The sequence below is a fragment of the Balaenoptera ricei genome, chromosome 18 (assembly GCF_028023285.1).
Source record: "Balaenoptera ricei isolate mBalRic1 chromosome 18, mBalRic1.hap2, whole genome shotgun sequence".
NCBI lineage: Eukaryota > Metazoa > Chordata > Mammalia > Artiodactyla > Balaenopteridae > Balaenoptera > Balaenoptera ricei.
In genome coordinates this window covers 4,414,668-4,703,025 of record NC_082656.1, presented here as the reverse complement: position 1 = coordinate 4,703,025, position 288,358 = coordinate 4,414,668, and the positions used below count along the sequence as shown (strand labels likewise).

The 288,358-nt window shown below is 46.0% G+C and overlaps 2 protein-coding genes and 1 long non-coding RNA gene across 6 annotated transcripts; 1 reads left to right on the top strand and 2 right to left on the bottom strand.

Annotated features, from left to right (window-relative positions):
• The first annotated feature begins 89,064 nt into the window (after positions 1-89,064).
• Positions 89,065-90,069, top strand: GPR12 (G protein-coupled receptor 12). Its single transcript, XM_059902862.1, has one exon. It carries the CDS (start codon positions 89,065-89,067, stop codon positions 90,067-90,069), a length of 1,005 nt encoding a protein of 334 aa, XP_059758845.1.
• Positions 90,070-116,214: 26,145 nt separating this feature from the next.
• On the bottom strand, positions 116,215-122,053 carry LOC132352321 (uncharacterized). Of its 2 annotated transcripts, none has more exons than XR_009498671.1 (6): positions 121,904-122,053; positions 120,930-121,017; positions 120,132-120,272; positions 119,005-119,487; positions 117,292-118,481; positions 116,215-116,915 (listed from the first exon to the last, which is right to left on the bottom strand). It is a non-coding gene; the product is annotated as an uncharacterized LOC132352321 (long non-coding RNA). The 2 variants fall into 2 exon arrangements; XR_009498672.1 differs by having other exon boundaries at positions 116,215-116,466; positions 118,431-118,481.
• Positions 122,054-134,646: 12,593 nt separating this feature from the next.
• WASF3 (WASP family member 3) lies at positions 134,647-228,162 on the bottom strand. Of its 3 annotated transcripts, none has more exons than XM_059903470.1 (10): positions 228,079-228,162; positions 192,054-192,148; positions 174,919-175,061; positions 157,728-157,862; positions 155,460-155,613; positions 151,743-151,860; positions 146,299-146,474; positions 141,874-142,137; positions 140,198-140,565; positions 134,647-137,823 (listed from the first exon to the last, which is right to left on the bottom strand). In XM_059903470.1, the coding sequence occupies exons 3-10, from the start codon at positions 175,049-175,051 to the stop codon at positions 137,666-137,668; spliced, it is 1,506 nt and encodes a 501-aa protein (XP_059759453.1). In that variant the 5' UTR covers positions 175,052-175,061; positions 192,054-192,148; positions 228,079-228,162; the 3' UTR covers positions 134,647-137,665. The 3 variants fall into 3 exon arrangements, with proteins under 3 accessions (XP_059759453.1, XP_059759454.1, XP_059759455.1); XM_059903471.1 differs by lacking the exon at positions 146,299-146,474 and adding an exon at positions 142,926-143,092; XM_059903472.1 differs by lacking the exon at positions 146,299-146,474 and having other exon boundaries at positions 141,874-142,070.
• Between the last annotated feature and the right edge of the window lie 60,196 nt (positions 228,163-288,358).

The following is a 288,358-nucleotide window of genomic DNA, read 5'->3' as shown; positions in this document are numbered from 1 at the left end:
ATTATTGGATTATATGAAATCATGTGTGTGAAACTTTCAAAAATTGTAAAGCACTATAGAATTTAAAGAATCTTTCATTCAATTAGAAAAATAATAAAGTAAAAGAAGGTTGCTTCCCTCCCTGGCTCTGGCTCCCAGTGCCGTGCACTTTCTCAGGGACCTGGGGTCCTTGGCTGAGCGCCCTCCCCTCTTTCTTCTCCCAGAACTTCCTCTCCGCTGTTGCCCTCCCCCTGCACTTCCGAAGGCCCAGCCCAGCCTTGAACTGGTGGAACCCAGTACCCCTCTGGCTGCCAGCCTAGCCCTTGGCCTGCCCTCCGCAGGCCAACTGCTCGAAGGAGCCGTCCCCCCCCCCCAGCCCCGTGCTCGCTGGCCTGGCAGGGGGCGCAGCTCAGGTGGGCTTCCAACCCTAAAGGTGACTTCACAGATTTCTTGAATAACACGATCGAATTTCATAGCTTGGCCAGTTGGCTTACAGGCATTTAAAACTGTGAATCTGTGAAGTCCTTTTCCTACCTCGAATTATATTGCATTGATATTATATTTATTTATCATCTGTCTGTCTTCCCTGCTAGATGCAGCTAAGCCTCACAAGGGCAGGGATTTTGTGTGTCCGCATCACCCATGTGTCTCTGGGACTGGCCCCTGTGGGTTCCTTCTCAATAAACATTTGTTTTAAATTGTTTAAATTATAAATGAACACCAAAATTGCCAGTATTGTCAAGAAACACACAGATTAAACAACGATTTACTGGATAGCACAGGGAACTATATTCAATATCTTGTGGTAAACTATAATGGAAAAGAATCGAAAAAAAAAAGAGTATAGATATATTCATATATATGTACAACTGAATCACTTTGCTGTACACCTGAGATACAATCTTGTAAATCAACTATATGTCAATAAAAAAATAAATACATAAAAATAAATAAAGTTTTAGGCAATTTAAAAAAAGAAAGAAAAAGGAACAAGAATTAAAAACACAGTCTACCATAAAATGCTAAAAATTGGTGAAATTAGGTGAAGGGGATCCAGTTGTTCATCAAACAATTCTATTCATTTTTCTGTAAGCTTGAAATTTTTTTAAAAAGTCAGTGGGAGAAAAACATACTGCCTAAAATAGTGTCTTTCCATTTCAGAGCTATTTTTCATATTGAAATTAATATTCCAGTAAGAGAGTTCCAAATTCTTCCCTAATTAAAAAAAAAATCACCTTCATCTTTTTATCCACACTCAAGAACCAAAAAGTGAGCAGCAAAATTAATTTTTCACATCTTATTTCTATTGCAGGAACTCATTTCTTTTCACAAAGTCGGGGAGCACATGTTCACCATCTTTAGAATTAAAAACCAGACAAAGCTCCCCCTGCCTGGCACCTTTGGTGGGGGGACAGAGACCCTGAAAGCTGAAATTCCCAGAGCATCCTTGGATAATCTCCAGGAGAGATAGCTTGTCCGTGTCTGATATATTAGGACTCATGTCTGCCCAGATTCCTTTAGAATCCCTCCTCATTGGGCTCACACACTGCAGGGTTTGATCTTGATTTCTTTTAGTCGATTCAGAGAGCTTTGTTAAGTCCAGGTTGGATTGCCTCTTTATCAATAGGAATGTGTCCAACCTGTTTATCATAGCCTACGGTGTGAGATTAGTGTCCCAGAAGGCATGTTCTGATGCTGGATCTGGGTTTCTTGTGGCTTTCTTGGTTGTATAAAAAGGTGGAATTAAAATGGGAGCCATTAACCACTGGCAAAGCATAGTGAATGAGTATAGTTAACAAAGATCACAAAACCCTATGATCTCAGTCACTAAGGACCCTATAATTTAGAGACCTCTTTCACTCCCCACAATCCGATCCAGGGTCTACAGATGAGGGGGTGTATGCAGACATTCGAGAGAAGGTGCAGGGTAGGGCATAGGTCCAGACAAGTGATCAGGTCTGGAGGCAAGAACTCAGGAGTATAGGAATATAAATGTCAGGTTAAACCTACAGAGAAAGACAAACATCATATGATATCCCTTGTGCGTGGAGTCTAAAAAAATGATACAAATGAACTTATTTACAGAACAGAAATAGGCTCATAGACATAGAAAGAAACTTATGGTTACCGAAGGGGAAAGGAGGGTGGAGGAATAAATTAGGAGTTTGGGATTAACAGATACACACTACTATATATGAAATAGATAAACAACAAGGACCTGCTGTATAGCACAGGGAACTATATTCCATAGCTTGTAATAACCTGTACTGGGAAAGAATCTGAAAAAGAATATATATACGTATCAATATATTGATACGTATATATATGTAACTGAGTCACTCTGCGGTACCCCTGAAACTGTCACTACATTGTAAATCAACTATATGTCAAGAAAAAAAATAAAAGAAGTTAAACATAAAAAAAAGAATATAAATGTTAGCTAGAACTCGGGCTTGGAAAGATCACCCCAAGAAAGTACACAGAGTAAGGAAGGCACAGGGCCAAAGGAAAATGTTATAGATATTGCTATTTAAGAGGTAAACAGAGAAAGAGAAACCCGTAATGAGTACTTTCAGGAAGTGGACAGAGAGGTAGCAGGAAAGCTTTAGAAGGGAGAGGCGTCTTGGAAGCCGAGGGAAGAACGACTTTCCAATCGAGGATCCATCCTTAGTGCTAAATGCAAGGCAGGGGTGTAAAATATCCAGTAAGAAAAGGGGAGAAAGTGTATATAGAAGAAGGAAACCACTGTATAAATTTAGAGGGAGAGAATTCAGGAGTGTGGTTTGCAGTGTTGAGAAGAAACATACTCAAGAATGAATGGTAGCTGGAGGGGGATTTGGGATGAGTGGTTTGGCTTTTCTGAAAGATGGAAGAGGCAACGATGTTTATAAGGCTTTGACAAAAGAGACTTTATGGAGAGAAGATTGCAGCCTTGGAAGACAGCCTAAGAGAAGTTCCTTGAGCAGTGTCTTTGAGGAAGCACGAAGGGGTGAGTCCCCAACACAGGTGGGAAGATTAACCTTAGAGGAAGAAGCACACGCCCACCTGACCCGGCCAGGAGCCAGAAATACAAGGTGTGGGCAGAGTGGGGTTAATCTGTAAGACTCCGTGGGAAGGGCTGCTTAGATGGCCTTGTCTTGTGTCAGTCATTTTCTCAATAAAATGGGAGGCCAAAGTTATCTGCCAGAAGTGAAGAGAGGCAGGGCTTGGGGAGGAGGGTCTGGATACACGGGTAACAGGAAAGGGCATTTCGGGGTGAGGGAGGGGAGCTGATGGAGGAGGCTGCACCAGAGCCCAGCTGGCGGGCAGCACCCGTGTGCACGGAGCAGCTTCTTCTCCAGCGGCACCCAGGGGCCTGGGCAAAGGGCTGAAGGAGCAAATGGCTGGGTTGCCTGAAGGCAGGGGGTCCTTAGGTCGGGTGTGATGGAAGGGAGTTGGGGAGAGGAAAATCGCAGTGGTGGACATGGGCTCTGGGGTGATGGGGAAGGGACGGAAGCCAGAACAGCGTGCCTCGTCTAGGATGGCACGTTGTGATGAGATGGAAGAAGAAAGGTGTCGGCAGTAAGAATGAGAAAAGGCTGGGGGGGGGGCAGTGTGAGGATGGGATGCCGGAGAGGCCAAGGGAACAGGGAGCACCACGGGTGGGGGGCTGGCGTGCCCCTGAAACATCCGGGATGGATGACCGAATGGACAAAGAGCCCTCCAAGGGGAGGGCGGACTTGAGGGCAGAGACTGGAGCGAAGAGCAGAGATGTGTATGGATGTGAACAGCGAGGCAGCCTTTCTCACCTCCCCCATCGTCCAGGATACTGATTATCTGTCTGTCCCGGTGAATGATGCGCTCCTTTGAGGTCAGGGGCATTTTTCCTCTTTATGTCGCTCACAGCATCAGGAACAGTAGCGTCAAAACATGAGCAAAGCGGGAGGTAGGAACGCCGGGACCAGCCCACCAGGCTGTGCCCTGGACCTCCTGACACTGACAAGAGCGAAACTGCGTCTAAATCCCGCTGAGTCTGAGATAAGGATCTGAGCCTGTTTTCCAGGACTGCCTCCCCATCTGTCAGATTTTCTCCCCAGGATGAACGTGCTATGTCCCCGGCCAACCTCCAGGGGCGTCTCTGGCTTCCTTTAGACTGAGGGTCTGCTTCTCACTGTCTCCAATTCCCTGGTCCAACCTCACCTGAGCACCCACAGGACAGATGTTTTGCACCCCTGTCCTCCTGGTGCTATAACAGGAGTGCCCTTTGGAAACAAAGGCAGAGCCTCCAAGACGTGGTAGATCTGCCCCCTTTTCCCAAGACAGAATCCTCCTGCCGCCATTTGCTCCCAGGAATGGATATCTTAACTATTTCAGTTGTCCAAAGAGAACATTCTGTGCAGGACTTGGGATCCTCTTTTTGTCCCTTGTTTGAGAAAAGGCTAGAGAGAACCAGAGGCTCCTTTGACATCAGGGACGGACGGCTCTCAGGGAACTGGGACGCCATCACAGAAACCCTCTATTAAAATCAGTCGAATGCAGCGGGTTGTGTTTGAGAGAAAGAGGAGGAAGGATGTGTGACGGTGTGGGGTGGGCATATTCGGGCTGGAGAGCACAGTGGTCTGGTCCCAGCACAGCTGAGCGGGTCTGGGAGTGTGATGTGTTTGAAGGGAGTCCTCCCCAGCCTGCCTTTTAATGTCAGGGGAGCAGAGGAAACCATCAGTTCGAAAACCAACTGCCCATCTTCGTGGTTTCACCTGCGCACGCCCGATTTGGAGGCTCCTATGCACATCTCCATGACAACAGAGGATTAAAGAAATTCACTCAGTCAGAATTCTGGGCTGACAAGTGCCAGGCAAACATTTCATTCCTGTTTTTCTGTCACGGGGGGGGGGGGGGGTTGGGGAGTGTCGATTTCTGTGCCAAGAGCCAGATTTTGTTCTGGCGAGCTGGGAAGCAGTGGCTATTTCATCAGGCAAAAGTCACAGCCCATTACCTGAGGGGAGTGGAGAATGGTCCTCCTGGGGAGCAGGAAAGATCCAGAAAACCCCATCCCTCTGTCGGGGGAAGCTAAAACGGGAAAGCAACTTGGATACATCAAAGGTTGTTGTTTGTCTCAGCTGAGCTCAGCTGTGTTTCTGCAAAAGGCACATTCTCCTTCCAGGACCTCACACTGCGTCAGCCAGCTGACTCCCCAAAATGATGCTGTCCTCACCAGCGTCCTCCTTCTTTCCCTTCCTGCTCAGCCCCGGCCCCCATAAAAGGGGCCCATCTTTCCTCTTTGATATGCAGCGGTGAATCACAGCAAATAATGTCACATAACGTTTTCCCTGGGAGACTGAAGCTCTGAGGCCTGATTTTATGCGGATGGAGTCATTATGAGTCACACTTCAAAATGTTTCTAAGTCTAATCTCCTCAAGATAAAACAATAAAAGAAAGATGCATATTGGAGAAGAATCCCATCCTTAGGGCCACCAAATGGTCCCAGGATCTGGGACGCTTGTCACTTGGTCCCCTTACCTCCGGCTACATCGTGCTCAGGAGACTAATTCCTTACATGTCCCTCCTTTGCCAAAGAATGTCACTGTCGCACCCTGTGCAGAAACTGCGCTCACCGGCCTGGAGTGTGCTTGCTAGAGGTTAGCTGATTCCACAGGCTTAGAATTGGGTCATCGGGAGAGCGGCACGGCAAGTTATGTCAATTAACGTGCACCAAGATGCGGAAATATGATAATACGTTTTTCCAAATTTCCTGAAAAATAATATCTTGTAAGCGTCTCAATATGGCAGTTCGTGAGTTTGGCAGATATATTTAGATGATAACAAGTAAAATGTACTAAATACCCAATATGTGCTAGATGTTGTCCCCATGCCTAATTTCATTTCATCCGTGCAAAGACCTGTGTTGTCCTCACTTTACAGATGATGCACGAGGGTAAGTGGCTGGTCTGAGGTCAGTGGAGGTGGAGGTCTCGGGCTCCCCGCCCTATGCTCTCCCACCTCTGCCCGTCTCAACACAGGTGCCCCCCTGACTAGCAAGGGAAACTCTCCAGCGGAAGCTTTGTTTGGCCATGGAAAGGTTTCCCTCGACGACCCTGCTCTAGAAGCCCAGTAGATGAAAGAGATTGAAAGAGACCCATGGCTGAGTCGTGAGGGACAAAGCCTTTTCATTCTCCTCACTCCTTCCTCCCTCTTCAGTGTTCCCTGGGCGCCGTGAACTCTGCTTAAAAACCACCTGCCTACAGCATCCTCTTAGGCTGTTTGTTTGGGGTCTGTTGGAAGATTCCTTCATCGTTCCAGCCCTGACTTTGGTCTTTCAGGACATACAGAAGTGCAAAACCCTGTGCTGAATCTGCCAGCCTCCCGCCAGGTGGATTACAACTCTGGTGGTTCTCAGGGCTGCCCTTTCTGCGGTGCTGGGGGAAGGGGTGATGTCAGATGAACGGGCCTGGGCTCCCAGTTGCCCCCCCCGACTGTTCAAATGCACAAGGCCTCCCACTCACCTCCCTGTAGGGTGAGTCCTCAAACAGCACTGTTAACTATTGCTGACTTTTTAGGTATGATGATCGTGTTGTGGTTATGCTAAATAAAAGAGTATGTCTTTTAGAGATATGTACCAAAGTATCTACAGATGGAGGGATAAAACTGTTACTTCAGCATTATCCAAGGAGGGTGTATAGGTGGGGTATTAGGTGAAACATCCGTTTTCTTGAAGTTGGGTAATGAGTACATTGTTATATCATTCTTTCTACTTTGGACAGGTTTGAAATTTTCCAAAAGTTTAAAATACATGGAGATAGATAGATAGATAGATAGATAGAGGTACAGGCGAAAAAAATTCAGCGTTAGGCCCTTGCTCCAGGGCTACCTACTTTCCCTCTCTCAGTTTGTCCATTTGCTGCTCTCTGGCAGGGTCTAGTCCTTTTCCTGGAGTAGGTGAAGCCTTTGGACCTGCTTCTCTAACTTGTCAACTAGGATTCCACCCCTACTTGCAGCTTTGCCTGCACCTTTGATTTTGGCCTCTCCCACTAGAGTGCAATATATTTCTCCATGAAGGTTTGTGGTAGAAACTTTATCACCCAGTTCACCCTGGGAGATGTGAACCATTACAAATATTTTCCAAAGCTCACATACTTTCATGATCTCCCATTTTACAGATGAGAAAACAGAGGCTTAAGTAAACCGCCAAGTTCACACAGCCAGAAGGTGGGAGAACCAGGCATGTGAACTCAGGCAGTTTGAGTCCAGAGATGGCCTTTTCACCACTGCATATTATAGATGCTGTATTTGACAGTTATAAACAAGCCCAGCAGGAGGCAACTCCCAAAACCAGTGGAGCAATTGTCAGCATTTTTTTAGCATTAAAAAATCAGAAAATAGAGAAAGTAATCCAAAACCCTACCATTCTAACAAAATAGCTAGTAGTTTTTTCTTTCTGCATATATTTTAGATAATTATATTCATGATGACAAAATAATATAATTTTAATGTTCTGATTTTAAAATATTATATCGCAAGCAATTCTTTGTAAAGATTTTCTTCATAATATCATTCCAAATGTGCTATAGTTTTATTACAAATCCTCCTCTCTTAGGAACTCTTTGTTGTTCCCAATTTTATGCTGTTTGAAATAATCTAGGAACAAATATCTTGAGCTCTTTCTTCTTCTTTATTTTTTCCTTCATGTAAATGCCCAGAGATAAGATTATTGGATCAAAGGCTAAGTAATCTATGGTGCTTGAATCTTACTGCCAACTGAATTTCAAATTAATGGTATTATTTCATATCCTATGGTATATTTGTTATATCCTCTGAAGCACTGTGTGTCAACAAATAATTTCTATTTTATATACAAAAAAGATGAGGTTGGCTTAATGTAAATTTGCTTTATTTCTAGTAAGTGGAATATTACGGGGGAGGGTTGTAATTCTTTTGGCACTCAGTGTAGTCTAGTGCTACACATCGCTTACACACACGCACGTGCACACACACACACACACACAGAACCCACACTCCACTCATTACAGCAGGTATTGTTTGCAGAAAGAAGAGACCGGAGGAAACATAGGAGCACCTGGTGTTGACTTGTCTTCTTCACTTTCGCTCAAGTTCTGCCATTTAATAATTCGACAGCAGTTGTGCAAATAGCTCTCTAGCTTCTAGGAATTTCTTCATAATCCTCTGTAATCGCCGTCTCTCAGTCTGAGAAAAAGCTCTTTCAAGTGACTGAGGCTTGATTATATCTTTTCTCTTAAAAAAATCACAAGTTTGTTCTAATTCTACATTTAATTAAAACATGCAAATTGTAGAAAATCTTAAAACATGGAAAAGTTTAAGAAAGAGAACAAACGTAACTCATAATCCTACCATCTCCAAAAAATCCATCTTGGATGTATTCTACTCTTATCTGACACAAAATTGCTATCACACTGTATGTATTCAGTTTTGTAGCCTGGTATTTTTTCATTCAGCGTTATGTTGTGAGTATTCTACCTGGTCATTAGATATTTTCCAAAAATGATTTGTAATGTTTACATAACATATAATTAAAATAGGCAACATATAATTGTATAATATTTAGATGATATTCAGTATATCACCATTTATTTTATAATTTTCTTAATGTTGGCCATCTAGATTGTTTCCAGATTTTCACTGTTATAATTAGTACTGCAGTGGACATCTGGCCCATGTATTTGTGAAAGCTCAGTCCAAGAGCAGGACATACCAATCCATCCTTAAGTATGAAGCCTCCACAGTGCCGGCCTTCCAGGTCGGGGAGTTGGGAGGCCTGGGTTCTGGCCCCACTTTGCAATTGCGTGACCCCAGCAAATGGCACTGCGTCTCTGAGCGTCAGTTTCCTCGTATAAAAACGAAGGGTCTAAATAAATGATCTTTCCATGTCCTTTCAACACTAGCATTTGATAAATCTAAGCTAAAGCCACAACTCTCTCTTTGTGAAGATTATACTTCTTCCTATCGCCAAAGAATTTTATACTTTTTATTACTTTTGCCTCCACACATGTGAAATGAGAATATGTAGTGACAATAATGAAAGAATGACTCTTCCAGACCTTTACACGTGGAGCTTCTAAGCTGTGCTTATTAGCAAGCACGTTAGAGTTAGATTACCGCTAGGAATTAAGAGAGAAAGCCATCTCTCATAGGCAGGCAGGATCACACGAGCTGAGACACAGTCTACACTGTCTTCAGACTATCTATACCACAGACACAGACTATAAGTGGGGGTAGGTGACATTCTTTGCGGCAGGTTTGAAATAGGAAACCCAAACTTCCTAGATAAAAGTCTCTCTGCATTCAAGAGTGACTAAAGACAATACAGGGCAAAGGAAAATAAGAACCAGAGTGATCGAGGCCGCCAGGGATCCCCCGAGGTCTAGTACAAAGACGATTATTAAACCTAGTTAATTTCATGCATTCACACTCTCCAAAACTCTGGCACAGAACTGCCCTTACTGGGTCACACGTGGTTCATTCCACAAAGCCCAGAGAAAGGATCTAAGTCTCAATGACATTTTCTTCCTGGTTATGGAAATATTTAAATATAAGCAAAGAAGAAAACAGCCCACATGTTCCCTTTTGATAATGGGACTTACCCAGCTCTGGCTCTGCTACCCTGACAATCACCGTGATGTTTTCCCTAGGCTGGCAGAATGCAAAGCGGGCAGAGGATTTAGTGGTTACAGTGTCCTAGAGGCAAGGAAACTGCCTCCCAAGTCCCTTTTTCATCTAATGGAATAACCCATCCAAGGCTGGGAGGGCCCTGTCCCCCACAGGCCCCGGGCGGTTCATTTCAATGGTGTGATTCAAGGCCTGGAGTAGGTCAGCTGGCAGTGCACGGGGCTCTGCCTCTTCTGGGCAAAGCTCATAAGGACAGTGTAAGAGAAAATGGACTGCAGGTCATTCTTGTCGTGCTGGGAAAAGAGTGTCACTTCTGCTGTTCCAGAACACTCCCTGGAATGTCAGAGTGAAAGGTTTAAGAGAAAGAGACACAGACCCTGGGCCGAGGAGGCATGTCCTCCCCTGCCTCATGGCTTTTGTTTTCCACTCGGAGATCATGGGGCAAAGTGGCCAAATGTGATAACCACTGTCAGGTGGAAGCCGAGTTCTAAGTAACTCCATCCCCTCTCGCTGAAGGCACAGTTTATTTCACCCAGAGAATCTCTCTCCAAGAAGAGGAGTTCTGCAAACTAAGACTTTCCATAAAAGGTTTGCTTTGTAGAGGCTTGGCTCTCAAAGAGAAATCAGGCAGCTCCCAGGCTGACCCACAGTTCTTGAGCCAGCACCTGAGGGCGCCATTTCCCTGGGGTCATGGGAGCAGGGCCTGCTTAGATGGGCCATTTCTGTTTCTCTCCTCTGCCCGCAGTTTGGTCCCATGTAGGACGTGGCTTCGTAGGAAAATGTCTTCAAGCTCAGGTGGGCAGGGAGGTGAGCATCCTGGAAGAAAGTAAGAGTAGTAGAACTGTGGGTGTTTCCTGTGCACCCATGAACCCCAAGGAGAAATGGAAGCCTGTATAGGGTAAGACATCCCCGCTGCACACCCAGGCCCACAGATTAGAGAGGGAGCTGGGAGTGCGATAGTCTCAGTGCAGAGGGAGACTGTGTGGTCAGGATATACGAACCTCAACTACAGAACAGCCTCACGCAGGGGTCAGAAGCCGCTGATGTCAACAAGGACCTACTGTATAGCACAAGGAACTTATATTCCATAATATCGTGTAATAACCTATCATGGAAAAGAATCTGAAAAAGATTCTTATACATAACTGAATCACGTTGCTGTACACCTGAAACTAAACATAACATTGTAAATCAACTATACTTAAAAAAAAAAAAGAAAGACAAGAAAAATTAAAAAAAAAAAAAAAGAAAAGAAAAGAAAGAAACCACTGATGTGATTTCTTGTCACTGTTGGGCCATTCTTCTCCCTTCTACCTCCCGGCAAAAGGCTTTCTGCTGCTCACCTGAGAAGGTAGCCACCTGTGTGCGCAGAGGAAGTGGTGATCAGAACCTTGGCAGGTCACTTTTGAAAGGCCCTAGCTGCTGTGTTCTAATAGTGATCATAACACCCAGCGCTATCCGGCCCGGCTATGTCCCAGGCTGTGCGAAGTGTTTTACGTTCATTTTCCCTGATGCCCACAGCAACGCTGGGAGTGTCAAGGAAGAACCCGAGGCTCAAAGAGGCTGGTGACTTTGCCCAAGATGACACCACAGTAAGGGACAGAGGCAAAAATTAACTCCCAGTCTGCATGGCACTAAAGCAATGTACTTGCCACGCCGCATGCTGTATCCCAATTATTAATCACTGTTGTATATATATATAGACTGAGCACATGACTATCTATATAATTAGAACTAGTAATAATTTAAAAATTAATAAGCCTCCCTGATGCAAACAAATAGGGGTTTCCAGGAGCGAGTAAAGATGTTCATAAACCAGAGGCAGCATCCGGCTAAGGGGCGGGGGTGAGATCAGACTTATGTCCCAGCAATTCCACTTGAGGACGAGAATTGTTCCCACGGTGCGCAGTCCTGTTCTAAGTTGGTAGACAGCAGTTCCCACGGTTCCAGCCTTCCCTGGGGTCAAAGGAGGTGACCGAATATTGGCCCCTTATTTTGCCTTCCTTAAGAGTGTAGTCGTAAGTAAGGGTAGAACATGTAGAATTCTAGATTTGCAATATTACACCCTAAAAGGAAATAACACAAGTGAAGCTCATATGTATTCTTCCCTTTTTCTTAGCTTGGATGTTTTCCTTTCTTTTTTTTTTTAAATTTTATTTTATATTGGAGTATAGTTGAGAAATAACAGCTCGGTATTTCCCAGATCAAGGTGCATACTTAAAAGGCATATTCTTTTGCCTGTGTGTAGTACAGGTCAGGCTTCTTCCTCAGAGCCCAGAACAAACCAGCTAGTTAGTGTCATTAAACAAAAGAGCTCCACACTGACAGCTGAGCAGACATGACCTCCCCAGCCTGGGATTCAGTTAGAAATAGCTTAGTGTTCAGCACTGACTACCTGGGTTTTAATTCTGCCTCCACTGCTTCCTAGAGTGGGGGGGGGGCCTTTGAGGGGTTACTAACACCTCTGTGCCTCAGTTTTTTCATCTATAAAATGGGGACAATAGTCATGCCTCCTTTTAGGGTTGTTGTGGGGATTAGATGAGTAATCCTTGGAAAAAGTTTAGAACCGTCCCTGCTACATACATAGTTGGCATTACCAGCCTATGTGAATGTGGTTGTTCAAGGCAACACTTGCACACGCTCTTACTTTCCTTTAGGGGTTCACTGGTTCCTCTATTTTGGGTTGTAGCTTCTCTCTTGTTAACACTAACGATTTGGATGAGACAGCAAAATTTTATTTTCCTGAGGGGTAGCTATGCCTCTGGATCTCTCTCTCTCTCTGTCTCTCTCCTCTCTTTCTATCTCTCCCCCCTCACTCCTGTATCCTATATCTTATATCCTCTCTCTCTCAACATAACATGTCCTATAACCTGTGCAATGGTTAATTTTATGTGTCACCTTGGCTGGGCCACGGTCCCCAGGTAATTGGTCAAACAGTATTCTGGATGTTTCTGTGACTGTGGATTTGGGATGAGATTAACATTTAAATTGGTGCACTCTGAGTAAAGCAGATTATAACGTAGGTGGGTTTCATCCAGCCTGTGGAAGTCCTTAATAGAACAAAAGACTGACCTCCCCCAAGCAAGAAGGAATTCTTCCAGTAGATTGCCTTTGGACTTAAACTGCAGCTTCAGCCTAGGTCTCCAGCTTGCTGACCTACCTTGCAGATTTTGGACTCATCACACCTCCCCAATCATCTAAGTCAGTTCCTTATTCATTCTCTCTCTCTCTCTCTCCCTCCCTCCCTCTTCCCCCTCCCCCCCCCCCACGTCTGTCTCTTTCTCTCTCCTGTCATCTATATCTTTTCTTTTTTTTTCTTTTTTTTTTTTTTTTTAAATCAACTCCCTACCACTGTGGTTCTGTTGTCATTCCTGAGTTTGTGGCACATGGTTAGTACTTTTTTTTTTTTTTTTTTAATTTTATAGCTACTTTATTTATTTATTTATTTTTGGCTGTGTTGGGTCTTCAGTTCGTGCGAGGGCTTTCTCTAGTTGCGGCAAGCGGGGGCCACTCTTCATCGCGGTGCGGGGACCGCTCTTCATCGCGGTGCGCGGGCCTTTCACTATCGCGGCCCCTCCCGCTGCGGGGCACAGGCTCCAGACGCGCAGGCTCAGCAGTTGTGGCCCACGGGCCCAGCTGCTCCGCGGCATGTGGGATCCTCCCAGACCAGGGCTCGAACCCGTGTCCCCTGCATTAGCAGGCAGATTCCCAACCACTGCGCCACCAGGGAAGCCCTGTCATCTATATCTTAACTGCTCTCTCCTCTCCCCATAACATCCTATAGCCTGGTTTCTACTTTGCCGGAGAGTTTGGACATACAGCAATCCACACACTACCCAGCTGTGCTATTTCAGGACCCTGGACAGCAGCTCCACAATTTTTCTCCCCACTGCATCCCAACAGGAGTATTTTGGTCATATTCAGCTCATGTTACTATGTGACAGGCACTGTGATAGATGCTTGAATAATAATCAGTCCTTGTCCTCAAAGAGATTTAAAGTACAGAGGGGGAAACAGGCTACAAACACAAGTTCAACGTAGAGAACTAGGATGTGTAAATATAGGACACTATGAGAGTACTTAGGAAGGAAAGGTCCTAATTTGGTTTTGGGGTGGGAGATGGCATAAGGGCAGAGACATCTAAGTTTAAATCTTAAGGCATTAGCTGGCCAGGGGAGAGGGGTAGGGAAGAGTGCTTTAGGCAGCAGTGACAGTGTATGCCAAGGCCTAGAGGCAAGAGGGCAAGGCTCACCTAGATAAATGCAGTTAGTACTGTACAGCAAAGTGTGAGAGCAATAAGGTGCCAGGAAGGAAGGGGAGAGGCCCTGTGCTGTGTGATGGATAAAGGCACATGTGAAGTGCTGGAGGAACGTAGCTGAGGGAGTGATTAGGTCTCAGGGGATGAGGATCAGGTGACAGAAAGCTGTAGTGAGGCAGCACATCTAAATTTGTCCTGATGACCCTTAGGGGTTTCCTGGACCCCTTGTGGGAGTAAGAGGAGGAGAGAACGATAGAGAACATTTTGGCGAGAGCTATGCTGTCCAGTATAGTAGCCGCTAGCCACGTGTGACTGCTGATATTTAAATTTCATCAGTGAAAATTAAGTAACATTAGAAATTCAGTTCCTCAGTCACTGGTGGAACACTGGTCACGTTTCAAGTGGTCAGTACCCACATATGGCTAGTGGCTACCATATTGGACAGTGTAGATATAGAATTTCCATCATTGCACAAAGTTCTGTTGGGTTGGAGGGAACAGCACAGGCAAATGCTCAGAAGCTTGCGTGTATGTGGTTTGTTCAGGAGTTGGTGGCCCATCGTGGGAGCTGTATCAAAAGGCAGGTGGATGGAAGCGTCTGGAGATGACACTAGAGATTTTAGCTGGAGCTGGGTGGCAAAAGGCATTTTTAAAAATTAATTCATTTATTTATATTTTATTTTTGGCTGTGTTGGGTCTTCGTTGCTGCGCGCGGGCTTTCTCTAGTTGCAGTGAGCAGGGGCTACTCTTCGTTGCGGTGCGTGGGCTTCTTATTGCGGTGGCTTCTCTTGTTGCAGAGCACGGGCTTCAGTAGTTGTGGCACGCGGACTCAGTAGTTGTGGCTTGCGGGCTTTAGAGTGCAGGCTCAGTAGTTGTGGCACATGGGCTTAGTTGCTCCGCGGCATGTGGGATCTCCCCAGACCAGGGCTTGAACCCTTATCCCCTGCATTGACAGGTGGGTTCCTAACCACTGCACCACAAGGGAAGTCCCAAAAGGCATTTTAAGTCATTCCAAAGGAAGGTGGACTTATGCATTTTGGCATTGGCGGACAGGAGCAGGTCCAGACTTAGAAAATGAATTCAAGTAGCAGTTACAAGGTCTGAAAGGAAGAGTGGGCAAAGAGAAGGCAAGGAGAATAAGACAATTAGCTTTTGTCAGATACATTTTGATGAAGCAGCACTTTTTATCATGTCACCTTACATTCGCCAGTTTCCTTGGTCCTAATTAAACTCAGTTTTCTCTGCCTGGTTTCAGAGGCCCTTACCGTGTTGCTCACTACTATCCAACACATTAGCTTCACCCCAGTGATGACAGTGGTTTCACTCTCCCCGTCACATGATTAAGCCCCGTCTCCACTCCTCACAGTGCCTGATTGGGCTGGAAACTCCTTGAGAACAGAACCATGTCTTACAGTAGGTGAGCCCATAGGAGACGCTTACACAGCTCATAGGATAATCAACAGTCACAACTGGGGTGGCCCTTGCAGGTTGTGGTCCTCATGGGTAACAGGGTAAACGTCTGTGTAAAGTAAGCTAGTAAAATGCTATTTATTGATTGGCCATGAAGGTGCTGACTAGTAAGATATTCTCCCATTGGTCCTTGGTCTATCAGGCAAGGTCCTAGAAGAAAACAGGATTCTACTAAAATGTATAACTAGAGGCAAATTAATAAGAGGACAATTTCAGAGGTGTGGGCACGATTAAGGGAACCCACAAAGGTTGTTGAGCATCCAGAGGTTAGCAATATTCAGAAGCCATTACTACCCCAGGTCTAAAGGGAAAAGAGGGAAAAGAGTGTTGCCAGAGCCCAGAGAAAACTGGAGATAAGGAGGAGAGGCCCCCTGGCAGGAACTGTAGGGTAAGAAAGAGAAAACCGTGCTGTATCAAGGCACTAAAGCATGGAGGAAGCAAGGAAGAAAAAATATCCTTCTCTCTGTCAAGTCTCACCCTCCATTCTCTTGCCAGTGCCTCCCGTTGCCTAAATCTAATGAAAAGTCAGAGGACAAGGGAGACAAGTGATGAAGCCCATAGGGTATGGGTAGAATTAGACATTTAAAAAAACACCACAATTAGGATTATGATTGGCTGCCATGACAGACAATCAGGATAACAATAGCTTAAATAATTTAGACGTTTGTCTCTTGTAAATGAAGCCCAGGGTTGATATGTCAGCTCCCAATAATTGGGGACCCAGGCTCCTTCTATCTAGCTACCCTCCACTTCCTCAGCGTATTACCTCATAGTCCAAGGTGGCTGCTTGAGCTCCAAACATCATGCTGGCATCCCAACATGCAGAAAGATGAAAGAAAAGCAAAGAAGAGCACACTTTCTTACTTTATTTTTTTATTTTTTTTATTTTTTTTAGTTGTTTTGTTTGTTTTTTTATACTGCAGGTTCTTATTAGGCATCAGTTTTATACACATCAGTGTATACATGTCAATCCCAATCGCCCAATTCAGCACACCACCATCCCCCCCCCCACCGCAGTTTTCCCCCCTTGGTGTCCATATGTCCATTCTCTACATCTGTGTCTCAACTTCTGCCCTGCAAACTGGCTCATCTGTACCATTTTTCTAGGTTCCGCATACATGCATTAATATACGATATTTGTTTTTCTCTTTCTGACTTACTTCACTCTGTATGACAGTCTCTAGATCCATCCACGTCTCAACAAATGACTCAATTTCGTTCCTTTTTATGGCTGAGTAATATTCCATTGTATATATGTACCACATCTTCTTTATCCATTCGTCTGTTGATGGGCATTTAGGTTGCTTCCATGACCTGGCTATTGTAAATAGTGCTGCAATGAACATTCGGGTGCATGTGTCTTTTTGAATTACGGTTTTCTCTGGGTATATGCCCAGTAGTGGGATTGCTGGGTCATATGGTAATTCTATTTTTAGTTTTTTAAGGAACCTCCATATTGTTCTCCATAGTGGCTGTATCAATTTACATTCCCACCAACAGTGCAAGAGGGTTCCCTTTTCACCACACCCTCTCCAGCATTTGTTGTTTGTAGATTTTCTGATGATGCCCATTCTAACAGGAGTGAGGTGATACCTCATTGTAGTTTTGATTTGCATTTCTCTAATAATTAGTGATGTTGAGCATCTTTTCATGTGCTTCGTGGCCATCTGTATGTCTTCTTTGGAGAAATGTCTATTTAGGTCTTCTGCCCATTTTTGGATTGGGGTGTTTGTTTCTTTGATATTGAGCTGAATGAGCTGTTTATATATTTTGGAGATTAATCCTTTGTCCGTTGGTTCATTTGCAAATATTTTCTCCCATTCTGACGGTTGTCTTTTCGTCTTGTTTATGGTTTCCTTTGCTGTGCAAAAGCTTTGAAGTTTCATTAGGTCCCACTTGTTTATTTTTGTTTTTATTTCCATTACTCTAGGAGGTGGATCAAAAAAGATCTTGCTGTGATTTATGTCAAAGAGTGTTCTTCCTATGTTTTCCTCTAAGAGTTTTATAGTGTCCAGTCTTATATTTAGGTCTCTAATCCACTTTGAGTTTATTTTTGTGTATGGTGTTAGGGAGTATTCTAATTTCATTCTTTTACATGTAGCTGTCCAGTTTTCCCAGCACCACTTATTGAAGAGACTGTCTTTTCTCCATTGTATATCTTTGCCTCCTTTGTCATAGATTAGTTGACCATAGGTGCGTGGGTTAATGTCTGGGCTTTCTATCTTGTTCCATTGATCTATGTTTCTGTTTTTGTGCCAGTACCATATTGTCTTGATTACTGTAGCTTTGTAGTATAGTCTGAAGTCAGGGAGTCTGATTCCTCCAGCTCCATTTTTTTGCCTCAAGACTGCTTTGCCTATTCGGGGTCTTTTGTGTCTCCATACAAATTTTAAGATGATTTGTTCTAGCTCCGTAAAAAATGCCATTGGTAATTTGATAGGGATTGCATTGAATCTGTAGATTGCTTTGGGTAGTATACTCATTTTCACAATGTTGATTCTTCCAATCCAAGAACATGGTATATCTCTCCATCTGTTGGTATCATCTTTAATTTCTTTCATCAGTGTCTTATAGTTTTCTGCATACAGGTCTTTTGTCTCCCTAGGAAGGTTTATTCCTAGGTATTTTATTCTTTTTGTTGCAATGGTAAATGGGAGTGTTTCCATAATTTCTCTTTCAGATTTTTCATCATTAGTGTATAGGAATGCAAGAGATTTCTGTGCATTAATTTTGTATCCTGCAACTTTACCATATTCATTAATTAGCTCTAGCAGTTTTCTGGTGGCAGTTTTAGGATTCTCTATGTATAGTATCATGTCATCCGCAAACAGTGACAGTTTTACTTCTTCTTTTCCAATTTGTATTCCTTTTATTTCTTTTTCTTCTCTGATTGCTGTGGCTAGGACTTCCAAAACTATGTTGAATAATAGTGGTGAGAGTGGACATCCTTGTCTCGTTCCTGATCTTAGAGGAAATGCTTTCAGTTTTTCACCATTGAGAATGATGTTTGCTGTGGGTTTGTCATATATGGCCTTTATTATGTTGAGGTAGGTTCCCTCTATGCCCACTTTCTGGAGAGTTTTTATCAGAAATGGGTGTTGAATTTTGTCAAAAGCTTTTTCTGCATCTATTGAGATGATCATATGGTTTTTATTCTTCAATTTGTTAATATGGTGTATCACATTGATTGATTTGCGTATATTGAAGAATCCTTGCATCCCTGGGATAAATCCCACTTGATCGTGGTGTATGATCCTTTTAATGTGTTGTTGGATTCTGTTTGCTAGTATTTTGTTGAGGATTTTTGCATCTATATTCATCAGTGATATTGGTCTGTAATTTTCTTTTTTTGTAGTGTCTTTGTCTGGTTTTGGTATCAGGGTGATGGTGGCCTCATAGAATGAGTTTGGGAGTGTTCCTTCCTCTGCAATTTTTTGGAAGAGTTTGAGAAGGATGGGTGTTAGCTCTTCTCTAAATGTTTGATAGAATTCACCTGTGAAGCCATCTGGTCCTGGGCTTTTGTTTGTTGGAAGATTTTTAATCACAGTTTCAATTTCATTACTTGTGATTGGTCTGTTCATATTTTCTATTTCTTCCTGGTTCAGTCTTGGAAGGTTATACCTTTCTAAGAATTTGTCCATTTCTTCCAGGTTGTCCATTTTATTGGCATAAAGTTGCTTGTAGTAGTCTCTTAGGATGCTTTGTATTTCTGCAGTGTCTGTTGTAACTTCTCCTTTTTCATTTCTGATTTTATTGATTTGAGTCCTCTCCCTCTTTTTCTTGATGAGTCTGGCTAATGGCTTATCAATTTTGTTTATCTTCTCAAAGAACCAACTTTTAGTTTTATTGATCTTTGCTATTGTTTTCTTTGTTTCTATTTCATTTATTTCTGCTCTGATCTTTATGATTTCTTTCCTTCTGCTAACTTTGGGTTTTGTTTGTTCTTCTTTCTCTAGTTTCTTTAAGTGTAAGGTTAGATTGTTTACTTGAGCTTTTTCTTGTTTCTTTAGGTAGGCTTGTATAGCTATAAACTTCCCTCTTAGAACTGCTTTTGCTGCATCCCATAGGTTTTGGGTCGTCGTGTTTTCATTGTCATTTGTCTCTAGGTATTTTTTGATTTCCTCTTTGATTTCTTCAGTGATCTCTTGGTTATTTAGTAACGTATTGTTTAGCCTCCATGTGTTTGTCCTTTTTACGTTTTTTTCCCTGTAATTCATTTCTAATCTCATAGCGTTGTGGTCAGAAAAGATGCTTGATATGATTTCAATTTTCTTAAATTTACTGAGGCTTGATTTGTGACCCAAGATGTGATCTATCTTGGAGAATGTTCCGTGCGCACTTGAGAAGAATGTGTAATCTGCTGTTTTTGGATGGAATGTCCGATATATATCAATTAAATCTATCTGGTCTATTGTGTCATTTAAAGCTTCTGTTTCCTTATTTATTTTCATTTTGGATGATCTGTCCATTGGTGTAAGTGAGGTGTTAAAGTCCCCCACTATTATTGTGTTACTGTCGATTTCCTCTTTTATAGCTGTTAGCAGTTGCCTTATGTATTGAGGTGCTCCTATGTTGGGTGCATATATATTTATAATTGTTATATCTTCTTCTTGGATTGATCCCTGGATCATTATGTAGTGTCCTTCCTTGTCTCTTGTAACATTCTTTATTTTAAAGTCTATTTTATCTGATATAAGTATAGCTACTCCAGCTTTCTTTTGATTTCCATTTGCATGGAATATCTTTTTCCATTCCCTCACTTTCAGTCTGTATGTGTCCCTAGGTCTAAAGTGGGTCTCTTGTAGACAGCATATATATGGGTCTTGTTTTTGTATCCATTCAGCCAGTCTATGTCTTTTGGTTGGGGCATTTAATCCATTCACGTTTAAGGTAATAATCGATATGTATGTTCCTATGACCATTTTCTTAATTGTTTTGGGTTTGTTTTTGTAGGTCCTTTTCTTCTCTTGTGTTTCCCACTTAGAGAAGTTCCTGTAGCATTTGTTGTAGAGCTGGTTTGGTGGTGCTGAATTCTCTTAGCTTTTGCTTGTCTGTAAAGCTTTTGATTTCTCCATCAAATCTAAATGAGATCCTTGCCGGGTAGAGTAATCTTGGTTGTAGGTTCTTCCCTTTCATCACTTTAAGTATATCATGCCACTCCCTTCTGGCTTGCAGAGTTTCTGCTGAGAAATCAGCTGTTAACCTTATGGGAGTTCCCTTGTATGTTATTTGTCGTTTTTCCCTTGCTGCTTTCAATAATTTTTCTTTGTCTTTAATTTTTGCCACTTTGATTACTATGTGTCTTGGCATGTTTCTCCTTGGGTTTATCCTGTATGGGACTCTCTGCGCTTCCTGGACTTGGGTGGCTGTTTCCTTTCCCATGTTAGGGAAGTTTTTGACTATAATCTCTTCAAATATTTTCTCTGGTCCTTTCTCTCTCTCTTCTCCTTCTGGGACCCCTATAATGCGAATGTTGTTGCGTTTAATGTTGTCCCAGAGGTCTCTTAGGCTGTCTTCATTTCTTTTCATTCTTTTTTCTTTAGTCTGTTCCGCAGCAGTGAATTCCATCATTCTGTCTTCCAGGTCACTTATCCGTTCTTCTGCCTCAGTTATTCTGCTATTGATTCCTTCTAGTGTAGTTTTCATTTCAGTTATTGTATTGGTCATCTCTGTTTGTTTGTTCTTTAATTCTTCTAGGTCTTTGTTAATCATTTCTTGCATCTTCTCAATCTTTGCCTCCATTCTTATTCCAAGGTCCTGGATCATCTTCACTATCATTATTCTGAATTCTTTTTCTGGAAGGTTGCCTATCTCCACTTCATTTAGTTGTTTTTCTGGAGTTTTTTCTTGTTCCTTCATCTGGTACATAACCCTCTGCCTTTTCATCTTCTCTATCTTTCTGTAACTGTGGTTTTTGGTCCACAGGCTGCAGGATTATAGTTTTTCTTGCTTCTGTTGTCTGCCCTCTGGTGGTTGAGGCTATCTAAGAGGCTTGATGGGAGGCTCTGGTGGTGGGTAGAGCTGACTGTTGCTGTGGCGGTCAGAGCTCAGTAAAACCTTAATCCACTTGACTGTTGATGGGTGGGGCTGGGTTCCCTCCCTGTTGGCTGTTTTGCCTGAGGCAACCCAACACTGGAGCCTACCCGTGCTCTTTGGTGGGGTTAATGGCAGACTCTGGGAGGGCTCACGCCAAGGAGAACTTCCCAGAACCTCTGCTGCCAGTGTCCTTATCCCCACGGTGAAACAGAGCCACCACTCGCCTCTGCAGGAGACCCCCCAACACCAGCAGGTAGGTCTGGTTCAGTCTCCCCCAGGCTCACTGCTCCTTCCCCTGGGTCCTGATGCACACATTACTTTGTGTGTGCCCTCCAAGAGTGGGGTCTCTGTTTCCCCCAGTCCCGTCAAAGTCCTGCAATCCAATTCCCACTAGGCTTCAAAGTCTGATTCTCTAGGAATTCCTCCTCCCGTTGCCTGACCCCCAGGTTGGGAAGCCTGACGTGGAGCTCAGAACCTTTACTCCAGTGGGTGGACTTCTGTGGTATAAGTGTTCGCCAGTCTGTGAGTCACCCACCCAGCAGTTATGGGGTTTGATTTTACTCTGATTGCGCCCCTCCTACCGTCTCACTGTGGCTTCTCCTCTGTCCTTGGACGTGGGGTATCCTCCTTGGTGAAGTCCAGGGTCTTCCTGTCAATGATTGTCCAGCAGCCAGTTGTGATTCTGGTGCTCTCGCAAGAGGGAGTGACAGCACGTCCTTCTACTCCGCCATCTTGGTTAATCTCCCACTTTCTTACTTTAAAGCACTTATTTGAAGTCACACATGACACTTTCATTTATTGGCTGGAACTTAGTCGCATGAGCACACCTAGCTCCAGAGGGGGCTGGAAATGTGATATCTATGTCAAGATGTCTTGGGTCCAGCTAAAAATCAAGCATTCTCCTACTAAGTAAAATGGGAAGATTGGATACTGGAGGACAACAAGCTCTTTTTTACAACCTCAAAGGAAAAATCCTAGTGCATATGATCTGCTGGAGAAATTCCAGGACTAAGCCAGAGCCTTCTCGATTTTCAGTAACCAACAGAGTGAACACATTAATAATAATGACATTGTGTATCATGACACGTCACGTGTCCTTTCACTACATGATAGTTACTTGTACGCCAACTTCTAAAGGAAAATCAATTTTGCTGTGTGTGAGGATAATGCACATTCAATGGGGAAATGCCAGTAGGAGATATTTGCCAGAGGAGCTTTAAAGACTCGTTCCTGGAAAATATGCTGTCCATAGATATGATGAAGCCAGCTGGTTTGATGACAGAAGCAACAGATCGTGTTTTCAGAGTTGAGGGATAAATCTGCATTTAACAAGATATTCTAAAATATGGTTCACTGATTCTTACGGAGAAGAGCCCCAGTGGCTGCTACACTTACGGCATGCGTGCCACTGGCTTGGTCCCAGAGCCCTTCCTTGGGGGCACTGGTCTCTTTCTCAGCAGCCAACCGTGTCCGCAGCCTGTGCGGCCTGCCCCGGCGCTCACAGGGAGCTGCCCCGGCGCTCACAGGGAGCTGCCCCGGGGAGGAGTGACAGTGGGAGCCGCCTCTACCTGCTTCAGCCCAGGGCAGTCCCAGCCACCCTGTCACCCTGCGCTGTGCCCAAGGTCCACAGGCAGAGGACGTCTCTCCACTTGTCCCTTCTAACAGCCTTTGCAGGCTTTGGTCAGCCTGTCCAGAGAAGGAGGGGAAGAAGTCTTGGCCCTTCAATCATTCATTCAGCCAACTCTCAGGCGGCAGCTACCGTGTGTGCTGCTGTAGGCACGTTGAGGGTACAGAGGGATGGAGCACGAAGGCTGCTGGTCTAGTTAACACGGGCAGGAGTCCCACACGTGCGGTTAGATCATGCATGGCAACAACACAGATGACATCGCAAGACTGCAGTGTCCTGTGCAGATGCTGTCAGTCCCATAGGTCTGTGGATGGACTGAGTTACTGTGAGTTGGAATACTCAAGGAGGACTCATAGACAAAGGAACCAGTGGGTGGGGCCTTGGCGTATGGGTAGGAGTCGGCTTACGGGGAGGGACTGGGAGGGAAGAGGGTCCAGTGACAGATGCGTGGAGGCACGGATGAGCGTTTGTGCTCAGGGACAGCCAGCAGCACAGTGTAGCTGGGATGGAGGTTGTGTAGCGTGACGATGGAAGAGGAAGGGAGAGGTGGGCTTGTGCAGGGTCTTGGCTGCCAGGCTAAGGAGGGTGGCGATCAGAGAGGAGCCACTGAGCTTCTGAGCCGGGAACCGCATAACGAAAAGTGTTTGGGAGAGGCTGTCCGGCCGTGTGTAGAATGCATTGACTTTGTAGAGAAGGAGTTGGCTCACATTTGAAGACATACATGATTCTCTGGGACAGATAACAGTAATCCGTTTGCGTATTCTGTTCATGACTTCCAAGAATAGCTCCCACAAGGCAAATGCCCTCCCTTTATTCAGCGATGTGTGCAGGGTGCTGCTATTCGACAGGTACTGGGGTGTCAGGTGACCTCAGCGACCCGCACAGGCATGGTCCCTGCCCTGGGATGGGAAAGCACCCTTCACCCCAGCCCGAGAGCTCGCTGGGGGTGAGGGGCATGAGGCTGGGCTAGGAGGGCACGGGAAGGAGACGCATCTGGGGAGACGGCTTACAGTCACAAGTCAAGCCCCGAATGCAGCCAGACTCCAGGGCAGGAGCGAGATGGGATAGGGCTGCCGAGACCCCAGGAGGTGGTGGGGTCCTGATGCCGAGCTGGGTCGTGTGCAGGGAAGTCTGTCCAAGGGGACGTGAGGTGGAGGGGCCGCGGGCCCAGCTTCTGGAAACGGGCTGGTTTGAGAGAAGTGGAAAATCCAGCTCCAGCCTGGGAGGTAGGGGCTCCCAGCGTCCCTCGCGGCCCCCTCCAGGCAGTGGTCTGGAGATCCATGTAGACCCTCCCTGAGCTTCCTCCGCCCACACAAGCCCGCGCTGTACCTCCCTTACCCCCTGCCGTCCCCCTTCTCTCGGGGAGCAAGCACGTGGTCTGGAGCCAGCCGCCAGGACCGTCCACAGGCCGCCAGGGCTTTTTGTTTCTGTCTGACAGCCGCTTCCTCAGGCAGAAGAGAGATTCGTATTCCAGCTTGGGGTGGCGAACGGGGACCGGGAATAGAGAAGGAACAAAGCCTTTCCAAGCCAGGGAATCAGGGATCAAGACCATTCCTGCCACCAAAGAAACCCACTGATTTGTCTGATTAGTGAAATGACTAGTTGTTCAGCTTTTTAAAAGCTAGTGATTTGATTAAACAGGCAAACCCGTCAACATTTAAGCTTTGACATCTGCGAAGTCAAAGAGACTCCACTACGGGCAGAGGGGGCGTGGGGCAAGCTCGCCTCCCTCTGCAGCACCTCGGGATGGAAGCGGCTATTTCAGGCTTATTGCTTGTTCTTTTTTGTCCTGTTTTAGAAAGCAGGGAGGCCATTCGGAAGCCACCTAAGTGTGGACTTTCTTCAGGGTCATGTAACTTCAATCACCTGGAAAAGGACAGGGACATGAAGGTCCATTTATTTCCTCTTCAAGTAAGACATGATGTTAGCGGGTGAGAAATCCACTTTAGAAACAGTAAGCGCCAGAGCAGGTGCTGTGCCTGGGAGAGGACTTGAGTTTTCTGGCTGCATCCTCATCTGTTGGCACTAACTGAGCCCTTAGGTGTACGGAGAGCAAATGTGAACCATGGTCCCTGTTCCTGCCCTCAAGGAACCTGTCATCCAAAATGAGCAACAGTGACAGAGAGGCAGGAGGGGAAACAAGAACGAGCCCCGGGTGTGTGGAGTTCCAGCCGTAGGTGCTGTGATGGGTTGTGCACAGCTCTCACCCATTTGGCCCCGGGACGTTGTTTGCACACTGGGCATACACCCAATGCCCAGCTCAGGGGACACTGAGGTTGGGGGCCAGGAGCAGAGTCCTGCTGAGGGCCAGCCTGTCCCCTCTGCCACCACACTGGTCAGACTGGATGACACTGAAGTCCCGAGGTCCCTTCCTGCCCTGGGAGGTAGGACCTCGGCCTCTGGCTGGCACAGCTGTCGTCAATACCAAGTGTCCCTTTTCTCCGTGGATAACTGAGAGATGGCTGATTGTCATGTGTCAATAAAACTCACTTTATATGCATGGAAAGTGAGAGGAAGCAGACGATAGGAACACACCAGCATTTCTTATCAAAATTCTTAGGATTGTGGCATTTCTGAGCCCCCTGGAATCTTTACTCTTTTTATAAGTACAGTATGATGTAGATGCAGCAGAACTGAGATGGGAACAATTTGAGTGACAAGTGACCCTGTTCATCCAGTTTAAACTATATGTCCAAAGCAAAGAAGTAAGCAAGGAGAACACATTTACTAAGTTGATAGCATGATACACACACTGAGAAACTTTAACTAGAAGGAACATGGAGGGTCCAAGTCCACTGAATATGGTTTCTCAAGAGGGGAAGCTCGTTGAGGTGCTGGCCAGGCAGACGTGCCAAGCCCAGCCCTCATCCGCCTGCCTTCGCCTTAGACAAGGAGGTGAGAGGGCCCCCTGGTGTGTCTGCCTCACGATGGGACAGGTGTTGAGTAGCAACGATGACGGCCCTCCCCAAAGGGCCACGTCTCAGGGTGTCAGCCCGGCCTTCCGGATCCTGAGGTCAGCCTTTCCCACCGCCAAGAGTGCTCTGCGTGGCCCAACACTGGACCATGTGGCAGGTGTGTTTTTCTGGGGGGCAATCTCTAAAATTCCCCTTTTACTCTATGATTGTATATTTTGGAGGTGTTCTAATGAGAGGTCATCAATAACTAGTGAAATTTTACTGCTGTGTGGAAATATCATTGATTTCACGGTTTGGACGAAGAGTTTTATTAAGTTGGCTTTTGAGTATCTTCTGAGAGAGGGTGTGGCTTGGGAGGACCAGAGACAACTTTTAGCTTTTACTGGCTATCAGACTGTATCAGTAAGGAATTCAGCTGCTTTCATTCAATGTTCAGCAGATTACTGTGAAGTGCTTATTGTATTCCAGGCATAATATACAGCAGTGAGCAAAGTTGACACCCTTGTGGAATTATATTCTAGTGAGGAGAGACAAATAAACAAATAAATGCATGCATGTTTGTCAATCAAATGGCCGATGACTTAAGCCACACAGGGATTTATTTTTCACTCAAAATGAAAAGGCCGGAGGCCAACAGGTGCTGGGGTTGGTTTACTTGTTTAAGGACATCAGGGCTGAGACCTCCAAAATTCTCTTGGCTTTCCCTCATGGTCGCTGGAGGTTGCCTCGGCTCCAGTAATCAAGTTCTTTTTCTAGGAAGAAAGAAGGAAGACGTGCCAAGGACACACCTCCAGCTGAGTCTACTTTTCTCATGAGAATCTTTTACAGAAGCCCCCGCTAACTTTTACTTATGTCTCATTGGCCAGTTTTGGTCACTTGACCATCCTTCTCTGCAAGGGAGCCTGGGATATGTAGTTCTTTAGCCCAGTACCTTCCACCCACAATTCAGTCACAGGATATTGGATATTGTATAAGCCATGAGCAGCCTCAGCCTCTCAGATATTCAGTATCATCAAATGTAGGACAGACTGCTAAGGAAACCTTGTTCATTCTCCTTTTGGGTCTTCAGCTGCAAAGCTGTGATTCAAGTGTTTGATTAATATTGGCTGATTTACTGGTGTCTTTCTAAGAAAAAAATGCTCCAAACATCTTATATCTGAAAAGCTGTTTCTTGGACTAATCTATCAGTTCTTTAGGTCAATGAGAAAAACCATTGCTCAAAACAAATGTAGAGTTAGGTGGACATGACTACCTTTCCTTGTCTCGCTCAACTAATTCTGAAAATGGGAAAAGAAATATTTTCCTTTTATGGCTAAATAGCATGCTGCCAGAAGAAGCTTAATTATGGAATGATAAAATTAGACCATTAGAATTAGGTAATTGGATGAATCATAATTAGTCTGAGGCAATGGCTATAGAATGTCAAGTAGAAAGACAGAATGGTGCTTGGTCCTGGAATAATGGAAACTCTAAAAATGGTGAGATTGCCTTTCAGTTTGTAGCTCAATCATCATTTCAGTGCCCCATGTAATCATAACTACTATCACAGCATAATAAAATGGCATTTTATCTGACGAAGACTTGCAGGGCGAAAAAGAACTTAACCGTAATCATGTGCTCTGCCTCTACAAAAGGACATTAAAGGCTGAACGTTGCCCCGTGCGGTGGCTGTGGAGTGTGGAGGGGGGGATGGTGCCAGGGGGTGGACTGCATTTTTCGCTGAGCAAAGGGTGACTCCGGTAACCCACGGCCTCTAAACACGCACACTGCAGACAGCTCAGGGCTCACGGGTCTGTCACCCACCTGCTGTCTTTCACAGCCTCTCTCTAGGACGGCCGGTCTCCTTTCAGTCCCACCGTCATATTAGAGATCACATTGAACCTGGGAGATGAGGCCATACCAAGAAGTCCCAAAGGAGCTTCATAAACCTGCAAATTGCTGTGGGTTCCTAGGGGGCGATCGGGAATCTCTCGGGGGATGAGTTGCACGTTTTGTAGGTGTGTGGAGGAGGAGGGCAGGGATTTTGGTTGTCCGTTACGGTATGTTTGAGGGCTTGAGGTTATGGGCTGGAACTGTGACAGATGTCCACCGGTGACTCGCACGGGTCATCGAGCCCAAGGGACAGGGGGGGTTGAAGGCTTGAAGGCTTGAGGAATCTCAGCCAACCAGACCAGCCCCTTCACTCTGCGCACAAGAAAGCAGGTACCCGTCTATTCTGCACATAGTGGACTTCGCTCCGAGGAGGAAACCGCAGCCTGGGGGGAGGTCGGGGTGCCTCTCCTGGTGCTGGGGGTGAGTGCGGACCGCTGCTCACATTGTACCTGGGACCCCCAGGACGGTGGCCCACCAGACTGCTGAGAAAGAGGGGTCAACACAGAGATGTCTAAACTGGCGAGACAAACGTCAATAACAACAGCAATAAAATCTTGCTAGCCTATTTTAAAAAACAAATCTGTTAGACTCAGGATGATTCCGGAAGTATTTGCAGATGAGGTGACATCTGGGTGGAGCCTTGAAGAATTAAGATTCAGTCAGTGAATAAAGGGAGGGCAGCTCTGTAGGTCGCCATCGCAAAGCAGGGGTGCCTCGGAGCATTTGGAAAACTGCCTGTGTGTCCGGTGAGGCTGGAACGGGGCGGGGGAGGGGAGACATGGCAGCAGACAGGGCATTATTGGGATTCACAGAAGACTTTTGGAAGGAATTCATTCTTTAATTTCCTCCGTTTTGGTTTTTTATTTACTACTTTTCATACTACTTTTCATTTCATTCACTTATTCAACAACTTTTTATTAAGGCCATAGGTGTACAGAGCGATAATAGTGCGCATTTTGGGAGATCTTACTATAAGCCAGGCACTGTGCTGGGTGCTTTTTATGCACCATTCTGTTTAAATCTCATTAAGCCCTAGTAAGTAGGTACCATTAGAATCACGATTGTACAGGAGAAGAAACAGCCCAGAACAGTTAGGTATCTTGCCCAAAGTCACACAGCCAAGAAGTGGCGGAACCAGAATACAAACTCAGAAGTTTTGACTCTCCATCCTGCCTCTCCACTACCTGGGGCCAGAGGTCTTCCCATTTGCCCTGCCTCCTCTCCCCCTCCCCTTCTCCTCTTAATTCCTTTTAGGAAAAAAAATTTTTTTTTTAAATCACCAAACATGATACCGTCCAATCATCATATAAAGGTATCATCACTTGTAAAAGGAGAAGGGAGCTGAAGTGTCGTGTAGAAAACCCTGAGTCTTCAGACACAAATGCCCCAGATGGAAACAGTAATAACTGCATAGGAGTCACAGTGTGCTGTGGTTACAGAGTCCCCTGTTTTCTTTATCATGTGTCACCTCATTTAATCTCCTCTCCCACCCTGAGGGAGTGTTCTGCCCACTGCAGATGGGAGTGTTGAGCCCTGGAGAGATACTCAGTGATTTGTCTAAGTTCACACACGTGAAAGGCCGAGTGGGGACCAGCCACCGGGCCCTGGACTGTGCCCTCACAGGGTCTCGCCTTCACCCTCTGCGTTTCTCATAGACCAGCTGGATAAGCACCAAGGACAGAGCCTGCTGTGGCTGGCGTTCATCTTGGAACACAGAAAAACCAGCCTGCTACTTGCTTTGCCTAGCAGACTGCTTCACGTATCGAGCCTTTAAGGAAATCTGAATTCTTTATTTCCTTCTTGAGTTCTGAGAAATGGTGAGATACAAATTTTCTGTATTTCTTAGAAAGTAAAAAAATTCATGGATTTGTTCCATGATTTCCTTGTTTCAGAACTCCATTAAAACTCTCAGTATTTTACAATAATTTTTATCAGCGCCTCCCCGTAGGTTTGAACCTCACTAATCAGCAGCTGGTGTCCTGTGACTAAAATGAAGACTTTAATCCCCCTTTCTTTTAGAATACAGAAATCCCTTTCTGCTGCTTCTTCAGGCCGGGTTTGTCAACAACAGGCCTGTCCTCCCGTTAATAATTCTCCAGGGCACAAAGAAGCTTCCCTGGTTCCTCTTGGGGAAAATACACCATAGTCAAGGCAAAAAGACTGAATCTATTTTGGGACCTCGTATTAGGAGGAATTGAATGAGCAAATGAATTATGGAGGCCCATCGCAGAGTTGAGGGCAGCCTGCCAAAAATGGAAGACAGAAACGACATCTTTAACAGATTACATCACTTGGAGATATTTCTTCATCCATCATGTCACTTAACTCCTCCATCTGAAAAGGCGAACATGAATGATCTCGTCCATGTTCACAATTGCAAGATAATCACAGCATCAGCCGCAAAAACCTGATGACAGGGGAGCTCAGGACCTCTTCTCCATGAATTTTCTTTGAGCAATAAAGATAAATGACAAAAGGGCAGTAGAGGCGGGTTTATTTTGTGGGCTTTCGCTGCTGGGGTTGTCGTCATTAGAGGAGCCGACCGCAGCTCTGCCCTTTCTCTGGAAGCCGACGCATAGCCGGGCCATAAAGCATGAGATGTTTAAGGGGGAATAAGCTGGCAGTTAAAAGCAGGGCCCTCCAAGACACTGTAATCAATTATCCATCTGGAGGGAATTGAGAACAACTTGTTTAAAGGAGAAAGCAGTCTGGCTGAAGATTGGATTCCATTCAAAACCAGATGATACCCTTTTGCTGGAAAAGCACAGAACGACTCAAAACAGGAAAAAAATGTGTTTCACCCTGCAGCTTCTCGCATCCTGAGGCTTGTTGTTTACTGACGGTAAGCTCAGGTGTGCCCAGCCGTGCTGGGAAAGGTGTGCCCAGACCATGAATTACCAAAAGGAAAACCGGTCACCCCCCACCGGCCACACAAAGGTGTCCAGCGGATGGTGCAAAACACCTTTCTTTACTTTGGCCCTCAAGTCACCTTGCTCAGAACAAGTCTCAGATGGGTTTCGGAGGCCCCTGGGTGCTCTCCCTCCCGGCCCACCACTGATACCCTTAGCCACTTAGCCTGTTGCTAGACCCCTCCACCCCAGGACCTGGTCCCATCCTGGGGGCTGGAGTGGATCTTAGTTCTGGGAGGAGCCCGTGGTCAGTCCTTCCAGATTCTTCAGCCCTGAGCCTCTCTAAGGTGAGCAGACCTTTCTCTCGGGTTTGTGCACTTCCCACTGGGGACTACACGCCCCAGAAGCCTGGTACTCTGTGTAGACAACCCAAACCACCAGAGGAATGCCACGCAGAAAGCTTCATGCGCTTCAATACTGGACGGCAGGTTTTTGTTTAAGATTAGCAGAGGTTTATTATGTAGATGAGTACAAAATTAGCATTCATTTTTAAGCTTACAATGAAAGGTCACAAAGAATCCACTATAGTTTTAACCTTGGACTCCTGGGGGGTTTGAGCAGACCAGGTGATGCCAGGATGGTGGGCTCATATGGAGCAGGGTGCCCGTGGGACCCTTTCCTCAGCAGGGACTATGGGCAGGGGCAGCACAGGGAGCCTCCGGCCTGCTGGGCACCAGAGGCAGCGGGTTGGTACCAGTGGCTCTCAGGGCACCCAGCAGCCCATTAGGTCTGTTGAGACGGCAGCAAAGGCTGGACCAGGGTGCCGGCCAGGGAGTTACAGCCTACAGGGGACACAGACACAGACATCCCAGGGTCTTAGAAGTGTGGTCATCGGGACTGGGGCTGGAAGGGGTCTGGTGCTCACCCAGAAGGGCTTTGTGATGACACGTTCCTTCAAGGAGAGACTAAGAGGAGGGCCAGGATTTCTTCAAATACTTTTTTGTTCCCATCATTCTTTCCTCTCCTCCTTGGACTTCAGTGAAACGTGTGTTAGGACTATTGATATTGTCCCACAGAACCCTGACTGTTCATTTATTTCCAGTCTTTTCTGTCTTCACATTGGATAAGATTTTATTGACTTTATCTTCCATCATCTCTATTATGCTACTGAGCCTACCCAGTGAATTTTTTATTTCATATATTTTTCAATTTTCCACTTAATTCTTTTCTATAGTTTTAATTTATCTGATCAGAATGCCTAAATTTTCATTCATTTCAAGTGTATTTTTCTTTACCTCATGGAGCATAGTTTTTTTTTTTAATTTTATTTATTTATGTATTTATGTATTTATTTAGGCTGCACCAGGTCTTAGTTGCGGCATGCAGGATCTTTTTTTTTTTTTTTTTGGCTGTGTTGGGTCATCGTTACTGTGCGCGAGCTTTCTCCAGTTGCGGTGAGCGGGGGCTACTCTTCGTTGCAGTGTGCGGGCTTCGCATTGTGGTGGCTTCCCTTGTTGCGGAGCGTGGGCTCTAGGTGCGTGGGCTTCAGTAGTTGTGGTACGTGGGCTCAGTTGTTGTGGCTCGCGGGCTCTAGAGTGCAGGCTCAGTAGTTGTGGCGCACAGGCTTAGTTGCTCCGTGGCATGTGGGATCTTCCCGGACCAGGGCTCGAACCCGTGTCTCCTGCATTGGCAGGCAGATTCTTAACCACTGCACTACCAGGGAAGCCCGAAGCATAGTTTTAATGCTGCTTTAAAGTCTTTGATAATCCCAACATCTGGGTCATCTTGGGGTTGGCACCTGTTGGTTGTCTGTTCCCTTAAGAACTGGTCACATTTCCTGCTTCTTTGTACATCAGGCAATTTTGGATTGTATCCTGGACATTGTGAATGTTATGTTGTATACATTCTGAGTCCCACTGTGATACTGTGGAGATACCAATATTTTTATTTTAGCAGGCAATCAACTTGGTTAGATTCAGACCACAAGTTCTGTCTCACCTTCTGTGGGCAGTGGTTCATGACCCAGTTTAGTTCTCAAAGACTTTTGGTCTTGTTTGGGTCTTTCTTGTGCATGTGTACTGCTCAGGGGTCATGCTGGGACTTGGGAAGGTTTATATACTGAATTGGGAGACTCCCTCTTTCTGGCTCTTTCTACTCTGGGCTTTTCCCCTCACTCTCCAACCCTCAGGAGATGCCTCTTCCTAGGTTTTCTGACCATAAAGATGTAATTCCTATTGGAGTGTTAGCTGCTTATGCAACCACGCCTGCCACACTGCTCAGCGGCTAGAGGCCATCCTCAGAGCAAAGCTATGAGAGACGGAAACTCGCCTTGTGTGGTCCTATCTCAAAGTTTAACTCCCCCTAAAATCCACCTGGTTTTATTCACTTTTCAGGGTCAGAGTCCTCAGGTGTTATTTTTTGTAGTCTTTCCAGTCAGAACTTTTAGTTGGATCTGTTGGGAAAGGCAGTCACACGAAGTCTGTTGACTCCTGCTCGGCTGCATAAGAATGAGCCTTGGTCCTGGAACATTCCTCACGGAGAGATAAGGAGCGCTCACAGCCCGTGCTGAGCTTGTCTCCCTGGGGGGAATGTTCTGCCCTGTTCCAGGCTCAGTGGTGCTCCTTCTTCGGCTTAAGGGCATGTGTCCATGGCCTTCGGACACATGCTCATCTTTGTGCATTTCAGAACCCACGGAGGAGGGGTCGGGACCCTCCCACGGCAGCACAAAGCGGGGTTCATGCAGCCACACTGCCCGCATCAGCCGAGGAATGGGTCCTGTGGCCACGGGGACCCAGACATCGCAAGGGGCTAGATCTGCGCTCCCTGTCTCCTCTTGCTGTCAGTAAGCCCTGCACCACTGAGCCTGGGGTGCGTGTCGGCCACTCTGAGCAAACTCGAATTATGCACTTACCTGCCTTTTTACCCTGTCCACACCATGCTATAGTCCCTCCTGCATCGTGGCCTGACCAGCCAGTGAACGGTTGAGCATATAACCAGACGGCAGAATGGGCTGCAGTGGGTTTATGCTGCTTTAGTGAAACCAGAACCTCAGAGATCACTTTAGAATAATGAAGGCTCTGAGAAGTCTTGTGATGGTTACCTTGACATAATATCATCTTTTCCAAGTTTAAATGAAGCTTTGCCGTGTATTTATATACAGTAAATACTCAACACAGTGGACTCTGCCATGGTGCCTTACATATAGTAAATATTCAATACAGATGTATTGAATTGAGTTTTATGTATTCATTGCTTTAGGGCCATCTCTTGAAATAAATACAAAAGTATATCTTTTTTTATTGAAATATAGTTGATTTACACTGTTGTGTTAATTTCTGCTGTATAGCAAAGGAACTCAGTTATACATATTACACGTTCTTTTTCATATTTGTTTCCATTATGGTTTATCACAGGATATTGAATATAATTCCCTGTGCTATACAGTAGGACCTTGTTGTTTATCCATTCTACATGTAAGAGTTTGCATCTGCTAATCCCAAACTCCCACTCCATCCCTCCCCCACCCCCCTCCCCTTTGGCAACCACAGTCTGTTCTCTATGTCCATGACTCTGTTTCCGTTTCATAGATAGGTTCATTTGTGTCATATTTTAGATTCCACATATAAGTGATATCATATGATATTTGTCTTTCTCTTTCTGACTTAGTTCACTTAGTATGATATTCTCTAGTTGCATCCATGTTGCTGCAAATGGCATTATTTTGTTCTTTTTTATGGCTGAGTAATATTCCATTGTATATATGTACCACATCTTCTTTACCCATTCATCTGTCAATGGACATTTAGGTTGCTTCCATGTCTTGGCTATTGTGAATAGTGGTGCTATGAACATAGGGGTGCATGTATCTTTTTGAATTAGAGTTTTGTCCTGATGTATGCCCAGGAGTGGGATTGCTGGATCATATGGTAATTTTATTTTTAGTTTAGAAAAGTATATCTTAAACCAATAGCCAATAAAGACAGAAGCATTCTCCTTTCCCTTCCTCTTCCTGCCCTGGTCTATAACATGGGTATGTCCCCAACAATCCTTGCCTCAGTGGGGAAGAATTAGGGAATAAGTCTTTTGTTCGTTTATTTGTTTCCACTCCCCTCCCCCCTCTCTCTTCCCCATGAGAGAATGGTGAAAATCTGACATTCTTTGGCCTCTGTTTCTAAATGATTGGATGTAAGGTGTTGAATGTAACCCGTGGCTTGGCTCTCTGAGTCTTAGTTACTCCGCATCCCTGGGATCAGAGGAGCCGCAGGTCTCCACGGCTGGGGGAGGGTATGCTGAGCCCACTCCCTGGACACGTAAGTCTCGAGGTCTGGACTGCAAGGGAGAGGCCAGACGGAAGGAGAATCCACTTTAGCAGCGGGTGCACTCTGCATTCTCCAGTGTAACCGCGACAGCAATTAAGTGAATACTGTGTGTTAATTTCCTCTGGGATCTGTGTCTACTTCTCAATTAGCTTGAAATCTGGAGACAAGGAGGGGGAATGATGAGGCTCACACGGAACCCCTGACAGCCGGCATCATGCTTAGTGTGAAATCGTAGAGGTTGTCAAAGGGGAATGGCCAGGAGAGGGGCGGTACGGTCGCCATGAAGATAACAGTGACTGTTACCAGGTACTGACCCCCGCTACACGCCCGATAGTGTGTCTGTGCCCCAGGACAGACCTATCAGGAAAGCATCATTGTCTCCACTTCGCATGGAAGAGAGAGGGGCTCTGAGTGGTGCGTGAGTAGGAAGGCTCAGAGCTGGGACTTGAACTCAGGCTCCAGGACTCAAAACCGTAGGCTCTGTCTATGGAGTTTCCCTCATAGCACCTCTCCTACTGAATGTCAGCTGCTCAAAGCAGCATATCAGGAAACAGAAATATTGGGTATAAATATTAGCAAAGCATAGGGAAAATATTTGTAGACGACTTATTTATGTGAGAGCAAATCCACAATAATGAAGTGAAGAATAGTGAGAAATGATATATAAATCCTTCTTTGCCTTCATCGTGAGAGTCCAGATGGCAAGAAGTAATGGGTCATAAAAGACCTTTTTCAGTTTGCCCAGGAGTAAAGCCATGCTCATTGCAGTTCTTACAGGTTTAACTTATATCCTCAGAAAATCATTCAAATTCCATCTCTTTAAGGGAAGCACGCAGTTGTATAGAGCGATATGCATAATCAAAATGCTAATTGACTCTTTTTTCTTTATGGAGAAGGAAGAGCACACATTTTATCTCACATATCTATATTCATGGTTTGGCTTTGTTGTATCTAGTGTAATGCTCAGGAAGTCTTCAAATAACAAGAGTCGAGTGAATTAAATTGCTGGAATCATAGTTTATTTAATAAGTCTCTGTAAGGAAAGAAAAGGATCGTTTCCAGGACCCTTCGGTTCACGTTTTGGAGACTGGTAGTCTGTGCCCAAGTTCTTGGCTCAATTAAAATTCCAGCAGGATAAAGGGGAGATACTGCTTTTTTTGGATAAATTTGGGTTTTCATTTCGGCTTTTACTACCTCCTTAATGTTTGTGGCTCCAGAAAGCAGGCTCTGGACATCTGGGTTAGAATAAATCTGATGATAGGAACGAAGTAGGAGGGATTCTTGCTGAGAAGTGAATGGTAATGGGAGAAAATCATTCTAGCAAACTCTGTTGAGATCCCAGGGTTTTCCTTGTCTAATCTCACCAGCATGGTCATCATTATGTGGCTTTTTATTCTAATGCAGATTCTGAAGAATTGGGATAAGGTTGTGATTTCATAAAAAGTTCATAAACATCACCTGGATATATTCACTCCTTCCTCACTGAAATTGGAAAAAAAATCAAGCTGCACAGAAGCTTGTAGGAAACCCAGGGGTGGATGCCAGAGTCTCTCTGGATTTCAGTCTGTCTTGAGGTGAAGGTTTTGGTCTCTCTGTTGAAGGTTTCCTGTCGTGGAATGAGACCAGTGAGCTTTTCTGATGCGCGGGTTTCCCGCTTCAGAGGAGAGCTGTAACCATCGTCTTAAGAAATTGCTTAAGGCCCCGTGCTCCTTATTTTGCCCCTGAATGCAAAAAGTCTTGCTTGGCGTAGGTCTGAAAGCCAGGGGCAGTGATCTGGGTGCTGGCTGCGTTCAATGTGGAGGAACTCAAGCTTCCTTAGTGAACTGAGTCGAAGGGCAGCCCAGCCTCCTCCACTGCTTTTCATTTCACCGCTGACTCTTTTATTCCAGACGCGTGTATTGATGGCCCGCTGGGTGACAGTGCCCGACACTGGGGACGAAGGGGTGACAGGCACATTGTTTTGGGCCCCTGGTCCAGTGGGAGTGAGAGTGCGTGAAGAGGGCAGGAAGCTGCAGTGTAGCAAGTAGGGGGCGCACGGTGCCGGGCACACAGCTGAGGGGGGGCTCCTTGCCTCGGGGAGAGTCAAGCTGAGCCCTCAAGGGGGGGCTTCATCAGGGATGTCCAGGCACAGAACAGAACATCCACAGGGGCTGTTTTTCAGAGGGCTCCCCTTGTTTATGTGGCCTCTAACCCTTTCAATAACCCCGTACCTCCAGCAAGTGCCGGCAGTGGAAACCTCCCCCATGAGGTGTCTACGCCTCCATCCTGGGCTGGCCGAGCGCCCTCCTCTGTCCCGCTCCCCTCCATGGTTCCACTGCTGTGTTTTAGTGAAACCCTCTGCTTGTGCAGCTTTCTCTCCCCCTAACCTGTAAGCCCCTGAGGGTTTTGGATCCCTAGTATTCAGTGAAGTGTTGACATACGTGAGGCATCTGATCACTTTTTGCAGACCTGCTCATTGAAGTGATGATGATACAGTAATAGTAGAATAATAGTATTAAATATTCTATTAAGATATCACTATTTCATTTTCTATATTATAATCCACATATTATTTAATTCATATGTTAATAATATAGTAGTGTAATATATTAGTATGCTGCTATATTGTTGTTGTTATTATTATTAGTATTCAGAGACCCAACTCCTGAGGACCCTTGCAAACCTTCAGGCACCCATCATATTTCTTGGCTCCCTGAGTGAAGCTGATTCCTTTTCATCTCTTCTGTTTTTTGATGGAACAGAGGAAAGCGTATTCACTTTGGCCAGGGGAAAGTAAGAAATGCCACCAGCTTTCTTGGGCAACTGTAGGCAACAAGGGCGCCGCAGGGGGAGAGTGGATGGTGCCATCCCACCAGCAAAACCCGCTCCCTCTGCCTGGGAGGGCCTGGGGGTGCCTTCCTGCCTTCAGGAACCCCACACCCCGTCCGCAGCAGGGTCCCCGGGTCTCAGGAGGAATGTGTCTCCTGAGGATGGTCGTTCTCAAGACAGGGCAGCCAGTTGCCCCCTTGACCCCAGGGGGTGTCACAGCTGCTCTCTGTCCCCTTCGCCGGTACGGGAACAGACAACATCTGCTATTTGCCTAACGTGTGTGCTTTTGGCATTCTCTGTTTCTACAAATAAATGCTTTTACAATAAAACTGAAATGCCAGAGAAGGAGACAACCTACTTTAAGGTCACTGCTGCCTCCCAGCAAGGGTGTTTAAAAATAACCCCCAATCTGTCATGTGCTCACAACTCTCACTGCACCCGCTCAATGGCAGGCCCGGTGCTAGCCAGGATGGCGGGGTGGAAGGTTCCAGGATGCGTGTGTGTGTGTGTGCGTGTGCATGTATGGGCGTGAGTGCGTGTGTGCCTGAGAAGTGAGGCGTGCTGCCCTCAAGCAGTGGGGCTGGCACCTGGCTGCGGGACCACCCTGTTGGTCTCTGCCTAAGGGCAAGTCGTTGTCCCCATTCTGGACCGGTTCTGGTGTTTCACTCCAGCTATGGTGAAATGGCTTTGGAAGTGCTTTGTAAGAAGGAGAACTCTAAGGGGCTGAGTTCCCATGGACAAGACGGGTGTGAATGCCAGGATGTGGCCCTGGGGAGACTCTGGGTGGATCACTCAGTGAGCACCGGGGCATTACTTCTGGGGTCTGCTCCAGCATTGCTACCAGAGAGGATCTTAGATTTTTGCAGCTGAATCTGAGAGATGGACTTTTCCAGTGATTTTCAAGCCATGCACCTTAGATCCCTGGAAGCTCTGGGGCAGATCTTGAATCGTTCATTTATGCTGATGGATGGTGTCTTTTACTCCAGATATGGCCTTTCTCAAGGACTGTTGCATTTAACTAGGGATCACGTTCTTAAATAGAGGGGTAGAGTTTGGCTGGGGGCACCTGTAAGCCAACAGGCAAGGGCGGATCTGAGGGCCATGGGGCCCCGCACCCATGGAGCATCACCTTGGACAGATGCCCCCATACGCCCGTGTCCAGAACGCACACTGGGCAGCTCTTCTAGGTGTAGCTGGTGGCCAGCAGTAGGGATAAATCGAATCTCTATTTCCCGAGAGTTTCCTGAAAGACACGGGAATTAGGGCTGGAATCTCATCGAGCAGGGACAGCCGATGCCTGCATTCCATCTTTCTGAGGAGCCAGTCTCAGGGCTGAGTGGGACCAGTGTCTTTCCAACAAAGCCCTTTAACAAGGACCGCTCCCCTGGCCTGCCTTTTGCTGATGATAATATAAAGAGAATATGGGTCCCGTTTTACCTAGGATCACACCAAGGTACCCATATCTACATGCAAAAGAAGAGGAAGATTCTAGGGAGGTCTAGGGTCATGTAAGCAATTAAATCCCTAAAAGGGTACGAATCTTATGTTTTCTTCCAGTTATTGGGCATCTACCATGTGCCAGGGACCATCATCTCACTTAATCTTACTCCCGCGAGGCAGGTATCACTCTCCCCATTTTAGAGATGAGAAAACTAAGGTTCAGAAAGTTTAGGGTCTTGCCCCAAATCCTTTAACCCAAGTCTTTCTGACTTCAGAGTCTGTCCTCTTAACCTCTGAGGTTCCAGGGCTTTGGGTAAGAATGCAAAGCAGGTCATGTAAGTCCTGAGAAGCCTCTCCATTGTCCCGTTACACGTGACATCCTCTTTCCCCTGGTGGTGATCCCTGTTCCTCACCTCCTCTCACACACGCGTGTACATGAGTGTACACCCTCAGTTATCTCAGTGCCCCAGCCAGCAGCCCGCCAACCTCCAGTCATGTGAATGAAGTCATTCTAGACCAACCCGCCTGCCCCATGTGACCCACAGCAAACCCAAGAAGCATGAAGGACCCAGCCAGGGTCGGCAAAGCTGAGCCCAGATCAGCAGAACTGCCTGGCTGATGTGCAGACTCATGAACAATAATCAAAAATCAATAATTTTTTAAAGTAAATTTATTTATTTATTTTTGGCTGTGTTGGGTCTTCGTTGCTGCGTGCGGGCTTTCTCTAGTTGCGGCGAGCGGGGACTATTCTTCGTTGTGGTGCACGGGCTTCTCATTGCAGTGGCTTCTCTTGTTGCAGAGCACAGGCTCTAAGTGAGCAGGCTTCAGTAGTTGTGGCACGTGGGCTCAGTAATTGTGGCTCACGGGCTCTAGAGCGCAGGCTCAGTAGTTGTGGCACGGGCTTAGTTGCTCCGTGGCATGTGGAATCTTCCCAGACCAGGGATTGAACCCGTGTCCCCTGCATTGGTAGGTGGATTCTTAACCACTGTGCCACAAGGGAAGTCCCAGTGTTTCTACTTTTTAAGCCACTGAGTTTTGGGGTGGTTTGTTATGCTGCAGTAGCTAACTGGTACAGCTGTGTACACAGCAAGTGTCCCCTACCTTACAGACATCGTACAAAGCTTATTTCCTCTACTATCAGCCCTACTGGAAAAAAAAGTATTATTTTAGCCAATTCAAATCAGACCCGGCATAAACTGGATTTGTAACTTTACTTTTCACTGCATAGTAAAATATTACTTGGATTTTGTGAGAGCCATGGTTGTATTTCATATAATTTAGATCTATTTAACCTGCATTTTACTTACTAAAGAGAAGAAACTAAAATCAAGAATCAATCTGATGTGGTTGGCAACAGAAGTACTCACTAAAAATGGATTTTACTTTCACCATAATTGCTTTAAAACGTCAGGGTCAAATTTTTAAAAGTGGTTCCTGGAAAGTCTTGGTTGCATTCTAGAAAAGACTCTGCCCACAGTTATTTGGGGGAAGGCCGTGTTCTGCATCTCAGCTGGCTTTAGCAAGTCAGGGCTCAGGCCTCTCCTTTCAGTGTCTTGGTGTGAATCTAGAAATGGCATTCTCCTGTGAGGAACCATACAGGATGTGCTGTAATGTTTTGTTGCTGTTTTTAGCTTCCAATCCCAGACCTAGTTGCTGGCTCTGTGATGTTATGTGCTGAAGCACCTTCATTATCGATTTTAAAACATTGTTTAAAATGTAGTGATCTGTCGCAGAAGATCCAAGGTAGTTCGGGTAGCAATTTCAACCAAGTGCAGTGCTATGGTCTGAATGTCTGTGTCCTCAACAAGTTCATATAGTGAAATCCTAATGCCCAGTATAATGGTATCGGAGGTGGGACCTTTGGGAGGTGATTGGGTCATGAAGATGGAGCCCCCTGAGTGGGACTAGTGCCCTGACAAAAGAGGGTCCAGAGAAACCCCTAGCCCCTTCCACCATGTGAGGACACAGCGAGAAGGTGCTGTGAACCAGGAAAGGGGCTATCACTAGAATGCACCTTGAACTTGGACTTCCAGCCTCCAGAACTGTCAGCAGTAAGTTTCTGTAGTTTATAGCACCTCCCTTCCCCGCCCAGCCCGCCGCCCCACCGTGGTACTCTGTTATAGAAGCCCACCCAAACAGACTAAGATAAGCAGTTTAGTCAGGTTGCGGGCTGTTAAAGAGTTTCCAAGGGAAAAGTCATTGCTGGAAGAAAAACAAGCTATGTGTCAGAAGAGAGTTTTCTCAACCCAAACATTTTGTCGTATTTCCTTAGAATTATTTAATTAATAAAACGTTGCAGATGTAGAGAAGGTCTCCCGTGTCCTTGCCCCTGATCCGTTCGGCTCCCTGCCTCCATGGGGGTAATTACTGTCCAAATTCCCATCACAAGCATAAGGAGGTTACTAGGGATCTTTGTCAAAATCTCTGCCCAAATTCCGATCTACCATGGTTATAGCTATGACACCAAACTAAAAATAAAATTAGTCTAACATTCTAAGTGAACCCAAATTCTTTCCTAATTATTCACCATACTGTATTATAAATGATATATACTGTACATAATATATACTGTGTTACAAACTATATAATAGCACGTTATATGGAATATTTACTCTGTGCTGGACACTGGGCAAAGTGCTTTTCACATTTTCAGCTAATTCTCATAATGACTACTTGAGATAAATATTTTAATCCCCTGTCTACAGACAATAAAACTTAGGTTCAAAAAGTTGTTCATGGACACAGAACCAAAAAGATTTTATACCCACCCGGGTCCATCTGACTTTAAAGCCTCTGCATTCCATCCCAGTCAGCATTTTAAAATTTTCTAGATTTTTAAATAAAGCTAGGTATTAGACTAATTGGCATATAGTTTTAAAACATGGTCTTTGAAAACTGGAATAATAACCCTTGATTTTTAAATTCCTGATGGCTACCCTCCTCCCCTTCCTCGTCATTTCAGAGAGAATGGCTCTGAGATCTGATCTAGAAGCTGTAACCAAAACAGACAGAAAACCCGCTCATGATTTAAGATTCAGCTCACACATCGCCATCCACTGCAATCCCCCGAGACCTGTCCCTGCTCTTTCCAGCCGCCATCATGTCCTGAGCTTACATCACACACAAGGGTTCATGTTTTTAAGCCTGACGGATGAATGAATAAATGAGTAGACACCTACTTACCAGACAGATGAGTTGAAGAGGACTCATTGGGTGGAAAGGCATTTTAAAAATAGCATCAGGGGCTTCCCTGGTGGCGCAGCGGTTGAGAATCTGCCTGCTAATGCAGGGGACACGGGTTCACGCCCTGGTCTGGGAAGATCCCACATGCCACGGAGCAACTAGGCCCGTGAGCCACAACTACTGAGCCTGCGCGTCTGGAGCCTGTGCTCCGCAACAAAAGAGGCCACAATAGTGAGAGGCCCGCGCACCGCGATGAAGAGTAGCCCCCGCTTGCCGCAACTACAGGAAGCCCTAGCACAGAAACGAAGACCCAACATAGTAATGAATCAATCAATAAATAAATCTTAAAAAAAAAAAAAAAAAAAAAAAAAAAAAAATAGCATCAAAGAATAAAGATCTGCCCTGAGGTTCTGGAAATAGGGTCTAATCTTGACTCTGCCACTAAGTAGCTGTGGGTAAGTTCAGCCTTAGTTTCTCATCTGTAAAACGACACTATTAGACATTTTTAAAGATCCCTTCCAGCTCCAGTGTATGGGTCATAGGAATAGCACACTATTTTGTTTTAGAGGCCAGTGTAGTTCTGGAGCAATTCTGAGACCATAGGGCAGCCATTCAAATTCTGTTTGCTGGAGTGCATGGGGGCAACCGAGGCTGGAGGTGTGACACAAGCAAGGTGTGATGTCCCCGAGCCTCGGGGAAAACCATCCTATGTCAGCTGTCCTGACCAGCTCTGAGCAGTGCCCCATCTCACCCTCAACGTGCCCTGCCTGGGCAATAAGCTATGTGGTCACCCCAGTCACGAAGCTCTGAAGACCAGGGTGGCATGTCGGCCTCCACGCTCACTTATGTTCAGAGAGGCACGGACACCCCAAGATGACAGCACGCCCTCCTGCTCTGGGCGCCGAGGCTTCTAAAACCCTTGTCAGAAGCCGTTGGGGAGGGGAGTTTTGTGCATCTGCAAAAGTCTGAAGGGGGTCCTGAGAGGCGCGCACGTCTAGGCCTGGGAGGGAAGTCCCTGTCCTCGGGGAGCTCAAACCGCATACAGTGCGATAGTAAACATTTCAAAAGCATAAAAATAACCAAAAAGCAGATTTTAAAAAGTGCCTCCCAAGAGGTGCAGTAGATAAGCTAGGGCCCCTCATGGAGGAATGATGAGGTCAGCGAGTACGTACAGGGGGCCTGGGCGCTCTGGGCAGGTTGCATACTTGCATCCCAGCCGAGTGTAGTGCTGACTTGTGCTGCGTCCCCCGTACAGGGGCTGAGACTGGGGTCCCTAATTGGGTCTGGGGGCTACCTGCGTTCCTGCTTACTAGACACTGTGGCCTCCTCCTTGCAGCAGGATGAGGGGACACCAGGAGGCCGCACAGAGAACACAGGGAAGGAGGCGTGTCCTCCCTGGCCATGCAGCGGCCAAGGGACGACATCCAGCCAGCTGGGAGCCAGAGCCCCGGCAGCACCAGGCAGGGAAATGGGATGAAGAGACTCCGTCTTTCTTATGGTGAAAATGCCCATGGGCACCATTTGTGGAACACTGACTCTGTGCCGGGTTCTGTGTCTGTAACGAGTCAGTAGCTGCAGCCATGTACACGAAATGTGGTCTTTTGCTCCATGCCCGCCTCAGCACAGACCTCGGCAATTCTTGGAGTGCCCTGATCAAATCCCATCCACCCACAGCAGAGCGGTAGGGTAAGTTTGCTGAAGATTTCTTAGGGAAGACAGAGGAGGAAGTTACCTCGGATGTCCTAAAACAAACCATGTAAGATTCCCCTAAAGGCGTGTCCAACCCCCAGAGGCCCTTCTGGGCTGCAGCCGACCAGGGTGAGTTCTGGGAGTGGGGCTGGGGAGGGGGCCTTGGACCCTCCCGGCCAGATTTTTCCTCCGTCCGAAAATACAGTATGTCTCGAGTATTGACACATCCACCACTCTCCTGCTTCCCCAAACAGCTGGGCTTCCCAGTAACAAGACTCTCTCCCTTTAGAAGTCCGTTTCCTTGGGCAGGTTTTTTGAGGTTTCACGCCTGACCACAATGTGTTTTTTCTGCACAAATTTAGTGTGCTCTCCTCCAAAAGAATTTTGGTGAATATGATTTTCTCCATCTCCTTATGTGGGTCACCCGAGGCTCAGGGAGATTAAATACTTTCCCAAGGTTTCACAAATCCACATCAAAACTGGGTTTGAGCTCAGGCCTGGCACACGTACTCTTGGTCTTAGTGTCCTGCTTCCTCTCGCCTCCTAAGGAGACAGGTCCTGCGCTGGCCCGGGGGTCACCCAGGCGATGGCAGACTTATCCCAAGGCCTCCTGTGAGAGGGACACTACGGTGATGCCCCAGATCCGTATCAGCAAAGCATTTGTTGATCTTGACCGGGGTTAGAAGACCCTCCACAAGTGTCGCAGGGTCCCCAGGGCCGTCCCGACAGCGCCACGGATTGGTGGGAGCAAGGTGGCCGCAGCCCCGGCCGTGTGTTGCCCGCGTTCCTCTGGCCACGTTTTCTAGTGCTCCGGCAGGGTGTTGAGAAAGGAATCTAGCGTTAAAAGACATTCAGTTCGAAGCAAGGGCATGGAAAGTCTCCTGCCCCTCTAGCCCAAGCTATGACTCAGCCTCGGAAAAGAAGAGTCCAGGTCAGAAATTGCCATGGGAGCAGCAATGTCGGCTGCGTGCCTCCTGTTTTCTATTCCTCATCTTCTTGCTTCCATCTGTGACCCTGTCCTCTCACAGGAGCCAGATTTCCTGGCTCTGTCCTGACGATGCACTTTAGAGGCCGCCCCAGACCCCAAGATGCCCCAAGCCCACCCTCGGTATTATCTTCCGACTATCAGTGGTGACAGCATTCTTATTGACTGACCTCGACTTATCGCCCCCAGACCACAGGCAGATGCTAGTTTCTTCAGCCTGTCTCTGGCCTTTTATCTTTGCCTCCTCGTTTCCTGCCTGGAGCGAGGGCCATGCAGCCCTGCCTTCAGGAGGACCCCAGGCTGTGGGCAGAGGCCGGAAGAAGGCAGGGATCCTCCAGAGGCCGGAAGGCGCCAGGGCATCTTGTCTCCCTAACGCGGAGTCATGCTTGGGCCCACCCCAGTGGTGGGGCGCTGGGCCGTGTGCGGAAATGACTGAGAACATTATTACTTTATAAATGCGAGGTATTGTTGTGACCAGAAGGTCATTGGTCTTCTTCTTCTTCTTTTTTTATTTTTAAAGTGCACTGATCTCTTTTTTTTTTTTTTTTCCAATTTTTAAAAAAAAATTTGCTTATTTTGGCCGCACTGCGAGGCACGTGGGATCTTAGCTCCCCGACCAGGGATGGAACCCGCACCCTCTGCAGTGGAAGCGTGGAGTCTTAACCACTGGACCGCCAGGGAAGTCTTGGTCATTGGTCTTCCTGATTGAGACTCTCGAATTTCAACTTTATTAAAATATTTACTTGCTGATTGATTAATTATTAAGACCTGGGCCTGGGCTCCCTTGTGTGGCTGTAGCTCTCTTCTCAGAGAAGAGAGATGAATCAAATGAAACAAAAAGGCTCCAGGGTCTCTGGACTTCCATAGGAATGGGACAACATGTCATGAAGGAAGAAACCAAGAATTCTGCCCACGGGACTTCCCTGGTGGTCCCCTTCCAATGCAAGGGACAAGGGTTCGATCCCTGGTCGGAGAACTAAGATCCCACATGCCACGGGGCACTAAGCTGCGCTGAGCCCACGTGGGAGCCTGCGTGCCACAACTAGAGAGCTCACACACCGCAACTACTGAGCCTGCACGCTCTGGAGCCTGTGCTCCACAAGTAGAGAGAAAGCCTGCGCGTCACAACTAGAGAAGCCCGAGTGCCTCAACGAAAAGATCCCGCGTGCCGCAACTAACACCCGATGCAGCCAAATAAATTTAAAAAATAAATAAAAAATTATTTTAAAAAAGAGTTTTGCCCAGACAAGTACCAACAACAGGATGACCCTGAGGTCAAAGGCCAGGCTGCGAGGACATCCAGGGTCGCTCCAGCTGGCCCACGTGTGGACCCTGGGAAGCGGCCATCGTCATAGTTACTGAGGCCAGAGCCGGGATTGAGTCTTTGAGGAAGCTGCAAACATGATAGATTTCTCAAAACAGAAATTGAATCAGCAGTGGGGAATATAGATAGTAAATCAACCCCACATCCCTGATTATTTTTATACCAAGCTAATTTTAAATGCTCTATTTCTATAGGAATCAGTGAGACTTCCACCCATCTGCAGCTCCAGCTTCCTATTTTCTCCTAACCCTCATCTCACAGCCTGTTTTTTATTTTAAACAGCACCAGCTAACATCTCAGGAAACCACGTTTACACCCCAGATGCCTCAGGCGGCCATTTCTCATTCACTGCAGTACAAGCTCATTTCTCCGAGGAAGGGATACATTCATCGTGATGATGATTTTTTTAAAACAAAAACTTCAGCGATGCCGTCTCCCTTCTCTGAATTTCCGTGCATTTGAATGCTGCTGCTTCCTAATAAGAATTTCACGTGTTATCCCACCTAAAACCACAGGGGCTACTTAGAGGGAGGGAGAGAGGAAGGCGGCCCCAGGACCAGGGGGAGAACTACCAAGAAGGATGGTTGGCCAGGGCGGCAGGAAGGTGCTCCAACACCTGGTAGTCTCCCCCTCCAGATGGCTCTCTGTGACCGGCAGCCGTATCTTCTTGGGGGGTGGCCGTGCCTGACTCTGAATCACACCGTCTTCTCCACTAGACTCAAAGTTCCACGAAGCCCGGGTCCTTGTCTTCACCTCCAGTTCGTTTCAGCGCTGATGCTCAACGTATATTTATGTAAAGAGTAGGTGATTCTTCCTGCTCAGGGGAGTGTGAGCTTGTTGATGCTTTTCAAGTACATTTAAAAATCATCATTAAAGTCTGTTTTGTGCGAACCACTGTACTAGGAACTTTGAGATTATATATTAGTCCTTGTTTTTATCAGATGGTGCTGTTGGCTAACTGATGCTCTGTAAGCCTTGACTTGAAATTTTCCAAGAGAAAAGATCTGATCCAATGAGCTGTGGCCTGGTGGCCAGTGCCGGATTCAGAGCACAGGAGTCTCTGCCCACGGGCCCCGCAGGGCAGGCTTCCTAATGAGAATCTCGATGGCCCAGGGCTCTCGTGACATGCCTGGAGCCCCAACCAGAGCAGAAAGAAGGCCCACTTACATTATCACTGTTTCGATTAGAGATTAAATCTTCATGGAGTACAGATTATAGAGTTTCAGAGATCTTATTTTTATCTGTTCAAGTCGTTGATTCAATTAGAATAGTTTTCTTTATTTCCATTGCCATTGTTTTGATTAAATCTTCATTAAATAAAGAATGGGTTACATTCTGTTTGTAAATTTTATGTGGTCCATGCTCACCAGAGGTCTCCTAAATTTCGTTGTTTCCCATTTTTAAAAAATTTAGGCAGACTCGCCCTTTGGAGATTTTCTATTTTTTTAATTTTTTTTTCTTTTTTTGAGCTCCATTTTTATATTTCCTATGCCTGTCACAATTTCAACTGCATTCATGCTCAATGATTCAAAGGACTGAAAAAATATATGTAATTGTATTCAAAGTGTATAGAATTGAATATATTCTTATCAAAAATGTAAAGTTAGTTTGTGCTTTCAAAACACTTGTTTTTCCTACAAAAATACACAAAGTCATCTGTGAAAACTTAAAACACAAATAGTTTACAATTCATGAATATCCAAAGTATCAGTCAAAATTATTTAAATAAAACTAATTTCTATTTTTGAAAAGGCGATTACATTTTATCAAATATTTGTCTAAAAATAGTACCACGTACAATTCCAGCATTCAGTGCTCACCGAGGTGCCAAGGTCAAGTCTCCGTGTCATCCTCTGGCACACGGTGAGTTTCCAGCTGCACGGCCACATGTGAGGGGGTCCCCCGCCTCTGCTGTGAACGCCGTACTGGCCAGTGCGCCCTGGAGCCTGAGCTCAGACCACGGAGGCGCGAGGAGGTGGGCATCAGGCCTCCTGGGAAACGAGACTTCGCTCTGCAAGAATCGATTGCGTGTATGCTGAGGGGACGGATCTGACAAGTTAATTAGTCTGTCTTTCCCTCATCTAGAAGCTTCCACAGCTCAAATCCTGCCTGTACTCTGAGGAGGCACCCTTCTCTGGTGTCTGTGTAGCTCCTGACAATCTGCAAGGTTTGAGGCCCTGGGCAGGAGGTGGGGCGGGGCCTCCCTGGGGCCTGAGCGACACAGGTGCCTGTGTTCTTGCGGAGCTGATTTTCTGTACGTTCAGGTCATGCAGGGCCCTCTGAGGCAGGGGGCCTCCCGCCCACGGCCGAGGGCAGCACCGTGCGGGCCGGTCCCGGAGAAGCCGGAGAGCCGTGGTTCCTGCCGTCCGCAGCCGGATGGAGGGGGCTCTCCAGGTGTGGGCATCACCGTCTGCTGTGCTTCCAGGACCGCGGGGCCCAGGCTCTGAGTGTGTCCTGGCAGCCGGGCGAGTCCTGCTCAGTCCCCGCCCGGCCACCTTCCACCCAGCGACACTCCGGGCCCACAGAAGGCCTCTCAGGAAGCCCACTGCCCTCGAACCCGAGCTTCCCGGAGACCCGGCGGTGGGCCCGGCAGCAGGCTGCACTGGCAGTGGCCGCCCTGTGAGACCCCAGAGGTGCTTCCTGTGGGGGTGCAGAGATTCCCCGCAAATACTCTCGACCTTAGGGAAGGTGCTGGTTAAAGGAAATTACGTTTACTCTGTTTGACTTGAGTATCTGGCGGCCAGGCAGGCTCATAGAATGAGAACCGTCTGTAACTGGGTGCGCCGTTTATTTATTTGCTTAGCTCTGCAGACACTGCTCGACTCTGGGGAGAAGGAGCAGGGGGTTATCCGTGTACCCCACGACCCTCCACCTGCCTGTGGAGCTTCTCTGGGGAAGCCCTGGGCTTGGCCATGTTTGTGCTCACAGCCCCCCAGACACAAGGATGCTTCCTAATAAGTGTCGGCGGAATACACGGCTCGCAGCCAACACCGTGGATTCCGAAAGATCTACCCTATCCAACTCACTCCTCCCGCATTAGCAGTGGCGACTGCCACCTGTTACTGAGAACCCACTGTGTGTGGGGTCCTTGCGCACATCACCCTCAGTCCTCACCAAAGCCGTGCCAGGCTGGCGCTATTATCCCCTGTCTCACAGAGGAAGAGACAGAGGTTCAGGGAAGACCCATGACTGGAGTCAGTCACAGCTGGTCGGTGTAGAAGGGGGATTGGAGTCCAGACTCCGTGACTCCAAATCCACATCACCCCCTCCCCTTTGCAGTCTTGTCTTGTGCTGGTTGAATGATGTCCTGCCTTTCAGACTTGGGGCCCTCACAGGAAGATGCAGCCCAGGAGAGTTACTGCCTGCGAGTTCCCCAGGGCCTGCCCTCCCTCCCCATGGCACCTCTGTGGGTTCTAACGACAGACCCCCACTCCTCGGGTGCCTGCACTTGCCTCTGCATAGCTTAGCCGGAGCCACATTGCCTGGGGACACTGAGCTCCACATCCCGACGACGCCCTGCTCCAGACTCTTGCACGTGACCCCGGCTGCCATCCAGGGTGCTGCCTTCCTCTCTGCACCAGTCACTCAGAGGGACCCCTGAGAGCACCCAGATAGAACCCTATTTCTCTTCTCCCCTCCACTGCCCCAGCTTTGCTCCCCCAAGCAGTCTTGAAACAGCAGGGACTGCGTGACACAAACGTGTGGCCACCAGAGCTGGGTTCCCAGAGGACAGGCCTGGAGCTTGGGTGGAGGAAGCAGGAGGTGCACATGCAGAAGTCTTGGCCGTGGTTCCTCTGATGCCGTTTCCTTGGGTGGAATGAGGCCGGGCTCGCCTGTGGCCCCCGCAGCCTCCACTTGCTTGACGCTCTGAGCCAAAAAGCGGGGCACCTAAATCCAGACAAAAGCAGATGGCGCTGGAGCCCTTCGAGCACACAGGAGCCTTCGCACAGCTCTGAACCACTGCAGTGCACCGGGCGCAGCAGACAAGAGGCTGTTGGTGGATTCACAAGGTGAGAAGCGTGTTCCGGCAGGAAGCGTCCTCTCTCCACGCTGACATCGTCCAGTTGACAACCCATTAACCCTCGAATTGCAGGCTGTCTCTGGGTCCAACATCTAATTTCCAGACCAACGGGCAGACGGTGGGGAGACTGTCACAGCTGTCTCTGTTGAGGTACTCCACACCTCAGGAAGGGGCACCTCTGGTCCAGATGAGAGGCCCATGCTCAGACCTCAGCCCATTTGGCAGTGGGCAAATCCATCCGCAGACTGGAGGCTGAATTATGTCCCAGTTCAGGACAAATCTCCAAGCAGATTTTTAAAACTTAAAAATTAAAAGCTACTTTTATGCAATTACAAATAAAACCCTGAGTCCAAATAAAGCTAAGTTTAAAAATAGTCTCGATCTTTTAAATTCAATGAAAATATTTTTAATCTCTATACAGTTGGCAGGTCAATCCGTTCCACTCTGAGGGATAGAAGTGTTACTGCCATCTGGTGGGATCCACTACTCCGACAGTTTAGGACGGGTGATTAGAACAGGTCATTAGGTTATTAGAACAGCTGGATTTTCTGTTTCTTCCTACAGATCACACACCACCCTTCTCCACTCCACTCGGAGCCCACAGGGCTGTGACCCCATGGACCGGGCCCCTTGTCCTCCACTGCCCACTGGATTGATTTGGCTGATGGAGGCCCAGATGGGAGAGGGAGGACCGGCGGGCAGTGGCTGCGTTCCTCTCTCCAGGGGCTGCAGCTCACGCCCAACAGCCTCTCCTCCGGCTGCAGTTCTGAGGGTCTGCGACTCCCTCCTCCTTTTGTCTGGTCAGGCCGAGGGCAGGGGTGGCTTCCCCCCATCCTTAGTCCCAGAGCAGGTGCTTTGTCCTCCCTTGTTGGATGGCCTTGACCCTGTCTCTACCTTTGTAGAAAGGCCCTTGGTCCCAGGCTCCTGATTACCCCAGCTGACTGAGCCATGTGTTTCCTACTAGAACCCAGACTGACACAGGTGGGAAAAACCTAAGAGAGCTGCCGGGTGAATTATCTCAGTTATCTGCCAACTGAGCCTGCAGAGCGCCTGCCAGGTAGATGTGTTCAGTCAGCAGACGTTTACTGAGTGTCACTGTATGCCAGCTACCGTGTGAGGTGCCTCTGAGCACCTTAGGGATTAGCATGGATATCAACTCAGTCTTGGGCTGGGCAGTAGGCAAGGAGGGCTTCCTGGAGGAAGAAACATATGTATCAGGAGTCTGAAAGATGACCCAAAAGAGAGCAAGGGTACGAGTGTTCTTCTTTTTTTTTTAATTTTATTTATTTTTTTATACAGCAGGTTCTTATTAGTTATCTATTTTATACATATTAGTGTATATATGTCAATCCCAATCTCCCAATTCATCCCACCACCACCAACCCCCCTGCCACTTTCCCCTCTTGGTGTCCATACGTTTGACCTCTACATCTGTGTCTCTATTTCTGCCCTGCAAACCAGTTCATCTGTACCATTTTTCTAGGTTCCACATATATGCGTTAATATACGATATTTATTTTTCTCTTTCTGACTTACTTCACTCTGTATGACCATAATTCAAAAAGACACATGTACCCCAATGTTTATTGCGGCACTATTTACTATAGCCAGGTCATGGAAGCAACCTAAATGCCCATCGACAGACGAATGGATAAAGAAGATGTGGTACATATATACAATGGAATATTACTCAGCCATGAAAAGGAACGAAATTGGGTCATTTGTAGTGACCTGGATGGCTCTAGAGACTGTCCTACAGGGTACGAGTGTTCTAAGCCTAGGAAATAGAACGTGCAAAAGCCCATAGACCACAGGGAACATGGTACGGAGCAGGAACCGAGTTTCTTCAGCTTAATCCACAGGGCAGCAAGCTGGCAGGACCTGAGGGACCAGATCCAGTGGGGATTGTAAACCACGGGAGGAAATGTGACTTTATACTAAAGGCAACTAGCAGTCATGGAGGGCTTTACGCCCTGGTGAGTGTGATGGGATTTGCATCCACAGGGATCTTTCTTACTCGGAGTGGAAGAGCAGACAGGCGATGGGAGGGCAGGCAGGGAGGTGAGTTAGGAGGCCCTTGAAGGAGCCCAGGTGGCCCTATCTCCAGTGGCAGTGGGGCGGATGGACCCACAGGTATTTGGGAAGGAGCCGCACCTGCCCAGCACAGCCTCCCTGCTTTCCTGGCCTCGCTCGGACGTGGTTCTGACATTCCTGATGCTGACCTCACCCCGAGGCTCCCTGGGCCTCTGCTTCCCCAAGTCTGTTCCCCTCTTTGTCAGTCTCCTGCCTGGACCCCAGGCCTGGCCCCACAATGTCCCAGCACTGGCTTCTCCAAACTCCCGTGAAACCACGGGAATGGTTTCAGCCGTGTTTCAGCTGAAACACGTGGGGACAGCCGTGTCTGTTTGTGCAAGCCTAGGGAACGTTTTTATAAATGCCTGCTGTGTGCCAGGATCGGGCCAGCGTCTTTAATGTGCTATCTTGTCCAGTCCTCATCATAATGCTAGAAAATTGTTATTATTATTCCCATTTTGCCAGCAAGAAACAGCACGCTCGACCTCTTGAACCAGGTGGTACCATGGCAGAGTGATGGCAGACAGGATACAGGCGTGTCTAGCTCCCAAATCCCAACAAGACGCACTGTATTAAATTTAACTGTTATTAAGAGACTGTATTATACGAATGCCTGCAAATTAATGCTTGCGAATTTGGGAAGCCTCAAGCAGAGGAGCCCTTGCCCTGTCTTGAATCTCAAGCAAGACATACTTGCTACCAGCTGGCACCCCCAGAGCCTCATAAAGGGGACTTCTTTAATCAGAACAGGATATGAGGAGGTGAGGCCGTGAGCCTCATTCCTACCTCTGTGTGCCCCCCGACCCCCCGGACTCCTTTTCTCCTATCTGCCCATTACTGTTTGTTTCGAAATCAGCAGAAAACCAACACCTCCCAACTTTGTTGTGCAATTTTAGCACCCAGCTGATGATTTCAATGCTTTTTACCTTTCTGTATAGCTCAAGACAAATGCAAGTGTGGTTTGAAAAGTAATGTAACTGTTTTTGCACTCTATAAAAATGTTGCTGTTAGCGATAAACTGTGAGCTCTTCGTGGGCAGCAATAGTGTACCCGGTTCTTGACGCACCATGCTCATGCCTCTGGAAACGCTTGTTAAATGACACTGAACTGAAGGAACACGTCAAGATCATCCAGCACACCCAGCTCTGCACCCGGCCCTCTGGGACTGCCTTTGACCCTTCGCTGCCTCTTTGAAGTCTCCCTGGGCCCTGCAGGCAGTACCGCAGGGCCCAGGTCCTTCAATCCCCTCTGAAAAGTTTATCTTGTTCCTGAACCATCTCCCTGACCCATTTCACCCCTAATTTGCTGCTGGTCCTCCCACCTTTTGACTCACAGATTTTTCTCTCCAGGGGTGGACTTTGTTATGGGCTAGATTTGTCTCCCCAGACTTCATAGGTTGAAATCCTCGCCCCAAGTACTGCACGCCGAGTGGGGACTTATTTGGAAACAGGGTCTTTAATTAGGATGAGGTCACACTGGAATAGGGTGTGGCTGGTGTCTTTATAAAAAGGGGAATTTGGACACAGACACGCACAAAGACCCCTGAAGACTGCAGTTATTCTCCCACAAGCCAGGGAACAGCCGGAAGCCAGGGAAGAGGCGCGGACCAGGTCCTTCCCTAGAGCCTTCAAGGGAGCATAGCCCCGCCGACACCTTGATCTTGGAGGTCTGAAACTAACACAACATTGTAAATCAACAATACTTCAATTAAAAAAAAAAAAAGAATAACTACTAATGAAAGAAACAAACTGTTTATTTGCCAAGGAAAATATGAAGGAGGTCTAGGTCTAAATGTCGCCCCACCCCCCTGCCTCCTGGGCTTTCTAAAAGTGTGGCTTCAAGCATCCCCGTGGATTAGAGCACAGATCGCAGGCTGTATCACAGGCTACAGAATAAAAGTTATTGCAGAGGGAGTGAGTGATGAATGATCAAATCTCCTGCCTGATTATTATATAAAGTGAAATTTAGAGAAGAAAGCGTTTGTAATCAGATAAAGAAGAGAAACTGACAAAGAAAACTGATTATGTCCTGAAATGTTTAACCCAGCTGACACAGAGCTGGATCCCTGCAGAAATTCATTCATCAGCAGGGAGGTGGCAGAGGCCGAGGCACAGCTGGCGGTCTGGATTTGCCCAGCCAGACCCAGAGCTCGCTCCCCTGCAAGAAGAGACCTGTTCTTACTAGAGGGGATGGAAGGATACATCCCTTTTTCCTAACAGAACCACAATAGAAATGCCAAAACACGGCACACACTTTATAAGAAATGGAAACCCACAACCTTAAGTATCTTCTTAATTCTACTTTTAAGTATATATCCATTCGTTTATGAGTATAATACGATAAGCAAAAATTCTAGTCTCCAAAAAATAAAGTTAATGATCCGTTACTTCTCCTGACCTGAAATTGGTGGCAGCTCTTTTGTTGAAAAGTGACATTTCATAAGATGCCGAGTATGAAAGCATCACAGATGGTAAAAGGTTTTCTTCTGGTCCCAACACGTGACTATTATAAAAGGAACTGTGGAGTTTAATACTGTATTTAAAGCCAATAATGAAAATTTAATGTCAGTTCTGTCTCTACCATTAATGGTTTTACTTTTCCACTCAAAAATGTACTTCTCTTTGTGGGGTTTTTTGTTTTGACACTTGTCAAACTTGCAGGTATAGATACAAAAATAGATAGGCAGCATTTCTAGGTCAAGGAATACAATGCTGTTCGAAGCACAATCGTAACCGACTCGGTAGCTGGCAGCCCTGAGCATCAGTGGGCCGCGGTTGTGTCCAGGCTTTGAGACTGTAGATGAATCACTAACCTCTCCCATCCTCAGTAAAGTCTCACCTGGGAATGGGGAGAAACAGTAGTAATCGCCAATTCTACCATGTTATCTGCAACGTACAATAAACCCCTTACCATTTGTGGTTAGAAAAACAGGATGTCATTTCAGAAGACAGCTCCCCAGGGCCTCACTCAGGCCCCCAAGGAAAGGGTTTGGTTTCCCTTTCAGATTCAGAAACTGGATTCCGTTCAGTCTCTTAGGGACAACCTCCACCAGCCGAGCTCGGGAAAGACTGTCAGGGGGATCCTCGGAGCCACGGCTTCCGTGAGGCCCAAGGACCCTGACACCTTCATGGGATGTATTTTATTGCTCATGGTGTGTCTGTCAGTCGCGATGCAGCTGTAGAAAACTGAAACCACTCTAGCTATTTAATGCATATTTAATCTTTGGAAGGTCAGGGAGTCATGGCTGTACATGGCCACCAGCTCAGTTTCTGCCCTTAGGAGGTAAATTAAAAGGGCTCAGAAGAGCTTGCTCTCTCTGTACCGGCACCTGATGGCTGAGGCCTGGCTGTGAGTCGCAGGTCACCCCTCTAGGGTCCCCTGAGTGGTTTCTCTGCCCCGCTCCCCCTGCTGTAAACAGTACCTGCTTTGCACCAAGGACCATCCAGGTGGATGAAGCATCCTCAGCTTGGGGACCAAGCAGGAGCAGAGGGGGTAAAATCTGCACGTTACTTGTACCGTCTTTGGTCAGTACAGAGGGAGTGAGCATACTTCATATCGTCTTTGTCTATCCGGGGCCTGAGTGGTCATCTCCTTGCAAACAAAGAGAAGCAAAGCTGACTTCTGAGAGTGGAGGCAGCTCCTAGAATGCAAATAGAGAGCGGATGACAAATGAGTCACTTACCGTGAGACACACGGCCGCCCAGAGGACTAGAGCACTCAGACCAGGTGGGGCCATGGCATTCCCTCCACAGGAGAGTGCAGGTGCCTCTCCCTGGACAGCACTGGGTTTCCTCCTCCTGCTCCGTCCGCAGCCTTCCTTCCGTCATCCTGCGACGCCATCAGTTACAACTAGGTTGGCCTCCTCCAGCCACTTGAGGTCATCGTCCTTTCCTGAGGATCCCCTTCCCCTGTCAAAACCATTCCTTAGGAAGTGTCGTTTCTATAAAAGCCTGGTTCCATCCTTTCCATCCATTTAGTTCTCCCTAATTTTGCTCCTTGAGGGAAGCCCCATTTGGGCGTTCAGAGGGCACCTAACACTCTCTCTCAGTCTTTCCGCGTGGCTGTGGCCGTTCACTTAGAACCGCCGTCAGCTCTACGATTACTCCATTCTGAGAAGGACACAGGGCTCCCACCACATAGGCAGTGACATACAACATTATATTAGTTTCAGGTATACAATGTAAATGATTTGATAATTCGTATATATTGCAAAATGATCATCATAATAAGTCTAGTGAACATCTATCACCATATGTAGTTACCCAATTTTTTCTTTCATGAGAACTTCTAAGAATTACTCTCTGGCAAGTCTCTCAAATATGCAATACAGTATTCTTAGCTATAGTCACCACACTGTACATTACATCCCCAGGACTTATTTATTTCGTAACTGGAAGTTTGTACCTTTTAACTTCCTTCGTCCATTTCACTGAGCTCCCACCCGCCAATCTGTTCTTTGTATCTATGAGCTTGGTTTGTTTAGATTCCACATATAAGTAAGATCATACGGTGTTTGTCTTTCTCTGTCTGACTTATTTCACTAAAAATAATGCCCTCAAGGTCTACCCATGTTGTCACAAATGGCAAGATTTCATTCTTTTTTATGGCTGGGGAATATTCCATTGTGTGTTTTCCATAGCGGCTGCACCAGTTTACATTCCCATCAACAGCATGCAAGGGTTTCCTTTTCTCCACATCCTCGCCAATACTTGAAATGTTTTGTCTTTTTGATAACAGCCATTCTTACAGATATAAAGTGATATCTCACTGTCGTTTTGATTTGCATTTCCCTGATGATTACTGACATTGAACATCTTATAATGTACTTGTTGGTCATCTGTATGTCTTCTTTGGAAAAATGTCTCTTCAGATCCTCTGCCCATTTTTTAATCAAATTGTTTTGTTCTTCGCTATTGAGTTGTATGAGCTTTTTACATACTTTGAATATTAACTTCTATAGCAAATATGTGACTTGCAAATATTTTCTCCCAGTCAGCAGGTTGCCTTTTCATTTTGTTGATGATTTCCTTTGCTGTGCACAAGTCTTTTAGTTTGATGTAGTCCCACTTGTGGATTTCTGTTGTTGCTTTTGCTTTTGCTGTCAAATGAAAAAAAATCATCATGAAGACCAATGTCAAGTAGCTTACTGCCTATGTTTTCTTCTAGGAGTTTTATAGTTTCAGATCTTACATTCAAGTCTTTAATCCACTTTGAATTAATGTTTGTATATGGTGTAAGACAGTGGTCCAGTTTCATTCCTTTGCATTTCGCTATCCAGTTTTCCCAACAGCATTTATTGAGTAGACTGTCTTTTCCTCACTGTATCATAAATTAATTGCTTCCTTTATCATAAATTGACCATTTATGCATGGGTTTATTTCTGGGCTCTCTCTTCTGCCGCATTGATCTATGTGTCTTTTTTTATGCTATTTTGATTACTATAGCTATGTAAAATGGCTTGAGATAGGAGCTTTGTTCTTCCTTCTCGAGATTGCTTTGGCTATTCAGGGTCTTTAGCGGTTCCATACAAATTTTAGGATTGTTTGCTCTATTTCTGTGCAAAATGCCATTGGAATTTTGATAAGGATTGCGTTGAATCTGTATATTGCTTTGGGTAGTGTGAACATTTTAACAATACTAATTCTTCCAATCCATGAACACAAAATATCTTTCCATTTATTTGTGTCTTCTTTAATTTCTTTCCTCAGTGTCATATTTGTCAGTGTACAGGCCTTTCACCTCCTTGGTTAACTGTACAGCGTGGTGACTATGCTATAAAACTATATGTTTTTGTTTTTTTTTTAACAATTTAAGTGGTCTTTTTATTTATTTATTTATTTATTTATTTATTTATTTATTTATTTATTTATTTTTGGCTGTGTTGGGTCTTTGTTTCTGTGCGAGGGCTTTCTCTAGTTGTGGCAAGCGGGGGCCACTCTTCATCGTGGTGCGCGGGCCTCTCACTATCGCAGCCTCTCTTGTTGCGGAGCACAGGTTCCAGACGCGCAGGCTCAGTAATTGTGGCTCACGGGCCTAGTTGCTCTGCGGCACGTGGGATCTTCCCAGACCAGGGCTCGAACCCGTGTTCCCTGCATTGGCAGGCAGATTCTCAACCACTGCGCCACCAGGGAAGCCCAAACTATATGTTTTAACATTCAAAATTGTCTCAAAGTTATTTTGTAGGAGAGTAAGACAACAGGGTATAAATGACAAATAGCTAAATATTTCTTTGATGGTTTTTTTTACATAGGTACTCTGTTGCAATATGGTATTTGGTAAAGAAGCTATAATGATTTCTAACAGAGGTGTTAGTAGCCACAAATGTGTATTGAGTTGGCCAAAAGGTTCGTTCGGTTTTAAGTTAAAGGACACATTTTTCATTTTCACCAAGAACTTTATTGAACAACATATTCACTAACCGAATGAACTTTTTGGCCAGCCCAATATATTAAGCATCTACTCTGTGCCAGCACCATTCTAGGTGTGAGGGATACAAAGATGAATATAGCATTATTTGTGTCCTCTAAGAGTTTTCTGTCTTTTTTTTTTTTTTTTTTTTAATGGCCACGCTGCACAGCTTGTGGGATCTTAGTTCCCTGACCAGGAAGCAAACCCGTGCCCCCTGCAGTGGAAGCGTGGAGTCTTAACCCCTGGATCGCCAGGGAAGTCCCAAGAGCTTTCTGTCTTGACTGATGTTTCCTAAGGTGTAGTCCCTGGACCAGCATCAGCATCGTCTGGAAACTTGTTTAAAATGTGAATTCCTGCGCCGCACCCCAGACTTACTGAATCAGAAACTCTGGGGGTGGAGAGCAGGGGGCAGTACTCTGCATTTTAACAAGCCCTGCAGGTGATTGTAATGCATGTGAAGTTTGAGAACTACTGGTCTAGAGGAAGATAGGAAAATATAATTCTGTGGCTAAGTGCTGAGCTAGAGCTGGGCTCTAGTTGCTATGGGAGCCCTGTGGCAATCACCTGGGGATGGTGATGCATTAACTGAACCTTACCGGTGGGTTGGGACCTTGCCAGGGAAACAAGATAGGGAAGGGCATTGCAGGCAGAGGAAAGAACAGAACGTATGAGTGAACATGCTGACTTGGGTAACTTCAAGTAGTCCGTGGTAGAGAGGTTTTTTTTAAAAAAAGGATACTCAAAATGGAATTGGGTTGATCTAGATTGAGTCCTCAGCTGAAGGGGAAAAGGTGGAGTTGATATTTTAAGCCTGTCTCACCAACTTGGCATGAACTTCTCTCCCTCTCTGTGTCCTTGGATAGTGCCTCTTGTGATGGTTAATATCACTTCTAACAACATATATGTCTTTAAGGTTGGTGGTGCCAGTGACATCCCACATGATCTTTTATCTTAGAATACCTTGTTGTTGTGTTTCGTGACCAGGCTACAGTTAGACAGGCAGACATAGATCTTTCCCCGTGTTTGCTCTGTAGTTTCGTGTTTGCTTCACTTTGATGTATGGATGTTAGGTATTGATGACCTTGAGCATGTCCCTATCCTAATCTATTTCAGGTCTATTATTGGCTTATTAGCTATAAGTCATTGTTTTGTCTTAGTGGTTGCTCTAAGATTTACAATATCCATCTTTAACTTACACAGTCCACCTTCAAATAATGTTACACCACTTTGTGTATCATTTAAGAACCTTCCACCTCCCCCCTCCTGGCCTTCATGCTATTATTACCAAACATTTTAATTCTCCATATGTTATAAATTCCACTGTACATTTTTATTACTTTGCTTGAGACAGTCAGTTACCTTTTAAAGATATTTGAAAAATGAAGAGAAAACGTATTTTCCATTTACCTACATGTTTACCATTCCCACTGCTCTTCATTCTTTTGTATAATATCAACTTTCCATCAGCTGTCATTTTCTTTCTGCCTAAAAAAACTTCCTTTAACATTTCTAATAATGTTAGTCTGCTGATGGTAACTTCTGTCAACTTCTGATTGTCCAGAAAAGTCTTTATTTTGCTTTCATTCTTTGAGGATGTCTTTGTTGAATATAGAATTTTATGCTGACAATTTTTCTTTCAGTGTTTTAATGACGTCACTTTGTGGTCTTCTGGTTTGCATGATTTCTGATGAAGTTTCAGTCTTCATTCCCTCTATGTAATATGTCTTTTTCTCCAGCTGCTTTTAAGATTTTCTCATTATCATTTGTTTTAAGCAATTTGATTACAATGTACCTTGATGTCATTTTCTTCATGTTTCTTGTGCCTGGGTTTTGCTGAGATTCTTGTATCTGTGAGTTTATAGTTTTCATCAAATTTACACATTTTTTAGTCATCTTTTCTTCAAGGAGTTTTTCTGTCTCCCCTGCTCTACAGAAACTCCAACTATACAGATGTTAGATTGCTTGATATTATCTCACAGCTCATTGATACTTTTCTCAATTTTTTACAGTCTTTTTACTCTCTGTTTTATTTTACATTATTTCTTCTCCTATGTCTTCAAGTTCATTGATCTTTCCTTTGCAATGTTTAATCAGCTGTTACTCTCATCCAGTGTATTTCTCATTTAATATATAGTATTTTTCATCTCTAAAAAATTGATTTGGGCTTTTATATATCTTCCATGTCTTTCATCATGTTTGTTTTCCTTTATTTTCTTGAAGACGAAGAGTATATTTATAGTAGGTGTTTGAACATCCTTGTGTGCTAATTCTATCATCTGCATCTTTTAAAAATGTATTTATATTATTGATTTTTTCCTCCTAGTTATAGGTCAGATTTTCCTGCTTCTTTGCATTCCTGGTAATTTTTAATTAGCTGCTGAACAGTATAAATTTATGGATTATGTTTTATTCCTTTATAGATTGTTGGGACAAGTTAATTATTTCAAGGCTTGCTTTTATGTTTTGTTAGGGCAAATCTAGGGCTAAATTTGTCTCAGCACTAAGGCAATGTCCTCTGAAATCTCTACTCAATACCCAGTGTGTTATATGGTCTTTCCGCCCTGGCTGATGGGAACACAGATTATTTCCAGCCCTGTGTGATCTCCCTTGATTTTTCTGCTTGCTCCTTTTGGATGGTTCTTTCCTGGCCTCAGGTAGTTTCTTTGCCCATACAGGCCAGTCCTCACCCACACACTCCACAGGACCCCTCTGCAGATTTCTGGAGCTCTTGCTCCGTGAAGCTCCTTCCTCTCTGGTATCTTGCCCTGGAAATTCTAGCCCATTTGGCCTTCATAAACTCTGAACTCTGTCTACTTGACTGAGCCAAACTACCAAGCTCTGTTTAGATCCTTCCGCCCTTTCTGAACATCAGCCTGGAAACTCTACAGGCAGCGGTAGGACTCATCTCAAAATTTCCCTTCTCTGAGATTCGTGTCCTGGGCTGCCTGCTGTCCAATGAATGAAAATTCTCATGCCATGTATTTTCCCCAGTTTTCTAGTTGTTAAGGCTGGGGGAGATTCTGTGATTCCATCGTGGGCCTCCTGATGCAGATGGGGCTTTCAAGGACTGTGTATCGTAGCATATCCAGGGGCTGAGGAGAGGGAAATTAGATAACAGCACAAGACCCTAGAGTACGAACGCTGAAGTTTAATGCCATCATTCATTCCCTTGTCGGGGGTCCTTGCTGTTTATTTTGAGTGTGGGCTGCTGTGGTCATATAAGGGAGTGAGGAATAAGGAGACTGGATGATTTAAACTGTGCTCTTGGTTTGATGCATGTTGCAGTTTTACCTATATAGTACTATGAGTTGAGCTGGAGATACCACATCACGTTGTGTTTTCCCAGATGTATCAGGAAGTCCCAGTGTCCTGGGAATCTGCTGGACGATGGGGTGTCAGTCTCTGAGAGGTTTTATTTTTTGTGGTCCTGAAAAATCTACTACTATCCTTACCTTCTTCAGCGTGAGCACAGGATGAAGGGCATGAGGGGGACTCTTGGAGAGGATGGTAGAAAAGAAGGTGAGGCTTGATCATGAAAGGCCTGAGTATCAAGACTCTTATCCGACTCTTATCACACAGGTGTTACGGAGCCACTGAAGGAGGATATGCATTGAGAGCTATGTGAGCTGGTGTTCATTTTAGAAACATGCTTTCAGCATCTGTTGGTGGAGTAGGTGTGGCAAAAATAGGTATCAAATGAGTATGCTATTCTCTAAAAGCAAACATTCAATGGCTTCGTTGATTTGAGCTTTGAGTAAACTATTTTATACATACTTGATAAATGGACTTTAAGTTTGATTAATTGAAGGGAGGAAGAAAATGAGAACAAGGGGTGAACAGATGACATTTAAAACGCACTGCTCTTAAAAAGGAGTGAGTTTGATCCTCAACCAAAAACCGAGTAAGCGGCTCTGGATTCACAAATCAGCAAGCAGGATGAAAGTGAGCAGAAAATTAACCACAAAACACGTTCTGGCTGATAGGGTAGCATCACCCCAAGAGCTGGATTAAAGGGTGGAATAGCCAGGCATCCAGGTGCAATGGGGCTGCAGCAAATGTAGTGAGGTGGAGAATATTTTATTTTCCAGAACCTCTCTCGAGTTTAGCATGTCCTAGATGTGGCTGAAAGGAGTGTTCTGATAAGTCACTTTGAGAGGCTAAGACCCCCAGAAGGTATGCCCTGGACACCGTCAGATGTTTGAGAGGCTTCGTCGTAAGGAGGTAGGTCTGGTTAGCTGCAGAGGTTCTGCTTCGCTCAGCAACGTCTGCCGCTGGTTCTCGGCAAGGCGACGCTGCCTCCCCAGGGGCCTTTGGGACCGGAGACCAGGGGCAGCCGCTAGCATTTAGGGGACAGTGGCCGGGGATGCTGGGACGTCTGCAAAGTTCAGGAGAGTCCATACGATGGAGAGTTGTCCCACCCGAATGCTGATGGTAATGAGGGGACGTTGACTCCTGCCAGCAGTGGTCTCTGCTCACTCCTCGGTCTCTCTCCCCACAAAACAGTGACATATGTTTAAAGAGTACTGGCTGGAAGGGGTGACAATTTATCCTGCCCGAGTATGCTACGTTACCACCTTGCCCAGGGCACCTACACGTCTTGGTCTTGCCCTGATTATCCTAGAAGGGGCGACCAAGGGGAATTTAATCACCCTTTGCAGCTTAGTGTTATGAGGGTTTCTACTCTTGCTTGGAGCCAGGGGAGAAAGAATGTTCCTTCAGCCTGTGGATTTAGACCACTATAGCACGTGGGTTCCCCCAAGCCTGGGGTAAAAATCAAGATCACAAAAATAGCATAAATAGCGCACCCTGGCTTCTCCCCCCGCCCCCTGCCGTTTTCCCACTCACAGGGCGGTCCTTGCAGCGGCTACCCCACGTGCCGCCTGCCTCTGACGCTGCCTGTGTGCCCCAAAGCCAATGAGCGCCCCTCAGTGTCATGGAAAACCACGTCCCGTCGCAGCCGAAGCTGCTGCTTCCTGCTCCCGTCGGTGCCCTGGTCCCCGGGGTCAGCGCCAGGCTGCCCACTGAGCCTCCCCTGTGAGCCCAAACCCTCTGGTGTTACTGAGGCTGCTGTAGAATGTGCTGGAGACCTCAGTGCATCAAACCCAAGTGGGATCTCTGCTAATTCAAGGGAGACTCCTTCTCCTGGTGTCGGTACCCCCGAGCCACCGTGGCTTGAGGGAAGGCTGTTCTTCCTGGTTTTGCCCACACCCCCTGCTGCACCAGGGCTCAGAGCGGAGCAAGTTCATGGGGCCAGACAGGAGAACAAAATGGGGCCAGGGTCCCTCTGAGCCGCCAACAATTCTCAGTGTTCATCCTCGCGCACGGAACTCCTTCCCTTGGGTTTGCTCTATCCCAGGAGGACCCTTGCTCTGTGGCAAAATAGGCTCCCACAGCCTGCGCTGTAAACGGCCACACATGCCCAGACTTGCCCGAAACTCCTGAAAAACACAGGCTGTGTCAGGCAGACCCCCGCACGCCCAGCCCAAGGAGCCATTAGAAGGCGCTAAATGGCATTCTCCCCAGGACCTGAATTGCTCTCTGAATTGCTCCGAGATAGAAAAAGAGACTTTTAGGGGAAGGCAATACCTTCCAGGCCCAGCAGACCGTCGTGTTCTCTGCTTGGGGACACTCTTTATCCCGGCCTAGGACCACCCGAGAGCTTCCTGGCCCCCGTGGGAAGATGTGTGCAGGACACAGAGTGAGGGGCTTAGGGTCCAGAGACCGTGCTCCTGGCTGTGAAAGTCCGAAGGTCTCTTCAGGGATAGGGGAAACAACTAAAATGCTTACTAAATTCTGTGTAAAATAATGTTGAGTTTACCATCGTTTGGTGCATCAGTCGGGAAAGTTGCTATTGAAATTCACCAGGCCAGGACCTCGTCGCAGATACTCTTGTTTCCTGGTTGGGATTGTTTTCTTCTTGTTGTGTTGTTTGTTTGACTTGTTCATCGGTTATAATTCTCCATTATCTCCAAACTCTCTGACCGTTTAATACAATTTTGCCACCCCAGTGAGCCATCTGTTAAGGGAACTTTGTTAAATGCAGGAGTTTAAGTGAATTTCACATTTTAGGGCGACGTGGGTGGAGAAAACGGGGCATGCCAGCTCAGCAGCGGGATTAGAGGCAAGATGTGTCTGGACCTAGAGCCAAGCACTGAGCTCCTGCAGTCAGGGAACGGGGCAGCAAGTTATGTTGTTTGGCTGTGAAAGGAAAAGGTGAACCCAGAAAACTCACATTTAAGAAAATCTCTCCAATCATGTAACCACAGTGACATGAGAGCTTAGGCAGCCTTTGTCAAAGGACTAGGAAACCCGTGTCTGAAAATTTTTGTTCCAGTATAAAAATTCAACCCTCCAGAATTTTAAAATAAATTATATCAGACACACTGGAGCTGGGAAAATAAAAACAAACCAAAATACAGCAGGCAGTAGGGAGGGCGGGAGGGAGGGAGATGCAAGAGGGAAGAGATATGGGAACATATGTATGTGTATAACTGATTCACTTCGTTATAAAGCAGAAACTAACACACCATTGTAAAGCAATTATACTCCAATAAAGATGTTAAAAAAAAAAAATACAGCAGGCAGGAAAAGTACAGAAAATAGTCTAAAACCTGCAGGAAAAGCACAGAAAATAGTCTAAAACCTAAGGCCAGCCCAGAGCACACGCTTTCTGCCTGAAGCAGAACAGGTGAAGAACAGATTTTTGGGAGCTGACACAGCCTTGTCTGTCATGGAAAGACCAGCGTTTACAATGAAGTCCGTATCAGCTTCCATTTAGAATAGTTTCTAAGTGTGTACATTTTTTTTTTTAAGAGAAATAGTTATCTAAAGCAAGCGGGAGTGTCCTGGATGTCCACAAACGTGTTTTAAAAGCACGACAATTATTCAGCGACTACCGCGAGAGGCCTGTTTTAATCCCTCTGAGTAACATCTAAACGTGACAAATGGTAGTTATTTACTAGTTCTCCTGCAGGGTGACGTTATCGATTTGCAAGCCGTTGGTTCGGAACATTTAATGATCAGGAATAGTAAAGCAGTGCTAGAACCGTAATAGGATTTGTGCCCCTTAAGCCCTTTCCCACCCTGTGTGCACACACGCTGAGTGATGATCGTTGGCGTTAGAATGTTCAGGTGCAGAACAGAGAGAAGAGCTGCCCCAAGTCACCAGGGCTCAGCCTGAGCCTCGAAGGGCCGTCAGTGGCGTGAAGGCCTTTCTTGCTCTGGCCTCCACCTCCCGGTGCAGCCTCATAACTCCCACCCCCCCTCTACCTGCAGGAGGAGGATGGAGGGACACACAGGTATACGCGGTGCCTGGCGGTGGGTTGGGGGGAAACACACCTAGGGAAGCGGCTCAGGTCAGCCCCGGTGGGCGCTGGGAAAGCTGCCGCAAAAGAGTATTTATTTATGTACATCTCGAAGCTCTCAAAGGATAATGAAGAGTCAGCCAGGTTGGGGGAGGCTGGCGGAGGGCACCCAGGGCGGTGAATCCCTGAGAAAGGATGAGAACACGGCACACGTGGGGACGAATTAAAAGATGGCAGTGATGTTACAGAAGAGCGACACCAATGACAGTTACCCCACCCGGACCTCGCAACGCGGCAACAGCTCTGAGGTAGGCAGGCCCCAGGAGGGACGATGAGAACCTGGTTTTAGGCCTGGGGGGCTGTCATCAGGAAAGGGTCTCTGAGATGGCATTTTTGCTGGCATCTGCCCTTGGGCGGGAGCTTGTTGGCAGGGAGAGCATCCAAGCAGAGGGGCAGGTGGCGGAAGGCCTGGCTCTGGACGGAGCTGAAGCCGAGGGGCACTGCCCCACACCCTGGTGCCTGCGATCAGAGCTTCTGCCCTCTATTCGCCTTTACACTTTCCAGTCCCTCCCCGTCTCTGTGAGGTATTTATGTGCATGTCATGTCCTGGAGGGCAGAGGCGGGCTTTCCAGGTCTTGCTAACCCGGTGCCTGGCCATCCCTTGCACAGAGGCCTGGGCTCAGCACCTGCCCTCCAGTGAGCGGTGAGGTTCATTTCCTGCAGCCCCATCACAACCATGGGCCTGACATGTAAACGGGGCTTCAGAAGAAGCAAAGGCTCCCTTCTGGTGGCGCAGAGGCTACTCCTTTCCTTGTTTTCTCTCAGGTCAGATTTTCTTAAGGGCAGTGAGGCCATAGTGACATCCCCTAGACTGAGAGTGAGTTTTGGATCTCTCTGCCCTAGAACCATCCATCCCTCCTCAGAGGGAAAAGGGCTAGAATGGCGGGAAGCAGCCCTGGGGATGGGACGGTCCCCTGACCCCGCGGCAGTGCGTCTGTTCTCCGGGGCGACGCCCACGTCCTGCCTGTGCTCGTGGGCAGGGCACTCTCAGATGTTCCAAAGTCTTTACAGATGACACAAAATATAGAATTTATGTGAAGGAAACCCAAAGGCATACTGTCGCCATCAGCTGACATTAAAAGGGTGAGGACACTCTTACAAACGCTATATATCCTATGTCCTGAGGCTGCTGGCGCCGGACCAGGGTCCCGAGCACGGACTTGTCTGGAACGCAGTCCTGGGCTGGCCCACGTGCTCCGCGTCCACTGTCAGCGCTGTCTGCAGAATTAATCTGAGACATGGCATCCTGCTGAAAGCTGAGCGCCTAATCAGAATATGTGAGGAACAGAAATTCCTTTCCCTTCAAAATTATGAAAATGGTCTTATCCAGCCTCCAGGCAAGTTACTTGAATTGTAAAGCATCAGGAGGCTGTGATGAGCCCAAAAGATGGTGGACTCAACTGCTGAGGTTTTGCTGAATGTGGATGGAGAATGTTTGGAAAAAACTCACAAACTCTGGCATATATTATCTCCAGGAAGATATTTAAATTAAGCGGCAACGATGAGAGTTACTCTCCTTGGAAAAATCTAGGTTACAGCTCATAAGAAATGCTGTCTTAATATAGGGCTACATTAATCAAATTGATATGACCTTTCACCATTGACTTTATTTGTTATTTTTATTATGATTAATGGGAATAAGCATTTAGATTGTCATCAAGGTATACGGCAAAATTAAAACATTGTAATAAAGGAGGCTTCTAATGAAATAATAAACAAAAAGTCACTTTTTACCTAACCGGTTGTGTACACACTGGTAGGGAGAAGGCCAGGCCAGCCTTCGACTCCAGGCCAGTCCCAAACCTCTGGCCACAAGGGAACAGCCCGGCTCTGTCCATGTGCTGTGTCTCAGGAGCTTTATTCCCAGGGACGGTGAACCCGGCTCATTGGACAGTCAGCAAATATCTATTAAGTCCCTACTGTGTGGTGCCAGTAGGGACTTAATGTTTTAGGTGCTGGGACCTTGGCAGTAGCTAGACACAGCCCCTGCCCTCACTCAGCTTTAGGTCTGATGGGGGATAGAAATAGATAAATAAGGTATCTTGAAAACTGGTTTCGGGGGACCCACAGGTGCTGGGAGCTCAGAGGGGCAGTGCCTCAGTCAGGCTCAGAGGGCCCGAGGAGAGGGCTTCCGGAAGCCGAGAATCCGAGGCTGAGCGGCACCTCTCCAGGCAGAGGGAACGGCGTGAGCAGACAGTGACCCCGGCAACGCCTGTGCCCCACCGAACATCCAGCCCACCAATGTGTAGATGATTCAGACCTCTTGCTGGGTCTCTGGGTAACAAGTCAGTTAAATAAGTTCTACTGAAGCTCTTTTAAAGCACCATCCAGAAAGTAGTGACCTTTCTTTTACTTTTAATTTAATTTAATTTAATTTTTCTTGGCCTCGCCACGTAGCATGTGGGATCTTAGGTCCCCAACCAAGGGTGGAGCCCGTGCCCCCTGCAGTGGAAGCGCGGAGTCTTAACCACTGGACTGCCAGGGGAGTCCCCAGTAGTGACCTTTCTAAACAAAATGGATCGAACTGAGTTGAGATAAACCCTTAAGTTAAATAAATATATTTTCACAGAAGCAGAGCTGGTAGCTTCCAAAGTTTCTATGTGCTTCTCTCCTGAAGTGGTTGTTGATCGTGACTTAGGGGGGGACAGGAGCTGAGCTGGGGGGGAGTCCTGAGGAAGGTGCAGGAAGACCCACTGCCCGGGAGGGAGCAAACCTAGCCTCTGGGGACCGCAGACAGTCCAGTCGAGGGCACGGCCCCTCCCTAACCTCGTTGTCACGAACCCTTTCAAGCCATTACGTTCAATTACACGAAAGGGGCCGGGAGGTTAACACAAGCACACGGATTGCTGAACAGTTAATGAAATCACAATAAAAGAATTCAATGACCACAATCAATTATGAATGTAAAATCTGATTAGATGATGGAGAATAATATCACTGTGTTCATCTCTTCCTGGGTGATGTATCGCCCTCTCCCTTCAACTAGCATTTATTGAGTACTTATTATTTGCCGCACACAAGAGGCTGAACATTGGGGACATAAAGATAAATAGGGACACAGTCCTAGACCTCAACAGATAAGGCAGAAATCATTGCAAAGAGCTTGGGGAGAAAAGAATACCTTTTGACCATGTGCTCTGTTTCCTTCGCTTCTTCTTTTTTTTTAATTGATGTATAGTTGATTCATCATGTGTTAATTTCTGCTGTACAGGAAAGTGAATCAGTTACACATATATACAATTTTTAATATTCTTTTCGGTTATGGTTTATCTCAGGATATTGACTGTAGTTCCCTGTGCTTCCTCCTACAATGTAAGTTGGTGCAGACACTATGGAAAAACAGTATGGAGGTTCTTTCCCCTCTGCTGGCCTATTTCCTACATGCTCTGTTCCATCGGTCATTTGCCTAGAAATCCTCCCTCACTGTCATACAATTTTATGGCCTCACAGGTCCTTAGGGAATCTCAGAGCCATTTTGTTTTCAGCCTGCCTGGATCCTAAGTTTCTTGGCAGTGCTTGTGGGCCATCTGTTGATAAATGCCCGATGGTCCTAAGCTCATAAAGACCTACTTATTCTAGCCACAGCACAAGGCATTGAAGATACGAGCCTGAGCAAAAAGGCGGAGGTCCCTGACCGGCTGGTGTTTAGCGTCTCTGGGGAAGGACATTCATGAAATCATATCACAAACGTAAACATCTAACTGTGACCCATGCACGGGGCAGAGGTACACCCCCCATGAGAGTGTAGAGTAAATATGGAATCTGACCAGCCAGGAGGTTCTGGTAAAGGCTGCCTGGGGAAGTGGGTTAAGCAGAGGCCTAAGAACAAACATGCCTTCGTTGGAGGGGAGGGCATTCGTGGGAGGGTGGTGTGTGCAAAAAGCTCAAGATGGAAGGGATCTGGATGTTTTCAAGAGAAAGGAAGAAAGTCATGGGGTGGAGCTCAGAGAGTGAGGTGGATCGTGGAGCAATTGGAGCCACGTGTGCAGGTCCTGTAAACGCATCGTAGATTCAGGTCTTTGCGCTCAGAGCCACCCAAGAGGATTTTAGTGGAAAGGAGCGCAGGCTGGTGAGCTGATCACACCTCAACTTGAAAACTCTCTGGCTAGTGTGGGAAGGTGCTGCAGCCGCGTGAGTGCCAGGCTGGCACAGGGGCTGTTGGACGTGGTTCAGGCCCCAGGCAGTGCTGTGTGGACTCGAGCGGGCAGTGGAGAAGCAGGGGTAACAGGCACGAATTGCCCCTGACTCTCAAGGGGCAAGGAGAGGCTCCATTTCTGTTTTTCAAAATGAAACCGGATTTAGCGCCAAAAGACCACTCATCGTTGAAAGCAAGTGACGCGGCTCCCACCCTGTCCTCATCCCTGGGGTCCCTTCAGGGGCTACACGGGAAGAATGAAGCAGGGCTGTCATAGAATCTTCTCACTGCTTCCAGTCGACTTCCATCTAGAGAGGCTTAGATTGAACTCTGTTGCCTGATTCTAAAATGAATTTGGATCTACATGGCCCAAAATACCAGCCATCTGTCCTTGTCTAAACGTCAAAACCGTAGCAAGGGGCACTACCACCTGGAGACATTTATTTTAAACCCAAACACCTGCCCCACAGCTGAGTGCCGCCCCTCTCCTGTGGCAGAGCCGCTGGCCAGTGGTTCCTTGTGACCTGTGCCCTTCGTTTTGCCCTTCAGAGACCATTTGGAGGGGGGAAGCTCTGCTGCTGGGATCCGCTCCCCCAGCCCAGCTTGGCGGTGCAGAGGGAGCTTCACTATGGCTCCCAGGGGGAAGGCGCCAGGTCTGAGCCCCCATCTGTGCAGCCTTCCTTACCCTGGTCCTGCATCCAGGGCTTTGCCGTAAGCAGTGGACCACACAATCCTGTCTCCTTTCCTGAACGCCCTCAGCTCTTTTGTCTCCCAGCCTCCACCTCCTCTCCCTCTTGGCTATGTCAACTTTATCAGCCTAGATATTTCAAATAAAGAGCTGTCCATTTGGGCTGGGGGTGATTTGGGGGGTTACCTACCCGCACCTTGCCTGGAACAGAAAAAGGCTGTCAGCTTCCGCTAGGGCAAGGGAGCCCACAACTCCAGAAGCCAAAGGCCCAGGGGAAGCGGAAAGCATACCTTTCCCCGTTGCTGGTGACTGCAATCCCAGGGCAGCGCTAATTAGTGTATCCGTGAGCCACACTGTGCCCGGTGCTGCCGGGCTCCGTATCTGGCCGTCTCCCTGCCCTTGAGGAGGACGTCCTGGGGCTCAGGTGGTTCCTGTGATCGCAGAGCCTGCAGCCCAGGCTGGGAAGCCCCAGGTGCCAGCCCGGAGGGCCCGTGTACATCACCCAGCCACTCCTTCGGAGCACGCACGTGGGACCAGGGATGCACACCTGCGGGGCCGCCGCAGTGACCCTGTAGGTTGTGCCTTGGACAGGACGCTTGGCCCAGAGGGTGCTGGGGACTGAAGCCCACGCTCCGTTGGAGAAAAAGCAAGTGCTGGCCGTGGGCGCAAGAGCCTAGAAAAGGGCTCCTTTTCCATTTTGTCCGCCTGGAGACAGGCTCTCTTATAACCACCTGCCTTGAAGGGGAGTCTTTTTCCAATTTGCATAACGGTGGTAGCAGGGGCCCCAGAGTCAGAGAATCAGGCGGTCGCCCAGGGATTAGCCTGACGCCCAAAAGCTCCGCTCGAGACGACCCCCTGTACAGGATGAGGACTGACCCAGCTGAGCAGAGGCTCTCGGAGAGCTAGAATCTTATAAGATAGGATCTCAAGAGGTGTGGAGGGACTGAGAGGGTGGCACAGGGACAGAGCACAGAGATGGGCAGCAGTACATCAGGGCTGTGAGGAGGAGGGATGCTGGTTTTTTGGAGCATCCGCGTGGCCGAGTCACGCTGGAGGTGGGGCCTGGGTCGGGAGTGCCGGGCGCCTGCTCCTGGGGCCCAGGCCTGGGGTGCTTGCACCCCGAGAGCTGCAGTGGCCACCAGGCTCTGGCCGCCTGCTGAGCGGCACCTGCCAACTCCAGGCCCCTGCACGCCTGCTGACGCTCATGGCTCTGGCTGGGACGGAGTGGGTGTGCGGCGCCGGACGCGGACAGGGGGTAGGACTGCCGTTAGCAAGCTCTGCCCTGCAGATGCTCCCTCCTGACGCAGTTCCTCCACGGCACAAGCTGCGGTTTACTTCCCTGCTGTATGTCCCCGTCCCCCTCCCCCGAGACGGGTGATGCGCTGTGAGAGGACGGGGAGCCCCTGTGCTGCACCCCTCACTCCAGGTGCTCAGTGTACCCTTCCCGAGCCCGGTGGAACCTGCCGCGTGTGTGTCTGAAGGAGCACTGTCCTTTCTCTACAGAATAATCACCTGGTGGGCATCTTCCCCTGTACATTTTGGAACAAGGCTTTTAGAACTGTCTTCAGAAAATGAGTTTGGAGGCTTCGTGAGAAAAGAAGCCTTAATGCTTTACGCAACCGACAGTAAATGGAAAACAGGGCTATGTTAATAAACACAAAATCAGCTACAATCCAGCTGCTTCAAGAAATGCTTTTTAGCGACTGCCTCTGGCATTTCTACTGACCAAGATTCCTACTTTTCGGGCCTCTGCGTATCTGAGTTTGTTAAAGCCAGAGAGCTGACCCAGTTGTAAGAGCTGGAGGTTCACAGATGTCATGATGCAAGAAAACGCTATTTCCAAATATTTCACACATTTTCTTTCTGATGAAGGAATTTGCTAGCAATGCTTAAAACCCACATTATGCTTTTATCCTCAATTTTGGGGCCAAGATTTTGTCCATACTTGGTGTGGATGTGCCTCGGGTGGAGAAGTGAATCCGCCAGCCCCGGAGTCTCTGAGTCCTGTCTCCTCCCATTGTCACGTGCAGCACTTTGACCATGACGTCTGCCCCGCTTGTAGGGAAAGGTAAATTCCATGGTGGGATTGAATCACAGCGAATCCAAGACCACCCAGATCATCCCACAGCCCAGCCCTCAGGGCCGGCAAGGCCCCCAGGCTCTCCTTGGGCTCCCGTGGGCTTCTCACTCAGGACACAGGAACCCTGACACTCAAGGGGATCCTGGCTTCCCCGCGGAATTAATGAATGGGCTCCAGGTCAGAATAAAGCACCTCGACGTTGAACTGAAGGCCTTGAACTCCTCTGGGGCAATTCAAGACTTTTCCTCGCACCGGCTTTGCCCAGTGTCAGAAGGGCACAGAAAGCCCCGGCCTGCCACAGAGTCAGTTCGCAGGACCCCAGGTACCCGTGAGGCCAGTGGAGCAGGAACTTACCAGATCGTGTGGGGCTGGTCCAGGAGGGGTGTTAAGCACACACATCTCAACACACACACACACACACACACCACACACCCACTGTGCACGCTCACACACACACACACACACACCACACCACACCCCACACCACACACACACACACGGGGTGTGGGAGGCTGGGAGGACCACAGTTTGCTCCTGTTGGCTGCGCACAGAAGAACTCCTGGACCACCTCTGTTTCTTTTATCACTCACTTAACCCAGCATTTTTGCTCAGAACTCAGCGCCACGGGAAAATAACACACATGTGAAGCCTTTTCATCCAGAAAACAAGTGCAGAAGTGTGTCTAATTATAGCTAGGTTACTGCATCTCCCAAAGAGAGAACCACACAGATGAAACGGCATGCCCAGAGCGGTCAGGGCTGCTCCTTTACTTGTCATTTTTGTAGCTCTTTTTCTCCGCCTCTTGGGTGTGCTGAGTGGATCCACAATCTCTTATTCAAAACCTCTGAGGCCAGATGGGTTTCACACTTCAGAAATGTTCAGATTTCAGGAAGGTAATATGGTACAGATATCATACTTTATGTAACAGCCCTGGGGTCTAGGACAGCACCTCCTAATTAAACTCATTAACATTTCTGTAGCAAAGGGTATGAATTAAGATCCTAAGTTGTAATGAATTAAGATCCTAATTTGCCTCACATTGTTTTAGGTCAGGTTTTGCCTCTAAATATAAAAGACAAAAAAAAAAAAAAAAAACCCACAAACCCTCTCGGTTTTTGGACATTGGAATTATAGGTAATGGATTATGGGCTTGTCTCCCCAATTTTTTGGCTCACCCATAAAAGTCAGCCTGCACATCTTTTCTCCTTCTACTCACTTATCTTCCTTCCTTTGTTCAGGGTGTTGGTCTCATGGAAGAGCCTCTTCTGTCCTTCCCTGATCTTACCATTCTTAAATATCTCAGGCGTAACTGTCCATCTAGTTTTTGCTTCCGATTGCTGTCGTTGCAGCCCGCTTCGTGCACAGAGAACATTTCGAGCACAAAGGGAAGTGGTCTTGACTCGGGTTTTAGGCTTCTTAAAATAGGTTTGTATCTTATGCAGCTTTGCAGACTCCACAACCTGGGAAACCTACAGAAAAATATAGGGCCCCTGGTGTTCGAGGAGCTAACATTGAAAAGAACATTTCGGGCACTGAGCAGTTCCCCCATCACTCAGTCATTGGTTACATCAGTGAGGATTATCCGATGCTTCCTGAGGAACCGATCTTACAAGACTCCACTAGAACTACCTTCTGGTTGCAGATGACTCTCTGAAGTCGCCCAGAGTTACATTCACCTGTTTATGCCAAGAAAGAAAATCTCCAAAACACGGTCCAGCAGAAGGTAACCAGATGTTTTCAACAGGGGTGTGAAGTTTTACCCACTGGAGATGCTGATTCCCCGTCTCCCGGGCAGCCTCGGTTGTGGGTCGTGTCTTCACGTCTCACACAACTCACTCAAGAATCGCTGATCTCATTTGTGCACCCAAACCAGCGGCATTATCTACAACAACCAAAAGGTGGAAGCAGCCCAAGTGTCCACTGACGTGTGAATGGATAGATAAAAAGGGGCGTCTGTATACAAGCGACAGTGATTCAGCCACTGAAAAGGAAGGAAAGTCAGACACATTCTATAGCATGGATGAATCTTGAGGACATCATGCTACGTTAAATAAGCCAATCATAAAAAGACAAATACTGCATGATTCCACTTGAGGTACTGAGAGCAGTCAAATTCATGGAGACAGAAAGTAGGCTGGTGATTGCCAGGGGCTGGGGGAGGGCAAATGGGGAGTTGCTCTTTGATGGGAACAGGGTTTCAGCTCTACAAGATGAAAAGATCCTGGAGATGGATGGTGGTGACGGTTGCACAACAGTGGAAACGGACATAATGCCACTGAACTGCACACTTAAGAATTATTTAAATGGTACATTTTATATTACGTATTTTTACCACAATGAAAAAGAGAATCGCTAGTGCTAACGAAGATAACTTTTGTTTTGCAGAAATGCTTTCTCCTTGAAGTACTAACATGAGCCCAATAAGGCAGTAACATATACCTAAAACTAAAAGGCAAGGGAAGCAAATGGAATCGATTACCTCCACTAAGAAAATCTTCTACTCGGCCTTGTACAATTTGTTTTTGTGTGTGAACATTCTGAATTTGCAGCAGTTAGGACTCTGAAAAGGGGGAACGAAGAGAATCTCAGCTTTAAGAAAACTAGGACACAGTTGCATTTATAGAAACAGGTGCAGCTGATCTTATTTGGAATTTTTTCTCAACTATCTTCATGATAAATAAAAGCAGACACCATGTCACGTGAACCAGGGAACTTTGCTGCCAGCGGTTGGCAAATTGCTAAATTCCATGAAGATCAAGTTCATCTCCGATGTCTGTGCGCCCTGACTTCCCGGCCCTGTGGACACAGCTGGCTTCAGAATCTGCGTCCACGTTCGGTCAGACTGAGGCAGGATACTGCCCAGTGCACGGGATTTCCCAGATGGTCTCCGCTGAGTCCAATGCCATTGTCGTGCCCTTCTCACCTCTGTAGCACTGGTTCTGAACCTTGGCCACGCATAGAAACATCTGGGAGATTTTTAAAATCCGGGTGTTCAGCCCACACCCCAGTTGAACAAAATCAGAATCTGTGAGGTGGGAACCCACCGTTGAAACCACTGTTTTATGTCCCTATAAACATGACATTTATGGTCCTAAAAGCTTTTTGAAAAATCAATGAAGTTTTTGAAATAGGAATTCCTTCTGACGAAAGGAAAAAAATTTCCTTACCCTTTGAACATCTAAAAGGTGAGACCGCTGTTTTAAATTAACTCTGTAATCCTTTATGTGGTATCTGCGAGAGTAGTAACAACTACATACGTTTTCTCCTAAAAAGATCATCTACTTTCTGTCCTCCCTCATGCTCCTTCCCTTAAAAATCTCACCAGCAATCCTGTGAGAATTTCATATCCACTCCCATCTTATCTCACGTCTCAGAATAATTGGTTGAATTATAATCTAATAATTGGCTTCCAGTGAACAAGTATTTATTAAGACCTACTCTTCGGGACACGATGGTGGGCAAGACAACTTTCCAGCTCTCCTGGGGAATCAGCTTGTAGAGGAAGCAGACAGACCCCTGCGGGGTCGATCCTTCCAGCTGGGGGACTCACAGCTGAGTCCTCTCGGGGAGCTGTCTCGCCCAGGGCAGCCTCCATCCAGTGACTGGTCCATGAGGAGTGGACTTGATCTTGCGCTCAGGGCCATCCCAGAGCGCCCCACGGGATCGGCAGGGGCTTCTGTTCCCACTAACGTTCTTCGCCCTCTGCCCAACCCTGCTTACTTGCCCCCTCCCAGCAGTTGATCCCAATAACCTTCCTGCATGCAGTACTCAGCTTAGACAGTCCCCCAGGGAACTCTCCCCAAGACTGCGATGGATCCTAGGGTGGCAGCGGTGGGCATGGGGGAGGTGGAGAGGTTGAAGATGTGGGAGGGAGCGCTGTGGGACCTGCTGATGGGTTAACTGTGAGCTGGGAGAAAAGGCAAGGAATCAAGGATGCCTCCTAGGTTTGGAGCCTGAGAAACTAGATAGCTGACACTATCTTCTGAGATTCTTTAGGGAGAAACACTGGCGGGAGAAATGTTGATGTGATCCAAAATGAGGGCTTCCAACTACAGTGTGTAAATTATTAAGCACCCCCCTCATAATAGCTATTAGTTTTCCGTGTTCTAAGCACTTTGGATGCATTAGGTATCGTAACTCATTTAATTCTGACAGCAGCGCCGGAGCGTGGGTTTTATTTTCCTCTTCCTGAAATCCCTCAGGCCCTCATGTGGCACCCTTCTGTTCCTCCAGCTGTGGTCAACAGGCTGCCCTGACCTTCTCTCCCTTCCTTGCATGCATCAAACATTCTGTGACCTCAGGCCCTTTGCACGTGCTGTTCTCCACCTGGAGTGCTTGTCCTCCCTCGCTCCCATCATCCTCCTGGCTGTGACCTTCCTCAGGTATCACTTCCTCAATGTGGCTTCTCTTGTCCTCCAAGGCTAATGGGGCCAGGTTGTCCTGGTGTCACGGCACCCTAACATATTCCTTTATTGATTAACTCTGTAGTATTCCGTTACTGAATAGTCCTATGATATTTACTATTTCTTTCTGATTAACCCCATGGGATCTCCTCGATGAGTCACTACAGTTACAGTTAGGTGGCTGTTTGTGTGATGAACCTCTTCCCCGGCACATGGTAAGCCCCACGAGAGCAGATGCTGCCTTGCTCTGACTTCACCCTCCAGCACAGTGTGTGGCACATACTCGGCTCTCAAGAAATGTTTGTTCAGTGAATCATGGAAATAGTGAGGCTAATGGGATTCTAGAACTTCCCATGAGTACACGTCATTTTGTTGTAGGGCTGGGATGTGAACCCAGGTCTGTTTGACTCCAAAAGTCAAAACACATCATAATTTGCGGACTGAAGTTGGGAGGGCTGCCCCATCCAACCGATCAATAATATCTGGACTAATCCGACGAGAGCTCAAGAAGACTTCCCAGGAACTGGATTAAAACTCGGGTTCCTGTAGCTCTGCACTGGGACTCCTCTCAGAACAGCAGGGAAATGATAATATTCCCTTTACCCAGGCAATTGTAAAACAGATTCACGTTGACATGTGTGTCCAACATGGTGCTAGAGAACAGGGGTGGGATGGGATCAGGAGACAGGAGGCTATGAAAATGTATAGTCTCCTGGAATCCTCAGAGAGCGAGATGGGCTGGCTCTAATGGATGAGGTCTTTTCTCATCGATGAAGTATGCACTAGGAGACCCTTTTTATTTCAACCCTCATGCTAAATCTTTCTAAAATGGATTAGTCCACTTTCTTGCAATAATAAATACGAGTTGCTAAATGAGATCTCAGTTTTTAGTGGTGACAGAATCTCACGGGGCCACTGAGGGGACAGCTCTCACCATCCAGCACTGGAATGGTGATGGAGAGAGCCAGGTCCACAGAAGGGAACGCTCTGGGTCAGTGAGCTGGGGATGAGCCCAGCCTCTCCCCCACATGCAGCTGGAGAGTGGGAGCAGAGCAGTTAATCCAAGCGGACCTGTATGTCTTCACCTGAAAAATGATGGCGATGGACCACATCGGTGTCCATCACGTTGTCTGACTGCATCCCACAGTTGAGATGATTGGTACTCGGAGTATGTTTATATAGGCTTAACACAAAGTTTAATGAAAAACACCTACTCTTTTGTGATACATTTTAATTTTTTCTTCTTATTTTATTTTCTAGGAAATTTTGCTCACTGACTTCAGGACCTGCTAATAAATTTCAAAAACAGTTTGAAAACCACCATCCCCATTGTTGTTTACGATTCTCAACAACGAACTGGCTGAGTCAAGGTAAACCCAACATACGCTGGGATGTATTTGCCGTTTTGAAAGTTAAATGTCATCTTATCTTTGTCATTTGCCGCATTCTCATAAAAGGCCAGTGGGGGGGCGGGGCGGAAAAACCTGCTTTCTGATTGAGAATTCTGGCAGGGTGGTAATTCTCATTGATTGAGATTAATTTGACTCCCTGAGGACCCATAGGAAAATGAGAGGTGGGCACGGTGGTACATAATCAAGGTCAAAGACATGGGCAGCGAAGAGATGGAAGTGGGGAGGGCAGGGATGGGTCCTTTCCTCGGCTCCCTGTCGCTCAGCTGTAACTGGAAGGGCTGATGTGCATGAAGTTGCTGTTGTAAGTTTCTATGACTGCGACCCTTAGGTTTGTGAATCCCTGAGCTCCTGCACTGTTAAAGGCTCTGGGACCTCCAGGGTGGCAATGGATGCAGATGGGAATGTTCTGCTCGTCCAGTGGGACCCCGGACCTTGCCCTGGGCAACGAATCCCGGCATCGAAAAACACAGCTCGGGACTGGGTTGAACCAGGAAAGTCGGCGTAGACCTTGCCTTTGAGACCTTGAAGCAATTGCATGATTGAAAAAATCTGCCAATTCGTTGTCCTCATTTCCTGGGGTCCTAAATGAGCTTCAGTTTGCTGAGGCTGGGAAACCACAGCCCCAGAGGCTCATCTGCAGCCACGCCCAGCACGTCCTCCAACCTGGAAAGGTGTGCCTGCCTCTGTGGATCAGAAAATTGGAACAGAGGAAAAAACAAGGCCTAGGTCACCCTCAAGTGAAGGACAAGAATCCGGGTCTCCTGGCTCCTGACCCGACCCTCTGGTATTTAGTCCTTGTGTCTGAACGGAAGCAGGCTCACAGGAGTGATGACAACATCTTAGTACCTGAGCACGTCATGAGCACCTGCTGTGTACCAGGCCCTGCACCAAGGGCTTCGTGGGCGTCCATTAACGTCATCTCAGAAAGCTGACTCTATGAAACTGGTACCGTTTTACCCCTGGTTCCAGCTGAACCGATTAAGGATGGTGGGAGGAGGCGGCAGGAAGTCTTCACTTCCTCCAGGCCCAGAGGGACTTTCAAACTCCAAATTAGGGAGCGCGGAGCCGAATGCGTCTTATTGAAGGAAACCAAGACGGCCTTTGCCCAGACTCCTCTGAGTCATGGATAAATACATTCGAGAAGGAAATGAATTCAATTGAGCTAATTCAAATTTCATGCCACTTAATTTTAATAGGACGAATATTAGCCCACCAATAACACTTTTAAATGGTTGGAATATGAATATGTGCAATTCGATGTTGAACTGAAGATACTATCTCACCATCATTGAATCTGATTCGTCTCAGGGGAAACGAAGGAGGCATTTTTAGTGGCCACAGTGGTGGTTGACTGAAATTCTAATAAGCCTGGGAACAGATGAAAAAACACTGTCCTGCAACCAACAACCAGGGCTTCAGTATCTCTGAAGCATCTAGAGGCTCAGCCCAAGGCAGGTACATGACCCTTTCTCTTCTTCATCATTAACGTCCGCGGGGCCAGGCACAGAGCACGCATGATGGGAATCATGTCATAGATCACCCCGCTGCAATTGCGGCTCCCTCCCCTTTCTCCCTCACTACCCTGTGACCCCGGTGACAGCAGGAGTCACGTCCCCATGTCTTCTGGGGCTTCGTATCATAGCCTCTAACCCAGTGCCTTTGGATGAATTTTTAGTGCTGATGGCCAGTATTGCCACGTGCAGACGCCAACCTCTGCCCTCACACACGTTCCTCCACCGAAGACTTCATCAGCCTGCAGGTCCTCCCAGACCTCACCCCGCAGCCTTCATCCCAGCAACAATCCTAAAATAAACCAACCGCATGCACATCTGACGTTCGCCAACCCTATAGCAGCATTTCTGAATAAATCCTGGGACGTGTTCAAGGGCATTCCAAGAGGGCGAAGAAAGAGATCCCAGGCTAAGAAAGTTTGTGAAGCCCTGGGTGAAACTCAGTGAAATGCTTCTTTAGGGAAGACTTCTCGGAGCCTCTAATGCGCTACCAAGTGCCGTAATTTTCCTAGAAGGACTTAACGGCGTTCAGCTTTTCTGTGTTGGTTTGGATTCCCCAGAAGCAGACCCTGAGACAAAGATTTAGTATAGTAATTTATTTTGGGTGTGATCCCAGGAATCGTTGGTAGGGATAGAGAAGTGAGACAGGCGAGAGAATAGAGCAATGAGCAGGGTTTTAAAGCAAGTTACCTGTAATGAATGGACTGAATGTCTGTGTCCCCTCAATGCATATTTTGAAGCCCTAGCCCCCATGTGGCTGTATTTGGAGATGGGGCCTTTATGGAAGTAATTAAGGTTAAATGGGGTCATAAGGGTGGGCCTGATCCGATAGGGTTGGTGTCCTTAAAAGAAGAGGAAGAGGGCTTGCTTGCCGTCTCCACATGTACACGTGCGCTCACCGAGGAAAGCTATGGGGGAGCTTAGTGAAAAGGCCAGAAGGAGGATCCTCACCAGAAACTGAACTCTGCCAGGACCTTGATCTTCCAGCCTCCAGAGCTGTGAGGAAATAAAATTTCACTGTTTCAGGCCCCCAGTCCGTGGCATTTTGTTGTGGCCACCCAAGCTGACTAATACATTCCCATCGTGAGTAAGGAGTCAAACATGCACCAGGGACTTGGTTAAACCCCAAGGAAACAAACTGGGGAGGTTGAGGCCGACATCTCCGAACAATAACAGGATGTAAAGGGAGCTTCGCGTGCTGCGGGGATTGGCGTGCCTGGAACTGAGTGGGCAGCATAACCAGGGCAATTCCCACGTCCTTCGGGCTGTGGTGGCTTCTTCAGTCTGAAAAAATTATGCCACTTGTTAGTCCAGTAAGCTGAGACTCAGAGAGGAGGGAGGGAGCCGGGGTACTTATACAATTCCCATCCGTCATTGACAGCTGGCTGCTCCGGGGCGTGAACTTCCCGGCACTTGCGACCTGCAGCGCAGGTGGCAAAGCAGCCTCTAGACCAGAGAAGGTCCTCAGGCTGGAGATGCACGTGCTGGGTTCTGGAAGCTGCCTGGTGTGCCCTGAGGGGCCAGGGGACGTGCAGGGGGTGGGGGGGTGGGTCGACAGCACCTGGTACACTTTTCGGCCTTGGACTAGCATCTTGCAGACAGTGTTGTTCCTTGATGCAGTTTGGAAAGCTCTGCTCTGGACCAATTTCAGGCCGTCCAGAAGAGTTTGATTTCCTGTCAGCATCTGTCTATCTGCTCATAGTAATCTGTATTAGTTTGCAAAGGCTGCCACAACAAAGTGCCGCAGATTGGGTGGCTGAAAAAAACCCGAAATTCATTTTCTCTCAGTTCTGGAGGCTCTAACTCTTGAGAGCAAGGTATGGGCAGGGTTGGTTCCTTCTGAAGCCTCTCTCCTTGGTTTGCAGACGGCCACCTTCTCCCTGTTTTCACGTGGTTTTTCCTCTTCCTGTGTGAATCTGTGTCCTAATCTCCTCTTCTTATAAGGACACTAATTGTATTGGGTTAGGGCCCACCCTCATTTTAACTGAATCATCACTTTAAAGGCTTTCTCTCCAAATTCAGAGACACTCTGAGGTACTGGGGGCTAGGACTTCAACATACCAATTTTGGGGGAAACACAACTCAGCCCCTAAACCATTTATCCCTCCACTGGCATCAAGGCAAGTCATTTGAAAAACACCAAAGGACTGTGAAGCAAGCAGGACCTGCCTCAGACCCAACCCTATAGACGGGCGTGTCTCAAAGAACACGTCACTCTGAAGGGAGTCCTTGGGTCACGGTGGAGACGCTGACTGAGGCCCATCCAATCACCAACATCCCCAGCAGAGTGGAGCACGTGTTACAACTGATGAAGCTACGCTGACACGTCCTATAAAGTCCACAGTGCACATTAGAATTCACTCTGGTGTCATACATTCTGCAGGTTTTGACAAATGGATAATGACATGTATCCACCATCGCAGTATCAACGAGAGCAGTTTCACTGCCCTTAAGGATACCCTGTGTTCCTCCTGTTCATCCTTCCCCCAGCCCCTGACAACCACTGATCTTGTTACTGTCTCCATAGTTTTGTCTTTTCCTGAATGGTTGGAAGTAGCCTTTTCACACTGGTTTCTTGACTTAATGAAATGCATTAATATCATGTCTTGAGAGCTTATTTCTTTTTAGCACTGATAGTATTCCATTGTCTGGAGGTACCACCGTTTACTTTTCTATTCACATACTGAAGGGCATCTTGGCTGCTTCCAAGTTTGGGCAGTTCTGGATTCTGGGTGTATTTTGTTGGTAAAGTCAACAGAGTTTCCTGACAGTTTGGGTATTTTGTGAGTAATGGCCCCAAAGAGGATGCCAAGGCATTTGGCCAATGCGGCTGAGAGAACAGGATTCCCGTGGATCCCCGCACACACAGGAGGACAGGGAGATGATGGGCTAACAGTGGCCACACCAGTAATCGTAACTCTCATTGACAGACCTTAGCTTTCTGCCAGGCTGGGATAAGTGCACCGTGCCCCTTATCCCGTGTCACACTCACACCAGTCCTCGCAATAGATGCTGTGAACATCCTCATTTTACAAACAGGGAACAGAGGCAAGTTGTCTCCTTGCTCCAGGGCGCACAGGTCTGCTCATACCTGGCTTCTGAGACCGTAAATATTTATTATATGATAGTTGGCGTTTTTACGCAAACACATCAGCCTGGTTAATATAAAGCTCCCCAAACCAGGGTAAATCCTCAGAGAAATGAATGTCACTATGTGAGGATTCATGGGAGGAAGCTGGCTGACCATTTCCCGTGGTGACAACATCCAACCTGCTGGCAGCAGTGTTTTCTAATTCTGGTGAAGTGAAGAGTTCGTGGTTCAGAGCCTGGCACACAGTGGGTGCTGCATAAACACAGGCCATCAGCTTGGAGAGGCGAGTAACAAAACTTGGGTAACCTGGATGCCTAAACGAAAACTCGTACAATCTGAAACTTGACCTGTACATTTCCCCTATTGATTTGACCAAAAGTATTAAATCTCTTCTAGGCTCCCTTTGAGTGGCTACAAAATCATTGCGTCCATCAGTGGTTCTCAAGAGCCATCCCCCAACCAATCTGGGCTCTGGCAGTTTCCACCCAGCTGGGGCAGAATGAAAGAAGTCAGAACACTGCAGTGAATTTTCATAAAACAAGATGTATTTCATTTAAAGCCCGATCCTTTCGTTTGAGGTATGTCCTTTTTTTTTTTTTTAATTAATTAGTTAATTTTTTTTAAAAATTAATTTATTTTATTTTATTTATTTTTGGCTGTGTTGGGTCTTCGTTTCTGCGCGAGGGCTTTCTCCAGTTGCGGCAAGCGGGGGCCACTCTTCATCGCGGTGCGCGGGCCTCTCACTATCGCGGCCTCTCTTGTCGCGGAGCACAGGCTCCAGACGCGCAGGCTCAGTAGTTGTGGCTCACGGGCCTAGTTGCTCCGCGGCAGGTGGGATCTTCCCAGACCAGGGCTCAAACCTGTGTCCCCTGCATTGGCAGGCAGATTCTCAACCACTGCGCCACCAGGGAAGCCTGTCCTTTTTTTAAAGCCTAAAAATTTTCTTTTTTTTTTCTATGAAATAATAATGAAAGTAGTTAGAAGTTTGCTTGCCTAAATGAATTTATGGAGCAAAATAAAAGTCCCCAGGTCAGTCTGTCCTTTTTGTTGTTGCTACTGCTGGTGAGGAAACTTACCAACCCATGAAATCCAAATTTCTGGGTGTCACTGACCTTACATGATCGACGTAAACTCAGTTGACTATACAAGCAATCAGAAATGTGAGCTCAGATGTAGAACGATCAAGAGTTAGGACAGGTCAACTCTACTGCCAAGCAAAGTATGTGTCGATTACCTGCCCCCATATCACCCTGGGTTAGGCAGGTATCATCCAGAGAGGAAAACACAGAGCTAGTCATTCTCCTTCACTGTTCACAAGCCCACTGCCAGAGCACTTCTAGCCACACGTTGTCACACCCCGTGTACACACCTTGCAGAATTTGGGGTGTAAATTTCCCACCCTCCCACCTCTTTGTCTTGCTAAAGGAGTCAAGGAGAGGGAAGATGCTTTACCTCCTACACGATTTCTTGCCAAATTTACAGAAAAAAATGACCAAGAAGATAAGCGATTAAAAGGCAATAAACGTTGCACACTGATGGTGTCTGCTGCAGTGTCCTGTAATGGGGGTGTGTGGTGGTGAATGAATTGAGAACACAGCCTTGCTTATCACTGAAGGCCGAGCAAAACCTCCTGATCCGCTGAATTCCAAGCCATGGAGGACATCCTTCGGGATCTCACTGCCTGGCGTCCCACCTCTCTTTTCTTCTGGGGAAATGCTCATTCGGCCAAGTTCAGATGGAATCTTCACTGCAGGACTCCACACAGGACTTACGCCATCCGGTTGGAACGCACGGTTGGTTCAGAGCTAGGCACACACCAGGCCAGGCCAGAGTCCTCCGTGGGAATTCCTCTCTCCAGCTGGGAAGATGGTCTCAGCGTGCCAGCCTGGGGCTGCCTGGGGGCACTTTCATGGCTTCACAGGAGATGCTGGTCTAGGAAAGGATCGTTTGAGTTTGGCAAAGTCAGGGGTAGGCTGACCGAGGGCCTCAGCACATGGGTAGGACTCTGTTCCTGAAGCTCCTCCTCCTCCGCCTTGAGCCTCTCCAGGACCTTTCCCAGCCATGCCAGACAGCAACATCCGTTTTAAATTAAGTTGGTCTGAATTGCGTTTCTGCCCCTTGGCAACAAAAGTCCTAACAGATACACCGATAAACATAGAAATTTGGAGTGAAGTTTAAATCCTTCTTTTTGTCACAAGCAATCATTCAAGGGGAAGGGGTAACAGCAGGACTGTGAACGCATGGCTGACCTTGGCAATCGGAGGAGCTGCCCTGGCCGCTGGCTCCCAGGTTCCTGCCATTTAGCCGCATCCAAGCCCCACAGTGAGTTTTCTCAGTCTCTTCCTTTAACTCTTCCCGGGTCTCAAAACAGCAAAAACCTACATAACTCTGCCATCCACCTATTACCCTTTCTCTTCTCAAGCATCCATTCTTTTTTCTTGTTTCCCAAACACATTAAAGAGGGAAGAAAGCCCACTGCTGTAAGCTCTGTAAGTCAGGGCCCATCTCCGTGTTATTGACAACAATGATGTCTGGTTGGCGCTGTCATTCACTTTCCCTAAACTGCTCTGCTGATGTGAGGCTCCTAAAAATTGGGCAGGTGGTTTGAACTGTGTCATACTGAAAAGCCTATGTGTATTTTTAAAAAATTAATTATTTATTTATTTTTGGCTGTGTTGGGTCTTCGTTGTTGCGTGCGGGCTTTCTCTAGTTGCGGTTAGCGGGGGCTACTCTTTGTTGCGGTGCGCAGGCGTCTCATTGTCGTGGCTTCTCTTGTTGCGGAGCACAGGCTCTAGGCGCACAGACTTCAGTAGCTGTGGCACGTGGGCTCAGTAGTTGTGGCTTGCGGGCTCTAGAGCGCAGGCTCAGTAGTTGTGGTGCACGGGCTTAGTTGCTCCGCGGCATGTGGGATCTTACCCGGGCCAGGGCTCGAACCCATGTCCCTTGCATTAGCAGGCAGATTCTTAACCACTGCGCCACCAGGAAAGCCCTATGTGTTTGTTTGTTTAAATGATGGTTTTTCATCGCTTTATTCTAAAAATGCTTTGAATCATCACAGAAATTGAGAGGAAGATGTACATCTCTTCATTACAGCATTTGCTGCCTGGTATTACTGTTGCTTTTTATGTGTCTGTCACCACCAGACTGTACATGCCTGTGAGGAGAGACAGCACGTCTTACTGAGTTTGTATGCTCAGCCCTTAGCATGGTTCTTTGGCAGTCACGGTGTCCAATGCCTCTGCATGAGGTGCAAGCGATTCTTACAACTCCATAGAACCTTGCTTCTCAAAGTGTGGTCCGTGGACCAGCAAAGTCGGAATCACTAGGACAGAGGGCTGCAAATGCAGAATCTGGGCCCCACCCCGGAACTGCTGATTTGGAGTTGCGACCTGGCGTGCAGAGAGAGCTGGGGTGATCTTGCAGAGTCAGGGGCTGATTGATGGGAGAAGGGAGAAGGAGGATGGAGGGGGAGTCAGGGGTGGATGAGCCTGCAGGGCTGGAGTGAGGAATGACAGTGAGCCCCAGGGGAAGACCGGCCAGCCAGAGGATGATGCCCCGGTAGGAAGGAGTTAGTTCTAGGGTCCTGTGCCCTGCAGACTGTCTTCATTCATACAGGACCCCCTCCCTCACTGTGGAGAAAGGCAGTAGAGAAAACCTTCACTGCTGATGGGAAAAGACCAGAAGATCACGCCTTTTCCTTCTCCCATCTTTTAAGATCTAGGTGCTCTGGTTTTTGTATCCAGAGGAGACAGGCTCATAAAAGCAGACAGCAATCAGTTTCTTCATCTTAGAAACTATTGATGCGTTAAAATGAAAACATAAATTAGCACTGCCACTTCAGTCCCTAAATGAATTGGGTTTTGGCACTGTGCTTCTTTCTGTAGGAGCTCAGTAAATGATTTCCATTTGAAAACACAGCTCAAGGAGCACTTAATAAGTGCAATTTGATGATGATAATGATGATTCACATAGCAGCACCCTATAAATCCAGTCAAGCAAATGTCCCCGGGGAATAGTAATTAAAAAGCCAAGTCCAGGACACACGTACGGAAGGGGGCCTCTGGGGGATCACGATGCAGTGTGGTCAACGGCAATTCTGAAGCAGCTGGCTGAGCGTTTTCCTGCTTCAAAGATCTGCTTCCCTAACCTGCTCACCCGGCATCCATCCCCAATGCCGATCCTGAAAAACCACCCTAAGCAATTCTTTTGACCGTGGAGGTAGCAGTTTAGGGAAAGGCGTGGAGAAGCGGGCCGCTGGAGACCAGGACTCCGCAGGGGGACCTCAGGAACGAAATAGGTCACCGGGCTCCCGGGCAGTGCTGCCCCGCCCCCGCGCGGTGGAAGCCCCGACCGCCAGCCGGGGTGGGATGCGGGGCCGCGGCAGCGAGGGTGACAGTGCACTTCCCCGCCTCCGGGTCGTCTCGCTCCCGCAGGGCGCTGGGGGGCTCTCGCCGCCCCGCGCCCCGCGCAGCCCCGACCCCTGGGGCGCGCTCCGGCCTCCCGGGGCTCCGGCGGCGGCGGCGGCGGTGCGCGCGCGCGGGCGGGCACGGGGCGGGGGCGCGCGCGCGTGCCGCGAGCGGGCGGCCGGGCGGGGAGAGCCGGGCGCGCGAGCCGAGCGCGCAGCTCACCTGCCGCCGCCGCTCACCTGGCGCGGAGCGCGCCCCCGCCCTCCCGGCTGAGCACCGAGCGCGGCAGCCGCCCCTCGCCCCGCGGGCCCGGCGCCGACAGGCCACTTGGGTCGCCCGCGCGCCTCGGGAGCAGCGGAGGAGCCCCCCGGCCTGGGCGCGCCAAGGTGACCCCCGCGATGCCTCCGTCCCCGCGGGCAGCCTGTCCCGGCGCCCCGTGAGTCCCCTCGCGTCCGCCGCGCCCCCGCCGCCGGGGCAGCGGCCGTGGTGCATGGGCGTCTGTCTGTCTGTCTGTGTCCACACCTCCATCGCGCGCGCCCGCCTTTCGTGGCCCTGCCGCGACTGCCCCGTGCGCACGGGGGAGGCCGGACCCCTCTTTGTTCTGGCCGGGGTGTGAGTGTGTGCACGCGCGCCGAGCGGCTGGCGGGTGGGAGTTTTGAACATTCCACCGAGAAGGGCGGCCCCGGCTCGCGACCTGTCGCCGTGGCGCGGTCCCCCAGCGGCAGCCCCGGTGCCAGGCTCCTTTTGCAGCACGCGAGACGGATTTTCACGTGTGTCCCCAGCACTTTAGCAAACCGGCCGCCGCGGTCCCGCGTGTGCCTGCCCCGCTCACGCTCGTGTGTGCACATCCCATCCTGTGTTTCCCCCAGAGCCAAAGGACATTTTTTTTTTTGTTGTGGTGGGTTTTAAGCCACGGAGATTTTGGCTTTTGTTTTATTCCCTCTCAGTGTGTAATTCAGGAAGCTTGTGGCATTTGGGGGTAGTATCTGAGTAGGGGCTGGCTTTCGGTTTGTGTGGGTTTTGCGTGATGCTGGATTGTCACCCTGCTGTATCTCAACATTAAACAGCCTGTCTTTTCGTTGAAGAGGACGGGGGTTAAAATGAATGAAGACCTGAAGGTCAATGTAAGCGGGCTGCCTCGGGATTATTTAGATGCCGGAGCTGCGGGGAACGTCTCGGCTGCCGTCTCTTCCCAGGTTCCGGGCGTGGAGCCGGAGCCAGAGCTGGTGGTCAACCCGTGGGACGTTGTCTTGTGCACCTCGGGAACCCTCATCTCCTGTGAAAATGCCATCGTGGTCCTTATCATCTTCCATAACCCCAGCCTGCGGGCCCCCACGTTCCTGTTGATGGGCAGCCTGGCGCTTGCGGACCTGCTGGCCGGCATCGGACTCATCATCAATTTCGTCTTCGCCTACCTGCTGCAGTCAGAAGCCACCAAGCTGGTCACCATTGGACTGATTGTCGCCTCTTTCTCTGCCTCTGTCTGCAGCTTGCTGGCTATCACTGTTGACCGCTACCTCTCCCTGTATTACGCTCTGACCTACCACTCGGAGAGGACGGTCACGTTTACCTATGTCATGCTTATCATGCTCTGGGGGACGTCTATCTGCCTGGGGCTGCTGCCCGTCCTGGGCTGGAACTGCCTCCAAGACGAGTCCACCTGCAGCGTGGTCAGACCCCTCACCAAGAACAACGCCGCCATCCTCTCCATCTCCTTCCTCTTCATGTTTGCGCTCATGCTTCAGCTCTACATCCAGATCTGTAAGATCGTGATGAGGCACGCCCACCAGATAGCCCTGCAGCACCACTTCCTGGCCACCTCGCACTACGTGACCACCCGGAAGGGGGTCTCCACCCTGGCCATCATCCTGGGGACCTTTGCTGCTTGCTGGATGCCTTTCACCCTCTATTCCTTGATAGCTGATTACACCTACCCCTCCATCTACACCTATGCCACCCTCCTGCCCGCCACCTACAACTCCATCATCAATCCTGTCATATACGCTTTCAGAAACCAAGAGATCCAGAAAGCCCTCTGCCTCATCTGCTGCGGCTGCATCCCGTCCAGCCTCTCGCAGAGAGCGCCGTCCCCCAGCGACGTGTAGCATCACTCCACTAGGAGCCTGCATTACCAAGCACTCCCACTGCCTGGCCGAGCAGATGAGATGCTCTCCTTAAATTCTTTCTGTTGGATTCTCTCTTGAGCCACAGGAGCACTTTGAAGCGTTTATTTAGACAAGTTAAGTGATTGAAGTGAAAATAATGTTACCAGTGTTTTCACCCTTTAAAAACAGTTGAGTTCTTTGCTCAATACAATTTCGTTTTGTTTGGGGTGGTTTTTTTTTTTTTAAAGTATTTTATTTGGAGGCAGGGTTTTTGTTTTATATTGTTTGGAGGATTGGTAGTGCGGGGGGGGGGAAGGAAGGGGTATGACATGGCCATGAAATTATAAAAAGTAAATTGGTCCCAGAGTTTTTACCTGGACTTTAAAATAAAACTGAGTTATTGAGGAAAATGGAGACATTACTTTTTCCAGACCTTTTTTTTTTTTTAACATCAAGGTAGATTTTCCGTGCTGCATGTATCTAAAAATACAATCACTCTGAAGCCAATGGAAATAGTTTACATGATTTATGTTTGGAAGGAACATGATTTTATTAACATGAACTCAGTAATAAGTTACCAACACTGAAACCATGAACCCATTCTTTTTCATTCTTTCTTTACTTTCAGCAATCACTGTTCACAAAAATTATTTTGGTACTTCTATGACGGTTGTAATTCTTTCTGCATGCCTGCCTGTGTCAGCTAGACCACTAGTTTCAAATGTTGCCATGTAAATCCAGGATCAAGTGAGTCACTTGTCAATATGGTTTTTCCATATATTCTTCTAAAATGAAATATGAAATTTGTTGTGATTTACATATGAAGTAGGATTGACTAGGTACACCACAGTAGTTTTTTAAGCTACAGTCTGTGTTCAGGAAACAAAGGAAAAAAGTTAATAACATTATGCAAAGTGGATTAAATTGATTTTAGTATATTCCAAAAAAATAATTAATGTAAAGCTATCACAAAATATGAAAAGCATCACTTTTCCCATTTCTCTATATCTAAGAACGTATTAATAGTTACTCTTGGTTGAGACAAATAGTATTACGTACTGTAGACCAAGTATTTCTGGTTCATACTGTCTGTGGTGTCAATGCATTTGAAACAAGTGGTCTCCTACTTTACTGATTAAGTTTGTGAGTAAATAACATACATATCTGATTGTGATGTATATCAGCTACATTATGCAAGTTTACAAGCAGAATGACCACATGGCTGTTCATGAAAAATTAAATTTGAACCCCTTTTCTTTCTTTTCACCAGAAAGCAACTTAAATTCAATAAAAACTATATTGCCTGTTTTCACAGAGCAAGGAAATGATACAGAAGAATTAACTTTAAACCTACTGTATAATGATTGTGTTTGATCGTCATTTCTGTTAGCACAGACAGATGTTTTGGACACAGATACCTTCCCTCCACTTGCAGTGTACTTATAGCTGTGTCTATATAACCAGTGGGAGAATTTCTGGACAGCCCATCAGCTTAACCCATTCAGATGTTGGAAGACCGGTATTTCAGGGTCCTTGGGGAATCATTTGTAATCAATTAACCTCATTGGTCTGTCCCAAACATCATGCCCACGGTGGTCTGAGGTCCATTCTGGCAGCCTGCATGCTGAAGCCATCTCTCCAGAGCACCTCCTAGTGCAGCACAAGTGTGAATCGATCCTACACTTGAATCCGTGCCTCCTCTCTTACGTCACTTACGGTAGAGGAGAAGGGTTGAAACATTTCAGAAATGAGAAAGGATTTTCAGTCCACAGAACTGGATGACCAATCTCAGCCTTTAAAAAATTCTTCAAGGGCTTCCCTGGTGGCGCAGTGGTTAAGAATCTGCCTGCCAATGCAGGGGACACAGGTTCGAGCCCTGGTCCGGGATGATCCCACATGCCGCGGAGCAACTAAGCCTGTGCGCCACAACTACTGAGCCTGTGCTCTAGAGCCCACGAGCCACAACTACTGAAGCCCGCGTGCCTAGAGCCCATGCTCCACAACAAGAGAAGCCACCACAATGAGAAGCCTGTGCACCACAACGAAGAGTAGCCCCCGCTCGCTGCAATTAGAGAAAGCCCGTGTGCAGCAACAAAGACACAACACAGCCAAAAATTAATTAATTAATTTAAAAAAAAATTCTTCAACATGCGATGGAGTTGGTAGGTTGAGTATGATGAGTTTGTTTTTAATCACTTGAAAGTTAGTAGCATCTCCGCGGCAGAAATGGCTAAGTTCAGCTGGTTTTGACGAGAGCTGGGAAATATCCATGATGAGGTTTGAAAGCAATAAATGTGTTTTTGTAGAAATGGTGGTTGCCATTTGCATATCTCTAATAGTAATTATAATGATCATAATAAGTACTGTTTTTCACCACATGTTGTGTGCCGGGCCCCATGCTGGGCGCTTTACCTGCTCTGTTGCTGTATTCACAAAAACACACATTTATAGTTAAGAAAACTGAGGCTCAGAGAGGCTAAGAAATTTGTCCGAGGCCACAGAGCTTCAAGGGTAAAGCGAGGATATGAACCCAGGGTTTCCAGAGTCTATGCCTGTCTCCTTCCCTGCACGGGACTAACTTGGATGCTTCCCTGGATATGAGGGAAATGGCTTGTAATATGTTAATGTCACTAAGGTTTTAGTCCTACAATTAAGACATAAAGCTTCCTGTTTAAAATTACATGGGGGACTTCCCTGGCGGTCCAGTGGTGAAGACTATGTGCTTCCAATGCAGGGGCGCAGGTTCGATCCCTGGTCAGGGAACTAAGATCCAACATGCCACGTGGTGCAGACAAAAAGTAAAAAAAATAAAATAAAGTAAAATAAAATAAAAGGACATGCTATTAGACAACAATAAATGTTTTAAAAAAATAAGATTACATGGGTTGTGACTATCAACGTGGTCCTACCTACAGGAACGAGACCTGTTTTTATTATATTTAGTTCTCTTCTTCCCTAAGCATTTTCCCCGTTTGAGGCCAAGGCCATCCCCCAGAGGCACATGGCAATATTTTAATGCAAAGAGGTGAGGGCACCCTTATTATGCAGAGATCTTCCCTTCATTTACTATTTTAAACTTCCTGTTATATACTTACATCGGTATATAGTGGTCTTATAAATATTAGCTAAATGGCTGCCTTTGCCTCCTGTTTTTAAAGCATCTGATTTCAGCTGAGATTTTTTCAATCAACTGTAACATGTTCATACTATTTACTTTCAATTGTGAAGATTTCTGGATGTTTATGTGATTTTCTCAAAGCTGTTTTGTTTCTGTGGGGTTAATGATTAAGAAATGTGCACATGTCTTGATATATATGTGTACGTCTCTGTATGTGTGTGTGTATACATCTATATATGCATATATACGTTCAAGAATGTGAACGTTGCAACAGGACTAAAAACATTATAGAAAACAATCATATTTCCAACAGTCCTAAGGTTAGCAGGTAATCTTTTACTCCATTTGATTAAAACTTTCAGCTACCAAGATATTTGTAATATTTCCAGTAGAAAGAGTTATCCTTGTAACAATGACAGTTCAGTTACTTTACCAGAATCCTTAGTCAAGGCTAATTATCCAGGTAGTGGCTATCCTGGGTTTTGTTTCCTTTTATCCCTGTAACTCTGTTTCTTTGTCTCAGTCACATTTGTTTCTTGGCAGTAAAGGGGGCCGTCTTCCCTCTTGGTACCCCGAGGCAGAGGGGGTGATGGGGAGAGCACCTCCTTTCCCAGAAGCCTAAATGGAACAGTCGTGTTCAGTAGGGGAAAATTCCTCCACTGACTTGGCAGGCAGGAACAGTCTTGGAGTCCTCCAGAATTTAAAGCAGGATTTAAACACGTTTAAAAGAGAAAATGAGAAATAAATAAAAGTATTTTGGAGACATCGTAAACTTTTTGTTTTTAGAGAACTGCTTACTCCATTATTAAAATAATGATTGACTTTATTTCATGATAGTATATACATCATATGAAATTAGGATGACTTACCATTTCAAATTTAAAATACATATTAAATAAGTGACTACGATGATGTTGTATTAAACAACATTTATGTTTCCACTTTGATTATATGCCTGGTGTAATGAAGGAACAGACTGCCTTCTTGTCCCCTTTAAAAAATGGAATAATTATTGGATGGTTTTGATATCTGGTTGGAATCTTAAAATCTGGTTGGAACTTTTAGAATCATCAAACATAGTTTATATGCATCAAGGAAGTAAAAACATGGTTGGAATTAGCAGACAGATCTACTGGCCTCTGGCAAACAATGCAGAAAAAATTACTGGTAATTTTGACTAGAGATCCTCAAAATTGAAATATTTAAAAGGCATACAGATCATCTGAGATTCTTATTGAAATGCAGATTCTGCTGCAGGAGGTCTGGGGCATTGCTCAAGTTCTAGCAAGTTTCCAGGTGATGCTGATGGTGATGCTGACGGTGTGTAGCCAATACTTTGAGTCACAGGCTAATTGTCACGCCTTTAGCGTTCTTTCAAAAAAGTATATATATATATATATATAAACCTCTGATAAGGATAAATAATTTTTAAAATATATAATTATAATATAAATACATACTTAATTTATATAAATATAATTATATAATATACAATACAAGTAAAATACAATACACATTTAAATTAAATATAATATATTAAATATATATATTATATATATATATTTAAAGTGTTTATTCTTGTCAAAAGTTAAAAGGTAACTAGTCTGTGTTTAATGGATATGAACTTTGAACTTTTCCTAGAATTTCTTAGGATCTAGTAAAGACTTTTTCCTTGTTAGTGTTCTCACTTTTTGAAATTCGGATTACCATTACCTTAGGGTAATTCTTTCAGAACTATGCGTATATATATATATATATATATATATATATATATATATATATATATATATATATACACGAGTATACATAGCAACAAAGGTTTTCATCTCCATATTTTCAAGAAGGATAGTTTTCCCTATGACACGTGTGGTTTGTGTTTGGGGGGCTGTGTGTGCTTGCGTGATTTCATCTTGAAATAACTGAGCTGAAAACTTTTGTTCTCTGTGTCCTAAAATTCAACTGAACTGATCCTAAAGCAACCCTTTTCTAGCCAGGCAAATCAGAGAAATTTTAAATATCTCACCTTGATTTTTGACATTTATCTGTAATCTTCTGTTATTTTCAGCATTAAAAATGCTATTAATGTTAATAGTTATGATGGTCATTACACCCACTGTGCTTCTTTTTGGCCCAAGGACGTAAGAGTATTTTATTTTCCAATGGAAGTATGTTAAAGTACATAGTTAAAGTGGATTTTAATAGATAACTTAAATATCTCCACAGTATAAAATATTTACAGAGGAAATCTAAGAATTTTTTAATCATAAAAATTCAAATAATAGCATCAAAGCACCAGGGAACAAATTTTCAATTGAAAATAAGTTTGGAGCAGGAATGAAAACACTTCTTAGGGCACAGTTTTCCCTGGTAATTGACTAGTTGAACAGACAATTACAAGTAGTGTATTTTAAAAGGAAAAAAGAACATCTTAATGGCATTCTCTGAAAGGTAATGGAAGTCTAGGATACTGAGCTAAAACCTAAGGGAAAATTGGTTTGATCCAACTCTATCCTTACTCCTTCCAGGATCCTTTTGAAATAGGAGCAAATTTATTCTTGGATGCTATAGAATCTGACAATTGGAAGAAAATTTACAGAGTGGAATCTTCTATATTGAATCTAAATCATCCAAGTCAAGGTATGTTTGGAAACTAGAGTCCCACACTTACCCTCAAAGCTTAGCAGCATTTTAATATCCCTAATCACAGTCTTCCTTATGACACTCTAATTCTGTTTACCTTGGCCCAGCCCTGGAGATGCAGAGAAGGCCCTAGTCACAGTCAACATTTATACATTGAAGATATCCATTAAACAGTATTCTCTCCTTCTTCAAACAACGTTATCCCAATGACTTAAATCATTTTTCCGGATTGATTTCATTTTATATCCCTTTTTTTTTTTTTAACTTTTGGGTTTATTTATTTATTTATTTATCTATGGCTGTGTTGGGTCTTCGGTTTGTGCGAGGGCTTTCTCTAGTTGCGGCAAGCGGGGGCCACTCTTCATCGCGGTGCGGGGGCCACTCTTCATCGCGGTGCGCGGGCCTCTCACTATGGCGGCCTCTCTTGTTGCGGAGCACAGGCTCCAGACGTGCAGGCTCAGTAGTTGTGGCTCACGGGCCCAGCTGCTCCGCAGCATGTGGGATCTTCCCAGACCAGGGCTCGAACCCGTGTCCCCTGCATTGGCAGGCAGATTCTCAACCACTGCGCCACCAGGGAAGCCCTTTTATATCCTTTTGATCCTTTTTTCCATGTCATCTACCATTTCTCTGCAGCCTCTTCAACTCTAGGAATCAAAACTGGGCTCCAGCGGCCCACTACCTGTGGAACTTCTTGAGGCAGAACGACTGATTACCCCCTGCGTCTGCTGGCCGGGTGGCCATGGGCCTTGAAGCAGGGGGCCCCAGCCAGGAACGTCAGCATCTCCTGGGCACATGTTAAAATGCAGAGTCTCAGGCCTCAGCCCAGACCTACTGACTCAGAAACCTGAGGCATGAGGCCCTGCAGTCTGACTTTTAACAAGCCCCCCAGATGATTCTGATGCACACTTGAGTCTGAGAACCATGCCATGCAGCTCTGACCAAATCCTGACATCGTTCTGGCATAACTAAGGGCATTAGGATCTCATCAGGACTAGGACCCCACTGGCTTTTCTGCTGCCTGTGCCCTGATCGATGATTCTGGTTTGTGGTGTGCTGCCTTGCACTGATTACTGTGGCACTTGTCGCTGTTTTCGGGGTTATTTTCTAATTCGTCAAGGTCAATTGAACTTCTGCCCCTTCCAGCAGGGCCGTTCCACTGTCATGCACCACGTATGTCGTGCTGGATGACAGTTTAATGGATGTAGAGACAATTCAGTGGGAGGGGAAAAGTCCAGCCAGACCTCCTGCTTGGCATCATGGAGACTAGTCTGGTGCTTTTCCTGTACGTGACCTATCTGTGAACCTTCCAGAATATTCCACAGGCAAGGCAGTGGTCCAGCCTTGCATCATCTGTCTGTCCACACCCACCATCTCTGGCCATGGGACTTGCTGCTCACACCCACACGTGCATGTACCCAGCACACCCTCGCCCCTCCTCTCTCACTGTACGTACCTCCACCTTGCTTCTCCGTTGCCCGGGTCTGAAGTCGTCGGTGGGGACGCCCAGAGGATGAGGGCCTCGAAGGTGGTTGACTGTGTGTCTGACCCCCAGGCTAGTTCCGTGGCGTCAGGACAAGAACACGGACGTGATTACACAGTGAGCGCGGTTCCCAGGATATAGGCTGGCAGTCACCCCCTCCCCCCCCCCGCCCCCAGTACACATACTAACCTCATCGTCCTGTCGCTGACGGTCCAGAAAGGTCAGGAAAGAAGAGCAATAGTCAGATATTGAGCAGGACCCCCGTGGATTCTAGGGACCGCCTGGAGGCTGGAGCCAAGCTGCATATGGTGACACTTAGCAGAGTAGGATGTCATTTTCATGGGTGCGTACCCTTCCAAATCACTGCATTGATTTGGTCACTTTTCTCTAGGAACGTTTGAAGCTATGAGAACATAACCTATTTTAAAGATACCAAGAATGATGATTATTGAAGACACTCTCTCTTTGTCAGTTCAAGATCCAGTGTAAGAAGCAGCACATCCTGCAATAAAGGACGCAGAGGTTCTTTTCCCCCTGAGGAGGCTTTGGGACAAAGGCGGCTGCTCTCCCAGCCCAGAGACCAAATACTTCACAGATGTGGATGCACTGGAGAATTTGGCTTGTCTTCAAGTGAAAATCTAGGTATTTTTGAAACTTCTGAATCCAGAGTTTATGACTGAAGTTAAGTGAAAACACTGGTCTCGCAGCCCCCAGCGCTACCCCAGGGACCTCGCTCCCTCTGAACGTTTCCACCCCGTGGGAAGGTTGTCCTGGGACAGGCGCTTCCTCTCAGCCCTCCCACCCCCAACAAACTTCACCTTGTAAACAGGCTCCAGCCGGGGTGAGAAGCAGAGCCGGCCCTGGTTCAGGCTGTTCTCATTCAAAAGCCATCGCTCTGCGTTTAGGTCATTGCTTTAGTTCTGGGACAGGTGACAAATCCTGAGAGGTCTTTTCACGTAGTATGTTTTGAAGCTTATTTCACTCTACCCCGCCCTGCTGTTGGTGTGAAGATGGTTTCTTCCGTCTCTCAGACTTGGTTTCCCCTCTAGTTAGCGGCCAGCTCTTACTGACTTCCTCCAGGAAGTCCTCCTGGGTTGAAGAGGTTTGGGAAAGAAAACCTGTCGGCCTCAGTGTGCCTGCCTCTACCTGCAGACCTACCAGAGTGACAGGGCTTGAGTCAGCAATGTTGACCATAGCTGCCATTTCTATTGGAGTAAAAATAGGTTTATGATTGTAAGAGGGAAGATGTCAATCAATGGCTGCATAGCCTTCATGAGTAAAATGATTGGGAACACGGGCTCTGGACACAGACCACCTGGGTTCACATCACTTCTGATTGCCAGGTTTGGGGTGTGTTACATAACCTCTCTGAACCTCCGTGTCCTGGTTTTATGAAACGAGCATGACCCAGGAACCCACCACACAGCCCGGTGATATGGGACACAGGAAGGGTTTAGCATGTAGCGCTTCGCACAGACTTACTTGAGTGTTATTTTGCATTAGTATTATTATTAGTGCTGCTGCTAATGGGTGTATTGACTTACTCATTCTTTTTTTTTTTTTTTTGGCTGCATTGGGTCTTCGTTGCTGCGTGCGGGCTTTCTCTAGTTGCGGCGAGCGGGGGCTGCTCTTCGTTGCGGTGCACAGGCTTCTCATTGCGGTGGCTTCTTTTGTTGTGGAGCACAGGCTCTAGGTGTGCGGGCTTAGTAGTTGTGGCACACGGGCTCAGTTGCTCCGCGGCATGTGGGATCTTCCCGGACCGGGGCTCGAACCCGTGTCCCCTGCATTGGCAGGTGGATTCTCAACCACTGCGCCACCAGGGAAGCCCCGACTCACTCATTCTTCACACCCTTGAAGGTAGTATTGGAAAACTAGCCTTCAAAGGGGGGGTGCTTACGCACCACAGGTTGAGAGCCAGTCCTACAAGCCTCCTCCTTCTGTGGACCCTGGTGCTCTGCTCTGCCCGTCCTGGAGCTCAACACACTTCTGGGCCCAAATCGTCCAACGATTTATTGGCTTAATAAGTGACGCTGCATTTCAGAAGTCATTGCATTTTCAACACAGGCGCTATATTTTCAACACAGGCGCTATGATGTTTGCATGCCCAAAACCTCAGGACAAAACTTAACAGACGCACTAGTCAATGCCATTCTTTGTCACAGCAAGGCTGGCAAGCTTGGAAGAGGGATTTGCAAATTTGAAATTACAGGAAATAGGTAAATTGAAGAAACTCTCAAAATATGCTAACCAACAAAAACAGAAATTTTTTAAAAAGCAGGACAGCTGCTTTCTTAGTTCTCCTGAAGGAGAAAAGCACAGATTGTCTATTTTCCAGTCTGCCAGGTTTACAGGCTTTCTAAGAAGATGGTCTATATATTTGATAAAAGATTTCACTGAAAATGGTGGATTTGGCAGTTCATTTCAGTATAGCAGTCAATTGACTCATAGAACTTGTGACCCAAGAATAATAATCCTTACGTCAAGCAACATGTAGTAAGAGTATATTCAGTGGAGTGTGTGTGTGTGTGTGTGTGTGTGTGTGTGTGTGTAACCTATGTAGTCTCATTTTAGGTTTTGAAACAGTTTGTAAAACTGTTGAGGATATATAAAATCAAACTTGATTTTTCTGCAAAACGTATTAAATAAAATGGGAATAGGACAAAACTGAAGCATTCAAGAACACATACTCAGTTTTTCCAAACGTGTTTTTTTATATACTTTTAAAAGCATACAATTCCATAATTAGTGAGTTATTCTTAATGTCAGTGTTTAACGTCAGTGTTACGTATTTTGGATCGTATAATTTTGTTTGGTAGATACTTAGTATAGAACTATCAAATCTAAACAGTTACCATTAAAAGCTATATCAATGGTTACTTAAGAGAAGTAAAATAAAGTAACCATCAGCCCTATTTCTGTTTATTCCTATGTATGTCTATCTATTTTGATCACCTAGAAAAACTCTGGAGCAGGGCTGTCTGATGGAACTTTCTGTGGCAATGGGAAAGTTCTGTGTGTGCTATTCAGTACAGTAACTGCCAGCCTTGTGTGACTACTGAGCATTTGAAATGTGGCTAGTGAGACTGAGGAACTGAATTTTTAATTTTGTTTCATTTCAATCGATTTAAATGACATTTAAAAAGCCATGTGGCTCTTAGCTACTGTACTGCACAGCACATATCTAGATATGCACTACTTCTCTCATGGAGACAACTGCAAGGAAGACTAGTTCCTTTGGGTTTGTTTGATTTAGGATTCAGCCGAGGCAGGGAATGCCCGGGACCCCGGGATGGATGTAGAGAAGGGTCACCCAGAGAGCTTCCTAGAGCAATGGGTCTCGGGGGCGTGGAGTCGGCTTTACTGAGAACAGTTCTCCATGGGTCAGTCCTTTGGGGTTGATAGCAACTCATGGAGCCGTGAAGGATGCACAACCCCCCCCCCCCACCAAGCCAGCCCCAGACAACCAAGCCAGCCCCCCGGCTTCCCACCCACGCGATCTGCTTGCTGTGCGTGGTGGCAGTTCAGACCCCTCCCTGTGGGACCATCTCCCGGCTCACTCCTTCCTGAGCGTGGACGCTGAGGTCTGGGTCGGATCCGAGCCCCCAGGTTTACTGGCTGCCGTGCCGTCTCGGGCCACAGCCCTGATCCACCACCCCACCCCATCCGTGCCTTTCTCTGTAGACCGTCGTGGTGGAAGTCACGGCCTTGAGCTGGCTGCCACACCGTCTTGGGCCAGGTGTGCTGTGCTAAGGCGGTTGGTTTGTGCCTGCCGTTGGGGACGCCTGTCCGAGTGCTGGGCTCTTGCTTTCTGCCTGTGCCACCTCGGGTGAGCCATTTCACTTCTGTAAGCCCAAACGTCCTTCTCTGTGAGATGCTGCTCACGGAGATCACGGAGATACAGTCGCATCCCTGACGGACCCCCAAGGGGGCTGTTTTTATTATTGTGAACGAGAATCCTCCTGAGTGTCAGCACAAGCAAGTGTCCCCTAACCTAAAAAAAGTCAGATATTATTTCCCAAACAGGTAAAGCAAGCCTAGAGAGATGAAGGGCGGGATCCACAATCATGGGACTCGGAGGGGGTTGGTCCACCTCCTGCTTCCCAGCACAGGGCTCTTCGTCTGAGGCTGGTCGAAAGTGATGGAGCGGAGGACACGTAGCAGATTTCAGTGAGACTCTCCTCACACTAAAGAAGTAGGAGTCCTGGTTCATTACTGACACTTCAGGAAATTCAGAAAAGCACAAAGGAGGACACATACATCTACCATTCTCCTACCCATTGATAACCACTTGGGGTAGTTGTGTATTTTCTTTCATTATTCATGAATGCTTCTCTGAAACCTCAGCTCATACTGTTATAAGTGATGATCGCTAACACTTACAGGGCCCGGCACAGTGCTAAATGCTTCACCTGCGCTCCGTTTAGACCGTAATTTGTTAACATGCTGTTTTGTCACTTCATGTATGGTGAACACATTTCCACAGGCATGGCCTGGTCTCTGACCACATACATACTTTGTAGTGACTCTATAGAATTATATCAGATGCAAATACTGTTGTTATTTAACCAGTCCTCTTTTTATTGATTATCTAGCCAATTTCTGATTTTATTATTGGAAACACACTTTAAGGAATAGCCCCGAATGCACGTTTGCCCACATCTGTGATTTTTCTCTAAAAATCCTAGAAGTGGGGGAGTTCCCTGGAGGTCCAGTGGTTAGGATTTGGTGCTTTCACTGCTGTGGCCCGGGGTTCAATCCCTGGTCAGGGAACTAAGATCCCACAAGATGTGGAGCGTGGCAAAAATATAAACAAACACTACATAACTTAGTATTGTTTGTCTTTCATTTGTATAAAAAATAATATGATGCTATTTGCATCCTTTAAAAGACAAATTAATTAATTGAAAAATTCCTAGAAGAGGAATTACTGCATCAAATTTCCAAACTGCCCTCCAGGTAACAATTCACAATCCTACCATCAATTCATGCAGATGTCCTCAGTAGATTCGATTTTATTCTAGGTATGTTTGCACACATGACGAAGGCAGAATGATTCGGATGATTCTGCTGAGTGAGTGACGGCCTGGTAGGTCATACCCCAATGGTACAATGGGCTCCATCTCAACCCAGAGGCACAAAGAGGAGAGATGTAAGACTCCAGGCAAATGGGGAAGGAGGGCTGAGGACGACCTCCCCGCTCCCCTCGGCACCGGTTGCATTTCTATTAGTCGATGTGCCCATTTGGGGACACCATATTTGGAAACGGTTACAGATAAATTGGAATAAATTCAGTTTAAAAAGTGATTAAAGGGTCAGGAAATAGAGTCAATGAGGAAAGATGAAAAGAATTGGATTATCTGTCCTGGAGGAAAGGAGGCCAATTAGTGACCTAATTACTACCTTAAAGTTATAAAGAACTTGAAAGAGAGTGTTTTCTTCAGTATGAATGGAGTATTGAATAAGAAGGATAGATCATATTAAAACTGGATTTTTGGGGGCTTCCCTGGTGGCGCAGTGGTTGAGAATCTGCCTGCCAATGCAGGGGACATGGGTTCGAGCCCTGGTCTGGGAAGATCCCACATGACCCGGAGCTGCTGGGCCCGTGAGCCACAATTACTGAGCCTGCGCGTCTGGAGCCTGTGCTCTGCAACAAGAGAGGCAACGATAGCGAGAGGCCCGCGCACCGCGATGAAGAGTGGGCCCCGCTTGCCACAACTAGAGAAAGCCCTCGCACAGAAACGAAGACCCAACACAGCCATAAATAAATAAATAAAAATTAAAAAAAAAAAAAAAAAACTGGATTTTTTCCAGTTGGATACAGTGAAAAGGCTTTCAATGCATTATCTCATTTAATCTTTTTTTTTAAATTAATTAATTTATTTACTTATTTTTGGCTGTGTTGGGTCTTCGTTTCTGTGCTAGGGCTTCCTCCAGCTGCGGCAAGCGGGGGCCATTCTTCATCGCGGTGCGTGGGCCTCTCACTATCGCGGCCTCTCTTGTTGCGGAGCACAGGCTCTAGAGCGCAGGCTCAGTAGTTGTGGCTCACGGGCCCAGTTGCTCCGCGGCAGGTGGGATCTTCCCGGACCGGGGCACGAACGCGTGTCCCCTGCATTGGCAGGCGGATTCCTAACCACTGCGCCACCAGGGAAGCCCTCATTTAATCTTGATGACAACCTTCTGATGTGGGTGTGTCTCTGCAGGTACCATATGTATCACCTCTAGTTTACGTCAAGGCACTTGAAGAAATTACTTAACTTGCTAAAGGCCCCATGGCTGCTATTCCAATCTCCACTGGATGCCCAAGCCCCTAGCACTACGCCTGGAAAAGAGTTTGTCAGTAAACACGTATTTATTGACTGTTGACTCGAGGACTTGAACCCAGATCTGCTAGACTCCAAAGCCCTGGTTCTTAACCACCGGGATACACTGTCCCCAGTGCACAAACACGCGGTGCTCTTTAAAGCATCAGTGCAGCCCACATATCAGCCGTTCCCTTGCAAACATAACCTCAGTCTTGGTCTCGTCATAAGCTCTCATCTAAGCATTTGGTTTCCACAACACCTGGGGGGGGGGTCAAAGGACGAGTCCATGACATAGGGCATCGTCCCACCCCCTGACAGCCCCCCTGCAGAGAACTGAACTCTGCTCGCTCTATTCCTCCTCCCCCGGCTCCCGGCCCGAAGACTTTCCTCTTTGGGACAGGATCGGAGGGCTGGAAAGGCAGGGGGAGGGGAAGAAGGAAGGGATGGGCCATGTGGGCTCGGGGGGTGGGGCTGCAGGGCCCGGGGCCACCGGCCATGTGGGGTGAGTCTGTGGGTTTGTGCATTGGATCTGCTTTAATGTTCTTCGGAAAAAGCAAGTAAACATGAAATTGTTCGGGTCGGGGCAGGGTGGAGGCTTTGTACTTGCGCTTCGCTTCCCGAGATTTCGTGATTTCGTGCATCCAGAGGAATGCAGCTGTGTCACTCTGACAGCTCCTGCCCAGAGCACGGACAGGTTCTCTGTCACTAAATCCAACGGATGTTTCCAAGTCTGTACGACGCTTAAACTTGCTGCTGCTTTTGGCGGCCTGACCACGGCCCTGAAGGCTCCGCCGAGTGTTCTGTGTGTGGACCAGTCGAGGTGCCTACCCGGTCGGTCTTACTCGTCATGTTAACTGTTGATCCTGTTACGTGCCCCGCACTCCTCTAGGGACGGGGATGCAGTCACCCTGTGAATAAGGGAAGAGCTGCACGCCGGGTCCAGAGCCTGCCCTCACCCGCCAGCACCGCGCTTGGGGCCATGGTGAAGCCCTTCCCAAATGTTCCTTCCCTGGTGATGGATGATCGCAAGGGTACCAGCCGAGCCCCCTGCTGGGCGCTGGGAATAGACTGGTGGGACCAAGACAGCCTGAGGCCTGCCTTCACTGGGACGAGAAGGCGACCCGTTCCCCATCATCATAGCAACATAATGTGCTTGTGGTCTCGACACCCCCCTGCCCCTGGCTCTCCCCTATTGAAGCCCCAATTATACTTGATTGTCCCTAATTGGTGACCAGTCTGTCTTCCCAGAGCACTGTGAGTTCTGCAAGGACTGGGGGCAGAATGGCCTGGGCCACCAGCCTGTCCCATGGTGGGTGGGCTCTGCTGAGGACCCAGGCTCACTCCCCAGCCGCTGGCGGCTCACAGCTGAGTGCCCCCCTCCCCCAGGCTCCCATCCGGTGACTGGTCAGTGGAGGAGGGTTGGGATAAAGGCCCAGCCCCTGCCCCAGCTCAGGATACTGAAAGGTCCTTGCTCCATCCACCCCACTGCCCAGGGCCCCCCTCTGTAACATCCCACACACAAACCTTTATCTCAAAGTCTGCTTCCTAGGGAACCTGACCTAACCAGTAGGCGTTCAGGGAACCCTTTTATTTTTAAATTGATGTATAGTTGATCTACAGTGTTGTATTAATTTCTGCTGCACAGCAAAGGGATTCAGTTATATATATAGATACAGATATTCAGTCATATAGATATTCTTTTTTTACATTCTTTTCCATTACGGTTTATCACAGGATATTGACTAGAGTTCCCCGTGCTCTACGGTAGGACCTTGTTGTTTATCCAACACTTTTGAATAAATAAGACCAAGTCCACCACTCAGCCAGCCCACCTGTCTGTTCTGTGGGTAGATTCACACACACGTGGGATGAAAGAGCAAACAACAGTTATCGCAGCACCATTTGCAGTAACAAAAAATGGCAGGTGGAAACCAACTCAGTAACCACCAATAAATCAGGGTTAAATCCATGAAGTTCTTTCCATACAGTGCAACACGATGCACTCATTAAAGTTCAAAAAGCCAGCTCTTACGTGAATAAGATACGGAATAATCACAAGCATAGCGTGTTAAGTTATGTGGAAATAAATGAAGAGCAACAGGTGCGGGCCATTTATTCCGAGCCTGCCCGGCCTCTGTCACGTGTGTCTGGGCAGAGACTCCAAGGCAGGCAGAAGAGCGGGAGGTCATAGTGGACCCAAGGGAAGGTTTCAGGTGGGCCCTGACCAGAGGCTCTCGGCGTGGGGAGGCTGGAAGCAGGCTAGCCAGGAGCAGGGCGTCCTGTGTCATTGGTTACGGGGACCTATTTGGCCTTCTCTCGTGGGTCCTAAGTTGGAAGCAGGGTCAAAAATTGGGGACGTCTTATTTTTCGTGTCAGCAGAATCTTCTCTAGAGAAGAGGTGCTTTTGTTTGAGTCACTGACAGCCCGGGTTGAAGCCCGGGGACGCCCAGATTAACGAGCTCTGCATAATGAGAGGGGGACGGGGAGACTCAAAGGTAGAGTGGAGACAGGGCAAACGGAGCAAGCGAGACCCCAGCACTGGCCACCGAAGAACAACTTTGAGAGAAAACAAAAATATGGAACGGGAATTTAACTAAGCTGGTTGCTGTGAAGTGTGGGAGGTCACATCCTCTCATCCATTTCCCCGTGAATTTTTAAGGAAAATCGCCACTGCTCAGCCGTGCTTTGCACGTGGGCTTGCTTTGGGGAGGGGCTGCGGCACAGTCAGGGTTGCTATGGGAACAACCTGGGGGCCACGTGGGAGATTAGACGCATAAAGTGACGCCACGACTGGTTCTTCTCAGGTAACGCTATCTTAAAGCAAGCCCTGCCTTTGTGGAATTTTGTGTCCGCTAAATTACTGTATTTTCCTTAGTCGTACTTTGGTTTTCAGGTAACGTTATCATTTCAGTAAAACAGTGTCTGTGGACAAGAAAAAGTCTATAGGGGTAATTGGGATTAGAACATAAAGGAATTTATAATCAGCCGGAGGCCATGTGCAGGGATCATCTTTTCCAGAAAGTTCTTAAGGCGCCAGGCTTTTAAGATAAGCAGTGGCACAAAATATCCAAAACGATGAATAACCTGGGAATGTGACCATCCCTCTGAGTTTCTGTGAAGGCGCGATCTTGCTTCGTCTTACTGGTACCTTGGGTGAGCCTCTCCTTGAGAATATGAGCTGGGTCTCCTGAGGTCCTCCACACATTTTAGTATGAAAATAAAAATTGCTTAGGATGCTGGGATAAGGTTTATCCTCCAATATGAGTTTTCTCCTTCTCTTAGTATTATACCAAAATTTTGGCTGGGGTACATGCCTGTCCAGAAGAAAAACTACACTTAACCTTCCTTGCATCTGGGATGGCCCGTGGGATAGAAGCAGGATTGGTGTCCACAACTACCTAGAAATGTCCTTAAAAGGAAGAAACACACCTTTTCTTCCCTTCTTTCTTCTAGCTAGCTGGAATGCATATGCGATGGCTGGAGCCACAGCAGTTATCTTAGCCTTGACATGAAATCTGTTACGCTGAGAATCAGGGCAGAAGTATCTGGGTCCCTGACATGTGGCATCCCATTCCAGTCCATACCGATTATACAGATTAAATAGATTCCTTTGATTATTGACAAATTGCTCTCCGTTGATGGGGGAGGTGCTCAAGGGCAAGGAGATGTACAAAATCAGATATTTTGATATGAACGTACATGTAACAGGGGCTCAATATATTATTGTTTTATGTGAATTGGGGGAAAGATGAAAGTTCCATAGAATGAGCATTTGGGAAAGAGTGAATATCCCTGACTCTTATAGAGATGAAAGTAAAATGCAGGGCTGTGGAGGCAGACCAACTGCAGCCAAGACTGGATGCTGTATTTAGGGGAAAACAAAGCATAGTCTAAAATAGTCGCCTCCATCAGCAGGTTGCTGGCAGCACAGCCCGCCACCCACCCACCCCTCCCTGACGGACAGCTCACAGTAGCCCCAGGCATGCCGTCCATCGTTCAGGAGTAACCTCTGCCCGTAGAGCTGTGCCCGGGCAGACGTGGCTGAAAGGCTCGTTACGCCGTTAGAACACGGTCTGCCTGCCGTGTCTCTGAACACGCCCAGTAAGGATAGGGGTCAGAGGCTAATTGCGGCAGCTCAGGGCGGCTCTGCAGGGTGCCACCTGGTCCTCCTCCGCCCTCCTGCTGTGCTCCTCCACCACAAGGAGCCGGGTGGGGCCGCCCAGGCACAAACGGGACACTCATTGTCCCGTGGAGCCTGCAGGGACTGCTTTGAGGGTTTGTTTTTTTGCAGAACAGGGAGAAGTCACTGCCCCGCACACGCCCTCTGGAGAGACACTCTTCAGTGTTTTCGCGCTGCCAGCCAGCTTAGCGTGGGGACCAATAGCCAGTTCCTGGAACCGTCGGAAGACGCTGCAAGAGGCCCGTGCAGGGGCTGCATGCTGTCAGAGCACAGTCTGGAGGCACACAGGGCCCTGAAATAGCTGAAGGGGCCTGAAGCCAGCATGTGTCTCCCGGGCAGGCCTCCCAGAGTGGAGCTGGCTCATTAGAGGCAGTTTGCCTGGCTGGGTAAACTGATGTGGATATTGATGTGGCAGGGGCATGAGGAGGGGTCATGCTCCCGGAGCCCCACTTTCCACCCAGGGAGTGGAGGGCGCCCCTCCTGCCGCTGAGGCTCCCGCGGACCCCGTCACAGGGGACCGCATCCCTCCTGCGGGCTGAATCTGGTACCAAGGCTGGTCTCTCTAAAGCACATCGGTCTGGCAGTGTAGCAGCAGACGAGTGACACTCATAGGTAGCATGTCATGGTCTCAGGCTTAATAAAAGCTGCAGGACTCATGCCGTGGTCCCAGGACTTTGTCCATTTCACCTACATTTTCAAAAGTATTGGCATAATTGCTTATTATCTTTTTAATGATGGTGGGATCTTGAGCATAAATCCCCTTTATAATTCCTGACATTGATTTTTTTTTTTTTACTCCCTTTTTTCTTTAACAAGGGGTTGTGATTTTTATTAGTCTTCTTAAAGAACCAATCTTTGGCTTTCTAGATCCTCTTTTGCATGCTTATTTTTCTGAGTCATAAATTTTGGCTTTTATCCTTATTATAAAAGCCACTTTGCTTTTTTTGGCTTTATTTTCCTGTTCTTTTTCAAACTTCTTGAAATAGACTCTTAGTGAATTGATTTTTAACATTTATTCTTGTCTAATAGAAGCATTTAAGGCTATAAAATTTCCTTCAAGCATGGCTTTAGCTGCATTCCAAAAGTTTTGATATATACTATTTAAAAATAATTTAACTTAAAAATATTTTCTAATTTTTATTATGATTTCTTCTTTGTCCCATAGGTTCTTTAGAAAAAGTACTGTTTGATTTCCAATCAAATATGCTTATCTTTTTGTTATTGATTTTTAGCCTAATTGCATTGAAGTGAAAAAATATCCTCTATTAGATTTTAATCCTTTGAAATGTTGAGATTTAAACAGTTCAGCATATGGTCCATGTGTCACTATGTCCTGAAAAAGATTGTGTATTTTGCAGCTGTTGAGTGCAGTATTCTACATTTGTTCATTAGGTCAAGTTTGCTAATAAGGCATTGTTCATACCTTATTATATATTATTCTATATCATTACTAATTTTTTTTTTTTTTTTTTATGGCTGTGTTGGGTCTTCGTTTCTGTGCGAGGGCTTTCTCTAGTTGCAGCAAGTGGGGGCCACTCTTCATTGCGGTGCGTGGGCCTCTCACTGTCGTGGCCTCTCTTGTTGCGGAGCACAGGCTCCAGACGCGCAGGCTCAGTAATTGTGGCTCACGGGCCTAGTTGCTCCGTGGCATGTGGGATCTTCCCAGACCAGGGCTCGAACCCGTGTCCCCTGCATTGGCAGGCAGATTCCCAACCACTGTGCCACCAGGGAAGCCCACTAATTTTTAAATATATTTCTTTTGTTATTGTCTGAGAAAAGGATGCTTTAATCTCCCACAATGATTGTGAATTTTGCTTTATATATTTTAAAGCTATATTATTCTGTGCACATAAATTAAGAATTATTGTATCTTTCTGGAATATAAAACTTTTCATTATTATGAAATATCCCTCTTTATCTATGATAATACTGAGAATGCCTTTTCATCCTAAGACATATTATGTCTAATATAAATAGAGCAATATTAGCTTTCTTTTGGTTAGTGTTTGCATGCTCTTTTTGAGTCCTTTTCTTTTGAATTTGCTGTATCTTCCTTATATTTTAGGTGTGTCTCCTGTAAACAGCCTGTAGCTGGGTTATGTTTTTATCCAGTCTGGCAAACTTTGTATTAATTAGAACATTTATCATGTTTGCCCAATCTCTGTAGCGAAGGGCCGCCGTAGCAAAGTCGCCCATGCTGGGGGGCTCAAAGCAACAGACATCTTTCCCTTGCGGGGCTGGAGCTGATAGTCCAAGGGCAAGGTGTTGGCAGGGCTGGGCTCCCTCTGAAGGCTCTAGGCGGGGACCGTTCCTTGCCTCCTCCAGCTCCAGGTCACCCCGTGTTCTACAGGGCAGCACCCTTGGACAGGCGTGAGGAGGGCGCCCATCATGATCTCTAAAGAGGTCTGACGGGAAGGTCTGCCCTTGACCCTCCTCCGCTCTGCCCAGCTACAGGGGTGCAGCCCCTGGCTGCCGCCCACCTGCAGCGTCCACCAGGCTCACTGCCCTCAGGTCCACTGGCTTGTGGTTTTCATCCTTGAACTTGTCAAGTTCTCTCCTGTCTTAGGTCCATGGCACACGGAGTTCCCTTTGCCTGGAGAGCCGCTTTCACTGATCACATCAGTCAAACCGTCCCCTCCTCCTCCTCTTTCCTCCCAAGCCCTTCATACAATTTACGGTTACAAATGTACTTGTTTACTGAATGCCCATCTTCTTGTAAAATGTATCCTTCCCGAGGCCAGGGATTATTGCCTTTTAGCTCAGCACTATGTATTAGGTGTCCAGCCTGCGTGGCGTGTGGGAGGGACTCAAAATTTTTCGCTGAAAGAATGAACAGATTCCCGAGGTATGAATTCCTTAGTCTAGTATTTTTCTAAATGCGAGTTGCAATCTATTAGAAGGTGTGAAATCGACTTGCTGGGTCATAAACAGCATCGGCAAAAAGAAATAGAACAATTAGTGTACGTGTGTAGAGGGTTGTGCGGTGTCATGTTTCTTACCGTGAGTTGTGTTCAGAAGCCTGGGGAAGCCTTGCTCTAGTCAGGGCTGCAATGCAGGAGGAGGGTTCCAGTTCGTTCGGGGGCCAGCAGGCCCCGAGTTCCTAGGCGTGTGGGACCAGAGCTGGGATTTTGCTGCACGGTTCCCTAAAGCCATGGCCAAACTCAGTAGAGAAGCCTCCAGACAGGGCGTGGGCAGCTTCCTCAGGGGGCCACTCGGCAAGGGGAGGGTGCTGGCTGGTCCGCTCTGCGTGCTGGAAGAGCTGCCCCATCCTGTGAGGGAGCGGCTGTCACGGGCACCGCTGAGTGTTGGAACGTGTGTTGAGATGCGTCGTTCCTGGAAAATATACCACGATTTCCAAGACTTAGGGAAAAAACAATGTCAACTATCTCAGCAACTTTTTATATTGATTTCGTGTTGAAATGATATTATTTTGGATATACTGTATTGGGTTAAATATATTATTAAAATTCATTTCACTTTTTAAAAACTTTGCAATGTGGCTTCTAGAAATAGAAAATTATACATGCGCTTGGCATTTGTGGTTTGCGTTAGAATTCTCTGCAAGATGCTGCAAATCGCAGAGGTTTTTTTTTTTTTATTAATTTATTAATTTATTTTTGGCTGCACTGGGTCTTTGTTTCTGTGCGAGGGCTTTCTCTAGTTGCGGCAAGCGGGGGCCACTCTTCATCGCGGTGCGCGGGCCTCTCACTATCGCGGCCTCTCTTGTCGCGGAGCACAGGCTCCAGACGCGCAGGCTCAGTAGCTGTGGCTCACGGGCCCAGTTGCTCCGCGACATGTGGGATCTTCCCAGACCAGGGCTCGAACCCGCGTCCCCTGCATTGGCCGGCAGACTCTCAACCACTGCGCCACCAGGGAAGCCCAAATTGCAGAGGTTTAATCAGGTAGGTTATGAAATGACCCGGCCACTCTTCGAGAGGCAGATTTCAGGAAGCAGAGTGACACAGAGACTAGTGGGAGGGGGACACCACACCCGACAAAGAGAGAGAGAAAGGGGGGGGAGAGAGCCCTGACCTGGATAAGGGGGGCTGTGAGGACGGAGAGAAGGGGGTGGTGTGCAGATGTGTCTTGGAGGGCGTGTTCGCGGAACCCAGCTCCTACCCACATAATCCTGAACATCTGGAAAGGAGCCTGTGGCCATCTCCTTAGTCTTCTGTGTGTGGCACATACATCTTGCCTATATCCCTTAGCGGCATTGTTAGCAGCAATATTGCCGTGTCCCTTAGCCTGTTTTGGTACGTGTGCCAACTAGAGCCACCCACTATTACCTGTGAGGTATGGGCAGATCCCTCATTTTAGCATTTGTGTCAATAATTTCTATTTTGAGCCAGAGGGCAAGGGATCTAATATCCGACATCTTGATCATTCCTTCAAGAGTTTAGTTCATTGCATGTGATCCATATTTAATATAACTTCAGCAGTTATTAAAGCTCTGCTTCTTTAAAAACAATGATTTGCCCTCTCCCGCCATGGAGTTCAATGACACCGGAGCCCTGGGAGCCTGTGATGCTGGCCACTTTGTGGTGATGATGGATTCCCTTCTTCTGCAGGTATGTTCTTCTCTTTGTAAAATTGCACTGCATTGGGACAGACGCATGGATGATGTTTTGAAAACTGACCCAAACTCAGCTTTTGGGAGAGAGTAAGATCTCAATATAACCAATCTTTGCAAAGAAGAAAGACAGGAAAGTAATAAGTGACTCAAAAGAACACTAGGGTTTGGGACAGGAAAGGCCAAGGGCTCCCCAAATAAGAGGCTTGTTCGGTTGAAAGTGCTAGTGATGGGATCACCTTCCAACGTGGTCCCAGGAGTCACAATGCTGGGGTTTCAAATCCTCAATTCTACTTCTTTGACACAGGCACGCAAGCTCAATCCTCGAAACAGCTCCCCCTTCCCTGTGTTCCAGACGGGGAAACTGAGGCACGGAGAAGTTAACATAGGCAGAGAACTTAGAAGATGGCTCAACACGTGGTGAGTCCAATATAAATGGTAGTTATTCGAAAGCTGGCAGTTGGCTAAGGGCTATGCACGAGATTTATAGGGTTCATCTCCTAAACTATCAGCAACGGTAGCAAGGTTGCAGGATATAAGGTTAACACACAAAATTCAACCACTTTCCTATTTACCAGCACAACCTGGGCATTGGGACTTTCAAAATCGCCCCAGTTGATTCTTATATGCAGCCAATGCTGGGAACCCCGGCTCCAGGGCGTTAAGGCACCCCTGACCCACCAACTGAGGCCTGATGAACAGGTGGCTTTAAATGATCATAATATCAAGTTTGCATTATGCTAAGAAAAGTCAGCTATCTTGCTATTTTGCTATTCTAATCATCATAACATTGTACTGGATGGCATAATTTGGAATCTTAATGAGAACTACTTTCTTAGTCTTAATTGGATTCCAAGTTACATTAATTCTTTATAAAAATCTCTCAATATATTATGCTTACTAGGCCAGAAATATTTTGTTCGCACTGCATTTTAAACATGAGAGAGAGAGGGAAAAGAAAAAAGAACAGAGCAGCTAGCTCATTTAAAAATACTCTAAAAGGCAAAAGCAGCCCTTCACACACACCAGCACGGCAGACGTGGATTTAGTCTCAGCTCTTGTTGTGGAAACAAGACTTCTTTTTGCAGGAAACGGAAAACAGCAGCCTAGGAAGCAGCGTGACTCGGGGCTCACCACCTGCCCAGCTGGAGACACACCCCTGCCGAGGTCACCTAACCTCTTTGAGCCCCTGTTTCCTCAGGTCAGGAAAGAGAAGAAACCAGCTCTCACTACCTGCGTGGGCAGGTGCTGGGCCAGGCGCCTGTGTTTGCAACTTAATGAGATAAATTATAAGATTTGCTTTAATTCAGGCGAAATGGAGGCCCAGGTATAGGAAGTAAATCGTCCAAAATCACACAACCAGGAAAGACAGAGACAGGACTCAAAGCTGGGTACCTCTGAGTGCAAAATCTTTCTGTCTACATCACTCTGGTTTAACAATTCCAAATGAGATAAAAAACCAGTTCAGACCTGAAGACACCATGCCAAGCGAAATAAACCAGACATGAAAGGACCAATACTGGGTGACTCCGCTGACATAAGGTGCCTAGAGCAGTCAGATCACAGAGACAGAAGGTCGGGTGGTGGGTGCTGAGGCTGTGGGCGTGGCAAGAAGGGAAGTTAGTGTTTAACGGGGACAGAGTTTCCGTTTGGGAGGATGAAACATTTCTGGAGATGGGTGCCCAGGGATGTGGACATACACGGTGCTACTCAGCTGTCCACTTAAAGATGGCTAGGATGGTAAGTTTTATGTTGTGAGTATTTTACCACAATAAAAAAAGATGAAATATATTTTTAAAAACAGGTGCCGAGAAATGCACAAATAGAGGGATTGAGACCCACTTTAGGGCGTGAAAAGCAGTGAAATGCCTAAGCCTGTGACCGCCAGCCCAGCAGTTGGCTCCTCCCACCGAAGGCTGAGACCAGGGATTCGTCCTCCAAGGCGGGAGGGAGCGGAAACCCAGAGCTCCTGATGTCAGGTGCCTGGTGGCCTGGGACAGCTCCTCAGCAACGTTTCCAAACCCCACCAGGAAGCCAATGGCATCAGTTGCCATGAGACGCAGTAAGACGCGGCTTTCCTTCAGGCTTAGCCCTCACCCCAGGCAGAGGACGATCCAGTGGCCAGATGTGCTCCACCGCATCCTGCAGCGGTTCATCCACTGGGGGCCCGACTCGGCAACGGCCCCACCGCATCCTGCAGCGGTTCATCCACTGGGGGCCCGACTCGGCAACGGCCCCACCCCGGACCTACTGAATCAGAAACCCAGGGAGGGACCCCGGGCATCTGGGCTTTAACGTGCCCTCCAGGTGAGTCTGATGGACGCTGGTGTTTGAGGACCAGCTGCGTGTCTCGCTCCCCACGAGGGAAACAGTCACCTGTGTATGCACAGAATCGCCAACAGAGCTTTTAGAAAACATTAGAAACAGGGAGACGGAAGGGCTGTCATGGCAAATGTAGACTCAGTGTGGACGGTCTTGGTGACAGTGGCAAACGTTGCCAGAGTGGCCAGGACAGTCAATGTGGTCAGCGGTTCAAGACAGAGATGGGACTCGTAACGCTGGTGACCGTTCTGAAAAGCCGGGGAGACCAGGGTCTGTCCTCAGAACAGGGCAGATGAGGGAAGGAAAAGTGGGACCTTGAAAAGGAGGCACTGAGCAGTGTAAGAAGCGCACCGGAGTGAAGACCAGTGAGATCACACAGCACCCAGATCGTAGGGGGCAGAGGGACGGGGCGACAGCCGCAACGTTGGGGGTAAAAGTCACAGACCGTCCTTCCCAAGCCCACGTGCTCTTGTTGTCAGACCTTGAGCGACACTGACAGCCAGGAACCCCTTACACAGTCCCGTGTGGGCAGCAGGTGCGTCCCTGGTGGGCACACTGTCAGCGGCCAATGCTGTGTGCTGTCGATTGTCCTATTGTGGCCTCACCCTTCACCCCTGATCTACTGGATCTGGAAGCAGAGGGGGGGGGGTCACTTTCACTGTCTTTGGGCAGAATGTTAAAATTCTCAAGGCAGGACTTATGCTGGTGAGATTTGGGTGTTTGGGACCTGCTGGCCCTCGTTCTCTTGGAAAGGGATCCTGAAGCATCTAGGGTTGCACCCCTGCTCACACCGCGATGGACAAGGTGTCGAAGGGCTGTCACCTGAGGCCACATCGGGGGTTACAGGAGCTGGGCCGAGGAGCACCTGAGGTGAAGGTCAATAGGTCAATAGGTCAGTAGGTTTCTGGATCTTATAATCCAGAAAATCCAGTTTCATGTTGCTCTCTCTTTTTTCTTCTTTCGATCTTCCTGAGGCTTAGAGAAAGGCTTCTCTGAAGTCCAGCCTGGTCTTAGTCACACTCTGGGGATATGAAGATACAGTCGTAAGTCCCTGCGTGGCTGAATAAGTGTAAGAACGCATACAGGTTAAGAGTAAAAGGATGGAAAAGATACATGATGCAAATCTAGTCCTAAGAAAACTAGAGTGACTGACTATTTTTTTTTAATTAATTAATTTATTTATTTTGGGCTGCGTTGGGTCTTTGTTGCTGCACGCGGGCTTTCTCTATTTGCGGCGAGCAGGGGCTACTCTTCGTTGCAGAGCACAGGCTTTAGGCACGCAGGCCTCAGTAGTTGTGGCACGTGGGCTCAGTAGTTGTGGCTCGCGGGCTCTAGAGTGCAGGCTCAGTAGTTGTGGCGCATGGGCTTAGTTGCCCCGTGGCAGGTGGGATCTTCCCGGACCAGGGCTCGAACCCCTGTCCCCTGCATTGGGGTTGGGGACATGGGTTCCACTGCACCACCAGGGAAGCCCCTAGAGTGACTATCTTAATGTTAGACAAAGTGGACTTCAAAACAAGAAAAAGCGAGAAAAAGTACTTCAAAACATTTATTTTGCTCACAGATCTGCAGTTTTGGCCGGCAGATCTCAGAGGGGGTGGACGTCCCTGCCCCAGCAGGTGTCAGCTGTGGCAGTTCGTGGTGGGGACTCGAGTCCTCTGAAGGGGTCTTGCCCACTCACGGGGCTGGCAGGCGATGCTGGCTGATGGCTGCTGGCTGCGACTGTGGCTGGGAGGGGAAGTGGAGTTGACGGACCCAATCCACTCTGTCTTCCACAGATGCATTTGGCTGCAAGGAAAGAGGCTTAAATTACTCAAAGAACAGTGGCTGAAATTATAAGGACTTTGCGTGGAGGGAGGGAGTTGCAGGGTGAAGGAATTCAGTGGCTCAGTGAATCCCAGGCTCTTGTCCAGACCTGGGAAGGGCCTGATGTTTTTAATCTACTTGCAGAGTCACTGTTTCATGAACACTGGCTGCCACGGCTCCTGACTTCGCACAACAAGATCTCAGGGTGAGAAGGGAGACAACCAAGGTCTCTGCAGGCTAAACTGCAATCCAGAGCTGGAGAACTGACATGGTCTTGAGTGAAGAAAATACAGGTGAATTACTGATACTGGTCCGCAAGCAAGTCCATTCTTTTATCAGAAGGTCAATCTCTTCTCACAGGCTCCATGCTGACTGCTCGCAGGTTCCAACGCGAAACCATGGCTCCATTGGTTCTGTTTCTCCAGGGAATCCTGACCAGTACGGGGACATGAAGACAGCAATGGTTCTGTATCCGGGCAGGCTCACCCTGTTTTATACCTATTTCTCTGGATGGTGGGAAGCGTGCATCAAGCCCGAGTAGCCACAGGACTCGGGAGACCTGGCCCCAGGGGACCCTCACTGTCACACTAGGACATTCGCCGGGACCCTCTGCTTCAGCTCTGTCCCGCAGGTCGGGGCTGAATGGCAGAAGGAGGGAGCAGATCCGGCCACAGCCAGGCTCTTGGAAATGGGGCTCCCCAACCTCCCCACCTCCACTTGCGCATCCCCAGGCCAGGCAAGGTCAGGTGCCACAAGGGACAGGCTCTGTTCCCTCTGCGCCTGCCCTTCTCTGCTGAGCCTTCTTACCAAGCACACACGGCGACGTAATCCTTCTCGCAACGCCAGCCTGCCCGGAAGCTTCGGCCCTTGGTGCACCTCGGTTGGAAGACTTTACTGCTCAGAGTGAACGAGGCCAGGCCCCCGAGGTGCAGAGCGGACGGGGCAGGAGACGGAGAGTGCGCTCAGCTGGGAGGAGCCCAGCCACGCGGGGGGTTTGCGTGGGGAGTAGATCAGGGGCAGGAGCAGAACTGAGGCGTCCACCTGCTAGAGCCCGGCGCTGAGAACCCGCGCGCCCGGTGGACGCAGGGCAACTTCCTGCCGACGCTTGTCGGCCTCCCCAGGCGGGTCGTGGCTTCAGAAGAGACTGGGACTGAGAGACGATAATCTCATCTCACCCACCGTGCCCTCGGCGGAGCTGTGTTGTTACTGAGGCAGCTCAGTTGAGATTTCCACGCTGTAACGTGTTTAGAATCAAAGCCACTGATTCAGAAGAAATCCTCCGAAACCTTACATGAAACGAGCCCGCCTGCTCCGTGACTTTGCACAGGTACCCTAACCTCCAACACCAGAGGGCCAGTTGGTATGTGCGCGTTTCATTCTGCTTCTGGGAGAAAAGAAAAGTACTCAAAAGTCTTCAGCAGGGTGAAGCACGAAACCAGAGAGCCGTAGTGAGCCTGCTGGCAGGAAGATTACGGTGGGTAAAGGGGTGTCTCAGACCCAAGTCGGTAGCTAGCAGAGGTGGGAACCAATTCATTCTTTCACTTGAAGTGCCTTTGGCCATTCAGCGGCTGAGTCCAGGAGACTCAGGGTCCCCTCTCTCCCACAGTGTAAGTGGTCCTCCTCCCATCGGCCCAGGGATGGGAACGGGGTGCGGGGGCCAGGGAGGTGAGGGAGAGGGGATGGGGGTGCACGCGGTGAAGCACGGCCAGAATCCTCCCTCGCCATCCTCGGGGGCCGGCCCTCCCTCCCTCCCTCTGCAGCCCCCAGGAGGGCCTTCAGGGTCCCAAAGCACAGGTGCAGGTAAGTCTGTGGCTTTCCTCCTCCACCCAGCCCCCATCCCAGCCTGCCCATGGGCCATGGCAGCCTCAGCTGGCCGGTCCGGCTTGCTCTGGCCTCGGTTTCTCTTTTACGACAGCCTGGCAGCTCTGAACGTGGAACTTACTTACTGTGCTTTTTGTGACGTCTGTTTCTGAGTCAGCGGCTCCGTGCAGCAGATGCTGTGGGGAAAAGCTTCCAGGTCAGGGAGGCGCTCACCCACCGCTGCTCGGCTTGAAGTGACAGCCGCCTGCACTTAACTCGCAGCTCTGTCCACACAGCCCCCAACCCCCCATCGAGGCCTCTTAAAGGGTCCTTCATGCCCATCAGGCAGCGGCTAGAGAGCAGATGAGGGCTGCGTGACACAGCATCCTGCCTCTGAGGACCCCCCCGCTCAGACCCACGTCTGGATGCAGAAGTGACGGCCTGCAGGTGGAGGAGGACGATTTCACGCCTGCTCCGCCCAGGCGGGAGCGAGGACCCAGGCGGGGCGCCCGCATCACCCCCTCTCCCAGGCTCCAGCAGGGGCACATTCCGTGCGGTAGGAAATGCCTACTTTCAGGCAGAAATAGCCTTGGGAAGCAGAAGTTTGGGGTTAGTCCACTCTGATTGCATACCCTACACTCAGAAGGCTCAGCTGGAGGGCGGGGAAGCCGGTGGGCTCCAGACCCCGGGGTGGAGGACGGGCCCAGCGGCAATGCCCACCTGGACCGGGCAGCTGGTCACTTGAGGGCAGGGGATGACAAGGCAGGTGGGAGGCCCCGCACGGGTGCTGAGGGACCCTGCGCCGGGTGACACCTCATCCTGGTCCTTTCAGACGCGTCCCGGCAGGAAGCTTCCGAGGTGCTCAAGGCAGTGCTGACCGCCTGTGGAAGGTCCCTGCACTTCTCCATGAACTAGCTTCCCAGCTGGCTCCCGACGGCACGTGTAGCAGCAGCGCTAAAATCCATTTATCGCCGGATTTAGGTCCACTGCTATGGAGTAGGCATCACTCTCACCTTGTTACAGGCGAGGAAACTGAGGCTCAGAAACCGTACGTGACCTGCCCAGGGCCACGCAGCCAGCGCAGGGCCGATGGGTGACCAGAGCTCCGGCCACAGGCAGGACGCGATCTCTGTCTTGATCTGTGGGTACGCCTTGAGGTAAACATCCCTAGAGCAGCACATTTAAGATTTTGCTTTGTTTCACCTAGAAGATAGATAGATAGTAGAAAACATGGACTAAATGTAACATGGTACCCTGAGTGGGACCCTGGAGCAGAGAGACACGGCTGGGAAAGACGGGGCAGGGGGCCACGGGTAAGAACCTGGACACAGCACAGACTCTACCTCTATGACTGCTCCTCCCCTAATCCCACCCTCTCCTGATTACCGCAGCGTTACAGTGAGTCTTAAGTAGGAGCGTCAGTCCTCTGACTTTGCTTCCTCCTTCAACATCGTGCTGGCCGCTCTGTGTTTTGCCTCTTCTCAGACCACCTCTCAGACCAGCACTGGCCCAGCCACACCCTCTCCTGAGACCAGCCCCCCCTGCACCGCACCCTCTGGCCAGGCCAGGCGCCTGCCTGCCCATCCTCCAGGAATAGTGGCCGCTGTATAGACCGGTGCCAGCCCACAGCCTGGCGAAGGTCTTGTTTTGTCTTAGTCTCTGGTTTCCCCCCAGCAGACTGCGGGTTCCTGCAGGACCGCCATGTGGGAGGGGGTCCCTGTCCTAATCCTTTGTTCCTTCATTGCCCCCTCTTGCCCAGCCGAGAAGCAGTAGCTGTTCTTTCATACCTCTTACCTCTGGACTCCTCGGGGTCCTCTTAAGGAATTAACCACCTGGTAGGACTTTACCTGTTAGGAATTAGCCACCTTGTCTTGTTCTACTTAATAGTTCTTTATAGAATTCCCTGGTGGTCCAGTGGTTAGGATGCCACATTTCCACTGCGGGGGGCACAGGTTCAGTCTCTGGTCGGGGAGCTAAGATCCCGTAAGCTGCAAGGCCAAAAAAAAAAAAAAAAAAAAATTCTTTATATTAAAATACCCCTGGTTCAAATAACCAGTACAGTTTCTGTATCCCAATTGGACACTGACAGCCCCCCAGCAGAGCTCAAGGCTGGCAAGAGGGGGAATGTCTCTGGCAGACTCCCCCGCCCCAGGGCACAAAGCAGAGTGGGGATAGGGGGTTGGGGGGTGGGGTGTGCCTGTGGAGATAAGGGACAATCACTCAACAACGAACCGAGGGTGAAATAAAGATATTTTCAGATGAAAAGAATGAGTTTTTTTCCATCAGCAGATCCTCACTAAAGCAAATTCTAAAATAACATACTTCAGGACAGAACGAAATGATCCCAGATGGAAGGTCTGAAATACGCAAAGAAAGGACGAGCAAAAATAATGATAAATACTGGGATAAATCTAAAAGGACATGAAACAATGCTATCTTATGAGGTTAAAAAAAAGGAACATGCAAGTCAGATGTGGGGGGGGGGAGCTATGGACAGAATCGTATTTCACCAAAATTCACACATTGAAGCCCTACTCCCACTGTGATACCATTTGGAGTCAGGGCCTTTGGGAGGTGATTAACTTATGAGAGGGGCCCTCATGACGGGATCGGTGCTCTTATAAGAAGAGACCCCGGAGACTTACCTGGCCGTCCAGTGGTTAAGACTCCACCTTCCAGTGCAGGGGGTGTGGGTTCGATCCCTGGTCGGGGAGCTAAGGTCCCACATGCCTCCTGGCCAAAAAACCAAGACATAGAACAGAAGCAATATTGTAACAAATTCAATAAAGACTTTAAAAATGGTCCACATCCAAGAGTAAATCTTAACAAACAGAAAAAGAAGAGACCCCAAACATCTCTCCCTCTCCCCGCACCCTGCCGTGTGAGGACACAGTGGGAAGGCGGCCGTCTGCAAACCAGGAAGGGGGGCCCCACCAGAATCCAGCCACACTGGCACCCTGATCTTGGACTTCCAGCCTTCAGAACTGTGAGAAAATACATTTCTGCCGTTTAAGCCACGCAGGCTGTGGTACTTCATTATGGCAGCTGAGCTAAAACAGGGATAAATGCTGCAAAGACCCTTGTATTGTCCTGAAGGAGTGAGCAGACAGGGCTGGCACCCAGGCGACGTGAACCTGTACATCATCCCAAGTGAACTGGCCACTGGGGTTCTGATTGGTCCGTGTGTGTCATAAAACAAATATTTTTATTACCTCTGCGGAAAATTATTGACTAACTTTAGACTTTGATAAATTAAGCTTTCATATTGTAATTCTTAGAGTAATGACCCATTAAAATTTTTCCATTTAAAACACAAACTGTCAGAATGAGGAAAAAATCCAAATATTTGCTAACAAGAGGCATATCTAAAACATAAGAATACAGATGTTGAAAGTAAAAGGACAGTAAAAGATGCTGTTAATGCTGGAAGATGTTAATCAAAAACAAAAAAGCCACTGGAGCATTATAAATATTAGACAAAATAGATTTAAGGCAAAGATAATCACCAGAACGAAGCTCGTGTCATAATGATAGAAGCTCTTTCAGTAGAACAATGTCAGTTTGGTTAAAAGAACAAGTTCCAGAGTCAGTCTGTTCAAATTCCAGCTCGGCTACTTACCGTAAGTGTAATCTTCAGCAAATTGCTTAGTCTCTGTATTCTTCAGTTTCCACATGTAAATGGGATACTAATAGTAACTACCTTGTAGGATGGTTAAGAGGATAACAGAGTTAGCATATATTTAAAGCACTTAGAACAATGCCCGCCATCTATGTACATACTAGGCATTACACACATAGGGCATGAAATTACAAACCCTAATAACATGCATCAAAATATGTGAAGAAAAGTTTAACAGAACTACAAAAATGAATAGATACCAGTCCAAATTCTCAATGGGCTATTTTAAACACATCTTCTGAGTGATTAAAAATTCAGTAGCAATATGGAAGAGTTGACAATACAAAAAGTCAATGGACACATAAAACACTGCATCCAATAACCTATACGTTATTTTCCAAAATTTGCTGTATACTGGGTCTTAAAGTGAATCTCATCAAATTTCATACAAAGCATGCGTGAAATCATGAGAAACATGCTCTAGAACTACATCCAATAAAGCTAGAAATCAAAAACAAGCCAAAAAACCTAGAAAATCCTGGAAATTAACATTTCTAAATAATTCACACAAATCGGAAAATATCTTGAACTGAGTGCACCATCACTCCCCACTGTACAGAGGAGGAAACTAAAGAATCGGTCACTTGAGTAACTTGCCCAAGGTCACAGAGCAGAGGCAGGATTTGAACCCCAGAAGCCCGATTCTAGAACCTCACTCTTTACTGTCGTACTTTACTGTTTCCCTTAATTGTAGAAAAATAAGGTGAATGTTATGATGGTGAGCAGCAGTCTTTCATCTCTATATCACCATGTCCAGCATATCAAAAGGCCTTTATACATTTAAAAATAATTGATCAGTTTTTTTAGGTAGGTGAACATTTACTTGGTTACAAAATTGACAGGTACTGAAAGGGGAACGTAGCAGAGATTCCCCTGCCCACCCCCAGACGGCCGGGTGCCCTCCAGAGGTAATGCTGTCACAATCTTATGGGTCCTTTCAGAAATATTTTATGCACATATAAACAGACATATTTTTTTCTTTTTATCTAATAAATAGCATATATGCACATTTTTCTGCTTTGTTTCTTCACTTTAATGATATATCTTGAAAAATCACATTAATGCATTTGAAACATCCTCGTTCTTTGTACAGTTGCAGAGTATTCCACTGTGTATATACTATAATGTAATCCATATTCTGTTGCTAGAACAGTAGGTTGTCTCCAATCTTTTGTTATTTTAAACCATGCTGTGGGGAATATGTCATTTTGCACATGTTCAGTTAAGTCTGAAATACCTATCTGTCCCAGTTACTGGAATCTGTCTCAGTTCCTAAAGATGCATAACCAGTTACACCAAATCTGAGTAACCTAAAATGATGACATTTTAAAACTGCACAGGTCTGCAGTTTTGCCCTGCTGAGCTCAGTCGGGATGGGTGTCCCTGCCTCAGCAGGTGTCAACTGTGGCAGTTCATGGCGGGGACTCTGAAGGGGTCTTGCCCACTCACGGGGCTGGCAGGCAATGTTGGCTGCTGGCTGGGACCATGGCTGGAACCAGACTTTGCATGTGGCCCCTCAGGTGGCCTGGGCTTCCTTACAACATGGTGGCGGAGACCAGAGGTGGGTTCTGAGGGAGAGCCAGGCTTCTTGCCTTTGTGGCCTTGCCTTGGAAGTCAGGCCTGCAGTGAGGCAGCCCCCAAGTCCCATCAGATCCAAGGGGAGGGAAATAGAATCCACCTCTTGACAGTGGAGGGGCAAAGTGCTGGAGGAGAACGTGGGGCTGGAAATACTGTCCTCACACTTTTGGAGAATCCACTCGAGATGTGGATTTGCTTGATCACGTGTATGTACAGTCTTTTTTTTTCTTTTTTGTCCTTCTTTGTTGGTATCGCCTACCATTGTTACTATTATTACTATTATTATCATCTTGGCTGTGTTGGGTCTTCATTGCTGTGCGCGGGCTTTCTGTAGTTGTGGCGAGCAGGGGCTACTCTGTTGCAGCGCGTGAGCTTCTCATTGCGGTGGCTTCTCTTGTTGCGAAGCACAGGCTCTAGGCGTGTGGGCTTCAGTAGTTGCGGCACGCTGGCTCAGTAGTTGTGGCTCGTGGGCTCTAGAGCACAGGCTCAGTAGTTGTGGCGCATGGGCTTAGTTGCTCTGTGGCATGTGGTATCTTCCCGGACCAGGGATCGAACCCGTGTCCCCTGCATTGGCAGGCGGGTTCTTAACCACTGCGCCACCAGGGAAATCCCCTACCATTATTAAAAAAAAATTTTTATTGGTGTATAGTTGATTTATCAACACAGTGTTGTGTTAGTTTCTGATGTACAGCAAAGTGAATCAGTTATACATATACATATATCCACTCTTTTTTAGATTCTTTTCCCATACAGGTCATTACAGAGTATTGGGAAGAGTTCCCTGTGCTATACAGTAGGTCCTTATTAGTTATCTATTTTATATATAGTAGTGTGTATATGTCAATCCCAATCTCCGTTTATCCCTCCTCCTCCCCCCGGTTTCCCCCCCTGGTAACCATGTTTGTTTTCTACATCGGTGACTCTATTTCTGTTTTGTAAATAAGCTCAGTTGTGTCATATTTTAGATTCCACATATAAGCGATATCACATGATATTTGTCTTTCTCTGTCTGACTTACTTCACTCAGTATGACAATCTCTAGGTACAGTCAGTGTTGACAGATGTTTGCTAACTGCCCTTTGGAGAATGTGTCCCAATTCACTCCTAACAGCAGGGCGCGAGAAACACATGCAGGACGGATTGAGGGAAAGAACGGGTGCGTGGACGAGCCGCAGGAGTGAAGCTGGTGCACCTTGCGGCCACTGGGGGGCGGCGCTTCCCCGGCGAGGCGCAGGGCGGCGCCCTCGGGAGGTTCCTTAGCACTTGGTGGCACGCGCTTTAGCAGAGGGAGGCCGGAAGCTCCCTGCGTCCGGTCCGTACTTCGGGGTCACACCGCGCGGATGCCTCGGTGGACGGAAGAGGGGAGGCGGGATCACAGATTTCCGTTTCTCTAGCTCATCTGTACAGGGGGCGTCTGTTCCCCGTGGAGAGTCCTCCCCAAACCACAGGACCGGGACTCAGAACCCACCTGTCTTATGCAGGGGCCTCAGGGGGTGATGCAGTTCCTTTAAAGGCAGGTTGCCAAACGGCCTCCGTGTTAAGCCGGGGGTCGCTCCGCCCCGGGAGAACAGGAGATGCTGCTCTGCGGGCCCGAGGCCGTGCGGATGCTGAGCCCCGCGCGCCGGCTGTTGCCCAGGTGATTCCAGGGGCGCCGCTCCTCGCCCCGCCCTCCCGCGGGCGAGGCCAGGCCGGGCGGCCGGATCCGCGCCCCAGGCAGGTCCACGGCCAGCTCCCCGCCTCCCTAGAAACCGCTCCTCAGACGCTGGCAGGGCACGAAGCAGCGCGTCTTGACAACGCGGCAGCTTTGAGGTCAGGACGATTCCATTGCGCGCACACTTTCCAAAAACTCGAAGAGATGGGTGTGTGCACCCCCGTCCCGTGGGGATGTCCACGTCCACCACTGAGACCCGCGCGGGGCTCGGGACCTGCTGGAGTCAGGGAGGGTTCCGGGAAGCAGCACAGCGCCTCGGGACATCCAACAATTTGCTTTTAGTCCAAAGTGGGGGACCAGCAGCCCTCTTCGGCTGAGCCCTGCCGCCTACCATGAAGAGGCCACGTTGCCACTGGCACGGACTCATCTAGTTCTGGGGTCCATTTGCGCCCCAGCCCCTCGCTTCCCACCTTGCAGTCCAGCCTCAGTCCAGCAGCGGTGAAGGCTGCCCAACGAGTCCTCCTGCAAATCCCTCCAACGCCTGGGAAGGCGGGAGAGCGGAGTCCCATCAGGAAGGCCTGGTTTGAACCTCAATCCTGGGACCCTGGGCGGGTCACGTGGCCTCACTTTTCTCACTGGATCACAGTCTCCACCGCACAGAATCGCTGTGTTCCCTCAGCACGTGCAGCCATCCTAGCGTGAGGCCTGCCACGGGGGGCGGGGGGCGGGGGGGTCAGCCCCTGTGCCAGTCCCGCCACTCTGGCCCTGCCCTGACCTTACAGCTCCCAGCCCTGATGCCTTCATCCAAACGGGAGACGCAGGCGTCCTGGCCACACTCACAGCAGAGAGGGGTCACGCTGCGACTCAGCCCCAAGGCCGACGGGGCTCACGGGCCTCCCTCCAGCTTCCCCCTCCGCGCTCTGTTTCTCCAGCTGACGTGGACAGGCCCCTGGGGCCACGGCACTTGCTTCTCCTGCATCACCTGTGCTGGGGAGCAGGCTGAGTGTCGGGCCCCGAGTGCCGGCTCCATCAGGGCCCAGCCCCGCCTGACTCTCTGCTGGACTAAATGGATGCTGGACTTCGCGCTGCCCCCTGCGCTGGTGGCTCCAGGCCACAGAGGGGTGGGCTGCCCTCCTCTCCAAGCCGTGGCTGGCCTCTCACTGCTCCCTATACACACCCACTAAGGAGTCGGAACACGGCGAAGCCTGCCTCCTAGCCTCGCAGTCCTGAAGCGAGGCCTCTGTGCTAACCTCCTTCCGGGACTGCCTTCTTGCAGGGGCCTCGGAACAGACAGCGCTGCTCCCTCCTTGGCCGCGAGGCTGGGCACGAGTCCAGCGGGCAGGAGGGGAGGGGTGGGCAGGCTCCAGCAGGCCCCCTGGGCCCCCAGGCTGAGCACAGGCTGTCTTTCTCATGCAGAGGTGGAGGGCCCGCCGGGGGTTAATCAGTCTCTTTGACCGCCTGTCTTAGCAGAGGGCACATAACCGCGTTACTAGGTGTGGGGCTGACCGGAGGATGTTTATTCTGCTTCCCATTTACAGTCGGTTACCAAATGGGAAAGGACAGCCTGGGGCGCTCCCCATCCCCGGACCGGTGGTTAGGGACCCACCCGCCTGGGTCAGCTCTGCAGACCAACTGCACCCGGGGCGAGGAAGCCCCCTTCCCCGCTTCCCCGCCCCGCGTGACGGGCCCAGACCCCACAGCAGCATCTCTGTAAGACACGCGACCCACAGAAAATCAAGGAGGTGCCTGCACTCTTTCACGCCGCCTTTGACACTGCCCGTCCCCGCAGGGCCGAGGGGTAGGGCACCCCCCCGCCATCATAACCTGCCCCACAAGCTGGTTTTACGGGCCATGAAGGGAGATAAGGGAACCTTTAAGAGCGGGGTGCTCACAGCCCCAGGAGAGAAGTCCCGGGAGCTTGGGGCCAATTCACACACCTGCGTGCATCACGCCACCTTGTCCCCACCCCAGGGACCCCACGGCGGTAGAAACAGAGCAGAGAATCAGACCAACATCTCCCAGTCCAGCCGCGGGAGGACCAAGCCCTGTCCAGTGAGTGACATCAGTGGGGACAGCCCCCAGGCAAGGATCAGGCCCCAGCATCTGTCTTCCCAGGTACTGAGGCCAAGAGCTCAAAGCGGCTCCGAAATTACCTGCCCCGGGACCACAGCATCTCCCAGGTGCTTTGGGCAGCCAAGACCCATCGATATAATCAAGTGAGAAGCTTGGTGGAGGTGCCGAGCCGCAGGCAGGTTTGGAAACGAAGGGACAGCCGCCCTGAAAGGAACATGGAGCAGGGCCACCGGATGTGAAATTAGGGATGGCGATTCTGCATCCCTGCACCTGGGGTCCGAAGACGAAGATGACCAGGAGGGACTCAGCTCGCCCCTGTGGGCACCAGGGCTGCACACAGCCTCCTCCTTCAGGCACTAGAGTGGCAGGCAGCCCCTTACTGTGGTCCGGGGCCCAATGTGCAGTCCATTCGGTGCCTCGGCCGGCTGAGCAACAGCCTAGGTCACTGCAGGTGGCATCTCTGGGCTCCTATCAACCGTGTAAGGGTGGGTGCTGAGCTGGTGTTTCTTGAACTTTGGTGTCCCTAGGAATCACTTGCGTGACGGGATAAACTGTGGATTCCAGAGTCTCGTGCTCAAGGTTTGGGAGAGGGCCCGGAAATCTGCATTTTAACACGCATCCCAGGTAACTTGGAGGCGGGTGGGGTGAGGACCGCCCTGGGAGAAAACCCCGACTCTGCTGGTAAGACAGGGAAGGGGCGTCTGGCCTGGCTCCTCCTCCCCGCCCATCCCCCCGCATTCAGGAGCGTCCTCTGTTAACTGCCTTGGGCCTCTGTGCCCCCCGCGTTGCCTCAGAACCCGCTGTGGCCGCCAGCTGGCCGCTGGGGCCGGGGGAAGCGGAGGCGGCGGGAGCGCCCTGGAGGGGATTACGAGCTCTGCCTCAATGCACAGGCCGCTGAAACTCTCTAACTTACAAATCAAACGAATGCCTAGGTCCTTGAAGTATTTCAAAGGAGCTCAAAGGTAACAACACCCTACCTTAATTATCAAGGTCGTAAAGTCTCGATTTCGAGAGGGTACATTTCGAGCCACCGTCACGCGCGCACGCGAAAGGCAACGTCTGATCCACGCAAACGCTAAGTTACACTCACGTCTGCAGGATGTGAAGGCTGCGTACTTGTCAATTGCTTGACTTCGATTTAAACTGGTTTTAGGCCAGAACAGCCGAAGCACATCCTAGAATATAAAATGCTTTTAAATGTCACTTCATGGGAAGGCTTGGTAGGCTTTAAATTACTTGGTAGACTTTAAATTACTCGCAAAGGGCATATTTTCTTCATTTTTCTTCACTGTGAATCAGCTACCAATTCACCACCTCTAGCTAATCATGGTGCTGTGTTTGAAGCTAATTACTCAAATCACAAATGTGCAGGATGAATGCAGTGGGGGATTTGGAAAGACGACAGAGGCAAATATTCACAACAGAGCTATTGTGTTTTGGCAAATACATGTCCAGCAGGTGTCAGCTCTGTGAAGAAAGTGTACTTTGAGAGCAAATCTCTTTCTCATCTAAGTCCTTGTCAAGATACCTCTACGAGTTGCTCACACCTGCAAATTCAATATGTAAGTCTTCTCAAGCTTTGACATACCTCTGTATTCGCACTGCCTTTGCAGAATACAAAATTAGCGCACAGTACAACGTGCTGTAACAGTGTGAATGCTTCTTGGTCTAAAGATAAGAAAATCAGAGAGTGGTGATGTCAAGCAGTGGTTCTCAAACTTTTAAGTAGTAACACCATGTTTTCAAATGAACCCCCAATAACAGAATTTACATTTCTAACACTCAATGAAAACGTTAAGGTTCTTTGGGGAACATAAAAATTTGAGACTGGGGTTAAGGCTGGCAATTTGCAAAAGTAGTTTCAATCTCCACATTATTTACGTACTGTGTTTTGCTTGCAGTTTAGAGAATATCCTGATTCACAGACATAAGGAGATGCATACAGCAAGTGTTTCAGAGCACACCATGCGTGCAATCCTTCTATACCACATGAATAAAGATATCGCAAGGTTTATTGCAGAGTCCTTGCAAAAACAAGTTTGCCTGGTAGAAAATCTGAACCATTGGTGGTCTTCTGTTATATTTTGGTATTCAACAACAGTCTGCATTTTTAAAAATCACATTTAAAAATATTTAAAAAATAAACATTGCATCAAATATTTACAGCCTGAGGGCTCCTGGGAATGAAGGACTAACCCATTCCAGACCAATTCTTTACAGAAAACAATTATAAACTGGACAAAATAGACCTCACAACTATTTAAGGCACTGGAGAGAAATCAAAAAGACAGTAGAGGAAGTTGATGCTTGGAAGGAAAGAAGTTTGGTGCATTTCCTGTTTTTTAATGGCTCTTTTGCCTGAGGACAGGCTCCGTTCTGCCAAGCAGGGCAGCTAAACTTGAATAGAAACTCCGAAGCCTTGCTGGCTTATCCCAAAGTCTACTGGCTTAAAGAATAAGAGGACCAAGTTCAGAGTGACCAGAGCAGATAGAAAGTGAAGGAGGATCCAAGAAAGGAGAGCCAGAGAAGGGGCCCAAACATTCTGTGTAAAACTGCCCACCTCCTGTTGATCCTGCAACTAGGCATGAGCAAGGCAAACTCCAGGCAGCCTGACTAAGCTAAAAGAACTTAAAAGATTTCTGCTGTTATACATTGCAAGGGGAGTGGGGAAGCATTGGGAGCTTAATTCTAGCCATGTTAACTGTCTCTCTTAAAAAAAAAAATTGGCACTTCTCAGAGGAACATAATGGAATCCAGAATCTCTAAAATGTGTTACTCACCAAGTTTAGGATACAAACCCAAACTACTAGGCATTGTGCACTCAAGAGAAGAGGCCATCAATAGAGATTCATCCTGAAAAGATCCAGATGTTGGAATTAGCAGGCAAAAATTTTTAAAGAGCTAGTGTAACTATGTTCAAAGATGTAAAGGAAAATAATTTTTTTTTTTTTTTTGCCGTGCCGTGAGGCATGCAGGATCTTAGTTCCCCGACCAGGGATCGAACCCGCGCCCCCTGCAGTGGAAGCTCAGAGTCTTAACCGCTGGACCACCAGGGAAGTCCCGGAAAAGAAGCTTATAATAAATGAACAAGTAGGAAATCTCAGCAGAGAAACAAACTATAAAAAAAGAACCAACAGCAAATTCTAGAATGGAAAAAAGAAAACAATGAATAAAAGATTTACTAGGGCTTCCCTGGTGGCGCAGTGGTTGAGAATCTGCCTGCCAATGCAGGGGACACAGGTTCGAGCCCTGGTCTGCGAAGATCCCACATGCCGCGGAGCAACTAGGCCCGTGAGCCACAAGTACTGAGCCTGTGCGTTTGGAGCCTGTGCTCTGCAACAAGAGAGGCCGTGACAGTAAGAGGCCCACGCACCGCGATGAAGAGTGGCCCTCACTCGCCGCAACCTGAGAAAGCCCACGCACAGAAACGAAGACCCAACACAGCCAAAGATAAATAAATAAATAAAAAAGATTTACTAGATGGGCTTAAGAGCAAATTATAGATGACAGATGAAGATCCAGTGAACCTGAAGATGGAGACATAAAAATTATCCAATCCACAAAACAGAGAGAAAAAGAAATTTTAAATCGAAAGAGTCCCAAGCAATTGTGGGCCAACATCAAAAGGTCTAACACATGTATACAGGCAGACCTTGGAGATACTGCAGGTTTGGTTCCAGACTACTGCAATAAAGCGAGTCACATGAACTTTTTGGTTTCTCAGTGAATATAAATGTATGTTTACACTATACTGTAGTCTATTAAGTGTGCAATAGCAATATATCTAAAAAATAATGTAAATACCTTAATTTAAAAATACTTTATTGCTAAAAAATGCCAAAACAATTAACAATAGTAACATCAAAGATCACTGATCACAGACCACCATAACAAATATAATAATGAAAAAGTCTAAAATATTGAGACAGTTACCAAAATGTGACGCAGAACATGAAGTGAGCAAATGCTGTTGGAAAAATGGCGCCGACAGACTTGCTCGAGGCAGGGTTGCCACAAAGCTTTGATTTGAAAAAAATTTAGCATCTGCGAAGTGCAATAAAGCAAAGCACAAAATGACGTCTGCCTGTAATAGCAGTATAAGAAGGCAAGTATGGAAAGGGGCAGAAAATATATTTGAAAAAATAATGTCCAAATATTTCCCAGATTTCATGAAAGACATAAATTTGCAGATTCAATATCAGTGAACCCCAAGCAGGATAAATACAAAGAAAATCACATCTAAGGATGTGGCGCAACATTGCTGCTGCTGATAAAACAGTATATCCACTTTGCAAAAGTCTGGCAGTTTCTTATAAAACTAAACAGGCACCTACCTATGATACAGAAATTTCACTCCTAGATATTTATCCAAAGATAGATGAACACATATGTCCAGAAAGGACTTGTGTAAGTCTTATCCAAGAAAATGGATAAACCCACTGCGGTATATTCATACAAAGGAACAGTACTCAGCAATAAAAAGGAACTAACAATTGACACATGCAATAACGTGAATGAATTTCAAAAACATTATGCTCAAAGAAGCCAGATGCAAAAGTGCACGTACTGTTTTATTCTATACAGATGAAGTTCTAAACAGGCTAAATTAACCCATGGAAAACAAACAAACAAAAAGCTAGAACAGTGGTTGCTCTGGGGACTGGAATAGGAGAGAATTGACTCTGAAAGGGCCCGAGAGAACTTTCTGAGGTCAGAGTAATGTTTCTATCTTGATGGGATTTGCATTACACGAGGGCACACACTGTAAAACTCATTGAATGGTATACCTAAGATGTGTGCATTTCACTCTAAGTATCTTTTACCTTAAAATATTAAATACAAATATTAAACTCTAATTTATGATATACTGAAGTGCTCAGGGGTGAAGTATACTGGAACTTTGAAATGCATAAAATAAGGTGGATTGATGGATGGATGGATGGATAGATACGGGTGCATGGGCATTTACTGAACAGGTCTGCTGTGGAACAGGGGTGCCACAGTTTGAGAATAAGACTTAAGAGACCAAGTTCTGCAACCCAAGCAATGGCCAGATTCTCCATCTTTAAGGCTAGGGAGCTGGACTAGCCTAGCACTAAGGAGCCTTCTAAATATAATATAAATAAATAAGTAAAACTGATCTAAGTAAAACTAATACGCTACATAGAGTATTAGTACTAAGGCATGAGGCTGTCAAGATCAATGAATAACCAACATGCTGCAAATATGGAGAGATTTTCTATACGTTTGAAGCTGCAGCTGTGGTGGCTTAAAAAGTCCCCTCAGGGGCTTCCCTGGTGGCACAGTGGTTAAGAATCTGCCTGCCAATGCAGGGGACACGGATACGAGCCCTGGTCTGGGAAGATCCCACATGCCGTGGAGCAGCTAAGCCAGTGCACCACAACTACTGAGCCTGCGCTCTAGAGCCACAACTACTGAGCCCGCGTGCCACAACTAGTGAAGCCTGCGTGCCTAGAGCCTGTGCTCCGCAACAAGAGAAGCCACCGCAATGAGAAGCCCGCGCACCGCAACGAAGAGTAGCCCCTGCTCCCCACAATTAGAGAAAGCCCACGCACAACAAGGAAGACCCGATGCAGCCAAAAAAACAAACAAACAAACAAAAATATCCCCCTCGGTCCTGAGTACTGGGCCCAGGAAGGTCTCCACCCTATTTGTACCCCATCTCACGACACCCCCCCTTCTTCTTGCTACATTTCACTGATACTTGGGTTCCATGGTCACCTGTCACGGTCCTTCCCACTCAGCGAACACCAATGCTGTCCCCGCTATTGAGAAACCCCCTCCCTGCCCTTTGCTCCCAGCTAATTTCTGTCCATTCCTAGACCTCAGCTTCCCTTGGTCCAGTCTAGACTGAGCAGACCTCACCTCACCCCTGACTAAAGTACACGGACGATGATCGAAATTACTTATTCGACAACATATAATGTCTTTCTCTTTAGACGAGATGCTCCATAAGGGTTAAGACCGACCTGTGCCTCATCTTCAGCAAGTGGCCTGCAGATGCCGATGGCCAACATTCCCCTCTGTCGGCAAGGTGTCCGGCACAGTTCTGTGCGCTTTACACGGATTATTGCATTTACACTCTTCTTAAGCCTTCGAATGTGTGTTGACGGAGGCTTCTCTTCTGCTCTGCAAACGACCATCAGTCAGTAAAGATGTATGGACGCCTATGAAGTGCCAGGTGCTGGGCTCAACAAACAGGCTGTAACAGTAAACACGAGGCCCCATGTCTGTGCTGCGGGGCCCAGGCTGTTGGGAACACACCCAGGTAGAGTGGGAGCCATGCATCCAGGGACAAGGACTAATAAGGAGGAAATACGGGGTACCTGGCAAAATGCTTCATGTTTTAAAAATTGCAGGGCTTCCCTGGTGGCGCAGTGGTTGAGAATCTGCCTGCCAATGCAGGGGACACGGGTTCGAGTCCTGGTCTGGGAAGATCCCACATGCCGCGGAGCAACTAAGCCCGTGCGCCACAATTACTGAGCCTGCGCGTCTGGAGCCTGTGCTCGGCAACGAGAGAGGCCGCGACAGTGAGAGGCCCGCGCACCACGATGAAGAGTGGCCCCCGCTTGCCGCAACTGGAGAAAGCCCTCGCACAGAAACGAAGACCCAACACAGCCAAAAATAAATAAATACATAAATAAATATATTAAAAAAAATTGCACACAATTCACTTGCGGTGAAAAAAAGTAACTGGAAAATCTGTCATTCATCCAATCACTGCACAAGCAGCTGCTCGCTGTCGAGGGGTCGGGCCGTGCCGGGAGGGCCTCAGCACACGCAGGTGAACGTAGCACACGCGGAGCACACGGCGCGCATGGGCAGCTCGGGGCGGCGGCCACAGCAGCCTCGACGCCAGCCTGCTCCCCCTAAGGCGCCCCTCTTACCCCCCGACCCCCTGCAATGCTGCACTTCAGATCCCCCGAGAACCTCCCCGGGCCAGCAGCTGATCTTCACTCTGTTCCCTCCCATAGGAAGCAGAGAGAATGCCCCTTTCAAAGGGTTACCTTAAGGGTTAAATGGAAGCACTCAGAAGCAATCAATGCTCCAGAATATCAGTCGCTATGATAACCGAGACTGGATGCGGTCGAGACGCCTCTGTCTTCTGGGCAGGTTGCTTCCTGTTCCGGGAATGGCTTCTTCTTTCTAACTATACCAGTGCTTTCCCGACTCGCTCGAGACTCCAACCTGAACTCTTGGCTACACAAGAATTGTGCAGAAATTTAAATGGAAATCAGAGCAGTATCTTCTGTTACCTAATAATGAAAATGCTAATTAAAAGCACCACCCAACCCCCAACTTCCCCCCACCGCCCTGTCAAAGATTAAACATACAACACTGTTATAAATAAGCAAAAGTGTTTAGGGTTAAAAGTGTAATTTTATTTAGATGTTACTTGTACATCATCTATAGTAAGATATACAAACAGATAAAAATTATTTACTAGGAGGTTTGTTTTTTTAATACCACTTTAAATTCAGTGTACAACAGCATTGGTAATACTGCAAGATGACAGACTCTGGTTTAGAAAACAAAAATTACTTGCTACTGTCGCTGACACACTCCCATGAGTGTTCAGTGGATGAAAGTGTATCATGAATTTCAGCTGCAAATTATTATAGAACTTTCACAACCTAGCCACTTGGTGCTCAGAAAAGATTTCGATAGTCTAAAAATTTACTGAAATGAAAATGCTAATTCTCCAACAGTATACTTCTACTGAAGAAAAACGTAAGTGACCAGATCTTATGGTTTGGGGCCAACAACAGAAAATCAACCACAGCATGGGTGGTTCTGAGGAAGCTTCTCATCCCTCTGCCTGATCTATGACATGAGGAAAAGCTTGTAAGAAATTAAACTAAATACACACGGGGGGAAACGGGACAATTTAAAATAAGCTTACAACATACAACTACTTTAAAATGTAAAATCCATGGATATGAAGGATGCATTTACGTTTTTCTCCATTTGTTTTGTAAATACTTTTTGAAAATGAGAACGGACAATTCAAAATAGTCACTTTTTCCTTTTCATGTACTATCATATTAGAAAAAGTCTGGATTTCATTTTTAGAATAAATCAAATGCGCTGAGAAAAATACTGCAAAAAATAATCTAAACTGGATTTTAGTCCTCTCCCCTTCTTTTAAAGGCTACATAACATATCAGGGCAAAAGCTTTTTCACTAGTCAGAATATCAAGTTGAAAATAACTTGTTGATTAAACTACAGGAAGACAACCGATACTTAACAGGCTCATGAATATTTATGAATAAAGTGCCACTAATTTTATTGTAATAGGATATAAATAGAAGAAATCCTGACATGGATAGTAGCTTTATGCATTCTCTCCATCCTGAGGACAGAAGGGACATAAAAAAAAACAAAGAAGCATTACCAAATACAAGTTCTAGAATGACACAGGTGATCCTTATCCAAAGTAAAGCTAAAGACAAAATATTATAAGAAAGACAAAATACGATCAAAATTGGTGAAAGTCCCAAGGAAAATGCCAACACAGTTGGCCTCTGCATTGGGAAAAAAAAGGAGAGAAATTAAAGAGAGAAACTGAAAAGTTCATTAATAACTACTACTTACAGGCAATAAACGTACGGTGACGAGCTCCAAGACACAGAAACTCAAGAACCACGTGCCCAGACAGCTGGCTTTGGCTGAAAAGACTCAGATAACCTGGCCCGGCACTGGGAAAGGTAATACAGACCTGAGGCTTTTCAGAGTTCCAACCTAGGTGACTAAAAGCCCGTCAGGCTGGCCTTACAGGATGACCACGACCTTCCACAGGCCACAAGTGTCCCTCGGGGACACAGACGTGATGGGGGGCCGGTGACGTCCTGAGGAGAACTCATTAACAAAACCCGGCAGTCGGGGTCCTGCTGACATTCTACCATCCACCCAAACACCTCTGTCTCAGCTACAGATTCCTAGGTCACAACTGAGAGTCGCTAGGACCCACGGTCCGTTTGACACACGGTACAGAAGAAAGAACTGCTCAGTGAGTAAAGTGTCTCGCACACCTGTGAAGTTATATCTGAGATCAAAGCCTGGGGTGTTTATTCCTTCCAAACAAGCAGTTACCCTTCACCCAGCATTACAGAATGTAAGCTCTCATTCATGAGTTTCCCAGGGGTTTGCCTTGGGCAGGAAAATCTGCCTGGGCTCACGTGTCACCACGTGGGAGGGGACGAGGAAGGGACATGACCTGCTCCAGCGAAGGGGCGACTCTCCTCTGAGGTACCTGGTCCAGCCTCGTGTGCTGACGACCGTGTGGGAAAGGGACCCATGTGCTTCTAGGACAGAGTGAAGGCTCTACTCGTGCTGGGTCCCTAACTGGCCATAGCACCAGGAAAGGTGAAAAGCTGCCCAAGTCTCCTTTCACCTAAACTGAAGCTGTCAGGATTCAGACCAGGTGGGGCGAGGTGCCACCTGGCGCCTTCTCTGCAGCACCGACGCCTCCACGTGGCCTCACTTGGCACATGGCTCCGGAAGAGAGGTTGTGCAGGGCTCTGCACCCGGGGCCATGCTGGGCTCCGCAGCTCCGGGACCACCCGGGTCCGGACGGGCTGGTACCCGAGCTGCAAGGGCTGCCAAGGGTTCTGCGTGCCATCGCAGATGGCAATGGCCCTGAAGGAAGAAGGGCTGTTCTCCGCTTTCATTACTACTGCGCTGCTGAAACCTCTTACAAAACTCATCAACAAGCACTGACTCCATGGATGCCCACAGGGAATCCTGCCTGAAAAGGGCCAAGTTCACATTTCACAAGAGTGAGCAAAGGAAACGAAATTCTTCAACAGAACATTCCAACTCACAGAGGCTACCAGGCCGAGAAACTGAAAACAGAAACATCTAATTCTCCTACTTGTCCAATCTTTCTCTCTAGAACCAACTTCTTCTTCTGAAACACATTTAAAAAAAAAAAAAAGTGGAAACAATATCACTTACTGATGGGAAGACATCAGTCTGATGCACAGTCATTAATCTTGCCAAGACCAGACATCAGGCAGCTTCACAAACACACAGCAAGTCTGCAGGATTTTAATGATCAAGGAGAGTGAACCCAAACTGCACTACATACCCTCATGGCCAAGAGGAAGGAAGCAGAAGGCTGTTTTCAGGACGATGCAATAGTTACAGCTTATTTCCTCGTGTGCAGCACGGTTTGCTATGTTTAGTGGCACTTAAGTATTCCACAGTAAATACTGAAAAACCCAGAATTTTTGGATGTGCAAAAGCAATCTCACGTTATTGATACAAAAGTCGCTAAGCTACGGGATTATAATACCACTATCTGGGTGCTGGGACCACAGAAATCGTCAGCACACTGCCCAGCCTGGTCCCCAGCCCGGTCCCCGGGGCGCCAGCCTCAGTCGGACCAGTCGTTCTCGTCCAGCTCCGAGTCGTCATCCGAGTCGCTGTACTCGACGGCGATGCGCCGCGACAGGATGGTGGCCACGTCGTCGCCCACGGGCTCGCGCCTGGCCTCCTGTTCCTGCTGTTCCTGCACCTTCTTCAGCTGGATTCCTGGAGACACGAGACGCGGCTTAGAGTGGAACCCCTCGGCTTACTGCTCCAATCACACAGCAACGGACACAAAAGTCTATCCGACTGTTGTTTTCCCTACTGACACTATAAGAAAAAGCTTGAGAAATCTGAGGGGAGAAGCTTGGGAAATAGAGTCTCATGACCAAGAAAAAAGAAATGTGTAAAGTCATAACGTTCTTTACAGCGATGTGTTGAAATGTAAGAAAGTCAGTTACGATTTCAGTGCACGTGAGCACCGTGAAAGAAAACTCCAGGGCGGCACGGCCCGACCCGGTAGCCACCGGGCACGAGAGGCTGTTTCAAGGTAGATTTATGGTGGCCGGTGGCCCCCATAGTGGACCATGTTCCTGGACAGCCTGGAACCCAAAGTCTTGGGAAACAGAGCCAAGAGCTTCTGGCTAAGCGGGCGAGGTAAGTAAGAAAGCTTAGCTTCAGCAATTACCGTTGAAAATGGGTATGAGAGGGCTTCCCTGGTGGCGCAGTGGTTAAGAATCTGCCTGCCAATGCAGGGGACACGGGTTCGAGCCCTGGTCTGGGAAGATCCCACATGCCGCGGAGCAACTGGGCCCGTGAGCCACAATTACTGAGCCTGCGCGTCTGGAGCCTGTGCTCCACAACAAGAGAGGCCGCGATAGTGAGAGGCCCGCGCACCGCGATGAAGAGTGGCCCCCGCTTGCCACAACTAGAGAAGGCCCTCGCACAGAAACGAAGACCCAACACAGCCAAAAATAAATAAATACATAAATAAATTAAAAAAAAAAAAAAAAAGAAAATGGGTATGAGATCACAATCATCTTACTCTCTTACTTTTGTAAGTAACAAAATGGGATATCTAACAATGTAATGTGTTATTTCTTTAACCTTTTCTTTCAGAATAATTTCAGACCTATAAAGTAGCTGTAAGACTAGTAGAAAAACGTTCCCATATAACCTACTCAGATTCCCCAACTGATAACATCTGACCAAATTTATCCCCTATCACTCTCATTTACACACACACACACATACTTTTTTTCTGGACCATTTGAGAGTTAAGTGGCATATAATGTCCCTTTGCCCCTAAAATACTTCATGTGTCTTTCCTAAAAAAAAAATTGATCAAAATCAGACTATCAGCAGAGATACAATAGTACCATCTATTCTATGAATTTTATTTAAATTTTGCAAATAGACCTAATATAACAAACGAAAAAAGTTTTCCACCAGGTTTGGGATCCGACATGGGATCTCACCTGTTACATTACTTGCCACGTTTCGCTGACCTCCCTTAATCTCTGTGTTCTATGACCTTCGTGTTTCCGTAGGATGTCCCTCCATGTGGGGTCCTCGAGGTTTCCTCTGACAGATCCAGGTTACGGATCCCTCTCATTGGAACAAGGCTCACAGGTGTCAAAAAGCAAAACACTGTCCTACCAGGACCCCAAACGCGTCATCAGTGAGGTATTATGACTCTGGGACTTTTTTCTTGACAAAAATCATCGTGCGTCAGTAACGTCAATGCATACAAGAGCTCCAGGACCCGCAGGAGGGCGGATGCCACACCCAGGCCTGGCCGCGGTGCCTGCACAAGGGGCAGAGGCAGTGCTGTCCCCGTGTCCTGGGAGGGGCGTCGAGGACACGCGGCCAGCCCCTCCCCCAGCCACCTGCAGACCAAAGCCGCCAAACTGCGCCCAGGGGATGCGGCAGCCCTCACTGCATGGGAAGCTCTCGGAAGAGCTCCACATCCTACATCCTGTCGGACCCTCAGCCCATGTGGGCCGGGACCTGGGGTTAAGAGTAAATGATGTGGAACAGACGTTTAACGCGGGTTCTGACCGGGAGGGGCACACGGGGGAGGAGCTGGGCTCCTCCGCCCTGATCTGACCAGAGACGCTCCACGTCTTAAGGTTTCATGTCCTGGGGTTTGGTGTAGGACCTTCACCTGACAAGGGTTTTGCTACTTAAATAAATGTTGAAAATCTACTGGCTTAGCACATCAAACTAAAAATATGAAAAGGCTAAGTAAGATACATCCTAGATTTCTAAAAAAACTCAGTCACTGACATGAGCTCATTTTCTTTCATTTACACTTTGGCCCTTAGAGTAGAACGCAGAGAAAAAAGATCCAATTAATTAATGATCATTTTTATTATCTGTTTCTGCTCAAGTAAAGCTTTCCTGAATTCTGTGCTTTATCACTGAGCTTACTTTGCACTGAAAAAAAAAAAAATGCATCCACTATTAAGAAAAAAGAAAACCAAACAAGGCTCCTTCAACCCTCTTCCACCGGCCCTCTGGGGCAGAGGGGGTCGCCGGAAGCAGACGAGGCTGCAGCTGCCGGGACAGGGGGCAGCGTCCCGGGACGCGCACTCACCCATCCGAATGGCAGCGAGGAGGTCGCTCCGGGCGTCGCTCACGGGCGGCTGCGCAGCCTCCGGCCTCTTGGCCTCGGCTCCCGGCGGGCCGTGCATCGGGGAGGAGGAGAGCGAGGAGCCGGCGCCTGCAGGGCCCGGCGGCGGCGGCGGGGGGCCCGGGGGGGGCGGGGCCGTGACCACCAGCCCACCGGAGGGAGGGTGGGGCGGACCCGCGTAGGAGGGGCCGGCGGACGCCGGGAAGGGGGGCTGCGTGGGCATCTGGAGGGGGCTGACGAAGGCAGTCTGTGCGGAAGGGATCATGGGCGGGGGCGGCGGCGGCGGGGGTCCTGAGGGGTTGTAATACTCCATGATCTGTGCCGGGAGCATCCTGGCGGAGACACGAAACAAGAGTCACCAGTGGGCAACCCAGGGTCCCGTCCTCGGAGGTTCTCACACGCCTCGGAGAGAGGCCTCCCCAGACAAGACGCACACTGGCCGCTGAATTTACAACACCGCAGGGCACCAACATCCACGCTTCGGATCACAGGTCCGCGTAAACCCCTAGGTCGGAATTCACGATCGTCTACGGACGTGCACCAGAAAGTTAACCACTGAAACAGTAACTTTCTGTGGGACACTGGAATGGCTGACTGCAGAGCTAAGAAGGCAGCACAAATGCATCCTTTGCACGAGGCATCTCAGAAGTGGCGGCTTGAAAACCCATCTTACAAGGGTTCTGTGGCCAACCAGATTGGAAAATTCTGTATTTTATATCGCGTCTCCACGGAAATTCCCCAAGCCCATGACGCCCATCAGAATTTCCAAAGCTTTGAAAACCCCTCCAGCCAAGAAATCTGCTGAGTTCTATTTAGCCAAGAGCTTTCCAAACCACCTGGACCACAAACCCTCTCTGCCTGATACTTGGTAAGAGCCACAGAACACACTCTGGGGATCCTGACTTAAACAGAACCAACCACAGGGAGAAAACCTCGGGGAGCTGAGGGACATACATTCAGAATGCGACCCACGCTGCTCTGGAGTGAAGAAAAACACTTGATGGAAACACATTTTCAACTTCCCTGGGCGCTGACTTGGAGGGGCTAACTCTTTAAAGACCGAGGTTGTGCGAAAACTACAGCCTATCAAAACACAGGCGGGGGCTTCAATTAACAAACGCTAAACAGGAGGGTCTTTGTTTAGGAGGTGTTCGAATTTATCCCAAACGACAGAAAACAAGAGGACCTGGTGGCAGAAGAGTATTTGGGCACCAAGAGGTCCGGGTTACATGTACGAGTGTAACAAATGCTGCACTGTATAGTTTTCTCCTTTGAGATACGAGTTCTCTGCGGTTTGCCCGGCACATACAGAGAAACACTGGAGCACCTGAGACAGGTTCACAAAACTGCCAGCTCACCCTCTGTCAAGGCCTTGGCTCAGTCATTCAGACATAAAGGGAACGTGTGTTCACGAATACACACACCAACCTGAGGTTTATCTGTAATAAAAAGGGGGAGCAGCGTGACACTGCATTTTTTCACACAGGATTTCTCACGACTGACAGTATCTGTAGCTGGTCATTTCTTGGCTGCATCCTGGCCTCCACAGTGTGATTATTCAGTGAAAATTCTCCCACCACGCACAGCAAGACCCCAGTGCAATGGCAAGCCACGGTCAGAGCCCGGGAGTGGGGAATTACCCGTAGTCGGCGGGAGCCAAGGGCGCGGGGGCCTGCGACGCCTCTGCGGCCTGCGGCGGGGGCGGAGGCGGCTTCTGGGGCCGGTTCAGGGCCAGGTGCCTGGCCGAGGCCGACGGGGGCCGGTACTCGTGCTCGGGGGCCTGGGCTGCCGGCCCGCGTGGCGGTGCGTCACCGGCTCCGTGGGAAGGCGTCCCGGGCTGCGGGTGCAGAGAATGGTTGGGGGTGGCGGGATACGAGTAATCCGTGACGTCCGATGCGTGGGACCTGACGGTCAGAACCGGGGGTGGGAGAAAGCGACGTAAGTGAAAACGATTTCCCCTCCAGGCATCAGCATGTATTTGAATAACAACACGGCCAAGGCACAGAAATCACACGCTTATTCCCTTTCCCATCAACTAGGTCTAGGCCCACAAGCGACAATGTAATCACGACTTTAGCGGCAAGCGCCAGGGTTACGTGGATTCAGAGCTGCAGCTGTGAAGTGAGTGCATCAGACGAACGGGCAAGCGGCAGACAGCAGAGCCCCCCTTCCTCAACATCGCAGCTGACTTTTCTAAGACGGGGGGCTCCAGGACACACTCTGCTTAACGTGAAAATGGCATCGGAGACCTAAGATTTCAGTGCAATGAAGCTGACAGCATATGATGAGACCTTATCAAATGGCAGACGAACCGGATACATTATTAACAGTAAGAACAGAAAAAGAAATCAAGGATGCAATACGGTGAGTCGCAGTTCTCTTAAACAGAAGAAACATGTTTAGCCAAAAAAAGAGAGGAGGAGTGCGGTGCCATGCGCTGAGGCCCTCTTGCTGTCTCTGAACGCACGGGTGGGAAGGAAACTCTGAAAGGAATGCACGTCCCGTTTTAGTCAGCAGGGTTCGGAAGGATGCTGGTACCCGGCCGCTGGGGGAGGGGAGGGCTCGGCAACGTCACAGGGTGTTAGTCACCCGGGTTACAGGACGCGTGGTCAGTACAGGGGGCACATCCTCTCGTGACGCCGAAGCAGGGGGCTGCTGAGGCTGCGATCTGAGAACAAGCGGAGCGACAAACCCTCTGGGCGTCCTGTCGTCTCCCGAGCTCCCTGCCTGCTGCAGTTTCCTGGCGTCACTCATAAACTCAATGCCCATCTTCCTTCTCTCCCACTCTTCTCTTCTCGTTCTTACTTTTCTCACACTTATTTGCTGGTTTCTGTTAGGATTCAGCTTGTGTCTCTCTCTCTGAAGGAAAGAGGCAAACACACATTGGGTCTTTGGAATTCAGACAGTAGTGTCCCTGGAGTATCACACCACACAGAAAAGATCTTTAAATGGCAAAAGATGGCTGGCTTTTTTCTTTTTCCTTCCCTAATTGCAATATAATAACAACTTGTAACTCACTTTCTTCTCCCCTAAGTGCACTATAAATTCTAGATTACGGTGCGCGTATGACTGTCTTTTGAACTATGGCAACTGCTGGTCAGAGAGTTAAAAATACTTTTAACGGGGGAAGACTCTGACCTGTATTTAGATTTATCTTATTTTAAAAACGTAAATACCTAAAACTCTGGAGTCCTTGATGATGGGTGCTTGGCTCTGTCGGGGGGGCTATGTCATAGACTGGGCATAACTTTCTAATGGAAACAGACTTATCTACAAAACATGGAGTGCTTCTGATGGGATTAGAAGCCAGGAACTGGGAACATTCTGGCACAATTTGGAAAGCTGTCCTGTCAAGTAGCTTGGTGATAAAGGGCCGAAAGGAGGCAATACAAAGGGCATAATCGGATGGAGGAAAGGAACGGGCAGTGAATGTCCGACATCAAGAATTACAGCAGGAGAGCGGGGAGGGCAGGGCTCTGATGAAGGGTGGGTGGGAGACGGGACCGGTCACTCGAGAGGTCACTGCCCAAGTACAGGGGACACTGGTGGGCTGGAGGAGAGGTGAGGAGGTGGGTGACCTCTGAGAGACAAGGAACCCCACAGGAAGGCAGAAATCAGCCACAGAAGACACGGCACTAGTGTGGGCACGAGCGGATGGTCCTGAAGCTGCATGAGCATCAGGAATTATCTGTTACGGGAAAGAGAACTTGGAGGAGTGAAGACAGGATGGCAACAGGAAGAAGTAGGTGTAAGCAGTGGAGACCCAGTGGGAGAATCAAATGAATCCCTCAGGGCTCTGTGGGTGGGAGGGTGGGCAGAGTCAGGCGTCTGCAACACCCAGGACAGGAGGAGGAAAGGGGGGAGGACAGTGGGCAAGGAGGCATCCTGCTTCCGGATCGCTGGGGAGAGCAGTGGGCAGGCACTGCATCAAGTCTCATCCTAAATGTACGCTTAGAATCAAACCACTCCTGACCATCTACAAAGAGAGTAAAAACTTATCATTAGTTTATGTGATCAGCTTAAAATATATAAGTTATATGAACAACTTATACACATACCATGATACTTGATACTCAAATTTCCCTCAGTTATCCTGAATACATCCGTTAAAAACCATGTTTCTAAGTAATACTTAAAACATGAATACAAGAAGTAAAAAAAATCAAAAGATAGAAAACACAGAGCAGGATTTCACTTTTGTAAAAGAAAAATATACACATTTACAGAAAAAAGACCAAAGAAAGAAATACACTAAAATGCAAAAAAAGTGGTTTCTCTGGATAACAGGATTATGAATACTTTAATTTTTTCTATAATTTCCAAGTATAAAAAGTTTATCTTATTTTATAATAAGAAAAATAGTGATACACTTTAGTCAAATAAAAAATAAAAATTTCCAAAATAATTTAAGGGATATCATCCATCAATTGTACACCCAGTATGGCACAATCTAATCTCAGATTCTAGAATAAATATCAATTATTCAACTGAGGGATTAAAAAAAGTCATTTTCCATCTACCTACTGAAATGAAAGAGAATATATGGAGAATTACAAAGTATATGTTTTGCATGAGTAAACAGTCACAACTAAGTTAGCTGGAAAAAAACAAAAACCAAATGGACCTCCTGGGAGCTATCAAGTTAAAGCACTTCTCCCCACCCAAAGAACTATGAGCCGAAGTGTATCGTCATTCTTACTTTCCACAGAAATAAACTGACATAAAGATTAAAACTTGAGGCCAGAGCTCAGTTAAAGCTCTAATAATTCTCTAATAGCTAACCGATCACAGGTTGTACAGAAAAATGACCTAGACCTGCCTCATAGACAATGACTGACAGCCCTTGTGGGGTAGGAGTATTTATGGGGGCTGTAATCACCAAATATTAAAAGCATCTTCCGTCTGTCAGTCTGTGCTAAACACTGAGGTTAATAAAGATAAACATAAAAAAACCCACAAAAAGGGGCTTCCCTGGTGGCGCAGTGGTTGAGAATCTGCCTGCCAATGCAGGGGACACGGGTTCGAGCCCTGGTCTGGGAGGATCCCACATGCCGCAGAGCAGCTAGGCCCGTGAGCCACAATTACTGAGCCTGCGCGTCTGGAGCCTGTGCTCCGCAACAAGAGAGGCCCTGACAGTGAGAGGCCCACGCACCGCGATGAAGAGTGGCCTCCGCTTGCCACAACTAGAGAAAGCCCTCGCACAGAAACGAAGACCCAACACACCCAAAAATAAATAAATTAATAAAAAAAAAAAAAAAACCCACAAAAAAACCCAGATCTAATGCAAGGTCCAGGTTGTTGCTGTTTGTGAAACCTCCTTGAATCACGTAAGAATTCTCTATTCACATTTTTAAACACTGATGGAAGATTCCAACTTTACAGAAGCAGAAATAGGAAATTAACCGTAAGTTACAATTGACTGGTCAGTTCTTCTCGTTCAGTGAAGCCCTTTTGGGATAAATGCTGCTTACTGACCACATCTTTCACATCTGCAACAGAGATTTTTACTTAATTGCCAACAGATTTTTAAAATAAACTTCAACAGAATTCTCCTCCTGCAATTAGAATACATAAGATTAGCGAACTGAAGAAAAAAAATCTTTGTTCATCACTTTTAGAAAAGGTTATCAAAAAGAACAAGTTATTCCTTGATCACATCAGCTACCACCTACCAATCGTTTCATATACCAAGTGGCAAAGGAAAGGCAACATTCTAAGCAAAAGAGGCAGAGAGAGAACTAAATGATTATTAAAATTAAAATGTCAGTCATAGGCAGTTACTATGCCCAAATTCAGAATCAACGTTAAAACAGTACATCTAGGTTAATGGAATGATCAAGTTAAGTCAGAAAGACAGAAAATCACACAAAGCAACCCAACGTCATAGAAAACTGCTTTAAACTATTATTTCGAAGTCAAAACATATATACCGTTCATTTTTAAGGGAAGTACGGAAACACACTGTGGGCCACGGAAACACAATGCTACCGTGCATTTCCATTTACAGGGAAGCCAAGCCCTGCTTGCACACACACATGCACACAAACACGCACACGCACACACACCTAGTGTCTGGGGACAGGGATCCCTCGGAAGACGCTCCGTGGTGTACGCTCTGCGACAACCTGGTGTCGGGTCTAAGCTCTTTGTCATACGCCATCATATTCCACTCCTGGCGCCTGTTTCTGGCTTTTCTAACCTTTTTCACCTCTCGGGTTGTGCCATCTATACGCTTTTGCTCCTGACGTCCAGGAAGGAAGGCAAGCATGACGAGACAGAGGGAAGGAAAAGAGTAGGTTAGTGCAGTTGCCCCGGCAGCCACGAGCCTGGGGTGCAGACAAGGCAGGCCCGCTTCCATCACTCCCGGGTCAAGAACGTTCTAACACGCTTACCCAACTCAGACCCAACCAAAATAACAGATACCTAACGATTTAACATCGACACATAAAAGTTATTGTGCTGCAACTTCAAGAGTCGCTTACCGTCATTTTTGGTCAAGAATTCTCACTTCACTAGGATTTAGCTTGTTTTCAATGTACGACACCTTTTAGATCTCTATTATACACATGAAATACCTGCCCGCACCAGACAGAGAAATCGTTTCCCACCCCTACACCATTCTGACTTGTTAACGTGCAATCATCTTTCAAAACATAATTTTAAATGCTCCATTTCAGTTTGAAAAGGTTATTCCAGAATATTTAAGCGAACCCTGCAACTAGCTTAACAAAAACAAAAACAAGATAAGAACTTACCTTCCCTCCCGTACAAAGAATCATTCCTGCTCCAGCCCTACTTTGCCAGCAAAAATGTCTTCAATAAATAACTTGGGTCCTACGCAGGTGCTTCTTTAAAGGTGAGGACAGTTACTTCTACGTGTGTTTATGTCCTTCCTGCTTCCCCCGTGAGATCTGCTGATCTTTAGGGAGGTGAGCTATGCGCCTTTAAGTCCTACGCTCCCCTCACGGCACCTCCACACATGGCTCTAGAGGGTCCACGTTCAGTAAGCGCGGACTGAATGATCAAATCCAGGTGAGCGACGGTGCTCACTACGTCCCAGCACCTGCCAGGCCCAGACGATACAAACGGCAAACAAAAAAAAAGACAAGCATCTGCCCTCATGGAGCTTGCGGTCCAGGGGGGAAGCCCACAAAGTCACACATGTAAATGTGCAATTACGAAATGTGCAACAACATGAATGTATTACACAGAGAATGCTGTCTGGTCTGGAAGTCAGGGAGGGTGCCCGAGAGGCTGGGACAGCTCTGCAGGGTAAGGAGGCCTGAGTCCTGCAGAGGAGGGGGCCAGACGCACACAAGAGGCAATGGGACAGCATCTCGTCAGGAGAAGCGACAGAAGGTGAGTGTGCATTCGGGCGAACAGTGGGTAAGACCTTGAAGGCTGCGTAGAAATGTTGTTCTTTATCCCAAGAGCAACGGGGAACCATGAACACTGAGAGGGGAGGGGCTGGCACGTGGAGGAGCACGGGGAGAGGAGCCCCTGTGCCGGGGACAGAGTCCACGGGGAAAGGCAGGGACGCCGGACAGAAAGCTGCTCAGGTGTCCAGGATGAGAGGAGGCCCGTGGGGGATACGGGGAACTGTCAGCCCAGGTATCCAGGAGGCTCAAGCGCTGGGCTGGCAGACGATGTGAACGTGAAATTCACAGAACACATGCCAAGTGTTAATAAAGACACGGAAAGATGTGTAATTCGTACTAGATTTTTTTGGGGGGTGGGGAAGCTCATCAAAAAATAATAATAGTTCATCAACAGATGAATGGATAAAGAAGATGCGGTACATATAGACAATGGAATACTACTCAGCCATAAAAAAGAACAAAATAATGCCGTTTGCAGCAACGTGGATGGACTTGGAGGGCATCATGCTCAGTGAAATAAGTCAGACGGAGAAAGACAAGTACTGTATGACACACTTATATGTGGAATCTAAAAACTACAACAAACTAATGAATATAACAAAAAAGTAGCAGACTCACAGATACAGAGAACAAACTAGTGGTTACCAGCGGTGGGGGGCACGTAGGGATAGGGGAGGGGGAGGTGCAAACTAGTGGGTGTAGGGCAGGCTCAAGGATGTATTGTACAACATGGGGAATAGAGCCAACATTTTGTAATAACTGTAAATGGAAAGTAACCTTTAAAAACTGTATAAAAATTTTTTTTAATTTTTAAATAAATGAAGATAATGACAAATAATAATAATCATCTTCGGGACTGGAGGAGGCCTGTTAGGAGTATAAACTGGTTCAATCCTTAAAGGGTCAGGAGCAACAAACAGGATGGTATCTTTCAAATTTTCAAGTTCACACTGCACTTCTGGGAATTTACTCTGACGAAATATGTGCGCATGAGTACAGGTACCCTCTACGGTGCTGTAGCAGCAACAATTTAGAAGCAACCTAAATATTCATTAATTCGGTAATGGGTAAATAGTTTATGAAGCATCCACACTTTGGAATATGACACAACAATTAAAAAGAATGAAGTACATCTTTATTATGTCACTGTATGTATATGTCTGTGTGTGTGTGTATACAGGTCAATTCTAGGAATAAAAAATACTCTGTGAAATGTGTACACATGTATTTATGAATGCCCTACAAGGTCGAAAAGTATGCACATCTGTTACCAGAGGGTGGTTATGCCTGGGCAAGGGAGAAACTCACCCCCAAATTTTCTAAACGAATGTGTTTACTTCAGGGTAGGTGGGGCATTTTACCACTGGCACATGTTGTCTGGATACTTTTAAAACCAAAAGAGAGAAAAAAGAAGGGAGGCCTCAATGGATTCCAATATGCATCTCACTCGAGCGTCACTGTATTACACTAATTAATAACTATCACCCTTACTTTTAAGAGATGTATGCTGACATATTTAGGGATAAGTGTTATATCTGCCACTTTCTTTACAATGGTTTAGCCTCCAATCTACCCGTCAACACGCACCCGACACACACACACACACACACACACACACACACACACACCCCAGCTATAATAAAACGTTAACCATGATGCATCTGTATCTCAACTACACTGCCTACGTTAAAATCCTGAGACTACTGCAAGCTGTTTGCCGCCCCAGGATGATCTTAGCTGCTCCTATCAATACCGGAGAGCCCCTCCGCCTGCCCAGCACGCCTCCGGCATGCCCTCTCACGTACGTGCACACACAGTCGCACACACACTCACTCTGTTCAGCTAACTTCTGCTATCTGTCCTCGCATCTCAGCGAGCAACACCGAGAGGCCTTCCTCAGCTCAGCACCTCACCTTCTGTACTGCCGCCCCACCTGCCGCTGCCGCCTCCCCCAAGGCTTCTCCCTCCCAGCACTGTAACTAGGGCCTTACAAGGACATAATTATTTGCATAACTTTAAAAAAATGTTTTTCGACCACCAAACTAAGGAAATTTAATGTTCAGAAACAATGGATGTCTTATCCCCAAATTTTCTAAACTAATTCTTCCTTCAGATAGAATTGTCTGTTCCAAAGTGAAAGTGACTTTTGGGTTTCTAAAATCCTGGGAAATTGAGGATATCTTGCCCTCATTTTCTGTTCCTATATAAAGCAGATTTGTATTAAAATTTTCAAATTTCTATCCCTCTTTATGAGTTCCAAAGGACGGCATGATTATCTAATGGTTGCTTCCCCCGCTATTTTGTCATCTCCATGAGGGTGATAATCCTTTCTTTTGCATCACAGCATTTACAAACCATTCAAAAAAGAACCATTACCTAAACGAATGAATAAGAAATTCTCATCAGAATTTTATGTCTTTGAGGAATACGGAATGAGACAAAACTGCCAAGGAAATGACAAATAATTCTGAAGACACAGTAACCACACATAGGAGATTAAAGAACAGTGGCAAAAAAGTTAAATATTTTTGTCAAAAGTATCACTGATGCTTCTAGGAAATCCTAGGAGGCCATTTTAAAGCAGGCGATTTTTAAAGGAGAGTGCTCTTAAAAGTACTTGGGGGTTTGCCCTGTTACCAAAGAAAAGTTCAGGGATTCAGACCAACAGGCCTTTAAATCTCTGTTCCTTTTCCTTTGGAGAGATTGGTATCTTCCTTTTCTTCACCTGAACACTTTGCAGCTTCTTTGCTTGAATATTTCTCCACTTGAATACCCAGCAACTCTTCGAAGATTTCCCATTAAATCTCCCCAACCCATCAGCACGAGAAGAGCACACAGATAACCAAGTCTGTGGAATTCTCTCCCAGAATTCGTGGTAACCTCTCACACTTGCAGTCTGCAACCTATTTCCATGTTCCCTTTCCTAAATCCTGTTTTCAAATCTCAAGTTCTCTTCCATCTCGAACTGTCACTCCTACTGGGCCAATACACCTACTAGATGTCTCAGAACCTTCAGGCAGCCAGCCCACAAAATGCTAAGCTCTTAATTCACACACCCTAATATTTGTCAAACAAAGCAGGTGGTCATTTTTTAAAACACAGCTCACATATAAAAGGCTTGGCAGGGGCTTCCCTGGTGGCGCAGTGGTTGAGAATCTGCCTGCCAATGCAGGGGACACGGGTTTGGGCCCTGGTCTGGGAGGATCCCACATGCCGCGGAGCAACTGGGCCCGTGAGCCACAACTACTGAGCCTGTGCGTCTGGAGCCTGTGCTCCGCAGCAAGAGAGGCCGCGACAGTGAGAGGCCCGCGCACTGCGATGAAGAGTGGCCCCCGCTTGCCGCAACTAGAGAAAGCCCTTACACAGAAATGAAGACCCAACACAGCCAAAAATAAAATAAATTAATTAATTAATAATAATAAAAATAAAGGAATTCCTTAAAAAAAAAAAGGCTTGGCAAATATCTGCCTTTGGAGAGTCAACTCTGATTTTCAATGGTTTAAGTCTAATTTCTGGGCCCCACAGGGATAATTTTCAACACAGAAGTTCCTTAATCTGAGAGTGGGTTTGTCCTCCCAAGAGTGTTTGCAGTACAGATGTCTCTCAACCTTCCAACTTGCAATTCTCCTGCCTACAACCACCCCACCAAAGGGAATCTCATTTTTAGTAAATACTACCCTCCTCCAAATGAGCAGATCACACACTCTTTTCAATCCAATATGAACCTCTCACCACGGGCTTAATTACAGTTAGGTGACAACCCAACAATTAATAACGTTAAAAAGACCAAAGCAGAAAATTCTAACTGATATGGAATGTTGGCTGCTTTACGAAATTTGAAGAGCAAAAGTTATAAACCACAGTTATGAACAAAACTGAAATATCAGCCACTGTATTTATTAAAGCAAAGCAAGTATTAGAGAACAAATCAACAGTATTCATTGAAAACAGTATTACTGTGTTAGACTGAATGGTATCTTCATGTGACAAATGCAACCTCTGAAAAAACTTCAGCACGAAATTCAACATCTCAACCATTTAAAGAATTTACTGATTTTAAACTTCTAATTTCTAAGGGAGAATCCCATTTACACATTTATATGCACGTTTCCCATACTAGCATTATTTACCTTTTGACGTCTTTTCTCTTTCCTTTTGTCTTCTGTGTCCTGTAGCATTTTTTCTTTCCAGAGGTCAAAGAAATAGGAAGGATCAGTATAGAACTTCAGGCCATCCTTTTTATCATCTCTATAAACGAACATATTACAAGTCGGGGGGGAGAAAAGGTCGTTAGATAGTTTCATATGGGGTAAACATTAATGTTAATTCTAACTCATGAGATGATAACATCTACGTGAGGAATTTGAACTGTCCTTACACACTGTTAAGTCTCCCAATTTTCCTTATTTGGAAAAATGTGTGAACATGCAAGAACAGCACTTTTTTCTAGAATAATGAAGTAAAAACTACTCTTGCAAATTTAGATTTCAGTATAGCAAAGTGCTGCCCCAAATCACAATATGGCTCATAAACAGCAATATTTAGTTCCACAGTTATTTCAAGGTATGTTTTGTTTATTCCAATGGGGGCTACACACAGAGATGGATGGATTCTTAGTATATATATACATTCACTTCTACTCTGGAGCGACAATGTTATTAGGATAAAAATTAGCAAGTACTCTGTCCTTTTTTTCTTAATCAGGTTTGCCCAATGTCTATAATTCAATTAGGAAAGAAGCAAAAGGTTCATGGTGTATAAATGTAACTAGGATGAAAAGTGATGACCTAGATATTTTTTTAAATGGAAGTAACCCCGCAAAGAAAATTCACTTGTAGCCATTTCATTGTCAAGAACTGCTACAATTACTATATTCTAAAGAATACTTCAAGTCTTTTTTTCTTTTTTAATTTATTTATTTTACTTATTTATTTTGGGCTGCATTGGGTCTTCCTTGCTGTACACGGGCTTCTCACTGAGGTAGCTTCTCTTTGTTGCAGAGCACCGGCTCTAGGCACACGGGCTTCAGTAGTTGTGGCACGCAGACTCAGTTGCTCCACAGCATGTGGGATCTTCCCGGGCCAGGGCTCGAACCCGTGTCCCCTGCATTGGCAGGTGGATTCTTAAACACTGTGCCACCACGGAAGCCCCAAGTCTTTATATGTTATTCATTTATCATAAAGCCAATAAAAATGCAGCCAATATGAATCCAAAGTTGTAATATAAATCAATAGATAACAAAGCTCAAAATAATCATGATAAGAAGTGAACACTCTATTTATTCTACTAATGCTTTTACAAAGTATCTGGCCTGTATATTACCTTCAAGAGGAGGCAAAACATTTACATTTAAAATTAGCATGTCAGGGACTCCCCTGGTGGCACAGTGGTTGGGAATCCGCCTGCCAATGCAGGGACACAGGTTTGATCCCTGGTCTGGGAGGATCCCACATGCCGCGGAGCAACTGAGCCCGTGCGCCACAACCACTGAGCCTGCGCTCTAGAGCCCGCAAGCCACAACCACTGAGCCCGCGTGCTGCAACTACTGAAGCCCGTGTGCCTAGAGCCTGTGCTCCGCAACAAGAGAAGCCACCACAATGAGAAGCCCGCGCACCGCAATGAAGAGCAGCCCCTGCTCGCCACAACAAAGACCCAATGCAGCCAAAAATAAATAAAAATAAGTAAATTTATTTTAAAAATTAGCATTTGTATTAGTCATTTAAGGCATACAGAGAAAGAAAAAAAATCAGAGAAATGAGTATAGAAAAGAGTTTGTGGCCACACAGTCAAAGAAAGTGACATGAATTACTCAAGGGAACCTGGTCTTGAAGTTCCTGCTATGCCATGTTCTGTAAGCTCAGCATCAAATAAAGAGACCCAGGCTTTCATGAGGGTCATCTGGTAGCTCTGTCTTAAAGTCGCTAACAAATCAACACAATTCACTCTGTACTTTAAACTTTAATTACTTAAAATCCTTTCTTTTCCAAATTTCCTAAGTGAGAAGCAACCTGCACTATTGAGATTTTATTAATAACATTATTGTGAAAAATATAAATTATTTCCCTAAGATACTAGGCCTTCAGTATAGTTGAAGACAGAAAAACTGAGCAGGAACTTGCTGCAATTTTAAGATGCATAAAATGCCCCTTCTTTTTTTCAAAAATGGAGCTAATACTTTGATGAGGAGCTAATACTTAATGGAATAAATATGTTTAATAATTTAAGCAAATGTTAACCTTGACATCAGAATATAAGCAGAAATGTCCTATGTTTATCGCAACTAAACATTTGATTTTTCAGTCACGTTTTACATCTCATATTTAAGACTGTGTTGTGACTGTGTCATATTTAAGTCCAAATGCAAAAGTTTATGGGTTTTCTTACCCCAAACATTTCTGTATTAATAAAAAGTAGATTTGAGTTGGCACTACTATTCTTAAACACTATTAAAAAGTCAAAGACATTTTTCTTTTCCATAAAACTGAGTAAACACAATATATATAATATATAAAGGTCGATTCATTTTTTTATGCAATTAAACATTTTAAATCACCACAAATATTTAATCATGATCTTGAATAATCAAATACAAGTGGTTCACTGAGTTTTCTGGGTTTCTTTTTTCCTTTAGAACAAAATATTTAGTGAGGTTTCTTAGGAAAATTTTACTAAGTTCTCATGGCTCTGGGCTAATAAGTAAAACTGAAACTGCCCCAGAAAAATGCCTATTGAACAAAAGCAAAGTCACAAGTTCAAAACGTTAGGCTTACAATACCACTATTCATCTATATCTTTAAGTGAGTGTGCTAAAACCTCCAGAAAAGTACGCTTGTTTCATATAAAAATGTGGTACCCTGGTCCTCTCCCATCATGGTTGCCATGGAATCTCTATTACCATTTTTTGGAGAATCTTTCTGTCCATGCTGAAAGAAAGGGATGCAGTCTGAATTACTGCTTTACTAGCAGAGCTGCAACAAAGGGCAGCTCCAAACATCTCCTTTTGGACCCTGCGAAAGGATAGTAATTCAGACCCAAAAAACCTCTGGGCACTCCCTGAGAAGGGCCACTGGGGCCAGGAGGGCAATAATGGATGTGAAGGACGCAGTGATTTCAGGAAGGCCTTTGCAGGGGTACTACCCAGCAGCGCTAATCCTGGGGGGGCCGTGGGGACCCCACCACCAGCCTGAGCTCATCAGAAGCTGGAGCAGTGGGCTTGACAGCGGGGTGAGAAGACAGGGAAGAACAGAAGTACATGAAGCGGGAAAGAACACGCTGACGTGGCAGGCGGCAGGAGAGGAGTTCTAAAGAGCATTTTTAGTTAGTTTCTTAATATTCATTTTTTGCACATTTTCTATTCTTTTTCCTGGAGGTTTGGTCCTAATAATGTGTCCTACCACTTCACACAGAAGGTTAATTTCTTGACTATATATTCATTCTTAGAAACCTCTAATGCTGCAGAACATGTTTTTCTGAATTCAGTAACAAATGTCTGCAGGGCTGAAATGCTGAGACAGGTGTTTTGCTGCATTAGAACTGAATTATGCAGTTCCTTTAAACTTGATTTTGAACGTGAGGAACAACACAATCACACAGGGTTATTACGTAAAGTGCCCACTTCTGCTTTAGATATCTGCATTTAAAAGCTAACATGAGAGCTCCCACTTCTCTTGGTAAACTTATTTATATTTTGAAATACTCAAACTTTAGCAATTCTGTAAATAACTAATTTCATTGTGGATAACACCGCAATTATCATTCTCAAAGTCTGAAAAGATATTTTCACCGCACTGCTCGCCTCGCTCAACTTATTTACACTGCAAAGGCTCTGGAGATACACAAAGCCATACCTGTATGGCGTAAGGATATTCAGAGGAGGTGGTTTATCACTCTGGTTGTAAATGTCAGCAACAGGATTAGGAATGCTGTTCTTTGAAACCACCTGCTGGTCTTGGACTGTGGAACTTTTGAAAGCTTTTTTCATGTTGATATCCTGTAGTGACACTATTTAGAGAAAAGTCCCCAAAGTCGGGTTATATGGAAATATTTTAGAAACAAGTATAATTTGACTCACAATCATAAACATCTCCTAGAATAGCCAAATAATGTCTTTTATTGTTCACTTAAAACCATGCTTAAATAGTACATGCATTCCCTCCCTCTGATAAACAACAGTTATCTCTGTAAGTCATGTCTTTCTTTCTTTTGTAGTGATATAATGATTTCATTGAACCTAATATTAGAGCATCATTCTTTACTTAAATAGCATTTCTCAGAAACCACACAGGAATAGAGTTATGAGTATAATAGGAATGTAAACACAATACCCCTGGGTATCTTAGGGGGGAAAATCACTCAAACAGTTAACCAGTTTAATTACAATACATGTGGGAAATACTTCTGCAAAAAACACACAAATGTAAAAAGTGCATTAAATTTTTCTGACACTAACATTAAGGAGAGAGGGCAAAGCTTTTCAACATACCTGTAGTCCTAGCAATTAAGCAGCATGATACAAATCTACACTAAGGAATGAGAGAACCAGGCTAATTATACTCATTTCTTGAGTTTGTACAACATGTTACATCTCAGGTATCAACTCATCTGACCTCGACACAGACTTTTTGAGGTGGGTAAACTGTTGCATTAACCCACTGGACCAATGAAGCTGACAGTCAGGGGTGTTAAATGACCTTTCCAAGGTCACCCGGCAGAACAGTGGCAGGCCCAAGTACAGCACAGATTTCCTAGCTCGGTCGAGGGATTTTTCTACAATTACATCCATGGCAAGGAAAGTAATAAGGTAAAATCTTGATTGGAAAGAAATTTTAAGGATATGAGATATGCTGCAGAATCTCATGAGATTTAACCTACAGACCTTCTCCAGTGTAAGGTTTATCACAAGCATTACAACTGCAAGAACCAACAAAAAACTGAAGAAAGGCAAACATTTTTTAAAAAATCACTTGTGATACCATTTGAAAAGTGAATGATTGATTTAAAATGTTAAAAATTTCTTATCTGAATAGACCAAGTAGCTATTCAAATTTTTATTTTTTAAAATAAGAGATAAATTTTAAAAATCAGATTAAAAAGAGCACAGCTTCAGCTTGCTACTTATTGTTGGAAAAGTCAGTAAGAATGTTCATAACAGATACTAAAATATCAATGTTCTACATTTCTGTTAAATTTTTAGTTTGCTAATTTAATTTTGACCTTTGAAAAAGATCTGAACATGAGAAAACATGTTTTTCTTAAATGATGCGGGATGAATTCCATAAATAACTATGTTAAAAAAAGGAAAACCTTCACTTCTTATTAATACTACTATTAAAGGCCTAGTAGAAAAATCAGATGCGAGGACGGTTTTAATGCAACAAGAGAAATTGTTAAGTACCCTTATATAAAGGTAAAAATAACTTTTAATCTGAACGTTTTCTTCAAAGTAAATATAAAATGGCACATCTTGATTTTGGGGGGCAGATTTTTTCCAGTCTAATTTCAGTCTTTTATTCAAAAGAGACAGCAAGTGGAAAAATTTTTAAAGGAACTGTTGAATATTAATTTTGTTGAAACTACCCCAATTTCAAGGTATGACCATCAATTAACTACACAGCGCCTGTCAATATTAAGTTTGTTTTAAAACCCTGAAGCCTAGAGGCCTTCAGTAAACGCTATTTCTGGGCAGTTTTTCCAGCAGGACCAGCAGGATGTCTTAGAAGCATTGGCCGTAAGGAGGGCAGCAGGTGATGGCCCACCCTCCCCCTTAGCTGGACAGAGTCTGTGATCTTTAGGTAAGAAATTATCTTTATAATAACTACCAATAACCTCCATGAGGACTTCTAATACTGAATGCATTCAAAGAGTCCTTTAAAACAAATACTACATGTGTAGTTTATTTAAAAAGAGAGTGTGGCACACAAGGCAGACAAGATAGGACTCTTTTAATTACTAATTGACCCCATGTTGTGGGTTTTCCCCCTCACTGTTCTTCTAGGAAAAGACAAGATGAAGTAACAGCATACGACCCCAAGGAAGAAGCAGGAATTACCCTGCGATTAACCACTCCCGTCCCGTCTGCATCATTTCCAGCTCACAGCTCTCATGCAATTACCTACCCTCTTCCACTGTTGAATCCAGCTGGGTGACTTTGACAGCAAGGCGATCGATTCTGTCTTGAAGGGAATTTGCTCGGATGTAGAAGTTGTTGGCCTCATTAAACAACTCACCAAATATGTCTTCAGCATGTTTGCCTGGAGAAGGAACACATGGGGAAGGCCACCTGGTCAGAACCCACATTCTCACCCAAGCCAAACTCCGATCTCAACACGTGGGGTTTTGTGCAAATGATCACAAAAATAAAGTATCACAGCCAAAGGCCTGTAGAATTTTTCAAAATTTATTAGGAATATTCACACATATCTGAGACTGACCCAAAGTTGTAGAATTTTAAAATGCCCCCAAATAGTATAGAATTTTTACTTGATTGTTACATGAGCTATCCCACAAGTTGCTTTCCATTAAACTTCTTTAGAAAAAACTACTCTCTCATTTTGCATGCTTTATGTATAAACATCTCAGGACCTATGGTTTCCTTTTACTTCCCAAGGTAATTCAATAAATCGTGTTGTTTTCTAAACTTAGGATTTTACCTCATTCACAATCGGAAATGTTAGACATCTTATATGGTGCCGACAACTTTCCAATGGCATTAACTTCTTCTAATTCATATTTCAAAATCTAGGTATACAGTGCTGACTCTGGCCCTCCCTAAAAATCGACATGTTGAATTCTGAGTTAAATTTTTCTCTGTGGATCACCTCTTCATGCTTGTGAGTGCTAGACATACTTCCCAATTTTTCTTAAAGTGTAATTAATAACATTTCTGTAAGTTTAACAAGCAAGATAGGAATCAGTATCTGCTTACAATGAATTTCCAAATCCGAACGCTATTCCTTTATTCACTCAACAAACATTTAATAACTGCCTACCGAGTGTACAAGGCACGCCTGCATCTTCTCTCCCCGGACAGAGATACCACTATTTTTTTTTTTTTTTTAACTAGACTTCATCTTTTAGACAGTTTTAGGTTCACTGAAAAACTGGGCAGAAAGCAGAGAGTTCGCATATAACGCCTGCCCCCCCACACACACAGCCTCCCCTGCTTTCAGCATCCTGTACCACATGGCACATGTATTATAACTGATGAACCCACACTGACATGCCATTATCACCCTAAGTCCACAGTCTACATTAGGGTTCACTCTTGGTGTAGTACATTCTATGGACTTTGACATATATATAATGACGGGGATCTACCATTATAGTTATCATACAGAGTAGTTTCATTGCCCTAAAAATCCTTTGTGCTCCAGCTATTCACCCCACCCCATCTTGGCAACCACTGATCTTGCTTTTACTGTCTCCATAGTTTTGCCTTTTCCAGAATGTCATATGATTGGAATCATATAGTATGGAACCTTTTCACATTGGCTTCTGTCACCCAGTAACATGCACTTAAGGTTCCTCTGTGCCTTTTCATGGCCTGATAACTCATTTCTTTTTATCACTGAATAACATCCCATTGTCTAAATGTAACACAGTTTTATTTATCCGTTCACCTACTGAAGGACATCCTGGCTGCTTCCAGTGTTTGGTGACTATGAATAAGCATTTGGGTGCAGCTTTTTGTGTGGATCTAAGTTTTCAACTCACTTGGGTAAATACCAAGGAGCATGACTGCTAGTTTCTATGGTACGGGTATGTTTAGCTCTTTAAGAAACAGCTAAACAGTCTTTCAAAGTGGCTGTACCATTCTGCATTCCCACCGGCAATGAACAAGAGTTCCGGTTGCTCCACATCCTTACCAGCACTTGGTGGTGTCAGTGTTTTGCGTTTTTGCCACTCTAATAGGTATGTAGTGATATCTCGTTTTAATGTGCACTTCCCCGATAACATATGACGTGAAGCATCTTTTCATGTGCTTGTTTGCCATCTGTACATCTCCTCTGGTGAGGGGTCTGTTCAATAAAAAGTCTTCACAGAAATTACATATGTTTTTAAACACTGTAACTAGACGTGGCGTCCAGAGTTAATGTCTGTTTGCTGCCTTGTCAACTCTTTCCTGAGCGAGACGTGTGTATCTAACCACCTCACAGACACCTCCACATGGATGTCCTGTAAGAATCTCAAAGCCAGTACAAGGTCTCATAGGAACTCATGTTCACGTTAACTCAAGCGTGCATCCCCACGTGGAAAGGCACCGACCACCGCAAACGAAGCCCAAGCGAGAACAGTCATCCGTGACAGCTCCCTCCCTCCACGGCCACTGACACCAAACCTCAGCCCCTTACGCCCCCAACCCCTCGGCTCTGGCCCTCCTTGTTTCTTGCCCGAATTACATCCACAGCTTTGTCATTCTGCCTCCGGACTGACCGTCCACCCTCAAATCCGTGCAGCGTGCTGCTGCTGTGCCAATCCTGCATGGCGCCCAGCAGCCTAACGCCACCCCTAGGGCTCTCGGCAGGACACGGGAGGCCCTGTGCACCTCAGCTCTGCCCCTTTTCTGGGCTCCAGAAGAACGCACTGCCGAAACCCGCCCCACTTGCTCACAGACCCTGTTAGTCCTCCTCAGGTTCGAATCCGTGCGCTGTCACCTCGCTCAGAAGAAGCAGAAGGCCGGTTACGGCTCAGAAGGTTCTACGTGGTCCGGCTCCTCTGCCTCGCGGGCCCCTCCCGCTTCCCTCTCCCTCCCACGCTCCACGCGGACCACACGGGCCCCTGCTGAGGCTCAGCCGCGCCGGCCACGCCCGCCCCCGCTCAGGCTCACATCTCCTGTCCCTCCTGCCTGGGCCACTGCTGCCATCCAGGTCTAGAGCCAGGGTCACCTTCTAAGGGAGGCTTTCTCCAGCAACTACAGCTGACGGCCATCGCCTCCCGCCCACACTCACAGACGTAAACACACACACACACACACACACACGCAGCCCGTCCCTGCCGTGCTGGATTCTTCTCCCGAGCACTTACCACCACGTAATCAGTTACACACCCGTACTTATTCATCCTCTTTCCTGCCTGGCTCCTGCCACGAGGACATACCATCCAGGAGAGGAGGTCCCTCCTCGGTCTGTGCGCTGCTGTTTCAGTCGCCAAGGTCTAGAGCGTGCCTGGCTCATCATAGGTGCTCAAAAAGAGTTTTGAATAAACGAATAAAAATGCAGACACTTAGGGCTTCCCTGGTGGCGCAGTGGTTCAGGATCTGCCTGCCAATGCGGGGGACACGGGTTCGAGCCCTGGTCTGGGAAGATCCCACATGCCGCGGACCGACTGGGCCCGTGAGCCACAACTACTGAGCCTGCGCGTCTGGAGCCTGTGCTCCGCAACAAGAGAGGCCGCGACAGTGAGAGGCCCGCGCACCGCGATGAAGAGTGGCCCCCGCTTGCCGCAACTGGAGAAAGCCCTCGCACAGAAACAAAAACCCAACACAGCCATAAATAAATAAATAAATAAAATTATTTTAAAAAAAAAAAAAAACTTAAAAAAATGCATACACTTAAAATCAATCCTTCAAGATGCAGACTGGGGTCTGTGAGATCAGAGGCCCCTCTCTGTGTTCTCAAATACAGTAAGTCCGCTACATACGAACCTTCAAGTTGCGAACTTTCAAAGATACGAACATGCGTTCCCAGGTCCAGTCATGTAAGTTAGTTCACGTGTCTGGCGTACATTGTCACGTGCGTGCATCCTCTACAAGTGGCTGTGCTTTTGTGTACCTTACTGTGCGGTACTGTATAGAGTACAGTATCTTTATTTCAAGCCCAGGATGTCCGGAAGCAAGTGTAAAAGCAGCGGTGATGGAGCTGGTACTACTGTACTTTTCAAGGTCCTGTCCTGTAAGATTAAAAATGTTTTATTTTTTGTGTTTGTTTTTTATGTGTTATTTGTGTGAAAAGTATTATAAACCTATTACAGTACAGCACCATATAGCCAACTGTGTTAGCTGGGTACCTAGGCTTTGTTGGACTTATGAACAAATTGGACTTACGAACGCACTCTCAGAACAGGACTCGTTAGTATGTCAGCGACTTACTGTACCCAAAGGACGCCTCAGTCACAGGACGCATCACATGCCCCTATTCTTGTCTTTATTGATGGAAGTTCTTTAAGGGTGTGAGCCACGCCTCATCTGTATTGCATCTCTGCGCTGTCTGTGCTGAGCCCGTGCTCAGTATCTCTTGAATAAAAGCGCATAACCTGTAGCAGTGTTTTCTTGTTAACAAGGACACAGCCAACAAAGGCTCCCTGCTCATGCAAGTTCGGGAAATGCTGGACCAGAAGGATTAAACGTGTATCTACGCCTCAGGGCATCTTAAAATCTTTAATACACTCGTGTGTGTTAGGATTCTGCAGGAGAAGCCCCTAGCACACCCCATTTTCAAACTGACTGGGCCTGGAAACACCAGAAACACCTTTCAGAAATACTGTTTTCTGAAGCCCGTTTGGGAAAATGCCTGCCCGTTCACCGGGATGACCTGTAGACAAAGCTCCGTGTTCCGAATGCTTTAGATCCAAGTCTAGCAGTTGTTTATTTGCAATGCCAGACATAGTCAAAATGGAACCAACTGATTTCTGTTTTTCTACTTGCCCATTCATGGTTAAAAAAAAAAAAAAAAAAAAAAATTCCAGTGCAACTCCAAAAAAACCCCTTTCCCTTCAACTCTGCAGAAATCCAATTAATAGGGACAGTGTATACCACCAAGAATACAGGCATATACAGCACAACCTCTTGCAGAAGAGACATCAGCGTTCTCAAAGCACAGCAAGCACTGCTGAGAAGCACACTCTGCTAGATGCTAAATAAGTTGAAAAGGGTCAATAACACGGGCCCTTTACCTTCCATGCTTAATCTTATTTGAAAAAAACATACGACTGCTACTATACTCCCATTGGAAGTTCTCAATTTATAAAAAGAAACAGAAATTAAAGACTTGCATACTTAATCTTTTCCAGCTGCTGAAAGCTGACAAGTGACTAAAGAGAAGGAAATGGAAGAACTATATTTTCCGATGAACAAGAATAAAGTGTTGCAATTACAGCATTCAGTTTTGCAAACTGCAACTTATTCCAAAAGCTTAATTGTACTCACTCTTCCAGCGGCAAGTCCAATAATAGCTAAACTAAAATAATTCTGAATTGAATTAAAGACCACACAGAGGTAAGCACCATTTATTCATTCTTTACTGACAAAGAATCCATTTACAGATTTATTAGCACCACCATGAGCTTATGTCCAAGTGTGTCAGGTCACGAACTGTGCCTCCCAACTGCCAAAGCATCGAAATTATGTGTGGATTTTCCACTGTATTTAGGATTTTCGGGAAACAATCAGTGTGTCTGTGAGAGTCCTTTCTGCGAAACAAGGAGCCAGTCATGACGAGGTCCTTCAGAAATTTTAATCCGTACACCTAGCGCCTTGATCTTGGGTTCGTCACGATTTTGCCTTTCCATTTTCCACTAAAAGGAACGAGGTTCCTTGAAAAAATGACTGATTCTAGGGATGAGGGTGAAAAAGTACAAGATGCACTTAGAATATCTTGGTGTGCTTTTCAAAAAAAGTAAAGAAGTATTCAGAGAGTGGTGGGGACATGTCAAAAGGACACAGGAGCCAGCATGAAAGGGTCCCACTGGCCAAGTCTGGGAAAATGTGAGTACTAAGACAAATAACCAAGATGACGGCTTATAACCCATGGAATAAGAGTCCAAGAGTCCATACTGTTGTAAATAAACAAATGAGTGAATGAATAGCAGGGAAAGAAGTGAAAGCACTTACATCAGAATTCCAGCTAATAAATGTAGAAGAAATTAGGGAATGACAAACATCACCATTCTGTAACCACCCCAATAATAAGTGCTTTGGGCAAGAATCATCCATGGATGCTAAGACCACTGGGTAGAACCGGGACAGAGCACAGTCTCAACGTGTCCGGGAACGGGACAGAGCACAGTCTCAACGTGTCCGGGAACGGGACAGAGCACAGTCTCAACGTGCCGGGGAACGGGACAGAGCACAGTCTCAACGTGTCCGGGAACGGGACAGAGCACAGTCTCAACGTGTCCGGGAACGGGACAGAACACAGTCTCAACGTGTCTGGGAACGGGATAGAGCACAGTCTCAACGTGTCTGGGAACGGGACAGAATATAGTCTCAACGTGTCTCCCCATAAGATACTTACTAGTTACATAGGGGATAAAGCTTTACAGTAGAGAAACCCACAGACAAAATGTTAACCAAGCAATCAGAGTTCACGGGGGCAGTTACGGGACAAGCCAGTAACGTGTGCTTCCAGATAAAATGCCCTGAGTAGGTGTCAACCCTCTGTGACAGTCCTGAGAACATCTTAAATCTAGTCATGAGGGAGCATCAGGAGATACAGACCAAGGAATGGTCCATAAAACCATGGCTGGTTCCCCTTAAAATGTCAAGATGTCAAGTCATAAAAGTCCAGACAGACTGAGGAACTGCTCCAGATTAAAGGAGAAAGATAGAAATAGATGTATGTTTGCATATATGAAAACTATGTATGTATGTGTATGCATGTATGTACACACAGAGACACAGGAGGGGACAGAGGAGAAAGCAGGGCAGGAGGAAAAGAGAGGAATTTCTGAGAAAAAGAAAAGATGAGGTAAAATAATATATGGGTGAAAGTTTGAGAATTCTTCGTACTCTTTTTGACCTTTTTGTAAGTCTGAAATCATTTCAAAATTAAAAATTAAAAAATAAATTTATTACAGTGTCTGTAATAAAGTCCAACTGCTTCTGAATTCCATAAAATAATGTCATAATTATTGGGCCCTAAGTTATTTTTTTTTCCTTTTTAAAGTTTCACTTTTTTCCTACTATGAAAGTAATCCATGCTTATAAGAAATGTAGAAAATATGGAAACGTAAACAATAGGAAAAACGGCCCAAAGTCCAATCTAAGACAGCAACTGCTAACACTCATTTCTTTTGTCTTTGTTGTATTTATAAGTGTGTATAAAAGTTAAAAAAAAAAAAACATAGTATACAGCCTGATTCTTTGAAATGTCTTTGTGGGTATATAAAAGTAACACAAGCTCATGGTAGAAATTTTGCAAAACTCAAAACAATAAAAAGTAAAAAATGTCACGCATAATTAACTACAGTGAACTTTTTTGTATACTTGTTTACAATACTCTAAGCATTTTATAAGAACGAAGATAACAGATGTTGATTGTTATGCATTTTCAGCTTATTCAGCAAATATGTATCAAACACCCACTGTGTACCAGGCACTATCCTAATCACTTGAAGAAATACAGCAATGAACACAGCTTTTATTATATACAGACAATACCACACAGACTATAAACAAACAGACAGTCCATCACATGACAAGTGGTATGAAGAAAACAAAACTGCAAGAGAATATGGTAGGAAGTGGGTGACACTCAGGTGGTCACAAAAGGCCTCTCTGAGAAGGTGACGTTTGGGCGGACGGTGGCTGGAGGTGAGGGGGCACCTTCCAGGCAGAGACAGGCTGCAGGTGAGGACAGCGTCAGGGAGGAGGCGAGCGGGTGGCGGGCGAGCGGCGGCGGAGGACAGAGAAAGGGACGCCCTTCCCTTGCGGTGGGGGGACCAGAGTGGGGCGGGCAGGTCACACAGGGCCCCCGTACAGCGGGGCTGGGGCAGCTGGGACCAGAACTGCAGCAGCAGAGGTGGCAGCAGGTGTGCGGATTCAGTACACACTGTGAAGACGCAGGAAGAGAGAAGGGAAAGACCATGGCGGCTGGAAGAGCAGAGCCCCCATCTGCTAAGATATATGGGGGGGAAGAGAGAAGAAAATCACGTTGCACTTGAGATGCTTCCGTAAGCAGCTGTACACACAAGTTTGAGGTCTGGGGAGAGGTCGTACGTTTGGAAGCCGTCAGCGTGAAGGTGGTATCGGGCCACGGGCAGATGAGGTGGCCTGGGGACCGGGAGCAGGGGAGGGCTTGTGGCCACACCCTGGGGCCGTCCAACAGGTGCAGGACGGGAGGAGCATGGAAGGAGATGAACACAGAAGAGCTCGTGCGGCAACAGACACCCCGAGGGTGCCGGCCGGGGGCAGGTAAGGAAGCCCTCCAGGACGGGGGGGGGGGGGGGGGGGGGAGTTATCAGGGGTTGAATGGCACTCAGGCATCAGGCCACACGTCTGAGACTGAGCACCGGACTTAGCAACGTGGGCGTCACTGTGGTGACACTGACAAGCACAGTCTCAGGAAAAGATGCGACAGAACTTCAGTGGGGACAAGAGACAAGGAGGCGAGTAAAGGCAGGAATGGTTCTTTCAAGGAAGCTTGCTGTGAAGGGAGCAAGACATGGGGCTACGGGGAGAGGATGACCTGAGGGTGATTTCTCAGTATGTTAACATTCGGTAGGAATGATGCGGACGGGGGTGGGGTGGAGGACACGGGAAAGACGGAGCTTAACCCAGTCCTGGAGTGAGTCCTGGGGTCAGCACTGTAGAGCAGGGTGGGCAGGACGCGCTGGTGCACAGCAGATCAGAGGGCTGATCTGGCAGGAGGGGGGTGTTTGGTTCTCCCCTGAATGCTTTTATTTTCCCAGTGAAATAAGCAAACCACCAGCTCAGAGTTTGGGGTGGAAAGAGAAGATGTGAAACAGGCATCTCCGGGCGGGGAAGACTAATTAGCGAAGGAATTACGGCAGGAGCAGGACTGCGGAGCAACCCTGAGTGCTCACCCGAGGAACGCTCGTGATGTTACATCTCTCTTCTTTCCTGATATAAGCACTTAAAGGCACAGATTTCCCTCAAGCACCTCTTTACGTTAATCCCACAAATACACTGGTGATTTTGTGTGTTCATTACCCACACAGTTAGAGACAGTTTGCAATTTCCTTTTTGATTTCTTCTTTGACCCGAGGAGTATTTTAGAAGCTACTGCTTGATTTTCCAATATGCGAGAATTATCTAAAAAGGTTGTTATAATTATTTTCTCATTAACACCATACTCTTTATGGTATCAATCTCTTCAAACGTATTATTTTCTGGCTAAGCGTATGTCCCATCTTGAGGAACATTCCATGTGAACTGAACATTAGAAGAATGTGCATTCTACAGGTGGGAGTTTAGTGTTCTGTAAAGGTCAATTAGGTCAGACTGGCTGGGAGTGTTGTTCAAGATTTCTATATCCTGGTAAGTTGTGATTCTCAGAATCTGTCTGTCTTTCCAAATTTGGGGGCAGCGGTTTGTCCTGTGACCTCAGTTCTCCGATGGATCTAAGAGAAGCTGGTGGACTTCGGTTTGTTGAGCTCTTTTCCTGTCGTGCAGGCGGGAGCGGCTTCTAAGCTCCTGAAACGCCGGGCTGCAGTCATCTGTGGATCCTGTTTCTACTAACTTCTCTTTCTCTTAATTATGACTCATGCTTTTCTCCTTTCCCATGTGTCTCCTATTTTAATTTTTTGCTGGACAACATGTGTAGAAGACTAGTCAAGAATGAAGTAGACAATGTTTACTCCTGTGAAAGGTGCTGCGTCAAGGAGGGACACGACTGAACCCGGGAGGCTGGTAATCACAGTCGTGGACCTGAGAGGAGAGTGACCGGTTAGGACAACTGTAGAAGACAACAGTAAAATCCTTGAAAATCTTCCCTCAAAGTGTTTAGATGATAATAACAGTGTAAATCACAACCATCAGAAAGACACCTGTAAGTCACTGGAGACACGCTACCATAAGCCTATGAACTCATGAAATGGGAAGAATACCGATGATAAAAGCAGAGAGGTTTGATGGCAGGCTGGACTGAACATTCGGACGTGGCTAGCTCTCCACCTGTGCCCTGAAGACTTAGTCCACACTTAAATCCTGCCATGTCGCAACCCGGCCAGGGCAAGAAGTGAGAAACGGCCCCCTCGTCATTTCTTCTGTTAAGGAAGTGTTTCCGATGTTCCAGGTGGGGCGGTAAGAGCTTGGATTCCTAACGGTCCTGCCTTTGTGGGGGACTCTTATTATACTCACCTCCAGTTCTACGGCTGACGGAGTTGTGCCTTATACTTTCCTAAGTACACATTACTCTTACCTCTCTTCACTGGCTTCCTATTTTTATCCACAAGTAATGCAAATACTTATCTCAGATTGAAGCAGTAAACTTTAAAGAATTCGTGCTGTTTCTTCCAGTCAACTCTGTCCACTACGTTCATACGTTTTCTCTTAAAGTACCTCAACCCAGCCTTAACCTGCATGGAAAGGAACTTGTGATCTATTTCTTGCATATACTGTGTTTAAATCTTCCCTTTCACTTCAAAAATCCCATCTGGCTAAAAACATCCAAGAAATCTATTTAGTGCATGCCTTCAAAATACTTAAATCTCTATTCTGACTAGAACTGCACTTGGTATAATCAATTAATACAACCCTGAATTTCAGATCCAATTACATAAAGCAGATGTATTACACTGCAAGCCCTCAAGGAAGCATTTTTATGACGATCTGGCATTTGGTTTGATACGAGACATAATACACACCATAAGGAGTAGCAATAAAAATAATAATCACTAACTAAAATCTGAGAAGAAAACAGAATTCTTCTCATTTATACAAGTACTCAATGTAGAAATTAATAGAAAACAGATTTTGTAATAACTTTTTTCCAAAGAGACTCACGTTTAAAATTAATGGAGTCTCAAAATTTTATACCACTTGTAAGAACGATCTTAGCTCTTTGTGAGGAAGTCTGATGACCTATAAGACGTAAGAAATCTTAAAAAAAAAAAAAAAAGGTGCCAAAAAAGACTAGCGATGTATGTACCAGTTTTATACAAGAATTATGACAGTGCCTCCCTGACAAAGAAACATACGTACGTCCAACAGCAAGATAATGGTTAATGATACTGTATCAATATAACACAGTAATCTCTAGCTATTAAAAATGTATCTTAGAAGAATCAACAAAGATGTTTACTATATACAAGTGAGTATAGGCTACAAAACCATATGTATGAGGTATCATTTTTATAATGATATATACAAAGCATTATCAATGATTTCCCCTGATTAATAAAAAAATTTGTAATTTTTTTCCTTTGTGTTGTCCTGTGCTAAGTTCTCTATATGATCTTATTAGTACCATCAAATACAACCAAAAACTTTGGGGCAGGGGAGGCACCTAAGGTCTAACTCCTTTGCTTGTGACATACTCTTAAGAAAGGAAAAGGAAGACAGCTATAATCACAAGAACGAAGCGAAAGAAGTGGAAACCAGCCCGGGAGGTATTGAAATGGATTTGCGTCATCCTTGGCACAAATGCCCCATTTCCTTTTTAAAGCAAACTATATTAAAATTACATTATAATATCAGTAGGAATTTGATTGCAAGACACTGTAATTTTAATTGAGCCACTAGCTGATAAGAACAAGAGCACTCAGATAATTAATCAAGGAACACGATGAAAAAGCACTCCTGATTTAATGTTAATTGCTATACTAAACTGTCATTATTTGAAGAAAAATATATCAATATTCCATGACTGGAAAACCAAGTGACACACTAATTTTTTTTCAATGAAGCAGCTGATTTACAATATTATTTTAGCTTCAGGTATACAGTATAGTGATTCAGTATTTTTACAGATTATATACTCCATTAAAAGTTATTACAAGATAATGGCTGTAATTCCCTGTGCTGTACAATATATCCTTGTTGCTTATCTATTTTATACGTAAGCAGTTTGTATCTCTTAATCCCATACCCCTATCTTGCCCCTCCCAGTGGTTACCCCATTAGTAACCACTAGCTTGTTTTCTATATCTGTGAGTCTCTGTTTTGCTAGATACATTCATTTATTTTTTAGATTCCACATGTAAGTGATATACAGTATCTTTTTCTGACTGACTATTTCACTAAGTATAATATTCTCTAGGTCCATCCATATTGCTGCAAATGGCAGAATTTCATTCTTTCTTATGGCTGAGTAATATTCCACTGTATATATGTACCACATCTTCTTTATCCATTCCTCTGTCAATGGACACTTAGGATGCTTCCATGTCTTGGCTGTAGTAAATAGTGCTGCTATGAACACTGGGGTGCATGTATGTTTTCAAGTTAGTGTTTTCATTTTTTCTGGATATAAACCCAGGAGTGGAAGTGCTGGGTCATATGGTAGTTCTATTTTAAGTTTTTTGAGGAACCTCCATACTGTTTTCCATAGTGATTCACCAATTTATTGATACATTCCCACCAACAGTGTACATATCCTCACTGACATTTGTTATTTGTAGACTTTTTGATGATGGCCATTCTGATAAGTGTGAGGTGATATCTCATTGTTTTGATTTGCATTTGTCTAATAATTAGCAAAGCTGGATCTATCACCCTTCCAGACTTCAGACTATACTACAAAGCTACAGTAATCAAAACTGCATGGTACCAGCACAAAAATAAACACATAGATCAATGGAAAAGAATAAACAGCCCAGAAATAAACCCACACACTTATGGTCAGTTAATCTACAACAAAGGAGGCAAGAATATACAATGCAGAGAAGACAGTCTCTTCAACAAGTGGTGCTGGGAAAACTGGACAGCTGCATGTAAAAGAATGAGACTAGAACATTTCCTCCCACCATATACAAAAATAAACTCAAAATGGATTAAAGACCTAATTGTAAGATGTGAAACCATAAAACCCCTAGAAGAGAACATAGGCAGAACACTCTGTGACATAAATCACAGCAATTTTTTTTATCTGTCTCCTAAGGCAAAAGAAACAAGAGCAAAAATAAACAAATGGGACCTAATTAAACGTAACAGCTTTTGCACAGCAAAAGAAACCACTGACAAAATGAAGAGACAATCTATGGAGTGACAGAAAATATTTACAAATGATATGACTGACAAGGAACTATTATCCAAAATATACAGACAGCTCATACAACTCAATATCAAAACAACCAACCAACCCAATCAAAAAATGGGCAGAAGACCTGAACAGACATTTTTCCATAAAAGACATACAGATGGCCAACAGGCCAAGTTAACACACTATTAACCAAAACCACTTTAAAAAGTGGCTTTCCTTCTCCCTCCCACTCCCCTCCCCACACCGTCACTCATATTAGAAGTTAGTAACACTCAAAGGAAAAAAATCTGAAAACTACTAAACACGAATTTTTTATTTTATTGGACAAAGCTTTGAAAGCTTTTGATACTTATTCTCTAATTATAAGGCTGTTCAAGTTACAAATTTCCTCTTCTTCATTTCTATGACTGTTTCTTATACTCAATACCAATATGCAATATTTTTTCATTGAAAACAAACAATTCCCTGAAAAGCCTGGGAAATATCTAATTCTGACAAAATTTCTGGCCCTTTAAAGTCAAGTGTCTGGTTGGGATGTAGTGGGAGCACCGTAACTGGTAAAAACCTAAAGATTTCCCCAAAGTTACGCAGAGTCACTGGGGCTTCAAAGGCCTATTTGGTACCAGGACCAGGTTCTCTTGTTTGATGTAAAGTTATTTAAACCCTCATGACCCTGAACTGTTCCCCCATAGATGTGATGAGAATCAGAATGATCTGGTGAATCGGGCCCTCAATTGCTAGTCTTCCTTTTTGGAAAAGACCAAAGAAATTCCTTCTGGCCCCTTGGTCTGTTCTTCCTTCCTTAGACCCACTAGAGGATTAGTTACTCCGGATTACGGCAGGAGGACAAGTCTCCCAGGACAAGTCTGCTGCTCAGGCAGGTATGACCACTCTAGGGTCAAGGCAAATCCCTAAAGTTCCCCTTGGGATTCCCCCAGGATGGCATTTGTAGACAAAGTCTAGCCTCCCTCTGTATCACTTATAGGAAGTTCAGACGACTGTACATCACCTGTCCTAATCTGGGGGTGGAGGCGCTGGGGGCAGGGTGGGCAGGGTCCTACTGAATGACGGTCAGAAACTCAAAGGAATAAAAAAATTGACTCTGTTTTGACTTTATCTTGAAAATTAATCCTCAGCAATAGACGAATTTTAATATGACAGACTCATACTTTCCTGAAACTTCACTTTAAAAATAACTGATGAATGGTTAGAAAATTAGAAAACAACACAAAAACTCTACTCAATGCTCTGTGGTGACCTAAGTGGGAAGGAAATCCCAAAGGAGGGGATATATGTATATGTATGGCTGATTTACTTTGCTGTACAGCAGAAAGTAACACAGCACTGTAAAGCAACTATACTCCAATAAAAACTTTAAAAAAGAAATCTATTTATGCCCAGGAAAAAAAAAAGAAAAAAACATTGTTTTACTGACTTATAAACATTCTTTTAAATTCTTATTTTCCTTAATTTTAGATCATAACATTTTTTTTTTGCATATACCTTTTCTCATCTCCCATATTTCCACTCAGTGGGAAAAAACCTACAAAAACTAAAGATTCGCCCAAAATGTAGATGTCACTCATCATGTGCGAGAGTTATGGGTCATAACTGCAAGTTGCCTATTGTATGACCATATTGACGTCAATTGTATATGCTTTTGTAACTTCTAAGTAGGGACCCAGTTGACTTTATTTGCTGTATGCTGCACCTAGAGGAGCACCGAGTGAATAAACAGGAATAAATAAATCACTGGTTATCAGTAATTTGCTGCTCCACCACCAATTAACAACCATCCTCGTTTTCTGAAGTTGCACCCTTGGCTCTCGCGCCCCCGTCTTCCCTGGGCGGCGAGCACGGGGCACCTGGGCACCTGTGAGGGTCTCTGCCGTGAGCCGGCCACGCGGCTCCTTGACCAGGCGCAGGGCCATCAGTGCAACCCTCCTGCCTCGCCGGCCCGGGGCCTCGCTCGTGCCCAGCGCCTGTTTCTCTCCCCGCGCCCACCTGCCTTTCTTCGCCTGCTGGCTTCCTCTAGCTCCTTGCAGCCTCCCTCCACCCCCCGCAATAACAATGCAGGCCTGCGATGGCCACCGGGCCCTCTCGGTCCTGGACCACACCCCAGCGGCAGATCCCACGATAAACGAGCACACGCGCTGTGTCTTAGTTCGAACTTCCCGACAGAACACGACTGGCCCAGACAGGCTTTTCGATCCAGACACGCAGCATCTGACTTCGTAGGTCACCCCGATCACCATCCCTGCAGCGATTCCTAGCATCTTCTGTCCAAGCTCCCCCAGTGACTCTAGCAGAGAATCAGGGCTGAAGCAGGCCGACTGGGGTGGACTGTCCTTGAGGCCAGGACCCATGCCTGGTCCAGTCATGAGGCTAGAGCAGGATGTGTGTACAAAACGTCACCACGGCTCCAGTGGTGCACTGTTTCCTACTGCTGCTGTAACAAATTTTCACAACTTCAGTGGATTAAAACAACACAAAATTACCATCTTACAGCTCTAGAGATCAGACGTGTGAAATGTTACCACTGGGCTGAAATCCAGGCCCTGGCAGAGCTCTGTTGCCTCTGGAGGCCCCAGGGGAAAGTCCAGTTCCCGGCCTTTCGCAATGTACAGAGGCCACCTGCACTCCTTGGCTTGTGGCCTCTTCTCCTGTCTTCGGAGCCAGCAACGGTTGATGGATCCTTCTCACATCCTATCACTCTGACACTCCTTCCTCCCACTTAAAGGACCCCTGGGATTACACGGGGCCCTCCAGACAGCCCGGGATAACCTCCTTCTCATGAGGTGAGCTGAGAAGCAGCCTTAATCCTCCCCTTGCCCAGTCACACAGCACGTCTGCGGGTTCCCAGGGTGAGGATGCAGACGTCCTCAGAGGGGCTGTGATCATTCTGCCTACACACGGACTCTACAGAACAAAACGTACCCTGTGGGTAGTTTCACTTAGAAGACACTGTGGCCAAGCAGGCACCGCTGATGTAACACTGTGCGTGAGACGTGGTGTGATTATTAAAACCTTAACAGTTCATGTTGGTTTTCATCACTTAGACCTTATGCCAATAGACGTTTCAGCCATAAAAAAACAAGAGACTAAAAAAACATTCTTACGGAAATACATGAATGCACACAGAAATACTTTCACCCTTCAATAATTTACAAGGTTATCCTCCTGTAATTATATGAATTTATACATTTTACCAACAACCACTACCAAAAATCAATTATAATTAGTTCAGATTCCAGAAGAAATCTATTTTGAAGCACATTTTAAGCAATTTCCAAATTACTTTTGTTTAGCCAATGATTATAGACACAATACATCAAAAATATATCAATAATGATGTGCTACAATTCTTTTAAAGGAAAAAAAAAATACTCATCCATAGTGTTTCTTCTTCAAAACAAATAAAAGCACTTGAGTTTTTTTATAAAACCACTCTCCCCTGCTTGACGCGGCCAGGATGTGAAATTTCATGGAGGGTTTTCTCGTGATTAACAGAGGTTCTGAAAATTTAACTGTGAAAACCTGTCATCCAAACTGCAGTGTGAACCATCTAAACCGAAAAGGAGTGGGACGAAGTGAGAAAATAAGATCACGACGTAAATGTAAAAGTTAGGGAGAAAGACTGCAACTTCAAAAAGCTTTGAAGGAAAAGCATTTCCATGCATATTTGAGTCTTAAGAAATGGAATATTTCTTGGGTATTTCATATTAATGTTCAAAATTAGAATAACAGGGAGTCCTCTCTTCCTTATGCTTGTGTTTGCGTACATTTCCATAATCTGTGTATGTAATGTGTACGTGACACTGCATACATGTAGCCGGCGACTCATCTGCTGACCTCAATCTGGAAGTCAGTACCTGCATTTTAACCTTTAGTAGGTTAAAATCAGCAAGTCTCACTAGCTTGGGGCTTGATTCTTTGATTCATTTGGAATATTATTCAACCAACAAACATGTGCTGAGCCTCTATTCTAACGCCGGGCATGTCACAGGTGTGACCTAGCTTTCAATTCATTACACTGAAAAGAAATCAGTCCTGTCCAAGTGTAATGCATAATTCACGTTTTTTTAAAATGCCAATTATTTTATCCTCATTTTTAATTAAGCTTTTAAAAATGAACACTACTTTAAGTCTACACATTTGGTGGTACCTAGTAACTTGTGAACTGGTCAATGCTAACTAACTTCATCACACAAAGCTGGTATCACCAGACCAGTGAGGGGGCCACAGCTGATTACATGCTGGGAAATTCAAGAGGGAGGGTGGGAGGGAGGGAGGCTTTCATCCTTCAAAGCTGCAGCCTCTTCTCTGGACAATCACATAACTACTGAATTGAAATCAATTTGCTAAGTTTGTTAAGATTAATGTGTCACTGGTAATCAGAAGAAAGGAGTCCCGAGGCAAGAGCACTCACTCAGACTGCTCAGCTGGCGTACGATGGCGGCCAGGGTGCTGTTGGTCACACACTCGAGCTCACTGGGGATGCCCTCGGGCAGGGTTCCCCGGCACACGTGCCGGGGTTCGATGTTCCTCTTCACTAAAGGCATGGCTCACAACCTGAAAATTACAAAGACAGTTTTAAAAGCTCATATTCACATTTTAACGAGCCTAGAGTTTCAACTCCCTGGAAAACTGACTCTTTCCCAGGAATTTGCATTATCCTATCATTTCTATGTGAGAGAATCGGCTCAATATGCAACAGATGTCGAATTACTTAAATGAATGCCATAGATTTCAAAGATATATGGACAGCACAATCCTACTTTTATAGAAAAAGGATGTATGCAAGATTTCCAGTTAAGCATGAGCGACTGAATACGTGCATTTTTTACCTTCCCCCCACTCTGCTAAGATGACAAGAGAGAGGAACGGCACAAGCCCACACGTACTAAGAGAGGGAAGGACACAACAGCCCAAAACCATAGGCAGAGCTTACAGACTAGGACACGGGAAAGGCCGAACCTGGGCTGCAAAGGAGGGAGCAGGACGGAGCCCACCTACCTGGGCGAAGGGTCACCAGACACTCAGGAAAGCCCTCCCCATTATCCTGGGAATTCAATCCACTTCTCTCCTCAAAAAGTACCTTATACATCCAATGAAATCTCAACTTTTCATTTAAGGAGGTATACAGAATTTCAAGCCTACCACTTATGCAACAAATCTACTGCTCCCTACAACAGGAGAAAACCCAGTGACTGGGATACTCTGTCACCCTGACAGGGTGACCACAAGGCCCAACTCACAGGAGCAGCAACCCAGAAAAGCCAAGGACCCTGGTGGCGTCTGAGCAATCAAACCAGCCCCGCAGCCTCGATCTGGAATTCTCGTTACATGCGACAAATAATACCTTGTTTAAATCACTGTTGCTGGGTGTTCTGTTACTGAATTAAATTTATTCCCAACTGGTACAGCGGCTCACCTAAAGAACCCGGAACTAGCGAGGCACACGATAAATCTTTCTTTCCTTCCTCCCTTCTCCATTACCTCTGTTCACGCATTCCATGAACACCTGCTGAGCACTGACCCGACACCGGGCAGTGTGCAAGGTGACGAGGACCCAGTGGTGAGTGAAACAGACAAGGCCCCTCCCCTCCGTGGAAGTGAGACATCGGTCCAACCGCCCAGGTCAGTGGACTCAGGTTATGAAACCCCCTGGGGAACCCTGGGCAGCCTCTCTGTGGACGTGACTGCTGACTGACATCAGAAGGGTGGACAAGGGCTATCTCACAAGGGCTCTAGCAGAGGGCGAAAGTCGGGGGCAGCTGTAGAGGAAAAGTTCTGCTCAACTGGCCAGTGTTTTTATTGACTATTTCTGCCTCTTGCCCATTAAGGTGCTGGTTGAGCACACCGACCACATCTTCCAACCCAAATACTACTTCACCAACCTAGGTGCACAGCCTGTGGTACATCACTTCACCCCTCCATGCCTTCCTTTCCTCCCCACAAAACGGGGATCACAACGGGACCTACCTCACAGAGTGAGGACTTAATGCGTTATTACATAACAAACCACTTGGAACAGGGCCTGGCACATAGGGACACTCAAACAATGTGACTGATTATACTAATTTTACTATATCTCATATGTTGTTATGATGTTAATTCTTACTCTGATCATAACAATAAAAAAGGAACAGTTCACTGGTTGAAAATAAGGCTGAACCACAGAAGACGGATAACGATATTTACAATAAAATTATGTCTAAGAACATACATACACTATTATGTATAAAACAGATAACTAATGAGAACCTGCTGTATAGCACAGGGAACTCTACTTCACTTTGCTGTACAGCAGAAACTAACACAACACTGTGAAACAACTATGCCTCAACTAAAAAAAACAAACAAAGGAAGGTAGAACTGCATGTAATCTCCACAGCCATGGCCCCGTCAAACACTGAGCACCAACTGTGTACCGGCCCGATGCTGACGTCGAACACCTTCACACATTCCAGTGGGGGACTGAGAGGCACCAAAGGAGAAGAGACCGGAATTATCTAGAAACTGGAAGAAGTGAGGAGGAGCCCCTGACCCTTTCACCTGAAGACCTGCTGGGCCTCCTTCCGTGCAGATGCTGCGGTGTCCACTGGGCAGGGTGGGTTTAACAGGCCTCGTGATGCTCTCCCTGGCCTTCCAAGGCCATCCCATTCCCCACCCCCATCCAGAGCATCAGGCTGCGATGTCCCAAAGCCACATCACTGACGGGAGAATATCTGAGTCCTATCTGGGGGACTAGTTTGGGGAAGTCGGGCACCCAAAGGAACTGTTCGAGTCCGGTTCATCTCAGTGATGTTATTAGCCATACTTCTACATCCGTTCCTAAAGTACACATATGCTGACATTAGGAAGACGTGGGCACTGTCTCCCACCCCATGGGAGACATCTCATGATTATTAATCTCATAATCTCATGATTAATCTCATGATTAAACATCTCATGATTATTAAGAATAAGAAAGGGACCAGGTGGTGATGAGAGAATCTTTATATGCATAAAAAAAAACTAAAAATTTCCCAGGTCGCCAGAAAAAAAAAAAATTATGTCAAGGAAGAGGTACACATCCAAGGAAAGCGTCTTAAACTGTGAAAATTCTAGATATACTAGTCTCTAGTCAAAAGTGTAAAAGATTTACTATGAGGTGTCATTTCTTCCTGGGAGAATCAATTAGAGCAAGAGGCTGGTAACTAGTCATAATAAACCAGAAAATCTCATAAGGAAAAAAAGAAAAATCATTAATGAACTTATTAATAAAAGCATAAAGTATAGGAAAGAAAAATACTGAAAACCAATCAGCAGAGACTCGAGAACTAGAAGGAAATTAGGCAGCAACAACTACAGTGTACATAAAGAGGCAGAGAGCACTATGGGGGAGGGGCGGGGGGCACAGCTTCTACAGACGCAGGTGAGCGAGGGATGGGGAGGGGGGACCACCAGGCTCTGAACCCACCTGCTCAGAGCGCTGCTCAGTGAGACCGGCCCACACGTGAACTAGCTCTCGAATAAGTTCTCACAGGAGGGCTGTACAAGGGCTTGGGATAAACATATGAGTTCGGAGCCGAGTGCTGACTGCGTATATAACATTCTCTTCCACGTCCATTTGTATTTATTCAAGATGCAATGTCCCTCTTTCCCCATATTTTTCAACCTCTGACAGCCCCAAAACTTGCCAGTCTGACACCTCCCCAGCCCACCACCCATATTTCTTTGGATTTACCGTCGTTCAGATACACAAAATCCTAATTATACACGCACCCCGCAGACGTCCCACCTGCACGTCCAAAGTAGACCAAGCGGTCAACACCTCCCCCTCCTCCCGACTGGGTGGCTCTCCGACGTCAGATGTGCCATCACGTCGTCGTCCTGGCGTATGTGGAGCTAACACCGCCGTTTCCCACAAGCCGTCCTGAAAACCACACCAGCCTTTTCGGAGCCTCCCCTGCCCTGCCGCCCCGCCCCGCCCCGCCCCCGCCGAAGTCCTTCACGTGTACACGTGAGACACCCCCTCTGGCACCGGTGAGCTGCCTGGAGGCTCCGTGCGTACCTGACAGACGTGCTGAAGGTGCCCACCTGAAGACTCGCCTGTGATGCTGTCAGGGCACAGAAGAGAAAAGCCTGAGTCTCTGCAGGCGCATTAACCACACCTTGTCTTTTCCGGATTCTGATGCTTCGACACCTGAACCCACGCGGAGCCTGCAGGGGCTGCCCCTCCCGGGACCGGCCAAATCCCGAGCTCGCCTTTCCCATCAAACCCACCACCTCCACTGCTCTCAGCAGGCCACCTTCCACCTGCCCTCATCACCCAGGCGCCAGACACCAGCGGTGACCTCACACCCCGGAGCCCCTGAGCCGATCCTAAGCCCGCTCACCCTGCCTCACCCGTGCCTCCACGAGAAACCACAATACAGGCTCCTTCCCCCAGATCCCCCCCCACTCCCTCTGCCTCCTGACGGCCCTGGTGCTTCCCCGTGTGGCCCCTCCCCTGGGAGCTGGGAGGGACTAACTCTCTTCTCAGTGGCAGTTGTCTCTGGATCCACTGGCTTCACTATACCTCGTGTTTCCTATTAATACACCATATTCTAAACAGTGAGAGGTCTGAGAAGGATTCAGAAGAGGCTGCATGTCAGACGCTCACACAGCTCCCCGCTTACTATCCCCAGCACCCCGCAGAGCCGGTGTGCCTGCACTGGGCCAGCACAGACGGCGCCTCTCCCCCCAGGGCAGACCGTAAACTGCCCAGATTTCGGGGCTGAGTCTATCGGCTCTGTTCCCCACAAAGCCCTTCACAGCCCACACCATGGCTCGAGCATCCCAGTGATGCCTGCTGACCTCGTGCCCATATACATACACACACGTACGTCTATCTGCCCGTCCCTGGGCACCTGGCCTATTGTGGTTCAGTATTTCAGCTCTAATTAATCCCAGCCTTCACTTACCACTCTCATTACACCTAGATGTGGGGTTCCCACACCTGTCTAGATACACAAGACAACAGAGAAAGAGGACATGCTGCCGTCTGTATGATTTTAGAAGAAGGGTTGCATTTCACAGATCCTTTCGAAAGTTCTAATCACCCAGCAATGACTTTTATGGCTTTCCTGTCAGTGTGAAGTACTCTAACAGGTGTATTTTTTCCCAGACAGCCTTTATCTGACACGAATCCAGTTTTGAATAAATTGAAGAGTACAGAAGAGGTAAAGGAGAAAATGTTGGGTCAATGGATTCTCTTGAAAACGCTTTGCAATTACAGAAACAGACATGTAATGAGCAAATCCAACCAGTCACCAGCAAGCAACTTCCGTGTGCTTCACCACCCCACCCCTGGAACATCCCAACCATTCTCCAAAGCCACCCTGCGTGCTAAGAAAAAAATCTAACACTGCTAATCAAATGCTTAAGGACTATGCGAGGTCACATAAGGTTTACTGTTAAGCCTGCAGTTTGTCCAACTTTTCTGGGCAACGTCTCAGTGTACAGACACACCCTGGTGCACGCAACTGTGAACCAGATTCCAGGCACGACCGAAACCAGGCCAGGGTCCCTGCCCAGGAACCTGGAAGTGGGACCACGATGTCCAGATTCGTTGTTGCCCTTTGGAGCAGCAGAGATGGAGACCTCTTCACCACTTGAGAGGGAGGCTGAGGGTCGGTCAGCGGCAAGAAACGAGAACGGGACAGCTGAGAGGAACCAGCAAAGACCAGACAGCGACGGGGCTCCTAGGGGCTCTGCCCAGGCTCCCGCAGACCTCAGCCAACCAGGAGGGAACCTTCTCCTGCCCCCCCCCCCGACCCCGGGGTCGGACGTGCGTCACGCAGGATGGCTCTTCTAGCCTCCTCTCCTCTTTTCACACAGGCACATCCCCCGTCAGACTTTTGCAGGTGGGATCCCATAAGGACACAGAATAATATAAGTGGACATTAGACTCTGGTTTATGTGTCACCTTTTCAAAATAACCCCGAGTCAGCGTGTACTAATTACACCTTCCGCGGCTTCCTTACAGGCTGTACGGAGACTCACGTGAAAATGTGTGCTGGGCAACAAAATGTAAGATACTAATGATCTTATTACTTTAATATTAATGTCACATTCATTACTAAGATACTTAATATTTCCCATCTAATTCTGCTTATTGTACAATTAACCTAAACCTGAATTTTTCCTGTAATTTTACTCATTATGCAACTAAATGTCTGCAAACTGGCATTTAACTTCTCCAAGTAGTACTCTTCTAATTAAAGTCAAAGGATTAAAGAATTTCAGAATCATATCAATGTGCTTTCTACTTTCACTCAAACTTTCCTATCTTCCAATAACTTATTTAACCTCTTCTTAAAATTCCATATACTGAAACTCTTCAGTTTTCCTACAGCATGATTAATTGGAATGCTTTCTTTTCTTAAAAAAAAATTATAGAAGCAATTCCGCAGATGTTTAAAATAGCATGAAGTTCTCAGAACGTCCCTTTCCACAGCCATTCCTGTCCATGTGAACCATCTGGAAGATCTCTTTCGGGTGAGCAGTCGACTTAGCAATACAAACACAATGAGTGGATTTTTCCAGATATCCTACTGCTGGTGGTTTTCAGTTTAATTTCATTGTGTTCAGAGGACATGCTTTGTCTGATTTTAACTCCCTTAAATTTGCTGAGATTTGTTTTATGGCCCAGAAACCCACGATTGTGCTCATTCCCCAGTTTATATTGCGATTGTAGAAAGGGTTGATTGGATGCAGAGTGTAACTTAAAGAAACTGCACTAAGTCCTTGTTACATATTTAAAACTGCATTACTGATGGCCCTGGTGGAGTGTACAAAACTGCCAAACTGTGATGGATTTCTGTCCCCACTCCGCAGCCATAAAGCCCTCCTAGGTCTGGCCTACACGCACAGCTCACAGAACCTGACGGTGTTAAGGATCCTTTCCTTTCTGCTGCCGACGTGCTGGTAACCTCTGCTCTGACTGCCACACGCCTGGCAGTTAGTGCAGCACGCAGCAGGGGAAGTCACACGCCCAGACTCTCCTGCACACAGCAGACTACACGTGTGCCTACTGCACATGTCTGGATTTTTAATCACATTGACTTGGATGCAGGAGTTGTGTCCTCAGGAAAAAACGTGATCCCAGCACATGTGGCCCCATCCCTGCGCCCACGCAGAGCCGGTCCTCTGATTCCCACCATACTTCCCGCTGTGCCCCTTTTACTGTGAGGGGCAAGGACCGTGTCTGCTCCTCCCTGGCTTTACGGGACCCTGCTTGCCTGCTGACATTCCCTGGAAGATACACCCCCCCCAACGCCGTCGCATTCCCGCAGCCAGAGGAAGAGCCTGGGCTTCCTCAACGCCCACCCTGTTCTGTGATCTTCTGAAGCGACACTGCCTCACCTCAAGCTTCAGAGGAAAGTCGTGATGAAGTCGGGGGGCGAAGCGGGGGAAAGACTGCATGAGTATAACAGTTGTGTTTCACTGGGATAAGTGTCTAGGCTTTGTTACTAGAACATGGTCTGTAGGCTTCCGCATGATGAGAGACAGAAAGGCGCAGAGGAACCGGAGGACCTGGGGACCAGGCCCAGTTCTGCCACGAGCACTGCGTGACCCTGTGCAGGTTTCTGAACCGAGGTGGGCCTCAGCCTCCTCCCCCGAAAAAACAGATTTGCTCTCACAGGGCCCCGAGCTCTGGCGTGCTTTCTTTCCTTCCAGCCAGATATTCAGCTGGCTTCCAGAAATATCCAGATTGGATTCGCCTGTGCTCCAAACACCTCGTGCATTTTTATTATACTTTAGCCAATGGAAATACAAAGAATTAACATCAAAAATAAGACAAAATCCCTTTCCTCGAGGAAGTAATGGTTCAGTGAGAGAGGCAGGCATATCAATAAAGTTACAATCCAGGGTGACGGGCACTAGTTTAAGGTTCTTCTCATACCTGGGAAATTAAAGCACGACTGGAGAGACTTCACTGGGGGGGGGGGGGGGGGGGAGGTCACAGCGCCTCACCGACCCTGCAGCGCACGTTCGGCACACGGAGGCCACTCAGGAAGCCTCAGGCGGTGGAGGAGTGCAGCTCGTCTCCAAGGCTTGGAGAGTACCATCTCGTTTCTGCTCAGCAGCCTCAACAAGCAAATGATAAGCACCCCAGGGGAAAAAAGCAGATTTATGTCTATGGAATAACGTAGTGATACGAAACCCCTGTCAAGTGCTTATTTTTGGAGGACGCTCAGAGATAAGAAATGGTCGCTTGTCTTTTATGGGCTACAAAACAGCACCTGGACATTTTTTCAGGTGGACGCTAACATCTGGTTCTAACTGGAAAGGCAGAGAGCAGAGGTTGAGGCTGAGGTTCCTCTGCACCAGCGTGTTCGCCTCTGGCTCCTGTCTTGTCGTTTGTCTGCTGTAGAAAGAAACCTCAAGGCCAGAAAAAGTGAAGAAAATAACCTACCACGAGTGGGATATGGAGAAGCAAGTGGTGAAGAGCATCCAGTAAGTGAAGAACAATCCGTGGTCTCTGCCCCGCCCTCCTCTCCTGCACATCACGGGGGTGGCCATGGGGCTCAAGAAAGCTTCTCTTCTAGAACCTTCCACCAGTTGTCTGGGTATCTATATTTAAATTGACTTTTAAGCTCTGTTATGTCCTTCTTTAGTTTGGATTTTTTTTAATTTAAAGTGATGAAATAGAATTATTTTTAAGGCAGAACAAGAAAATGTTTAAACATAAAACTTTCTCTGCCATTTGAGCCACAACCCTCCCCCTTTACTGTGCACTTTGCATCTGTATCACACATTGTATTAACTGGATCCCCTTAAAGACACAGGAACGCCTGCTCACCCAAAAAAAGCAACTTCCTACTGGTGCCAGTGAGGCAATGACTTAGGAATAACATTCCTTTCTCAATCCTGCAAGGGGTCACCGTGACCCACTACTCGCCTTGTTGGGCTCACAAACTGTCAGTATGTTCCTTTGATGTATGACTCTGTGTCTCAAAAACTTATATAACGTGTGCTTTGACCTCCAATGAGCAGAGTCTTCAGAGATTTCTAAAAGACTGCCTTCTGGGTTATAATCTTCCGGATGGCTTGAATAAAATTTTCTCTTTCTTTCTTAGATTGACTATTGATTAATTTTTCATCAACAAATTACTAAATTCCTTTTAGATGTAAAACGCTTTAAAAATATATTCGTATTTTATTTCTAAGTCATTTTATAGTGTCTTGGTATCCATATAATCAGACACTCAGTACATGTGGGACTGTAGAATATACTTTATACTTGAGCCTACACCTGTTTTCTAGTTCTCTGTTGCACATAAAAGTTTATTCTGATTCATGTTACTAATCCAGGAACCTCAGAGATGCTTTTACCAGGAACTGCTTTCCTTCCCTGTTTTGACCAGCCAGACAAAACCAGCTACTTAAATAAAATAAACTTTTTTTAAGATAAATGGAACCTGGGAGATCTAGACTGTAAAATAATCCCAGTCACTCCCAAAAGCTTCATTCTAGAGAAAAGGGGGAAAAATTGCTAATAAAATGGTTGAAAGTGCAAATCACTTTTTTTTTTAATTAATTAATTAATTTATTTATTTTTGGCTGCGTTGGGTCTTCGTTTCTGTGCGAGGGCCTTCTCTAGTTGTGGCAAGCGGGGGCCACTCTTCATCGCGGTGCGCGGGCCTCTCACTATCGCGGCCTCTCTTGTTGGGAGCACAGGCTCCAGACGCACAGGCTCAGTAGTTGTGGCTCACGGGCCTAGTTGCTCCGCGGCATGTGGGATCTTCCCAGACCAGGGCTTGAACCCGTGTCCCCTGCATTGGCAGGCAGACTCTCAACCACTGTGCCACCAGGGAAGCCCGCAAATCACTTATTGAATGAAGGTCTTATACGCAAAACATACAAAGAACTCTCAAAACTCAATAATAAAACTATCCAATTAAAAACATGTGCAAAATATATGAAGAGACACTTCACAGCAGACAGACAGATGGCAAATAAGCACCTCAAGGACATTTCACACCATCCGTCATTAACCATGAAGGAGACGCAAATTAAAACCACAAGGAGCCAGCACTGCACACCTATCAGAATGGCCGAAGGCAAAACCACTGACCACGCCACCAAACATCGGTAAGAATGTAGAGAAACCGGAACTCTCTGCTGAAGGGAATGTCAAACAACCCAATCACTTTGGAAAACAGTTTGGCAGTTTCTTAAAAAGATAAATGCACACTTATCAGAATGACCCTAGGAACCATTCCACTCCTGGGAATTTATGCAGAAGAAATAAAAGCATATGCCCAGGGACTTCCCTGGTGGTACAGTGGTTAAGACTCCGAGCTCCCAATGCAGGGGGCCTGGGTTTGATCCCTGGTCAGGGAACTAGATCCCACAGGCATGCCGCAACTAAGGAGCCCGCCTGCCGCAACTAAGACCCACCACAACCAAATAAATAAATTAATTAAAAAAGAAAAAAAAGCACATGCCCACACAAAGACCTGTACATGAATGTTCATACAGCTTGATTTGAAAAGCCAAAAACAACCCCAAAATAGAAACGACCCCAAAATCCATCAACAGGTGAGTGGATAAACAAACTGCACTTCTTAGCAACAACGTGGAATGAATTACTGATATGGTAATGAATTACATCACCATTAATGGCACAGAGCTCCTAAAACTCTTGGAATTTCCTAAGTGATAAGAGCTATAAAGGAGTCTTTTGACACCAACCAACCCCTTTGAACCACACTTGCGTATGTTAATTAAGTGACTTTTGGACCTTCCCTAAGGATGGGGGCTGGTTGCCAGGGGAACCAACCCAGTGATTAGAAGGTTGGAATTTTCAGTCCCACCCCCAGACCTCTGGGGAAAGGAGAGGGGCTGGAGACCAAGTTCGGTCACCCACTGCCAATGATCTAACGAATCGTGCCTGTCACGAAGCCTCCATAAACCCCCCAAAAGGATGGGGTTCAAGAGCTTCTCGGCTGGTGAACTGGAGGCATCCACATGCCAGAAGGGTGGTGCACCCCAAACTCACGGGGACAGAAGCTCCAGGGGTTCGGGGCCTGCCAGACCTCACCCTCTGCGTCTCATCATCGAGCTGCTCATTCGTATCCTTGAAGGTCCTTCGTGACAGCCTGCTCATCCATCTAGTGGGTAAACTGGTTTCCTGAGTTCTGTGCACCATCAAGCTCAGACGGGGGTCATGGGAACCTTGGATTTACAGCCAGTCGGCCAGAAGTGCAGCTAACAAAGGAAGTTGGGGGGCTTGGGCGGGGGGATCTTGTGGGACAGACCCTTCACCTGTGGGATGGGTGCTCTCTCCACCAGATAAACGTCAGAACTGAGTTCAACTGCAAGCCACCTGGCCAGTGTCACCAAACTGCTTGCCGTGGGGACACCACACGTCTGGTGTCAGAGTGAAGAAGCCAGGAGACACACAGAGGACTGCTTTTCCTTTGCAGTAACATTCTGGAAACGCAAACCAATCTCACGACAGAGGGCAGATCCGTGGTTGCCTGGAGGTGCGGGAGAGACGGGGGGGGGGGGGGTGACAAAGGCCGGAGGAACCTTCCATGGGTGACGGCGTGCGTGCTCACGGCTGTGTGCACAGGTCAGAACTCACCAGACTGTACCTTTCAAATATGCATCATGTACTGTTGGTCAATCACGCCTCAATAAAGCTTTTAAAACTGGATCCGTGGGGTTGGATAAGAGATAAGAGCAGAATACAAATTGGGAGATGCCTGGAAATTTATTTCGTATTCAGATTTTGACACGATAGTCAGGTAGAAAGAATTACTGTGAGCCACAGACACAGGACGAAAGACCACGACAGAAAAAAATACAGAAAAAGATAAATTTAGCAACTCGTCAGGCGCCACAGTTAATGGCTCGATGAATACAGCAAACAGAAATGCTAGCTCACTTCCTAGGAAAAGTTTTCCTCCTACAGAGTTCCATCCTCCAAAGTGGATGTGTCCCCGCTCCACAATCAGGGAGCGGGCAGTGAGCACAGACAGCCGTCCTGAAAGGGGTCTGGCCCTGGCACAGCAGCCGAACAAGCCAGACCAGCGAGCAGAATCCAAGTTCTTCAGGATCTCAATCCCACTACACCCCAGTCCTCACCTACAAGACGGAAGCAACGCCTGCCTGCTCCCCTCCGAGGGCTCCGATGAGACGGTACACCAAGGCCACAAACAGCGTAATGTGGATCCCAAACCCCAGATACTACCCCTGTGAAGGAATCAATGCTTACCTGACACATTAAAAAACTAACTCCAAAAAAAAAACAAAAAAAACAAAACACTAACTCCGTACCTCCCTTTTCCCTTTAGTTGGACAAGAAGGGGAAGAATGGTTTACCAGTGCCACAATCAGGCTGTGATCACACTGTGATGCGTAGGAAAGGCTCATAAGCTGCTCACTGCAATATTATTATCACTATTTATGATCCACACTAAGTATCCGTTACATGAATGCCCTTTTAAATAAAACTAAAATTGTTAGCTTCTTATTCAAAGTACAATAAACATATGACCTATGGACACTTTATAAACACAACATTAAACTGAGTGAACGCTGCCTTATTTTCATAACATCAAACACATGAATAGACCCTCAGAAGCTAAAACCATCCAGAGTGCTTTAGCACTTGTGAGGGTGAATTGATCTCAAAGAATTTTCAGGGACTCAGACTCTACCTGTATGACCTATGACCTCAAGGTTTAATTCTCAAAAGCCTCTCGTTTTTGTTTCTAATTATTTACTTGACCATAAATTTAAAGTCTTCTCAAAGATTAGGCAGCATCTCCTCTCTTTGTTAAGAAAGATGTAGCACTTATTTTTCTTTGCCCTACTCTTTTGCACCAATTACTTGAGAATGATGTTCACCAAACAAATTAACAAGAAAATCCAAAATGCATTAAAAATAAAGTTAAGCTCCTAGAGGAAACAACACATTGTAAGATACAAAATTAGATCATTTACCAAGTGTGTAAAGAAAACACTATCAGCATAGCCTGAAATATCAACTTGAACCATATGGAGTTACCACTTCTGTTGGTCAAAAATAGCCAAACGTTGGCAATTCACACGAATGACATCCTAAAATAAGGTCAAAGTAGCAGTAAAGCTGTAGAACCCACCAAATGTTCCCTAGCAGACATGCTACAAATCTTGAGTCTGTATTTTTAGAAACCACAAGCATCCTGATGGCAATGTTTTTGGCAACTAGAAGCTGTGTTCATGAAAGATAGTTAAGATAAACTGAATGGTTATTTTAGTTAACCACTCCCAACTGTTTGCACGATGAAAGTACCAGAGAAATACTAGTAAAATATCTAAAATTTGCAACACTTGGTCTCAAAACATCAAGCCTGGCATCCTATCAGCTTCACTGCTCTCAACATAGTCCAACAGGTGAATTGTGATCATTCGGGGTTTCTAGGTCACTTTATAGAAAATCAACCAAAGAAACAAAATCATAAAGCCAACGATGGTAAACCCGTTGAAGGTGATCAATGGGAACATTTTACATACCTAAGCATTTTGTTATACACGTTATGTCATTTACACCCCACTACAACCTTACGGGGTGGCACTGCCCTCGCTTAACAGATAAAGAACTCAGGGCTCAAAAATTAACTTATCCAAAGTGACATGACTCGTAAGGAGAAGAACTTAAACTCAAAACCAGTTCTGGTGGGTGCCAAAGTCTTATGATGTTTCTGCAACTAGGACCCTCTACCAGCATCACCGTCTGAGGGTCCACGGTCTCTTAGACGCTCTGAGGAATATTTTCAATGTCTTCAGCAGCTTATCAAGATTATTACCCTCCTTTTACAGATAAGGGAAATGAGGATCAAGGATTTACGCGGATTTTGCTCAAAAGCTTAATTAAGTCTCTATGTTTTTAGCATTTGAACCCAAGATCTTCCATAACTTCTAAATTTACACTCCTCCTACTACACCTCTGTGCCATACCAAGTACTTAGCACCAAGTGACAGGGCCGGTAACATGTAATGAAATGCACACAATTATTAAATTTGTTTAATATTTGTAAGTATTCTACTTAGGCTGAAAAACAATTTCATTGCAAGAGACTTAGAAATGATTCCAGTAAAACCACCCAGAGACACTGTCCTGTCATATAATTCTCCCAGACAATTGGGACCAGGACTCAAGATTTCCTCAATTCCACACTGCCAACCACCATAAAAATAAGTACTTGAAATTACATAGCAGCAATTAAAAGGCACAATATGTGTCTTATTATACAAAACACGTCAGTATATTCTAAGACGTGACAGCAAGCATACAAAACAACTGTTAACTCCTCCAAAGTTAAGTGAGAGTTGTAACAGATTTAACAAATAATGTTGTTTGCCCTCACAAAATTTAAGAGGACATCTTAATATTGTTTCACATAGCCTTTTTCTTTAAATTAAAAAACAAAAGCTATTTAATGAAGTTTTAACCAATGCGTAACTTTTAAATACTACACGTGGCTTTCCAGTTATATTAACGGAAAGAAGAAAATGCTGAAATAAGACTCTCACAATAGATTATGCTGACTTTTAACTTTAAACTTTAAAGAACACAGTAATTTAAACCCGCAAGTGATATAAATGTTGCCTTGCTTTTATGATTTTCAGATCATGACCACAGAAACCAAAATGTAGTAGATTTTATGTGCTGGCATTCAACAGCTATTCCCAACTCTGTTCACAGAGGCTGGCAGACTAAACCGACATTTCTCAGGCCCCTTGCTAGGGGAGTTCCAAATTTGCTTTTGCTTCTTTCCCTATCCATATGCCTTTTATTTCTTTTTCCTGCTTTATTGCACTGACTAGGACAATTCTGAATAGGAATGTTGAGTGACTATCCTTGCCTTGCTCCTAATGTTAGGCAAAAGCATTCAGGCTTTCACCAGTAATTGTAATATCAGGTGTAGGTTCTTCATAGATAGCTTTTATAAAGTTCAGGAAGCTCCCTTCTACTCCAACTTTTTTGAGAGTTTCCTTCTATTCTTAGTTTTTTGAGTTTTTAATCATGACTGGATGATGAATATTGTTAAATGCTTTTTCTACATCTATTGAGTTGATCATAGGGGTTTTAAAAATTCTGTTGTTTAGTTTGTTGATATTGTGAATTATTCCTGCATTTCTGGAATAAATGGTCCTTTGGCATGATATATTACCCTTTTTATATAAACTGTATTTAATTTGTTAATATTTTGTGGAGAAGTATCTGTTTTTTTTTGTATCAGAGTAATACTGACCTCATAAAATAATGTTCCTTTCCTTCTGTTTTCTGAAGGGTTTGTATATAATTGGTATTATTTCTTTCTTAATAGGTTGGCAGAATTCACCAATGAGACCATGTGGGCTTAGAGCTTTCTTTTGGGGACAATTTTTAACTACAAATTCAATTTCTTTAATAAAGAGCTATACAAGTTATCTACTTCTTTTTTTTTTTTTTAAGATTTTTTGATGCGGACCATTTTTAAAGTCTTCACTGAATTTATTACAATATTGCTTCTGTTTTATGTCTTGGCCTTTTGGCTGCGAGGCATATGGGATCTTAGCTCTCCAACCAGGATCAAACCCGCACCCCCTACATTGAAGGCGAAGTTCTTAAACACTGGACCGCCAGGGAAGTCCCTATCCATTTCTTCTTGAGTGAGGTTTGGTAGGTTGTATCTTTGATGGAATTTGTCCATTTATCTAAGTTATCAAATGTATTAAGTGGCTCATAATATTTCTTTATCTTCCTATTAATATCTGTAGGATCTGTATTGATGGTCTCTCTTTTCTGATATTAGACATTTTTGCCTCTTCTTTCTCTCTCTTTTTCCTGATCAGTATGACTACAGGTTTGTCACTTTTATTGATCTCATCAAAGAAACAGCTTTTGGTTTCACTGATTTTTTCCCTATTTTTTTTTTCCTGTTTTTTATTTCATTGTTTTCTGCCCTTATCTTTAGTATTTTCTTCCTCTGCTTGTTCTGGGTTTAATTTGCTCTTTGCCTTCTAGATTCTTTTTTTTAAAATTTATTTTATTGAAGTATAGTTGATTTACCATGTTGTATTAATTTCTGCTGTACAGCAAAGTGATTCAGTTATACATATATATATTCTTTTTCATATTTTTTCCATTATGGTTTATTACAGAATATTGAATATAGTTCCCTGCCTTCTAATTTCTTTTTTTTTTAACATCTTTACTGGAGTATAATTGCTTTACAATGGTGTGTTAGTTTCTACTTTATAACAAAGTGAGTCAGCTATACATATACATATATCCCCATATCTCCTCCCTCTTGCGTCTCCCTCCCACCCTCCCTATCCCACACCCTCTAGGTGGACATAAAGCACTGAGCTGATAAAGTAAAAGTTTATATTATTGTTTCAAAACTTCTGCTTTCTAATATAAGCCTTTAACACTATAAATTTCCCTTTGAAGTACTGCTTTAGGAACATCCCATAAATCTTAATATGTCGTATTTTCATTTTCATTCAATTCAAGATATTTTCTAATTTCCCTTGTGACTTCCTCTTTGACCCATGGGATCTTTATAATGTGATATTTAATTTCAAACTATTTGGTGATTTCCCAAACATCTGATACTGATTCCTAGCTTAATTCTGCTGTGGTCAAAGAATACAGACATATTCCTGGAAAATTACCTGTAACATGAAAGTATGGGAATCAAATTCAATTTTTTGATAGGAAGTTACTGTAGCGCTATGGCCAAGGTCAAGGTGAGGCAGGATTAGAGGTCAAGGCTTCTGGCATGCCCCACACACAGATATCAAGAGTAATACGTTCTCTCTCAATACCATCTCAGGACCAAGACTTGTTATTCTCCCTCTACCCTTAATGCAAAAAAGGACAATTCCACAAACATCAAGTGATTTTTTCACTCTGTAAAGCAGGCAGAACAGACGGCAGAATTTTGTACAGAAAGAAAGTGAGGTTCCGAGCAGGACCTGCCTTCCTAGTCTACCATCCTCGTTACTCTTGAGGCATTCCTCAAAGATAGAGAAATACAGGTCATCGAAACCCGTAAATAATTCAAAACCTCATCTGAGCCACTGTTGGAATCACCACTTCACTTCAGAGTGAGTTATAGTAACACCTGAGGAGCTTTAAGTTTTATCATCTTGGCTTCTCATACCCACTCGTTATGAACAAGATCCAAAAAATAACCAACTGGTTAAACCTCAGGAAACAGAAAGTAAATGGGCAAAATATATAGTGGGGGAAATGAGACCCCAGTTTAATGAGTCAAAAACTGCATATCCATACTTGTTCACGTAAAAATTAATAGGAAATGAATATATCAAATTATAGTTTTTCTCTTTCAACCTCTCACTGTTGATTAGGACCAAAAGCTCTAAAATATTATCTGCTGTTAATATTTATATATTAAAATATATTGATATTTTAATATTTTGAAACACTAACATATTTTATCCTATTCTATTTCAAATTAAAGTTCTAAACTATAATGTTATAGAAATTAAATGGCTTTAAGGGTAGAAGGCACACAGTCTTACCGTGTAACTGTTGACTTATGGGTTGCAGAAATGTCCCTCAGGCAGCATCGCCACTTTGGCTCAGATATCAGTAGTAACAGCAATCAAAATTAAAACTAAGAAGAAAGAAAAAAAAAAAAAAATTAAACACCGGCAAGCAAAATGCATTCATGTCTCCAAGAAAGTCTTAAATTCAAATTTCACATTCCAATAATTTCGTCAAGGGAGCTCTAGTCCCAGAACTAGTTCTTTTTAAATTAGTTTAAGCAGGGAGCTAGTAAGGAATGTGAATTCCGGTATAATTCCCACTCTCTACCCTGGAATAAGCTCTGAAATTAACTTCAAGGCATCTAGTAAATAACAGCCAAAGGGAAGAAAAACAAAAAGCCCAGTATACCACAGGTCTATTCAACTGAACTGCTTACACACATTTTAGGTCTGTGACCGCCCACAATTAATTGAATACAGATCATTTGCATAAGAACTCAAGTCAATAAAAATCTTGGTGATCACTTCACAAATATTTTAATAGTACATGTGGGGATAAAACAGTAACAAAGACTTAATACCTGCTGAATTGACCCTAGAAAGTGTTTCCAGGATAACTGATATTAACAGCAAGCCTACAGAGTTATCTGAAGATAAACACTGTTTTGCGGTACCAAAAATATAGTATAGTTTCCTACCCAAATAGAGTTTCCATTCACTTAGGAGAATACATTTAAGAAACACGTAGAGGGCTTCCCTGGTGGCGCAGTGGTTGAGAATCTGCCTGCCAATGCAGGGGACACGGGTTCGAGCCCTGGTCTGGGAAGATCCCACATGCCGCGGAGCAACTAGGCCCGTGAGCCACAATTACTGAGCCTGCGCGTCTGGAGCCTGTGCTCCGCAACAAGAGAGGCCGCGATAGTGAGAGGCCCGCGCACCGCGATGAAGAGTGGCCCCCGCTCGCCGCAACTAGAGAAAGTTCTTGCACAGAAACGAAGACCCAACACAGCCAAAAATAAATATAAAAAATAAATTAAAAAAAGAAAAGAAACACGTAGAGAACAAGCATTCGTTCATTCAGCAAAACATTTCCAAGTATCTTGCGTAAGTTGGCTCGCCTTTAAACCCTGCAGACACAAAAATGACTGAGAAAAGGCCTGCTCATGAAAGAACTGAGTCTCGCGAGGGTGACTGATGCACGTAGATAATTATAATACAATACGGAGATGCAGGAAAGAGCAGGGCAGCCCAGAAGTGGGCTGGGTATAGCAAAAGCTTCGTGGGAGGTCAAGGAAGGGTGGGGAGGGAAAAGGCCGTGCAGGCCCTGGAAAGGAGGGGGTGTGATCTCCGCAGGGAAGGAAAGCAACTTGAAGTCTAGAAGGGACTGCCTGGCCGTGACTGAATTGTATGTGGGCCAGTGGATAATGAGAACGTCCACAGTTAAGACTGTCACCATCCTTTTGAAAGTGTGAAAAAAAATAGAAAGGTCATTGGATGATACTACACATGTCCTCCTAGTTTTCTCAGTTAAAATTAAAAGTAGCACATGATTTTCTCCCCCTTCCTTCGGAGCGGCTGTACAGCACGTGATGATGCAAAATGTAAAAGTGACTTTTTCCTGTCGTTTGCATAAGTGATCATCCTATTTCCAAATACAGAGAAGCATCCCTGGGTTTTAGATTACCCAGGCCAACAAATTTCACCTGAACCAGATCACCTTATTTGCATGATTTTGAAAGTAACCAGCACTATGTAACTATACAACTAACTGTACCTCAGGGCAATCCAAATGTGTGTGCCCTGGAGGACCCTTTACGTTCGAAATCATGTGTTAACTCTTCTTTTGGGAAACACAACTATGAATTTTCCCATTTGTGTGAAAGGCTATGGAACTAGAATTCTGTTACTAGTTGTCACTTGGTGAATGCCTTACTGAGGACTAAGCAGAGCGCTGAGTCTCCTACGATTAACTTAATCTTCACAAGGCAGGACGGAAAAAATGTTGCCCGCCATCAAGCCAGCAGCCACTGCAGCTGCCCTGACGGTGCGCCCTGAGGGGATTCAGGATGGAGAAAAATAGGATACTGGTCCTAGATAGTTAAGATGCACATCTAAGGAAGAATTTCAAAGAGCCCAGACTCTTGCATCTTCCCATACACAGAAAAACACTAAAATCATTAACTTGAGATGTTTGGTTTTTGTGATTGGCGGTCATCTTCTGGTGTTCCACTGCGTGCCCCTCCCTCCTCCCCGCCAGCAAAAACTCCTATCCTGGCTCCCTCCTCACCTCTTTGGAATACTTCCTCAGAGTATCTGAGAGGCTGTCTCCCAGGCTATAGTCCTCGGTAAAATCCCCAAATAAAACGTAGCTCGAAGCACTTAGCTTGTGTTGTTTTCTTCAGTCAACACAGGTAACATCTCCACTAAAAAATGAGGAAACTGAGGATCGGAAGGTGACTTGCCCAGGCCGACACAGCCTGAAAGAGGCAGAGCCAGGACAGGGCTGTCTGGCCACCGTCACTGTTCTTAATTACTGTATCAGATGGCCTCTTCTGGATGTGCATACGTGCATTTTTCTTTCCTACTGAGCTGATAACCCGTCTAACCTAAGTCAGGAACCACGAAGGTCTTGAAGAGTTAACTAGCCTTTGTGAATGTGCTGCCTCACTTTACAGGGGAAAAGCGTATCTTGAACTCCTTTGAAGGTACAGGTTAAGGTTATTAAGTGTGAAACGCAGCACCTCTACTAAGAGGTGTTGCATTAGCACAGGGAAACACGTTTATATGAAGCAGCAGGATTTAAAGGGTTTCTGTCGCTGGTTAAGCCCTGGCCGTGGTGCTGAACATGCCACTCTGGCTGCCCCTGGCAGCGCAGCCACCCTTAGCTTCCTGCCAACTGGCATCTGTGACGCTCCCCCGCCACCAACGCCCTCCTCGTGTGGCCTCCGTGCATCCAAACTGGCTCCAGTCTTTACAGCGCAACCTGTGACGCCTCCTCCACCCACCCGCTCCTCCCTCTACCGGTTCAGTAAACACTTACCTGCTGTGGTGACGTGTCAGGCTTCGTGTGCCCCGACCCTGGAAAGCCAAAACCCAACCCTGCACCCCCAAGGACCTCTTGATCCCCCAGAAGAAAGGCTGTATCGACAAGGAATTATTGGTATTCAATGTGACAACTGTGTGTGCGTGGTATCGAGAGCGGGGGGTGGGGTGGGCAGGGGGCAGCCGGGGGGGGGGCGGGGCAGGGAGGCTTCACAGCCCTGGTAACACTGTGGCCTTAATTCAGATGACAGATGACCCAGACCTACAATAAGATGGGAGAATTTTTTAATGGGAATGAACTTGAGAGAGGTAGGCACTGAGTGCTAGAGCAGATGGGCACCGAGGGGTCTCGGGCTGGAGCCCAGGAGCAGAGGCAGGAATGCCAGGCCCAGCCCCCCGCAGTGATGGCCGTATCCCACACGTGGACGCCGGCCCATGTGGCGGGCTCAGCCACAGAGAGCGCTCGACCGACCGCTTTACCTGTGCCAAGTGTGACTGAGGAACTGAGCTGTCCACTTTATTTCTTTTTAATTAATACTGATTAGAAGGGCAATACGTGGCTAGCGGCTACGGGACTGAACGGTGCAGCTCTTAACGTTGCAGACTCGAGATTCTGAGCTGAGGGGCTGTCACCAGACCTGGGAAAAGGATCACCAGGAGGAAGGCACGCGGACACGCAAGTATTTGTCGAACAGATGGACGAACAGGCCAACGGACAGAGTAACAAACCGGGTGATCTTAAGGACTCCTCCCTCTAAAATCCCATCAAGAGGTGCCTGTCCTTGCCATTCGGGTCTTGAGTAACGCCCTCCACATGGTGGCATCAAAGTGTACTCATGTTGGCTCCAGATCGCAGCCTAATCCTTAAAATACTACTACTACTAACTTAAAATTCCCTATACTGTGAATTCCTTATACTCTGAAGAAAACAAAAGAGAGAGAGAGAAAAGGGGGAAAAAGGAAAAACTGTATTTTTGAAACCATAATTTAGAAAATAATCATAGATTAAAGATAATCAATGAAGCCAGGATAAATTGCTGTCTAGTAAAATATGTCATTCTCTAAAAAAATGAAAGAAAGCCAGGAGGGGAGAGGAGCAACGGTTTTACCATGCGGTCAGGTAATTTCAAATACATTACAGACCATTCGGCTCCTAAGCAGCTCAGCTGACATTCGGTCTACACTCTTCTGTACTCTGATGAGAGAAAAGACTGAATTGACTCATGAAACACCTTATTTTGTTCTAGAGAGCATTTTAAAAGGTCAGTGATAATAAAGTTTTTCCTAGGAATATGCCCTTTCCTCTTAGTTACCTACAACATCCAAAGTCAACATGAAAGAAAGAACTCTGTGACATGAAAACATTTAACCTGAGAACAGGCTGTGTCTAAGTAACTCACTGGTAATCTGCCAATATTATCCTAATCTGACTGTGTCAGGATTTGTTTACTATTTTGGTCCTTGCCATCTCACCTAAGCTCCCGAATTCCAGTTCTCCAGAAACGGGAAGCCGCGTACACACAACACACACACGCCGTCCAGGACAGCAGTCTCTGCATTGCATTCCAGGGCCACCTTCTTCACCAGGCTCAGATTCTAAGTTCCTCTCCATCCAGGAGGTCGTGTCATCAACGTTCTTCACTATGCACACAGCAAGCTCTGCCTACAAGACTGTGAGACACTCTGCAACATGCAGACTCGACTATCTTCAGAGAAACGTCAGCGCGTCTAACAGGAATGTTTTTAGCTAGAAGCGTGTCTAACGACACGACAGAACAGCAACCTCTGTGCTGCCTTGCTTGGCCTCTCAGGTCGGTTATCCGAGCTTCAATTCCCACGGCTAGAACCGCCCTGCATCACTTAGATCCGAGCCACAAGGAACACACTTGGCTGGCCCCGCAGTTCACCTCGACGCGTACGTTGAGCGCTTACGTAGGATGGATGAGGAACGAGACACGCTCTTGGGTGCCCAGAGAGCTTTACCTGGTGAGGAAGGGTGTGTGTGTGTGTGCGCGCGCGTGCGTGTGTGCGCACATAAAACAAGGAGCAGGAGGAAAACTGCTGTACACAACACAGAAACAGTGTCAGCTGACACCGACTGAACACCTACATATAAGCCCACTCCCAGCTAGGGACAGATTCATGTAACAATTAATAAAACCACATTAACTATTCTATGAGGGTGCAAATGAAAAATTCTCCCAGTTTTAAGTAATTTGTTCATTTAAAAAGTATGTACCACAGACCTAAATACTAGCGTCATAAAACAATAGTTTCTGCCCCTTAACTTGATGAACAATAACTACCTAGTAAAATAGGAAGACAAAATGATCAATTCGTGATATAATAGGGCTGTGCAGAGAGCCACAGCTGGCCCATACCTCTGGGCTAACAGTCCCCGGCCAGAGAATCGAATAACCCAGATCAAGATCTGGGCCACATCAACCCCTCATGATCCCTTCAAACACTTAGTACCTTTCTACAATACACGGACAACGCAACCATGAATCAGGCAGAAGGGACACTACACACAGAAAGACAGCACACCGAGGTCCGAAAGTGCAAAGTGGCAAGAGAGATCCGTGCACAGCGTCGTGGGAGGAAAGGACCAGTGCCAGCTTCAATAAACAAGACTTAAAATGTGCGTGCGGAGCAAAGCGACACCAAGAGACTGATTCCTGGCCTCTGAAATGCACAGAGGATGCGAGAGGTTAATATAAAGACAAGTGCTACCTCACCACCTAAATATGAAGACATCACGAGGGGGTCAGAAAGTTCCCAGGTCCAGAGCTTGCTCATAAAATAAAGAGTGTGTACTGCCTGCCTGGGCCTGGGCAGCTACGGGAAATGCACAGGCCAGAGTTGGAAGGGCCCAGAGATCCACCCGCCATTCAGTGCGGGCTCCCCTCTGCCCCATCCCTGGATGCTTCTCGTGAACCCTGTTCAGGGAGAGGACTGTGTAACCTCTCGTCAAGACCCCTAGCTCTGTGTTCAGTTAAAGCCTGCATCTTTAACACTTCAAACCAATGCTCTCTGTTCTGCCCTCTGAAACCAGAGAATCTACCAAAGCCTTCAACTCTGCAAGCTTCCAAGGGTCTGAAGGCAGCTGAGGGGTCCCAGTCCCGCTGGCCTTTCCCAGGTGCCCCAGTCTGCCCTTCACAGACGCAGGGACGGCAGAGGAGCCGAGGGAAGCAGCACACCCTCCGTTAATGCGGCCAGTCTGCCTGTTCCATCGGCTTTACCGTGGGGTCCCTGACACCGCCGCCCTGCCCCACAGGATGGCCACGGCCAATTCCCGGACAGGGTCTGCAGGCTTCCCTCCCATTACTCCTCCCCACACTGCCCTCATGCACACACCCTCCACACCTGCATCGCCCCCCACGTGCATCTCCATCTCCCCACACGTGCATCTCCCCACACGTGCATCTCCCCACACCTGCATCTCCCCACACCTGCATCTCCCCACACCTGCATCTCCCCACACCTGCATCTCCCTTCCCCTCACCTGCATCTCCCCTCCCCACACCTGCATCTCTCCACATGTGCATCTCCCCTCACCTGCATCTCCCCACACCTGCATCTCCCCTCCCCTCACCTGCATCTCCCCTCCCCACACCTGCATCTCTCCACACGTGCATCTCCCCTCACCTGCATCTCCCCTCCCCACACCTGCATCTCTCCACACGTGCATCTCCCCTCACCTGCATCTCCCCTCCCCACACCTGCATCTCTCCACACGTGCATCTCCCCACACCTGCATCTCCCCACACCTGCCCTCCTGCCCTCCACCTTCTGACCAGCGAGGGGTCACTTCCACCGCAAAGCTCTGCTCAGCTGCCGGCAGAGTCCACCCCCTCCTCTGTGCCCACCAAGTCAGCCGGGCGACACAGGATGCCATGGTGCGGTGGGCTCTCAAGCCACGATTCAGCTCAAACTGGCCTCCCACTTACACCCTCTAAGGCAGGTTATTTAAGCTTAAATTCCCCGAAATACAAAAATGAGAGCGAGAATCAAAGGAGTGATCCCTGGGACAAGCCTGGCCTCCCACGTGATAACAAGCCCCTGAGAACATCCATCACAGACCCGGCGCCGGTCCTGCCTGTTGCCCAGGCACTGTGACAGCCCCCAGCGTGGGAAGAGGGTCACCCACGTCCTTATACTCCAGGGCTTCACACAGAAAGGAGCTCGGAAGCCTCCTGAACAGTGTTGAGTCCAGAACAAAACAAACAGTGAATCAATAAACAAGCACACAAAAGCCTAAAACCAAGATGACTGAAGAAGCCCAGATTTAGTTCTGGTCTTACCCGTCTGCCTGGTTATTCATTACTGCAACACAAAGTACCGAGCTGCTGAGAGATCAAAGAACTCAGAGGCTGAAAAAGTTTGGAAATTCATGGTAAACAATCAGTTTTCAAAGCAAAAGTGCATTTTCTAGTTATGTGTTGCTTCACTATCAAAGACCTTTCTCATTTTCTTTTTTTTAATTCCTGGCTCAATGTTCGGCACACAAGCAACACTCAAAAAACATCTGTCAAATAAGTAAACTTTCTCAAATGACTTGGTTAAAAAAATCATCATGCATCTTCGTGACCTACTTCAACCAGTAGTGTCCTGTGACCTGGTGCCGGCCCTGTGGTCACCATTTCAAGGGCTGGGCTCCGCCCAGGGGAACAGCAGGAGAATTGGGGTCAACAGAACACCACTTTCAGTGCAACCAAACAGTTAATGAGCTTTTGCGGAATGGGCATAAAAAGATAAAATAATAATAACTTGCACAGGATAAAATAAGGCTTCCAGCTTGAAGAAAGATTGCTGACTGGGAGCAATTTTTCAGAAAGCTGTTTAGCAACATTATGGAACAATCCACAACCACTAAACACAAATGTGGAGCGGGACCAACTGGCAGCAGCACGCCGTTTGCTTTCGCAATATTCACAGGCAGCTGGAGAACGGAAAAAACAAAGGAGCAGCAGGACAGATGCAGGAGACAGAGGGACAGAACTGACCATCGGGAAGGGATGGAGGACAGGAAAAGAGGGGGAGGCCTAGGGGTCCCCTGAACACTTGTTCCAGAGTCCTGCAGATGACACAGTTACAACAAGCTTACCCGTTAAGACATCCCAGAGTTTTTTAAACTCCCCTTCTTAAAAACGGGACACTGTGTCCTTGGCCGAGGTCCTGGCACTCTTCCTGTTGCTTGTGACCCCACAGGGATGACAAACCAACGATTCCGGAGGGGGCGGGGGGGGGGGGTGGCTGAGGATAATAGTCTAAACCCTGAAACAGATCCAACTCAAGTAAAAAGATTTTCTTGCCTAAACGATGTTATATTTTTCTCTGCTTTAATTACTGAATCCTGTAACTGGAATTCATCACTGATTCAAAGAGATGCTAAAAATAGTCTGTTCTAGAATGAGGAATGAGAAGCATCCTGTAATTTTGCTACTAAATGGACTCCTGTTTTTTTCACAGCTCAGTAACTTACTCTTCAAATATATTTCCTCTTTTTATTAACCAAAAACGTAAAGCACTTCAGATGCACCTTAAACATTAATTTTCAACAGTAATTATGTATTTATAAGTTTATAAGTAAAATCTCAGACATACACTAACCTTACTTAAAAAGTCTCTTTGACTCTTTTCCTCAACATCTAATCATGACCTTCATTAAACACCTTTAATTGCAAGAACACAGTCTCATTTACATATGATGAATGAACAAAGCTGTGATCCAACAGGCTCCCACTGCAAATGGCAAATTATTAATAACACCTTACATTTGAATCCATGGTGCCGTTTACAAAGGGCTTTCACATAAATCATCTCGTTTAATCTCTACAACAACCCTGTCACAAACAAGCAAGGCAGAAATTACTTTAACCAGCTTACAATTGAGGAAGCAGGTTCCCAGAGTGAAACAGCTTGTAAAGGTGGGAGAAGCCCTCACCTACATCCTCCTCACTCTAAGTCCCACCTTGTATTCCAAACTCAGCCCCTTCTAAGACTCACACAATTCCCATCCTCCAACTCCAACAGAACTCAGGATGAGCAGAACCCAGGTGACACCCAACACCTCTCCTTTCCACTGAGGTTTGCCTTCAAGGCACAGGCTCTGTCTTCTCAACTCAACTAGAAGCCATGGAGGGTAAAAATGGAATCTTACACTTCGTACTGTCTAGAATGATACCACACACATCACAGGGATACACTGAATTACTGTCATGATGCCACCAATCAAAGAGTCATCAAGGAGACCAAGGTCTAACTTCAGCACCCCAACTATGGCATGTCTCTTGGCTTTGGCCCACCTTCCTAGCTGCAACTAGGTTAGAAAATCCTGGAAGTCTGTCCCAGGCCATCGTAAATAAATATAAAAGAGGTTTCCTTAGCAATGACTAAAGTTGCTTTACATCTTCGACTGGTTGGAGTTTTTGCTGCTTCCCCACATCCATAAATGGTCCCTGGATTCTGACTGTGTGTTGGTTCCTGAGCACCCGGGAACGGGACCCACTGGGTGTCTCCACGGGGTCGATTCCCTTGATGTGCCCCGCCCTGACTCCCATATTCACCTGGCTTCTGTTCCCGCCAGGACCCACAGCTTGAACTTCCAGCCCCCACTTGCTCCTCTTGACCCTGACTTCCCAGCCCACCCTCACATCAACCACAGTCGGCCCCTACAGGGACCTGCGGAGCTTCTACAACTGACCAAGAGAGGGGTCCGGCCTTCTTTTTTATCTTCAGCTTATACCTGGAGTTCTGCATGTCCACAACTCCTTCAAGAGAAGGACAGACGTAACACAGGTACCAGAGCAGTCACTCTGACTCCCCCCCAGTGACACAATATCCTTCCCTCCTCAACCTCAGACTAAACAATATAACAACCTCCTAAAATACCATACAGTCAGCAATCAACATGCTGTCAGGTACCAAACAGATCATAACCAAATCAGAATTACTGTTTAGTTTCATTAAATATGCTGAATCTTAAATTTGGACCAAAAAATTATTACATAAATATACAAAAATACTTAGGAAATCTGCACATTATCAGATGGAAATAGCAGATGTAAATGCTGCATAGCAAACGGCTGGGTGTTTTTTCGATCACCAGGACAATTTTTACATATTCCAGAATCAAAGTCTGTTTCAAAGCTTTCTGTGTAATATTAAACCTGACATAAAGATTACACAAGCAATTCAACAAGTAACATCAGTTATTTTTCTCCCTGAGGAAATTATAGTAGCAGCCGCTGTAACCAATGGGTCCATGAACTTCCCCCCGCAGGGGACCTGTGCATTCAAACAAGACTGACACACGCAGCTGTCACATTCAAGTCTCCCGAGCCCCCAGTCACACCTTGCCATAGCTGCGTCTGGAGTGTGGGAGCCGAATGGCTCAGCGCACACAGTCAGAAGGAAGAACACAGCCCACGAGAGGAGACAGAACAAGGGGGAATGATTACCTCCCAGAAAGGAAGGCAAAATTTCAGTCGCCTGGAAAGTAACTCATCACCACTGAATAAACAGGAAAAGGGAAGGACTGAGAATCACTCCCCCACCTCCAACCTTAATTTGTCTCAAAAGGGAACAGAGCAGGGGAGGGCAGGTCACGATGGAAAGATAATAATTTTACACGCTTGGAGGTGGAGAACTGACGTGCAGGGGACCTCCAGATCACCAGTGAACACAGAGCTGAGGCTGGAATAAGAAGTCACAAGCCTCCAGCACTGCTGTAATTGAGGGAATGGAACTGAGACACAACAGATGGCAAGGCCAAGGGGAATGAACACGAGATGGGAAGAAAATGGCATCAGAGACCAAATTCCAGGGAAAAGGGGCTCTCCTAAAATGTCAGTGGGGGCATAAATTGTGACACTTTTGTTGTCAGTGTATGTTAAGAGCCTTAAATTATTTAAATTATTTAAACTGCTAATTCTTTAGCAATATATCCTAAAGGAATAAACACAAATATGGGCAAAGATTTATACATAAAGATGTTCCCCTTAGTGTTACTTGTAATAACAAAACACAAGAGAAACTAAATATGCCAAACAAAAGAATTAATTTAAAGTAAATTATGCTAGATCTATAAAATAAATTATTATGCAATACCTACGTTGCATTTTAGAAGACTTTTAAATTATGTGATAAAAGTCTTATGACATGAGATTACATGCGAAAGCATACAAAATAGTGTATACAGTATTTACTCATGAAAGAATTATTTGTTGAATACCTTCTATGTACTAGTACCTAGGTACTGGGGAGAAAATGCAATAAAAGAAATGTCCTTGTTTTTGTGGAGCATGGATTCTACTGGTAAGTGTCCCAGAAAGGGTAAATAAAATAAATCTGCAAGAGAACCTCAAAGAAAATGAATGCTAACAAGGCAAACGTAACAGGTGATGTAAAAAGAATACTATCAACTATAAAAAGTACCTGAAATTGACTTAAAATAAATAAACTGCAAGATTAATAGTAAAAAAATAATGTAAACTGAAAATCAAAAGCAAATTTCAGGTGGCTTAATAAATGGTCTAGAAAAATAAAGGTGGTGTTATTATAACCGGAAAGTGTCTGGGCCCTTTATGGTTTACCCTTCAGCATCCCCAGGAGGCAGAACTTACAAGCTCTCACCTTTCTCAGCCTCAAACATAAAACTCAGGAAGTGCACGAAAGCAACCTGCCTGTGGAGGCCTGCGCGCCTGCTGGGCTGCTCTGGACCAAAACCATCTCCTCCGTAATGTCACAAGAGAAGTGAGCCTTCCAAACACAAGCTAAGATGCGATTTGGTAGTACCTTTCCATTTTCATGACAGATCAACCGCCCCCCCCTCCAACACACACACACACTCACTCACTCACCTACGTTTGTTCATTCATTCACTGAACCAATATTATAGGGCAGGGACTCCCTCAAAATCACAATGTCCCCTACAGAAACCTAAGGACCAGTTCCCCAAATGCAAAATGTTGCATTCCTTAAGCATCTGTGAAAAGACTAAACTGAAGGAAAGCACTGAGAATACTGACACAAGTTGTACAACATATTACAGAAACACTCGTTGAAAAATAATGCGTCTATACTTAAAACACACACACACATCGAATGACATTTATCCTCCAAAACATTACCCTTCAGCAGATAACTGGTAAGAATGTCCTCATGTTAGATATGGAGAAATTGAGAAAACACTGTAAAGTAAAAATACTATATAATTCCATAAGGAAAACTACTGGGATTCACTCTGCAAAAAGCCACAAAAATATTCCCTGTATTCTGGAATACTTCCTGAAAACTAAGTAAGATTTAAATGCATACTAATTACTTATTTTTTTAAAAAGTCAAGTTTCAGAATGAGATATTATATTATGGAGATTGGTTAAATAAAGCATTTTGCAGAGGTAGGTGACGTCATAAACTTCATTAAAACCATAATACAGGAAAGCTTATCCTATGGAGATCAAGCAAAGCCCGGAGCAATCTAGAATCACTCTGATGTAGGAAGCAAAAGAGAAAAACAACTTCCTCTTTCCTTCTAGGTCCTTCTAAGCTACTCCCTGATAAATATTTCCTTCCATCAGCCGGTCAGCCACTCACCCTGAAGAAGCAGCTGAGCACACTGGGGTTAGTGCAGAACAGAAGGGCCCACAGCTCAGTCCCTGAACCTTTTCTCTCCTCCATCACAGCCCCTCCTCTCAGATCTCATCCAGTCCAGACAACTCCCAAGTTCACATCACCAGACCAGACCACTGCCCTGAATTTCAAAGCAGTACACTCGCTCTGCTCTCTGCTCTCACCTATGGCTCCGCCAAGCCCCCCAACCTGGTCTCCACTCTCACCTGGACTCTGCTGGCCCTGACCCGATCTCCCACCTCCACCCTTGGCTCCCAATAGCCTGTTCTCCCCTCGGAAGCCAGAGCAATTCTGTCAACAGGGAAATCGGATCCTGTCTCTCCTGGATTTGAAACTCTCTAAGGGCTGGTCACCTCACTCAGATAGTACACGGCACGTAACAGGGAGTCCATAGCTAGCTGCTAGAAGTTTGTGTGGCATTTCATTCCTACTTTTTATACAGAAGAAACTAGAGAATTGGGAGATTATCAGACTTTAGATATATTTATTTGGAACTTTTCTTTGGTGATCTCATCTAGTCATCTCATCTATATCTGCCTTGTACTTAAATCTCAGCCGGATTACCTTCCACGAGTAGATTTTTAGGGGATATTTCTGGCTTAAGATCTACACTTAAAGATGAGATCTGTAGGAAGAAAGACATTTTAAAAGAATCATCAATTTTCCACCTTATGCCTCCTTTTAGTTTTTTCCTCAAATGAAAAAGGTCAAAATTCAAAAGAAATTACTGAAGCAAAAGTAAATACCACGTTACATCTTTATACAGAGAGTGAGAGATGGCAATCTTATCAGTACAGAAACAATTAAAAACAGGTATCAGACGGTTTACCCTTTTTTTTCTGAATATGATTAAATGGGGAGGGGAGACCTTCTCAGCAGAGGATCACAGATAAGAAATGAACAGGATGGAAACCCAAGCATCCCGGCCTCCAGCCAAGAATACCCTGACAGTGTCTTGCAAGTGGAGGACGGACAAAGCATAGTAATGAGAAATCCTGTTGTTACGCTACTCAGATATGGGCCTTCAGCATCAGTTTCCCCAAAGGAACTGGTTTCATTCACAGGGGGAGGGAAAGTTACGCACACAAGAACAAAGGCAGGTTTACATTTTCCATTCACTCCTGTAACCTGAGCTGATGAGGTCACACTTGCCTGCACTGGGGGTAGGCGGGGGCAGTCAAGGAACTAATGCAGAAAGGGGACACTGCTTTGCTCCAATTCAGTGTAAGAGGCACGACAACAGTGCTCGTTGATGCTAAAATCTAAAGAAACGTCTAGCCATGAGATTCTGTGTTCAAGACAATCCAAAGCACGAGGTCTAACATTCTCTCGGAGGGAGAAGGTCCACTCCAACCCAACCTCCACCAACAGGACTGTTTTTAATTTCAAGAGAAGTACACACATAAATCTGCCCAGCTCTGTGGTGCTTTGGAGAAATCACAAAAGGGAAGATTTAAATACCAGATATAGCAAAACCATTCCCAAAGTATTATCATGGTACCGAGTTTCCTCTTAGAATTCCATTAATGCTGAAGCAGCAACACCCCTCCTACACATCCATCTATTGACAACGCTGCACCAGGCTGGAATCTCTGACCTTCACGGAATTTTGTCACTTGAGACATCAGTAACTGTCTAGACCAGCGGTCCCCAACCTTTCTGGCACCAGGGACCGGTTTCGTGGAAGACAATTTTTCCACGGACAGGGGCTGGGGTATGGTTTCCGGACCATTCAAGCACATGACATTTATTGTGCACTTTATTTCTATTATTATTACATCGTAATTACATACAACTCACCACAATGCTGACAGGAGGCGGAGCTCAGGCGGTAACGCGAGCGACGGGGAGCGGCTGTGGATACGGACGACGCTTCGCTCGCTCACCAGACCCTCACCTCCTGCTGTGCGGCCCGGTTCCTAACGGGCCACAGACCACTACGGGTCCGTGGCCCGGGGGTTGGGGGCCCCTGGTGTAGACCACACAGCCCGATGCCCGCTGGGCTCAGTGTGTGCTCTACCGATCCACCCAGCACGGCGGTTCCCACCAGACACCCTGCTCCCCCATCACTTCCTTCTGTGCTTTGCTGGCACCTGCCCACTCCCTCTGCCCAAGCCAGTCTCGAGATGAACCATTCCTAGTGCTATATTTGATGCCTGATGGAACAAGTTGAAACTTTTCCCAAACGATTCCTCTAACAAAACAGAAGGCTCCCTGCAGCCCAGCGACTCAGCTGAACAAAAACAGAAGAGAACAAAGTCACACGCCGTCCAGCGATGAACAGAAAAGCAGGCGTGAAGAAATGCCCGACCTCGTGTGACATCCATATATGCGAACGAAAGCCGCAGTGCCGTATACTCTTTTCACTTCCCATATCAGCAAGGATTAAAACACGAAAACCCCCGTGTTGGCCAGGATGGGGCTCCTCAGGCACTCTGACACTTCACTGGCGCAAGTAGAAGCTATCAATGAAGCTTTTTTTAGACTGCAAAGGGTGCCCAAGATCAAATTAGAATCTCAGGAAAAAAATATGTATTTCCCAGAAGGTACTCTGTGATTGACAGCTGACACAGAAGTCAGTCTGGGATGCTGTTTAACGCTGGCGGAAACCAGAAGGGTCAGTGTGACACCCCCCAACTCCCCACACTTCCTGGCCACACGGTGACCAGGACGGACACAACCCAAAATGGGCCGGTCGGCTTCCGTCCCAGGAACGGGCATCTGAGAACCTGATTCTGGTTGACTCTCATCACGTGAGCTCGAGCGAAGGAAACTAAACTCACATCAAGAGCGTCATCTAAAGAAGTCCCGAGTTCCTGGCATATTCTCTTCCTGCTCAGCACACAAACGGCATCCGGATTCAGTGAGCTGACTCTCACTTTGAATTTCTCAAATTTATACTCTAGGATTATTTTCTGCTTATCTTCTTGTTTTTCCTAAACACCCTTCTCTAATCTTTCTAATTTCATAGTGGTGATTTCAACCAGTTTACTTGACGACCATATTGACTTCCTGTTTAAGAGCATGATGATCTACGTTTCTTAAACAGACTGAGTCTGGTGTAGCTAGATTCAACAAATCCCAAAACTCGCCCTCCACTTCAGGATACTATTCTGATAGGATTATAGGATTTCTGGTAAATTTTTTTAGGTTTTTTTTGTGTTTTTTTTAAGTCCTATAACAATTTTAAAATCAACGAATCCTGAAAGTAATTTCCCAAAGGGGGCAAAAAAAAGAATTATCGTCTTCTCATTTTTAAAACTCACTTTAATTTAATGGTAACTGCCATTCGCCAACAAATGAAGGCCAATTTTCTCTCATCATTTGTTCCATTATTTTCCAATCTGTTACAGAATTCTATAGACTACAGATGTGATGTGCCCTTCAAAATGTAAAGTCTGACTTTAGAAAATTAACACAGCCTTGATTGTCTTCTCCCATAATCATTCTGTCCAAGGCTCTCCCCCAACCTAACAATGAACACTCAGAAAGGGAAGAAGATATATACATACTTATTTCAAGCATAATAGTCAACTATGACAACACAAAGAATTCAAGCTTTCAAAGCACTTAATTCTGCTGAAGATGCAATCATGTAACATGCTTCGAAAATAATGCACTCTCCCATCCTGTTTTTAGAGAACTTTGAAAATCTAGACAATATGCTTCCTTTCAAAACACCAACTGCTTCCAGAGAAAAAGAAAGAAACAGACAAATGATCTTGCCAAGAACCATTTCTGCAGTTTCTCTTGGTAGAGTAGCCCTTTCAGTGGCTACAAAGATTTAAATTCAATCCTTGATTGGACTGATGATATACCACCTTTCATTTACTTAGAATTGAATTTTAGAACAAAAAAGAGCTTAGAGTACTCTAATTCAGTTGTTTCCAACTTTTGAAAGGACGAGGACCCCTCTGCAATGCTAAAAAATGTTAAGGATTCTTACAATAGTTGTGTCCAGTGATTGAGAAAGTAAAGAAAACCACCATGAGTACACAGTAATTTTTTAAAAGCCACCTGCAAACACCCATAAAATAGTAAAACATGAATCTAATTTTTTTTTATTACAGAGCCAGTTAACATCAGAACTAGGTCTAAAACCAAGTCTCCAGGCTTATGACACAGATGGGGTTCTAAGATTCCAGAGCGTCATTCATCACAGAGGAAGGCTTTCTCTAAGTATCCCCAACAATCCTCTTAGGAACTAGACAAGGCGATCTTAAAGTTCTTATGGGAAAACAAGCAAAGATACAGAATTCTGAAAAAGAAGACTAAAGAGTAGAGAGCATCCGTATCGGATACTGAGGCGCTGTAAAGCTACAGCGATTAATTAGCGTGGTGCTGAAATGCAGAAATGACTCATAATACCTAGGAACTCAGTATAAAATGGATGTGGCATTTCATATCACTGGAGTAAAGATTATTCATTAAATGCTACTGTAACAATCCATCGTGGAGGAGGGGGAATCAGAGTCCTTAGTTACTCTTCATGCCAAAAGTTCCAAATGGAACCAACAAAGGACCAGAAGAAACACAGAAGATTTTTTTTAATAATCTTGCAGTGGAGAAGGTCTTGTGAAACATGATTGAACAACAGAAGCCAAATGTTAAACTACTTGAAAAAATCAAATATTACTTCATTACTGAAAATCCTACAAACAAGGCCAAAATCACTCACCGAATGAAGCCCCTTCGGAGCGTTACAATTCTAACCATCAGACAAACCCAGATTCTCTGCCATCCAAGCACAGCACTCCTTCTGTTTGCCATACAATCCCAGATTACTCAGAAGATAGTTTTAAAACAATAAAAAATTAAATCTCACAGAATCCATGGAAATGACCTCAAACCTTTCTTTCTTGCCTAGCCCCTGTGGAGTGAGATTTCTACAGCACCACGCTCAGCTGTGACCTCTACTCACACTAGAAACCATCGGCAACACAGTAAGTCTTTCATTAGGCATTGGGGGGTCACAGTTTAACTTTAGCAAAACATACACATGGCAAAGCAACAGGCATCTTTTCAGAATAAGTCTGCTCTGGGATGTATGGTCTGACAGTCGGCATGCAGACTCAGCAGTGAGTGCTCACCTACAGTTTACAATGTCAACAGACACGATTGGGCGCCTGCTGCGTGCAAGCCAAACTCTAAGATGAAGAAGAACCAGTCTTCTGCCTTCCAGAAGCTTACCATCTAACTTATCAGTGAAACAAACCGTGAGGAACGGATGTCCTTATCAACAGCAGCAACATGTTTCAATTTTCGTATTTCCCCACGTGACTGAATAAAGCAAAATTACAGTTATCTAATGTATTACTTACAAGCAAATCCCTTCTAACCATGGGATTTTTAAAAAATTAGTTTATGGGTATACCTAAGTGACTCGGCCCCAAACCAGAAGGCACCCCGTAACAGCCTATCAGCTGAGTGGGTACTCTATCTGCAGGGTAATGTAAACAGCTGCTATTTAAACTCAATCATTCTTCAGTATCATATTGGTCCAGAAACCAGGCAATTTTTACTCCTTGTGGACTGTTCCCCTTTATCCCTACCTGGCATTCCGCCAAGTTCTCATCCATTCATTCTTTCTCTTTGACATGCAAATATTACCTGTTACAATTATGTATTCGCTCACTTCTGTCAATTTTTTCAAAGATTTTCTTCCTCTTTTGCTTCCCACACTATCACTTGGGAGGACGTTATGTATTTCATGATGAAAGCTCTGATTCAGAAGGAACCTGCCCACCCCCGCCCCGCCTCTCCCCAGAGGCCGAATGCTACTTCTCCATAACCTTGGCCTAACGGCACCAGCCGTCAGAACTATCAAAGGAGGAACTGTTTTCACTTCGTTCCATTTACAAAGACTTTGAAACAGTTCTGACTCTCTGTAGGATCATCTACAGGGCAATTCTGACTTTGCAAGAGATTCCAAAACCTCTTGTCCTGTATGTACCTTCAACACACAGATACTAGCAAGTGAAATCCCTGAATAATTATCTCACGCGTTTCTTTGCCGCCCATGAATGCTTCCCAGATAACATAAAACTGAGAAATATTTTATAAGTTCCTTATTTTAATTTGAGGAATGACTGAACTCAAGACAAATCATCCTTTTATCTGGTAATTATGAAGAAATGAATGAAATTATAAGTCAATTCCAATAAGCTGTCCTTCATAGTTTCTGTAATAAATAATTCTTTGGCTAACAACCAGACTCAATATTCGGCAGTGAATAGATCAAATATCGATTAGGTTAACAGAGGCCATACAGGCTCAATTCTAGATCCTATGAATACTGTTTCATAAAAATTATGTTCACTGCCTAGTACTGGAAATTAAAGTCACACTTTTACTCTAAAAATAAGCGCTCTAAAGAAGCACTCTTAGCAAGTATTTCCCGTGAATTATAGTAAGACACCCTCATTTGCCACAGTCAAAGATTTTCATAGTAAGATCTTTAAAATTCTGAGATGTTTCATTTGTATTCCAGCAGAAACCATCAGCCCTCAAGAAAAAGCAATAGAAAGGCTCCCCATTCTGTTAATTTACTGGTCCCCTGTGACTAAGCCATGATGAAGTGCCTTTGTTATAATGCTTGCTGGATCTCCATAATCCTGCAAAACCAAGGGTGTCTTTTTTTTCTTATTTTTTCCTGGAAGGGAGGAGGATGGTAGGAGAGCACCAGAGGTGCCACTTAAAAGTTAGAGATTTAACTAAACGTTAGGCAAAAATGCAGCATCTTCCAGGAGGTCAGAGATTCACTGCCCTGAGCCCAAAATGAACTTCACTGAACTGAGTTCTCAGGATCCTTTTGAGCAGATCACTTCCTGGTGAGCGGTGGCTTCTGCCCTCCAAACCTTTTCGGGCTACTGAGGTAGCAAACACACCGCTGAGGCCTGTTACCATCTGCCCCTACTATCCGAGGGGAATGAAGCGGTCCTGACAGCCTCCCGACCACAAAGGCAAACCTCAGGAAAGCAAGAGTGGCTCCACAAGACTGTCACAGCTTTAAGAAGGAAGAAGGGACATTCTACAGATTACAGAAGGATAATTTAAAGGCAGCTCCCAAGCCCCAGGACAGTGTGTTTAGGGCCACTTTTCTGAAAAACTGCCCAAAGAAGCAACAAAAACAGGAAATTCATAATTAAAAAAATAAATGCTTTTTAATAGAACAAGGAATTTTTAATGAAAACACCACCTAACATAAAAGAAGTGTGCTTGGGTTTGAGGATCCCTGGGCCCTGCTTCCCCCCTCACCTGTGCCGACTCTGACTATGACTTTCTCTGCATCTTCTGTGCGACCGTTTTGGGCACAGACAGAATAACAACAGGTGTACAGGAGAAAGGGCCCCCCACTGAATCAAGTCCTCAGCCAGCGTTACCCATTCATCCACTGCCTGAGGCCCAGGAGAACTTTTCTGTGTCTCATCCATTAAGGAAAATCATCCTACTTTTTCCCATCCTTGCTTGTCTCTGTTGCCCCTGGAACTTGCCCTCACACCAACTGGGACCATCTGAATAAAAAGCTCCCGTAGAGGACTGTTGTAGTCATCAAATTTGATCATATAATGAAGACACCTAACACGTAAATCATCAGACGTGCACTCTTATGAGAGCTGATACACGTTGCCCACGAACTCTGTCCAAGCCACGGCACCTTAGCTGTTACCCTCTTTTCACTAAGACCCCAGGCTGCAAATTATCACTTTGCATTCATTTCTTTCTGCCCCATTTTTAAACGTCCATAGAGGTGCCCGTCGACATCTTTCTTAGTGACTCATTATGCCCTCAAGGTATTGACCCTCTTAGGAGATCTGTTAACAGCTAGGAAGGACATCTAGGTTGTTCTGCCCTCTCTTCCAAGGTGTGGTCCCAAGACGCACACACAGGTCTGAAGGTTTCTTAGGAATTTTCTTGCTGTTGCTATTGTTCTTTATTCTGCCGATTCCTGGGCGATTTTTTACTCTCAGTACAGAAGTCAACCCTTCATTCAGTATTCACATGGCTTCCTTTACTCCTTACATCAACTCTGTGGGGCAGGCATTGTTTTCTTAGACAAGGAAATCAAGGCTCACGGAAGTTAAGAAATGGCCCCCAAACCACACAGCTAACAAACGGCAAAGCCAAGATGTGACCCCCAATCAGTCTGGCCCCAAACACCTGCTCTTGACTGGGTTGCCATTCTGTCTCTCATCAGGTCTGAGAAGCACTCAATCACCTAGCCCTGTGCACATCCCACTGTGCTCCAGAAACAAGACAGCATTTATTGGAAGTAGGTGAAAAAAAGAAAAGAAAAAAATAAGAATAGAAGCATTAAATGAGCTAGAAATGAGACACATACAGAAGGCATCCCTTAGATCCTGTACATCTGCTTCAGGTGAACCACAAATTTGGTTCAAGAACCTGTAAAGGGGAATCTAAGGTTTTACAGAATAGTGTCCGCAAGCCACACATCTACCAACTACTAAAAGAAAGTGCCTTTACTCCTGATTCTAAGACCTGGAAGCAATTCCAGCAAACATAGAGTCCACACCTACTGACATCTTATCCCAGGGGCTGAATAATCACCAAAGCATATTCCTCTTTCTTCAGTGTTCCAAATGGCCCCTCTGTTCTGATTCCAGAGCCTAGCTGGCATAGCATCATAGCAAATCACTGTCAAGGAAAGAATCTCTAGTAAATGGTCATTAAAAATAAAAAGCCAAGAAGCTCTGATTGTCTTCCATTGATAATATAACTTGGGACCCCTTGCCCACAGAGCAGTAGTTTTGTAACTTTTTTTTTTTTAACAAAATTTTCATCAGAATGCCAAGCAGCCAGAAGGGAGTAACTCTGGTTGGAACTAGAGTGAAAGCTTCCAACTGATTTCTTCATCGTAACTTCTCTGAAACTTGACAAGTCACTCAGGACTGTCCCCTGTCCTCCCCGACACTTACAGCTAACCCATCTCCTACTGCTTCCTTCAAAGTTTATCGCTTGTTTTCCTTCCAAAAGGAGCAATTAGCAGCAAAAGTAAAACTCGGGGTAGTAAGTCTATTAAATACATACATTCTTGAACATACATACAGGGTATCTCAGCAAATTAAGAAAACTGAAGCAATACGCAACAACTTTCATATGGCAGCAAGGAAATATTAGTGACTAAGAAAGTTATAAAACTATGCTAGATTTAACAGTGAGAGTATTAAAACATAACATTAGGATACAGCATTTACCGTTTATACATCTGGGGGAGAGGGAAGGAAAACATCAAAAAGCTCTGGTCAACTCAAACCTCTCTGGGTTTCTATTTATTCAACTTTCCTAAAATGTGATTTAACTAACTACTGTTCATATCCGTAACACTTCAGAAATTCTGGAACTTAAATTTAAATGAAATTTGCCGAATCTTATGATTTATTTTAGTACTTTCATGAGAAGACCAGGATGAATCAAATTTCACTCAATTTAGGAAAAGAAATCACATTCCATTCATCCAGATAAGGAAGGATTCCTCATTTCACCAATGACCAATGCCTGCAAAACAAACATCTTTAAAAAAAAAAAAGAAAGAAATTCCAAAATTACCAGAAATAATTTGAGGCTGACACTAGAATTAAAGGGGGGAAAAAAAGTCAACAAGCACCAAAATGTATTATATGAAATCCAACACTTCAGAAATAATATTTGAATGCTAACTGGACCTACAAACGCATATGCATCTAATGCTTGGCTGCTTTTATACAAAGCCCATTGAAAGTGGGATTCCATTCACTGAGGTTCTTTGAGACGTTCCTGACAGAAATAGAAACTGCACAAATTTTTAAGCTACTTTATGCTACAGCACTTCTGAGGGAAAAACAACATGAAAGCCAACTTTTGAACATATTCATATTAATAAAAACCTATCCTAATACCCTTCTAAATGGAAAAACTTAAGAGGTTATTTTTAAATGCAAATTTACATATTGGAAAGCCAAAAATACACAGTAAGAAATGACTGGAAATACAGGCATCTCTAATTTTCAACATCTACGGTTTTGGAAACGCAGTCAATCTAGAAATCACGTGTTTTCCGGCATGATTCAGTTTCATTTTTTCTGGGCTCATTCATTCGTTTCTGATGACCATGCACAATCAGTGGGCAGGCTAACCGTTAGGAATGCTGCCTCCTGGTGGAAAAGGGTCATCACAAGGGTATATATCGTGTCTAAAGATCACTGCAAGGTGGGGACAAAGAGGGAGCAAGATACAGAGAATCATGTTTTTCTTGTCTTTCATTCTTTTTCCCACAAAAGTTCAAAGAGACCAAAAAAATAATGGTAAAATAGGCACGGTGATAATGGATGTGAGATTGTTATATCTGCAAAACACCCCAAAATATAAATGTCTCCTCAGCAAAGAGAACTGTTATTTTCAACCTTATTTCCTATTCTTGGCACTTCAGTTTAACATTTGTCTGGAATCAGGCTACTCACCTATGTAATCCATGGAACATTAAAATATTTGAATTTTGTCTGTCTACCATCTCAAATTACTCAACGAAAGGAAAGCAAAAAAAATAATAATTAAATAATTTGCTTATAATGAATCATCACCATCCCTCCCCTTCTCTAGCTTGGATATTTTATTTACTTTTGTATTTTAATCTAGTTTCTCTCTTCTTGTTGTTTTACAGTTTCACAATAGAAAGACAGTTCCACACAATTATCATTCTAAAATTCTATAGTCTAAAACACAGTCAACATAAATAGGTACATAGATGATTTCCATCATTTCCTTTAAACTCATTTCCGTTTTTCCTCTCACTTTTAACCTACCAAACCAAATTATTACTGAATAACATTTTAGCCTCAGACAACCTCTCAAATGTTTCTTTGAAAAGATGAATGTTAATTTTAAAATAAATGCTTTTCACCTCTCTTTAAAAAAATAAAAAATAAAACACAGTCACAGATCACTTTTCGACAATTTTGAGGTTAAGTTCTACCTAGATGGTAGGAGATTAACAAAACTGACAAACCTTTAGAAAGACCACCAAAAAAAAGGAGAGAAATCACAAGCTGGTAAAATCAAGAATGAAGAATAGACACTGATCACTACCAACCATAAAAACTTCACAAGGATTATGAGGGAATACTCTGAAGAAGTTTATGCCACCAAACTAGACTATTTAGATGAAAAGGAAAATTCCTGGAAACATACAAATTAACAAAACTGACTTAAAAAGAAAGAGATAAGCTGAATAAATGTATAGCAAGTTAAGAAATTGAATTAGTAATTAAAAATCTTCCCACAGAGAAAACCTCAGGCCCAAATGACTTCACAGGTGAATACCTAAAAAACAAATACCAATCTTTCACAAATTTTTCTAGAAGAGGAAACACTTCCTAACTCATTCTATGAAACCAGTTTTATGCTGACACCAACACCAGACAAAAATAGCACAAGAAAACTACAGATCAATATCCTTCATGAATTAGATGCAAAAATACTCAACAAAATATTAATAAATCAAATCTAGAAACACAGAAAAAGAATTACATACCATGAACAAATGGGATTTATCCGAAGAATGCAAAGTTGGTTTAACTTCCAAAAATCAATTAGTACTATATGTCATATTAATAAAAGACAATACTACATGGATGTCTCAATAGATACAGATTTTTCTTCCACAAAATCCAACACCCATTTGTGGTTAAACACTTCCAACAAACTAAGAATTGAAAAAAATTTCCTCAACCTGATAAAGGGCATCTACGAAAACTACAACTAACATCATACTGAATGACTGAATGCTTTCCCCTTAAAAACAGGAATAAGGCAAGAATGCCCATTCTATTCAATATTGGAAAGTAAGTTTCACCCGGTGCGGAAGGCAAAAAAGAAAGAAGGGAGGGAGACCATCCAGATGGAGAAAGAAGTAAAATTATCTTGCTAGTCAATTTCATGACTAGTGCGTGTCATGATCCTATATGTAGAAAGTCCTAGGGAATCCACAATGACACTACTAGAACCAAAAGACAGGTTCTACAAGGTCACACGACACTAATCAGTACACAACAATCAAATGCAGTGACCACAAAGAGGAAGCACAAAGGGGTTTCTTTGTGGTGACAAACGGTCCACAACTCAACGGCAGTTATGTGAATCTATGTATGAGATTAAGGCACACAGGACACACAAATGAGTGTGCGTACAAACTGGTGAAATCTGAGTACGGTCTACAGATTGTACCCATGTCAATTATCTGGTCTTGATAGCGTACTATAGCTATGTAAGATGTTACCACTGGGGGAGTCTGGGTGAAGAGTACATGTGGCCTCTCTGTTCTACTTCTGCAACCTCCTGAGTCTACAACTGCCTCCAAATAAAAAGTTAATTTTTTAAAAAATCAAGTGTTTTTCTATAAAACAGCAACAATCAAAAATGAAATTAAGATCCTCAGGTAATTCTTCTGTGCAAATTTGGGAACTACTGTCTTATACCTTTTTCAAGACGGCAAGAACAGAAGTTACATAAGCATATGACATACCATCATTCCGAAATATGTTATCAGTAAAATTCCCAAGTTTGTCTACACATTAGAAATCACCTAGAGATTATTTAGAAATTTCAAAACCTATGCAACATACCAGACCACCTAAATCGCAATTTCTGGGACTAGGACACAGGCATCAGTACTTTCTAAAAGTCTGCAGGTGAACCACTGTCGTAAGAAGCAACAATATTTTTGTTTAGAATCTCTTACAATCTACAACCTCAGAGAGCTGTTGCTCACGAGTGACACTTATCAATCTTTAACTCATTAGAAATTAAGGCAGAAACGTTTTAAATATTAAATCACTGAAAAGGACAAAATAAACTTACGTGTTAACATAAATATATCTTTAAAGAAAAATAACTATATTTCTCAAGACAAAAAATTATTGGCATGATTATATTTTTGCAAGTTTTTTAATGTCTGGCTTAAGAGAAGGCAGCTAGATGTTCGTATCTGCTTTCTGAATTCAATCTGTTGCGATATGTTGTTTTGGTTGCAGTATATGAAGAAGATTTGGTCTCATACAGATCTCTGGTTGAAAACAGGAGTGTTTAATAGTCTTTTCAGGTAATTGTGGCTCCATCACGTAGCCTCTGAAAAACACACTGCATACTATGAGAGAATGAAAGTAAGAAGGGCAGAGAATGTCTTAGTATAATTATGAAAATAAGTATGATCTCACTGACCCCTAAAAAGGTCCTGGAGACCCCCCAGGAGTCCCCGGACCATACGTAGAGACTTGTTGGCTTAAAGTATAGAAGAAAGGAAGACTAATAAGGTCTTATGCTTTACAGAGAGATAGGACTTCGCTGAAAGATGGGCAAGTAAGTGTAGAATTAGACAGGGAGAAGGAGGGAAAAGCTGGCTCAAAAACCAAGTTGATTTTCACTGAGAACATTAATACCTAAAAATGAGTCAAAATAAAACTAGACACTAGCTGAAAAGGAGAGCTATATCCAAACGTGAGCATAAATGTAATCTATAAGATAAATTCAGGTATTAAAAAATTCCAGATTGCCAAGGTGAAACAGATTTTTTTTAATTACATTAAAAATCATTTACAATAGACTCAAATGTCCCCTTCCATTTCTTTTTCTACTTAAGTTTTAAAGACTTTTTTCTCAGAAGTATTTCACATATACAGAAAGGTTCACAGCCCCCAAAATGTACAGCTTGAAGAATTATCACAAAGTGGACAAACCCAAGTAACCACCATGGAGGTCATAAAACAGGACACTGCCAGCTACCTCAGAAGTGCTCTCCATGCCCCACTCAAGTATTAATCCTTTATTCTTCCCAAAGGTAATCGCCTTCCTCACTCCTAACACCCCTTTTTAATTTTATCTAAGTGAAATCTCACAGTTATGGACTCTGTTATGTCTAGTATGTTTTGCTCAACATTAAATTTGTCAGATCATTGTTGCATGTAGCTCAATTTTTTTCATTTCTATCACTGAATAAGGTATGACTACACCACAATTCACTCAATCATTCTTCTGCTGATGAACATCTGGGTTGTTTCCAAACGGGGCTATTACAAACAATGCTGCCGTGAACACCAGCATACACAAATCTTGGTAAAGTCATGCATTTCTGCTGGGTGTATGTACACCTAGGAGAGAGATTCTGGCTCATAAGGTATGTGTATTCTCAGCTTTCGTACACAACGCCTGTCAATTCTCCAACATGTTTGTGCCATACACACCCATTGGTCAGGGATACGAGTGCCGTCGCCCCATGTTCTCCATGCTGCAGACCGCTGGTCTTTTCCATTTTAGCCAATCTGATGACTCTACGGTGGTAGCTCAGGATTATTTCAATCCGCACTTCCTGATTCCTAATGAGTTTAAGCTTCTTTTCATATGTTCACTGGTCATTTGTATGTCTGCGTATTTGTATATTTGTAAAGTGCTTGTTCAAATCTCTGAGCCATTTTTCTGTTGGATTATCTAGCTTTCTTATTGATTTCTTCTAGTTCTTTAAATTCTCTAGGTAGGAGACATGTCAGTTTACATGATTCAAACATTCTCTTCCAGTCATTGGATTATGTTTTTTAATCTTAATGGCATATTTTCACAAACAGAAGTTCTTAATTTAGTTCAATTTAGCATCTATTCATTCATGGTCAGGGCTTTCTATTTAAGACATTTTTCCCTACTCTAAGCCATGAAGCTACGCTATATTATTTTTTACCTTTCATCTTTAGATCTACAGTCTGTCTGGCACTGATTTCTGTGTATGTTATAAAGTAAGGGTCAAGTGTCATTTATGGACATCCATCTCAAGGATCACACACCAATGACCAAAAAGACCATCCTTTCCAAACTATTTTGCACTTAACATAATCAAATGTCTACACATGTTTGGTTCCGTTTCAGGGCTTTCTGTTCAGTTTCATTCGTCTGTTTGCCCACACTTGTGCCAATACCACACGGTCTAGAATATTACAACTTTATAAACTCTTGATATCTGATAAGTCCTGCCACCTGTTGTTCTTCAAGGATGTCTTGAAATTCTTTGCCCTCTACATTTAAATAAATTCTAGAAACAGATAGTCAATTTCCACCTCCTAAAATTTTTTCATGCTATGGACTAGGGTTGAACAGTATCTATAACAATTTAGGGTGAACAGACATCTCTATATTTAGTCTTTCATACCATGAACATGGTATATTCCCTCTTTTCTTACCTGTTCCTTAAATTCTCTAAATATTTTATGGTTTCCTATGTAAAGGTATTATAAATTTCTTGCAAGTTCTATTCCTATATATTTGGATTTTTAATGCTATTATAAGTAGTACCTTTATTAACTTCATTTTCTAATTGTTCATGGCCATAGAGAATCTAGCAACCATGCTAAAGACACATCTTAAGTCTAATAACTTACACGGATTCTTTTGGATGTTTCTGCATACACAATAGTTTCGCCTGCATGTACCGAATTTTTTTCCTCTTTTCCAACTCTAGTATCTTTTATTTCTTTTTCTTATCTTACTGCAATGGCAAGAACCTACAACATAATGCTGAATAAATGTGATAATTACAAGCATCCTTATCTCATTTCCAATTTTAGAAGATAACTTTTCATTATTTCAACACTAATATGATATTTGCTCTAAGTTTTCTTACCGATACTCTTCCTAGTTTGCTTAAAAGTTTTTCATCATGAATAGATATTAAATTTTAGTGTTTCCTGCATCTAATGATGACTGTATAGTTTTTTTCTCCATCATTAATATGGTGAGATGCGTTGGATTTGTTGAATGCTAAACCGACACTGCATTCTAGAATAAACACAAATTGCTCATGACATATTATCATTTTATGTTGATAGATCTAATTGTTATTTTTTAGGATTTTTGCAAGCATGTTCATGAATGAGACTGTCTTATGATTTTTTCCTTGTAATATCCTTGACAATATTAGATATTAAGATTATGCTGGCCTGGCAGGACTTTCAGGCTCAGAGGATTTTGTCCACCTGATTCCAAATCTCCTCATACATTCTCCCTCCAAAACATCCACAAGGAGAGCAAAAAAATCCACATACGATCCATGCCTTCCAGCATTAATATAGGAGGCAGAATACAACGGCCTTCAAATTATCTGTAAGTGGAGGAATAAACTAACTGAATTCCAACAGAGCTTCCAACACACACCACTGCAAGCCTAGAAATGCTTCTCGTGCTGAGTCACTGACACGCTGCATTATCCAAGTAAGCCCACCACATCTAAAACACCAACTTGGGAGGCTCAACCACCACTGAAAGTACAGGTTTTGTTGTTTTAATTCCTGATCCTCATGTAGTTTTGATTCTCATTATTTATATACAGCTTTATTATTGTGAGTATTTCCTATAAGTTCATTCAAATCTTTATTTAATGGCAGACAAGACAGACAAGCCCCCACTGCTTATGTGCAATAAAATCATAAGCATCTCAAACAGTAAAAATTTGGATAAAGTATACATTCCATTTAAAAAAAACTGTACATGGAACTTTTACTTATACACAGTTGATCTAAGTTATATCAGTGTCCAAAAAGAGAAAAAATGCTGAGTAAATATTAAAATGCAGGGCAATATTGTTTGTCTCAAATGAAATTTCACTATCAGTAGCAACCAAATAGCCTAAGAAATAAAGCCACAAACTTCTGAACTGCATAGCAGAAAAAGTAGCCATAAATGTAGTTTAAAAGAAAAATTCTGTCCTAAACCCTTTAATGCCTAATCCCTAATACAATTCTTTCAAATGATACCCTGAAGTTTTGTCATGGCCATAATTTTTTTTTTGGAGGGGTAGAATGGAAGGAACTGGGCATATTGGAAATGGAAGAAGTCTTTAATTAGCCTATGTGACGCAATGGACAAACAGCACAGAAGCTGCGCATTTTTAATTACAGCTCAGATAGGGACTTCATTATCGCTGATAAGCCCTGTAACCATTCAAAATTACAATGCCAATTTTTAAAAAGAAGTAACGTTTTAATAATCTTCCTCCCTGGGATATCTCAAAGAACAATTCCCACTTTAGTCAAGCCTTTGGAAACAAAGTTGTTTGCAGTGTGTAATTAAAATCTGAAGGCAGGTGACTGGGGAATTTGGGGATTTCTGTGACTGCTGGTTTTTAAACCAATAATCAAGGTAGTTAACTCTAAAAGGTGTACAAAAATGGGAGACAAATCCTATGGAAAACTAAGAACCAAGATATGTTTTAAATCTACAGGGTTGGTTATAAAACAAATGTTTTTCTATTTCTATTGAAACAGACGAATGTCCTGTTCTGAAAAATTACAATCATGCCCCCAAAATTAAGATCTTACTTTGCAGAGATGGAAAGTGAATCTATTCCTCCCCTTTCTGGGCTGCGGACAGCCTCGCACAGGATGAGACCAACATGAGCACAGGCTCTATCTCCTTGCAACTTTCTGGTTAATGTCATCCCCTTTGGATTGGATATTTTGCTCCCTCCTGTTTGGACACTATTCATTCTTTCCATGCACCACAGGGAGTAATTCAAATCCATGGCCTCTCCTTAAGCGTACACTCTAACCTGAGGAAAGAATATCACCCAGCAAAGAGTAACAAAGTCAACTGAAAGCTGTTATCTGCCTAGGTAATTCCCTAACACAGGACTACATAAGGTAATAGGCAAAAACCAAAACCCCCTGTGTCATACACATATTTTGAGGAGCTGAAAAAATAAGTGTGACATTAGTAGGGCAAAATGACTCAGATCAAGTTTTTAAAATTACATAGTAGGGGTAGTGTTCTGTTTAGGTCATGAATCAAAACTTATGACATATTCAGTCAATGAAAAAAAATCTGTTGAAGCTCTTCTATGTGCAAAGAATAGACTATTTCACCCACTTAGCTGATAAAATATGGCTACATGCGTTGTAGTTCACAATCAATCATATCCATACTTTTACATTACAACAGAATTTCACTGAACTGTTCGCGTGCACAAAAACAAGTACCAGCACTCAATGAGAGGATGCTATGAGATGAACTAAAATGCAACGGTTGCAGTAGGCGATGCAATCTTTGGATTGCACTGGAGCACAACTTTTACAGGTCCAATACGGTTTTCAGAAATCAGAAGTACTCAGAGACCAAAGGTCACATCAGCAGGGGGAAGACAACATGTGTTATCACTTCGAGCTAAGGCTATGACCTAATGAGGCCTTTACCTGAGGTTATCTGACAAAGGCAGACAGGCCTATCAAACAGGCACCACGCTGGCTGGTTGTTGACCACGAGGAGTTTACAGTTAAGTGAGCAGGACAATCGACCCTCTGCCTCACCTCTCTAGCTTTTGACAACAGGAGCTTGGCTGTATCAACAGTTATCACCAGTAACTAGCATGACACATAGCAGGCACTCAAACACGTGTGGACCTCCTGAAAAGAACCAGAAAGCAAAAGCTGAACGAAAAAAAGTAAAATAAATAAAACATTGAAAAAGTTCAAGAATATATAATACAGCTGAAGACATCTTTACATTAATTTCAAGACCACTGTTCCAGAAGGTCAAAGGGCATCCCAACAACAGGAGCAAGGGACAATCTCACTCGTACAAAGTTCAGAAATGATCCCAGATGCTGTGCTCAGGGTCAAGGCCCAGAGGCTCTAGTAGACCTGAAAGGTGGGAAAATACCCTGGGATGTTTGGGACATTTAAAATTAAAAAAAAAAAAAAAAAAAGTCAACAGAAGCAAAGAGCTAACCTCAAAGAGAACAGGCACAGGTCCGGGCAAGAAGAAACACAACAGGGTGGCTCTAAAGGTCAGGACTGAAATCCGAGTATGGAAAAATATTCTAATCTAGGGACATCTATTAAGTTAGGAGGATAGGCTCTGACACGAAACAAACAAGATTGGCCTTGAGGTAAGTGGCTGAGAAAGCACCGCCAGGACAGGGCAGCAACGGAGAGGACGTCACAGATAATGTGACCCCAGAGGACACCAGGACCTGGAAATAGACAAGGCTGTGAGCACATAAACCCACCCTTAGAAGGACCACCCGCCCTAGGAAAAGCACGCCTTAAAAGGAAAACAGCATCCTAAAAAGATTGTTTTTAATAAAAGAAAACAAAGTCACTGTTAAAAAAATTCCACCCTGCGCCAGACGTTCCTCACTAGTGAATGCCCTTCTCTCCTCTTCAAAATCCAGCCTCCTTTGACTGGCTTCACCCCCTTAGCACCATCACCCCTTAATCCACGGCAATAAGGCTCCACTGTGATGCCTCTTGCCGAAATCAGTAATTACATCCTAGGGCTAAAACCAAAGGAAATTTTGAAACCACCATCTAGCAACCTCTGTCTAGCAACCTCTCTCTCTTGGCACTTTAATATGCACAAATCCCTCCATTAAAAGAGAAAAAAAAGGTCCCCCTTCACCCACCCTCCTCTGTCACCCTTCAGCACCGGCACACTTTGCGGCCCCCGCTCACTAGGAAACCCTCTTACAAACCATCCATCTCACTCCTGTCCCCAGCACTGTGTCATCACTGCCGTCAGCTATGTTACAATGACCTGGCTGTTGTCATCCCTCTTTGCTGAGGTTTTCCTGGACCATGGCTTCCCAGACACCAATCCTTTCAGTCTCAACGTGGGAGCCCATCTTTTAAACACAAGAGTCCTTCAGATCCCATTCTCCTCACTCCTTTTCTTTACGCATGCTCTGCACAAGCTTCTTGAATCTACTCCATTAACAAAGGCAGAGGTTCTAGAACTTTCTCTTCTCACTGCACCCGTTCACTCAGCCCTGATTGCAAGGAGAAATGCCTACTGAGTAATGGAACCATTAGATACGTGCAAATAACGAGTATCTATGTCCTAGCAACTTAGTATCCATTGGAAAGCAGCACACTTCAACTGAGAGAAAATGGGTATTTCACTTCTCTCTTCAATAAAGCACAAACAGCATAATTTCTCACACCTTGGGGTCAGACTGGATGGCACCTCCCCCGTTCCCTGGTCCACACCGATCTGCACGCAGAACAGCAAGCAGTGAAACCCCAGCTTCGCAAAGATGACGTCATCAGAAGGAACGTGACATAAACTCGTGTAGAAACCGTCCACTCCTCTGAGCAGGCAGGTCCCGCAGGGCTGACAGCTGTTTGCACTGCTGAGCGCCCTTCATCGAACTCATACTCCCTGCGAGTTCACTGTGGCAAACAGTTTGGGAACCGGTGCTGAGAACTCTCACACGCGTGCCTCCGGTCCAGACACCTCCCAGTATCCGGATCCCAGTGTAGCCACTGACCGCCGCGTCCCGCAGGCACCTTGAACTTGACAAGGGCAGCATCTTTCCCCCAAACGGCTCCGGCCGTTTCCGTCACCCAGAGGGGAGGCCAGGCCCCTCCTAACGGGCCTCGCAGGGCCACCCCTCCTCCTGCCACGCGGCGCCCCGGCCCCCTCCCCCCACGCCGCCCTGACCTCGGCTCTAGCTGCTCCAAAGCCTCGTGTCCCCGACAGGCCTCTGTACCCTCTCCTTCCCCCCTGGCACTTCTGGGGGCGCCTTCCTCGTCTCTCCGAACCGTCCCCAGGCTCGCGTTTCTGGTCATCCTGGGAGCTCCGCGCGGGCCCGTTCGGAGCACACTGCACCGTGACCAACAGCTCCCACGGTCCCAGATGCCGCCGAACCGGGAGCTCATCCGGGGCCCACGGAGGCACCTGCTTTGCTGCCCTGTGTCCCCGAACACCCCGTGAACCCTGGAGTTCGCTGAATGAATGAAGCGGTCCGGGCACTCGCGGGATGCTCCACGGCCCTCACCGCGGGCTCTGCCTCAGCAGCCGCCGCGTCGCACGGGAACCGTTCGTCTCGGCACACCATGAGCATCCTGAGAGCTGTCGTCTCTTATTTCTGCAATCCCAGCATTGAAACAGCAGCGCCCGGTACTTCGCAGGCCTCCACTAAAGGGCTTTTGAATAAAAAAGGCGACTACCCCATGGCATTACGTGCGGTTACCCCTGGAGAAAGAAACAGGACCAGACGGGGGGCGACAGGACCGGAAGGAAGGGGGAACTCAGACTTCCTGCTCCACTTATCTCTACAGTGATAGTAAATGTATGTTACAACATGGCTATTTACGCATTGCTGGTCTACGATATTCCTGCATTACCAGCCTAAAATGAAATCAGCTGGGAAGAGAACCAGCTGGGAAGAGGCATGCATGGGTCCCAACGCCAAGAGCAGCTCCCGAGAACATCTGACCTCAAAGAGGAAAACCAGGCCCTGAGAAAAAAAAAAGGACTGAAAAGAGAAGTCGAACATCTGCAGTCTGTCCAGCCATATGGAGGCGCTCCCAAGAAAACATAAGGAATGATAGCAGCCTGTGAGTGGAAAACACAATCTCGAATATTCTTCAGAGAAGGTCCTGGGAACTCTTAAAGACCATTAGCAGCGGCCCACGAGCTATATGTTGAATACTTATAACAGGCAACTATTTCAATCAAAACGTTCCAATAACCAGAAGGTTCCTTACCACATGAAGGCTTCCATGGGAACGGTAAGGCACGTCTACAAGGACACACTGAGGAGAGATGGGTGCTATGATGTTGGCAGGACCGCTCGGCAAAGTGTGTTTTTCCACCTTTATTTTCAGAATTTTGTAAAAATGGTGTAGCACATCATTACCTATTAGGTCATAAATTTGAGGCAAACAGAGAAAACAATGCTATAATGCAACTTCATGTCAGCAACCAGAAATGCAAGAACAATTTTCATAAGGAGATAGTTCCAGAACAAGCTTCTTTTCACTGTGTTAAGAAAACAGAGACTACAGGTCAGACGGGAACTATATAAAGCCAACCAAACTTTCCAACCTAGTGAGCTTGAAACATCTGAAAAGACACAACTCTCATGAATATCAATTAAGGAGGTCTTTAAAAAATGAAGAAAAATGACTATGACGTGGACACTCTTAGGAAGGAGACCAGACACACAATGAGAACTGCCTATGGGAAAGGCCAAACCCGGCTTTCTTTCGTTTAACCTCTCAAGTAGATAAAAGAACTAGCTTTAAAGAATCTCTGCATTGTTTCACTGCTAGAAAAGGAAAGTTGGGTAAAGCACGTACAAAAAGAAGCAACCAGCGTTCAATAGAATTTGCCCTAGAGGCAATAGAGAAGTAAGTCAATTATAACACTTTGAACCTAGTTTTGACAGAGAAGCAGACATTTTAAGTTTTAGACAAACCTAATTTTTTTAAGATGCAAAACATTTCTAATGGCTGGCTCCTGCCCTTAAAAAATGTGTTTTCCGATTCTTAATCTTTCAGGCCCCACGATGCATTTGATTTGAAGAGCTTCAAAGCAAAAACAGGCCTTTTTAATTGTCAGTTGTTAAAAACTTAATAATTACTGCTGGTAATAACTGAGAATTTAAAATTCATCCCCAAATGAGAAAGAATTCCTATTCCGCCCAATAGCAGCTAAGAAACGAGATGCTCCGTTCATCCTTAAACCCACAGCTGAGTTTCTTAATAATTAAGAACTCTGCTCTCCACCAGGGAACTCTCCCTTGCACAGAAGCTGAACCAAGAAGAAATCGCCATTGCCGGTTAAGCAACACACACGGAGAGGCAAAGGCTTTCCCCTCGCCGAAGCCCCGGCGCGGAGGAGGCGCCAGAGCCGGGCCCCGCCGGGAGAGCATCCTGGGAGGACGCATCCCGGCCCGCGGGCCCCGGCGCTCCCCGTCCCCCCGCCCCGCAGCGGGCCGCTCGCAGGCTGCCGACCCCTTCCCGGCACCCGGAGCCCAGCCCGGCTACCAAGGCCGGGACCGGGACCCCGGGCGCCCGCAGCCCCAGGGGAGGGAGCACCGGCCGCGGGGAGGGCGAAGCCTAGGGGATAGGGCTGGACCCGGGCGGCGGGCACGCGGGGACTGGGCCAGGTGCGGCGAGATCGCACGCAGCCCGGAGGGACGCGAGGCTCCCGGACGCGGGGCAGCCCCGGGCCCGTGCGTGCGGCGCGGGCCGAGGCCCGGGCGCCACCTGCGGCCGGGATGGCGGGCGCCTGTCCCGCAGCCGGGCGGCGCACACCGGGGCCGAGGGCCGGGGGGCGGCGCGGGCGAGAACGGCGCCGGGCCGCGCGGCGACGGCGGGTAGCCCGGGCCGGCGCGGGAGCCGGCGGGGAGGATGCGCCGGGCTGCAGGGCGGGCGCGGGCGGCGGCGCGGCCGCAGTGGGCCCCACCGCCCGCCCAGCGCCCCGGCGATGCAGCAAGTTCACTTGGCCGCGGGGCTGCGGGGCCCGCGCCCGCCTCTGCCTGCGGGGCAGCCGCCCGGCCCGAAGCCGAGCAGCGCAGGGGTCAAGGCCGGGGACAGGGAGTCGGCCGGCCGCAGCCCGTACTCACCGGTCCGTGGTTCCGCCGCCGTCGCCGGCGCCTCGCTCCCAGCTCCATGGTCCCGCCGCCCCGCGGCCGCCCGTCGCCCCCTCCCCTCCCCGCACCGCACCGCACCGCCCCGCACGCAGCGGCGCCAGCGACGCCGCCTCTGGCCCGGCCACGGCCGCGGCCACGCCCCCTCCCGGCGGGGGGCCAGGCCGGAGCAAGAGGGGGGCCCAGCGCCTGCTCCACCAACCAGGGCCGGCTCACCGGCCGCTGCTCCCGGATTGGCGAGCGCCCCGGCCAATGGGGGCGCGGCAGGAGCGCGGCGCGTCGGCGCCGGGGGGCGGGGGATTGCGGAGGAGGTGGCTCTCGCCCTTCGTCCTCCGCCCCCGGGTCGGGCTGAGGCTTTGGCCGGAGTCCCTCCCAGAGTGGACAGGTAGGGACTCTTTGGGCAGAGCTTAGCCTGGGGGCCGTGCAACGCCTCCGCTTACGATGTTCCACTGCAGTCCCTTTGGGTTTCCACCCTATACCCTAACCTTCCCTGGGTTTGAGGGCTCTTGGAGACACAGGTCCATCTACCTGTGTGCTGCAGAGTTGAGGGTTCACAACCCTGAGAGGATTACAGCCATGCCCTCGGTTGGTCTTAATGCCCTTCTCAAATCCGTCAGCACTCTGCCTGCAGAATCTTCTCATTCCCTCTGCAGATTCCTCTCTTCTTATCCGCCCCCGACTTGAGTCTCCCTCCGCCCAGATATGAGAGAATCCACAATACCTATTAAATACAGGGTATCCCTTAAACTACCCAGCCAAGCCCCCTGGCAGTGGGACTTGATTGATGACTCAGGGGTAAGCTTAAGGAAAGAAAACGGAGGAGGAAAAGGAAGGACAGGAAGACAAGAAAAAAAAGAAAAGCCAATTATGTTCTCCTAGGTCCTGAAGGAAAGGGGTTTAAAAACATCAAACAGAAGTGTTATCTTTATTTTACTTTATTTTACTTGCCTTTATTCTTTTTGGTTTACCAATAAGGTCACTAAATTGAAAAGCTTTTAGGAAATAAGTTCAAATCCCAATAAAGAGTCCTAGAAAAAGTAACTCAGGTTGTCTTTACAGACATGTGATAACTACCCACACCTGATCCGGCTCGTAACAGCAACTAAATGCTAGGAAAATGCATAGCAGCTGATAACAATTTTAGCAAAGTTTGCAGCACCAGAAATGCAGAAGAAAAATCATGCATCCCTCTTCATGTGTAATCTATTAACCTACATTACTTCCAAAGGAAGCGTTTTTAAAGCTCTATTTTAAGGTGACATATATTTAGTTTCCATGTCATGTCAACATGAAATATTCTGGTCATTAATAAGGTAAACAGGATTTTAGTGAATTATTACAGTGCTCTGTATTTGTAATATTGATACTAGGGTGATAAATTTCTGTTGCATTCAAAGCTGACTTGTTATTCAAGTTGAAATGGCTTTCCTTCATTTTATCTTCATTTACCCAGGGGAATAGCTTCCAGGTCTATATTTAGGTCATTGATTTAGAATTCAAAAATGTGAAGGTGTAAGATACCCAGAGTCTGTTTTCAGGGTTGCTAATCACATTTCCCTTGCTTCTCCTGTCTTCAGTGACCCCCCCCCCACTTTATATGAACTGCTGCTACACTTAATTTATACCCACTATTAGCCCTTAATTGTACTGTCCTGAAGTGTTCAGGATTGTTTCATATGTCGGTTTTATCTCTAATTAGATGGTAAGTTCCATAAGGGTAAGGTCCTTATTTTATACTACTGTTTCCTTCCCCTGTGATGTCTAGTGCAGTGCTGAACATGTAGTAAATATAACCCTACCCTTAGTATTGTGTCCATAATGTAGAGAATTTTCTTCAAATATAGTTGTTCTGTGAACCAGCCCTTTAAATAAAATTGCTCAGAGCAGTTGCATTAAGGGGCTAATGCCTCATACTTAGCTGGAAAAATGTTGCCAAATCAGGGAGTAAATTGGTTGCCTGTAACAGAAACTTGAGTAAAGTGCATACCAACAGGGGTTGCTTCTTACCACATGACAGGAAGTCTGGAGACAGCCTGGAGGGTCTGCAATATCTCCAGGGTGTCAGTGTATCTCAAGCTCCTTCTCCCCGTTGGCTCTGCTGTCCTTGACATGTGACTTTGTCTTCCTCTCACAAGATGGCTGCTCCCCTTGTGGACATTGTATCATATTCTGGAAAATGGTAGGGGGATGGGTAAAGGATGTAAGATCAAAGAGATGCCCGCCAACTGAATCTTCCCCCTAACAACCTTTCTGGGAGGCCCCAACCAGCACCTTCTGTTTGCTTCTTATTGGCCAGACCTGTGTCACACTGTGACACACCGCTAAGTGCCAAAGCGTCTGAAATACTAAGTAATATAAGCCAGGGACCTTGTCTGCACCAATGTGAGGGTTCCGTTACTAAGGGAAAAGGGGAATGCAGTTTCTGCCACAGTTGCTGAATAAATGACATTCTCTATTCTCTCCTGTTTATTTATTCATGAAATGACCCACTTTCTTTTTAAGCCATTCAAATCGCAGTAAGAAAACAACCCAGTATAAAAATGAGCAAGAGATCTGAAGAGATGCCTCATCAAAATAGAGATGGCAATATTCAGATGTCAAATAAGCACTATATGTCAGAGAATTGCAAGTTAAAACAATGAAATGCCACAACATACCTTCTAGAATGGCTAAAATCCAAAAAGCTGATAATACCAAATGCTGGCAAGGATGGGGAGCAACTGGAATGCTCATTCACGGCTGGTGGGAATGCAGAATGGTACAGCTGCTTTGGAAGACAGCATGGCAGTTTTCCACAAAGCTAAGCACAGTCTTACCATACAATCTAGCAATCGAGCTCCTTGGTATTTACCCAAATGAGTTGAAAACGTAGGTCCACATGAAAACCTGCATCCAAATGTTTGTTTATAATTGCCACACACTGGAAGCAACCAAGATGTCCTCCAGTAGGTTAATGGATAAACAAACTGGTCCATCCAGACAATGGGATGTTATTCAATGATAAAAAGAAATGAGCTATCAAGCCATGAAAAGACATAGAGGAATCTGAACTATATATTACTAAATGAGAGAAGCCAGTCTACATACTATGTGACTCCAACTATATGACATTCTGGAAAAGGCAAAACTATGGAGACGGTAAAAAAAAGATCAGTGGTTGCCAGGGGTTAGGAGGAGGGAGGAATGTACAGGCAGAACACAGGATTTTTAGGGCAGTGAGACTGCTCTGTATGATATTATAGTGGTGGACTCGTCATACATATGTCAAAATCCATAGACTGTACAACCCAATGTATAACACAAAATGGGAACTTCATGTAAACTATGGACTTTAATGAATAAAAATGCATCAATATTGGTTCATTCATTGTAACCACACTAAAAGAAGATGTTAATGATAGTAGAAACTGTGTGAGGGGCTAGAGGGGTAGGGGGTGGGTATTTGGAACTCTATGTACTATCTGCCCAATTATTCTGTCAATCTAAAACTGTACTAAAAAATAAAGTCTGTTAATCATTTTTTTAAAAATGGGAATCATAATTACCATAGTGATGTCAACATACTGAGGTTACCATAATAAAGAGAAAAAATTTGCTTTGGAGGAGTCACCTTTGTTTTATTTATGGACCTTGAATGCATTCACAGACAAATTCTATTGCCTTTCAACTATTGCTAAATCTTAAAAAATTCTTCACATACACTTTTTTTTCAGTTTTAGTTCTGGGTAAAAGATTCACCAATTGTCTGCACATTGCCACTTTTTTTCCTCAGTCTTTATCATTCTCTCTCTCCCTCCCTGTCTCCCGCTGCCACTTTATCTATCTCTGTCTCCTACCTCTCTACACACAAGAATTTTTTGGTACTCAACCACTGAAGGTGAATTGCAGACACCCAGACACTGTACCCTAAATATTTCAGCATGTATCTCCAAGAACAAAAATGTCTTATTCTATAATAAGAGACAAGCAGAGCCTATGAAATGGGATCACAGAGACTAGGTATCTCTAACTTCTCAAGACTTCATTACTCCCTTTTTTTTCCCCTGTAAATATTGGTCCAACCTGATATATAGTGCCTTTATCCCCAGGAACTGATATCATGCTGAAGCAGGAAAATTAAATTTGGGAGAATGGGAGGTGATGATAAAGCACTGTGCTAAAGAGAATTCTGGTGATGTGAAGCGATCAGTCATTTTGTGTTCCGTGAAATGATGTGTGTGAAGCACGTGGTACAGCCGGTCCTGACCCGCCAGTGAGCTGAATGCACGCTGTCCGGTGTTATTATAACAACTGAACAAGCTCTCGAGCATGTTCCTAATGAGATCCTCACAGCTATATTTTTTAAACCTTTTGAAATGTGCCATCTTCCACTTCACCCTTGCCTGGTCAAAATATTGGATAAATTCCCAAAGTTAAAATGTAGGCAGTTTTAGTGTCATCTTTACTTAGAATCAGATGAATCTGAGAGTGATGACACCGTGACTTTTTCAAGACGCTTTATAAATGAGATACTGTACTCAGTGATTTACTTAAGTTCTCTTTTATCATTACTAAGTCTTCAGTGGAAAAACAATTGGCATTCTTTTTACTTAATAGCATGTCATCTTACATAAAAATTACAAACTGTTTTGCATTAGGAAGTGAGTTCAGTCTCACTTCAGGGGAAGCAAAAGAACAAGAGTGGTTACTAATTAAAAGAACATAATTAGAATATGTAAGAAATCAAATTATAAGAGCACAATAATTGTCAGCATTTTTGACATGTTCATCTGTACTTGTTCTTAGAATGAAGTGAAATAATGACTATAAATACCTCAGTTTTCAAGAGTTAATTTAGCTCCATACATAAATCTTTATAAACACACTTCACTTACTTAGCTTTCTTTTGAAGGATAGTATCTATTTTTATCTTGACACTAGAGTGAGATAAATACACATATCTACATACCCACATCTCACAAGAATAAAATCTACCCCAGAAAAATGAGGAGCTTTATCTTCAGTTGGAACATTAGCTCAATTATCTCGTGAGAGCAGGGCAGTATATTGATATTAACCTTATTTTCAAGTGACGAAAATTATGGGAAGGTGAAAATAATTCACACATATTGACAATTCATTATTTGCAGTATGATGTGCTTGTTATATTTAACATTCATAACATCTATTCAGTACATGGAATTACACCCATTTTACAGATAGGGCACAGAGAAATTACGTTATTTAACCAGGGTCACTCAAGAGTCAGTGATATTTTCGTGGGAAAGCTATTTTTTCCGATGAACCAGGACAGCTGTGAAAATGGCCAAGTGTACACACTCTTCTGCGACCACAGCTGGTATGTCCCTTGTCTGTTCCCTGCCCTCCTTTCCTAGTGCCACTACCCAAGCTGAGGTCACTGCCACTGCCTTCTGTGCTGTGACAATATTTCTAACACATGTACCCTGGCTTTATTCCTCTTCAGGCTGTCTTCACACTATTTTATGGGTGATTTTTAAAATTCATGTAGATCTGATTGCACCTCTCCGCTGCTCAAAAACCTTCAGAGGCGCCTACCGTCTACAAGATAAGTCAAATCATTTTCTGTCTCCAGCCAGTTTCCCTAAAGCATCCTGAACTACTAGCATTCTCCCCATGTACCTGGGCTGTCTGAATACCTGTGGTGCCCTTCCCTTCTGCACCTGGGAAGCTCACCTTTCACAAGGCAACTCAAATGTCACCCTCTCCGGAGCCTTCTTGCATTTATCCACGTCTGCCTCTGTGCTCACATTGTACCCCTCCACCTGCCTTTCCTCCCACAGTTATTTCACTGTCCCCCACCAAACAGGGAGTCCCTATAGGGCAGAGGCTACTTCTTATCCATCTTGAATTCCCAGCCCCTACGGCATGCTAGGCATATAACTAATATTTGTTGAATGGATTTCATGATAGCAGAGGAATAACTAACGTCCAAGCCATCCAAATACCACTTAAAGACCGATGGCTTGGTACCACTCCTCCTGGATTGCAAAGAAAGAGCTTGCCCCATTTACTATGGTGGCTCCTGTAAGGGAAGCTTGGCTCAGGAAAGAGCCAAAAACATCTAGTCCTGAAATAGCAGGATTCTTGCTTCACAAAGGGCAGCATCCCAAGTCATGTTGATAGGAAGGATGTCTTTTCTTCACAAATGATTTTTTTTTCTTTTTTTTTTTTTTCACAAATGATTGACTTGATTGTCCTCAGGGAAAAATTAGTGCTTACCTTGTCATGTGCTTGTGTCTTAAATAAACAGTGAGAAAAGCAAAAAAAAAAAAAAAAAAACACCGATGGCTTCAAGGCATCAGGCTTAGAAATTTCCATGGCGAGCGAGTGGGAAACAGGCTTCCATCCCCCGCGAAGGCCATGAAGCTGGTCACGGCAGCAACAGGAAAAGGGAAGGTGTCTCGGTGGTGGGGAGCCTGGCAGCGGGCCTGTGTGTCCTGCCTGCTCCACACTGCCCCAGCCCCGCGACACTGGTCAGCTTCTCCTGACCCTCATCCAATAGCCTCACAGTCTGACCTTGCTGCGGGGAAAGCATCTGGACCTGAAGTTACCTGGCTGCCAAATGCGTTACAGCAAGATAAGCACGGGCCATGATTAGATGCCGTTTATTGTCTGCTCACTCTGGGCCCCAGAACCTTGGGAGGCAGGGGGAGGAGCTCTTGAATGAACCCCTCAGGATCTGCACTCCACACCCCTGTTCACTTAGGACAGTAACTTAGTGTCTCTGAGCCCCCAGCTGCCTCAGATAAAATGAGCATAAAAGTGGTTGTACCATCGCCAGTGTTCAGGGAATGTTAATTATTCCTCTTCTCTGCCCTCTCCCTGTCCAGACAGCACTTGTTGATTTATCAGCTCTATTCCCTTCTCCACCTGAAGGAAATCTGTTTTAAGTCAGTATTTTACAAACAATGCAGAGGGTTATCTGGAAATGACTGAACCAAAGCTATGACGTGGACTCAAGTTCACGAGACGTATTTATTTATTTATTATTTTTTTAAAAATAAATTTATTTATTTATTTTTGGCTGCGTTGGGTCTTCGTTGCTGCGCGCGGGCTTCTCACTGCGGTGGCTTCTCTTGTTGCAGAGCCCGGGCTCTAGGTGCGCGGGCTTCAGTAGTTATGGCTCGCGGGCTCTAGAGCGCAGGCTCAGTAGTTGTGGCGCACGGGCTTAGTTGCTCCGTGGCATGTGGGATCTTCCCGGACCAGGGCTCGAACCCATGTCCCCTGCATTGGCAGGCAGATTCTTAATCACTGTGCCACCAGGGAAGCCCACGAAACGTATTTAAACAAATAGTAAATTGGGTATAGGATGAGCCTATGTATTGCAGTAAGGAATTAAAAAAAAAAAATCAAACCCTGTAAACTGATGTCGCTGAGGGCAATGACCCTGTGCTGGTCCCGTTGGAGCCCACAGAGAATGTGTTCATTCCTATCTGGGAGTGATGTTGCTTTTAGATCCACGTGTACATTATTTTCATATTATTACAAAAATTGAAGAGCACTTGCTCGGAATTCAGTTATTAAACTACAGAGTCTTCATTTTACTGCTTGGGTTATTACTGTTCCTAATTTGCTCCTGAAACAAGTATACAGCTCTCTCTTGCGCTGCAGACTGCAGCGTGACCCACTACAGCTGCTGGGGTGGCTTTCATCTCGTGCGTGGCGAGGTCGAGTTAGATAAGCCACCAGGGCTCTGACGGAAGAAAACGGCTCCCAGGTGGGTGCTACCTGAGGAACGTGCCTTCGTTATCAGACATTCCCCTTGACCACTGGGGCCTGGGAGTTTTGCTAGTTAATCATTCCAAACCCATTTATATGTGGGTTATTATGCAATGGCTTTTCCTATAAAAATTAAAGAGCTTAACAGATTTGGGTGTTTCTTTTAATTTTATTTTTTCTTAGAAAAGCCCTTGAAGATAAGATATTTGATAGATGAGGCATCTAAAGCTCAAGGAAGTTAAATAACTTGCCTGGGGTCATAGAGGATTTTTATTTTAATAAATCCCAGAGTATTTCCTAATTGCCTTAGCTCCCAGTCTGACTCATTTTGGGTGGAAAGGGCTGTTTTACTCCTCTTTGTGATTCCCCATGTCAGGTCCACTAGCCCTCACTACCCATAAACGATAATCAAGTGTTCTTACTTACTACAAAGCGCTAATTATATTCAACAAACTTTTCTAAAAGGAGGCAGGTTTCAAGGTGTTCTGGAGGGTAACAAGCCAAGTATCATGTTTCTTCCTGCCGCCAAGGAGTATCCCTCCAGCTTGGAAGGGGAAACCCAGGAATGTTACCAAATGCAAACATTGTAAGTCAAGGAAGAAAGGTAGTAGGTTCTAGGGGAGAAGTCAATTATAAATTAAATTCCACTGGAACATCATGAAGGGGGGAAATAGATCTATCCGAGTGGAAGCATGGAAGAGATAACCTTCAAGTTGAACCTTCAAGGGCAGATGTCATTTTGACAAGCCGACATGTTGGAGAAGGACGCCCCGGTGTGGGAAATGGAAGGGTTGGGGAGAAATGGGAGAAAGTGGTGGAGAAGCTGGAGGAAGAGATTAGGACTTAACTCTGTAGGGTCATGAATGTCTTGCTAAGAAATTCAGACATTATTGCATAGATGGCGAGGACCCACCAGAGGCAGCTCATCCATCCAACCACATGTGTGAGTGAGCAAACTGGCCCAGTGCTGCGGGGAAGAGTTGAAAGGAAGAGCACCTGTGCTTTGGTAGGGCTCCTGTCCTGCCCGGATGGGAGGTGGGTTGGAGAGGAAGGTCCCAAGGTGAGGAAGTGAGTTATTAAGTTCTCACAGTTAGTGACAGATAACGAGGGTACAAACTGGGAAAGCAGCAGAGAGAGCAAAGAGAAAACGTGGGTGTGGGGCATGGGACAGGGGTCCAGCCCCCAGGATTTGGTCCTGACTGGAAGGAAGAGCAGAGGAGGTTAGAATGTCAGAGATTATGTCAAGGTTTTAAGTTTCTGGAAAGGACCAGGAGGATGTTACTACAGATAGAGGAGACTGGAGAAAGGGCAGGTTTGAAGGGACACACCTGGAGTTTTATGGTGAATGCTGAGGAAATTCATTGGGTCCTGTATAAATGAAAAGATAGAAATCTACAGTCAAATATACATTGGTGGGACTTCCTTGCTGGCACAGTGGTTAAGAATCTGCCTGCCAATGCAGGAGACATGGGTTCGATCCCTGGTCCAGGAAGATCCCCCATGCCACGGGGCAACTAAGCCCGTGAGCCACAACTGCTGAGCCTGTGCTCTAGAGCCTGCGAGCCACAACTACTGAGCCCGTGTGCCACAACTACTGAAGCCCGTGTGCCTAGAGCCTGTGCTCCGCAACAAGAGAAGCCACCGCAATGAGAAGCCCATGCACCGCAAATATGAGTAGCCCCCGCTCGCTGCAACTAGAAGAAGCCGGCGTGCAGCAACGAAGACCCAACGCAGCCAAAAAAAACAAACAAAAAAATACATTGGTGCAGGGACGCCCCTGGTGGTCCAGTGATTAAGACTCTGTGCTTCCACTGCAGGGGGCACAGGTGCAATCTCTGGTTGGGGAACTAAGAACCCTCATGCTGTGCAGCCAAAATAATAAAAAATAAATAAAAAATAAAATCTATCTGTACCATTTACTCAGTAATTCCTTTCTGCTAGAGTAAAATGAGAAAAACAATTTAAAAAAAATACTTTGGTGCGTAAACAATGAGGTCCTACTGTATAGCACAGGGAACTGTATTCAAAATCTTGTAATAAACTGTAATGGAAAAGAATATGAAAAATAATATATATATAAATGAATCACTTTGCTGTACACCTGAAACTAACACAACATTTTAAATCAACTATACTTCAATTAATATGTATATATAGGTGCAGAGATTAATTTATTAGAATCTGAAAACCTGAACCGTCTCTCTGCAAGACTGAATATGAGGTCAATGTATATCAAACCAAGTGATCCATTATTTTTTTTAACATCTTTATTGGAGTATAATTGCTTTACAATGTTGTGTTAGTTTCTGCTACATAACAAAGTGAATCAGCTATATGTATACAAATATCCCCATATCCCCTTTTGCGGAGACAAAAGACCTGTGTACAGAAAACTATAGGACACTGATGAAAGAAATTAAAGATGATACAAACAGATGGAGAGCTATACCATGTTCTTGGATTGGAAGAATCAACACTGTGAAAATGACTATACTACCCAAAGCAATCTACAGATGCAATGCAATCCCTATCAAACTACCAATGGCATTTTTCATAGAACTAGAACAAAAAATTTCACAATTTGTATGGAAACACAAAAGACCCCAAATAGCCAAAGCAATCTTGAGAAAGAAAAACGGAGCTGGAGGAATCAAGTGATCTATTGTTACAGCTATTAATAGAGTGAAACCTTGCTCTCCAGGGGAAATCGAGTGATTTTAGATAACGTCCTTGATTGACACTGATGCAAGATTAAATGAGTATGCCAAATCTACATAAACTATATTAATTCACCCAAACAAAGGTCCGTTCTCTACAGGTGCCCTCGCTGGTTTCTGTTTGATGTTTTGTCACTCATTTCAATGTGGGCAAGAGTCCGGGGAGCACTTTACTTGCACTTAATGGAAATGTTCAAAAAATTAGAAGTCTCAGTTGCCAAGGAACACGCAGTTTAGCGGAGAAGATCAAGAGAAGTAAGCAGACTGTTGCAGTGAGGATGCACACACTTCTAGAAGGTTCTATGAGAAGCATCTTAAGCAGAAAGGCTGAAAGAGGGAAACTGATTGAAGAAGTCTTCTTGAGGAGATTCAAACCCCTACGGATGAGTAGGAATCAGTAAGTTTGAGCAAAGAGCCACCTGTAGGCAAAAGTTGTACCAAAAGCAAAGGCATGAGGATGTATGGTGAATTCAGGTAAATATCACTGTTAATTCTGGACAGGCCCAGGAAACTGATGTACGTGGGGTGTGTGTGTGTGTGTGTGTGTGTGTGTGTAAGCATAGCAGAGAGGTGTGGAAAGATTATACAGAAATGAGACCAAGGAGGTAAACTGAGGCAGGTCATGTTCATGTAGTCAATTAATTTACTTACACATTATAATATGACAAAGGTTTAAGGTGTCTTATAACATATATTCCACAAAACAGGATTAAAAACAAATGAGGAAATCAAAGAACAAACATGTGAGGGCTGGATATTTGTGAGATAAGACTGAAATCATAGAGAGTAGTTGAAGGTGGACCACCTATTTGGTTCTGAGCTTCCTAGCTGCCAACATAAAGAAGAAAACGTGACTCACAATATCTGTTAAATGAGAGGGTGGCTGAAGTCAGGAGCCAGGCCTCTGGCCCCCCCTTTGCCTTGTGGGCTCCTTTCCTGCCATCATGAGAATAAGCCAAGGTCGCACGCCAGAGTCTGATGACCACGTACAGCCAGCAGAGGCTATCTGGCTGGCATCGTGTTTTTCGTTACTGTTGTCTTTTACTTTTCTTTCAACTCTTCTCCTGTTATTACAAAAGCAATATATTTGTAAGATTTTAAAATATAGAAATATCTTTTCTATATAAAATATAGAAAAAACAAACTACAATCCTGATGAGAAATTAGCAGTACTCACACCTGCTTTTTACCCTAAATATTTGCTCCAGTGGCCCTTTCTTCATTTGGATCTTCCGGGCAGGACATGCCACCCTTGGGTGCCTGTTCCACCTGCCTTACATCTGGCCCAAGTCACATATTTGTGTTTCCTACCTGGTCCTTGTGATCCCCAAAATAAAACCCTAAACAATGTATGATTCCTAAAATGAAATCACAAAGTAAGTAAAATATCAGAGAAAAGAAAGAAAAGGATAAGAGGGGGAAGGTAGTCGTTCAAGAGGAAAATAAATCTAACAAGTTAAGATTAATTAACATATTTAAAACATCAGTTAAACATTTTAAATAAGAAACTATAAAACCACATCAAGATTGAAAGTCAAAAATGTTTAAATAAAGAAACAGGATAAATAAAATTTAGGCTAAAAGAGATAAAAATCTAGAAAAGTTAAAAGTTATCCTTTCTACAAAAGTAGAAAGGATAAAAGATTAAGAACAAGGATATAAAGGATAAAAATTACTGCAATCAGTAAAAATATAAAGCTCGAAGAAGACATTGCAGAGACTAACAAATCATAAGTAAAAACAACACTGAAAAGTAATAGAATTAAAAGTGAAAACAGTTCTAAAGAAAATAAATCTAAGTATTCCAAAAATTAGAGAAAGAGAAGGAATATTAAAATATCAAAACGGGGGGTCTTCCCTGGTGGCGCAGTGGTTAAGAATCCGCCGGCCAACACAGGGGACACGGGTTTGAGCCCTGGTCCAGGAAAATCCCACATGCTGCGGAGCAACTAAGCCCGTGCACCACAGCTACTAAGCCTGTGCTCTAGAGCCCGTGAGCCACAACTACTGAGACCTCATGCCACGACTACTGAAGCCTGTGCGCCTGGAGCCCGTGCTCCGCAACAGGAGAGGCCACCGCAATGAGAAACCCATGTACCTCAGCAAGGAGTGGCCCCCGCTCACTGCAACTAGAGAAAGACCGCGCGCAGCAATGAAGACCCAACGCAGCCAAAAGTAAATAAATAAATAAATAAATATTTTTTAAAAAATTTATAAAAAATAAAATAAAATAAAAAGTGTAAAAAAATATATCAAAAAGGGGGACCTCCCTGGTGGTCCAGTGGTTAAGACTCCATGCTTCCAATGCTGTGGACTCGGGTTGGATCCCTGGTCAGGGAACTAGATCCCACCTGCCATGCAGCCAAAAACTAATAAATAAATAAATAATCAAAAAATTTAAAAATATATATCAAAACAGATGATGAAAACCACATCATTCAAAGCCATAATGTGCTCTAATATAGCACTGAGGTATGGAGCTAAAGTACTGAAGAAACTCCAACTTCTCTACTAAAATGGAAGAGAATGAAAGAAAACCAGTAGAGAGATTTTATTTATTTAGTTTGTTTTTGCTTTTTCGCCTCGTGGCATGTGGGATTTTAGTTCCCTGACCGGGGATCAAACCTGGGCCCACGGCAGTGGAAGCGCGGAGTCTCACCCACTGGACCACCAGGGAAGTCCCTGAGAGATCTCAGAGGTGGTGGCGGTCTCAGCAATGTCCTGGGTCTCGCTGGCCTTCCGCACGGTTGGTCCTGCTCTCACAGGGGTGTGCCCCTCACACAGTCCAGGCAGTGGAGCCGTGGGCACATGTGAAGGGGCAGGAGGAGAGGGGGGCAGCTCACTCATACCCACCAACCGTGTCACTGGGAGACCGCTATTCCTGCCAGCACCGCCTCTTCTGCAGCCACAGCGCTCGGGGCTCCCCTCAGGTCCCCATAGCTGCTAGTCTCGGGGTGGCACCAGCCTCCTCAGCCCCCTCAGCCTCGCCCACCCCTCTGTAGATCACCCGGTCATTAAAATCTTCAGCGACACCCTTGGGTAGTATCTGTTTCTCACGAGACTGTGTCTGAAACACGTTGTAATCTGCTCCCCCCAAAATAAGTACTGTGAAATTGTGGCTGTTTAATGCTTAGCTATAAACAAGCCCAGAAGTGATTTAGCCTCTGTGTTAGTTTGCTAGGGCTGCCTTAACCAAGTCCTTGCAGGCTGAGGGGCTTAAACAACAGAAATGTCTTTTCTCACGGTTGAGGAGTCTGGAAGTCCAAGATCAAGGTGTCAGCAGGGTTGGTTTCTCCCGCAGCCTCTCTCCCTGTGTCCTCACACTATCTTCCCTCTGTGTACCTGCCCCCTGGTGTCTCATCCTCTTCTTACAAGGACACGGGTCATATTGGGTTAGGGTCCCACCCTAATGGGCTCATTTGACTTAATGGCCTCTTTAGAGACCACCTCTCCCAGTATACACACATTTTGAGGTACTGAGGTTTGGGACTTCAACACATGAAACTGGGGGAGACACAATTTAGCACATAACAACATCATTAATAAAGTCTAACTGGAAAACATTGGCTTCAACTTATACTGTACATATATCTTTAAACTGTTAAATTTTTTTTATAATCATTTTTTTAGCCACGCCCCACGGCATGTGGGATCTTAGTTTCCGAACCAGGGATCGAACCCACACCCCTGACATTGGAAGCATGGAGAGTTAACCACTGGACCACCAGGCAAGTCCCCAACTAATCTTGTATCTGCCCTAATACATACGAAAGATCTATCACATGCCTGCTTGTAAGACCCTCCAATGACAGATTCTCTTAAGAAGGATGTGATGGGTGTGAGGGATTCATCCCAGCCCCAGGGAACAAATCAGAACTGGAGGATGGGGCAGTGCAAGTCGCCAGCCCTAGATCTGGAAGCATTGTTTTTTGAGGATTTGTTGTGGAACCGGCCTTTAAGTTGATAACAATTGCTGGGATCTTACAGATTGATACAGTTAATGACTTACAGATTATTGCAGTAAAATAGCCCTGTAAAAGACACTTCCCACTCGCTTGCCAGTGGAAACCAGGAGAAGAGGTCAGGCTCAGCCAGGTTGGGGAAACCAACAGTGCCCCACGATCCTTCTGTAATTCCAGTTTGTTTTTTTTTTTTTTGAAAGAGAGAGAAGCTTCAGGCAGGTGCCATAAAACATGGCTCCAGACACCAGGACTGAGGACTTGAAACCATCAAGTCTCTGGGACCTGGCAGCTCTGTTTGTTTAGTGTCGCCCTGGCTTCTCACCTCGAGACCACACACTACCTCTCTTCCTTGCCCTAGAGTTGGGTCTTTAGATCTGAAATTTAAAACAGCATGAATCTGTTCCTCTCCCCATCTCAGCCCCCCCCATGCAATAGCGATAGCTCTCTTCATATGATTCAGAATGAAGTCATCATCTCTTTGAATGATCCCTATTGTATTTCTTCAATTATAACTGAAAGCTAAAGGCTTTCTGAATCAATAAATGATCCATCTTCATTCCCAATAACTTTGCCCATTTGACCTACATAGTTTCCCAGTTTCCCATGTTTGTTTTCAAACTAAGCAGACAGCCATCCATCCACCCATCCATCCATCCATGCTTTAATCCCTCCCACACACGCAGAGGAGTCCCAAGAGCCCAGGGGAAAGGCAGGAATGCCTCCAGAAAAACAAAGACCCTGGGTCAAAGCCAGGGCAGACACCTTCCCATCACCTCCACATCACCCCAGCGTCCTGCTGCCCAGACGTGACTCAGAGAAGCGGGGCTCAGGCTTCAACACAGGAATCCACGGGCCGTGACGTCCCAAAGCCCTGTGCTACCTTCCTTCACGTCTTCATTTTCTTTACCTGCTTTACAGGCTCACACCTTCTAGCCCAACTCAGAAATTATTTGTCCTGTTAAACCCATAGGCTCCTCATGCACAGACACTGTTTCTGTACCCCCCAGACATTCAATAAATGTCGCAAGGCAACCAATCTATAAGCATTTGTTGAGCACCTATTCTATGCCCAGGGCAACAACGGCCCTTGCTGGTCAGTTTTCAGTGGGCTTTGGGCAGGAGCTGGTGCGGAGGGCCAGTTAACCCAGACAAAACGTGCTCGTTGTGTGGCCTCGAACCTCATGCTCACGTCAGTGTGTGTGGTTAACACACCACCTCGGGCAAAGAGGTGCCCACCTCGCCCACCACTTCTCACTGGCAGGTTTTGTTTTTGGTTTTTTTTGAAGTTTCTTTTATTAAAGTACAGTTGATTTACAATGTTGTGTTAGTTTTTCGCTGTGCAGCAAAGTCATTCAGTCATACATTCTTTTTCATATTCTTTTCCAATATGGTTTAACACAGGATATTGAATGTAGTTCCCGGTGCTATGATAGTAGGACCTTGTTGTTTATCCATTCTATATATAATAGTTTGCATCCACTAACGCCAAACTCCCACTCCATCCCTCCCCTCCCCACCCTCCCCCATGGCAACCACAGGTCTGTCCTCTATGTCTGTGAGTCTGCTTCTGTTTCACAGATAAGTTCATTTGTGTCATATTTTAGATTCCACATATAAGTGATACCATATGGTATTTGTCTTTCTCTTTCTGACGTACTTCACTTAGTATGATAATCTCTAGATCCATCCATATTGCTGCAAATGGCATGATTTCATTCTTTTTTATGGCTGAGTAATTTTCCATTGTATATATGTACCACATCTTCTTTATCCATTTATCTGTTGATGGACATTTAGGTTGCTTCCATGTCTTGGCTGTTGTGAATAGTGCTGCTATGAACATAGGGGTGCATGTATCTTTTCAAATTATAGTTTTGTCTGGGTATATGCCCAGGAGTGGGATTGCTGGGTCATATGGTAGCTCTAATTTTTTGAGGAACCTCCATACTGTTCTCTATAGTGGCTGCACCCATTTACATTCCCACCAACTCACTGGCAGGTTTTGATGCCATCCTACAATTAAGATCCTGCGGCTCCCCGGCAAATGGGACACAAAAACATCTGAGCAGGAAGTATGGTCTAGATGGAGAACAACAAACGATTTATAGTTTATTTGCCGAGACGTGCAGGAGGTAAGTGTCAAACACAACTCTAGCAAGTCTAGCATTTTTCTTCTCCAAATATAACGCAGCTGACTGCACAGCCCCACCTAAACAGCCCACTTTCTCGCGCGAACACGGGCTGAGAATGACAGGCCATCACTGCTCGGCACCGACATGCCATCCCAAACATTTGCAAGTTTGTGGCCAGATACTGGTTTACTCAGTCAACCTGCAATCTTATCTGCAACCGACCTTGCAGATAGCGAAGATCTTAATGGTGGAACTCTTTGAAATGGCTAGGTTTTACATGTGACCAGTGATGATATTTTGAATGTGCAATTAATCTTCCTTACAGGTGTGAAGCAACAAGTAAAGGACAGTTGCCTCAAAGCAGTAAACCTCAGCGTTTCACAGGTGCCCAGCTGGGAGATTTCAGGTAGCATTTTTGTAGGGCCAATTGGTTGTCTTCAAAACATGCGGTTCGGGCTTCCCTGGTGGCACAGTGGTTGAGAATCTGCCTGCCGATGCAGGGGACACGGGTTCGAGCCCTGATCTGGGAAGATCCCACATGCCGCGGAGCAACTAGGCCCGTGAGCCACAACTACTGAGCCTGCGCATCTGGAGCCTGTGCTCCGCCAACAAGAGAGGCCGCGATAGTGAGAGGCCCGCGCACCGCAATGAAGAGTGGCCCCCACTTGCCGCAACTAGAGAAAACCCTCGCACAGAAACGAAGACCCAACACAGTCAAAAATAAATAAATAAATAAAATACAAAAACGTGCGATTCAACTCAGACAATTCACGTGTACTACAGCCCGGCAAGCATGGCACAGTTTCCCGGCATATGCTTCCAAAAAGGAATAAAACAAGTGCCCAACTGACTGGCAAAAGGCAGGCACACTCAGAGTACCTAGTGTAGAGTGACAGACGGATGCAGGGGAAGGTTCGGCCACTCCTGGTCAGAGGCTCGGAAAAGGAAATCTTGAGTAAAGGATGTGGCCTTTGAGATGGAGTTGAAAGGCTAGATGGGGGACTTCCCTGGTGGTCCAGTGGTTAGGACTCCGTGCTTCCAGTGCAGGGGGCGAGGGTTCAATCCCTGGTCAGGGAACTAAGATTCTGCATGCCAAGTGGAGAGGCCAAAAATGAAATAAAATAAATTGCTATTAAAAAAAAAAAAAAAAAACAAGGCTAGGTGGGACTTCGGAGATATAAAAAGGAGGAACCTGAAGGGTGTTAGAGGGCCAGGTGGGTCCTCAACCCAGCCCTACCTGCCTTCTTTCCCTAGGAGCTAACATTGATTGCATACTTATTGTATACCAGACACCATTTGAAGTACTTGTTACATAATATGAGCCATTTAATCCTCAAAATATTCCTCTGAGGTTATCCATAAAATAATCTTATCCCATTTTTCTTATCAGAAAAACAAGGCACAGACAGGCACGACATTCTACCTTGTTCTCATTGCCCAACTAGGCTTGACAAGTAGTCCCTCTAGGGCTGTAAGACCACAGATCCCTGGCTGGAGCCGGCTCTGATCTGTGGACTTCCTGTCTATTGGAACCTGAACATTTCCACACACCCCCCATCACGGGACCCCTCCAACCCTTGCTCTGGGTTTCAGTGTGTTTGCTCACATGGCTTCAGACACCGTGTTCTGCCTGCCAGATGGGCTGTCCTTCCCACACCTGTACCTTACCTGGGCCTGTCCCGCCCAGGGCCTCCGCACGGCAGGAGTCAAGCAGACTCCCCCCATTGCGTCCAAGGACATTGCAGGAAAAACAGCAAGATGGGCAGTGAGAGGAAGGCAGGCAGGCCACTGGCGCCAGGGTGGAGGTGGGCTCGGCCAGGATGTCCAGAGTCTCAAAGAGCAGGACGAGGGACCCGGCCAACTCAGAAGTCAGCGGAGAGCCATAGGAGGTTCTAAAGCATCACTACAAAGGCGCATCTGGAAGCGGCGTGGAGGACGGATGCAGGGGCAGAGGATCAAGCAGTGCTTAATTCTGGCTTCTCTGACATCCCCTGGCAAGTTTCTGGTTTGCCCATCTTCAGAGACTCTAGTGTAACTGGTCTAAGAAAGATATTTTTTAAATACCATGAGGGTTTTAATTGGGAATGGGGAGTCTTAAAGAAAGGATATATCCCCAAAACACAGCTGAGTGGTCTACTCATTTTTTTTTAAAGGCAGTCAGCAGAAAGCTATTTCCAGGATCAAGTTCCTCCTTGGGTCTCTGGTTCCTGCTCTCTTTTCTGCGTTTGTTCCTGAACCTGGCACCCACCCTAATCCTCTGCCACCTTCACCTGACTCTCGGTCGGTCACCCCACCACTCGGTAATTAGCCCTGGCTATGCTTCCAAACTCTGCATTTGCCTCCAGAGTTGATTTGACATCTACCGTTGTCTTCCCGGCAAGCCCACACCCCCAGACTGTGCGGAGCGGATAGCGGGGGAGGGATGTGAGAGGCGTCACAAAAGGAAGCACACAGCTGACTGAAGTTGACAGGCTACCACTGAAGAAAGAAGAGCGAGATTTCATTGAACAGCCATGAATTCCTGCAGCTTATTAACATTTCCTGAGAACACAGAGTGCGAAGTCTGTAGGAAGAAACATATCTCCTCGCTTGCACGTCCTGGGCTGTAGGAGGGTTTGCGTTTCTGGCAACGACACGATGGTGGTGGTTAATGACGGGAGGGGGGTGAATTGACAGGTGTGGAGAGCAGAGCAGGAGCCCATCAGGAGGAAAAGATAAGAGAAGATTAGTAAACCCACGGGTGGGTGGATTAGAAACACGCAGGAGGTCCGGCTCCTGAGAAGCCAGAGCGAGGCCAAGGCTCGGCGTGAAGGAGGATTCCGGGCTTTGACTTGAGCCATGATTTGAGTAGAATGAGTATCTGATAAGGCTTTTCCCTCCTGGTATAAAATGAAATGATTAAGAGGAGTGGAGGCTTAATTTTTAGATTTCCTCAGTGAGTTTGATGCTTCAGATGGGCTCGGTTTGGAATTGGCACATAAGACAAGGAAGTTCCGGTCTGATGGGAACACAGCTGTGTATTCACGGGTGGAGAACCCCTAGTCCGCTCTGAGATGTTCCAGGGAGCCCACAGGCCCACACAGCCCCCGTCCAGAGACCTCAGCCTGAAACCCAGCAGTCTGATATTCATTTCCTTATGTGCCTTCCCCATAGGTTCTCTTTTTAACATTCACTCTCATTTAGAGAGAACACGTTAATCACATTTGCACCAAGGTGTTAATGATTTCTCAGATCTCCTTTCCTGATGACAGAATGTTGAGTAAAGGGTGAAATCACCAGAAACTTGGATTACAAATCAGAAAGGAGAGGGAGGGAGGGAGAGGAGAGAAAGAGAAAGAGAGTTATTTGTATAATGATGTTCAGAGCAGCATTATTCGCAGCAGCCGAAAGGTGGAAGGAACCCAAGTTTCCTTTGGGGGATGAATAGATAAACAAAATGTGGTCCCCCCATACAGTGGAATATTTTTCAGCCTTTAAAAGGAAGGAAATCCTGGCATACACTACATCATGGATAAACCTTGAGGACATCATGCTAAGTGAAATAAGCCAGTCACAAAAAGACAAATACTGCATGAGGCCGCCTGTATGAGATACCGAGAGCAATCAAATTCATGGAGACAGAAAGTAGGATGGTGGTTGCAAGGGGCTGGGGGAGGGGGGATGGGGGGTCAGTGTCCCATGGGTATGGAGTTTCAGTTTTGCAACATGGAAAAAGTTCTGGAGATTGGTTTCACAACAATGTGAATATGCTTAACGCTACGGAACTATTCACTTTAAAATGGTTAAGAAGGGAAATTTTATGTTATGGTTTTTTTTTTTTTTTAATTCAGGGTAGTGAAAGACAAAAATAAATTTTGCCTATTTTTAAATTTTGCACAGAGCAGGCCCTGAATGGAAATTTTTTGGTTTTATTTGGGTTTATTTTTGGTTTTGTTCCTTTTTTAAGCGACAGAAGGGAGAGACGCATTGTCCTTACTGCTTTTCTGCCTGGAGCTCCCACCTCCAAATCCTCGTTGGCGGGTGTTAGGGTCTGTTTCACCATCGTTGTCAAGTTCAGTTCCTACAGACTGAATACCTCCTGCAGGGCCCGCGCTCCAGGCAGTTTCTCTCCGGTGAGTCCTTACAACAGTCCTAAGGAGTCAGGGACCGCCACTGTGCAGGTGGAGAAACTGAGGTCCCTAACCCTCCAGGATCCAAGAGCTGGTGTGGCGAACTCGTTTTGGAGAGGATTTTGTCTTTGTTTTTTGGCCCTAATCAGTGTTTGTATTCCTCACATCTTCTTTTTTTTTTTTTTTTTTTAATTTTATTTATTTTTTATTTTTGGCTGTGTTGGGTCTTCGTTTCTGTGCGAGGGCTTTCTCTAGTTGCGGTGAGCGGGGGCCACTCCTCATCGCGGTGCGCGGGCCTCTCACTATCGCGGCCTCTCGTTGCGGAGCACAGGCTCCAGACGCGCAGGCTCAGTAGTTGTGGCTCACGGGCCCAGTTGCTCCGCGGCATGTGGGATCTTCCTGGACCAGGGCTCGAACCCGTGTCCCCTGCATTGGCAGGCAGATTCTCAACCACTGCGCCACCAGGGAAGCCCCTCCCCACATCTTCTTTATTCACCTCTGAAGATTACAGAAAACCTGGAAGTGGAAAATAAGAGCCTTCATAGATCTCCTTGACAACAAGTGGGAGACGCAGCGTGGGCGGAGTCGTCCAGTTCAGTGACAGCCCACCGTGAGCACGCCTCCCAGCCTGCATCCTATGGCTTCGTGTCCACACCGTGCATCCAATCAAAGCCCAGAACAGGCAAACGCCCCTCAATGGGAAGACACGTACCTGCAAAGGTAGCAAACGTCCTTGGGATCTTGTGACATAGCCGGCGGGCTGGGAGCCAAGGACTTCTGAGCTGGTGGTCTTTCCTCTTCCAATCTCGTGAGGAGCCTTCAGCAAACAGCCTTGTCTCCTTGTGTTTACACTTCAACACCCGCGGGTAGAGATGGTTCCTCCCCTCTCCCCCCCTCCCCTCCATCCTGCTTTCACTCCTATCCCAGCCAGACCTTCCACTGGTTCTCTCTGGACTTAGGTCAGACCCCAAACGCTGCCCTACAAGGCTCTTTCGAGGTGGCCCCGCCCCCTTCCAGCCTTCTTGCTCTTGGCAGACGCACAGGAGGCCAGATCCACACTTGTTAAGTTGCTTGTAGTTCCCTGAACACATCACTTTGTCACATCTTTTACACGGTAATAATTGTCTCTACTTATCGAGTGTGTTAAAGACTTCACATATGTCATCGCCTTTCATTTGTAGAGCAATGCTGCAAGGTCAGTATTATTGACCCCATTTTACAGATGAGGAAACTGAGGCTCGGAAATATTCAGGAGCTTGCCCATGATCACAGAGTTTGTAAGCGGCAGTAAGAATTTGAAACAGGGGACTTCCCTGGTGGTCCAGTGGGTAAGACTCCACGCTCCCAATGCAGGGGGCCTGGGTTCTATCCCTGGTCGGGGAACTAGATTCTCACATGCATGCTGCAACTAAGAGTTTGCATGCCTCAACAAGGATCCCGCAACTAAGACCCGGCTCAGCCAAAATACATAAATAAATAAATTTTTTTTTTTAAAAGAATTTGAAACAGGCCTGCCTGACTCCAAAGCCAGTGCTCTCAAACACAATCTGTCTACACGACCAAGTGTGCTTCTCAAAATGCTACAAATCCTTTTTCAAACCCTCCTTGAATCCCTGCCCTCCCCTCCTGCAGGCGCATTCTGTGACGGATCCTTCCTGCCTTCCTGGTTAACGCCTGTGCACTAAGCGCCTGCCGCGGGCCAGGCCTTCGTGGTGTGCGGGACAGCGGTACGTAACAGTCGGTCCCTCGAGGGCAGGGTCTGGGCTGTGTTTTGTTGCTTGCCCTCATTTTGCACAGTTCCCCTGTTGTTGAATAGATCGACCTGATTGTCAGCCTGGAGGCCAGTGGTTAAGAGTATTTTACTCATGGAGTAAACCAGCTTTGTAAGTTTACCCAGGGGGGGTTCTTCTTCTCTCCAAATCCTTCGGGACCCCCCCACACACACACACACACACAACAGGGCTGTCCAGAATTAGGCTCAGGGCAGCAGGTCATGGACCCATTTCCCCCGCCCCCAAGGTGTGTGGTCATCATAATCCCCAACTAATCATTTCCTTTAATAGATCCTTTCAAAATTATATCAGTCCAAAAACAATCTGGCTGCCAGATGCCTTCTAAGAAATATTCTGCTCAAACTTGCTGTGAACCAATTGCCTGAGCGTGGGTGACAAAGAGAGAAAGCCAGGTGCCTCTCCTCCAGAGGCCATCAGCGCCAGGAAAGCACAGGACACGTGGTGCCTGGCTTGTCCTCGAGTCCTGCCAGGTCGCTCAAGGTGCTGGCTGTAAGAACAGGTTTATCTGCCACGGGCACCCACCCATTCACTGTTGACTCACTCCCACGTCCGTGGAGGGATCCGGTCTCCTCTCCTGACCTCTGGAGAGCGGCCAGGTCACCCATCCCGAGTCCCGCGTCTTGTCCATCTGGTCAAAGGAACGAGATGCCCGGTGCCAAGCATTCTGCCCTGGATGGTAGCCAGAGGGAAGCTGCGTGAACTCTTTTAGGCCATGAAAGTGCCATTCACCAGATTATAGAACGTTCAGAGCACCTGAGTCGTGGAATGACATCCCGGTAATCAGTGGTTCCACTAAAACATGTGAGAAAGGAATTAACCAGCACACAGAAGCCTTGGCTGTTTATTCTGTGCCTGGGGAATCATGTCTGCTTTGTGAAACACTGCAAACCAGGGGATTTTATCATATTTTATGAAAATCTTCAAATCCAGTCTCCTGATACACTGTTAACAGGTCACCCGTGGTAGGTGCCACCTGTCTACCTCTTGCCTAACTTGAGTCATCGGTGTGGAACACTAAACAGCCTTTGGGGAAAAAGTGCTTAGACATTGGCAGAGGCCTCCTTATGTAGATACAACCTCAGGGCTGAGATTCTTTCTTTCTTTCTTTCCTTCTTTCTTTCTTTCTTTCCTTCTTTCTTTCTTTCCTTTCTTCCTTCCTTCCTTCCTTCCTTCCTCCCTCTCTCCCTCCCTCCCTCTCTTTCTTTTTCTTTCTTTCTTTCTTCCTTTCTTCCCTCCTTCCCTCCTTCCCTCCTTCCTTCCTTCCTCCCTCTCTCCCTCCCTCCCTCTCTTTCTTTTTCTTTCTTTCTTTCTTTCTTCCTTTCTTCCCTCCTTCCCTCCTTCCTTCCTTCCTTCCTTTCTCTCTCTCTCCCTCCCTCCCTCCCTTTCTTTCTTTCTTTCTTTCAGGAAACACTCCGGAGGGCACATCAATTAGTCATTTAAGCCCAAAGTTTTCACGCCATTTCCCTTCCATTGAGACATGTTGAATTTATGAGGCTGGGCTTACAGAGTAAATATTTCCAACATCTCATGGGAAGCTCTTTTTTTTTTTTTGCCATTTTGTATTGTCTAAACTCTAGATATTTCAGGTGTTTCTTTAAAAAAAAAAAGACAATATTAAAACTTGTATTCTCACTGAGTTTCAGTCAATAATTTTTCTTCTGGAAAAATGTTCCGTAATATGGCAGGAATAAATTGTGGTTATTTCTGGAGAAAGGAAAAGGGAACCAGGTTTAGGGGTGATAACAAATGGGATTCTACTCTTTTTCTAACTGTTGAATGCTTTCTAAAGAAATATATACTCATGCACTACCAACATAGGTACAAATTAAAATTTAAGTAAATATAAACAATAATGTGTTACATTTAGGTCTTTAATCCATTTTGAGTTTATTTTTGTGTATGGTGTTAGGGAGTGTTCTAATTTCATTCTTTTACATGTGGCTGTCCAGTTTTCCCAGCACCACTTATTGAAGAGACTGTCTTTTCTCTGTTGTATGTTCTTGCCTCCTTTGTCCTAAATTAGGTGCCCATATGTGCGTGGGTTTATCTCGGGGCTTTCTATCCTTATCCATTGATCTATATTTCTGTTTTTGTGCCACTACCATACTGTCTTGATTACTGTAGCTTTGTGGTGTAGTGTGAAGTCGGGAAGCCTGATTCCTCCAACTCCTTTTTTCTTTCTCAAGATTGCTTTGGCTCTTCGGGGTCTTTTGTGTTTCCATATGAATTATAAAATTTTTTGGTCTAATTCTGTGAAGAATATCATTGGTAGTTTGATAGGGATTGCGTTGAATCTGTAGATTGCTTTGGGTAGTATAGTCATTTTCACAATATTGATTCTTCCAATCTAAGAACACAGTATATTTCTCCATCTGTTTATGTCATCTTTGATTTCTCTCATCAGTGTTTTATAGTTTTCTGAGTACAAATCTTTTGCCTCCTTAGGCAGGTTTATTCCTAGGTATTTTATGCTTTTTGTTGCAGTGGTAAATGGGAGTGTTCCCTTAATTTCTCTTTCTGATTTTTCGTTGTTGGTGTATAGGAATACCAGAGATTTCTGTGCATTAATTTTGTATCCTGCAATCATACCAAATTCATTGATTGGTTCTAGTAGCTTTCTGGTGGCATCTTTAGGATTTTCTATGTATAGTATCATGTCATCTGCAAACAGTGACAGTTTTACTTCTTCTTTTCCAGTTTGTATTCCTTTTATTTCTTTTTCTTCTCTGATTGCCATGGCTAGGACTTCCAAAACTATGTTGAATAAGAGTGGCGAGAGTGGACAGCCTTGTCTTGTTCCTGATCTTAGTGGAAATGCTTTCAGTTTTTCACCATTGAGAATGATGTTGGCTGTGGGTTTGCCATATATGGCCTTTATTATGTTGAGGTAGGTTCCCTCTATGCCCATTTTCTGGAGAGTTTTTATCATAAATGGGTGTTGAATTTTGTCAAAAGCTTTTTCTGCATCTACTGAGATGATCATATGGTTTTTATTCCTTAATTTGTTAATGTGGTATATCACATTGATTGATTTGCATATATTGAAGAATCCTTGCATTCCTGGGATAAATCCCACTTGATCATAGTGTATGATCCTTTTCATGTGTTGCTGGATTCTGTTTGCTAGTATTTTGTTCAAGATTTTCGCCTCTATGTTCATCAGTGATATTGGTCTATAATTTTCTTTTTCGTGTGATATCTTTTTCTGGTTTTGGTATCAGGGTGATGGTGGCTTTGTAGAATGAATTTGGGAGTGTTTCTCCCTCTGCAATTTTTTGGAAGAGTTTGAGAAGGATCGGTGTTAGCTCTTCTCTAAATGTTTGATAGAATTTGCCTGTGAAGCCATCTGGTCCTGGACTTTTGTTTGTTGGAAGATTTTAAATTACGGTTTCAATTTCATTACTTGTGAAACGTCTGTTTATATTTTCTATTTCTTTCTGGTTCAGTCTTGGAAAATTGTACATTTCCAAGAATTTGTCCATTTCTTCATGGTTGTCCATTTTAAAATCCTTTGTATTTCTGCAGTGTCAGTTGTGGTTTCTCCTTTTCCATTTCTAATTTTATTGATTTGAGTCCTCTCCCTTTTTTTCTTGATGAGTGTGGCTAAGGGTTTATCAATTTTGTTTATCTTCTCATAGAACAAACTTTTAGCTTTATTGATCTTTGCTATTGTTTTCTTTGCTTCTGTTTCATTTATTTCTGCTCTGTTCTTTATGATTTCTTTCCTTCTACTGACTTTGGGTTTTCTTTGTTCTTCTTTCTCTAGCTGTTTTAAGTTCAGGGTTAGATTGTTTATTTGAGATTTTTCTTGTTTCTTTTTTTTTTTATTTTTATTTATTTATTTATTTATTTATTTATTTATGGCTGTGTTGGGTCTTTGTTTCTGTGCGAGGGCTTTCTCTAGTTGTGGCAAGCGGGGGCCACTCTTCATCGCGGTGCGTGGGCCTCTCAATATCGCGGCCTCTCTTGCTGCAGAGCACAGGCTCCAGACGTGCAGGCTCAGTAATTGTGGCTCACGGACCCAGCCGCTCCGCGGCATGTGCGATCTTCCCAGACCAGGGCTCGAACCCATGTCCCCTGCATTGGCAGGCAGATTCTCAACCACTGCGCCACCAGGGAAGCCCCAAGATTTTTCTTGTTTCTTGAGGTGAGATTGAATTGCTATAAACTTCCCTCTTACATCTAAGACCAGACAGTATAAAACTCTTAGAGGAAAACATAGGAAAAACACTCTTTGACATAAACCATAGCAAGATCTTTTTGGACCCACCTCTTAGAGTAATGGAAATAAAAACAAAAATAAACAAATGGGACTTAATTAAACTTAAAAGCTTTTGCACAGCAAAGGAAACCATAAACAAGACAAAAAGACAACCCTCAGAATGGGAGAATATATTTGCAAATGAAACAACAGACAAAGGATTAATCTCCAAAATATACAAACAGCTCATGCAGCTCAATATCAAAAAAACAAACAACCCAATGCAAAAATGGGCAGAAGACCTAAATAGACATTTCACCACGGAAGACATACAGATGGCCAAGAGGCACATGAAAAGATGCTCAACATCACTAATTATTAGAGAAATGCAAATCAAAACTACAATGAGGTATCACCTCATGCCGGTCAGAATAGCCATCATCAAAAAATCTATAAACAATAAATGCTGGAAAGGGTGTGGTGAAAAGGCAACCCTCCTGCACTGTTGGTGGGAATGTAAATTGATACAGCCACTATGGAGAACAATATGGAGGTTCCTTAAAAAACTAAAAATAGAACTGCCATATGACCCAGCAATCCCACTACTGGGCATATACCCTGAGAAAACCATAATTCAAAAAGAGACAGGTACCACAATGTTCATTGCAGCATTATTTACAATAGCCAAGACATGGAACCAACCTAAGTGTCCATTGACAGATGAATGGATAAAGAAGACGTGGCACATATATACAATGGAATATTACTCAGCCATAAAAAGAAACGAAATTGAGTTATTTGTAGTGAGGTGGATGGACCTAGAGTCTGTCATACAGAGTGAAGTAAGTCAGAAAGAGAAAAACAAATACTGTATGCTAACGCATATATATGGAATCTTAAAAAAAAAAAAAAAAGGTACTGACGAACCTAGTGGCAGGGCAGGAATAAAGACGTAGACATAGAGAATGGACTTGAGGACACGGGGTGGGAGGGGGAAGCTGGGGCTAAGTGAGAGTAGCATCGACATATATACACTACGAAATGTAAAACAGATAGCTAGTGGGAAGCAGCTGCATAGCACAGGGAGATCGGCTTGGTGCTTTGCAATGACCTAGAGGGGTGGGATAGGGAGGATGGGAGGGAGGTTCAAGAGGGAGGGGTTATGGGGACATATGTATGCATATGGCTGATTCACTTTGGTGTACAACAGAAACTAACACAGTACTATGAACCAATTATACTCTGATGACGATCTATTAAAAAAATAATAATGTGAAAAATGTAACTGATTTGGAGGTTGACATTGTTTCCCCCAACACAGTTAAAATAACGGCGTCCCCGGGTCCTTGCTGCCTTCTGAGGAATGCATTCAGTCTGTACCAGCTGCCCCGTGCTGCTGCCTGGCCAGGCCTGTGGACAGCACCCTGAGTGCTGGGCACCTCTGTTTCCTGGCAGTAGTTTCTGCCACAACCTTCAGGGTGACGCTGGCTCTTCCCAGGGGGCTGCTTCCAACATTCCCAGAACTGCAAACTCTTTAGGAATCGAAATGGCCTCCTCTTCCGTTCAGGCCTCCCAGCCCTAGGGCCTTTCTTTTTGTGCATGAATTGGGGAAAATATTCCTCTCCCTAAGGTCCATCTTAGTCGTTGGGGCTGGCATGAGCACCAGGTACTAGGTTTTCTGCTTCTTTTCCTTGGCCTGACTTGGGAATTTACCTCGTTCATTGTTTGCTCCAAGCACCTTCAAAATTCTCCCTTTGAAGACCTTCTTCCCCTCGCAAATCACTCAGGAAGGTAATTTGGGGGAAAAAAAAAAGAATCCTCCCTGGCCCCATATGCAAATAGCTTAGATTCAGTCATATATGTTTACTTTATATGTGCATGTAAGAAAATATATATGTGTGTATTTGAAAGTGTAAAACCATGTTTATATATATGCAGATGTGTGTGAACACACAATTCAAACAGAGATTCAGGCAACCACTAAGAGCAGTGCCCAGCTCATAATCTGACCACTTGTTGCTTTTAGAATTTTATTTTCTTGCGGTCCAGTACATCCTTATAAAGGTAGTTCTATCTTATAATTAATTCTCAGTGGGACACACTATTTCAGTATGTTTGGAAAGATCTCCTTAGGCCTTTAAATATTGCTTTAAAAAAACCCAAAACCTGGGACTTCCCTGGTGGCGCAGTGGTTAAGAATCCACCTGCCAATGCAGGGGACACGGGTTCGAACCCTGGCCCAGGAAGATCCCATATGCCGTGGAGCAACTAAGCCTGTGCACCACAACTACTGAGCCTGTGCTCTAGAGCCCGCAAGCCACAACTACTGAAGCCTGCGCACCTAGAGCCCGGTGCACCACAGCGAAGAATAGCCCCCGCTCGCCACAACTAGAGAAAGCTCACACGCAGCAATGAAAACCCAACACAGCCAAAAATAAATTAATCAATTAATTTTTAAAAACCCCATAACCTTGCAAATGTCGTAATGGAGTAAAAAGATTTCAAAATACCAGAGGTTTATTATTCATGCTATTTTACAAGTTAAGTTATACATTAGGGTTATGTATAAGGTAAATGATAAGAAATGATGGTACAAAATTCAGTAACTAGCCATGATTTACAGAGAAAAGTATGGGTGGGTGCTCATCTCAAGTTTTCAACATTCCTGTATCCACTACATCTTTTTTTTGAAATGACATGGATATTACTGCTTATACAGTAAATATATATCCCTTTATAGAAACATATCTATGTGCATAAATGAGAGAAGCAATGAAAATATGCGAAAATAAAGGAACTTATTTGATTTCTTAGAGAACTCATTAAATTAATCTCACTTTGTTATTAGGGTGGCTAAGCTTGGAAAATCAGGTCCAAGAACATCTGCTTCACAGAAAAAGAATCTGTAATTTAAGGCAAAAGAATACAAAAAGGAGACAAAATGTTGTACAGCTCATTTGGCTGGAACACACAGGCATTTCAGGTATGGGGGGAAAGGAGTGTGTGTGCACATCTACCTGCATCTTTGATTTGCAGAGGCTTGGTTCCCGGCATAATCCAGACACCCAGCAGTAGGAGATGGCATGCTTAATTACTTAAGAGACCTAGAGAATAACAGCAAATCTTTATTAACGGAGGCGTTTTTGGCTTCTTGTGCCCCTTCCTTTGATAAGCTGATTATTGGTGCCAGTCTTGTCAGGACCATGGACAGCTCCGTCACAGCAGGGAGCCTCACCGCTGCCTCCTTCTACTGATAGAATTTTAGAGGAAAATAGACCTGAAAGATTAACTGCTTTCACACCTCACTGTACAGATGCCAAAACGGATGCTCATAAAAGTTAACTGACCTGTTCAAGTCACATGTTTAAATCCAAAAAGCAGTCTCTCCCCCGACACAGCATAATTTAGGGAAGGGATCACTGAGAGTAAGTGGGTTTAAATCCACATTCTGCGGAATTTGGGCTTCAGTTTCTTCATTCTGTAAAATGGGTGTAAGGATGCCTTCCATGTAGGGTAGCGAGGACCAGAGGTGAAGCCTGTAACATGCTGAGCTCAACGTGACAAAAAGTAAGGCCTCCGCAAACAACAGCCAGGGATAAAATCAACACAACCCACATACCACACTGAGAAACGAAGAAGTGCAAGATGCCACCCAAGGTGCGGTTGGCACCCCAAAATGAGTAAGACCGGATTCCAGAGAGCCCAGATTTCTACCTGACTTATCCGAAGTCGTATGCTTGTCCTTTAAGGCAAAGAGTTTCAAAGATAACCACACTATCCTCTTTTTTATCCTCAGGTCATAGGTTTAAGTAATAACAAAAACATATGTACATAACTGAGTAGTTTGAAGCCGGATTTATCAACCTTAGCAAACTGGGACCTTCTGTTTAATCTCGAAAACCTGTGCTATAGCCTTCCGCACTGTGTGCTACCCGTTAGTCTCTCCCGCTCGCTTAGACAGCACTGACATCACTAATATCCGTCCTCACTTTGTCTGCACCCACCTCCTCCATCCATATCCTTTGAGTGGGGTGTTTGCTGAGCACCTGCTGTGTGCCAAGTACCAAGGGAGAAGGCAGGCAGAGCTCCTGGCTTCATGAAGCAACCATCCGAGGGAGAAGACCAACATTCAATAGGCTGTTACCATAAAGCAGCAGTGTTACCACCTGTAAGTTTCTCCCTGTTTCGAAGAAGTGAAAATATTGGGTCTGGCCCAAAAGTTCGTTTGGATTTTTCTATAACATTGTGTGGAAAAACCCAAATGAACTTTTTGGCCAACCCAATAGCTCTTTCTTATACAGGACTCTCATCCGAACTGAAGAAAAGTGACAGAAGAAGTCACCTCTACGTTATAATAGTTGTCATGTCTACAACGGATGCATATGGCAAAACCCAGCATTTCAAATCTCATAAAATGAAATATATGAATTTTTTTTAGTGCTGTCAACTTTTTCCCTCACTGGAACAAAACATCGGAATGGGGTCTTTTTAATGTATCTAACAAAAAAAGGAAAATCTTCTAAAAGTACCTTAAAATATACATCACAAAGCCCTACCCTGGGCCAACAATCACATTGGAATGCACACAAAGGATTAAAATTCAGATTATTGGCAGTCCAGTCTGGAGTGAGCGTTTGGGAGCTTTTGATTATATGATTAATGTGAATGATGAATATGTACTTTGTACATGCTTTTCTATTTTTGAGCCATGTTACTTGATTTGTTGTGTAAATTTCACATCTAAGGCTTATTGTACAGAGCATAGCTAATACTTATAAGGATTTGTGTGTAAATTTTCATCCTTACTCTGTAAGCATTAATTGATACATTCAGCCCTTTGCTGAAAGAGATGTGCTTTGTAGCCCTATTTTTAGAGGCTCAGGACTCCGTATACTTCACCTCAAAGCGCTAAGGGAATTAGCGATGGAATGTGGTTATCTCAGCGTTTAAAATCCTTATCCTCAGCGTGTGTGTGTGGGTGTGTGTGTGTGTGTGTCTAAGTATGTCTTCCCTCGCTCTCTTTAACTTTCTCTCTCTTTTTCCCATTTTTTTTCTCGCCAATCTTAGAGCTCAGCAGTTTGAAAACAAGTTATGTTAGGAAGAAATCAGCAGAAGAAAAAGAAGTGAAATGGAAAAGAAAAATTATTTAGTTTATAAGTAACTCATACTAACTTGTATAATACCTAACTTTCCTTCCCATGATTTACTACTGTTTGATTTAAAATGGTAACCGCTGTCCTGCATTGCATGACTTATATACCAGGCACTGTGTCAGGCACCAAGGATAAAGCTTTTTTTTTTTTTTTTAATGGAAGAGACAGGCCCTTGCTTTCAAGGGATGTATGGCATATTGGGAAGACAACCTCGGGAATGGGTAACTGTGATGTCCTGTAGTGAATGATATGATAGCTGTACTCACAGCGTGTAAAGCCAGCATATAGAAGAAGTATTTGATCTCGTCTGAATCAGTCATGGGAGAATTCCTAGAGGAGCTGAGATCGGGGCAAAGTCTTACGAGATGAATAAGAGCGATCAGGGTGAAGTGGGGAGAGGCACGTCAGGCCAGGAGAGCAGTGCGCTGTGTGTGAGATGGGCAGGGGCGCCTGGGGGCAGAGGCAGGTAAAAGGGGCAGCAAAATGTTTATCTCTGTTACAGCATGATGATCAACGCCAAGGGTAGTAGGACTTACATCTGGAGTACGGACGGAAGCCATCTGTAACTAATGGGAAGCCACCGTTTCCCTCCGCTGCCTCTGCGCCACCTGCACTGCACACATTTTATGGAAGGAAGCTGCGCTCCTGAATATATTTTTCATGAAATCTGTGTCTCTCATTTGAGCCTCCAGTGGCACCGGCAGCTACAGTTTCTCAGGATGCCAAATGAGATAAAGACTTTTCTGTTCCGTCATTCATTCTACAAATATTGAAGTCAAGCACCGCACTGGGTGATAGGGAGTGAACACTAACGAGATCACACTACATTCAGGGAGCCCGTGATCCAGTGAGGGTGGTGGCGGGGGGAGGTGAGAACACCAGTGTTTCTCAAACTCCGGGATCCAAACCGATAGACGGCAGGGGTTTCTTTCCCCTGAGGCCTCTCTCGTTGGGGTGTAGACGGCCACCTCCTCCCTGTGTCCTCACGTGGCCTTTTCTCTGTGCACGTGTGTGTCTGGTGTCTATTCCTCTTCTTATAAGGACACCAGTCATATCGGATTAAGGCCCACCCAATGGCCTCATTTTAATCACCTCTCTACAGGCTCTCTCTCCAAATACTGTCACATTCTGAGGTCCTGGGGGTTAGGACTTCAACGTATGAATTTGGGGTACACAATTCCACCTATAACGCTAATAAAACTTTATTCCTGTATTTGTGCTGCATTGTGCATCAGCACAACTAATTTAGCCTCAAAAAATAAAAAAAATTAGTAGAGCTACCAGGAAATCCTCTTTTCTAGTTACTCTGAAGCTACTGACAAATATGTTGAGAAAACAGTTGCCTTTATCCGGCTCCTCCACTTCCCCACCCCCTCGTATACATACACATCCAGGAGATCAAGTCTGGCTTACTGTCCTCCTTAAACATCTTTGGAACTTCTCCCCTCTTCTGCCGCTGCCTTCATTCAGACCTTCATGATTTCTTTCCTGAATAACAGCATCCTCACCAGTCTCCCTGATTTCCCTGAAACACCCATCCCACCTGAAACACATGATTTCCCTGAAACACCCATCCCAGCTGAAACACGTGATTTCCCTGAAACACCCATCCCACCTTGCCACGCTCCTGCTCACATCCCTTCAGCCGTGCTCCCATTTACTTCCAGGATTCAGTCCAAACCCTCCAGCATGGTTTAAAATAAGGGCAACCAAATCAAGGAGGTCAAGCGCTGGTGAGGACGTGGAGCCCCTGGAACCCTCATACGTTGCTGGCAGGAAAGCAGGACGGCGAGCCACTTTGGAAAGACAGTTTGGGAGTTTCTTATAAACTAAACATACACTTACCACATGAGCCAGCAATCCCACACCTAGATAATTACCCCAGAAAAATGAAAACCTACATTCACGCAAACACCTGTATAAAAATGTTCAGAGTGGGCTCAGTCATGATTACAGGAACCTGAAACAACCCAAATGTCCCTTAACTGGGGAATGGATAAACAAAGTGTGGGGCATCTATGAAACAGAATACTCTTCAGCGGTAAAAAGAAATCACTCTTGCTACACGCAGCAACATGTATGAACCTTGTATGAATTATGCTAAGATGTCAGGTTGAAATCAGTCAGTTATGACAGTCCTACAAGACTAATAGACTTAGTTAACACATTTTTTTAGATATCTATTCCGTTAAGTGTAAAAACTTTCCAAATATCTAGTCACTTTGGCGGAATATGTTTCTAAGCTGTGTGTATAAATGTAGTATAACGAGCGTATTTTATCCCCTTGTTGATTCCATCAGGCCCTGCCCATCTTTGTTTTACATCAGGTTGGAATGGGGCACGGCCGGGCTTTCACAGACCTGAGAATACAGGGTTCTCTGCCTTTCCTCCAGTTGGCCCCAGGGTGCTGGCTTGCTGAGGATTTCATCTGCTTTTAGGGTTTGGTTTTGTTTTGTCTTTGTCTCCTCCTACTCTGTCAGGCTGTGATTTCCTTCCATTTTTCATGTTCTTGCCTCTAGAAGCCTTCTGCATTCTTCTTAAAGGTGCTTCTCACTGGCTGTGAGTTGAACACCAAATAACCAAGTCTGTTGGAATTCTATCTAAAAATTCATGGATTTTTGTCACACATTGTGTGACATCTCTTTTAACTTTTCAGAGATGCTCTAACTTCCTTCCTAGATCTTGGTGGTATCCCAGATACTTGAGATGGCCATCTAAATGACTGCCAGAGGGGCTTCCCTGGTGGCGCAGTGGTTGAGAGTCTGCCTGCCAATGCAGGGGACGCGGGTTCGAGCCCTGGTCTGGGAAGATCCCACATGCCGCGGAGCAACTGGGCCCGTGCGCCACAACTACTGAGCCTGCGCATCTGGAGCCTGTGCTCCGCAACAAGAGAGGCCGCAATAGTGAGAGGCCCACGCACCGCGATGAAGAGTGGCCCCCGCTTGCCGCAACTAGAGAAAGCCCTCTCACAGAAACTAAGACCCAACACAGCCAAAAATAAATAAATAAATAAATAAATAAATAAATAAATTTAAATGACTGCCAGATAAGTGAGATGTTTTTTAGCCAAGATGACGGAGAGTCCTTCACAGGTGTGACTAGTTGTTTCCCAGGGCTCCAGAGTGTTAGGTTCATTTATACCTTTCAGCTGTGTTCTGCCCGCCTTGTCAGAGAGCCCTGGGGTCTTTCACACGTGCTGTCTGTTCCATGGAGCTGCTGTCAGGAACGCTTCCCTTCTTGCCTTCCCAGCCTGGCATTCTGCTGAATTTGTAACTCTCATAGAAGACGGATGCAATTAATCTTCCTACATCTCCATCAAGATCCAGAAAGATACCCTAATTTGTCAGAATTCATTCAGAACCATCACAAAAATCAGGGTCCACAGACAGGCAAGGCAATTTTTTAAACGTCAAAACAAAAATTGTCTTGAGGACCAAAATTGAGGTTGAGCAAATTGGCCCATGAGACAGAATCTACCAACACTGGTTCTGCTTTCACTGTGGCTCCCATGAGGGCTGGCGCCGTGCTGGTACCTGAGGGGAAAACGTCGAACCCTCTGTGCTTTAGTTTAAATGAAGTGATGAATCCCTCTGAGCAGAGCTGCATTAGGAACCCTGAGCAGCTGCTAACCTCTGGCCTGTTCACTGACCAAGCTGGCGTTATAGACGCCTAAGCACAGCCACAGTGGATCAGGGAGGGCAGGATGAAGTGGACAGATCACCCTCTCAGCCACGTCCGCTGCTACCGAACCACAAATCCTTCTGCTCTCCGTGTCTCTCCCAGGGTATTTTCAACCTGACATCCTTACTCTGTTAGTAGATATAGGGAAAAGATATGCTTCCGGTTTATTTTATGCATCCATTATGGCCCAGATAAGCCAATTAACCATTCAAGGCGGGATCTGTACTCAAAAACACAGGCAGCAAATGGCAGAGAAAGCCAACGATCCATCCCGGCCACGTCCCCACCATCCCCTAGCGACCCACCGAGGCGCCAGTCGCAGGGCCCTTGTGGAACGCCGGTCCACAGGCCCGCCTGCCGTTGGGATGAACAAGATGGGGCTTTGTGACCGGGGGACCATCGAAGAGCCTTCCTAGGGTTTCAGGGTCCTCAGAAACGGTGTGCAGAGGTTATACTATTGAGAAGTCTGTTTTTCGTCAATATTTATTCCATAAATAGTAAGCATCTTCTATGCGCAACGCACCGAGCTGAGCACCAAAGGAGAGGTTAATAAGGTGAGTCAGACAGAACCCTGCCTCCGGAGAGCTGCTGTTCAGAGTTTAGTAGGGACAGAGAGTCGTACAGAAGTGCTTAGACCACAAGATAGAAAGTGGTGGGTGTCGTGGTGGATTCAAGATGGCCAACGACTCTTCTCCAGTGGAGGTGGGGTTGTGTTCTCCTGCCCTTGAACCCAACTGGCCCTGTGGCTTGTCTGGACCAATTTCACAGGTGACAATGACACCATGTGACTTCTGAGCTGGCCCTCAAGAGATCTGCAACTTCTGCCTTTGCTGCGTGAAGTGCTCCCTCTTAAAAGTCAATGTGGGGGGCTTCCCTGGTGGCCAGTGGTTGAGAGTCTGCCTGCCGATGCAGGGGATGCGGGTTCGAGCCCTAGTCTGGGAAGATCCCACATGCCGCGGAGCAACTAGGCCCGTGAGCCACAACTACTGAGCCTGTGCGTCTGGAGCCTGTGCTCCGCAACAAGAGAGGCCGCGATAGTGAGAGGCCCGCGCACCGCGATGAAGAGTGGCCTCCCCTCGCCGCAACTAGAGAAAGCCCTCTCACAGAAACGGAGACCCAACACAGCTAAAACAAAATATAATTAATTAATTAATTAATTAAAAAAAAAAAAAGTCAGTATGGTAGTTCAACTTCCCTGAGACAGCCATGCTGTGAAGAAGCCCAAATTAGCCACGTGGAGGCAAGGCCCATGGAGGAGGCTGACCCCAGCCTCATTTGTAGCAAATACACACTGATGTATATAGATGTCAAGGGGCCAAATATATGGCACTGACTCTCAAACACTTCAGAAAAAGTCATCTCTAACTCCTATTACATATGATATGATATAATATAATGCAATATAAGGTAATATAATATATGTATATTAGAAAATGTGCAAATAATAAAGCAAATAGGGCAAAACATTAGCAACAGGTGAATCTGGGAGATACAGGGATTCTGTGTACTATTCTTTTTTGGGGGGGGGGCCACGCTGCACAGCTTGGGGAATCTCAGTTCCCTGATCAGGGATTGAATTGGTGCCCTCGGCAGTGAAAGTGCAGAGTCCTAACCACTGGACCGCCAGGGAATTCCCTCTGAGTACTATTCTTATCCTTGCAACTTTTCTGTGTATTTGAAATTACGTGATTTCAAATTAAAAGTTACTAAAGAATAAATCCTGGCATGGACATATTTTTCCTTGTGGATACATAGTTCTATTTACACAGTATTGACTCATGAATGACAGTGGCCCAGAGAAGCCACTCAGCCTTGCTGGGTTTCTGGGTTTCCGCTAATGAGAAGGAAGCCCCCGCGTTCAGCCAAGCCCTCTGGGTGACCCAGAGTAAAAGCTGACACCCTCCCTGTCGGTCCATGTGGGTTGGGACGCAAGTGCGAGTGTTGTGTTTCATGTACGTTTGTCTTGGCTCCAACAGGGCAGGGACCAGGCCACTGGCATTCATTCGTGTAAGCAATCATTCATTTATTCACATATTCATTTAATTTAATCCAGCGTTTATGGGATGCCTACTCTGATCATCAACCTGGCTTTCCTCTCTCATATGAGCTAGAACAATTTCACACCTAACGTGCTTACTCAAGATGCTAAGTGGCATGCCCTAACTCGGGCTGGCAGTGTGGCCTCTGGGGGAGCGGCTGAGGGGGTTCCAGGGGCCATCAGATTTTGCCTGGGCCACAGGTGGAAAAACAAGCCCCAGCTCTCCCTCTTCAGATGCAGCAATACTGGCCTCATTTTTCTTTGCACCTCCTATGGTACAGCCATTCAGTACCGCTGACTTAAGGGGAACCCCACCCTCATCTTCATGGCTCGCAATCATTCAATGCTGAGCTGACTTTGGAAGCCACCATGTGCCCTGTGCTGTATCTTAATTCATGGTTACGAAGGGGTGGTATCATAGAATTTTTATTTGATGACTTCTGTAGTTCCCATTTCATGTAATTTTCACAGGAAGAAGGCTCATGTGAGCCCCCTGGTCCTGATCTGCGCTTTCCTCTACGACCTCCTGAATCTCGGATTTCTCAGCCCGTTTCCTCCGCAGCAGGGGCTTGTCTGGTGCAATCAGAGGCGACCTTAATTGGAATCTAGATCTAACATCTCCCTCCGTTAGTTTCAGAAAAAGACCGCTCTGAGCAGCCTGCAGGCTGCTGGGCGGTGATGAGGAGAGGAAAGATGACACTCACGTGACGGATGGAGGCTCGGAGTTAGGGGTCCCTATGCTTCCGAGTGGTCCCCGTGTTCAAGCACCTCTGGCAGGAGAGAATTAGCTTGGGGACCTCCCCTCCTGTGCTCGTCCTTTCCTGGCCCTCTCCTCCCACCTCTGACCCTGTAGGTTTGGTCCAGGGGGGAAGAGGACAGGCCGAGAAAAGGAAGAAAGGGCAGACTGGGGATGGGGAGGTCGCAGAGGAGGGAAACCTGCTCACCTCTCCCTCCCCCAGTCCAGCCTGTAGCTGAAAAACAGCTCCTGTTGCTTTAACTTAACTCTAACCTCCCCGGCTGGGGTGTAGAAGCCTTCGGCATAGCAAAGCTGCTTTTAGCATTTGCCATTCCAAGCTGAGAGGGGAATTATGTGAGGAAAGCACTCTTATTTCTTCTCTCCCATCCTGGAGGAGAGCCTCATGCTAGTAAATAAGAAAAATGTTTAAAAAACAACAAAAAGCCCTTCAGTAGACTGTACTCCTAGATGTATGCCTTAAGAAATTCTGTAAAATAAAGCTGACCTGAGGGGGGTGATACAATGAATCAGAAATATTGCCAAACAGGAAAACGGATGGAAGAGAATATTGAAAATATTACCTGCCTATAAACCTCTGCTCGTGGAACACAAGTCACCTGGGATATACCAGCTGGTAAGCTACAAGCCAGCTTTCAACAGGCACACCTACTGTCATCTACATTTTAATTATCACATTTTTATGAGGCTGTTACATCTTAATGAAATACGAATTTGTTTACCCAAAATTCTCTTTGCCATATGGCTCAATAATTGGGCCTGTCTCATAAGCTTCACGGGGTCAGGGAGGAGAATAATGGTGCTTCAGAAGAACACAATCTTCCAGAAGAATGCTGTCCCAGCCGTAACCCAGAGGTGCTGTCCACTTAGCCTCGGAGCCGGCCTTGAGGGCTTCAAATGCCATTTGAAAAATCTCTCTTCAGAAGACTTGTCTTCCACTGTGCTCTCAAAATGTGTGAGGGATTTGAATTGACTTAAAGTGGACAGAAAATACAGAAACCACCCTCACATCTGGCAGGGAAGGGCTGCCTCATCTGAGGTTTTCCCATTCCTGACAAAGGAACATTTTATTTTGTCATAGTAGGGAAAAGCTTTAGCTTTCTTCCGAAATGGCGTATTTTGTGGGGAGATAAAGGCTCCTTCTACCCTGCAAGGAGGAGAAAGCTTTCTAATAAATCCAGCTCTCCTTCATTTCATTTAGAAATTCTCTCCTGGAACTATAATCAATATCCTGGGATAAACCATAATGGAAAAGAATATAAAAAAAGAATGGATGTATATGTATAACTGAGTCACTTTGCTGTACAGCAGAAATTAACACAACATTGGAAATCAACTATACTCCAATAAAATTTTTAAAAATCTCTCCTGGTGATCCTCAGAATTAGTCTGAAGACCCGAGGGGTGAGTAGAAGTTAACAGCCTCAGGGGTTCTCCATGACTTTCTCATTTCTTCTGTCCTGATCTTGGGCTGCCCGAACGCAGACAAGGGATAAAGAGGCCTCACCGTTTTCACAGGAAGGATAGTTGTTCTCTCCCTGTGTTAACAGGAACGGAAAGGCCACGTGCAGAGCTGGGGCGTATCAGGGCTCTAAACCATGCACAGGACAAATGGCAAGGACCTCTCTCTGATTTAGCCCAGAATCGGGCTGGAACCGCCCGCCATTCTCGTTATCATCCCAGGGTCACCCCAAACTGGTCCCAGTGGCTGGAAAAGAGGGTAATCCAGAGGCCAAGGGCCAAAGTGGGTGGTGGGTTGGAGTGAGCATGTTGGCCAAGGATTAAGGAGGTGGAAGGCAAGAAGGTACAGCCAAGCTGATTCTAACTCTGGCTGCGGGAAGGTGCCCCCGGGATGCAGGGTTGTGCCCCAGGCAGGGGCTGGCAACGGGCATGCTCCTGAAGGCCTGGCCGGGCAGAGGTTCCAAGGGCCGCCTCTCCTTCCCTGAGCTTTGTGTAGCGCTTCCTGGGATGATGGTGATCACGGTCATCATCAAAGGCATCTTTATCGTTCGGTCAACGTTGCAGTCACATCACACACACATTGCATCAGCGTGAGGTAGCCTGGGTGGCTGGTCACGACCAATTCAGAGACAGAGAAACCAAAGCTCAGAAAGCGTCAATGATTTTTCCCAATCTCACAGCAATGAACTCAGGATCTGAGTTATTCAGAGTATGTGACTCCAAATCCTATGTTCTTTTCAACACCAAGTTTTCTTCCTTAAATCACTCCAAACAAAACAAAACAAAACAAAACCCTAATATGAGAAAAGAGGGCTGGCCTTTCAGGAACGGTTAGTCAGAGTGCTGACTCACGTGTCTGGACAGTCAAGGGCACGATTTTCGAACTAAGGTCATATATCTCACAGCCTTCTGTTTAGACTTTTTTATTCGACAAGTTCAATGTTGCCTGGAAACAGCGAGCAGAAGAAGTGAAAAACCAATATCACCTCTTTTTTTAATCCCAATATGTAATTGAATTTATTACTCAGACGGGAATTCTGATGTTAAAAGTCTATTTTTATATTGCCTTCAGAAAGGCAGCCTCCCTTCACTTTAATAAAATTTATTTGAAATGACTTTGTAAATCTACAAGCGCCTCTGAAATCTCACTGATGGCAACAAAGCTTTCTATTAATCAGACAATGCTGCGTACTGTGGGGAAGGGAATATTACACGGAATACTTACCCTCAAGCTGCTTATCGTCTAGTGGGGATGGGGGGGGATAATCACCATTTCACACGTGGATGAGTGAAATCCCGGAAGGCCAGGGGTGGTGAGGAGGTGAGCAGGGCGCACACATCAGCCCCCGAGGCTGGTGGGTGGGGGAGGACCGAGGGCTTTGCAGGCCTGGGAAAAGCATAAGCACACAGGCATGGGTGCACTGGCGCAGAGGGGTCTGCGGACAGAGCGTTGTGACAGGCCTGGAGGAAAGTAGAAGACCCACGTGGACAGTTTTGCCAGGACACGTTCTGGCACATCAGACAAAGCAACAGGGCTTTACCTTATACACAATGCAGGGCCTTGGAACGCTTTTGAGCAGGCATGCTAACTGGCTCCTATTGGGGTGAACCTGGATGAAGGGAGCCTTTAGGAGGCTGTTGGACCATAAGTCAGAGAGGAAAACGATGGAGCTTTTCCAGACATGTTTCGGACTTTTTAAATACTCCTCAGCCCTTTCCTTCCTCTCAGTCTTTAACTTCAAGGACCATCCGTCCGTCCATCCATCCGTCCACTTAGCCTGTCAATGACTAAATGTTTACTGTGTCCCATGTGAGCAGGAGCCATCCCCGCCTGCTTGAGGACAACTGATTGATTTAAGTTTCCTTGAAGGCATCAATTTCTAGCCTAGAATATCCGGCAACTCTTGAATCAAATTTTCATGACACTGATGAACTTTCAGTTCTTCCTTGAAGACTTCCTATAAGCACCCAATGTCAGCTAATGAATCAGAAACTGGCCTAGAAACAGAACTTTTTTTGAACTGGAAGGAATCTTAAAGATCATCTCTTTTTACAGAAAAGGGAACAGAAACCTCCAAAATGAAGATGCCTTTCCAAGGGCCGCCAGCTTGTTGGGTGATGGAAATGGTGCCCACTGGGACCCCACAGCAGCCAGGGTCCGGGGCAGGCACTGCGAGATGGCCAAGTCCTTCCCACCTTCTTAACTCCTTGGTGTTATTTATGTCTGATTTCCAAATAGTGCTAGTCGGTTGTAATAATAGAGTCTACAGAAGGTTTTCTGCCCAACTGCAATCTGGCTGACCTTTCGGCAGTTTTCCTTTGCCAGATCCCAGGGAAAGTCTGAAGGAAAATTAACAACGATGTTGATTTTTTTTTTTAAAGGTTAAAACCTTGATTTTAGTTTTCAGATCACTGCCATTTTATTTCAGCTTTGAAATTTTTCCGGAATTTCCAGATTTTTCTTATATATGAACATACCACTTTCAAAACTACCCAAGCAACCAGGAAGTAGTTAGAATTAACCTGTATAATAACTGACAGGAATGTTATGTGATGCTCAATTCAAGATATCTTCAAAGATGAGTACAGACTATGCCCCGAACAAGGATTTTTTTTCCATCTTCTCTGTAATTTAAGGTTGCATGGTTCAATAGTAAACAACTCCCAGCTGCAAAAAGGAAGTTGGAGACAGACTATAATTTCACATCAAACACAATTCCAAAGAGGTCTGTAATTTGTGATAACGGTATTGTTACTCTGATTGTTTCCTTATATACCGCCTTCCCTTTAACACAAACCTTTACAAAGGATGCCATGTTTTGAAGTATTAGCATCTCCTGTGAAAGAACTGAAGAATTTAAAATGTGCCCACAAGCCCTCAGTCTCGCCATTTGGGTCAAGTGCCTAAGCCCAGCAGATAGACCCTATTTCCAGAAGCTTCTGGGACAGCCTTAAGTTAAGCTGAGGTGAAAAGGACATGTCTTTGGTGGCCTTTTGTTATAAATAGATCTGGTCGTATAACCATTCCTATGTTTCATCCGAGTACAATTCAATTGTGTACACAGAGCCGTGGTCTGAAAGCTATCAGGGCACAGAAGAACTTGGGCGTTTAAAAAATACCCAAATGAGGCAATTTTATGGCCTAGGGTTTCTAACAGAAAACACGCCAAGAGTTACTAAGGAGGTTTCAAAATGTTCCCTTCCTCTTCAGATTCCAGGGTAATGCTCCCCCAAAGCCTCCGGAGATGGTTTGGAATAAATGCCGTGAATTGCAAAGCCAGGGCAACCAGATGCTGATGATGTGGAAAAACACGCTTTAGCAGGACTAGACTACAGGAGGTCTGCGGCCTTTCCCGGGTCTGCTCTGAGCCTCTGGAGGGAGCCTCGGAGACAGGGATTTGCCTGCTGCTTGGGCAGGGGTGGGGGCGCTGAGGAGGGGAGGGGAAGAGAACGTAGGTGCCCTCCAGCCAAGGTGGAGACAGGACTTAGGGACGCTGTGGTTAAGACCGAGCAGTGCCTTGTTCTCTTCCAAACTTCCTCGGGATTCAGGGAGATCTTCTTTTTTTTTTTAACTCATTTAAATATTTTTTTAAATGTTTATTTTGAAATAAATTTCACACTTACACAGAAAAGTTGCAAGAATAATACAAGGATTTTTCATGTACCTTTCACCCAAATGTTAATATATTTAAAAATTTTTCATTTTATACTGGAGTATGGTTGATTTACAATGTTGTGTTAGATTCAGGTGTACAGCAAAGTGATCCAGTTATACATATACATATGTCTATTCTTTTTCAGATTCTTTTCCCACATAGGTTATTACAGAATACTGAGCAGAGTTCCCTGTGCTGTATCAGAGAGATTCTTTTTTTTTTTTTAATTAATTTATTTATTTATTTTTGGCTGTGTTGGGTCTTCGTTTCTGTGCGAGGGCTTCCTCTAGTGCGGCGAGCGGGGGCCACTCTTCATCGCGGTGCGCGGGCCTCTCACTATCGCGGCCTCTCTTGTTGCGGAGCACAGGCTCCAGACGCGCAGGCTCAGTAGTTGTGGCTCACGGGCCTAGTTGCTCCGCGGCACGTGGGATCCTCCCAGACCAGGGCTCGAACCCGTGTCCCCTGCATTGGCAGGCAGATTCTCAACCACTGCGCCACCAGGGAAGCCCCAGAGAGATTCTTGAAAGGGGGAAAATCCTAAAAATGATGAAGAGAAAGAGGAGGCACCTGCAGACAGTAAGCAGGCGGGAAGCCAGGCGGAGTCTCCAGCTGGCCCTGGAGAGCAGGTGAATAAGCCAGGGGGGACTCTCAGGAAGCAGCGGGTGCCTTTAAAACTAGAGACTGAGGGAGCTGCATTTCAATATGAGACAATGTTCCCGGCTATCTATTTTTAAAAAGAATGTCAAATCACCCCCAAGACAGGCCAGAGCCAATTAAGCTGCTTTTCTTCATCTTCAAAGCCCAGGAGAAGACAGGCCTTGATAATTAACTATATGTCTTTTTCTTTTCCCTTTTCCCAAAGAGGGAAAAACCCCTGCTTTAGCCACAATGGTAAGGAATTGTCCAGATTGGCTGGGGTGGGTGCTGTCCAGGCCAGTGTTTGTATTTTAAAAGCGGATGCCATTCAAACAAAGCAAAACAAAACCTTCTTTAATCTGGTCTTCAAGCCAGAAACTAACAAACCTAGTTTTAGGAAATTCATCACGTGGAATTTCCACCTGTAGGAGTTTCTTTAGATTCCCGGGGCTGCCGGAGCAAAGCACCACAAGTCGGGCAGCTGAGAACAGCAGAAGTTTACTGCCTCACAGTCCTGGAGGCCAGAAGTCTAAGATCAAGGGGTCAGCAGGGCCTCGCTCCCTCTGAAACCTGTGGGGAAGAGTCCATTCCAGGACGCCCCCGCTCCTTGGGCTTCCGGTGGCCTCAGGGCTTCTTGACTTGTAGGTGCCCGTCTTCTCCCTGTGTCTTCAGGTCGTCTTCCCTCTGTGTGTGTGTCCGGGTCCAAATTTCCCATTTTCAAGAGGACACAGTCACGCTGGATTGGAGCACACCCTCATGGCCTCATTTTAACTTGATCGCCTCTGTAATGGCCTTGTCTCCAAACAAGGTCACATTCTGAGGTCCTGGGGGGTTAGGACTCCAACATATCTTTTTCGGGGGACACAATTTAATATATAACAGGGGCTTCTCTGGTGGCGCAGTGGTTGAGAATCCGCCTGCCAGTGCAGGGAACACGGGTTCAAGCCCTGATCCGGGAAGATCCCACATGCCGCGGAGCAACTAAGCTCATGCACCACAACTACTGAGCCTGTGCTCTAGAGCCCGTGAGCCACAACTACTGAGCCCACATGCTGCAACTACTGAAGCCCACACGCCTAGAGCCCGTGCTCTGCAGCAAGAGAAGCCACCGCAATGAGAAGCCCACGCACTGCAATGAAGAGTAGCCCCCGCTTGCCGCAATTAGAGAAAGCCCGCACGCAGCAACGAAGACCCAACACAGCCAAAATAAATAAATAAAATAAATTAATTAATTAAAAAAAATATATATATATATAACAGGGTTTTGGGTCAGAACGTGGATGGGGGCATGATACTCCGGCCTGACCTGCTTCCGCCGGAGGCTGTGACCACCCCGAGGGTGGACCCTGCACATGTCCAGAAGCGCTGCCGAAGGCCCCAGGGCTGAAAGCTCCAGAGGCCCTGGGTCTGTCCATATCCAACCCTCTCCCGCAGGTTTTGAATTCAACCTGCAGAAGACTTTTTTTTCTTCCTAGGGAATTCATCTTCAATTTTGAAAGAAAAATTAGTAGAAAAATGGGGTTCCCTTACCTTCCATTTAAATGTGACATATTAAACACCAACTTTTTATATATATATTTTTTTATAAGTTTATTTATTTATTATTTTTCACTGCGTTGGGTCTTCGTTTGCTACGCGCCAGCTTTCTCTAGTTGTGGCAAGCAGGGGCTACTCTTCATTGCAGTGCGTGGGGTTCTCATTGCGGTGGCTTCTCATGTTGTGGAACACGGGCTTCAGTAGTTGTGGCACGCGGGCTCAGTAGTTGTGGCGCACGGGCTTAGTTGCTCCGCGGCATGTGGGATATTCCTGGACCAGGGCTCGAACCCGTGTCCTCTGCATTGGCAGGCGGATTCTTAACCACTGCGCCACCAGGGAAGTCCCAACACCAACTTTTTAGTCTCCTTTTTCTCCCACACCCTGCTAAGATGACAGTAAGGCAATGAAAATTATTCTTAAAGTATTAATAATGATTCCAAGTATATGACATTCTGGAAAAGGGAAAACTATGAAGAAGTAAAAGGATCAGGGGTTGCCAAGGATGGGGGAGGAGAGAGAGGAACAGGCAGAGCACAGGGGATTTTTAGAGCAGTGAAAATATTCTGTTTGATACCATATTGATGAATACATGTCATTACACATTTGTCCAAACCATAGAACGTACACCACCACGAGTGATCCCTGGTGTAATCTGCGGGCTCTGGGGGATGGGGACGTGTGAATGTGGGTTCATGGATTGACTGGAACAAATGCACCCCTCCCGTGGGGATGTTTATTGGGGGGCGGGGGACGCTGCCTATGTGGGGCAGGAGGTATATGGGAAATCTCTGCACCTCCTGCTCAATCTAGCTGTGAATCTAAGACCACTCTAAAAGATAGTTTAATTATTAAAAATATTAATTAACCCCAAAGACAAGGAGCACAAAAAGGAGGGAAACTAGACACTGTTTGGAAGGCTCACATTAGGGGGAGGCGTGGATGAGGAAGCATGGGTGGGCAGGGCTGCGGGAGGACCGGACCAGCCCCCGACCATCCCCCGCCTGCCTGTGTGCCGCGGCTTGGAGGCGTGCCCAGGTGGCGGGTGGGTCCGCGCAGCGATGCAGAGCCGGCGGTCACAGTGGCCCCCTTGCACGCTGGCCGTCTTACTGAGCTGGGACTCTGTCCCTTCTACAGGCCTTTTCTCCTGAAGAGAAGCCCTCCGCTGGGCCGGCTGTGGCGGGGGAGGCATGAACGGCCCCCCAGGTGGGGAAGGAGGCCGGAGAGGGTCTCATGCCCGCGCGCTCCCGTTGTCCGCTGTGCTCAGGGTTACCTCACCCGCTCCCGGGGCCCGTCCCTGAGACCCCTGGCTCTGTGGAGAGCGAGGCACAGGGCGGCGGGGGGCCTGTCCCCCACCCACCTGACAGGCGGCCCCGCGGTAGGAATCACCTGCTGCTTCACCTGCCCCGCACCCCGTCTCGCTCGCCTTCATTCTGTGAATAGATGACCACTTACCTGTATCAAAATCCAGACACTTGTTTGGCTGGACCTAGAGCGTATTGTGTTTAGCAAATAAGTCAGACAGAGAAAAACAAATACTCTATGTTATCACTTGTATGTGGAATCTAAAAAAATGAAACAAATAAATGAATATAGCAGAACAGAAACAGAGTCACAGACATAGAGAACAAGCCAGTGGTTACCAGTGGGGGGAAGGAAGCGGGGAGGGCAAGATAAGGGGTAGGGGATTAAGAGACACAAACTACTATGTGTGAAATAGATAAGCAACCAAGATATAGTGTACAGCACAAGGAAATAGAACCATTATTTTGTAATAACTTTAAATGGAGTATAATATAAAAAAATGTTGACTCACTATGCTGTACACCTGAAACTAATATAATGTTATAAATCAACTACACTTCGATTACAAAAAAAAAAAATCCAAGTACTTGTAGAAAGGTGTATATTTTGAGACCTCTTACCTCTGGCTCCTTCCTCTCCCACCCATCCCCCTTTCCTCTACAGGTAACTATTTTTATGGGTCTTTTGCAACTCCCAACCTGTCCTAGTTCCCTCCCGCCTTTATTGGGCGGCGGGGGTGGGAGGTTTATGGTGAGGTGTCAGGCTTCCCACTCTGCTAAATTGGTTTCTACTCATTTCATCTTCCAAATATTTGTTGAAATACTCTGTCATCTGCTCTCCCATTTTTTTCTCCTTGTGAGTTTATACTTCAAACAATTTCTTCATTGTCATTTTAGTGGCCTCATGGGGGAATGGAGAAAAAATCAGCAGGAGATTTCATTCCTGCACCCTCATGCTCTCTCTGTTAACCCTGAACAGATTGCACAATAGAACTTACTGGAAAAGACACAAAGCTGATGTGTACAGTTTGACACCTAAAGGGCAAACGCTCACTGAACCATCGCCAGGCCCAAATATAGGACATGACTGAACCACAGAAGACCCCCCCATGCCCCTGACGCCCACAGCTCCTGCCCCCATGACGGCACTTTAGGCTAATGCTTGTCACCACGGGGAAGCTGGGTGAAGGGTACATGGGACTCTGTCCTGTTCCTGCAACTTCATGGAGGTTTATAATCATTTCAAAATAAAAAAGCTTATACAATGTAAATATGTAAAAAGCTTATACATATATATATATAAAATGATGATTTACATGTACATCAAAATGTGAACCGACTTTTATACCTTTTGTGAGAGTTACATTCACATACCCAACTGGATAAGTTGGGTTGGGATAATTCAGAAAAATTATTTGGAAAAGCACATGTTCACCATTTGCTGTCTGTTTAGAAAATATATAAGAAAAAGTGGCAGACAAGGAAAGTAGAATTCAAAATTTGTAGATACTATTACTATCTACATTTTCGTGATGAGAAAAGAGGGGTGCACTGTAAGATGCCCAAGGTCACACGGCTTGCATGGAAATGGCCTTGGTGCTTGTCCAGTGTGAACCTTATGTTGTTGTCACTCAAACTTACAGGGTGTCACTTCCCCAGAGACACTGGTGACCCATCTACAACCACCTTTAACGCTTCACGCTCTCCAAAGCATAACCACTTTTCCTCCAGAGCGGTTATTATCAACCGACACAGTATTATACACTCACTCATATTCTTTTTATTGGCCATCTTCCCCCCCGTCCCCAGTATATAAACCCCATGAGGGGTTTTGTCTGCCTTATTGATCTCTGATCCCTAGTGCCCGGAAAAATGCCTGACACGTAGTAGGCATGCAAGAAACATGAGGTTAATGTAAAAAAATAAATTCATTTTTAAAACAAAGGAATGTATATAAACCTTAAGAGAAAAATAACTCTATAGGAGTGCCCTAAATAGGAAGCCTTCTTGCTTAGTTTGAAACCAAAGGCTAGGGAAAAACTTGTCTTCCTCATTATGGATTTTTTTCCAAAATCTTAGACTGAGTGTGTATCAGAAAACCATCAAAATGTTGCAGGCAACATAATATTAACAGGGCATCTAGCATTTCCTACTAGCTTCATGTCCTTAAAAAGTTAGTAATTGAATTAATAAGTGTAACAACGGTTATCATGAAATCTACACTGTCACTGAAAATTCAGCTTTCCTCACTGGCATGTTCGAATCCCCTCTAGCCTCTGTAGGCAGCTGCCCACGTTCTCCTGGTTTGTATGGAGCAGGGGCCCTTTGATCATGGTGCTGATTCCTTGCATTTAGCTGTTATACCTGTTAGTTAAGACAATATTTCCCCAACTATGGTCCATGTAAGAAAACATTTCACTCGATAAGAAATCCTTGGGACTTCCCTGGCGGTCCAGTGGTTAAGACTCCGAGATTCCAGTGCAGGAGGCACGGGCTCGATCCCCGGTTGGGGAACTAAGATCCCGTGTGCTGCGTGGTGTGGCCAAAAAGATAAAAAATAATAATAATACATTTTTAAAAAAGAAAAGAAATCCTATATTTTCGTGTACTCGAGAAAAGGTAACTGATATTCTCACAAGCTGGCCCAAGGAAGCCTGAGGCTATTATGCTGAGTCCGTATGATAATGCGACACAGAAAGTCATTTAGAGGTAATCAATTTCCAAGTAGTACTCAACTTTGAAGTCATTCTTTTCACACCCCAGTCCTTCTGACACCTCTCACCTCACTGCGGGCTGAGAGAAGTAATTTCCAGGCAGGGGAAGGAGAAGCGGGCTGAGAGAAGTAATTTCCAGGCAGGGGAAGGAGAAGCACGGGCCTCCGGAATCTCACCCCACAGAGGCAAATCTAGCCCATGGGGAAAAGGGAGGACCCTCATTCTATTTGGATGGGTTGCTCAACATTTATATGCCTCCATTTCCTCATCTCTAAAATGGGGATACTAGTAGTACTTATCCAGTAGGGTTGGGATGAGGATTGAACAAGTTAATACATTCACATACCTAGAAAACGTTAACTCTTCCTGTCTCACTAGAACTTAAGCTTACTGAGGGCAAAGATGTGGTCTCTTTTGGGGAATGCAGTGCTCCAGTGCCTATCCAGGGCTGGCATGTGGTGAGCACTCATAAAAATATTTGCAGCACAAATGAATGACAAATTCTAGCATAGCAAGGATCTGTGCAGTAGCACAGTAGGAAGGGCAGCAACTGTATCTATTGAAATAATGCCGAGAGCTGCATAGTTAATATCTGAATTTAAGCAATTACAAAGGAAGAGTTCTGTCTATGATTGGCAAATCCACGCTGATAGAAGGGAGTTAGGTCCCACTGCAGGCTGGCACTGGTATGAAAGAGCACACGGCACATAGAGCATCAAAACCAGGGCAACAGGGCTTCCCTGGTGGCGCAGTGGTTGAGAATCTGCCTGCCAATGCAGGGGACACGGGTTCGGGCCCTGGTCTGGGAAGATCCCGCATGCCGCGGAGCAACTAGGCCCGTGAGCCACAACTACCGAGCCTGTGCGTCTGGAGCCTGTGCTCCGCAACAAGAGAGGCCGCGATAGTGAGAGGCCCGCGCACCGCGATGAAGAGTGGCCCCCGCTCGCTGCAACTAGAGAAAGCCCTTGCACAGAAACGAAGACCCAACACAGCCAAAAGTAAATAAATTAAAACAAACAAACAAACAAAAAAACCAGGGCAACAGATAAGAGCAGTGACTTTTCCTCGATCACTCCTGGATAAAGATATCAATTCCCCAGGAAGGAGGGATTCGATGTTAAGAACAAAACAAGGTTCCAGTTTCCCAAACATCTGAGGACAACCAGCTGGCCGTGGCATCTCTTTCCCCAGCTCTGCACACCCAGCTCCAACTTCAGCTGCCCCATCACATGCTTCTCAGATTCCTCACTGCCCTGAAAGTACTCCTAGCTACTTTCTGGTTGTCTTAACACGTGGTTCCGGATGGGAGACTCTGCATGCTACCAGCCGGCACAGAGAACAGCAGGAGTTCTAGAAACCACACTTTATTAACACCGCCTAACAAGCAGCAGCTGTCACAGTGACTACTTCACACTGGTGGATTCCTGGGAGACCCACGCTGAATCACTAAGCCACCAAGTCCTCTACACTTGGCTTCCTTTCAAGTCAGGTAGCTGCCTCCCAGGTCTGGAAGAGCTAACTGTCTTAGGCGGTCAGTGGAATATTTTTCCTTTGGAAAGTTATATTCATATTTTCTGTTATAAAAATTTAATTATGGAACTGATGGGAATTCCCCAGTGGTCCAGTGGTTAGGACTCTCCTCCTTCACGGCCAAGGGCCCAGGTTCGATCCCTGGTCGGGGAACTAAGATCCCGCAATCCAAGAGGCCAAATAAATAAACAATAAAATTTTAATTATGGAACTAAAAATTTAGAAGAGAAAGAAATCATCCATGATCCTGCCGCCATTCTGCCATCACTGTTATATTGTAGCAAATTTGATGGCAGGTTTTTTTTCCGTCTCTATCGAGTACACGAATACTATCAGTTTTACATCCTAATTTTTTCCCGTGAATTTACCATCTTCTTGTCTTTTGTAATGGCTGAATAATATTCCTTACAGGGGATTTACAGGGTTTACATAACCATTCTCCCGTCATCAAGCATTTAAAGTGTTTACTGTTCTTTCATGCTAGTAAGTAGTGCTATAATAAGCATAGTCGTGAACGTAGATTTTTCAGGATTTAGGATTATTTACTTAGGCGAATTCCCAGAGGCAGACTTACTTGCACACTGGACTGGTGAAGAGACTGACCTTTTTACCAAGGACCAAATAGACTAAGCTGTTTTTCGAGAAAATCAAGTTACCCATCTCCAAGGAAGCCCTAAAATAATTGTTATTATTTTTAAAAAAGTTTTTTAAAAGCAAATATTCTTAGGGAAGCTAACGATGAGGCAGAATTCAACGAATCTGGGAACCACGCTTCTTGGCTCCGAGTTGGAGCAGGTTCTCGTCGGCCCTTCCGTCTGACTAGTAAATGGAATGAGGGTGAACATGGCCTTTTCTCTCAACACCCTGAGGTCCATCATCTATATTTCACGTCAAGTTGCAGAGGAAGCAGGATTGATACACCCTGTGGGTCCATCTCCCTGTTTAGCCCTCCCCCACTTTATTATCAAGAGCCCATTTTAATGAGTGTCAGCATAATCGATGAAGGACAGGATTGCCGTGAGGGTTGGAGTTTTGCCTCCAGACCCGGGAAGGCCTGGGGATCGCATCACCCTTCCCTTGCCCGGCACCTTCCTCCCAGACCTCATCCCTCTCCCCGCGCCCCAAGCACTGGGTAGAAAAGCTGGGCTGCAGGAAAGCTCATCCCCTACAGTCCCAACACCAGGGATGGTTCTAATTACTCAGGAGTTCCTTCCCTCACCGCCGGTGGAAATAAACAGGGTCATGGAGACTGGGGACCAGCTGTCACACCGTCTGTGCCTCTAAGAATGGAAACCCACCAGCTCTGTTCCTCTCTCCTCGTCTGGCCCTTTATCCAGGGGTGCCTGACACTACCTCCCGACAAAAAAAAAAAAAAAAAAAGCCCTCTTAGGCCCCGTGACACTGTTCCCTTCACAGGTATTTATTTTGGCAAGAGGAAATGGCACGGGTCACACTGTCTGAAAGAGGCAGGCGGGATGGGCTGGACCTGGGACTTGAAGGCGCCAGAAACTTCAGTCTGCCTGGTGACTTACAGGCCATTACAGTGCTGTCTGCGATGCTGGAGGCCTTCCTGCCCTTTGCTTTCCTGTCTTTGATTCAGGAGGAAAGAAGGGCGCGTGGGAAGCAGGGAGGATGCAGAGCCAGCCCTGGGAGGTGCCTAACTGTCTCCTGCTGAGCATCCGTGTGGCCAAGGTCGCTCCTGCACCTGTGCTGGGGACCGGACGTTGCGCCCCGACAAAATTCTTAGGCTGGATCCCAACCCCCAGGGTGATGATGTGAGGAGGCGGGGCCTTTGGGAAGTGATAAGGTCATGAGGAGGGAGCCCTCGTGAATGGGATTAGTGTCCTTATAAAAGAGGTCCCAGAGAGGTGGGGTCACAGGGAGAAGGTGACCACTGGTGACCCGGGGAACAGGCACTCACCAGACACCGGCTCTGTTGGTGCCTTGATCTTGGGCTTCCCAGCCTCCAGACTGTGAAAAATAAATGTCTGCTGTCTACGTCACCTAGTATTTTTGTTATAGCTGCCCAGACAGACTAAGACAGACACTTAAAACCAGGGCTGGTTGCCTAAGCCCCGAGCGTGCAGGGCTGTGTCCTCAGGGCAGTGCTGGGAGGATGGGAGGGTAACAGACTGGACTGGTGCCCTCTCTGCCTCTGACATCCCGTGTAACCCTGGGGGCATCACTCGGGCCCGCGGGGTTTGGGGTACTCATCGATGAGACACATTGTGTAGAGGGGTGGATGATGTGGCCTCCAAGCTGTTTTGGAGCTGGGACAGCCCATGAGTCTGCGACACCGACTGTTAATTGCACAATGGACTTAATTCTAGGGACCACGCTCAACCCAGCAGCTCAGACCGTTCTCCGTGGAAAGAAAAGCATCACTGCTGCTCTTCCTGATCCTGAGGTCCATCATCTATATTTCACGTCAAGTTGCAGAGGAAGCAGGAACTGTGAAGGGACAGTGAATCCCATTTCATCTCATTCTAATAACAGCACTGTCATGTCCACACCTCCTCACAGACCGCTGTGTTTTACCACCGGGGGCGCTGAAAGCTTGGCGATGTTGCTCGTCCTGGGAGGGGTCCTTCCCCAGGGACCTCCCATCGACAGAAAACACAGTGTTTCATCTGCTATTTACAGCTTGGGGCGCTTTCTCTCCCCATGCCTCCCTGCTTTTGAGATTCTGGTTCCATTCAACAGACATCACATTAAATCCCCACAGAGAGGAAGAACAAGGTACCCGCCGCACACGTTACAGCGAGGCCATGCTGGGCGAACAGATGGGCTCTCTCGTCTCCGAGGACCTGAGGTCCGACTGGCACCAGGCAGGGATGCCACCAGCCCCCGCCTGCCCTGCTGGGCTCAGGTCTATAAATGGCATCTGCCTTCCAGCTGGAGAAAGCAACTGCCTTCGAGCAGTTCCCCCCTGTCACTTCAGGTACATTTTCAGGTCTTCTGGAAAAATAATATTCCGTTGTGAACACAGGGCGAATGAATGTAAGGAACTCTGGCTCCAAAAGTGGTTCCTTCAGGGCCATCCTTCCTCACCAGAAAAGAAACACTTTGGCTTCTGAGTTCAATGAATCCCGCTGCCTGTTAGGTTGCTCACAAGTTGCTGGGCTACCAAGGGGGGATTGGGGTTTAAAGCATCTTTTACTGGCTGTCGGCCACAGTTTCATCTACTATTGGAATCTGATATTAGCAATGACTTCTTGGAGACGGGAAGTGCCTGAAATTGCCCTGTCTAGAAAAATGCGGGTCGATGGATTTCTTAATAAATATGTAAAAGCGAGGACTTCTGTGAATCCAGGCTGACTAATGCCAAGTGGTAATTAACTCGCGTGCGTTCTTGGGTTTTCAAAGCCAAGTGGGAACAACTTATAAAACAAATGTTTTCTCATGAGAGGGGGAATTGCAGGCTCGTGCCAGAACCCGCTCCTTCTGGGAAGTGACCTAGTGAATCTTTCAAACTCATTCACTTCCTCCCAGCAGCTGCTTGTTTCCTCCTGGTGATGTTAGAGACAAAACTCGAGCCCTGTAGGACTTGAACTTGATTTCTGTAAGATGGTTAGAGATGAGGGTGTGGCCATGTATTCATCCAACAGTGTTGAGTGGCCATCAGGTACAGGTACTGCAGACACAGTAGGTGAGATTTAGTCCACAGGTGACAATGGAGGGTGATTATTACTAGCCTGGAGATGCCACAGGAGCACCCCAAAGGAAGTGCTGTGATACCTAAGGTGAAACCTGAGGGCTGTAGACTGTCCCTGGGCAGATGAAGGTGGTGTGCTTGTGCTCCAGGCAGAAGGAACAGCATATGCAAAGGCCCCAACGTAGGAGAGAGCACGGAAGGAGTGGGCAACAGAGCAAAGTGTGGGCCGGGGGTAGAGGGGGGCGGAGGTGAGAGAGGAGGTGTCTGATGACAAGCCGGGCAGGTACTGGTGAGCTTGAAAGTGCGATGAGTGAATCTGGACTTTATTCTAGAGCAGGGCTTCTCGGCTTTGGCACTACCGACATCTGGGGCTGGATGAGTGTATCGTGGGGCAGGGCAGGTGGCCGTCCTGTACCTTGAGGGATGCTCACCAGGGTCTCTGGCTCACGCCCACAAGAGGCCAGCAGCATCTCCCCAGTCGTGACCATCAGAAGTGTCTCCAGACATTGACAAATGGCCCCCTGGTTGGTGGGGGGTGGAAGATCTTCCCCTGCTGAGGACCCTTGCTCCAGGGACCGTGCGGAGCGTGGAAGGGTCTCGAGCAGCCCCGAGGCCCTGAGAGCAGGAAAGTCTGCAGCATGAGTTGACGGTCCTCTCCTCTGCTGTCACTCCCCATCTCCCTCCCCTCCTCAGCGTGAGCTTCCTGTGGGCATCAGACGCTGCAGGAGAAAAAGCAGTTGCTGTGTCTTTACTCAGAAACTGGAACCAGAAAGACTTTCCTCTTCTGATGAATTGGTGTACTTACCTTTATGATGCCAGAGCCCTGAACGGTTTCCCAAAAGCGTAGACTCGTCTTTCCACTCAGCTCCATCAGCCTCTCTGAGCAGGTGTGAGTTGCCCACTGGGGCCCAAGGGGAGTGGACACAGCAGCTGGGCAGGCGGGGACCTCGGGAACCGATGTTGTATGTCTCCGTCTCCCGTCCAGCTGTGGGACCATTGCGTAGGATTTTGGAATTGTTCAAGAAAAACAGGAAATCCAGACTTCTGTGTAAAATCTCCCAATGTTTAACTATTGGCAATAAATTAAAATGTGTTTAAGGCATGGGCCAGGCTCAATCCAATAGTCTTCGGGATTTTTTCTCCTCAAGGCTTGTTTGTAACCTCTCAATCTGTGGTTTTTGTTTTGATCTTTAAAAAAAAAATGTAACCCTTTTTTCTTTTCTTTTTTTTTTTAATATTTATTTATTTGTTTGGCTGCATTGGGTCTTAGTTGCGGCACTCGGGCTCTCCAGTTGTGGCGAGCAGGCTCAGCAGTTGCGGCACATGGGTCCTAGAGCCCACGGGCTTAGTTGCCCCGAGGCAGGTGGGATCTTAGTTTCCCGACCAGGATCAAACCCACGTCCCCTGCATTGGTAGGCGGATTCTTAACCACTGGACCACCAGGGAAGTCCCTATCCCTTTTTTCTTTTTGCTCTGGTTTTAATTTTTTTAACTTCATTTTTTCTTCTTGGAAGTAGAGGATTGTGCTGTGTGTCTTCTATTAGCCCCACCCAAATCCATTTCCGTCTTTCCCCACCTCGCCCTGGGTCCTGGGAACAATGGCAGGTCTCGCCTGGTGACACCGGCAGGGTTCAGGGGACGGAAATGAGTTGGAATAGTTCCCCCAAGCCCCCCCCCGTCTGCTGACCCCCTGTGGGAGCTGGCTCAGGTTGGGCAGCCTTGCCTACAGCACCTTCTCCGGGCCCTGGAATCTGCTCCCTGCTCCCCATCCTTCTAGGGCAGGTGACCCAGGAAGCCTTGACACCTTCACCATAACCTTGTTGGTCTCCCTCAACCCTGCCCAAATCTCCGTGGACAGCCCCATCATCTCTCCTCAGTCATCTAGTCTGAGGGTCCCATTTGCTTCCTGCCAGGGCCTGTGACAGACAAAGTATAAGTCATCCCAAGTAGACCATGGGGAGGTTGGGGGATTGGGTTTGTGAACAGAATATAACTACTAGGTTGGTCTCAGAGGATGGGTATCAACAGGACGATGGGAAACAGTAACCACAACATAAACAGGGCAAGTGTCTAGATCTTCTTTATCCAGTCAGGTCCCCCGCACCTGACACGAGCTTGAACCCTTGGTTTAGAGCAGCTCTTGGCATTTTCACGTGGAACAGCATTTGTCCTGTGTGAATATCATTGTTTCCAACACGAAAAGTCTTCCCTGGAGGTGAAGCCAATGCCTGAGGAATTTCACAGAGGCCTTGCTGGCCTGCTCCCCACCCCAGGGCTTATTTCTGCCTCTTTGTCCACTTCTCTTCGCTCATCATAACCATCTGGGCTTTTCTAGGCGGTGCAGTGTAGCAATTAAGAGCAATTGCTTTTTTTTTTTTTTCTCTCTTTTTTTTTTAAGTTTATTCTTTCATTTTATTATCTTGCAACTTTTTATCAAGCAAAAGATAAAATTAACTACAATGTAAGCAGGGTATTTTTAAGTATTTAAAGTTATAAAGCTGTTATTAAACTAATGCTTAGGGTTTCCCTGGTGGCGCAGTGGTTGAGAATCTGCCTGCCAATGCAGGAGACACGGGTTCGAGCCCTGGTCTGGGAAGATCCCACATGCCGCGGAGCAACTAGGCCCGTGAGCCACAACTACTGAGCCTGCGCGTCTGGAGCCTGTGCTCCGCAACAAGAGAGGCCGCGATAGTGAGAGGCCCGCGCACTGCGATGAAGAGTGGCCCCCGCTTGCCACAACTAGAGAAAGCACTCACACAGAAACAAAGACCCAACACAGCCAAAATTAATAAATAAATAAATTTAAACTAATGCTTAATGGAGTACCTGACATAAAGGTTTCTTGAATGAATAATGGGAATTAAACCAGATAATGGAGAAAAGTATTAAATGAAATGAGTCTATATAAAAATAATAGTTTTTGTAAGATAGTAAAGGAATGATTCTAATTTCATATGCATCTCTGAGCAATTGCTTTTAAATTAGGGACTTTTGTGTTGCAGTCTCAGCTCCTGTCATTTTGCCTGTGTGGCTGGATACAAGGTATCTCGTCTCTTCAGTTTCCTCATAACACAAACCTCTTCGGGCGGCGGAAAGGATTCAATCAGAACATGTGAGGACAGCACTTTGCACTGCTCCTGGCACGGAGGGTGCCCAGTAAATAGAAGAGATCATTAACCAGTCAACCCCTGTTGCCCAGGAAGCTGTGAACTGTTGACAGTTCATGTGTTTATGGGAACATCTGTCCGTTTCCAGCACACAGTGACTTTCGTTTTGTGCAATGACCCTGAATCGATGCACGATCCTAAATGGTCCTCTGGATCATCGAAGAGAGACCATGTTACATTCAGCCCAGTGGTCAACAGATCCTCACTGTTTCCGCATTTTGAAAATTCCTGCGACGGTTTCAGTGTCCAGTCCCTCTATCCTCCCATCCTCCCCTGTGTGTTTCTCGAGGATTGAGATGGAGGCTGACAGGTGACACCTGCAGATCCATTAGCATCACAGGGACGGTTCCCCCACTACCTCCATCGGGAGACCCCGACTCCCTGAGAGCAGGACGTTGCTTCCTTCTGCCTCTGCACTGACTGGTGACTTGCTGTTCCCTTTCTATGTGCCCATTTCCGTGAGAAGCCTGTTCTCCCGATGTCCTCTTAACTTGCCAGGACGACAGATTTCACGTTAAAATCAGCGTGTCACTTGCTGGGACCATAAGGCCAAACACGCTGAGCTGGGAGAAAGGAAGATGGGAAGGTAGTGGTGATTCAAACCCGATAAAGCTGACACGGAGTAAAGGGAAATATTGAACCCTCTCCTTGTGTTCAACGTGAGACTTGATTCACTCTTAAAAACTGGATTACGTGCCCCTGCAATCCCCCCCCAATAGCTCTACCCCTTAGCCTCTTATTCAGGGTGAGGTGGTACAAAGTCACGATCCTGGGTCACAGGCTGTGCTGTCCCATTACACAGCTCCCGGTTCCTTAGCTGTCAGTTTGACTAATCAAATCAACAATGTCTTGACTGGCATTTATTGGATATTTACCATGTGCTAGTCTTTGTGAGGATTATCCCTTTAATCCCCCCCAAACAAACCTATGAAATGGAGACTCTTATCGGCTACCCTATTGGACAGCACGGTGCCCGACAGTGGTAAAATCTGCGGGTTGGGGGCTTCCCTGGTGGCGCAGTGGTTGAGAGTCTGCCTGCCAATGCAGGGGACACGGGTTCGAGCCCTAGTCTGGGAAGATCCCACATGCCGCGGAGCAACTAGGCCCGTGAGCCACAACTACTGAGCCTGCGCGTCTGGAGCCTGTGCTCCGCAACAAGAGAGGCCACGACAGTGAGAGGCCTGCGCACCGTGAGGAAGAGTGGCCCCCGCTCGCCACAACTAGAGAAAGCCCTCGCACAGAAACGAAGACCCAACACAGCCATAAATGAATAAATAAATAAATAGATTTATTAAAAAAAAAAAATCTGCGAGTTGGGCGGGATGACTTAAGATGCATGTGCAGATGGGGAAGAAGTGAGATCCGAGCCCGGGACTGAGTCTAGGGCTGCCAGCGTCTAGAGGGCAGGAGGAGAAGGAAGACCCAGCAAAGGAGGCAATGACAAATGAGAGAGTGGAAACCAGAGGCCAAAAGCACTGCCGCGTGCTGGGCTGCATCCCTTACAGAAGGCGAGCGTTTGCTGGGGGAGGGCAGCTTCCAGTGAGAGCCACTGATCAGGCTTCTCCAAGAGAAGGTGGACCCTCCAAGGAAACAGTAGAAGACACTGTGGGTGAAGGCAGTGCAGCTAGGAGCTGCACGCTTTCCCCAGGTCTGGGGTATAACCGAGTCACCCCCGAGACCTCAGCCGGCCGTCCGTCGGGGAGATGAACCAGGTCATCCAGGAAGCCATCCTTGGCCATCCTCTGGCCTCCCGCTTATCCGTGGCACCACGCCTACCGTGCGCCAGGCATGCACTTGGGCTACAAGCATAAGTTAAACGTGGTCCACCCTTCCAGAAGCTCACGGCTGGGCAGGAGGAGAGGAAGCCTGGAGCCACATCTCAGGCAGCGGATGGGTAGCCTCTCAGGTCAACATCAAGGAGAAAACATCAAGCATAATCAAAACTACCTGTGGGGAAAATAATCCCCCCAGGAAGTGGTACACTGGCGTCTGAAACACTGCCTCCCAGTAAAGACAATGCAGCCAATTTCCCCGAACAACAGAACAGATGGCGGTTCAGCACCAGAAGACGCGCTTGGCTTGGCTTGCGTTTTGAGGTCATGTTGTATGGAAAATACGTGTTGTAGCTTGAGACACGGGTGTGTGAGACGCTCCCAGCACGAGAGGATCAGAACCAGATGCACGTGTTCACTGATTCACACTCCAGGGCACGTGCTTACGGTGGGGAGGGCTGGCAGAGCCCACACTTTATTGACATTGGTTTTTACTGAAAGGTTTCCTTGAGCACCTACAGTGGAATTCACTTGAGCTACATGTGTAC

Coding starts and splice junctions, on each gene's coding strand:
- WASF3 (XM_059903470.1), bottom strand. CDS start 175,051: ATGCCTTTAGTGAAGAGGAACATCGAACCCCGGCACGTGTGCCGGGGA. Junction 155,614..157,727: donor GGATTCAACAGTGGAAGAGG/GTAGGTAATTGC, acceptor TTCTCTAAATAG/TGTCACTACAGGATATCAAC. Junction 140,566..141,873: donor TTGGCTCCCGCCGACTACGG/GTAATTCCCCAC, acceptor TGTCTCCGCCAG/GATGCTCCCGGCACAGATCA.
- GPR12 (XM_059902862.1), top strand. CDS start 89,065: ATGAATGAAGACCTGAAGGTCAATGTAAGCGGGCTGCCTCGGGATTAT.